Below are 288,358 nucleotides of genomic sequence, written 5' to 3'. Positions count from 1 at the left end.
CCCCAGCAGGGACCCCCCCCAACCTCCACGCCAGCACGGACCCCCCCCCCCAACCTCCACCACAGCACGGACCCCCAACCCCCAACCTCCACCCCGGCACGGCACGGACCCCCCCCAACCTCCACCCCGGCACGGCACGGACCCCCCCCCCCAACCTCCACCCCAGCACGGACCCCCCCCCAACCTCCACCCCAGCACGGACCCCACCCCCAACCTCCACCCCAGCACGGACCCCCCCCACCAACCTCCACCCCAGCACGGACCCCCCCCCAACCCCCAACCTCCACCCGGCACGGACCCCCCGCCCAACCTCCACCCGGCACGAACCCCCCCCCCAACCTCCACCCCAGCACGGACCCCCCCCCCCCAACCTCCACCCCGGCACGGACCCCCCCCCAACCTCCACCCCGGCACGGCACGGACCCCCCCCAACCTCCACCCCAGCACGGACCCCCCCCCAACCTCCACCCCAGCACGGACCCCCCCCCCAACCCCCAACCTCCACCCCGGCACGGCATGGAACCCCCCCCCCCAACCTCCACCCCAGCACGGACCCCCCCCAACCTCCACCCCAGCACGGACCCCCCCCCAACCTCCACCCCAGCACGGACCCCCCCCAACCTCCACCACAGCACGGACCCCCCCCCAACCCCCAACCTCCACCCCGGCACGGACCCCCCCCCCCAACCTCCACCCCGGCACGGACCCGCTCCCGGCACTCCCCCGGAGCCCAGCCTACTCTAACCACCGCCCCCCCCGCCGCACACACACACACACAACCCGAGACACACCTCTCCTCACGCAATCAGACTGCGGCCATGCCATTGCCTGCCCAGAGCCAACCCCCCAGGCCGTCACTCACCTCCACGCTGGTCGGCGTGAGCCTGGAGCACCGGGTCACGCCGATGAAAAGGAGGTTTGATTCACGTCGACGTGAACGGTCATCACGTCGACGGGACTTCGGCCCATCCGGAAGGGAGAATATCGGCAGGCCGAAAATCGGCTGCCTTGCGCAGACCCGTGACATTCTCCGCGGCAGCGGCGCCATTAACGCCCCGCCGACTTTTCTCCCTTCGGAGACTTCGGCAACCGGCGGGGGCGGGATTCACGGTGGCCAACGGCCATTCTCCGACCCTCTGGGGGGTCGGAGAATGACGCCCAAGGAACGGTTGCCACCGCCTGGAGAACCCCTGCAAGGACTCTCGCAAGGCAAACTTTATCTTCTCCAACCTGAGAAACCCTGCCATGTCATTGGCCCAAGCTTCTTCGCTTGGGGGCTTCTCGTCCCTCCACATTAACAAGAGCCTTCTCCGGGTTACCAAGGAGGTAAAGGCCAGAACACCGGCCTCTTTCGACTCCTGCACTCTCAGATCGTCCGATACCCCAAATATCGCTATCCCCCAGCTCGGTTTTACCCGAGTATCCAAGACCTTGGACATAGCCTTTGCAAAGCCCTTCCAAAATTCTGTAAGCGCCGGGCATGTCCAGAACATATGGGCGTGGTTTGCTGGGCTCCCCGAACACCTCACACACCTGTCTTCTACCACAAAAAACATACTCATCCTCGCCCCTGTCATATGCGCTCTGTGCACCACTTTAAACTGGATTAGGCTAAGCCTGGCGCAAGATGAGGATGAAATGACCCTGCCCAGGGCATCAGCCCACAGGCCCACACCCAGCTCCTCCTCCCACCTCCCACTTGCCCTTCAGCTCCACCACCGAGGCTTCCTCCGCCTCCTGCAGCTCCTGGTATATCTCCGATATCTTACCCTCCCCGACCCACATGCCCGAAACCACCCTGTCCTGTATCTCCGGGCAGGCAGCCGCGGGAATTCCCCTACCTGCTTTCTCACGAACTCCCGAACCTGCATATACCTAAAGGCATTCCCTGGAGGTATCCCAAATTTCTCCTCCACCGCCCTCAGACTGGCAAAGGTCCCATCGATGAACAAGTCCCCCATCCTTTTGATTCCAGCCCTGTGCCAGCTTAGGAACCCATCTTCTATCCCACCTGGAGCGAACCTGTGGTTTTCCGTATCGAGGTCCAGACTGAGGCCCCTACCTCCCCGCTATGCCGTCTCCACTGCCCCCAAATCCTCAGTGTCGCCGCCACCACCGGGCTCGTGGTATACTGCATTGGCGAAAGCGGCAACGGTGCCGTCACCAGTGCCCCCAGGCTGGTACCTATACAGGACGCAGCCTCTAACCTTTTGCACGCCGCCCCCTCTCCCTCCATTACCCATTTCCGAATCATAGACACATTTGCTGCCCAGTAGTAACTGCACAGGTTCGGCAGCGCCAACCACCCCCGACTGCGCCCCAAGAGCAGTCTCTTAACCCTCGGGGTCTTATTTCCCCACACAAATCCCATGATACTCCTGTTTACCCGGTTATAGAGGGCCTTGGGGATGAGAATGGGCAGGCACTGAAAGACAAACAGGAACCTAGGGAGGACCGTTATCTTTACGGACTGCACCCTACCCGCCAGGGAGAGTGGCAACATGTCCCACCTCCTAAAGTCGTCCTCCATCTGGTCCACTAGCCGTGCCAGATTGAGCTGATGCAAGACCCCCCAACTCTTGGCCACCTGGATACCCAAATACCGAAAACTCCTCTCCGCCATCTTGAGCGGTAGCTCCTACAACCTCCTTTCCTGGTCCCTCGCATGCACCACAAGCAGCTTGCTCTTCCTCATGTTGAGCTTGTATCCCAAGAAGTCTCCAAACTCCCTAAGCGCCTGCATGACCTCCCCCATCCCCTCCACCGGATCCGCAATGTACAGCAGCAGGTCATCCGCATATAGTGAGACACGGCGCCCCCCCGCCCTCCCCAACACCGACCCAACCCCCTCCAGTTTCTGGACTCCCTCAATGCCATGGCCAGCAGCTCAATCGCCAGGGCAAAAAGCAGGAGGGACAAAGGGCACCCCTGCCTCGTTCCACGGTACATCCTAAAATACCCTGACCGCAGCCGGTTCGTCGATACACTCGCCACTGGTGCTTGGTACAACAATTTAACCCACCCTATGAACTCCTCCCCGAACCCAAACCTGCCTAACACCTCCCACAGATACTCCCACTCCACCCGGTCAAAGGCCTTCTCCGTGTCCATTGCCACTACCACTTCTGCATCCCCTCCCCTTCCGAGGGCATCATAATCATATTCAGGAGCCTCCGCACATTCGTGTTCAGTTGCCTGCCCTTCACAGACCCCGTCAGATCCTCATGTATCACTCCCAGGACACAATCCTCAATCCTAGTGGACAAGACCTTCGCCAACAACTTAGCATCCACATTGAGGAGCGAAATCGGCCTATAAGAGCCGCTTTGCAGCGGGTCCTTATCCCGCTTGAGGATAAGCGAGATCAAAGCCTGCGACATCGTCGGGGAAAGATTCCCTTTTCCTTCGCCTGATTAAAGGTTCTCAGCAGCAATGGGCCCAACAGTTCCGAGAACTTCCTGTAGAGTTCAACAGGGAACCCATCCGGCCCCGTGGCCTTGCCCACCTGCACACTCCCCAACCCCTTAACTAGCTCCTCCATCTCGATCGGGGCCCCCAAACCCTCTACTCGCTCCTCCTCCACCCTTGGAAACCTCAGTTGGTCCAGGAACTGCCGCATCCCCCCCCCCTTCCAGGGGTTCTGACTTGTACAAGTTACCATAAAAGTACCGAAAGAGCTTGTTTATTTTAGCGGGACTCCGCACCGTGTTCCCACCCTTATCCCTGATCCCCCAAATCTCCCTGGCTGCCTCCCTCCTCCGCAGCTGATGCACCAACATCCGACTCGCCTTCTCCCCCTACTCATACACTGCTCCCTGTACCCCCCTCCACTGGGCCTCAGCTTTCCCCGTGGTCAGCAAGTCAAACTCTGTTTGGAGGCTCCGGCGCTCCTTCAACTGCCCTTCTTCGGGGGATTCCGCATATCTCCTATCCACCCTCAGTATCTCCCCCACCAGTCTCTCCATCCGCTCCCTCTTCTCCCTGTGAGCCCTGATTGAAATTAGCTCCCCCCTGACCACTGCCTTTAGCGCCTCCCAGACCACACTCACCGACACATCCGTTATCATTGGCCTCAACATATCTTTGGATGCACCCCCGAACCCCCCACAAACCTCCTCGTCCACCAGCAGTCCCACATCCATGTGCCACAATGGCCACTGGCCTCTCTCCTCCCCAACTCCAGCTCCACCCAGTGCGGGGTGTGATCTAAAATCGCAATGGCCGAATGCTCCGTCCCCTCCACTCTCGGGATCAGCGCCCTGCTTAACACAAAAAAGTATATTCGCGAGTAGGCCTTGTGCACATGGGAGAAGAAGGAGAACTCCCTTGCCCTTGGCCTGGCAAACCTCCACGGATCCACTCCCCTAATCTGATCCATAAACCCCCTCAGGACCCTGGCCGCAGCCGGCCTCTTACCCAACCTCGACCTAGACCGATCTAATGCCGGGTCCAGTACCGTATTGAAGTCCCCCCCCCCCGCCCCCCCCCCCCCCCCCCCCCCATTATCAGATGATCTGCCTCCCGATCCGGAATCAGGCTCAACAACCGCTTCATGAACCCTGTTTGGGGCATTCACCTGCACCACCCAGGCCCCCTGCAGCCTGCCACTCACCATCACATATCGACCCCCTTTATCCGCAGCAATACCCACCACCTCAAATGCCACCCGCTTACTCACCAGGATTGCGACCACCCTGTTTTTCGCATCCTGCCCAGAGTGAAAAACCTGCCCCACCCGTCCCTTCCTCAGCCTGGTCTGATCCGCGATCTTCAGGTGCGTCTCCTGTAACCTGGCTACGTCTGCCTTTAGCCCCTTGAAGTGCGCAAACACCCGGGCCCTCTTGACCAGCCCATTCAAGCCTCTCACGTTCCACGTAATCAGCCGGATCGGGGGACTCCCCCCCCCCCCCCCCCCCCCCCCGCCGATTATTCATCTCCTTTTTTAGGCCAGTCACGTGACCGCGTCTCCCGCACTCTCCAGCCCCCCAGGCGGAAGCTCCCCGCCCCGACTCTACCTCTTACCTCCAACTCCCCCTCAGTCAGCACAGCAGTAACCCAGCCACCCCCCCCAGCCAAGCAACTGCTTAACCTCCCTGCTCCCCCCATTGCCCCATTGCACTCCCGTAAGTCAGCTGACTCCTGCTTTTCGCACTAGGTCGAGCGCTTTTTTCTCCTACTTAGCACAAACTTTTTCCGTATTGCGCCTCAGCGCTATTTTAACGCTTTTCACCAGATCTACCGCCAAATTTAGCGCATTTTCACCTTCAGTATATTTATTACGTCGCGACACAAACTAAATAGAAATTAAATAAAAATACACTTGCAGGCTGATATTGACGCTGTAAGATACCAAAACGTTACATGGATGAGTGCATTCACACACAATGTCAGCTTCTTTGACGGGAGCATCAGTTACGTGTCCTGTTCCTCGACTCAGTCGCGACTCCCCGCCGTACCCTATCGCATCCTGGTCCTGCCTGATTCAGTCGTGAATATCCTCGTGGCTGGGCCGCACCCGCACTCCTTGTAGAGGGTCAAGTCTTTTGAAAGTGCCACACTTGTTGCCCTTATAATGGGGAAGACCCAGTATGCACAACGTTTCCGTGCTGAGTGGCGAAGTGAGATTAGATACAAAAACTGACTGAATAGAGTTGAAGGAGACAACAGAAATGTTTTTGTAAATACTGCAAGTGTATAATATCGGCCAAGTTAAGTGATATAGAAAGACACAGGAATACAGACAAGCACAAGAAGGCAGAGGAGCCATTCAGCTCACAGCGTCAAGGTGTCTTTCAAAAGTGTATCAAATGACACTAAAAGAACAGAGGGAAAACTGGCACTGTTCATAGCAGAACACTGTTCAGTTAGGGTGGCAGACCATTTAAATGATGTTTGCAAAGCCTGTTTTAGTGACAGTAAAGCATGCCGTGACCTTAAAATTAAGAGGTCAAAGTGCATTGGAGTTATTAAAAATGTGCTAGCACCCCATTTTGACGAGGACAGGTGCTTGACATTGGGCAGAGGGAATTTAGTTTAATAATTGATGAAAGCAATGACATATCCACCTTGAAGGTGTTGGGATTGGTGATTAGATATTACTCTGGTGCCAAGCAACGAGTTGTTGTGAGCTTCCTAGATTTCATTGAACTGAATGAATGTAATGCAGAAGCTGTTTGTGATACCCTGAAAGCTTCTTTAAAGAAACACTGATTAGATTTGCAGAACCTTCTTGCACTGGGGACAGACAATGCCTCAGTAATGGTTGGTATTAATAATGGAGTGTACACCAAGTTAAAGTCAGAACTTCCACATTTAATTCTCACAAAGTGTGTTTGTCACTCCATTCAGTTGGCAGTGTCTCATGCAGCAAGTGAATGTATGCCACGCAACCTTGATTTTATGATAAAGAACACTTACAACTGGTTTTCACATTCAGCGCTTCGGCAGCTTAAGTACAGAGAACTATATGGTGTTCTTAATGACGGACTTAATCCTCTGAAAATAGTGCAGGTCAGTGCAACGCGATGGCTCTCAGCTGCAGTCACAAGAATTTTGAATCAGTGGAATGAATTAAAACTTCTCTTCGACCTCGCTCGATTTCAAGAACGTTGCTACACAGCAGAGTTGTTGTATGCAATGTTCTCAGACAAGGAGAATTATGTTCTGCTTACATTCTTGAAACCTATCTTTTTTTAAAAATATATTTTATTGACATTTTTTTCCCTGAGCAACATTTTTCCCGCTTACAAAACAAGCGAAACGATAACAGTAACAAAACAGAAATTTTTAAACTTTTTAACAATAATAATAATAATAATAATATACAAGTAACAAAACCTCATACTCTATTGACCTATACTCAACTGCCTCCCCCCCTCCCCCTCCCCCTCCCTCCCCCCTGGGTTGCTGCTGCTGGTCATCCGGCCTCCCACTAACGTTCCCCTAGGTAGTCGAGAAATGGCTGCCACCGCCTGGTGAACCCTTGAGCCGATCCTCTCAGGGCAAACTTTATCTGCTCCAGTTTAATAAACCCCGCCATATCGTTTACCCAGGCCTCCAGTCCGGGGGGTTTCGCCTCCTTCCACATGAGTAGGATCCTGCGCCGGGCTACGAGGGACGCAAAGGCCACGACATCGGCCTCTTTCGCCTCCTGCACTCCCGGCTCTTCCGCAACTCCAAATAGAGCTAACCACCAGCCTGGTTTGACCCGGGCCTTCACCACCTGCAAAATCACTCCCGTCACTCCCTTCCAATACCCTTCCAGTGCCGGGCATGCCCAAAACATATGTGCGTGGTTTGCCGGGCTCCCGCCACACCTCCCACATTTGTCCTCCACTCCAAAGAACCTGCTCAATCTTGCCCCCGTTATGTGTGCTCTATGTAGCACCTTAAATTGAATCAGGCTAAGCCTGGCGCATGAGGAAGAGGAATTTACCCTGCTTAGGGCATCAGCCCACATACCCTCCTCTATCTCCTCCCCTAATTCTTCTTCCCACTTTCTTTTTAGTTCGCCCACCGACTCCTCCCCCTCTTCCCTCATCTCACGATAAATCTCTGACACCTTGCCCTCTCCGACCCACACCCCTGAAAGCACCCTGTCCTGTATCCCCTGTGTCGGGAGCCGCGGAAATTCCCTCACCTGTTGTCTAGTAAACGCCCTCACCTGCATATATCTCAAGAAATTCCCCCGGGGTAACTTATACTTTTCCTCCAGTGCTCCCAAGCTCACAAAAGTCCCATCTATGAATAAATCTCCCACCTTCCTAATTCCCAACTGGTACCAGCTTTGAAATCCTCCATCCATTCTTCCTGGGGCGAACCTATGGTTGTTCCTGATAGGGGACCCCACCGGGGCTCCCCGCACCCCTCTCTGTCGCCTCCACTGTCCTCATATGTTCAGTGTTGCCGCCACCACCGGGTTCGTGGTGTACTTTTTCGGTGAGAACGGTAGGGGCGCCGTCACCAGCGCCTCTAGACTTGTCCCTTTACAGGACCTTCTCTCCAGCCTTTTCCACGCCGCTCCCTCACCCTCCATCATCCATCTACGTATCATTGCCACATTGGCGGCCCAATAATAATCTCCCAAGTTCGGTAGTGCCAGTCCTCCTCTGTCCCTACTGCGCTGAAGGAACCCCCTCCTTACTCTCGGAACTTTCCCTGCCCACACAAAGCTCGTAATGCTCCTATCTATTTTATTAAAAAAGGTCCTGGTGATTAGTATAGGGAGACATTGAAATACAAATAAGAACCTCGGGAGGACCATCATCTTAATTGCTTGCACCCTGCCCGCCAGCGATAAAGGCTGCATGTCCCACCTCTTAAAGTCCTCCTCCATTTGTTCTACCAGCCGTGTCAGATTAAGTCTGTGCAAGGTTCCCCAGCTCATAGCGATCTGAATCCCCAAGTATCGGAAGTTTCTTTCCACTTTCCTTAGCGGTAAGCCTTCTATCTCTCTACTCTGGTCCCCTGGATGTATCACATATAATTCACTCTTCCCCATGTTTAACCTATACCCCAAAAATTCCCCGAACCTCCTCAAGATTCGCATAACCTCTATCATACTCCCCGCTGGGTCCGACACGTATAGCAATAGGTCATCCGCGTATAACGAAACTCGGTGTTCTTCTCCCCCTCTAGTCACCCCTCTCCATTTCCTGGAGTCTCTCAGCGCCATGGCCAGAGGTTCAATTGCCAGCGCAAACAACAATGGAGACAGCGGGCATCCCTGTCTTGTTCCCCTATATAATCGGAAATACTCCGATCTATGTCGACCTGTAACTACGCTTGCCGTCGGTGCCCCATAAAGTAGTCTAACCCAGCGAATAAATCCGTTTCCAAGCCCAAACCTCCTTAACACTTCCCATAAATACTCCCACTCCACCCTATCAAATGCCTTCTCTGCGTCCATTGCCGCCACTATCTCTGCCTCCCCCTCCACTGAGGGCATCATTATCACCCCTAATAGCCGTCGCACGTTAACATTCAATTGTCTCCCTTTTACGAACCCTGTCTGGTCTTCGTGCACCACCCCTGGGACACAGTCCTCTATCCTCGATGCCAGCACCTTTGCTAGCAGTTTGGCGTCCACGTTCAACAGTGAAATAGGTCTATAGGACCCACACTGCATCGGATCTTTGTCCCTCTTCAAAATTAGCGATATCGTCGCCTCCGACATTGTCGGGGGTAGTGTCCCCCCTTCCCTGGCCTCATTGAACCTCCTCACCAACAACGGGGCCAACAAGTCCACATATTTTCTGTAGAATTCCACCGGGAACCCATCTGGCCCCGGGGCCTTCCCTGCTTGCATGCTTCCCAGTCCCTTAATAACCTCGTCCACCTCAATCGGCGCCCCCAGGCCTGCCACCGCCTGCTCCTCAACTTTCGGGAACCTCAACTGGTCCAGGAACCGCCGCATCCCCTCCTCTCCCTCTGGGGGCTGAGACCTATACAGTTCTTCATAAAAGGTCTTAAACACCTCATTTATCTTTCCTGCCCTTCGCACGGTGTCTCCCCTTTCATCCCTAATTCCTCCTATCTCCCTCGCTGCTGCCCTCTTTCGCAGTTGGTGCACCAACAGGCGACTAGCCTTTTCCCCATAGTCATACCTCCTCCCCTGTGCCTTCCTCCACAGTACCTCCGCCTTTCTGGTGGTCAGAAGGTCAAACTCGGTCTGGAGTCGTCTCCTCTCCCTGTACAGCTCCTCCTCCGGGGTCTCTGCAAATTCCCTGTCCACCCTTAAAATCTCCCCAAGTAATCTATCCCTTTCCTTGGCCTCTGTTTTCCTTTTGTGGGCCCCAATAGAAACCAGCTCTCCTCTGACCACCGCTTTTAGTACTTCCCAGACCACTCCCACAGGGACCTCGCCGTCGTCATTGACCTCCAGGTATCTCTCGATACACCCCCTCACTCTTGCACACACTCCCTCATCCGCCATCAGTCCCACATCTAATCGCCAGAGTGTTATCTGCTCCCTGTTCTCTCCTACTTCCAGGTCCGCCCAATGTGGGGCATGATCCGAAACCGCTATGGCTGAGTATTCAGCTTCTTCCACCCTAGAGATCAACGACCTTCCTAAAACAAAAAAATCTATCCGGGAGTACACTTTATGGACGTGGGAGAAGAAGGAATACTCCCTAGCCCTGGGTCTAAGAAATCGCCATGGATCCACTCCCCCCATTTGGTCCATAAACCCCTTAAGTACCTTGGCCGCTGCCGGCCTTCTTCCAGTCCTTGAGCTGGATCTATCTAGCCCCGGGTCCAGCACCGTATTGAAGTCCCCTCCTAAAATCAAATTTCCTGCCTCCAGGTCCGGAATACGCCCCAGCATCCGTCTCATGAACCCCGCATCGTCCCAATTTGGGGCATACACATTAACCAACACGACCTCCATTCCCTCCAGCCTACCACTCACCATTACATATCTACCTCCACTATCTGCTACGATGTTCTTTGCTTCAAATGCTACCCGTTTCCCCACCAAAATGGCCACCCCTCTGTTCTTTGCGTCCAGTCCTGAGTGGAACACCTGTCCCACCCATCCTTTCCTTAGCCTAACTTGGTCCGCCACCTTTAGGTGCGTCTCTTGGAGCATAACCACGTCTGCCCTTAGTCCTTTCAAATGCGCGAGCGCTCGGGCCCTTTTTATCGGTCCATTCAGGCCTCTCACGTTCCACGTGATCAGCCTCACTGGGGGGCTACCTGCCCCCCTCCCGTGTCGACTAGCCATTACCTTCTCTAGGCCAGTCCCATATCCCGCCTCCGCGCTCCCGCTCGCTTCCCCAGCGTCGCATTCCGCCCCCGACCACCCTCTCTTTAGCCATTTCCTTTTGGATTTCCGCAGCAGCAACCCAGTTGTCCCCTTCCCCCCTCCCCCTCCCTCCTCCCGCTAGATCCCTATCTAGCTTGATTGCTCCCCCCATATCACTTCCGTAAGTCAGCTGACTTCAACTGACCCCGGCTACTCCTGCTCGCTCCTCGGCCCCCCCGGTGTGAGGGAACTCCCATCCGCCTTGCGCCTGTTTTCCCGCCTTATTCTTTCTGGCGCGGGAACATCCCTTTACCTGTCCCGCCTCTTATGGCGCAGCTCCCTTTCCCCCCCCCCCCTCTCCTTCCCCATTCTCTGACTATGTCCCGCCTCTCCCCCCTCACCGGCGCCCACATTTCCCCAGTGTCCCCCCCCTTCCCTGTTTACTTCTCGATTAACTTTCACCATCCCATTAACAAAAACAATAATAACAACAATAACAGTTCCCTGCAGCATCAGTCCCTCAGTTCCGGTCCAGTTTCTCTTCATTGATGAAGGACCATGCTTTCTCCGCCGTCTCGAAATAATAGTGTCTCTCCTGATGCGTGACCCATAGTCTTGCCGGCTGCAGCATCCCAAACTTCACCTTCCTTTTGTGCAAAACCTCTTTGGCTCGGTTGAAGCTCGCCCTCCTTCTCGCCACTCCGCACTCCAATCCTGGTAGATCCTTACCACCGCATTCTCCCATCTGCTACTCCGCACCTTTTTAGCCCATCTCACGACCTCTTCTCTGCCCTTAAGGCGGTAGAATCGCACGATTATCGCCCTCGGTGGTTCTCCCGCTTTTGGTCTTCTCGCCGGGATCCGATTTGCCCACTCCACCTCCATGGGGCCCGCAGGGGCCTCAGCACCCATCAGTGAGCTCAGCATCTTACTTGCGTACGCTCCACAGTCCACTCCATCCACACCCTCCGGGAGACCTAGTATCCTAAGGTTCTTCCTTCGCGCTCCATTTTCAAGGGCCTCAATCCTATCAGCAAACTTTTTATGAAGTGCCTCGTGCGTCTGAGTCTTGACCGCCAGGCCCAGGACCTCGTCCTCAATACCTGATACCTTCTGCTCCACCACGCGAAGTTCAGTCTCCTGGGTCTTTAAAGTCTCCTTAAGCCCCTCAATTGCCTGTAACAACTGGGTCATTACCTCCTTCTTCAGCAGGTCCACGCACCGTCTCACCACCTCGTCCTGCTCAGGCCCCCATGTCACCTGTGGTTTCTCCGCCGCCATTTTGTTCCACTCCCTCTGACCTTCTAGCTGCAGATTCTTCGGGCTGCAGCCGCCGCCGCCGGTTTTTCCCTCCGTCTTTCGGGGGGGACTCCCTTCCCTCGCGCCTCGTACCGGGTTTTACGGCCGTCCAAGTCCCCGTTGGGGCTCTTAAAAGAGCCCGAAGTTCCGTCGGAGCTGAAGCCGCCGAAACGTGCGGCTAGCTCATCCCTGCCGCAACCGGAAGTCATCTTGAAACCTATCTTACGTGAAGTGCAAGTAGTAAATAAGAACTTTGAATCAGAAACTCAGGATCCAACAAAGTTGCTAAGAGATTTGGTGCACTTAATTGATTCTTTGTGTTCTAAGGTAGCCATTCCTGGCAAACAGATTTTGGTTGACACCATGATAGAAAATCACTTAAACCCGAAGCCTTACTTGGGGTACGAATATGAAAAGATGCTATCTGAGTGTAACTTCTCTGTGATCTCAGAAACTCGCATTCGAGAAAGGTGCACGAACTTTGTGGTGGAACTTTTGAAACAACTTCGTCAACGTCTGCCAGATAATGTTGGTGTGTTGTAGTCAGTATCGTTGCTAAGTGTCTCTGAGTGTTTAAAACCTATCAAGCCTGACATAATTGAACTATCAAAGCTGTTTGTGGGTGATGATCCAAGCTATCTTACTCACGTTGACTTCCAGTAGAAAAAAATTCATCACACAAAGTGGAGTGAGACTGGTAACACATTGCACTTTTGGGCTGAGGTCACTAATTACAGAGACACTTCAGGTGAGTACCCTTACAAAGAGTTATCAGAAGTTGCCTTGACAGCCCTCACCTTGCCACATTCTAATGCTGATGTAGAGCATTGCTTCAGCATATGAACCTAATTAAATGCAAGCTACGAAACAGGATGAAAACCTCCACACTGAATGCAATCATGGCCAGGATTCTCCCCTACCCGGCGGGGCGCGGGGTCCTGGCGGGATGGAATGGCATGAACCACTCCGGCGTCGGGCTGCTCCAAAGGTGCGCATTTCTCTGCACTTTTAGGGGCCAAGCCCTCACCTTGAGGGGCGAGGCCCGCGCCGGAGTGGTTGGCACGCCGCCAGCCGGCGGGAAAGACATTTGGCGCCATGCCAGCCGGGGCCAAAAGGACTTTGCTGGCCGGCGGAAGTCCGCGCATTCGCGGGAGCGTCAGCAGCTGCTGACGTCATCCCAGCGCATGCGCAGGGGGTGTGTGTCTCTTACGCGTTGGCCATCGCGGAGGCTGTGGCCGAGGCGGAGGGAAAAGAGTGCCCCCACGGCACAGGCCTGCCCGTGGATCGGTGGGCCCCGATTGCGGGCCAGGCCACCGTGGGGGCACCCCCTAGGGCCAGATCGTCCCACGCCCCCCACCCCAGGACCCCGGAGCCCGCCCGCGCCGCCTAGTCCCGCCGCTAAGAGAGGTGGTTTGATTCTCGCCGGCGGGACTGGCATGACAGCAGCGGGACTTCGGCCCATCGCAGGCCAGAGAATCGCCGGGGGGGGGGCCCGCCGACAGGCGCGGCGCGATTCCCGCCCCCGCCGAATATCTGGGGCGTCATTCTCCGACCCCCCGCCGGGTCGGAGAATCGCCGGGGACTGCCGGGAATCCCGCCCCCGTCGGTTGCTGAAGTCTCCGGCACCGGAGATTCGGCGGGGGCGGGAATCGCGCCGCGCCGGTTGGCGGCCCCCCCACTCGATCCTCCGGCCCGGATGGGCCGAAGTCCCACCGATAAATTGCCTGTCCCGCCGGCGTGGATTAAACCACCTTTTGAACGGCGGGACAAGGCGGCGTGGGCGGGCTCCGGGGTCCTGGGGGGGGCGTGGGGCGATCTGGCCCCGGGGGGTGTCCCCACGGTGGCCTGGCCCGCAATCAGGGCCCACCGATCCGCGGGCGGGCCTGTGCCGTGTGGGCACTCTTTCCCTTCCGCCTCCGCCACGGTCTCCACCATGGTGGAGGCGGAAGAGACTTTGTGGACATAGGAGCAAAACGAAAACTCCTTACTCCTAGGTCTGCTAAATCTCCATGGGTCTACTCCTCCCATCTGCTCCATAAAATCTTTAAGCACCTTGGCTGCTGCCGGCCTCCTTCCAGTCCTGGACCTTGACCTGTCCAGCCCTGTTTCCAACACCGTATTGAAATCTCCCCCCCATTACCAACTTTCCTACCTCTAGGTCCGGGATGCGTCCTAGCATACGCCTCATAAAATTGGCATCATCCCAGTTCGGGGCATACACATTTACCAAAACCACCGTCTCCCCCTGTAGTTTGCCACTCACCATCACGTATCTGCCCCCGCTATCCGCCACTATAGTCTTTGCCTCAAACATTACCCGCTTCCCCACTAATATAGCCACCCGCCTGTTTTTCGCATCTAGCCCCGAATGGAACACCTGCCCCACCCAACCTTTGCGTAGTCTCACCTGGTCTATCAGTTTCAAGTGCGTTTCCTGTAACATAACCACGTCTGCCTTAAGTTTCTTAAGGTGTGCGAGTACCCGTGCCCTCTTTATCGGCCCGTTCAGCCCTCTCACGTTCCACGTGATCAGCCGGGTTGGGGGGCTTTTTACCCCCCCCTTGTCGATTAGCCATCCCCTTTTTCCAGCTCCTCACCCGGTTCCCACGCAGCTGTGTCCCCCCCAGGCGGTGCCCCCCCCGCCCATCCCACCCCATACCAGCTCCCCCTCTCCCCAGCAGCAGCAGCCCAATAATTCCCCCCTCCCACCCCCCCCCCCCGCTAGATCCCCCACCAGCGTAGTTACACCCCCCATGTTGCTCCCAGAAGTCAGCAAACTCTGGCCGACCTCGGCTTCCCCCCGTGACCTCGGCTCGCACCGTGCGACGCTCCCTCCTTCCTGCTTCCCTATTCCCGCCATGATTATCATAGCGCGGGAACCGAGCCCGCGCTTCCTCCTTGGCCCCGCCCCCAATGGCCAACGCCCCATCTCTTCCACCTCCTTTCCTCCCCCCACCACCTCCTGTGGAAGAGAGAAAAGTTACCACATCGCAGGATTAATAACATAAAACTCCTCTTTCCCCCCTTTTTACCCCCCTCTTCGCCCCCCATACTCGCCCCACCACTTTGTTTCAAACGTTCTTTTTTTAATAACCCGCTCATTCCAATTTTTCTTCCACGATAAAAGTCCACGCTTCATCCGCCGTCTCAAAGTAGTGGTGCCTCCCTTGATATGTGACCCACAGTCTTGCCGGCTGCAGCATTCCAAATTTTATCTTTTTGTGAAGCACCACCTTGGCCCGATTAAAGCTCGCCCTCCTTCTCGCCACCTCCGCACTCCAGTCTTGGTATACGCGGATCACCGCGTTCTCCCACTTACTGCTCCGAGTTTTCTTTGCCCATCTAAGGACCATCTCTCTGTCCTTAAAACGGAGGAATCTCACCACTATGGCTCTAGGAATTTCTCCTGCTCTCGGTCCTCACGCCATCACTCGGTATGCTCCCTCCACCTCCAGCGGACCCGCCGGGGCCTCCGACATATGCCCCGACGTCCGCTCCCTCCGCACCTTCAGGAAGACCAAGAATCCTTAGGTTGTTCCTCCTCGCGTTGTTCTCCAGCGCCTCGAGCCTTTCCACACATCGTTTATGGTGTGCCTCGTGCATCTCCGTCTTCACCACCAGGCCCTGTATGTCGTCCTCATTCTCGGCAGCCTTTGCCTTCACGACCCGAAGCTCCCGCTCCTGGGTCTTTTGCTCCTCCTTTAGCCCTTCGATCGCCTGTAATATCGGGGCCAACAGCTCCTTCTTCAATTCCTTTTTGAGTTCTTCCACGCAGCGTTTCAAAAACTCGTGTTGTTCAGGGCCCCATATTAAACTGCCACCTTCCGACGCCATCTTGGTTTTTGCTTGCCTTCCTTGCCGCTGCTCTAAAGGATCCACCGCAATCCGGCCACCTTCCTCTCCTTTTTTCATTCGTATCCAGGGGGGATTCCCTTCTGGTTCACCGCACAGTGTTTTTAGCCGTTAAAATTGCCGTTGGGGCTCTTATTAAGAGCCCAAAGGTCCGTTCCACCGGGAGCTGCCGAAACGTGCGACTCAGCTGGTCATCGCCGCACCCGGAAACCTGGGTTTATTTATAGGGAGCGTCAATCACAATAAGGCAGAGCCTGTGCAAACTATGAAAGGCAGCGAGTGACTCTTATCGGGGATTTACACCATGAGTGAGGTATTTAAACATTGCATCGAGGGGGTCGGTTTGCTCAGTTGGCTGGACACTGGTTTGTGATGTGGAGCCATGTCAACATCGGGCTCAATTCCTGCCTGACATTAATCTTGAAGGTTTCGCCTTCTCAATCTCGCCTGAGGATGTGGCGACCCACAGGTTAAATCGACATCAGTCACACAAATCATTCCCTCTTTCAAAGCAGCAGCCGATAGTGTTGCAAAGTCAAACATTGCAGCTGGCTAAATTATCACTTCTAATCCAGTATCTTGAAGGATTTTTGGACCCCAGTGTCAGCAAATGTTGTTTTAAAAAAACTCTTAGAAATACGTAACCAAGAAAACATAAATTATTATTTAAAACAATTATGTTTGATTTCTTCGGTATGCTGGGGCTCATCCGGGCTGCTCTGACCGACCTTTTGTCGCCTTCATCTCCTTGCCCACTTCTTTGGGCAGAATCCTCCCCCCCCCGTTCCACTGATCCTTTCATGTGCCTGCAACATTCTCCCCCCCACCTGGACAATTACCTGCCCTTGATCTTTTCATTGAGGACTGTCGACGGGACATTGGCCGTCTTAATTCTTCTGCCCCCCCTCACCCATTCCAACCTCTCTCCTTCCGAACTTTCTGCTCTTCACTCCGTCAGGTCTAACCCCGACTTTGTCATCAAACCTGCCGACAAAGGGGGTGCTGGTGTCGTGTGGCGCACTGACCTCTACCTCGCAGAGGCTGAGCGCCAACTCTCAGATACTTCCTCTTATCTCCCCCTATACCATGACCAGACCACTGAACATCAAGCCATTATCTCCAACACCGTTAGCGACCTCATTTCCTCCGGATGCCTTCCCCCTACAGCTTCCAACCTCATAGTCTCCCAACCCCGGGCAGCCCATTTTTACCTACTTCCCAAAATGCACAAAAAGGACTGTCCCGGCAGGCCCATTGTGTCAGCTTGCTCCTGCCCCACCTTATTTCCTCTTATCTTGACTCCATCGTCACTCCTCTGGTCCATTCCCTCCCCACCTACATCCGGGATTCCTCTGATGAACTGGGCCATATTGACAGCTTCCTGTTCACGGGCCCTAACCGCATTCTATTCACCATGGATGTGCAATCTGACTACACCTCCATCCCACACCAGGATGGCCCGAGAGCTCTTCGCTTCTTTCTCGAAAAGAGACCCAGACAATTCTCATCCACCTCTCCTCTGCCTGGCTGAACTCGTTCTATCTCTCAATAACTTCTCCTTTAACTCATCCCACTTTCTCCAAATCAAAGGTGTAACAATGGGTACCCGCATGGGTCCTAGCTACGCTTGCCTTTTTATGGGGTATATGGAACATTCCTTGTTCCAGGCCTAACCGGGTCCCCTCCCACAACTCCTTTACCGATACATTGATGACTATTTTGGTGCCGCGTCATGCTCTCGTCCGGACCTGGAAAAATTCATCAACTTCGCTTCCAGTTTCCACCCCTCCATCACTTTCACCTGGTCCATCTCAGACACTTCCCTTCCCTTCCTTGATCTTTCTGTCTCCATTTCCGGCAATAGACTATCTACTAATATCCACTACAAGCCCACTGACTCCCACAGCTATCTGGACTACAGCTCTTCGCACCCTACACCCTGTAAGAACTCCATCCCTTTCTCTCAACTCCTTTGCCTCCGTCGCATTTGTTCCCATGATGCCACTTTCCAAAATGGTGCTTTGAAAATGTGTTCCTCCTTCCTCAACTGTGATTTCCCACCTATGGTTGTTGACAGGGCCCTCAACAGTGTGCAGTCCATCTATCCTCCGCCATTTTCCCCAACTCCAGCGTGATGCCACCACCAAACACATCTTCCCTTCACTCCCTCTGCCAGCATTCCGCATAGACCGTTCCCTCCAAGATAATTTAGTCCACTCCTCCACCATACCCAGTACCTCTTCCATCACCCATGGAACCTCCCCATGCAATCGGAGAAGGTGTAACACCTGCCCCTTTACCTCTTCCATGCTTAACACCCCAGACCCAAAACACTCATTCCAGGTTAAGCAGCGTTTCACTTCCAATTTGGTCTATTGCAGTCGCTGCTCCCAATGTGGTCTCCTCTATATCGGAGAGACCAAACGCAGACTGGGTGATCGCTTTGCTGAGCATCTTCGGTCTGTGCGCATTCAGGACCCTGACCTTCCCTTTGCTTGCCATTTTAACAAAAGACCCTGCTCCCATGCCCACATGTCTGTTCTTGGCCTGCTGCAATGTTCCAGTGAAGCTCAACGCAAACTGGAGGAACAACATCTCATCTTCCGGTTAGGCACGCTACAGCCTTCCGGTCTCAACAGCGAATTCAACAACTTCAGATGATCAGCTCTACCCCACCTCGACCCATTTGTTTTCATCCCATTTCATTTTAACTGTCTTTTACCATTTCTTTCTTTCTTGTCTTTCTTAATATATATTTACCCCCCCCCCCAACTTATCCACCTTTCCTACCCTTTCTCCTCTTTGCTTCTCCCTTCCCCTCCCCCCACATCTACAGTTCATCCTCTGATGTTAGTTCCCCTGCTGTTTGACCTTTCACATCTTTTGTTCTCTCTGGGGACTGCCATTAGCACTCTTTCCCCTTGGTTTCTGTGGCCATTAGCACCCGGTTTCCCTGGATTTCTGTGGCTATGACTCATCTTTCATTCTCACTCCACAGTATAGATTTTCCCCACTTTCTCTGTCTGTTAGCTTTGACAAAGAGTCATCGGACTCGAAACATTAGCTCTTTTCTCTCCCTACAGATGCTGCCAGACCTACTGAGATTTTCCAGCATTTTCTCTTTCGTTTCAGATTCCAGCATCCGCAGTAATTTGCTTTCATCAATCACTCATCTTTCCCTCTTTCAAAGCAGCAGCCGATAGTGTTGCAAAGTGAAACATTGCAGCTGGCTAAATTGTTAATCCAGTATCTTGAAGAATTTTTGGACCCCAGTGTCATCAAACGTTTTTTAAAAAACTCTTTTAGAAATATGTAGCTAATAAAACATAACTTATTATTTGAAACAATTATGTTTGATTTCTTCGGTATGCTGGGGTTCATTCGGGCTGCTCTGACCGACCAGACCTGGCTCCTTCTCCTCACTTTCCTGCTCCTGCTGGCTTGGTAAGTGTCTGATTGATTTCTTTCTGCCTTTCCCGCCTCGAGCGATGGGAGAAAATAGTCCCAAAGCTGAACTCAGTTCAGTGTTTGTCTGATGTTATGGGGCAGGGTTTAGAAAACTCCAAAGTATATCATGGAGTTCACCCGAGCTACGACTGTTTATAGATTTTGGTTACGATGAGCACAAGGGCATGCCTTTCAGATGTTATTCAGAAGAGGTCTTAGGCACTTTTAATCAAAAAACAAACTTTATTCTACAAATTTAGTTAACATTTTTATAAACACACACAGTAAGCATTTTTATGAATTACAAACATAAATACCCCACACAGCTACAGTACTCTATGTATAACCCTTAATACATTCCTCCTTTAGCTGTTCCAATTTAATAACAAGATCCCATAAACCAGACACCCCTTTTCAAAGGTGTGGCCCGGCACACGGCACTCTTACTATCTTTAAGACTTGGTTTGGATGCTCTTGTTTCCTTTCCAAAACAGCAGGTTTGAATTCCTTCCAGAAAACAGTTATCTCGTTTAAGTTATCAAGTAATCTGGAAACAGCTTTCAAAATGAAGATAGAGAGACACTTCCTTTTTAACCTGTGCAGAACAAACCAGTTCAAAACCAAAGCCAAAGTAAAACTCAGAGCCACAGCCAGCTCCCCCCACACGTTGGCATCACTGAAGCCAGGTGATAAGTCAAAAATATTTCTTAAAGGGACACTCACATGACACTGAGGAAAGTTCCCAGCATTTGTCAGCAGTTTGTGTTTGTTTGTAACTGTTGGGGGCTCCTCAGTCTCAGCCCCCCCCCCCCCGCCTCCCGGCAATCCCCACAGAGCGGAGCTGGGAGCTGAGCCGGGGATGGTGCTGGAGAATCGCTGCTGATTCTGGGGCATTTCCCCATCCTCCTGACCGCGGATCCCAACAAATGCGGTACAGGGGTAAAGAGAATCTGGGGTGAAATTCTCCGGAAACGGCGCGATGTCCGCCGACTGGCGCCCAAAACGGCGCAAATCAGACGGGCTCGCGCCGCCCCAAAGGTGCGGAATGCTCCGCATCTTTGGAGGCCGAGCCCCAACCTTGAGGGGCTAGGCTAGGTCGGCGCCGGACGAAATTCCGCCCCGCCAGCTGGCGGAAAAGGCCTTTGGTGCCCCACCAGCTGGCGCGGAAATGACATCTCCAAGCGGCGAATGCGCGGGAGCGTCAGTGGCCACTGACGGCATTCCCGCGCATGCGCAGCCCGAGATGTCATTTCCGCGCCAGCTGGCGGGGCAACAAAGGCCGTTTCCGCCAGCTGGCGGGGCGGAAATTCCTCCGGCGCCGGCCTAGCCCCTCAATGTTGGGGCTCGGCCCCCAAAGATGCGGAGCATTCCGCACCTTTGGGCCGGCGCGATGCCCGACTGATTGGCGCCGTTTTGGGAGAATTTCGCCCTTTACTCTTTAATCAAGTTGATGCGATCCATGTACAGGAATCCTCACATGGACACCTTTCCACTTCAGATTCACAATCCTTTGGTGAAATGTCTTCTCATCTCAGTCCTAAATGATCGACCTCTTATCCTGAGACTTTATTAGATTCCTCGATCAATGGAAACAATCTCTATGCCAACCCTATTCTGCCCCTTCAGAGTTTTGTAGGTTTCAATGGGATTGCCTCTCATTCTTCTAAACTCAGGAGAATATAAATCCAATTTACTCAGCCTCTCATCACAGGACAACCCCTTCATCCCAGGGACCAATCAAGTGAACCTTTGATGTGGAGATCAAAATTGCACACCAGGGGCAAGATTCTCCGACCCCCCCCGCCGGGTCGGAGAATCGGCGGGGTCTGGCGTGAATCCCGCCCCCGCCGGTTGCCGAATTCTCCGGCACCGGAGATTTGGCGGGGACGGGAACGGCGTCGCGCCGGTTGGCGGGCCCCCCCCCCGGCGGTTCTCCGGCCCGGATGGGCCGAAGTCCCGCTGCTAGAATGCCTGTCCCGCCGCCGTGTATTAAACCACCTCTCTTACCGGTGGGACAAGGCGGCGCGGGCAGGCTCCGGGGTCCTGGGGCGCGGGGCGATCTGGCCCCGGGGGGTGCCCCCACGGTGGCCTGGCCCGCGATCGGGGTCCACCGATCCGCGGGCGGGCCTGTGCCGTGGGGGCACTCTTCTCCTTCCGCCTTCGCCACGGTCTCCACCATGGCGGAGGCGGAAGAGACCCCCTCCACTGTGCATGCGCGGGGATGCCGTAAGCGGCCGCTGACGCTCCCGCGCATGCGCCGCCCGGCAATGTCATTTCTGCGCCAGCTGGCGGGGCACCAAAGGCCTTTCCCGCCAGCTGGCGGGGCGGAAATCAGTCCGGCGCGGGCCTAGCCCCTCAAGGTTAGGGCTCGGCCACTCAAGATGCGGAGGATTCCGCACCTTTGGGGTGGCGCGGTGTCGGACTGATTTGCGCCGTTTTTGGCGCCGGTCGGCGGACATCGCGCCGATTGCAGAAATCTTCGCCCCAGCTTCTTCCCCGCTGTTACCAGAGTCCTGAATGGCCCTCTTATGGACTGAACTGATCTTGCCACGCATTTTCTCCACTGAGTAGTACTTACACTCCGTATGCTTCACCCGATGTCTATGTCTACGTTTTTACATTGTGTATTTATTGTATGTCCTATGTTTATTTATGTATGGAACGATCTGTCTGGACTGTACGCAGAACAATACTTTTGTCCACAGGGTCCTGGCCAATTCGTGTATCTCAATCAATGTTGCAAATTTTTATTTGGCCATTATTACTGCTTTTAAAAGTTAAAAAGAAATTTAGGGTACCCAATTTAGAGTACACGTGACAATAAACCCAAATCCAAATCCAAATGAGTGGGCAAAGATCTGGCAAATGGAGTATAATGTGGGCAAATGTGAAATTGTCCATTGGCAGGAATTATAAAAAGGAATTTATTGGGCTGGATTGTCCATTTCAGAGACTAATTGCTGACGCCAGGACTGAATCCCGGGTGTTCGTCAGACCCGATAGCGGTGCCGGTCCTCGAGCGATTCAGGACCTGTTAATGGGCCAGTACCAGCGCTACGTGGAACTAGTGCGATTCCAACTGTGGCGTCGTCGGATTCCCTGTGGTCAGGATTGGCACTGGAGAGACTGGCAAGCTGGAACTGGCAAGCACCCCACTCCCCACACACTCTCATTCCAGCCAAGAAGATGCCACCTCGGAGGGTGACCCCGAGATTTGCTGGTGCAGAGCTGGAGACACTGCTGGATACCGTGGAGGGGAGGCAGGGCACCCTGCTCCCCAGGGTGGGAAGGCAACTGCTCCCCGCAGATGTAAACCCCACCTGGATGCAGCTGGCAGACACCATGAGCCCCGTGGGCCCTATTGCCAGGACCAGGCAGCAGTGAAGGAAAAAGCTGCATGACCTCGTCAGGGCGGCCAGGGTGAATCACCATCACCATCATGCCTCTGGCACCAAACCCTGTCCCACAAATGTGTAGCCCACCCCCCCCAACTTAAACCTCAAACGGCTCACCCCCCCCGGAGGCTGCCAACCTCGCCATTCACCGTTCCTGGACGCAGGTGGCAGAAGAGGTAAGCGTCGTGGGCAACATCATCTGGACCAGCCAGCAGTGCCAGATGAAACTGCACCACCTCCTCAGGTCATCCAGGGTGAGTAGGCAGCACTGTATCCCTAGCACCAAGCCCCAACCCACACACCCGGATTCCCACCCACCCCCTCTACCCGGTGGACGGCCAAACCCCCACCCTGCACCGCATGCCAGCACCCACACCGGCCGCCATGGCAGGGTGCACTGGCCACTGAAGCCACCAGCTACCTAGCCCCTACGCTGCATGCATCAGTCTAACACTGCATGTTCTGTTTCTCCCCCAGGAGAAGGCGCCCATTACCGCCGGGAGCGAGAGAATACTAGAGGGGGACCACCGAACCTGCGACCCCTCACCACAGCAGAGCAGAGTGCCCTGGACATGGTTGGCAGGCCTGAAGAAAGGGCAGTCATCAGGGTGGAGGTCAGCATCGAGCGAGAAAATGAGACCCCGCTGAGTTGCGGTTCCCTGGTACACGTGTACCCCACAACAGCATCTGGCTGATAAAAGCCAGAGACCCTGCTCCCGGGATCTACCCGACTCTCAACGCCACGCAAGATCGGATGCAATCTCGCGAGTCGTTGCAATGTAAATAATAATAATCTTTTTATTGTCACAAGTAGTCTTACATTAACACCGCAATGAAGTTACTGTGAAAAGCCCCTAGTCACCACATTCCGGCACCTGTTCGGGTACACAGAGGAAGAATTCAGAATTCTCAGCCAGTACGGGAATTGAACCCACGCTGCTGCCCTTGTTCTGCATTACAAACCAGCTATCTAGCCCACTGAGCTAAACCAGCCCTGTACCCGCTCATTGTGGGCGGGATCATTTTTGGCAAATCTGTATATTAAAGTGAGCCAACTTGTCTCACTTTAACGTGCAGATTCCCGAGTTACCCCAGGCATGGCATCTATCACCTTTGCCTCGGAGAGCATGGGCGATTGGCATTCAATACTAGGGCGAAATTCTCCAGAAACGGCACGATGTCCGCCGACTGGTGCCCAAAACGACGCAAATCAGTCGGGCATCGCGCCGCCCCACAGGCACAGGCACAGGCCCGCCCGCGGATCGGCGGGCCCCAATCGCAGGACAGGCATTCTAGCAGCGGGACTTCGGCCCATCCGGGACGGAGAACCGCCTGGGGGTGGGGGCCGCCAACCGGCGCAGCGCGATTCCCGCCCCCGGCGAATCTCCGGTGCTGGAGAATTCGGCAACCGACGGGGGCGGGATTCACGCCAGCCCCCGGCGATTCTCCGACCCGTCGGGGGGTCGGAGAATCTCGCCCCTGAAATCCATTCTTCTAACCCATCCCCTGATATTTTGCTATCAGAACCAAAAGCATTCCTTTTTGATCCTGACAGTTTGCCCGACTGCCTGGTCAACTGCAGTGAAACCACATGTTCTGCTAAACGGATCTTAGGAAATCAGAGTTTCTCTTAAAAGCACCATCCCTGGGAAGTCTATCCAACAGCTGATATTTCTTCCAGACAAAAGAGTGTCCACTGAGATTGTTGTTCTCCTCAACCAGAAATAAACTCTGTTCTTTAGTGAAAGTTCTGGCTGGGTCAGGACATTGGCTGATTAATATGAGTGCATTGGCCAAGTCCTCAGAAAGTCTTTGTTGAGCACAAGAACAGGAACAGCAACGAGGTCACAAAAACAAAGTTTTTTTCACAAACAATTTTAATGAGGTATTTTTGGCATTACAAACAGCAACAGTATAAAAGCAATGTACAAAGAACAGTAAACATAGTGCAAACACCAACTCCCATCTCTCCACGACCCGCCTATTTAACCCCCTATTCTACGCTACCCTAGCCTCTTTCTCCTCCTGGACTCCTGGATCTTCCGACACCCCAAAAATCGCCATCACTGGACTCATTGCCACCCTTGTTTTTTCAATATTCTGGACATGACATCCGCAAACCCCTGCCAATATCCCCTAAGTTTTGGACACGCCCAAACACGAAAACAAAGTTACTGCAGATGCTGAAGCAAAAAAGCAGAAAATGCTGGAATCGCACAATAATTTCTAATCTGTGGAGACCTCCAGCGGGCTATTTTTTTTCGGATGAATGCTTCTTCGAAACTGAAAAAGAAGAGGTGTCCAGGCTTAATAACGTAATTAGGAAAAGGGAGGAGGAGGAAGTATATATTGAAAAATCAGACAAACCCAGGAGATTAAATCCTGAGTGGAATGATATCTGAGCCAGATAACGGACATGAACATTAAGCCATTAAAAGTGTCAAAGGGCACGTTTTCACCTCACTCCGAAGCACTTGGATGACATCTGGGTCCCCTCGTCCCAATTAGTTTGAAATACTTGTGTTTCAGTGTTGAAGGTGGGTGTGAACCTGACGGTCGACAGTCTGTTCTTTCCAATGAAGCTGGCCGATCTACTGCACATTTGGGAATTTCTTCAGGTTCTCAGCATTTTACTTTTTTTAAAAAATTATTATCGCATTCTATTTGGATTCCAGAATGTCAACATAAATTCAACAACAGTCTCACTATTTGAAGTCTGGGGCGTCATTCTCCGACCCCCCGCCGGGTCGGAGAATGGCCGTTGGCTGCCGTGAATCCCGCCCCCGCTCCCGCCGAAGTCTCCGGTACCGGAGATTGGGCGGGGGCGGGAATCGGGCCGCGCCGGTTGGCGGGACCCCCCGCTGGATTCTCCGGCCCGGATGGGCCGAAGTCCCGCCCAGAAATTGCCTGTCCCGCCGGCGTAAATCAAACCTGGTATTTACCGGCGGGACCAGGCGGCGTGGGCGGGCTCCGGGGTCCTGGGGGGGGGGGGCGCGGGGCGATCTGACCCCGGGGGGGGTGCCCCCACGGTGGTCTGGCCCGCGATCGGGGCCCACCGATCCGCGGGCGGGCCTGTGCCGTGGGGGCACTCTTTCCCTTCCGCCTCCGCCACGGCCTCCACCATGGCGGAGGCGGAAGAGACTCTCCCCACTGCGCATGCGCGGGAAACTGACAGCGGCCGCTGATGCTCCCGCGCATGCGCCGGGAAACTGACAGCGGCCGCTGACGCTCCCGCGCATGCGCCGCATTTCCGAGCCAGCTGGCGGGGCAACAAACGCCATTTCCGCCAGCTGGCGGGGCGGAAATCCCTCCGGCGTCGTCCTAGCCCCTCAATGTTGGGGCTAGGCCGCCAAAGATGCGGAACATTCCGCACCTTTGGGCCGGCGCGATGCCCGTCTGATTGGCGCCATTTTTGGCGCCAGTCGGCGGACATCGCGCCGTTGGGGGAGAATTCCGCCCCTGTTTTCCCAGTGAGCCACAGGACTATTTCATAATGATTTTCCAAGAACGACTGAAATGTAATTTCAGTACAATGTAGCCGAAACATCATATTGAACTCAGTGATTTTAAATTTATTTCAAGTTTGTTAGACATACAATGTTGCTTAAAAAGTGGTAAAATATATAATTGGTTTAAGAAGTCCTTTGCAGATATATTTTCTGCAGAAAACATTTAGTATATTTGAATGGTAGACTGCTCATAGTTAAAGCTTTATAATAACAAATTATAATTTTGATGCCAAAAATACAAACAAAATTGCAACATTCTACTAATTTGATAGTAATATTCAATTGACAGTTGTTTTCCAATTGAATAATCAGTATCCCAATTTCTCTGTACAACACTAGTGACTTCCTCACCATTCAGACAGTTTTAATAATAATAATCTTTATTGTCACAAGTAGGCTTACATTAATACTGCAAATGAAGTTACTGTGAAAAGCTCCTAGTCACCACATTCAGCCGCCTATTCGGGTACCCAGAGGGAGAATTCAGAACATCCAATTCAACTAACTGCACGGCACCCTGAGGAAACCCACACAGACACGGGGAAAATGTGTGCGTACCTGGGACCCTGGAGCTGTGAAGCAACAGTGCTACCCACGGTGCTACCGTGCCGCCCAATAGCAGGGGGTCGACCTTGGATTATTATTCATGATCCTTATTGTTTACTCGGCTCATATATATCCTTTTTGAATTCTGCAAGTTTCCATGTATTTTCATTTGATGAGTAGTGTGCAGTTTGAGATATACACAATCCTACACACTCATAGCTCCACATTGACCAAGTGCATTATTCCTTTGAATAACTATTGATTCATGGCACAAATGTCAGGATTATGGGTTTTTTAGCCTGCAAGATTTCAGTCACATCCTGTTCCAATGGATTAGAAAAGAAAGAGCAATAGTACCAGGGTCAAGTGTTGCAAGAATGAAGTGAGTGCCATCTTCATCACAAGTTGTGCAAATCCCATACTAATGCAGTTCCGAGGGCCCATGCCAAATGGCAGAAAGATACAAGGGTCCCACCACACCCTATTCTCTTTACTGAACATAGTTTTATTGACAAAGGAAAAAGAAGTGTAATAAATCAGTCAAATTTACATTTCAGAGTGGATGGAGAATGCAAATGTTCAAAACTGTAATTCTGATTTTGTCCCAGCAATTCCTTCACTGACTGAAATTTCTTGAGTTGCTGCTACACAGACATTTGGTGCCAGTTTTGACGTGAGTCCCGACTGTGGAGTGTTGCCAGACGAATCAACTGTAGAGAACAGCAGCACAGTCAGGTTTGCTTCAAATCTATTCAAGATGGTAATCGGGATGCTTTACATGTCAGTGAACTCCAAATTTAAAATGAGCTTAAACAGTTACAACCTCCTGTCTAAAAATAACTATAAACCCAATTGTTGTTACAAACAGGGCACCAAGGGGTTAAAATAATAAGTCCAAATTGAGCTTTCTACCTTTGAAAATTGTGGTGATTTCCAGATGATTGTCTGTGTGGGGCGGCACGGTGACCACAGTGGTTAGCACTACTGCCTCACGGCACTGAGGACCCGGGTTCAATCCCGGCCCCGGGTCACTGTCCGTGTGGAGTTTGCACATTCTCCCTGTGGCTGTGTGGTCTCACCCCCACAATCCAAAGATGTGCAGTCTAGGTGAACTGGCGACACTAAATTGCCGCTTAATTGGAAAAAAATAATTTGAATCATAGAATTTATAGTGCAGAAGGAGGCCATTCAGCCCATCGAGTCTGCACTGGCCCCTGGAAACAGCACCTACACCCCACACCTCCACCCTATCTCCATAACCCAGTAACCCCACCTACCCTTTTCGGACACTAAGGGCAATTTATCATGGCCAATTCACCTAACCTGCACATCTTTGGACTGTGGGAAGAAACCGGAGCACCCGGAGGAAACCCACGCAGAGACGGAGAGAACGTGCAGACTCCGCACAGTGTCCCAAATCGGGAATTGAACCCAGGACCCTGCCGCTATGAAGCATCAGTGCTAACCACTGTGCTACCATGCCACCCAGTATTCTAAAAATAAATGTTTAATGATTGTGTGAATTTTCAATGAAAATATATCAGTGTCTCTGGTTCACAGCATCAGTTTTAATCACTGAGTGTAATGAGAAATTGAGTGTGCAGAAAGCTTTGAAAAAGAGAATCTAGAAGGAAGGTGGTTGGTAGGTATTCAAATTTCCACTTTGGTGATCTGTGATTTGTTTTAACAAGATCCGAAAATAGATATGGGTGAGGAAGGTCATTTGATCCATCCCAACCCATCTTCTCTGTAAGAGCCTCAAGTATTTCCCATTTAAAATCACAAGGGGACCTACAGAGATGGGATGCACTCCCGCTTTCCCTGGTGGGAGAGTGCAAACGATCAAAGTGAGCGTACTGCCGAGGTTCCACTTCCTGCTTAGATCCATACTGATCTTCATTCCCAAGGCCTATTTCCACAAAGTAGACAAAATGATCATGGCTTTTGTGTTGGGGGGGGGGGGGGGGGGGGGGGGAGGAAGAACCCAAGGATCGCTAAGGCAACACTGCAAAGGAGAAAAACCATGGGTGGTCTGGCCCTGCCGAATCTACAGTACTATCACTGGGCAGCTAAAGCCAAGTGGGTGAGGGGGTGGATACGAGAACCAAACACAGAATGGGTGAGGCTGGAGGGGTCTTCCTACAAGGGAACGACCCTCCGAGCCCTTGCCACGGAAATGCTCCCATCCCCGCTTCCCCCGGCAAAATACACATCCTGCCCAGCGGTGGTAGCCACACAGAACACATGGAATTCAATGGGGCAGTATTTCAGTTTAACCAAGATGGCCCCCATCTCCGGCAATCACAAATTCCTGCCAGCCATGCTTAATGCCACCTTTAAAAAATGGAAACAGGATGGGGGGGGGACGCTAGCGGTCAGGGACTTTTACATCGGGGACAGACTCGCGACCTTGGACGAGCTGATGGAGGATTTGAACCTGCCGACAGGACAGAAACTCAGGCACCTCCAAATTAAACACTTTCTCCGCAAGGGACGGCAAGATACTCCAGGGCCCCTGGAGACACTACTAGAGGAACTAATCAACACGGACAATAAGGAGGGGGCGGATGGTTGCTGAACAGGGCAAGACTACCACTGGATAAAGCCAGACGGAAATGGGAGGGTGAATTGAGGATGGACGTGGATTGGGGACTCCAGGTGAAGTCCTGAGTAGGGGCAACTCCACCTCTTCCTGCACTAGGCTGAGCTTCATTCAGTTTAAAGTGGGGCATAGAGCTCACCATCCCATGACCCGAATGAGTAGGTTCTTCCTGGAGTTGGAGGACAAATGTGAACGGTGCCAGGGAGGCCCAGCTAACCACGCCCACATGTTCTGGGCCTGCCCCACACTTGTCGGGTTCTGGACAGCCTTCGTCCAGGCAATATCCAGGGTCGTGAGGGTGGAGCCGTGCCCGAGAGTAGCAGTCTTCGGTGTATTAGACCAGCCAGAACTACATACGGGGAAGAGGGCTGACGCCCTAGCTTTTGCTTCCTTAATTGTACTTCGGAGAATCCTGCTCGGCTGTCGATCAGCAGCACCACCCACAGCTGGCAGACCTGTCAGAATTTCTCCACCTGGAGAAAATCGATTACACTATCCGACTGTCGGTCGAGGGCTTCCACAAAGGGTGGGGGCCATTCATCAGCCTGTTTCAATACCTGTTTGAAGCAATAGCAACTAGGAGGAGGGGGGGGGGGGGCGGTAAAGAGAGGGAGGAAGACAAGGGAAGACACACACATGGGAAAGGGGCAGAGGGGGGAAAGAAGGGAACCCAAGGGAATCACAGAACAAAGCACGGGGAGAAGGGGAGGGGCCATACAGCCCCCTCCCCCCAACAATAAAAACTAAGACCCCAACAGAAAGAAGTGAACCGCAGTATGTGACATCCAAGGCAGATGGCAACACTTAGAGGGAAACTAAACTACCAACAAAGAGAGGGGAGGAACCTCATGTAAAAATCGTTGTAAATAAGAAACAACTTTATTTATAAATACCAGATACTCTTGAGCTGTTACTCTTAAAAACTGGATACCAATAAAAATATTTTTTTAAACTGGTGATGTGATGGATACATTTAGACGGACTATAAAATCAATTTTACAAAGTCTGAGGCTATGTCATTGGGTGGGTTTAGAGGGAGACCATCCACTTTTCTAAATTACAATTTAAGTGGTCCCTTCAAGGTTTATTTATCTGGGTATTATGGTTACCCCCTCCTTTGAAGATTTGTGTCGCGCAACAATTACTCACTCAAGTCGAGAAGAGATTAAATCCATCGAGGCTTTATTAAGCAAGACTTGTTCCCCAGCAGCTCAGTTACAGAATGCGGCTGCTGGGAGAACTCAAGCTCTTATACTCCGCCTTCAGGGCGGAGCCAGCAGGCGGCAGATCCCAACCAGGACCCGGGAAATAGCCTCTCGGCTTCACAGGTACCATACTACCCCTAATACATACCACCACAATTTGTACGAGTCAAATTTCCCCCCGTTAATTGCATTTATGAGGTGGGACTTACTCCATTGGTCTTCCTTGCCGATAACGTGGTTTAGCAGGATAGCACTGATTAAGATGAATGTGTTGCCTAGGTTATTGTATCCTGTACAGATGCTGCCAATCTTGTTGTCTGTTAGGCTCCTAAAGGCAATAAATGGGATGTCCGGTTCATTTCTGTGAAACAAAGAGAAACCTCGCTTGAAATTGGCTAAATTGCAACTCCCTTGCCCTAAGGGGACAGGCGGGGGAAGGGGGGTGGGGGGGGGGGGGTCACGGTTAGGGGCGCCGAATATTAAAATGCGTAAATTAGCCTCTCCTCTTAGGTTTATAAAGGATTGAGTCAGAGAGGACCTCTCCTCCATGCGGCTCGACTTTGAAGTGGGCCAGTCTGTTTATTCCTTACAGGCCCTGTTATTTTATAAGGATTTTAAGGTTGGGTCTACCAAGTGTGAGAATCCTAATATTATCAACACCTATAGAGGGTGGATGATCGTCCGTCAGCTGGAAAGGAGATCAAAATTGGCTTCCACTCTCTCTCCCACTCAGGGCATCTTGGATTTCACACCAGGTCTTGTGGACCATGGATTCAATATATGGAGAGATAAAGATAATTGTAGACCAGGAACTATGTTCATTGGTGCTTCCTTGTCATCTTTTGAGCAGCTGTGTTCAAAATTTGATATCCCGAGGTACTCCTTTTCAAAATATCTGCAACTTAGAGACTTTATCCTGAATAAGACACTATGCATTTTGACGCTTCTGTCTCCCCAGTGGAAGAAATCTTGATTTCAAGTGGACTTGACATCAAAGCCCAATAAACACAGATGTGGAGATGCCAGCGTTGGACTTGGGTGACCACAGTAAGAAGTCTTACAACACCAGGTTAAAGTCCAACAGGTTTGTTTCGATGTCACTAGCCCAATAAACACAGCACATTGTGGACATTTGAAAACAATAGAAAAATCCTGGAAGCTGATGGTGATCGAACAGCAAGGAAAATGACCTCCATTTACTGCCCAATGTCTACAGATTCATTCTTTGAAATAGTACGGCCATATTATTTAAGCCAAATGTTGGAAAATCGCAAGCAGAATGCTCATTACTTTCCTCAGTGAATTCTCCCAGCAGATGAAGTTTCCTCATCACCAGCGAGCTCTCAGGAAATGAACCTTCTCGACATCAGCCACGCCTCAACTGCTAACACTCCTCAGTCAGAAGATTGTGGTTTCAAGTGTGGCTGAACTAAGATGGTGTTCTGCAAGGTATACTGGGAAATTTAGCCAAGTGCAGGAGCAAGCAGGCTGCAATCTAAATGAATAAAATGAATACTGATGAGCAGGTTGCAGCCTGGACATTGCAACACACAGGAAAAATCCAAGCCATCTCCAAGCCATCCCAGGAACTGCACTGTCAATCACACTTGTTTACCAGACACAGCGGCACCTAAACTCCTTATTTGGAATGACCTATGTGCCCCCAACATTTGCAGGTATGGCTGTTGAGTGCCCACCCCAAAATCGGTGTGGCAGCCACTGATTGCACTTAATCAATCAGGGTGATCGAATGCTGATCAATTGATTGGTGATGATCCAGAGACAGCCCAAAAGGGCGCAAAATCCAGGAAGGTTAAAAGGTGCTGCACAATCTAAGAAACTATCTTTGTAGCAGCCAGCAACAGGAACAGAACAACGGTGATCTTCACAGGCCACCACGAGGAGGACCATCATGCCATCATCAGAAGACCAGAGCCAGAGCGTCAGATCAGACCAAGGACCAAGCATCGAGGACGACAGAAACCAACACACAGATAAAGGCCAATATCTGCTTGGATCAGTCACTCCTAGTTAAGTCAAGGTCTAGTATTGAACTTTCACATTCTGTGGTGTAACTTATATTGATGGTGTGATTGATTGATATTAACATTGTGTGTGAATTAGGGCAGCACGGTGGCGCAGTGGATAGCACTGGGACTACGGCGCTGAGGATCCGGGTTTGAATCCCAGCCCTGGGTCACTGTCCGTGTAGAGTTTGCACATTCTCCCCGTGTCTGCTTGGGGTTCACCCCCACAACCCAAAGATGTACAGGTTAGGTGGATTGGCCACGCTAAATTGCCCCTTAAATTGGGGAAAAAAATAATAATTGGGTACTCTAAATTTATAAAAAAACACATTGCGTGTGAATAAAGATTATTGATTAAAACAAAGTCGACTCACAGTTATTTGTCCACTGTATAAGGATTAAAGATACACTGTGTGGCAGACGCAATACAAGTTCACACTCGACACTTGAGCATAATAATCCTGGCAGATACACCAATGCAGTGCTGAGGTCTTTCTAATGAGACTTTAAAAAAAGGCCCCTGTGAGGATTTTAACAGCGAGGGAGTTCTGGGGGGAAACTTTAATCTGGCCATTGTCAGCTTGCTGTGTGCAAACTTTCAATCAAAATTTTATATTACAGCAGTGGCTACAATTCAGAAATTAGCTGTAAAGAGCGTTACGATGTCCTAAGATCATGAAAGGCACTCAAGAAATGCAAGTTCTTTCCCGCCCATTCTTAATTACTCAGTTTGTTTGGACAAGTTTAATCTATTTCCTTTTCCTACTGCAGTTTCTTCTGTACGTCTGGGTGTATCGGCTGATTGTACGCGGCAAATGACAATTTACCTGGTCTCATATCCAGCTAAGAAAATGGTCAGGACTTGCGCCAGAAGATCCATGTTAGTCAGAGCTGCAGCGAACCAGAAGAATCAGAACATGGATCACAAACATCACCTTATAACGCAGAAATAAAAATGGTGGATTTTCTCTTTTTATATAAATGCATTTTATTACAAACATGTATCAAAATAGGTTACAGCAAATAAACACCCCAGGAAACGTAGTTCCCAGCAATCAACTGTACAGCCTGTACAGATTTTTTCCCTTTTTCACACCCTCCCCCCCACGCGACGAACAGCCCCTAAAACACGGTCACACAAATGGTGGATTTTCAATGCAACTATCTCTTTTTTTAAATCTTGGGCGAGATTCTCCGACCCCCCGCCGGGTCGGAGAATCGCCGGGGGCTGGCGTGAATCCCGCCCCCGGTTGCCGAATTCTCCGGCACCGGATATTCGGCGGGGGCGGGAATCGCGCCGCGCCGGTTGGCGGGCCCCCCCCGCGATTCTCCAGCCCGGATGGGCCGAAGTCCCGCCGCTAAAATGCCTGTCCCGCCGGCGTAGATTAAACCACCTACCGTACCGGTGGGACAAGGCGGCGCGGGCGGGCTCCGGGGTCCTGGGGGGGGGGGGGGGCGCGTGGCGATCTGGCCCCACTGTGGCCTGGCCCGCGATTGGGACCCACCGATCCACGGGCGGGCCTGTGCCGTGGGGGCACTCTTTTCCTTCCGCCTTCGCCACGGTCTCCACCATGGCGGAGGCGGAAGAGACTCCCTCCACTGCGCATGCGCGGGAATGCTGTCAGCGGCCGCTGACGTTCCCGCGCATGCGCCGCCCGATGTCATTTCCACGCCAGCTGGCGGAGCACCAAAGGCCTTTTCCGCCATATGGCGGGGCGGAAATTCGTCCGGCGCGGGCCTAGCCCCTTAAGGTTGGGGCTCGGCCCCCAAAGATGCGGAGCATTCCGCACCTTTGGGGCAGCGCGATGCCCGACTGATTTGCGTTGTTTTGGGCTCCAGTTGGCGGACATCGCGCGGATACCGGAGAATTTCGCCCCTTATTTCTACCAAATGCTTAAAAGTAATTCAATGTTGCAAATAACTGTGCGAGGAGCAGTAAATTAAGCACCTGGACGAAAATCATTGAATATACTCTATTAACCATAGGTGGGCCGAAGTCCAGACGGCGTGAACCCAGGTCACGCCATCGCCGTTCACACCTGGTAAATAAATTTGTCAGCCAGTCGTGCTGGCTGATGATGTGGAGGAAGGAGGTGAGTGGCCGGCTGGAGCTGGGGGAGGGGTGGGAAGGTCCTCGGAGAAGGATGCCGCAATGCCCGGGGAGGTGGGGGTGGGGGGCCGTTCTCGGAGAAGGAAGCCACAAAGACCGGGGGTGGGGGGCGATGGAGCAGGGGGTGGAGGAAGGAGGAGGGGGTGGAGGAAGGAGGAGGGGGTGGAGGAAGGAGGAGGGGGTGGAGGAAATGATGCCGGCATGCTGTTGGGGGGGGGGGGTGAGGGCGGGCACAATTACCTGTGGGAGCGACATGCCAGCCGGCCTTCCATGGCAGGACAGTGGCGAAGACACACTTCCAAGTGCAGGTCACGCGGATGGGCCGAGGCAAGTGGCGCCTCAATGAGGGACGGGGTTAAGTGCGCGGTGGACGGATACTGTGGGCAGGGCGAAAGTTGTATGTGTGTCTGCAGTTGTACAAGGGAGCTGGCTGTCAAGGTGTCAAAGTGCCATCGTTAAACGTGTTCTTGTCTCTCCTTCCCAACACCCCCCCACCCCCAGCCCCCCATTTGTGTAGGTCGTCATGTTTGCGCACCATCCAGCAATGTTTGCCGCCGTGGCGGGAGCGGCTGCCCTGCAGGTAGCCATTCGGCGCTTCCGACGAAGACGGCTCCGAGCACCCGCTGGAGTGGCAGCTGCAGCAGAGGGACTAGCTGCAGAGGGCCCCGTGCCAGCCGCTCATGATGCAGGCTGATGCACGATCAATTACACAAAGACGAGAGTAGGATGTAATCGAGGCTTTATTACACTGAGATGTGTGGCCTCCTACAGCAGCTGGTGAAATGGCTGCTGTACGGGGAGCACACATATTTATACTCCGCCTTCCCGAAGCAGTCGCTGGACTTCAGACCTGGTGAAGGTCCTGTCCTGGGTGCTGTACTGTCTGCTCCTGGTGGCGACGGTTTGCAATCCGGGGTTAGGTTTGTAAATAGGGAAGGTGAGTCCCCCGGTATTGGTTGGCTGCCATGCGGCACAGGCGTGGGGTTGGCTGAGGGCGGTCGCTGATGGGGTCCACGATGGGGCGGCCGTCTGCGGAGTCCACGATGCACAGGGGGGGTCGACTGCGCAGTCGGGGGCATAGACCTGGATGTTGCGTGAAGTGATCGTAAGCGAGAGCGCTAGTTTTTTTGGTCTCTGCGAGGTCGAGTGTGGCCCCTTCTAAGAGGCACTGGCGGATGTAGTCAGACCCTATGCCCGTAACAAAAGCATCTCTCATGAGCAAGTTCGAGTGTTCCGTGGCCGAAACGGCCTGACAGTCACAGTCTCTAACTAGGGGGACCAGGGCACGCCATAAATCTTCCACTGACTCACCGGGAAGTTGACAACGCGTGGAGAGGAGGTGCCTGGCGTAGAGTGTGTTAGTCCGCTGAGCGTAGTTTTCCTTCAGTAGCGCCATGGCCTCTACGTAGATTGGCGCGTCCTGGACAAGTGGAAAGACGTTGGAGCTCAGCCGCGTGTAAAGGATCTGGATCTTCTGAGCTTCTGGAATTTCGTCTGGCGCAGACCCGATGTATGCTTCAAAACAGGCTAGCCAATGTTCACAGTCCTTTTTGGCGTTGCCTGATTGCGGATGCAGCTGCAGGCTTGATGCGGTGGTCCATCTTCTGAAAACTTAGTGTAATAAATTGATGCACGATCAATTACACAAAGAGAGTAGGATGTAATCGAGGCTTTATTACACTAAGATGTGTGGCCTCCTACAGCAGCTGGCAAAATGGCTTCTGTATGGGGAGCACACATATTTATCCTCCGCCGACTGAGCGGAGCCAGCAGGCAGGGAACTACCCCATACCTGTAGTACAGGGCCTTACCGTAAAGCATCTACACCGACATCCTCTATATACAATATATAAATTAGTGGTGACTACCACACAGGCCCTCCCGCCCGACATGTGCATGAAGAGGCTGAGGGTGACAATGACCACCACATCGTCGGGCATGCGGACATGCAAGAGCAGGTGGTGGTGCCAAGGCGCCAGAGGCGCCCCATGCAACCTCGAGTGTACCGGGACCGCATGTCGTTCCAGGAGCTTCCGGATACGGCATGCAGAAGTCTTCGATTAAGTCGGGAGGCCGTGGCACATATATGCCACCTCGTGGCACACCTGGCACCACGTGGAACGGGGGGCGGACATGCTATCCCGGTGGCCGTCAAGGTCATGGTTGCCCTCAATTTCTTCGCAACGGGGTCCTTCCAGGCGCCGAATAGGGACATCTCTGGAATCTCGCAGGCATCGGTGCACCGGTGCATCCGGGCCAGCACCGTCGCCCTGTATGAAATTGCGGAAGGATACATAAATTTTCCGGAGGACCGCGCACACCAGGCTGAACGGGCAGTGGGATTCACCTCCATGGCCGGGATGCCGATGGTCCAGGGGGTGATTGATGGGGTGCACGTCGGCATGCGTCCACCCTCGGACAACAGGGACATTTTTCTGAACAGGAAGGGCAATTACTCGATGAACATTCAGGTGGTCTGCGACCATCGCATGAAGAATATGCACATGTGCGCCCAGTACCCTGGCAGCGTGCATGATGCTTTCATACCAGCCCATTCGTTCATCCCCGCTATTTTCGAGGGACACCCCCCCCCCCCCGGCTGAGGGGCTGGTTGCTGGGCAACAGGGGTTACTCGTTGCAGTCGTGGCTGATGACGCCTATACGGAGGCCACAGACCGACGCGGAGACCCGTTATAATGAGGCCTATGCAGCTACCAGGGGTGTTGTGGAGAGGTGCTTTGGCCTCCTGAAGATGAGGTTCCGGTGCCTGGACTGCTCTGGAGGGGCCCTGCAGTACCATCCCGACAGGGTCGGGCACATAGTTGTGATCTGCTGCGTCTTGCACAACATTTCCCAACAGAGGGGCGAGGTCCTGGAGGAGGAAGCATAGGGGGAGCCCGATGAGGGCGACCTGTCTGCACATGAGGAGGAGGAGGAGGAGGATGGGGGGGGCACAGGCACGACTTGGGGGCGGGATTGCGGTAGTCTGTGTTAAAAGGATTACGGTACCTGGTAATGCCGGTATACCATTGGTGGAGAATGTAATTGTTCCCATTGGTTAAGCCTGTATGTTAGCTCCGCCCTGCTTTCTTCTGTACCTGTGCTGCTGGGGGAAACATCTAGCATATTAAAGCCTTCAATTGTCTCCAATCTCGCTTCTGGAGTTATTGATCGTGCATCAATTTAATACGCTTGTTTTTAAAGAATGGAGCTCCGAATCAAGCCGGAGTGTCTGCAACTCAGCCCCCATGTGGCAAACTCAACGGCAACCTTCAAGCACTGGCTGGTGTGCTTCAACGGATATCTCGGGATGGCTGAAAACACACCCATGGGAGAACAGAAACTACAAATTCTGCACTCGAGGGTGAGTCCAGAAATCTACACCCTCATCGAGGACGCGGACGAGTTCGATGCCGCAATGGAGCTGCTGAAGGGATATTATATTCGCCTTGTAAACCAGGTCTACGCCCGACATCTACTAGCAACGAGGTGACAAATCCCTGAGGAATCACTGGAAGAATTCTACCGTGTGCTCCTGGTGTTGGGGAGAAACTGCAGCTTCCCGCAAGTTTCAGCAAACGACCACACAGAACTTTTGATTCGGGACGCTTTCGTTGCAGGTATGCTGTCCTCCCAAATCCGCCAGCGATTGCTGGAGAAAGAGACACTAGGCCTCAAGGAGGCACAGGCCCTTGCTGGCTCTCTGGATATGGCCTCCCGAAATGCCAGCGCTTACGTCCCTGACCGCGCGGCAGCCCCCTGAGCAGCGTGGAACACCCCCGCGGCCGACCTCGAGGCATCTCCCAGCTCCCCACAAGCTTGTGCTGCGAGACGGCCTGGCAACCCCAGGGGGCCCCGCTGCTATTTTTGCGGGCAAGCCAAGCACCCCCAGGGTCTGAACGTTCCCAGCGATGGAGCTCAGGAAGTGCGCAATCCCTGTCAGGCACTGCGCAACCTCCCGCTGGGATTCTGCGACGCCACCCAGCACATGGCCAAGGCCGCCGATGCTCTCAGCGATGGCCTGCTGAGACTCGGCCAGACCCCGGAGCGCGGCAGCAATGTCCAGTTGGCTCTGGTGCATGGCGGCCTGTGAAAGGGCAGCCCTGTCCTCGGCCACGGATGACGCCTGCACATCAAGCCCCACGCCTTGCAGAACCTGACCCATGGCCGAAACCGTTGCCCCCATTGCCTCCACCGCGGACGCCACCCGTGCTGTGTCGGCCTGGGTGGCAGCCATGACCGGCACCAGTCCCTGCTCCTGGACGCGGATGGGCTCCTCCAACTGCATCTGCAGCTGCTGGAAGACGGCCGTCATCCCGTTGTCCACTCCCTGCGTTTCGAAATGCATCGGGTCTGTGGGTGGGTCTAGTAAGTCCAGGAATCCGGGAACTGTCTGGCGGCAGCTGGGTGCTGATCCTGGGCTGCCCTCTGACTGTCCAGCCCCTCGGCTGCTCCTACCTCCACCTGCTGTACCGGATCGGCTGTGTGGTGCACACCAGTCAGTGACCCCGAAGCCTCATCACTTCTGTGCCCAACCGAGGTGAGTGTATCGGCGATGGTGGATGTTGTGGGTGACAGCAGTGACGCAAACTCTCGTGGGGTCTCGTGGGTCAATCCTTGGACTGACGCTACTAGTCCACGGCCCACGTTAGGTGCCGTGTCCGGTATGTGCGCTGACTGTCTGGCCGTCCTCTGTGCGTCACTGTCCAGAGTCCCTGTCCTCTCTCCGTCACTGTCCTGGCCCGCAGCCCTCTCCTCGTCCGACTCACGGCCATCAGTGTCCTCAATGTCCGTCGTGTCTTCGTCCCTGTCATGTCTGTCCGTCCTCTGTGCATCCCCCTCCAGTGCCACGACCTCATGGGAGAACCCTCCTGTCAGTCTTCCTTGCCCCCTCTGCCGTGCGTCTGTGGGGGCGGATGTGCTTGCAGCTGGACGGCAGGGGCTTCTCCGCGATGTCCCTGGACGATCGGCTCCTGGCCCTGCTAAAGCATTGAGGCATGTATCGTTAGACACTCGGAGTCGGGTGTGAGGGGATGGAGGGGGCATTGTGAGGGGGTGCAGTGTCAGGGGGCATTGTGAGGGGGTGCAGTGTCAGGGGGCATTGTGAGGGGGTGCAGTGTCAGGGGGCATTGTGAGGGGGTGCAGTGTCAGGGGGGGTTAGGGGGTGGGGGGATGTGTCACGGGGTGGGCTGAAAGGGGGGGGCTTAGGGGCAGTGGTATAGGATGCAGTGTGAGGGGGGTTGGGGAGGTGACGGACTGAGGGGGTGTAGCCAGGCAGGGGAGTCTCACTTGTTCCTGCGCCTCCGACCTGGCATGGCGCTACCTCCCTGGTGGCGGCTTCCCCAACGAGGTCGAGAGCCCTCTGCTCATGGACGGTGAGGGGGTGCAGCACAGGTGATCCCCCTCCGGTTCTTGAACGCTCACGAAGGTCGTGAGCAGTCTTGTCCTGCGGGGGGGGGGATCAGAGTTAGGCGGTCAGAATCAAGACACGCAGATGTTGTCACCATTATGACTGGGTGGGGGGCCCTGGGCCCAACGCCATGGCAGCTCTCGAGGGGGGGGGTTGCCCATGGGTCGGGTACGACGCGGTGTCGCCAATCCAATCCCCAAACCCCCTGCATGGGCAGAGGGGGGGCGCGATACATGAAACAAATCCCAGCAGGAGTTAGACCTCTCCAGAATGTTCCCACATACCCCTCTCAGGGATTTAAGGGGGTGGGAATCGACCCAGTGTCTAAACTGTAAGTTAGGTAGGACGTGGGAAAACCAGAAGACCAGAGAGTGAGAAACAAAAATAAAGTGAAGAGTGAGCGTTAATTTCAGGAACAGAAAGAAACAAGGATGAAGGGAATGAGGAGCTTGCCACTGATGGTACCTTTGTCTGTTGACTTGCTGACATCATTCTGCTTCTGGGAACTGGGGCGGGATTCTCCACTCCTGCGCCGGTTGGGAGAATCGCCTGGGTCGCCGAATTTTCCCGTGACGCCGGTCCGATGCCCTCCCGCGATTCTCCCAAGCGGCGAGATCGGCCCCGTGGAGTTCCGCGCGGCACAGGCCGGAGAATCGCCCGAGACACCCAAAATGGTGATTCTCCGGCACGCCTGCAATTCTCAGGCCCGGATCGAATGAGCGGCCAAGCCAAAACGGCGGGTTCCCCCCGGCGCCGTCCACACCTGGTTGCTGCCGGCGGAAACAGCGCAGGAACGCTGGGGGGGGGTGCGGCCTGCGGGGGGGGGGGGAGAGGGGGGATCCCGCACCGGGGGGGGGCCTCAAATGGGGTCTGGCCCCCGATCGGTGCCCACCGATCGTCGGGCCGTCCTCTCTGAAGGAGGACCTCCTTTCTTCCGCAGCCCTGCAAGATCCGTCTGACATCTTCTTGCGGGGCGGACTCGGAGAGGACGGCAACCACGCATGCGCGGGTTGGCACTGGCCAGCCCGTGCATGCGCGGGTGACGCCAGTTATGCAGCACCGGCCACGTCATGTATGCGGCGCCGCCTTTACATGGCGACAAGGCCTGGCGCGTGTAAATGACGCGGCCCCGCTCCTAGCCCATTATCGGGCCCTGAACGGTCGGGATAGGGGCCGTTTTGCGCCATTGTGAACCTCAACGCCGTTCACGACGGCGTGGGCGCTTCGGCGCGGGTGTGGAGAATCCCGCCCATGATCTTTCAAAAGGTGAAAGTCTTCCCTTTAATGTGCTGGAAAACTTGGAAGTGTTTTTCTCACAGTCAATTTCACTCCCTGTGGGCATGCTTAGAAGTTTAAAAGCTTTGAACCACATTGTTTACATTCAATTTCATAGTCCATTGTCTTTTACAAGCCTCTTGATTGACACATCCAGGTTATTTCAAAGGAAAGATTAGCATTGTTTGTTTTTATAGTTCTACAGGAATCCATTAACTCTGAAGTGCTTCCTCTTTTGAGCAGGTGTTCTTTGCAACTGCAGTTTTCTTTTCAAAGAGGCTGTTTCTTTGTTCTGAAGAGCTTCCTACGAAGAGCAAGTGTGCACTCAGACAGAGTCCCTCATTCACCCCAAGCCCCCCAACCCCACCTCCCCTGCATGGCCGCCATCAACATCCTGAAGACAAATGTAGAGAGTGTACTCACCCCCCCCCCCCCCCCCCCCCATCCTCTCAGAGTCCACGGTACCAGGTTGGCACTTGTCAGAACCTGCCCTAATTCACACCCACGTGACACCTGAATGGAGGAGGGGGGGGGGGGGGGGTGGGAGGGGGGGAGGGAGCATTCTAGGAGGCTGGTGAATCGGGCTTCCTGCCCATTTGCTACACTCTAATGAATGTAAATGGAAATTAACATGCTCTTGTATGTTGCTCTGGGTGAAAACCTCATTGGGGCCAGCGGGAACCTTATGGGAGCCAGGTAAGCAGGCTGGGAGACTCGCAACAAGTTTGACACCCGATGAGAATCCCGTTTTTGCCTCCCCTCATGGCTAATTCCACTCATGCTGATTTATGTCAGTGATGCTCTCCAAACCCTCATCAATGACTGTTCAACATGTCAAGGATGCATTTACCCAATATTTGGTAGGTTGGGATCAATTTAAACTCTTTATCTTCAATTTAACCAAATTTACTTTGAATACAAAATTTCTCAACTTGAGAAAGAAACTCCTGCTTTCCTCCTGCAAATTCACTGATACTGAACCAATCTTTTAATTGGCTACAATTCTGCTGTAAATGCGTCCAATTTACCTGCAACAATATCTTTGCCCCATTAACAATTAATACTGTTCTTTATAATAATAATCTTTATTGTCACAAGTAGGCTTACATTAACACTCAGGTGAAGTTACCATGAAAAATTTCTATTTTTTTTCCTGGACATTTAATTGAGCAAAGTCCAAACAAATAGTGAATCTGGACACCACGGGCGTCATTCCCCGACCCCCCGCCGGGTTGGAGAATCGCCGGGGGCTGCCGTGAATCCCGCCCCCGCCGGTTGCCGAAGTCTCCGGTACCGGATATTCGGCGGGGGCGGGAATTGGGCCGTGCCGGTTGGCGGGCCCCCCCGCTGGATTCTCCGGCCCGGATGGGCCGAAGTCCCACCGATAAATTGCCTGTCCCGCCAGCGTGGATTAAACCACCTTTTGAACGGCGGAACAAGGCAGCGTGGGCGGGCTCCGGGGTCCTGGGGGGGGGGCGCGGGGCTATCTGGCCCCGGGGGGTGTCCCCACGGTGGCCTGGCCCGCAATCGGGGCCCACCGATCCGCGGGCGGGCCTGTGCCGTGGGGGCACTCTTTCCCTTCCGCCTCCGCCACGGTCTCCACCATGGCGGAGGCGGAAGAGACTCCCTCCACTGCGCATGCGTGGGAAACTGTCAGCGGCCGCTGACGCTCCCGCGCATGCGCCGCCCGGAGATGTCATTTCCGCACCAGCTGGCGGGGCAACAAAGGCCGTTTCCGCCAGCTGGCGGGGCGGAAATCCCTCCGGCGTCGGCCTAGCCCCTCAATGTTGGGCTCGGCCCCCAAAGATGCGGAGCATTCCGCACCTTTGGGGCGGCGCGATGCCCGTCTGATTGGCGCCGTTTTGGGTGCCAGTCGGCGGACATCGCGCCGTCTGGGGAGAATTTCGCCCCTGATCTTAACACAAATTTGGAAATGAAATAGAATCATATCAAAGTTACTGATATTGTCATCTCTTGCCCTCACACTCCACCTACCCTGTATTTCCTGTGAACACACCTCTTTAAAGATAAGAATATTTTTTGCTACTGGGTCCCCTAGTTCTGAAGAAAATGCACAGCATAAAACACCATGCGACAGAATTTCCGCAGCTAATTGTTCTCTGGCCATAATTTTTTAAAATTAATTTGTGGGTGGAGGCCTCACTAGCTGGGCCAAAGTTTATTATACATCCATAATTGCCCTTGAGAAGGTGGTGTGAGCTGTCATCATGAACCGCTGCAGTCCATATGCTGTAGGTACACCCACCGTTAGGGAACAAATTCCAGTATTTTGACCCAGCAACAGTAAAGGAAAGGCATTTTGTTTCCAAATTTGGATGGTAAGTGGTTTGGAGTTGGACATCCAGCTGGTAGTCCCCGGAGACTTCGGCAACCGGCGGGGGCGGGATTCACGCCAGCCCCCGGCGATTCTCCGACCCGGCGGGGGGTCGGAGAATCTCGCCCCTTACCTTTATGCCACTATTAGCACTTCTTTAGTCCTTAATGCTACCATCAACACCCACTTTGTCTTGTGTCCATTACATCTTTGTCAACCTTTCCTTAGCCCCGATCTATCCCTGACCTTCTATTCTTCCCCACCTTCACCAACCCACCCAACTATATAATTCATTACATTTCTACCCTCCAGTTTTGAAGGAGAGTCATACGGACTTGTGGTGAACGTATTGTACCAACCATTCACCACTGTATTTCACTGGATCATGCTGTTGCCCATGTGGGCTCAACCTATGGACCATTGTACGATATTACATGGAATGTATCATGTTGGTGCCCTTGTGGGCTCCGCCCCCTTGAGGGGAGGTATAAAGAGCAGCTGCCCTGTAGGTGACCCTCACTAGCAGAGCAGTCGCAGGTAGGCACTGTTCTAGTCGATTAAAGCCACTATTCACTTCAACTCTCTATCTCGCGTGAATTGATGGTCGCATCAATTTAATCGACTACAACACCACAATGGAATTGGCTCCGATATTTCGAGGCGTACCTCGCCACCTCCTCCTCGCCTTCTGTCACCGACAATCAGAAGCTGAGCCTCCTCCACGCCCGGGTGAGCCATCGAATCTCTGTACAACTCGAGGAAGCCTCCACATACGCGGACGCCCTCGCGATGCTGAAGCGCCTATATGTAAGGCTGGTGAACGAGGTGTACGCGCAGCATCTCCTCACCACTCGCCGCCAACGCCCCAGGGAATCGCTGGAGGAGTCCCTACGCGACCTCAAAGTCTTCGCGCGAAGCTGCAACTACCAGGCCGTCACGGCCTCTCAACATATGGAACTCGCCATCCGTGACGCCTACGTGGCTGGGGTCCGGTCCAACTACGTCCGACGGCGCCTGCTCGAGAAGGGCGCCCTCGACCTAGAAGAGACGGTAAAACTAGCCACCTCCCTAGAAGTAGCGTTTCAAAGCCTCAACGCGTTCCCTTCCGATCACGCGATCTCCTCGTGGACTCCCGACCAGTGAGTACCCCAGGCCTGTGCCTGCGGCTGCCTGCCCAACCTGGGGGGCTACCCTGCTATTTCTGCGGCCAGCACCAGCACCCCAGGCAGCGCTGTCCGGCTCGAAACGATTACTGTAGCGACTGTAGCAAGAAAGGACACTATGCCAAAGTTTGCCTTACCAGGTCCAAATCCTCCAAGTCGCAGGCCCGAATCTCAGACTCACAGGCCCGCAGTGTGTCTGCGTGCCTGCCAGCTCCCCCTCCCTTCAGACGCGTCATCTACCTCGTGTTGTCCGTGGAGGCAGCCATCTTGGGACCACCCCATCACCTCCAACCACGCTGGCTACCCGCAACTCAGCGGTCACCCTTGACCAGTCACGACCAAAACACCTCCGGAACTCCATGATGACCGTCTTGCCTGTTTGACTCCGGGAGCACGGAGAGCTTCATTCACCCAGACACGGTAAGGCGCTGCTCGCTCCATATCTTCCCCGCACTTCAAACAATCTCCCTCGCTTCTGGATCGCACTCAGTGCAGATCCGGGGTACACTGTCGCAAACCTCGCGACACAGGGCGCCGAGTACGCCAATTTTAAACTGTATGTACTCCCCGATCTCTGCACTCCTCTCCTGTTGGGACTGGATTTCCAGTGCAACCTCAGGAGCCTGACCCTGAAGTTCGGCGGGCCCCTACCCCCACTCACCGTATGTAGCCTCGCGACCCTGAAGGTCGACCCTCCCCCGCTCTTCGCAAATCTCACCGTGGACTGTAAGCCAGTCGCCACCAGAAGCAGGCGGTACAGCATCCAGGACAGGACTTTAATCAGGCCCGAGGTCCAGCGTCTCTTGCGGGAAGGGATCATCGAGGCCAGTAACAGCCCCTGGAGAGCTCAGGTGGTGGTCGTCAGGACTGGGGAAAAGAACCGGATGGTTGCAGACAACAGCCAAACCATAAACCGGTACATGCACCTCGATGCGTACCCCCTCCCCCGGATAGCGGACATGGTCAATCAGATTGCATACTACCGGGTGTTCTCCACGGTGGATCTGAAGTCTGCATACCACCAGCTCCCAATCTGCCCGGAGGATCGCCACTACACGGCCTTTGAGGCAGACGGCCGCCTCTTCCACTTCCTCCGGGTTCCCTTCGGCGTCACAAACGTGGTCTCGGTCTTCCAAAGACCGATGGCCCGAATGGTGGACCAGTACGGCTGCGGGCCACATTTCTGTACTTGGACAACGTCACCATCTGCGGCCACGACCAGCAGGACCATGACGTCAACCTCCAGAAATTTCTCCAAACTGCTCAAGCCCTTAACCTCACTTACACCAAGGAGAAATGCGGTTTCCGCACAACCAGACTAGCCATCCTCGGCTACATCATGGTAAACGGAGTTCTAGGGCCCGACCCCGACCGTATGCGCCCCCTCCTGCAACTCCCTCTCTCCCACTGCCCCAAGGCCCTGAAAAGGTGCCTCGGGTTCTTTTCATATTACGCCCAGTGGGTCCCCAACTATGCGGACAAAGCCCGCCCACTGATCAAAGCTACCATATTCCCACTGGCGGCTGAGGCCCGCCAGGCCTTCAGGCGCATCAAGGCAGATATTGCCACAGCCGCGATGCACGCGGTGGACGAGTCCGTCCCCTTCCAGGTGGAGAGCGACGTGTCAGAGGTCGCCCTCGCCGCCACCCTTAACCAGGCGGGCAGGCCAGTAGCATTTTTTTCCCGTACCCTCAACGCCTCCGAAATTCGGTACTCCTCAGTCGAAAAAGAAGCCCAAGCCATCGTGGAAGCTGTGCGGCACTGGAGGCACTACCTCGCTGGGAGGAGGTTTACCCTCGTCACCAACCTTCATGCTTGATAATACACAGCAGGGCAAGTTCAAGAGCAATAAGATCTTGAGGTCAAGGATCGAACTCTCCACCTATAATTACTATATTGTGTATCGTCCTGGGAAGCTCAACGAGCCCCCAATGCCCTGTGCCGCGGCACGTGCGCCAGCGCGCAAGATGACCGACTCCGGGCCATCCACAATGACCTCTGCCACCGGGGGTCACCCGGCTTCTCCACTACATCAAGGCCCGCAACCTGCCCTACTCCACCGAGGAGGTCAGGGCCATGACCAGGGACTGCCAAATCTGCGCGGAGTGTAAGCCGCACTTCAATCGACCGGATAAGGCCCACCTGGTGAAGGCATCCCGGCCCTTTAAGCGCCTCAGTGTCGACTTCAAAGGGCCCCTCCCCTCTACCAACCGCAACACGTATTTCATAAACGTCGTTGATGAGTTCTCCCGCTTCCCCTTTGCAATCCCCTGCCCCGACATGACCGCGGCCACTGTCATTAAGGCTCTACATATTGTCTTCACCTTGTTCGGTTTCCCCACTTACGTCCACAGTGACCGGTCGTTTATGAGCGACGAACTGCGTCACTACCTGCTCAGTAAGGGCATCGCCTCGAGCAGGACGACCAGTCCAGTTACAACCCCTGGGGAAACGCGACGGTCTGGAAGGCTGTCCTCCTGGCCCTACGGTCTAGGAATCTCCCAGTTTCCCACTGGCAGGAGGTCCTCCCCGACGCGCTCCACTCCATTAGGTCCCTCCTTTGCACGGCCACGAACGAGACCCCTCATGACCGCCTGTTTGTTTCCCCCAGGAAATCCACCTCCGGGGTCTCGCTTCTGTCCTGACTAAAGACACCGGGGCCAGTCCTACTCCGCAAACACGTAAGGAGCCATAAGTCCTATACCCTGGTCGAGGGGGTCCAGCTCCTATACACCAACCACCAGTACGCATACGTAGAACACCCCGAAGGCCGACAGGATACAGTCTCCCTCCAGGACCTGGCACCCGCAGGTTCCACCGCCACCTAACCCCCCTCCCAACCTACGCCGACCAGCGCCCCTGCTCCTACATGGCCTCCACAGCACCTCCTGTACTCCCTTCCCCCTCCACCGACCCACATGAATGAAGCTCCAGAAGACACGCTCCTGGAGTCCACGTCTGTGCCCGCACCGGCGAGTTCACCACCCATGCCCGCACCGATGAGTTTGACACACGGGCCCGCTGCAATACCAGAGCTCCGGCGATCGCAGCGCACGATCAGGGCGCCGGACAGACTGAACCTGTGAACCCTTCACCCCCGCCGGACTTCATTTTTTAACAGGGGGTGAATGTGGTGAATGTATTGTACCAACCATTCACCACTGAATTACATTGTATCATGCTGTTGCCCATGTGGGCTCCACCTATGGACCATTGTACGATATTACACAGAATGTATCATGTTGGTGCCCTTGTTGGCTCCGCCCCCTTGAGGGGAGGTATAAAGAGCAGCTGCCCTGTAGGCGGCCCTCACTAGGAGAGCCGTCGCAGGCAGGCACTTTTCGAGTTGATTAAAGTCACTGTTCACTTCAACTCTGTCTTGCGTGAATTGATGGTCGCATTAGGACTCAAAACGTTAACTCTGTTTCTCACCCTACGGATGCTACCAGGCCTGTAAATTAATCCAGCATTTTCTGTTTTAATTTCAGATTTCCAGCATCCGTAGTATTTTGCTTTGGTTACTTGGATTGTGTCCATTGGTAGTTTCGAAGAGTAAGAGGCGACTTGATTGAAACATGTAAGATCCTGGGGGGTCTTGACAGAGTGGATGTGGTGTCGGTGTTTCATCAAGGGGAGAACCTGGAACTCACAGTCAGTGTTTCAAAATAAGGGGTCACCATTTTAGGCCGGAGCTGAGGATTTGTTCTCTCTGAGGGTTGTGAGACTTTGGAACTCAATCCCTCAAAGAGCAGTTGAGACAAAAACTTTGAATATTTTTAAGGCAGAGGTGGTTAGATTCTTGATAAACAAGTCAGTGAAAGATTATGGGAGACAGGAGGGAATGTGAACTGGAGGTTAAAATCAGATCAGCCACGAATTTATTGAAGGGCAGAGCAGGCTCGAGGGGCCGAGTGGCCTCCTCCTGCTTGTAAACCTGCTGGTGTTGGTGGAACCTACAGACCAAATGCTGCAAAGTGAGGTGAAGTTGGGTAGTTGGTTTCCAGCTGGTGTAGGGACCCTGGGCCGAAACCATCCCTGAGAAACACATCCCAACCACTATAGACAGGGCAGTTCCCTTATCAGTGATCCCTTATTTGGTCTCTGCCTTGCATAGTGAGTTCTATCCGCTCCTGGTACATCCTTGGACCGGCAGTTAAAGATAAGAATGAGGCCCCCTGCTTGCACTTGCTATCTCCCCATTGCTTAGCAAGTTCTGTTATTGTTCATTCCGTTCTTCCCCGAAGGTCATTCTGGTACATCGTTATAATAATTCGCTCACTATAGCTTACTCAGAACTTGACATGTTAATTTTCCCATCATGCTTCATTGTTGACATCTTAACTGTGAACCAGAGTATATACATGTAAAAACAACACAAAAACACAGAATGTTCATTTCTCACAAATCCCCATTTTTTTCTTTTTTCTGTTGTTGCTTTTTACACTTCGTAGCCTCCTCTAACCTACCCCAAAATTGTCCAACATCCTCTCCACTTCCCTTTCTATGGGGCCGTTCCCCCCCCCCCCCTTCATTCTCCCCACTTTCTAGTAGGCAAATGGTATCCTGACCCAGGGGCATCTGCTTGGTCAAGGCTGTTTCGATGAGCCTCTGCACCAAAGCTCTTACACACGGGATGATGCAGCAGCCTATTGCCGCCAATGCTCCTATCACCACGATGATGGAGGTGAGGATGGATACAATTAACCCTTTCCATTTCCCAAACAATGATTCAAGCCACCCAGTCATGGATGTGTCTGCCCCTGAATTGTGTGCCATTTCCACAGCCAGAGTGGTTAACCCTTGTAGCGCACGGGTAATCGATCCGTCGGGTGCCGTGTTGTTGGGGATAAACGTGAAACACTGTCCTTTGAGCATAACGCATACACCACCTTTCTCTGCCAAAATCATATCCAGAGCCAATCTATTCTCCCAGGCCATTCTACTGGTTGCATCCAGTTGTTCTGCTATGCCCTTCACAGCGTCCCTGGTATAATTGATGAACCTCAGTTGATTATAGTATATATAGTTTATCCAATCCACATTCCTATTGATCATAACCCACCAGAAGAGGGACTTGAACCCAGCTGCAATCTGATTTCGGATTTTGAATTCATCTGGTACTCCTCTGGGAATGCCAACGGAGTCCAGGTAAATCCTGTCATCAAATGAGGTGGGTATGCCCCGTTTAGATCGTCCCCCTTTTATACTCCCCCTCTCCTCTTGTCTTTTATAGGCTATACTGAACGGAATGGCGAGCTGAATGCGCATGTCCCTTTCCATTGGGGGAGGTAGAGTGGGTCTTAGAATCTTTCCTCCGCAATACCACCATATATCTGCACGTGGTATTTTTAGTGATGAGTAATTGCCCTGGGTGGTCACGTTCTTAGTCTCAATACAAGTCTTGAGGTCTCCCATATCTTTACTTAGCCCCGTATCAGAACGACTTATACACGATTTGTGATGCGTCACGGTAACCAAGAAGGAGGGAGGGTTTGCTGATAGTTTCTTATTAACAGGAGGAAACATCAGAGATAGGGCAGTGCAGGTCTTGTTGCCCCAGGCTGTCGCATCTTGGTACAGGGCCATCATACATTCCATGCTCCCTCTATTTTCTGTCCACCCCAGTGGAAAGGGCTCCATAGGGGCCTGTGGTCTACCTGATGCGCAAGCATAACAATTGTCTTTCTTCAGCGTCTGGGCCGAATACCTCACCCACTCAATCCACGCATTCTGTTCCTCATAGCCGGTCTCTATCTCAAAGGCTTGCTCTAAATCTTTTACTTCAATTATTTTGACTCCCTGTTCTTTCTCTTTCTCCGCCGTGTCGCCCCTAGTGTCATTAGTGGGAGTTGCTCCCTTCTCTAATTAAATACGGAAGCAGCATTCAGTCTTGCCATTTCTCATGTCACCCCAAATATCTCATTTCTAAGTGAACAAACCCTATTGCCTGACTCCATCCAGGCCGTGTGTTTTACGGTGATGTATACGGGGTGACAAGTACCAGCATTGCACGTTGAGGGGGAATAACCATTAATCTGGTGAATGGAGACGACCGGTGGTGCCCCTCTGGGCAATTGGCAGAACCGTTTCAGCCAACCCTCCCTCTCCGTAATCATCCCCCTCGGTAATAATGAAGAGAATCTACCCTAAACTCCTTTCCATTCCTCGCTGACTCGCAGTCTATGAGGGTGCATAGATCAGATCGTATTACCTGAGGGTAGCGACTTTCTGGGATTGTCAATGTAATCATACGACCGATTCCGAACTCCCACATCGTTAATATTATTATACATTGCATAGTCCATTTTAGCTGTAGTTTCGTCATATTATTGAACAGTTCAGGATTTAGTGTCTTTTCAATCTTCTCTTAAATGGTTCCTCAGTGGCCTCCACATGCCATTGTTCCTGTTCCGGCGGTGATTTAACGGGACCCTTCGTTCTGCTGTAATGAGTCCAACCTTTTTCAGCAGTTCGTATGGCAGTCTCTGTGGTTAACAAGTGGGTTGAAGCTTGTTTTCTTTCCACAATTTCACCAGTACCCAATCTCCTGGTTTAAATTTGTGGACTGCAAATTCAAGGGGAGGTGTCTGCGCTAGCAGCCCTTGTCTCCTGAGGAATGATAATGAGGAACAGTGCCAGTATATATTTCTTTACATAGATATCTTTACATTCTGCAATGGGCCATTCTCCCATTGTTCCAAGGTATGGCAATCCGAACAACATTTCGTATGGGGACAGCCCCAACTCTTTTCTTGGAGCCGTTCGGATTCTTAGAAGGGCTATCGGTAAGCATTTTGTCCAGGGGAGCCTAGTTTCTAGTATTATTTTTGACAAATGGGGCGAAATTCTCCATTATCGGCGGAACTTCCGCCGATCGGCGCAAAAAACGGCGCAAATCCCACTTGCGTCACGTCATAAAAATAGGCCGATAGTCTGCGGCCCGAAATGGGCTAGCAGCGACGTAACGGGATCCGCGCTTGCGCAGTGGTTCACGCCGTGCAGCGTCATGCGCGCTGCACGGCGTGACGGCTCATAAGGCCGCGCAGCTCCCCCCCACCCGACCGGAACAGCCGACCGCAACACCCGACTTGATGGCTGGCCGTCGCTCAGCCCCGAGGTTCGAGTCACGCGATGTGGAGGCGCTCCTGGACGCGGTGGAGCAGAGAAGGGACGCCCTGTATCCCGGGCACGGCCGCAGAGTTGCCCCACGCCACAGCCGGCGTCTGTGGAGGGAGGTGGCAGAGGCCGTCACCGCTGTGGCCCTAACACCACGGACAGGCACCCAGTGCCACAAGAAGGTGAACGACCTCGTCAGAGCAGGCAGGGTGAGCCTCCCCATATCCCCCCCTCCCCCATATCCCCCCCTCCCCCATATCCCCCCCTCCCCCATATCCCCCCTCCCCCATATCGCCCCTCCCCCATATCCCCCCTCCCCCATATCCCCCCTCCCCCATATCCCCCCTCCCCCATATCCCCCCTCCCCATATCCCCCCTCCCCCATATCCCTCTCCCCCATATCCCCCCTCCCCCATATCCCCCCCTCCCCCATATCCCCCATATCCCCAAGTGAATCCAGCCCTAACCTTAACCTCTGCAATGCACGCGCAACCGATGGCGTGCATTCATATACCTGCCTAACACTGTTGCCTTTTACCCCTGCCACCACCACCCCCCCCCCCCGCACAGGAGAAGCGCGCACACAACAATAGGGAGCATGTGAGGACTGGAGGAGGGCCCGCTGATGAGAGGCCACTCACCGTACACGAGGAAAGGGCCCTGGAACTGGCTGGCGGACCTGAGGACCGGGAGGTTGCTGATGCAGAGGTCGGGGGCCCACGAGCAAGTGAGCCATCAACAGCCCGTCCCCATATCCCCCCTCCCCTATATCCCCCTCCCCCGTATCACCTGATCACTGCCTGATGTCTAACCATGCATGCTTCATTGTGTAACGCAGGACCAAACGTCCAGGCACCCATCCCCGCAGATGCACACCGCCCGCAGGATGCCCCTCGGAGACCACAGGAGACGGAGAGACCCGCACCCTCCAGCATGCGACGCCCGCAGGATGCCCCTCGCACACCACGGGAGACGGAGAGACCCGGACCCTCCAGCATGCAACGCCCGCAGGATGCCCCTCGCACACCACGGGAGACGGAGAGACCCGGACCCTCCAGCATGCGACGCCCGCAGGATGCCCCTCGCACACCACGGGAGACGGAGAGACCCGGACCCTCCAGCATGCGACGCCCGCAGGATGCCCCTCGGACACCACAGGAGACGGAGAGACCCGCACCCTCCAGCATGCGACGCCCGCAGGATGCCCCTCGCACACCACGGGAGACGGAGAGACTCGGACCCTCCAGCATGCGACGCCCGCAGGATGCCCCTCGCACACCACGGGAGACGGAGAGACCCGGACCCTCCAGCATGCGACGCCCGCAGGATGCCCCTCGCACACCACGGGAGACGGAGAGACCCGGACCCTCCAGCATGCGACGCCCGCAGGATGCCCCTCGGACACCACAGGAGACGGAGAGACCCGCACCCTCCAGCATGCGACGCCCGCAGGATGCCCCTCGCACACCACGGGAGACGGAGAGACCCAGACCCTCCAGCATGCGACGCCCGCAGGATGCCCCTTGGAGACCAGAGGAGACGGAGAGACCCGCACCCTCCAGCATGCGACGCCCGCAGGATGCCCCTCGCACACCACGGGAGACGGAGAGACCCAGACCCTCCAGCATGCGACGCCCGCAGGATGCCCCTCGGAGAGCACAGGAGACGGAGAGACCCGCACCCTCCAGCATGCGACGCCCGCAGGATGCCCCTCGCACACCACGGGAGACGGAGAGACCTGGAGCAACAGGGAGACGACACCCCCGTCACGTGCGGGAGCGACCACCCAGCGATGAGGGGGGCAGCCACAGGCCCCCGTCACATCCGAGCCAGGACACCACTACCCAGGACACCACTATCCAGGACATCTACCCGGGACACCACTACCCAGGACACCCCTACCCGGGACACCACTACCCAGGACACCCCTACCCGGGACAGCACTACCCAGGACACCCCTACCCGGGAAGACGAAATACCGGACAGTGACTCAGAGTGGATGGGTGGAGACGAACCCCCACCCCAAAGTGCCATGGAGTCAGAGTGGGACGAAGAGCACGACACAACGCCACTGCTGTCACCAACACCCTCCACCATCGCAGAAACACTCACCACAGTTGGGCACTTTAGTGATGAGGCGTCTGGTACACTCACTGGTGCGCACAACACAGCCGTCCCGGTACAGCAGGTGGAGGTAGGAGCAGCAGAGGGACCGGGTGGTCGGAGGGCAGCCCAGGCCAAGCGAACATCTGCCGCCCAGATGGATCCCGGGTTCCTGCAGTTACCACACCCACACATAGATCTGATGCAACCACCGACACGGAGACGAGCGAATAGGGTGACGGGTGGCTTGCGGCGGCTGCGGTCGCAGGTGGAGGAGTCCACCCGCGTCCAGGAGCTGGGAGTGGTCCGGGTCATGCGTGCCACCCAGGCTGACACCGCACGGGTGGCGTCCGCGGTGGAGGCAATGGGTGCGACGGTGTCAGACATGGGGAACGGTTTGCGAGGCCTGGGGCCTTCCGTGCAGGCGGCGTCTGTGGCCCAGGAAATGGCTGCCCTCTCACAGGAGGCCATGAGCCAGTGCCAGCGCCAGATGGCAGAGGCGCTCAACGACATAGCCCAGTCTCTGCAGGCCATGGCCCAGTCTCTGCAGGCCATGGCCCAGTCTCAGCAGGCCATGGCCCAGTCTCTGCAGGCCATCGCTGAGGGCATCGGCGCCAGTGGCCATGTGCGAGCCGGCGTCGCACTGTCACAGACAGGGTTTGACAACCCCCTGCGCTCCATGGCTGCAAACCTGCAGACCCCTGTCGATACCAGCACGGGCCTCCAGGACTGGCAGCGCCAGATGTCGGGGGCACGTCGGATGGCCAGTCCGTTCGCATCCCCCACCCATGTAGAGGCCTGGGGGCCATCGGGCACCCTGAGGGAGGAGGAGGTGGTGTGGTCCGTCCCGGCTCCCTCTGTAGGGGAGGTCCCGGTACACCGCGACACCTCGGACTCCCCCCCTTCCGTCCCAGGTGCATCGGGTGGGCAACGGGCAGGGCAGGCTGGCAGCTCGCCATCCCAGTCGCCCGGGCCGCAGCCTGGCCCATCTAGGCCAGGACGCCCCAGGAAACGGCCGCCAAAGGGATCCAGTGTCAGAGGGCAGGAATCACAGGAGTCCACCTCCAGTTCTGCTGTACCGTCTGGGGAACCACGTAGACGTAGTCAAAGGGCCCGTAAGGCCAAACAATTAGACACTGAGTAAGTTGGCACGGGTGCAGGGCACAGATGAGTTTTAGGGGCTAGGGCACGTGCATGAAGTCCTTTGGTTATTAAAGTCAATGTTACACCTACCGAAGCTGCCTTTGTGCTCTGTCCAAAGTGTGCGGGCGTGCCATGTACGTTGAGCGCAAGTGTGTGTGTGACGGGTGGTCTTACCTCAGCCCCAGGTGAGTCTGCCCCCTTCCCCCTGGGCCGCCATCAACATCCCCCGGGCAGAGGACGGGACCGTGCGCTGCAGTGTCACAGCCGCATGCAGGGATGGTCCGGGTGGATGGTGGTACTGTGGCCATGGGTCAGACATAGTCCAACGATGTAGAGCCAGGAGCTCATCGGAGGCGGGTTGTCATCATCCTCCATGGCGTGCGATAGACACGCGTCCACCCGCAACTGGGTGAGCCCGGCCCATTGTGCCGCCGGTGGATCGGCAATTGGGGGGGGGGGTGGTGTGCATGCGGGTGGGGTGTGTGGGGTTGGGGAGGGGGGTGAGGGTGCTGGGTGGGTGGATGGGTGGGGGGTGTGGGTGGTCGGCTGTTGCCATGGTGTGCGGTCTGTGGCCATACTACCCGATTCCCACGCCCATCTAGTCAGTGAAGCGGGCGTCTATCAGTCTGTCCCGTGCCCGCTGGGCCAGCCAGTAACGGTGGACAGCCACCCGCCTGTGTCTACCCCGTCTGCCCTGACCATTGCCCCCATCCCCCTCATCTGGGCAGGACTGCGCCTCTTCCTGCTGCTCCTCCACTCCGCCCTCCTCTGCCTGCGGCACATCACCCCTCTGCTGGGCTATGTTGTGCAGGACGCAGCACACCACAATGATGCGGCCGACCCTATCTGACCGATACTGGAGGGCGCCCCCAGAGAGGTCCAGGCACCTGAAACGCATCTTCAGCACGCCAAAGCACCTCTCGATCACTCCCCTTGTCGCTACATGGGCATCATTGTAGCGGTTCTCCGCCTCATTGCGTGGCCTCCGTATAGGCGTCATCAGCCACGATCGCAATGGGTAGCCCCTGTCGCCCAGCAACCAGCCCCTCAGCCGGGATGGCGTCCCTCGTACATGCCGGGGATGGATGACCGCGACAACACGAATGAGTCGTGTACACTGCCTGGGTGACGGGCGCAGACGTGCAGGATCATCATGCGGTGGTCGCAGACCACCTGTACGTTCATCGAATAGGTCCCCTTCCTATTAGTGAACACGGCCCTGTTCTCTGCAGGTGGCCGCACCGCGACGTGCATCCCATCGATCGCGCCCTGGACCATGGGGAACCCGGCAACGGCAGAGAAGCCCACGGCCCGGGCATCTTGGCTGGCCCGGTCCACGGGGAAGCGGATGTAGCGGTGCGCCATGGCATAAAGGGCATCTGTCACTGCCCGGATGCACCGATGTCTGCGATATGCCAGACAGGTCCCCACTCGGTGCCTGGAATGACCCCGTTGCATAAAAGTTCAGGGCCACCGTAACCTTGACGTACACGGGGAGAGGGTGTCCCCCGCCAGTGCCACGCGGTGACAGGTGTGCCAGCAGGTGGCAGATGTGTGCCATGGTTTCCAGGCTCATCCGGAGTCTCCTCCTGCATTCCCGGTCCGTGAGGTCCTGGTATGACTGCCGGGGCCGGTACACACGGGGCGCCCTCGGGTGCCTCCGTTGCCGTGGGGCCGCGACGTCCTCCTCCCCCTCCTCGTCCTGTCGGTCAGGTGTCGCTCCAGCCTGGGCGGCTGCCGCCTGCCCCTCTGCGGCAGCCTGCGCCGCCTCTCTGGCACGCTCCTCCTCCTCCTCCTCATCCAGGGCAACATAGACATGAGCAGCTGCCACCACGGCGGCCAACATCGCTGGATGGTCTGAAAACATGACGGCCTGGTGGGGGGGGAGGGGAACGACGACATGTCATCATTGCCCATATCCCCTCCTCCCCCCAGCCAGGTGGCATGGACCGCATGGGTCCAACTGTTGGAGGCTGGCACCTGGCCAGGTGGACCAACTCATTTGCCCTCCCATCACCTACCCCGGCACGGACCCCCCCCCCCCCAACCTCCACCCCAGCACGGACCCCCCCCCCAACCTCCACTCCGGCACGGACCCCACCCCCCAACCTCCACCCCACAACCTCCACCCCGGCACGGACCCCCTCCCCAACCCCCAACCTCCACCCCAGCACGGACCCCCCCCAACCCCCAACCTCCACCCCAGCACGGACCCCCCCCCAACCTCCACCCCAGCACGGACCCCCCCCCAACCTCCACCCCGGCATGGACCCCACCCCCAACCTCCACCCCAGCACGGACCCCCCCCCGAACCTCCACCCCAGCACGGACCCCCCCCCCAACCTCCACCCCAGCACGGACCCCCCCCAACCCCAACCTCCACCCCAGCACGGACCCCCCCCAACCTCCACCCCAGCACGGACCCCCCCCACCAACCTCCACCCCAGCACGGACCCCCCCCCAACCTCCACCCCAGCACGGACCCCCCCCCCAACCTCCACCCCGGCACGGACCCCACCCCAACCTCCACCCCAGCACGGACCCCCCCCCACCCTCCACCCAGCACGGACCCCCCCCAACCCACAACCTCCACCCCAGCACGGACCCCCCCCCCCAACTTCCACCCCAGCACGGACCCCCCCCCCCAAACCTCCACCCCAGCACGGACCCCCCCCCCAACCTCCACCCCGGCACGGACCCCCCCCCCCAACCTCCACCCCGGCACGGACCCCACCCCCAACCTCCACCCCAGCACGGACCCCCCCCCCCAACCTCCACCCCAGCACGGACCCCCCCCCAACCTCCACCCCAGCACGGACCCCCCCAACCCCCAACCTCCACCCCAGCACGGACCCCCCCCCCAACCTCCACCCCAGCACGGACCCCCCCCAACCTCCACCCCAGCACGGACCCCCCCCCCAACCTCCACCCCGGCACGGACCCCACCCCCAACCTCCACCCCAGCACGGACCCCCCCCCCAACCTCCACCCCAGCACGGACCCCCCCCCCAACCTCCACCCCAGCACGGACCCCCCCCAACCCCCAACCTCCACCCCAGCACGGACCCCCCCCCAACCTCCACCCCAGCATGGACCCCCCCCCCCCAACCTCCACCCCAGCACGGACCCCCTCCCGGCACTCCCCCGGAGCCCAGCCTACTCTAACCACCACCCCCCCCGCCGCACACTCACACACACAAGCCGAGACACACCTCTCCTCACGCAATCAGTCTGCGGCAACGCCATTTCCTGCCCAGAGCCAACCCCCCAGCCGTCACTCACCTCCTCGCTGGTCGGCGTGAGCCTGGAGCACCGGGTCACGCCGATGAAAAGGAGGTTTAATTCACGTCGACGTGAACGGTCATCACGTCGACGGGACTTCGGCCCATCCGGAAGGGAGAATATCGGCAGGCCGAAAATCGGCTGCCTTGCGCAGACCCGTGACATTCTCCGCGGCAGCGGCGCCATTAACGCCCCGCCGACTTTTCTCCCTTCGGAGACTTCGGCGGGGGCGGGGGCGGGATTCACGGCGGCCAACGGCCATTCTCCGACCCGGCGGGGGGTCGGAGAATCTCGCCCATGATTTTTAAGGGTTTGATTCATCCTTTCCACCCGTCCCGATGAGGGGGGGGGGGGGGTGCCAAGGAGTGTGAAAGTCCCAATTTATCTCCAAACTTCTAGTAATAGAATCGACGAATTCATCTACAGAAAACCTATATGTTTAATAAGTTATTGTGTTTGATATTTTAAAATAAATGTTTAGAATTAGCCAGGAAATTAAAACTTCAAACCATGTGGAAGCTGGTCTTAAAAAACCAAAACAACTTTGATTATAAAGAACAGATCGTTCAAGGACACCTGATAACGGGAACTTGGCAGCAATCCAACTTTTACTCCCAGTCCTTTTGAGTGACAAATATATATATATATTTTTTTAAGTTTGGAGATGCAAATGGCATCATTCCAAGCTATACGCCTCTTTTTGTCTCTGCAAGAAAACCAACCCTTTCAACAAGCTTCTGTGTATAATCCAGAAGATGTCAAATTGCAGAATGTTGTACTTTCATTCCCATACTATTATTGAAATGTTACTGATCAATCAACTGTTTGACTGTATTATATTGTATCATTTATTGACTGTATTATATTGTATAATTTATTAATACTGAATCAGTAGTATCAAATTTGATTAATTTATTAATTATAATAATTATTTTGAAATGCCTGGTTGTTGGGCCCCTGCGGTTGGCAGGGTTGTATGCTATATTGGGAACTTTGCCGGACAGGGAACTGACACTGCGGTTGATAAGACCTTAGAGGTAAAGTAACTTCCCCTGTCCAAGTCTATATTTTCTACCAACCCGTATCGGGGAACTATTTGCTCCAGAATGATAATTTCAGCCTCCCCACGGGTGATAGTTCAGTATTTGCAGCCTTCTCTGTAACAAACTGTCTCTCTCTCTCTCTGTATTGAAACAGTGACTCCAGGCATGTTGCAGCCTTCTCTGTCTCTCTCTCCCTGTATCTCTCTGCCTCTTTCTCTCTCTCCCTCTCTCTCTGTCTCTGTATCTCTCTGCCTGTCTCTCTCTGTCTCTGTATCTCTCTCTATCTCTGTCTCTCTGTCTGTCTGTATCTCTGTATCTCTCTCTCTCTGCCTGTCTCTCTCTCTCTGTCTCTGTCTCTCTCTCTCTGTTCTCTGTATCTCTCTGTCTCTCTGTGTCTCTTTCCCTCTCTGTCTCTCTGTGTCTCTTTCCCTCTCTGTCTCTCTGTGTCTCTTTCTCTCTCTGTCTCTCTGTATCTCTCTCTCTCTCTGTTCTCTGTATCTCTCTGTCTCTGTCTGTCTCTCTCTCTGTATCTCTCTGTCTCTGTATCTCTCTCTCTCTCTGTATATCTCTCTCTCTGTATTTCTCTCTGTGCCTGTCTCTCTCTCTCTGTATCTCTCTGTCTCTGTATCTCTCTCTCTCTCAGTATCTCTCTCTCTGTGCCTGTCTCCCTCTCTGTCTGTCTGTGTTTGCTCACTACCTCATTTACAGTTGCAACCAACATTTTCGTTTTCTGGGCGTCATTCTCCGACCCCACGCCGGTCGGAAAATCGCCGGGGGCTGGCGTGAATCCCGCGCCCGCCGGTTGCCGAAGACTCCGGCACCGGATATTCGGCGGGGGGCGGGAATCAGGCTGCGCCGGTTGGCGGGCCCCCCCCGCTGGATTCTCCGGCCCAGGTGGGCCGAAGTCCCGCCGATAAATTGCCTGTCCCGCTGGTGTGGATTAAACCACCTTTTGAACGGCGGGACAAGGCGGCGTGAGCGGACTCCGGGGTCCTGGGGGGGACGCGGGGCGATCTGACCCCGGGGGGTGCCCCCACGGTGGCCTGGCCCGCGATCGGGGCCCACCGATCCGCGGGTGGGCCTGTGCCGTGGGGGCACTCTTTCCCTTCCGCCTCTGCCACGGTCTCCACCATGGCAGAGGCGGAAGAGACTCCCTCCACTGCGCATGCGTGGGAAACTGTCAGCGGCCGCTGACGCTCCCGCGCATGCGCCACCCGGAGATGTCATTTCCGCGCCAGCTGGCGGGGCAAAGGCAGTTTCCCGCAGCTGGCGGGGCGGAAATTCCTCCGGCGCCAGCCTAGCCCCTCAATGTTGGGGCTCAGCCCCCAAAGATGCGGAGCATTCCGCACCTTTGGGGCGGCGCGATGCCCGTCTGATTGGCGCCGTTTTGGGCGCCAGTCGGCAGACATCGCGCCGTTTCGGGAGAATTTCGACCCTGTTCTTTTTTTGAATGTTCTGACTTCTCCTGAATTTAAAGGAGAATTTACAAATCCTGGGCGTCATTCTCCGACCCCCCAGAGGGGTGTAGCACCGCTACATCCGCTTCCCCGTGGACCGGGCCAGCCAAGATGCCCGGGCCGTGGGCTTCTCTGCCGTGGCCGGGTTCCCCATGGTCCAGGGCGCGATCGATGGGATGCACGTCGCCGTGCGGCCACCTGCAGATAACAGGGCCGTGTTCACTAACAGGAAGGGGACCTATTCGATGAACGTACAGGTGGTCTGTGACCACCGCATGATGATCCTGCACGTCTGCGCCCGTCACCCAGGCAGTGTACACGACACATTCGTGTTGTCGCGGTCATCCATCCCCGGCATGTACGAGGGACGCCATCCCCGGCTGAGGGGCTGGTTGCTGGGCGACAGGGGCTACCCATTGCGATCGTGGCTGATGACGCCTATACGGAGGGCCACGCAATGAGGCGGAGAAACCGCTACAATGATGCCCATGTAGCGACAAGGGGGAGTGATCGAGAGGTGCTTTGGCGTGCTGAAGATGTGTTTCAGGTGCCTGGACCTCTCTGGGGGCGCCCTCCAATATCGGTCAGATAGGGTCGGCAGCATCATAGTGGTGTGCTGCGTCCTGCACAACATAGCCGAGCAGAGGGGCGATGTGCCGCAGGCAGAGGAGGGCGGAGTGGAGGAGCAGCAGGAAGAGGCGCAGTCCTCCCCAGATGAGGGGGGGTGGGGGCAATGGTCAGGGCAGACGGGGTAGACACAGGCGGGTGGCTGTCCACCGTTACCGGCTGGCCCAGCGGGCACAGGACCAAACTGATAGACGCCCGCTTCACTGACTAGATGGGCTTGGAATCGGGTAGTATGGCCACAGACCGCACACCATGGCAACAGCCGACCACCCACACCCCCCACCCATCCACCCACCCAGCACCCTCACCCCCCTCCCCAACCACACGCACCACACCCGCATGCAAAGCACCCCCCCCCCCCATTGCCGATCCACCTGCGGCACAACGGGCCGGGCTCACACAGTTGCGGGTGGACGTGTGTCTATCGCAGGCCATGGATGATGACAACCCGCCCTGCGATGAGCTCCTGGCTCTACATCGTTGGACTATGTCTGACCCATGGCCACAGTACCACCATCCACCCGGACCATCCCTGCATGCGGCTGTGACACTGCAGCGCACGGTCCCGTCCTCTGCCCGGGGGCTGAGGTAAGACCACCCCTCACACACACACTTGCGCTCAACGTACATGACACCCCCGCACACTTTGGACAGAGCACAAAGGCAGCTTCGGTAGGTGTAACATTGGCTTTAATAACCAAAGGAGTTCATGCACGTGCCCTAGCCCCTAAAACTCATCTGTGCCCTGCACCCGTGCCAACTTACTCAGTGTCTAATTGTTTGGCCTTACGGGTCCTTTGACTACGTCTACGTGGTTCCCCAGACGGTACAGCAGAACTGGAGGTGGACTCCTGTGATTCCTGCCCTCTGACACTGGATCCCTTTGGCGGCCTTTCCTGGGGCGTCCTGGCCTAGATGTAGGCTGCGGCCCGGGCGACTGGGATGGCGAGCTGCCAGCCTGTCCTGCCCATTGCCCACCCGATGCACCTGGGACGGAAGGGGGGAGTCCGAGGTGTCGCGGTGTACCGGGACCTCCCCTACAGAGGGAGCCGGGACGGACCACACCACCTCCTCCTCCCTCGGGGTGCCCGATGGCCCCCAGGCCTCTACATGGGTGGGGGATGCGAACGGACTGGCCATCCGATGCCCCCCCCGACATCTGGCGCTGCCAGTCCTGGAGGCCCGTGCTGGTATCGACAGGGGTCTGCAGGTTTGCAGCCATGGAGCCCAGGGGGTTGGCAAACCCTGTCTGTGACAGTGCGATGCCGGCTCGCACATGGCCACTGGCGCCGATGCCCTCAGCGATGGTCTGTAGAGACTGGGCCATGGCCTGCTGAGACTGGGCCATGGCCTGCTGAGACTGGGCCATGGCCTGCAGAGACTGGGCCATGGCCTGCTGAGACTGGGCTATGGCGTTGAGCGCCTCTGCCATCCTGGCGCTGGCACTGGCTCATGGCCTCCTGTGAGAGGGCAGCCATTTCCTGGGCCACAGACGCCGCCTGCACGGAAGGCCCCAGGCCTCGCAAACCGTTCCCCATGTCTGACACCGCCGCACCCATTGCCTCCACCGCGGACGCCACCCGTGCGGTGTCAGCCTGGGTGGCACGCATGACCGGCACCACTCCCAGCTCCTGGACGCGGGTGGACTCCTCCACCTGCGACCGCAGCCGCCGCAAGCCGCCCGTCACCCTCTTCGCTCGTCTCCGGGTCGGTGGTTGCATCGGATCTATGTGTGGGTGTGGTAACTGCAGGAACCCGGGATCCATCTGGGCGGCAGATGTTCGCTTGGGCTGGGCTGCCCTCCGACCGCCCGGTCCCTCCTCTGCTCCTACCTCCACCTGCTGTACCGGGACGGCTGTGTTGTGCGCACCAGTGAGTGTACCAGACGCCTCATCACTAAAGTGCCCAACCGTGGTGAGTGTTTCTGCGATGGTGGAGGGTGTTGGTGACAGCAGTGGCGTTGTGTCGTGCTCTTCGTCCCACTCTGACTCCATGGCACTTTGGGGTGGGGGTTCGTCTCCACCCATCCACTCTGAGTCACTGTCCGGTATTTCATCTTCCTGGGTAGTGCTGTCCCAGGTAGGGGTGTCCTGGGTAGTGCTGTCCCGGGTAGGGGTGTCCCGGGTAGCGGTGTCCTGGGTAGTGGTGTCCTGGGTAGTGGTCTCCTGGGTAGTGGTGTCCTGGCTCGGATGTGACGGGGCCCTGTGGCTGCCCCCCTCGTCGCTGGGTGGTCGCTCCCGCACGTGACGGGGGTGTCGTCTCCCTGTTGCTCCAGGTCTCTCCGTCTCCCGTGGTGTGCGAGGGGCATACTGCGGGCGTCGCATGCTGGAGGGTCCGGGTCTCTCCGTCTCCCGTGGTCTCCGAGGGGCATCCTGCGGGCGTCGCATGCTGGAGGGTCCGGGTCTCTCCGTCTCCCGTGGTGTGCGAGGGGCATCCTGCGGGCGTCGCATGCTGGAGGGTCCGGGTCTCTCCGTCTCCCATGGTCTCCGAGGGGCATCCTGCGGGCGTCGCATGCTGGAGGGTCCGGGTCTCTCCGTCTCCCGTGGTGTGCGAGGGGCATCCTGCGGGCGTCGCATGCTGGAGGGTCCGGGTCTCTCCGTCTCCTGTGGTGTGCGAGGGGCATCCTGCGGGCGTCGCATGCTGGAGGGTGCGGGTCTCTCCGTCTCCCGTGGTCTCTGAGGGGCATCCTGCGGGCGGTCTGCATCTGCGGGGATGGATGCCTGGACGTTTGGTCCTGCGATACACAATGAGACATGCATGGTTAGACATCAGGCAGTGATCAGGTGATACGGGGGAGGGGGATATAGGGGAGGGGGGATATGGGGACGGGCTGTCGGTGGCTCACTCGCTAGTACGCCCCCGACCTCTGCATCAGCAACCTCCCGGTCCTCAGGTCCGCCAGCCAGTTCCAGGGCCCTTTCCTCGTGTACGGTCAGTGGCCTCTCATCAGCGGGCCCTCCTCCAGTCCTCACATGCTCCCTATTGTTGTGTGCGCGCTTCTCCTGTGGGGGGGGGGGGCAGGGGTAAAAGGCAACAGTGTTAGGCAGGTATATGAATGCACGCCATCGGTTGCGCGTGCATTGCAGAGGTTAAGGTTAGGGCTGGATTCACTTGGGGATATGGGGGAGGGGGGATATGGGGGAGGGGGGATATGGGGAGGGGGGATATGGGGGAGGGGGGATATGGGGGAGGGGGATATGGGGGAGGGGCGGATATGGGGGAGGGGGGTATGGGGGAGGGGGATATGGGGGAGGGGGGATATGGGGGAGGGGGGATATATGGGGGAGGGGGATATGGGGGAGGGGGGATATGGGGGAGGGGGGGGATATGGGGAGGGGGGATATGGGGAGGGGGGGATATGGGGGATGGGGGAGGGGGGATATGGAGGATATGGGGAGGGGGATATGGGGGAGGGGGGGATATGGGGAGGGGGGATATGGGGGAGGCTCACCCTGCCTGCTCTGACGAGGTCGTTCTCCTTCTTGAGGCACTGGGTGCCTGTCCGTGGTGTCAGGGCCAGCAGGTGGCAGATGTGTGCCACGGTTTCCCGCCTCATCCGGAGTCTCCTCCTGCATTCCCGGTCTGTGAGGTCCTGGTATGACTGCCGGGGCCGGTACACACGGGGCGCCCTCGGGTGCCTCCGTTGCCGTGGGGCCGCGACGTCCTCCTCCCCCTCCTCGTCCTGTCGGTCAGGTAAATGCCGATAACGGAGAATTTCGCCCAAAATGTCTCCATCTCCAATCGGGACTTCCCGAAGGGGGTTCAGTTTCGTTATTTCTGGTTCCTTTATCTGTCCTTTTGTGGATCTTAATATCATTTTACTCCCTCCTTCATCTTCAGGGGCTTCCTCTGATTTGCCTTTATTCACTTGTTGGTTAACTGGCGAGTTATCGCCGTTTGACTTAGTCTTATAAGGGGGTGGCAAATTATCTAGGACATCCCATTGTTCAAAAGGGGCGGTGGGAACGTCTTCGCCCTGTGGGATGAATGGATATATTCGGGTGGCGTTCCTGCTGGGAAGCCAACAACTCGCGTAGCTTACTTCTCTTTATCGGAACAGGGTCTTTTATCATTGACATATATATTCAAAATTTGGCACACCCAATCTTCGTCTGAACCGTATTTCGGCCAAAAGACTGAGGGTTTATGGATTGCTTCTTTGACCCATATGAAGCAACAAAATTTTATCATTGTTTTCCTGTCCTTATTTCTTGTACAACTCTCAGAATCCCAATTCACTAACATCCGACCCACTGGGCTTTCTGGTGGGATATTCTTAGGGATTCTCTTATCAACGCCGTCTCCTTGTTTCTCACAACCTTGTTTCGAGTTTTTACTTCCCATTGTAATGTACTCAACTTTCACTTATCTGGGGGGGCTGGTTAGAGTGGGCTGGGCTCCGGGGGAGTGCCGGGAGGTGGGTCCGTGCCGGGGAGGAGGATGGGATCCGTGCCGGGGAGGAGGATGGGGGGTCCGTGCCGGGGAGGAGGATGGGGGGTCCGTGCCGGGGAGGGGGATGGGGGGTCCGTGCCGGGGAGGGGGATGGGTCCGTGCTGGGGAGGGGGATGGGGGGCCCGTGCCGGGGAGGAGGATGGGGGGTCCGTGCCGGGGAGGAGGATGGGGGGTCCGTGCCGGGGAGGGAGATGGGGGGTCCGTGCCGGGGAGGGGGATGGGTCCGTGCTGGGGAGGGGGATGGGGGGCCCGTGCTGGGAGGAGGATGGGGGGTCCGTGCCGGGGAGGAGGATGGGGGGTCCGTGACGGGGGGGGGGGGGTCCGTGCCGGGGAGGGGGATGGGGGGGGCCCGTGCCGGGGAGGGGGATGGGGGGCCCGTGCTGGGGAGGAAGATGGGGGGGTCCGTGCCGGGGAGGGGGATCCGTGCCGGGGAGGGGGATGGGGGGGGGTCCGTGCCGGGGAGGGGGATGGGGGGGGGGCCCGTGCCGAGGAGGGGGATGGGGGGCCCGTGCTGGGGAGGAGGATGGGGGGTCTGTGCCGGGGAGGGGGATGGGGGGGGTCCGTGCCGGGGAGGGGGATGGGGGGCCCGTGTCGGGGAGGAGGATGGGGGGTCCGTGCCGGGGAGGAGGATGGGGGGCCCGTGCCAGGGAGGAGGATGGGGGGGTCCGTGCCGGGGAGGGGGATGGGGGTGTGTGTCCGTGCCGGTGAGGGGGATGCGAGGGCAAGTGAGTTGGTCCACCTGGCCAGGTGCCAGCCTCCAACAGTTGGACCCATGCGGTCCATGCCACCTGGCTGGGGGGAGGAGGGGATATGGGCAATGATGACATTTCGTCGTTCCCACCCCCCCCACCAGGCCGTCATGTTTTCCGATCATCCAGCGATGTTGGCCGCCGTGGCGGCAGCCGCTAATGTCTATGTTGCCCTGGATGAGGAGGAGGAGGAGGAGCGTGCCAGAGAGGCGGCGCAGGCTGCCGCAGAGGGGCAGGCGGCAGCTGCCCAGGCTGGAGGGACACCTGACCGACAGGACGAGGAGGGGGAGGAGGACGTCGCGGCCCCACGGCAACGGAGGCACCCGAGGGCGCCCCGTGTGTACCGGCCCCGGCAGTCATACCAGGACCTCACAGACCTGGAATGCAGGAGGATACTCCGGATGAGGCGGGAAACCGTGGCACACATCTGCCACCTGCTGGCACACCTGTCACCGCGTGGCACTGGCGGGGGATACCCTCTCCCCGTGTCCGTCAAGGTTACGGTGGCCCTGAACTTTTATGCAACGGGGTCATTCCAGGCACCGAGTGGGGACCTGTCCGGCATATCGTAGACATTGGTGCTTTGGTGCATCCGGGCAGTGACAGATGCCCTATATGCCATGGCGCACCGGTACATCCGCTTCCCTGTGGACAGGGCCAGCCAAGATGCTAGGCCGTGGGCTTATCTGCCGTGGCCGGGTTCCCCATGGTCCAGGACGCAATTGATGGGATGCACGTCGCCGTGCGGCCACCTGCAGATAACAGGGCCGTGTTCACCAATAGGAAGGGGACCTATTCGATGAACATACAGGTGGTCTGCGACCACCGCATGATGATCCTGCACGTCTGCGCCCGTTACCCAGGCAGTGTACACGACTCATACGTGTTGTCGCGGTCATCCATCCCCGGCATGTACGAGGGACGCCATCCCTGGCTGAGGGGCTGGTTGCTGGGCGACAGGGGCTACCCATTGCGATCGTGGCTGATGACGCCTATACGGAGGCCACGCAATGAGGCGGAGAACCGCTACAATGATGCCCATGTAGCGACAAGGGGAGTGATAGAGAGGTGGTTTGGCGTGCTGAAGATGCGTTTCAGGTGCCTGGACCTCTCTGGGGCCGCCCTCCAGTATTGGTCAGATAGGGTCGGCCGCATCATTGTGGTGTGCTGCGTCCTGCACAACATAGCCCAACAGAGGGGCGATGTGCCACAGGCAGAGGAGGGGCGGAGTGGAGGAGCAGCAGGAAGAGGCGCCGTCCTCCCCAGATGAGGGGGATGGGGGCAATGGTCAGGGCAGACGGGCTAGACACAGGCGGGTGGCTGTCCACCATTACCAGCTGGGCCAGCGGGCACGGGACAGACTGATAGCCGCCCGCTTCACTGACTAGATGGGCGTGGGAATCGGGTAGTATGGCCACAGACCGCACACCATGGCAACAGCCGACCACCCACACCCCCCACCCATCCACCCACCCGGCACCCTCACCCCCCCTCCCCAACCCCACCCACCCCACCCGCATGCACATCCCCCCGCCCCCCCATTGCCGATCCACCTGCGGCACAATGGCCGGGCTCACACAGTTGCGGGTGGACGCGTGTCTATCGCAGGCCATGGAGGATGATGACAACCCGCCCTGCGGCGAGCTCCTGGCTTCACATATTTTAAGTCCACAGTACCACAGTACATGGTGGTACTGTGGCCATGTGACCCATGGCCACAGTACCACCATCCACCCGGACCATCCCTGCATGCGGCTGTGACACTGCAGCGCACGGTCCCGTCCTCTGCCCGGGGGGATGTTGATGGCGGCCCAGGGGGAAGGGGGCAGACTCACCTGGGGTTGAGGTAAGACCACCCCTCACACACACACTTGCGCTCAACGTACATGACACCCCCGCACGCTTTGGACAGAGCACAAAGGCAGCTTCTGTAGGTGTAACATTGACTTTAATAACCAAAGGAGTTCATGCACGTGCCCTAGCCCCTAAAACTCATCTGTGCCCTGCACCCGTGCCAACTTACTCAGTGTCTAATTGTTTGGCCTTACGGGCCCTTTGACGACGTCTACGTGGTTCCCCAGACGGTACAGCAGAACTGGAGGTGGATTCCTGCCCTTTGACACGGGATCCCTTTGGCGGCCGTTTCCTGGGGCGTCCTGGCCTAGATGGGCCAGGCTGCGGCCCGTTGACTGGGATGGCGAGCTGCCAGCCTGTCCTGCCCGTTGCCCACCCGATGCACCTGGGACGGAGGGGGGGCGGGGGGGGAGTCCGAGGTGTCGCGGTGTTCCGGGACCTCCCCTACAGGGGGACCCGTGATGGACCACACCACCTCCTCCTCCCTCGGGGTGCCCGATGGCCCCCAGGCCTCTACATGGGTGGGGGATGCGAACGGACTGGCCATCCGACGCCCCCCCCGACATCTGGCGCTGCCAGTCCTGGAGACCCGTGCTGGTATCGACAGGGGTCTGTAGGTTTGCAGCCATGGAGCCCAGGGGGCTGGCAAACCCTGTCTGTGACTGTGCGACACTGGCACGCACATGGCCACTGGCGCCGATGGCCTGCTGAGACTGGGCCATGGCCTGCAGAGACTGGGCCATGGCCTGCAGAGACTGGGCCATGGCGTTGAGCGCCTCTGCCATCTGGCACTGGCACTAGCTCATGGCCTCCTGTGAGAGGGCAGCAATGTCCTGGGCCACAGACGCCGCCTGCACGGAAGGCCCCAGGCCTCGCAAACCGTTCCCCATGTCTGACACTGTCGCACCCATTGCCTCCACCGCGGACGCCACCCGTGTGGTGTCAGCCTGGGTGGCACGCATGACCGGCACCACTCCCAACTCCTGGACTCCTCCACCTGCGACTGCAGCCGCCGCAAGCCGGCCGTCACCCTCTTCGCTCGTCTCCGGGTCGGTGGTTGCATCGGATCTATGTGTGGGTGTGGTAACTCCAGGAACCCGGGATCCATCTGGGCGGCAGATGTTCGCTTGGACTGGGCTGCCCTCCGACTGCCCGGCCCCTCTGCTGCTCCTACCTCCACCTGCTGTACCGGGACGGCTGTGTTGTGCGCACCAGTGAGTGTACCAGACGCCTCATCACTAAAGTGCCCAACCGAGGTGAGTGTTTCTGCGATGGTGGAGGGTGTTGGTGACAGCAGTGGCGTTGTGTCGTGCTCTTCGTCCCACTCTGAGTCCATGGCACTTTGGGGTGGGGGTTTGTCTCCAGCCATCCACTCTGTGTCACTGTCCGATATTTCGTCTTCCTGGGTAGTGCTATCCCGGGTAGGGGTGTCCCGGGTAGGGGTGTCCTGGATATGGGGGAGGGGGGATATGGGGGAGGGGGGCTATGGGAGAGGGAAGATATGGGGGAGGGGAGATATGGGGGAGGGGGGGGATATGGGGAGGGGGGATATGGGAGAGGGGGGATATGGGGGAGAGGGGGGATATGGGGGAGGGGGGATATGGGGAGGGGGGGATGTGGGGAGGGGGGATATGGGGGATGGGGAATATTGATATCAGGCGGGGGTGGGGGGGGGGAGGCTCACCCTGCCTGCTCTGACGAGGTCGTTCACCTTCTCGTGGCACTGGGTGCCTGTCCGTGGTGTCAGGGCCGCAGCGCTGACGGCCTCTGCCACCTCCCTCCACAGATGCCGGCTGTGGCGTGGGGCAACTCTGCGGCCGTGCCCGGGATACAGGGCCTCCCTCCTCTGCTCCACAGCGTCCAGGAGCGCCTCCAGATCCCGTGACTGGAACCTCGGGGCTGAGCGGCGGCCAGCCATCCAGTCGGGTGTTCCGGTCGGGTGAGGGGGGGAGCAGCGCGTCGTTATGAGCCGTCACGCCGTGCGGTGTGTATGACGCTGCACGGCGTGAACCACGTGAGCAAGCGCGGATCCCGTCACGTCGCTGCTAGCCCATTTCAGGCCGGAGACTTCGCGACGATTTTTGCGGCGTGACGCAAGTTGGATTTGCGCCGTTTTTTGCGCCGATCGGCGGACTTTGCGCCAAAACGGAGAATTTCGACCCTGAATTGTGAACCAGAGTATATACATGTAAAAACAACACAAAAACAACACAGAATGTTCATTTCTCGCAAGGTGATGTTGGGTAGCTGGTTTCCAGCTGGTGCAGGGACCCTGGGCCAAATGGCCTCTTTCTGTGAGGTAAACATCCAAGAAAAGTCACACCTTGTCTAAACACAATGTTTAAATACCTCACCCAATGTTGTAAACCACAGTTACCTTTCCGGTTTTATGTGATTCAGTAAACCAGCCGCCCTCTGGCGCTGCTTTATTGTGACTGACGCTCCCTATAAATACACCCAGTGCCCAGCTCAGGCTCCCAGTAGCCGATCCCTGACCATCTCTCAGGATGACTGTCCTTTTCCCAGAGAGTCTGGGGGGGATCCGGGCCGCTCTGTCCGACCAGACCTGGATCCTTCTCCTCACTTTCCTGCTCCTGCTGGCTTGGTAAGTGTCTGATTGATTTCTTTCTGCCTTTCCCGCCTCGAGCGATGGGAGAAAATAGTCCCAAAGCTGAACTCAGTTCAGTGTTTGTCTGAGGAAAGTTCCCAGCGTTTGTGTTTGTTTGTAACTGTTGGGGGCTCCTCAGTCTCTGCCCCCCCCCCCCCCCCCCCCGCCCCCTGCAATCCCCACAGAGCGGAGCTGGGAGCTGAGCCGGGGGCGGTGCTGGAGAATCGCTGCTGATTCCGGGACATTTCCCCCTCCTCCTGCCCCCTGACCGCGGATCCCAACAAAACCGGCATTGGGGCAAAGAGAATTTTAATGGGATTTTGTGGGAGGGACTCTTTCCACCGGCGCTGTCGCTGCATCGATCCCTGGGGGAGGGTTTAAAACAGTAGCCCCCCCTCCTCCAGGGGGTAACAATGTGAATCTCCACCGCCCCGAGAACCAGTTTCTTCACCTTTTATTCTTTTGGGTGGAAGCTGAACCGACTGCGATATTATTTTGGGGAGAGGAAAATATCAATGTCCATGGGATCTAAATCCAAGCAGGAATTGGAAACATTAGAAGATTCCCTTCAGAGAAAGGTGAAGCTTGGGCCAGTTGACTGGAATTCTGTTTTGTGGCTATTTTACATTGAGCTGCAGAGATTGAATAATGTGGAATTCTCAACACTGCTCTTGTGTAATAAGGTTACATTTCCCACTTCTGCACAAACAGGGGCGTTCACAATAACAATCTCTTCTGTTTTGCAGAGATTTGTAATACAAGACTATTGTTTGTAAAGGTGTTTGAATCTCTCTGGATAAGAATCCTTCTCCGTCCTTGGTCAAAAATGAAGTGACTTCCTCATCCACACTACTGGTATTAAATGGGCTGGTGTAATGTGTTAGACATGGCAGTGTGGTGATATCTGGAGCATAGCAGGGAATGCTCTCCATAGGCTGAATGGCCTTTACCCCACTCCATGGTTTCTTTATGTTCATGTGAAACTTCCGTAAAATCATGCCCTCGGTATAGTATATACAATATAGAAAATCTCAGCTTTGTGGGGGTCAGGCGTGGGGTGAGAAGGTCTTGGTTTAGATGATGTTTAGTACAAGGTGTCATCTTTACAAAGGTGTTGAAGTTTGTGATGGGAACAGCTGCCTGTGGTGTTGTTGAAGGAGCTGACTAAAGAGGATGCATGTCATTTTGATGGATAATGCCTGGCATAATCTCTGGGCAGCATAGTAGTACAGTGGTTAGCACTCCAGTGGTTCACAGCGCTCCAGTTCTATTCCCGCTTGGGTCACTGCGGAGTCTGCACGTTCTCCCCTTGCCTGCGTGGGTTTCCTCCGGGTGCTCTGGTTTCCTCCCACAAGTCCCGAAAGACGTGCTGTTAGGTAATTTGGACATTCTGAATTCTCTCTCTGTACCCGAAAAGGCAGCTGAATGTGGCAACTAGGGGCTTTTCACAGTAACTTCATTGCAGTGTTAATTAATGTAAGCCTACATGTGACACTAATAAAGATTATTATTATTACAGTAACCAGCTACTGGGAGTAAAAGTGGTTGGAGTCGTGTTTAAGTGCTACTTCTTACTGATCAGATAGTTCAAAGAAGCCTGTTGCAATAAGATTGGGGAGACTTTGAGACCCTATGTTAAGACTTTACCACCAACATTTTCTTCCCGGTGAGTGGCTCCTTCCCTGGTAACCTCCCTCTCTGTCTCGGGACTCCCTCATTATGGCGGCCAAACTGGCCCTGCGGTTGTTGCTTTTGCACCGCGCAGGTGCAGGCATTAATGCCTGGATGGCTGAGCCCCTTTAACTGGGGGGAGATAGTGCATGTGCAGCCTGCCGCCCTGCCACACTCTACATGTCCAGAACTCTTGAGCCTGCGAGGAAATGGCTGTGCTCAGCCTCCGCCTGAACCAAGGTAAATTGCCATCTTTTAACAACTGGGGTGGAGGATCGGGAGGAGGAAAAGCACTTTGCTACTGCAAAGGTTCTTAATGGTTTTGAAAAATACATCAAGTTTTTATCCTCATATACCTCAAACAAGTATCTTATTGCATGCTCTACAGGTGATCTTCATGTACTTTACACCATCATAAAGGCTTTATCCAAAAACAAGTACATACATGTGACAAATGAGATTGGCAGGGTTGAGAGATTAGAGTCAGGATTAATCTTGTTTCTTTCACAACCATTATTTAACTCTGAAAAGAATGTGTCAGCTCAGTCCACAGTCAAATTAATATCCTTTTTTATTAGCTCTGGTCAGAATTCATTTTAGGTTCATTTTCTAAACTGAAAAAGATGCCAGGTTTCCAATTTGACACATTGGACAGGATTCTCTGATCCTGAGGCTAAGTGTTGACGCCGTCGGAAAAGCCGTCGCGTTTCTCGATGGCGTCAACACGGCCTCAGGATCAGCAATTCTGGCCCCTACAGGGAGCCAGCACGGCACTGGAGCAGATCCCAGCATCAACTGGGCGCCGCAGGACCCGCGCATGCGCAGTGTCACTGGCGCTAACGCGCACATGCGCAGTGGCTCCCTTCAACGCGCCGGCTCCGACGCAACATGGTGCAGGGCTACAGGGCCGGTGCCATGTAGGCGCGGGCCAGACCACATCGGAGGCCCCCCCCCCAGGGTCTGACCCTCCTCCCCCCACACAGGCCGCCTCCCGACCCTTCTACGCTGAGTCCCCACCGGCTGAGAGCAGGTGTGGACGGCGCCGGCGGGACTCTGCGTTTTTATGACGGCTGCTCGGCTATCCCGGGCTGAGAATCGGCAGGCCGGCCGCGTAGAGCGGCCCCCGAACAGCGTCGCGCCAACCACGCCGGCGGCAATGCCGCTGAATCTCCGCAGAGCAGAGAATCGCGTGCTGTCGTTGGGGCGGCGTGGCGCGATTCGCACCGGTGGCGGGGATTCGCCGGCCCGGCTCTGGGCTGAGAGAATCCCGCCCAATATGTTTGTAAAATCTGCAGGCAGCGCAGCGGTAGGAACCGATGGTCTTTGCCGGTGGCTGAATTTCCATGACGGTCTGCATCTGCTTGCCATCTCAGTGTCTTGGGGCTCTCCAGTCGATGGGGCATTGGCGGAAGCTGGGGAGGCAGAATATGCCGAACTGAGTATCCGGGAGCGGTCCAGCAGGTCAGGGACGCGGCTGCGGGGGTGGTCCACATGACCATTGGGTTCGTAGCCTTGTGTTCAGCCAAGTGCGGAGGTGGCGCCCCATTAGCAACTCAGTTGGTGCGACCCCCCCCCCCCCCCGGTCCTGGCATGTGACGTTGGTCCATAAGCAGAAAAGAAACTGGTCCAACTGTGTCTCCGAAGATCCCGAGGTCTGCTTCCTCATTTCCTGTTTGAATGTTTGGACCACCCACTCGGCTAACCCTTTCGAGGGTGATGCACACGTGGTAAATCCGAACTCAGCACTGGTGAAAGCCGTCCCGTTATCTAAAACTAGCACCTCGGCTGTGCCATGAGTGCTGAATGCCTGGCCCGGCCGTTTGACCATGGCTGTCGCAGTAGGTGTTTGTATCTGGTCTACCTCCATCCACTTGGAGTGGGTGTGTCGACTATGAAGCTCCGGGACTTTGGTCGTATAGGCTTCGGTCATCTGGCACAGCCCAATGTTGGGTCCGACATAAGATAATGTGCTTGACGGGACAGCTGCGGGTTCGTCCGCAGGGTGTGGGGGTTGGAGGGTTGGGTCTGTCTGCCACCTCTATCTTGGCGACTGTTGCTAGCCCATATCCGTGATCTGAGTCTTCTCGGTTGGGGGAGACTGCTTAACAGGCCTCTATGGCGGCAGTCTGCATCCCTGTGGTAATGACCCCAAGGTCAGGGTTCCATCTCTTAAGGCCTTGGAAAGTCTGCATGATGCTCATTCGTGCGACCTAAGTTCAGGACTACCGTGCCTTGGAGCTCCTGGACTCCCTGTTCGGTGCTTTCGTGGGAGATGGCTTTCTCAACCGCCCACTGCAAATGTAAGTGAGTTTCCGCTAGGAGCCTCCATTGCAATGTCTCGGATCTCACAAACCAAATTGTCTCTCAGGGTTTCGTTCAACATCATTCCGAACTCAGTGAGTTTTCGTAGGCGGGCCAGGAAATCTGTAATGGATTCTCCCTGATTCAATGGCCGTGTGAAACCGAAAGCGACGGACATTATTGGTGGTTTGGGTTAAAACGTTTCCCAACTAAGGCAGCGAAAGACTGCTTATCTGGTGCATCAGGGTAGGTCAATAGACACCGTAGGTGGTGCTTCCACAAGTCGTGAGCAGGATTACCGTTTACCTTTCATCGCCGATTATAGTGTTTGTTCTAAGATGTATTGCATCCGCTCAATGTACTGACCCCAATCATCAGTACCTGCATCAAATTGCTCCAATCTTCCAATGTAACGCCTCTCTGATGGTTGAAGAGCAGCCTCCTAATGGCCTATGAAAAGTGGTCCAAGTTCGCAGCACTTGGCGCCGGTGGCAGCTTCACTAGATCCTCGTTGCCAGTGTAGAATCCGCAGAAAGTGATCGCATGGAACAAAGGATAGAATGCAAATATAAAGATTTACTGATATGTATATTAACTACTCGACTCCTCAAAGAGTCACCCGTCTCGACCTACACTCGGGCCTGGGAATCAGTTCTGATGCCGAAATCGTGGCAGGTGCTGGTTTCATGCCAAATCTCAATTTTCCATCGCCTGGACAGCGGCGCCAATGCTAACAGACGTACAGTTAACTCAGTTTGCGTATCATTAGCGGGCCTGACTCGGTATTCTCCGGGGCCTCCGCGATTCTCCACTGGGGAAATTCCCAACGGCGAAGTTCACTTTGCTTTTAAACATCGTGAAACTGACACCGTGCCTGATGAGGGAGAGAGAAGAGTAGGACAAGGCGAGTAGTGACCATGGGCTGCCGATCCTGACACTGGCTGGGGTGGTGGTGGTGGTGCTTGGAAGGGCAGCACAAGCTGATGGCAGCAGGGACAGGCACCAGGGCCAGAAACCCCCACGGTTCTGGCCACCGACGGGGCCATGAGGGCAGGGGGGTAAAACAAGTGGGGGCAGAGTGTGCAGGGCCACCATGTAGCCAGTTGGGCCTGGTTGGGCACACGGGTATGCACAACCTGCAGACAATGGATATTGGAATTCAACCAGCAATTGTGGCCTTCCTCCTAGTCGCTGGAGCTGCTCGAGGAGGAGGAAGAAGCTGCAGCAGTGGAACAGGAGGCAACCGCTCAGGGTGGAGAGCTTGCGAACTCGGTGCACAGGTGCATGCGCGCCGTTACGGAGGCCCTTATGCCCAGTCGGCACAATACATCCACTTCAATGTGGACCCAGCCCACCAATAAGCCTGGGCAGCGGGGTTCACCACCATTGCCGAGAATCCCCGGATCCAAGGGATGATCGAAGGGATGCATATCGCCCGACGAGCACCTGCAGATGACAGGCCTATCTTCACAAACTGAAAGGATTCCACTCGATGAACGTGCAGCTGATATGTGACCATCAGATGCGCACCATGCACGTCTGCGCCCATACCCGGACAGTGTGCACTTGTGGGGAGCCCAGCCCACCCCCAACGTCCGCCCATTTCCCCCATCTCTCTCTGGCCACCCCAGACCCAGCTCACATCTCACACCCATCTGACAGGGGGAGTGACCGAGTTGCTGTGGTGTTGCGGTACCTCTCGTGCGGTGGTCACCGGCGTGGGCCCCATCACCTCCTCTACCCTGGGGGTACCCGATGGCCCCTGGGCTACTCGCCAGGCAATGGGTATGTATGCAGAGCTATCCCCAGAGGCTCCCCCGACACCTGGCACTGCCAGTCCTGGAGGTCTGCTCACGTCTCGACCAGGATCTGCATGCTCTGGGACTGTGCCACGTCAGCCAGTGACTGCGCAATGTCCCTCTGGGACTGGGCCATCTGCCTCTGCATCTGTGCCACGTCGACCAGTGCCTGAGCAATGACCCCGACGTCCTCAACCATGGCTCGCTGTGAGAGGGCAGCCTTGGCCAGTGCCTGCACAGAGTGCCCCAGACCTTGGACATGCTGATCCATAGCCAAAGTCCTCGCCCCGAAGGCCTCCACCGCAGACTCCACGTGCGGTATTAGCCTGGGTGGCACGCAAGGTCGGCACCTCCTCTTGACCCTGCAGGCGGTTGGACTCCTCCACCTGTGCCTGCAGGTGCTCGATGCCGACAACCCCTCATGTAGTCCCTGGCTCTGCGACTGCATTTTCATTACAGATCGGACCGCCCTTTCCTGAAGCCCAAAACCCGCCTGGACAGCAGCTAGTATATGAGGCCAGCCTGCCCTTCGACCGATTACCCCATCGAGAGTTCCTGGCCAGGATTTCAGAGGATGTGGGCGCTGGCGTAAACACCGGAGTGGTGTACGCTGGCGTCAATGGACCTCTGGCCCAGCAATTCACGGCTGTTCAGGGAGCTAACATGGCGCCATAGAGCGGGCCGGTGCGGGTCCATGCATGCGCGCGATGGCCGTCTCCGCGCCGGCCCCCGCGCAATATGGCGGAGCCCTCCAGGGATCCGGCGCGGAGGAACATAGCCCACGCCCCCGGATAGAGCGTGCCCGCCGATCGGCAGCCCCGATCGTGGGCCTGGCCACCGTGAAGGCCCCCGGAGTCTGATCCTCCCCCCCCCCCCCCCCCCACCCCCCGTCCCCCCCCGTCCCCACCAGGACGGCCCCCGCAGTCAGAACCTCGAGGTACTGCCGGGTGGGACCACATGTGAACCACGCTGGCATGACTCGGGGTGGGGGGGGGGGCACTTGGCCTGTCAAGCGCGGAGAATCGCCGCAGGGGCCGCTTTCAACTACCTCCGACCAGTGCCACCTCCACTGTGCGCGACTGGCGGGTCCGTGGAGCATCTTGGAAGTGCCGTCTCGCCGGATTTCCGCCGTGAATGGCTATTCTCTTACCCCGCACCGGGCGCGATTCCGGCACAGAGGGTCAGAGAATCATGCCCCTATCTCCACCTGAATCCAGCTTCCAATATATGTAAACAAAAGTAAAATTCAGAGCCACAGCCAGCTCCCAGCTCAAAAACAAAACTAAAAACCCAGAGCCACAGCCCAGCTCCACCCAACAATGACATCACTGAAGCCATTTGATAATACAAAACATTCCTTAAAGGGACACCCCCATGACATGCGTCCCTGGGAACCGCAACTCAGCAGGGTCTCACTTCCTCGCCCACAGCCGATCTTCACCCTCGCTCCTTTCCTCAGAGCCGCCGACCATGTCCAGGGCCCGCTGCTCTGCCACGTTGAGGGGCCGCAGCTCCGGTGGTTCCCCTCCAGTTTCCTCCCACTCGAGACGGTTATGGGCGGCCTTCTGCTGGGGAGGCGAGGAGGGGAAACAGAACGACAGTGTTAGACAGTCCAACGTATACGGCCCAAGGGGTGGGTGGCTGGTGGCCTCAGTGGCCAGTGCCCTCAGAATGGCGGGCAGTATGGGTGCCGGCATGTGTCGCAGAGTGGGGGTTCAGATGCCTTCCGGGTGTGGGCTGGGGGGGGGGTAGGATTATCCTCCAGCTTAGCATCTGTGAAACGTGGAGCCGGCATGTCTTGCTCTCGTCTTGTTGGCTGGGATGGTATGTGTTGGGAGTGCGATGTGTATATGCAGCTGCAGCTTGTCAGGCTCCTGAGTGTCAATTGTTAATCCAACATCGTTTCCCATTGGAATTGATTGTGTTACACGTGGCGCTGGTGCGAGCCCCTTGACAGTCACGGAATCAGTTTGGGTGCGGCGCCAGTTTTGCTGTCATGGAAGTCCATGAATCCTGCCCCGGCAACAACGCTTCGTCTCAGGGACTGGGAATTCCACCCGTTGTCCTCGATGTCAGCTGCTTCCCCGTTCGGCTCTTTTATTTTGACCCAATACTCAGTCTTCCGCGCATGTCACAAAATTCCAATCCTTTTGGTGTTTTTAAAGGACCTTTGTTAACTGTCCACTTGGATTCCTTATGGTATATCCTGTATCTCAACGCTGGCCGACACTTGGTTTTGTGTCAAGTCATCTTCAGGGACAGCTTTGAGGGCTTAATCTTTGCCAGTGAAAAGCTTCTCTGGGTAATTCTGCAGACCTTTTTTATGGCCTTGGTACTGTTCATTACTGAGGTGCATTAATTAGTGTTTTTATTGAGCGAGTTCTTGGCTCAACTGGATCACAAATAGGCTCCCTGCTTTTTTCTGACAGGAAGCAGAAGTTCAGAACTGTGACACTCTGCCCAGGTTGTCGGAAAACTAGACATGTGCCCAAATATAAAATCCACTTTTAATGAGTAATTCAGAAACAATTCCAACCACACTTCATCAGAGCACAATTTAAATTTACTCCATACAATGGGGAAGACAAATACTTCCCATCAAAACTCTGTATTCAATACATTTTTAGTCAGTGAACCTTTTGAATGAAGGTCTAAATCTCTGGTAACAATGAGCTCTGAGCTGAAGCAGTGGGCGCGTTTTAATGGGAAAAGAACAGAGTCCCGTTTTGCGTGCATTTAGTGGGGTGTTTCTCGAATGACACCGCTATTAAACAGGACTTCTTTTGCTGAGGCTGCACTTGCATTCATTTCCTTCACTGATGGGTGCCAGGGGGAGGTGGTGGCATAATGGCATTGTCACTTGACTAGTAATCCAGAGTAATGCCTGGGGGCCCAGGTTCGAATCCCGTCACTGGAGATGGTGAAATTTGAATTCAATAAATAATCTGGAATTAGAGAAGGAAATCTGCCTTGTCGCCACCTGCAAAGGCCAGTGGGAATTATGGCCAATCCAGGATTCAGACAGATACAGAGTGTATCTGAAACTCAGGTAACCAGACCTGGTCGAAACCCCCCGCTCATTTGCATTTCGATGGCCCATTAATCAAGCAACCGGTACAGCCACAGACTGAGCGGCGCCACTCCCTTTACTCAGAAAGCCTAACTGCCAAGATCAATAACCGCTAAGGCACCCGCCACTTTATTGGCCGAAATCGAAGACAGTGATCAAAGCCCTGTCGAACTATTGGGTCCAAGGTTAAGGACCGCCCCAAAGAGCGCAAAATCCCAGAGGAATAAAAGAGAGCACAGCCATGTGTTCTGTCTCTTTTGGACCCGGCCTGTGCCAACCCAACAGTAGCAGGAGCAGCCAGCCAAGTTCAAGACCAACGATCGCTTCCTGACGGATGAGCCCAGCAGAGACAGAGCTGCTTTCTTCGAACCAGACAAGTGAAATCCAGATAAAGGCCTTATCCATTTGCACAGGGCCGGTTGCCCTGAAGTTAAGTATAGGTTATTGTAGCTGATAGGTGTAGTTTAACTCTTAATAGATATTGTGTTTGCATGTTGACATAATTCTTGTGTATGTAAATAAACCATCTTTTGAACTAACTAACTGGTTGTGTGGTCATTTGATCGATATAAGGGAAGGCTTGTTGTTCACCGACATTATTAGTGGAGCAACAGCCTACATGTGACTCCAGACCTGTGGTTGACTCTTAACTGCTCCCTCAAGGGCAATTAGTGTTGGACAATAAATGCTGGCCCAGCCTGCGACGCCCACGTCCCATGAACGAATAAAAAAAAAAGGTTGACAGTGCCAGGGTGCCTCAGTAGCATTGGGAGTGCCCAGAGCCTGACCATCTGGGGTCTCTGATCTCCTGGGAGGTGTCCTCCAGGTTCCATTATGCTTGTGTGGACCTGTGCTAAATGGCGCCATGGCGAGGTGTCCTTTTGATACCACGTCTTGGAATACTCAGGCACAAACATATCTAAGTGAGCCTAACTGCACACTTAAATGTGCAGATCTGGATCCCGCCCATTAAGGGCAAGATCCAGATTGCAACATCTTGTTAGATCTCACAAGGTGTCCTGGTGTGACCTGATTATAGTTTCAAAATTATTCTGTTATGATTAGTGCTCTTACATTCTCCGTTTTGTTCTAACCTCATCAATTGCAACCCCCTGTCAACATTTCTTCCTTTCCAGCAAATTCTACAAATGTTTTGTTCGACCTCAAAGTAAGAAAATTAAGTTGAGTGCTTGAGAGACATATTCGTAAGCATGAAGTACTCTGGAGTTTTAAATGTCTCATCAGCTGAGAATTGTTTTGGACAGGGTTATTTGAAGGTTGCCATTACTCTTCTCTGGTTACTTGGAATGAATTATTTTATCTTTAGATTAAATAAGTCGATATAAATACATATCAATATTTGAAAGTGATTGGTCTGCTAAATACAACACAGATATTAAAATTTAAGAGTTATAAAGCTAATTACAGAACTTAATGCTAAACTTACAAAATCAAAGATGGTTACACCGAGACTTTGCTTAAGTATCACCAATTAGATTGCACTAATTTAATGCGCAAAGCTAATTGTTTTAATACTTGTTCTGAACACAAAGTTCTTTGAATTTAGAGGACAGAACTGATAATTGTGAGGGAAGTGGATACTTCTTATCAAGTCATGTGATGAGCTTGTGTTCCATAATTCAATACAAAATCTCATTGAGATGACATACATAGATTGTGTGTAAAGTAAACTAGAATTAATAATTTTATCAGTTTCTTTACCTTGAGGCTATGATTGCCTGGGCATTTGATGCCCCACATAATAACTGCTGCTGTGTGTCAGATATCTTGCATTGTGTTTCCTCCTGTAAGTATGGGTACAAGACTGATTTCACCAGGATCACTGTAACTCACAAACCATTTAATAATCCTGCTATCATTTGAAAAAGATGACATTTGATCAGTTGCTATGATTATTAATTTCAATCATTTATTGCTATGTGGATTAAATGCTATTTCAATTTGTGAGTCATGTATAATAAGGTTCCGGTTATCACAGGGTGAGGTCTCTTTCACCCCTTGTCATATTATTATTCTTGATCACTTTCTTTCTTTCTCTAGTCCTTGCGTGGGGTGATCTGGGCAACAAGAAAATCCACTTTTTTTTTAAGATTCCAATTTCCTCTTCACAGTTTGTGTTCAATTCTATTATACAATCTATTGTGTTCAATTCTATTATGTAATCTATTGTTTAATCTATTGTAAGTCTTTTTTTCATTTAGAAGTGCCCGATTCTTTTTTTTTCCAATCAAGGGCAATTTAGCATGGCCAATCCACTGACCCTGCACATCTTTGGGGTGTGGGGGCGAAACCTGCGCAGAAACGGGGAGAATGTGCAAACTCCACACGGACAATGACCCGGGGCCGGGATTGAACCTGGGACCTCGGCGCCGTGAGGCAGCAGTGCTAACCACTGCGCCGCCCCCAATCTAATGTAAGTTGCAATGCCACCGCTGAATAATTGGAGTGGACCTCTTCAGTGCAGGAAACGGGATAAAGTGTGGCCTCAGCAGAGAGCTCTCCGCCGAGACCCTGAATTGCACCAGAGTCCTGATAGATAATGTGTTGTTTCTCAGCGCTGCAAGCACCAGAAAACACCCGGCTAAACGCGCTTGTCACAGGACTCTGTTCCAATTTGGTTAGATTGCGCCTCTTGTTTTTTTTAAGCAGTGAGTTGCTATGGTTTGGAATGCGCTCCCTGAAAGGATGGTGGAAACACTAAGCAGTGACTAAAACAATCTGCAATCCTGTCCTGCGTCACTAAATTATGAATCTTATTTCAACATGTTCATTCTTGCTTACATTTCTGTTATACAGAAGACTGGTGTTTCAATTAAACAATTGAGGAGCTAATATACAGGAGAGTCAGTTCACACTAACCAATTTATGTTTGGCTCTCTATAAGATTGTAACCATTTCAATTCATTTTGCAGGTACAGTGTTTTACCCTTTGGGTTATTTAAACGGCTTGGAGTTCCAGGCCCAAGGCCACTGCCATTCATTGGAACGTTTCTGCATTACAGAAAGGTTAGTTTATTTTCCCTTTCTCCACCATGTCCATAACGTCAGTTAGAGCATTGTCAGATATTAAACCTTCCTGCCATAGCCCTGTTTCTTCTTTTTGCTGAGAGAGAGACGTTCCTGAAGCTCCTGCTTGTGTTTGGGTGAGAGAAGACCAGGGTTCAAAATACTCAAGAGGCAGCAGGTCAATTCACCCATGAAACGTCACAATCGCCCACGAAGAATTGAAACAAGGTTGCCCCAATTAATATTACCTTAAATTATGGCTTATCTATGTGAACATACAAACACGGAACAGGAGTAGGCCATTCAAACCTGCTGCACCATTTAATAAGATCATGGCTGATCTGATAGTAACCTCAAATCTGCACTCCACCTATCCCCTTGCCTACCTAGAATCTACCCACTTCTGCCTTAACAATATTCGAAGGGGATGGGGGTCCTGTGATGTGAGCGCGGGAGTGGTTGCATTTTCACGGGCTCTGGCTCTCGCCTCTTCACCCTGGTGCACATTTTCTTGAGTTGCATGGCTTGTGTTTGCGAGAAAAAGCCAAGATAAAATGCTAAAATCCTCGATTGGTGGGGCAGGACCCTTTGTGCAGTGATGCAGTTGCTGTTGAGCGGGCCCTCGCCTTGGCGATGTTGTACACATTCAATGCTGGCTGCCAACAAAAGATGTTGCCTTAGCTGAAAATCTCTGCTCTGTGGTGCAGGGGTACGGGCTCACTTCAGAGTTGTGGGGAACTTTTATACAGGTGCATGAGAGTATTTGAGAGTGTACTTTGCCTGGTAGGGGCCCCGCCTCCATATTGTCACAGTCCTGCTACATTGCTTGTCCATCCTGATAGGTTCAGGAGAAGGGGACCGGGCTGTATCCCTGGGCCCGGTCCTTGGTGAGAGGTGGTAAACGAGTTCCAGAGTGAGTTTGAAAATTGGCTGCCATGCTTCGGTAATCTTGATTTGGAGGCTGTGTGTGTCAGATTTGATGAGCCCAACGTACCGGTCTTCGAGGCCGGGGGTTGGTGTGGCCCACTGATCACTGGTCCCATATTGTTGCGTTCCTACTGCTTGGCGTGAGGGGAAAGAGGTGGCAGAACCGGTCAGCTGGGGCCTAAGTTGTGGACTGCCTGGGAGTTGGGGAGGTGGCATGGTCGAAGTGATGGTGTTGTGCTTCGATCATCCGAATCCTTCAGAGATCCTGAAGAGTGCGCATTGATCCTGCTTTATCCTTTACCTCGCTTTTTTCATGCGACTGGGAACTCATCCTGCAACATGTCTGTTATCCTGGATATTACTCCCTGCTGGTCATGTTTGGTTGCTGTCTTTTCTTCCTACGAAATATGGGTGTGATGACCTGTACCGTTGGTTATCCTGATTTAGCAAATTCATGCTGAGTCAAATATGAGAAATGGGATTTTTGCAGTTTCACATATTTGTTATTATGCCTTGTCTTATAGTCCTGGTGATTGCAAGAGGGGGGTGTTCTTAGTTATCATCCCCTGTCTTTAAGGAAAGATGAGTGGAGCCAGAGTGGGGAGAGGGGTAGAAGCTATTAACTATTCAGTTCCTTTGCCATTTCTTTATTCTATCACTACTTCTCCAGCCTCATTTTCTAGTGGTCCCATGTCTATTCTTGCCTTTCTTATGTTTTATAAATTGACAAAAACTCTTGCTATCTTCTTTTACATAACTAGCTAGCTTACACACATTTCATCTTCTCCCCCGCCCCCTGATTGCTTTTTTAGTTTTTCCTCTGTTCGCTTTTAAAAGTTTCCCAATCCTCTGGCTTCCCACCTTGTATGCTTTTTCTTCCCCATCTCGCCACCTTGTATGCTTTCCCTTTTGCTTTTATGCTGTCCTTGACTTCCCTTGTCAACCATGGATGCCTCATCCTCCCCTTAGCTTGTTTCCTCCTCCTTGGGATGAATTTCTGTTGTGCCTCCCCGAATAATCCCCAAAACTCCGGCATTGCTGTTCCACTGTCTTCCCTGCCTGGCCCCACTTCCAATCCACTCTGGCCAGCTCCACCCTCATGTATTTGTAGTTACCCTTATTTAATTGTAGTACCATTGCAGCTGATTCCAGCTTCTCCCTATCAAACTGTAGGTAAATTCTGTAATACTGTGGACACTGCCCCCTATGCGTTCCTTCACTTTAAGTTCCCTAATCAAGACTACCTCATTACACATCACCAAATCCAGAATTGCCTTTTCCCTAGTAGGCTCTGTCACAAGCTGCTCCAAAAAACCATCTTTGAGACATTCCACAAATTCCTTTTTTGGGATTCACTACCAACCTGATTTTCCCAGTCCATCTGCATTTTGAAGTCCCGCACGATTATTGTAATAATGCCTTATTTACATGCCGTTTCTATCTTCTGATTTATTTTCTGCCCCACATCCTGACTACCACTGGCGGGGCCTGTACTTAACTCCCATCAGGGTATTTTTTCCTTTGCGATTCCTCAACTCTACCCACACAGATTCTATGCCTTTTGATCCTATATCGCTTCTTGCCATCAATTTAATTTAATTTCTTTCTACCAATGCAACCCTGCCCCTGCTGCCCATCAGCTTCTCCTTTCGTTGGACACATATCTTTGGATATTTAGATCCCAGCCCTGATCCCCTTGCAGCCACATCTCTGTGAAGCCCAGAACATCATACTGGCCAACAAGCTCATTTACCTTCCATGAACTGCTTCCAACGCATTTACATCCTTTGAAATAAAGTGACCAATCCTATACACCCTATTCCAAATGTGCTCGCAACTATGGCATAACTTCACCATTTGCGCCAGCCATCGATTCTAACACTCCACTCCTCTCGGGCGGAAGTTATGCGGGGACAAATTCATGCAAGTATTTGCTACTGGGGCCTGGGTGCCATGTCTATTGAGGGGGCTTAAAAAATCCTCAAACTATCCAAACTTGCTGCGGGGTGGCTGCCTGGGCTGGGGTGAGTAGTAGGAACAACTTGGTGCCAGGCCTGTTGTCACGGTGTCCCTCTCAGGATCAGGGTGTCCTGGCTCAGACCGCCATTGCTGCAGTATGTGATTTAAACACACCCCTCCGGTACTACTTGCAGGCTGGTGGCTGACTGTCGACTGCTCAGTGTCCTGTGAATGTTCACAGAACCCCTCCATGCTACCAATCTTGAAGCCCTCATACCCCAGCAGTATCATCTGGAAGCTCTCATACCCCAGCAGTATCATCTGGAAGCCCTCGTACCCCAGCAGTATTATCTGGAAGCCCTCATACCCCAGCAGTATCATCTTGAAGCCCTCGTACCCCAGCAGTACCATCTGGAAGTTCTCGTACCCCAGCAGTATCATCAAGGGGATGGGCGTGGCCAAGCTCAACCAGGGTTCTGCACTACTCCGGAGCACAGCCCCACTATAGAGGAAGCAGGGGATTAGCAGAGCTCACCCAAACCACAGGACACCTGCACCGTGGCATTTGAACCTTTCCCTGGCAAACCCTCTCAGAGCAGAGGCCTCACCAGTGACACTCGCCCCTCGGGATCAGGAGCTGTTTCTTCCTGGTGAGGCTGACAGCACTGACTGCCTCTGCTGCCGCGTGCCAGGCATTGTTCAGGAGGGTGGGCGTGAGCCTGCGGGCCACCCTGGGGAAGAGGTTGTCTCTCCTCATTGACATTGAGCAGTGGGTCCTCTTCAGACTCTGAAAATCGGGGATCAGGTTTTCTCTGAGCCATCGCTGAGGCTGGAATGAATGTGTGGTGAGTGGAGCGCTTAGAAGCAGCTCCAGCCGGTCAGGCTCTTCAGCACAAATTCCGGTCCCAGCAGTTCCACCGCCTGCAAGGATGGGAATTGTTTCCAATGCACACGGGCAGACTGCTGGTCCATTTGTATGTCCTGAATCTCAGAATGAATAACACCCCGAACGGGAATGCAAATCGCATGCTATTCAGTTCCAGTGGGAACACTTAGGGCTGGATTCACTGATTTTGAGGCTAAGAGCTGTGCCGGCGTGGGAATCGGGAATTCTAATTACCTGAACTAGTTAATGGGGTGAGACTGCTCTCCCTCTCTCCATGGCTTCCTCTCAGCTTCTGGCTGGGAGGGCAGGACTCTGAAGGATGATTGTGTGCAAAGGGGCTGGAGAGGGTTGCTCGGGTGGAAGTGGGAGCAGTTTAATGTTCCCTCCATTCTCTTTCTTTAAAATGTATTTTATTCCAAACTTATATAAATTTTTACAAAACATAAACAATTCGGGGAGCAAACTCCCCAACACACAACTATACAGTTTGTACAAATCCCCCCTGCCACCCCCTGCCCCCGACGATGAACAGCTCTTCAAACACGGCCACAAACATCCCCCACCTTGCCTCGAAATCCTGTGCTGAACCCCTTAATTCGTACTTGACCTTTTCCAGCCGAAGAAAGTCATATATGTATCCCAGCCAGGCCGCCATCCCCAGCGACATTGCTGACCGCCCTTCCAGTAGAATTCTTCAGCGGGCAGTCAGAGAGGCGAAGGCCACAACGTCTGCCTTCCTCCCCTCCGTCAGCTCCGGCTTCTCCGATATCCCGAATATCGCCATCAAAGGGTCTGGCTCAACCTCCTTCCCCCCCACTATCCTTGTTAGCGCCGTGAACACTCCCGCTCAGAATCCCTCCAACTTTTCACAGCCCCAAAACATATGAACATGATTCGCTGGTCCCCGCCCACACTTCCCACGCTCATCTGCCACTCCCTAGAAGAACACACTCATTCCTGCCCGAGTCACATGAACCCTGTGTACGACCTTGAACTGTATCAGGCTCATCCTTGCGCACGAGGAGGTCGCATTTACCCTTCATAGCACCTCACTCCACACTCCCCAGTTTATCTCCCCTCCCAGCTCCTTCTCCAATTTCTCCTTAATCTTCATCATCTGCTCACCTCCCTGTTCTCCCAGCCACCTGTACATGTCTCTGATCCTGCCCTCCCCTTCCACATCTGGGAGCAGCAGTCGCTCCAACAGGGTGTACCTCGGCAACCTGGGAGACTCTTTCCAAACCTTCAGAGCAAAGTCCCTTAGCTGCAGGTACCTAAACTCACTTCCTCTTGAGAGCTCGTCCCGCTCCTTCAGTTTCTCTATACTGACAAACCCTTCTTCAAGGTACAGATCCCTCACCTTAACCAGCCTCACTTCCCTCCACTTCCTATACATACCATCTACCCCCGCACCGGCTCAAAACCGTGGTTTTCACTCAGCAGCACCAACACCGCCATCCCTTCTATCCAGAAATGTCTCCTGAGCAGGTTCCAGACCTTTACTGTGGACCGCACTACCAGGCTCTAGGCGTATTTCCTTGGTGCCGTTGGCAATGCCGTAGTCACCATAGCCCTCACGCTGGATCCTCTACAGAATTCTTCCTCCATCCCCATTCTGCCGCCTCTCCTTCCCACCACCGCCTCCCCTTCTCCACGTTCGCCGCCCAGCAATTAATAGATTCATAGAATTTACAGTGTAGAAGGAGGCCATTCGGCCCATCTTGGAAAGAGCACCCTACCCAACTGCACATCTCACACCCTATCCCCATAACCCAGTAAACCCACCCAACACTAAGGGCAATTTTGGACACTAAGGGCAATTTAGCATGGCCAATCCACCTAACCTGCACATCTTTGGACTGTGGGAGGAAAGTCCCAATCTTTTAGTATTATGTGGAGACTCTTGTTGATGATTTTTGTTTTCTTCCTGGCCAGGGTATGTTTGGGTTCGATATGGAATGCTACAAGAAGTATGGAAAGATATGGGGGTGAGTGCATTTAATCAGCCAGTAATGAATATGAATGTGTGGATTTTTATCCATTTCAAGAATTTTACTCCTGTTCTGTAAAATGTAGTTTAAGATGTGCTGTACAGTGTGGAGTTTGCACATTCTACCCGTGCTAGCATGGGTTTTGCCCCCACAACCCAAAGATGTGCAGGGTAGGTGGACTGGCCACGTTAAATTGCCTCTTAATTGGAAAAAATGAATTGGGTACTCTAAATTTATTTTAAAAAAAGATGTGCTGTACAGATGGTAAACACAGTTGAAAGGCACAGATCATTCCAAGCAGTTTTGATACTGATGCAATTATTATGTTTCTAAGAATGCGATATTTACATTGGGTGACATTGTTGGTCTGAGATACCTTCACTTTTATCTTTGCACTCAAAAGGATGCAACATTTGTTTTGGGTTCTGCAGTTTTCGGCGAGGGGTATTCAACCGTAAGACATTGGGTTCTTTTGCAAGCGTTCAACCTTGAGGTACTGTTTCCGATGCTGCATTCACACTGAGCCTGAAATTCAATCCGTTTGGGCATAGACACTGGTCGAGTGCTTCTCCATTCAATTCACTGGAATAATGTGGCGAGGCTCCAATCTGCTGGGAATCAACCCATTCTCACTGTTGGATTCTGGCAGTGGTTCAGAGATTTGGCTGAATAATCTGCCCATGCTTTCTACAGCAATGGAGTGTGTCTGTGCAAACTTCCTAGTCTACACCAGGAATTCCATCCATTGCAAGAGTTTGGAGGAGGCCCCAAAATGTTCCAAAATTCTCTTAAAAAGATAATTAATGCTGGAGGTGATTTTTGTTGGACTGGGAACTTTAGTTAAGGAAGGGCTTCTGGTGGGAGTGGGATGGCTAATTCACTGTCAGGTATATTGAATCTTATGATGAAGGTTTTTTATGGAGGCTGCCTCCTTCCATTGATTTTTGACATGTTTTATGTTTGCATGCCACTTTGACTGAACTACTGCAGTGCTCTTCTGATCTCGATCTACAACATCCCACCTCCAACACCATCTTTTTTCCCTACCTGCTGTCTGGTTCTTGGCAACAGCTTTCTACTGCAGGTTTACCCACCTGTCAATCAGGCTTGCTGGTGAGGTGGAAAATACATTCAGTAATTAATTTTTAGTGGCTGGTGCGGCTATATTAATACCATCTCCCTGAAACCTCGCACTGAATCTGCAGCTCTGGCCATTATCAGCCTTGCAATCTGTTCCAGCAGGAGTGGCCAATTGGAGTTTGCCCATTGTAAATTCAACAATGCACTTTTAAAAAAAAATATTTTTATGAGGGTATTTGCAAGTTTTTTAAATAATAACAATAACAGTGACATAAACATGGTCCAATAAACATTTCCACCCCATCACAATCTTCACACACCCCAACCATAAAACAACAGTCCGGCCCACTCTTTTCCGCCCCCCCCCCCTTGAAATTCTGCTTCTGCTGACATTTTAATTTTCCCCAAGACAGTCGACGAACGGCTGAACCCAATCATTGACCCTCTTAAGGCGAACTTAATTTTCTCGAGACAAACCCAGCCATGTCACTAACCCAGGTCTCTACGTTCGGAGGCTTCGAGTCCCTCCACATTAATAAGCTACCAGGGAGGCAAAGGCCAAGACATCGGTCTCTTTCGCCCCCTGAACTCCCGGCTCTTCCGACACCCTAAAGATCGCTACCTCCGGACTCGGCACCACCTGTGTTTTGAGTACCGTGAACATTGCCTTAGCGAAACCCTGCCAAAACCCTCTAAGCTTCGGGCATGCCCAAAACATGTGGACATGATTTGATGGGCTTCCCGCGCATGTCGCACACCTGTCCTCTATCCAAAAAAATTTGCTCATCCGGGCCACTGTTGTGTGTGCCTGGTGGCTACCTTGATCAGGCTAAGCCTGGCACATGATGAGGATGTATTAACCCTGCTTAGGGCATCTGCCCACAGACCTGCCTCTATCTCTCCTCCTAGCTCGTCTTCCCACTTGCCCTTAAGCTCCTCCACTGGAGTTTCCTCCGATTCCAAAAGTTCCTTATGAGGAAAGGCTGAGGGACTTGAGGCTGTTTTCATTAGAGAGAAGAAGGTTAAGAGGTTACTTAATTGAGGCATACAAGGTGATCAGAGGATTGGATAGGGTGGACAGTGAGAGCCTTTTTCCTCAGATGGTGATGTCTAGCACGAGGGGACATAGCTTTAAATTGAGGGGAGATAGATATAGGACAGATGTCAGAGGTAGGTTCTTTACTCAGAGAGTAGTAAGAGCATGGAATGCCCTACCTGCAACAGTAGTGAACTCGCCAACACTAAGGACATTCAAATGGTCATTGGATAGACATATGGACGATAAGGGAATAGTGTAGATGGGCTTTAGAGTGGTTTCACAGGTCGGCCCAACATCGAGGGCCGAAGGGCCTGTACTGCGCTGTAATGTTCTATGTTCTATATCTGATACCTTCCCTTCTCCCACCCAGGTACTGGAGACCACTCTGTCCTGTATCCCCCGTGGCGGCAGCAGCGGGAATGCTGGAACCTGCCTTCTCAAGAAGTCTCGTACCTGCAGATACCTAAACCCATTCCCTGCCGGCAATTCAAATTTATCCTCCAAGGCTTTCAAGCTGGGGAAGCTCCCATCTATAAATAGATCCCCCATCCTCCTAATTCCTGCCCTTTGCCATCTCCGGAACCCACCATCCAGCCTACCCGGTACAAACCGATGATTATTATAAATCAGGGTCCAAACCGATGCTCCCTCCACTCTCTTATATCTCCTCCACTGCCCCCAGATGCTCAGAACCGCCACCACCACCGGACTTGTGGAGTATCGGGCCGGTGAGAACAGGAGAGGTGCCGTTATCAGTGCTCCAAAACTTGTGTCTTTACATGACGCCGCCTCCATCTGCACCCACACTGACCCCTCCCCCACTACCCACTTCCTAATCATGGCTATATTAGCCGCCCAGTAGCAATTGCAAAAAGCCCCCCCCCCCCCCCGGCTATGCTCCAGCAACACTTTCTTCACTCACGGGGTTTTACCCGCCTACTCAAAGCCCAAAATAACCTTATTTACCTGCTTGAAGAAGGCCTTTGGGATGAAGATGGGGAGGCACTGAAAGACAAACTAAAATCTGGGGAGGACCGTCATTTTCACAGTCTGTACCCTCCGCGCCAGTGATAGCGGGAGCATGTCCCATCTCTTAAAGTCCCCTTCCATTTGTTCTACCAACCGGGATAGGTTTAATTTGTGCAGTGCCTCCCATTCCTGGGCCACCTGGAGAAGGATCCGGAGCAATGCGGGTCATACAGGCCAATTTCTCCACTGAATGTGGACGCCAAACTGCTGGCTAATATACTGGCCACCTGGATTCCCAGATATCGAAAGCTCCTTCCTACCATTCTAAACGGCAGCTCTCCCAGACCCTTCTCCTGCCCTCTTGCCTGGATCGCGAACATGTCGCTTTTCCCCATGTCCAATTTATACCCTGAAAAATTACCAAATTCCCTGAGGATCTGCATAACTTGCCCCATCCCCTCCCAATGGGTCTGAAATATACAAGAGCAGGTCATCTGCGAGACCCGGTGCTCCCCCCCCCACCCCACCCGAACCAGCCCTATCAAGTTCCTAGAGGCTCTTAACGCCATGGCCAATGGCTCTATGGCCAGAGCAAAGAGTAGCAGGGACAGGGGGCACACTCGTCCCTCTGTGTAGTTTAAAATACTCCGACCTCAGCCGGTTCGTACGCACACTCATTACTGGTGCCTGATAGAGCAACCGCACCCAGTCAATGAAGCCCTCACTAAACCCAAACCTTCCCAGCGCCTCCCATAGGTAATCCCACTCCACCCGATCAAAAGCCTTCTCCGCATCCATCGCTACCACCACCTCCGTCTCCCCTCCTTCTGAGGGCATCATAATAACATTTAAAAGCCTTTGAACATTGGCCGTGAGTTGCCTGCCCTTTACAAATCCCGGCTGGTCTTCCCCTATCACCGCCGGGACACAATTCTCTATCCTTGTGGCCAGTAGCTTTTTTTTAAATGTTTTTATTCTCCATTTTCACATTTACCTTCAAAATTTACACCCCACCCACAAACAGTAAACGGTAACAAATACAAAATCAATCACCTTAACAATACCAATGATCCCATCCTCCCACCACCCCAAACAACGGCCCACCTGTCAATATATGCATCCAGTAAAACAAACCCTTCCACGGTGGCAACAAAAAAACAAAGGAGAAAATCCAACCTCTGAAAGAGTACCATACATGATACCCAAGAGTTCTGTCGCCTGGATCTGTTTTTCAGGTCTTCCATTTTTCCTCGCACATCCTTGTTAATATCCATCACCTTCCGCATCTCCTTCCAAAGTGGTTGCAGGAAGTCTAGATAAGTGGGGTTTGCCCAGGCCGTTCCCCTTTGTCAGACTCGACACTTTATCTACGGTACAGATTCACTTTCTAACACTTCGGCCTTTGTCTTTAGGTTTTATGATGGGCGTCAGCCGATTCTCGCCATCCTGGATCCTGACCTGATTAAAACCATCTTGATAAAAGAGTTTTACACTTTGTTCACCAACAGGCGGGTAAGTATTGACCTAAACTGAGGGTTATCACTTTTCTCGTGCCTGCAGTAAACTTTGTTCACTTTATCTGATTATTTAAGCATGCTTCTCTGGTGTTTCAGCTGGATTATAACTTGATCAGATGTTTTTTCTATCTGGGAGTTCTAACCTCATGGTGTGCAGAACAATTGTCAAGCTTATCAAACTAAAGCTGCATGTGTCGGGGTGGGAGGAGCCCTGTAAGATAATCAGAAATAGGAGTGGATCTAGGCCTCCACCATTGACTAGGATCATGCCTGATCTGATTGTATGGATTTTTATTCCTGCAGCACATATAGATTATTTCCACTAGAGCATCCACTACCATTGACTAGGATCATGCCTGATCTGATTGTGGCCATAACTCCACGTTCCTGCCTTTGATTCCCTTGTAGATCAAAAATCTGTCTTCTGGGCTGATGTTGTGAACTGGTCTCCTGTTCTCCGCTCTGGGTTCAATCAAATTCCCATTGGTTATCTGTCCAAGTTTGCTGGTGGAGGTTTTGGACACGCCCATGTTGTTGAGGTAGAATGGGCAGCACGGTAGCACAGTGGGTAGCACTGTTGCTTCATAGCTCCAGGGTCCCAGGTTCAATTCCCGGCTTGGGCCACTGTCTGTGTGGAGTCGGCATGGGTTTCCTCCGGGTGCTCCGGCTTCCTCCCCCAAGTCCCGAAAGACGTGCTGTTAGGTAATGTGGACATTCTGAATTCTCCCTCTGGGTACCCGAACAGGCGCCGGAATGTGCCGACTAGGGGCTTTTCACAGTAACTTCAATGCAGTGTTAATGTAAGCCTACTTGTGACAATAAAGATTATTGTTAATAGAAGGTGTACGTTGCTCAAGCTTTATCTGGTTTGTTGCCTGGAATTTGCACCCGGAGAGCAGAGGGTGTAATTCTAACAGGGTTTCCACACTCTGCACTGAAGAGAGATTTATTAACGGTAACCAAAAGGTACAATATCCTATATGAGTGAGGAACCCTGATCATTGATAATTTTATGGATCCTGGGTTAGACTGGTGTCTGGGTTAGATGGGTATAGAGGGTTATGGGCCAAGTGTGGGCAACTGGGACTAGCTTAATGGTAAAAACTGGACGGCATGGACTGGTTGGACCGAAGGGCCTGTTTCCATGCTGTAAACTTCTATGATTCTATGACTGTTCTTCAGGAGGGAAAACAGTGAAAAGCGTGTTTATAATTAACAACCCACAGTTGTTGGGAGTTGTGGGAACAGTCAGATTTGAAATGTGAAATAAATGATTTAATTAAAAGCAATGAAAAAATAGCACCAGTTGAGAAATAAGAAATCCTAAGATGTGAAGCAACTTGATGCCTATTGGAACACTACAGATTCTTGTTTTATTATTATGGAGATTGAAGGAATGTATGCAACTCATGATATAGAGCATATTAATGTATGATTTATATTCCTGGCAGCACATATAGATTATTTCCTCTATGTATTGAAATTGAATATTTTTGTTATGAATATCTAACATTTCATCTGCTCTTTGCAGTAGTTGTAACCCAAGAACTATAGGTCCTGGAAAGAGTCAGAGTCATTGTCCAGACTCTTCCCGGCTCTTCTCTCTTCCTCCTTGTGCTCCTGTTTCATTAATGTGGACAATTTGAGACAAGCAGTTTAGCCCCGAATATTTCTGACAATCTTATTCATGAATTTACGGTCAATCGACTAGCCCGATTTCATGCAGCTCACTCACTAACATAGGCTGCCCATGACTGATTGGAAGTGATTGGTAGAAAGATTTGGAGGGAAAATTAGGAAAACATTTTTCATCTGGAGGGTGGCAAGGTTCTGGAGCTCACTGCCTGAAAGGATAGTAGAGGTCGAAACCCTCGACTTATTTGAATGATTTGCAGACATGCACCTGATGTTTGGTAAACTCCAGGGTACAGATCAAGTGCCCATAAATGAGACGAGGCTGTGCGGCCTATTATCCAGCTGGTGCAGACTTGATGGACCAGACTGGCCTCTTTCTGTGTTGTGAATTTTTCTACATTTTCTGAATATCCGAAAGGGAGAGATATGGAGAGAGTGTGGATGAGAGACAGTATGTAAATAGCTCCATGGGAGAAACAGTACAGACACAATGCGTCAAATAGCCTTCTGTGCTGTATTGAGTCCATGAAATAGGACAAGAAGTTCATCCTAAATTGGGCCTTGGGCATCATTGGGATAATTCTGGTGAGCTACCAATGACGGTTTTGTTGGTTACCCATATGGGTCAGCTGCAGCTCCGGGGTGACTCTTAGTGGGAGGGGGAACAGGAGGAAGATAGGCTGGCAGTGTTGAAATGGAGTCAGGCAGTGTATTTGTGCTCCTTTGGCCTCTGCATTAACATGAGCTGCAACATCCTGTTTATTGTCAGCTGAAGTTGGGAATCTTTGGTTAGTCCACACTGTCATGAGAGAGTACCTTTAAGAAATGGGTGTTTATTACTGCAGTGATGTCAGAGAGTGGGTGGAGCTGGGCTGTCTGTCAGCTTTTTACTTTCGTTTTAGGCTGTTTGCTGCAGGGTGTGTTTTAGTTTCGTTTTCAGAGCTGGATAGCTGTAGTCACAGCCAGAAGGATTAGTCTCTCTCTCTGTAATCTAAAAACTGTAAATCGATCCTTTGGTGATTTAAAACTAATAACTGCTCTCAGTAGTGACTTTAACCTGATGTGCTTCTGTTTAAAAAAAATTGTTTAAGTCTTAAGGATGTTAAAAGGACAGCTTAAGGATTACTTAGTGTTGTATTCTTTGGGGGTTCTATTTGAATTATGGGTTGCTAAGACGTTCACTGTATGTTTTGAAAAGGTTAACTTGAGTTCATAGAATAAACATTGTTTTGCTTTAAAAAATACATTTCCATTTCTGCTGTACCACACCTGTAGAGTGGGCTGTGTGCTCCCCATACCACAATCTATTAAAAGTTGTGGGTCAGGTGAACTCCATGATACACTTTGGGGTTCTCTAAACCCTGGCCCATAACAACACAAGGAATCAAAGGACTGACCACCCAGTACGTGTAAATCAGGATTGCACTTATCCAGAGTTAGTCCTGAAAAGAGGGTTACACCCCTTCTAATGGATGCTGCGGGGCCACCAGAAAGGCCTGAGGCTCACCTTACCCAGTATGGCATTGGATGACTTTCAGGGACACTTGGGGTGAGGGAAACATCTTGCCATATTTTTCCCTTGCATTGTGCCCAGAAAAGGCACAGTGGGATCCAGTTGCTCCCCCTCCTCCACACTATCCCTCGCCATTCACCCTGAGAACACGGAAATTATGAATTAACATTTTGTTTTGAGAACACTCTGTGCAGCTTTAGCAGAGATTATGAATTAACATTTTGTTTATTTTTATTCAATTATATTATCTCTTCCTACTTTTCCTGTAGAATTTTGGTCTGAATGGGCCACTGACTGAATCCATCCTGATTGTTGACGGTGACCATTGGAAGAGGATCCGAAGTGTGCTTTCCCCAATCTTCACCAGCGGGAAGCTGAAAGAGGTAACAGGGCCCCATCCCACTCCCCAACAGATCGAATCCTTTCTGTGTTTTTACTTGTGGTATGTAAGATTAGGTCTGTAGACAAGGGTGCAAAATCGTCCAATAATAATTGACTTAATTTGTTTGCTTTTTGAAAATGTTTTAATTCAAAATTTGAACATTTTATACAAGTTACAGAAAATACAAACAAAAACCCTTAACTCGACTCAAACAACAAGAACCCCAAATAACGACCCTTTAATCCTAGAAAATTTACTTAATTTGGTGAGGGTAAATGCTGATATATACTTTAGGAACTGTCATGTATGAAGTTAAAATACTAAGTAACTTGAGTTCACCCTAAACTCTGCCTGTGTGTTAGCTAACAGCAAGTCTCGTTTCTTCATCAGCGCCCAACTCCCAGTCAAATTTTAAAACCTTCATTTTTGTTTTTCAAATCCATTCGTGGCCTCACTCCTCCCTTTTTCTGTAATCTCCAAATATACAACATTTCTGAAATATCTCCATTCCTCTAATTCAGCAGCAAAAGGCCACAGCAGATGGCAGCTAGCCCCAATTTCCAAGTGACTACCTCCGAGTCCTGGTGGAGGCAGCCATGCAAAAGAGGGACATGCTAACAATGAGGGATGGGAGGAGGAAGTCAACCCACCCCACCAAGAGGGCATTGATTGAGGAATCAGCGGAGGTCTGTGGCCTTGACCTTGTCAGGAAAACTTGGATCCAATGCCGGAAAAGCTTCTCAAAGCTCAGGGGTGTTTTAAGTTGGGGGGGTGCAGCATGGTATGGCCTTCGAGATGAAGGCTTCAGCACTCGAGTTCTGCACTGACTGACAGGAAAAACAGCGCAACAATCAAGAGCAATCTGCCACTGCTGGTGGGTTGCCAAACCTGGCAAAACCTCTCCAGCCAAGAACTGGGAGCCCTAAAGTTTGAGGGAGAGCATGTCAGGCCATGGACAGGTTGGCGTCTCTTGAGGATGGTATGAGTCCATTGGGCTGAAGTGTGTGGCATTCAGGGTAAAGGTGATGACTGAGGCTCTGCTCCATCAAAACACCTCATTTATGTGCCAAGCACTGAGAAAATTCAATGCAATTGAGGCCAATTGTGACGATCCACCGAGACATCCAGCAATGCATGCGTGGCACAACCATTTCTCAGCACCAGCGAAGATACACACATGCCAGTGGCTGTGACTACTCGGGAGAGTAGTGAGGGTGCTTCATGCACAGTGGGCAGTTGGCGGAGGTGAGGGAAATGATGAACCTCTGGGGTCGTACATGAAGCAGAAACTGCTGGATGTTAAGTGGGAAATGTCCAGAGATCCAGGAACACAATGATGCACATTACTGACATTGCGCTTGGACCTTAAGCCCTCACACAGGCACTGACCTCGGGAGGCCAATGCCTGTGTCTGAGAGGGAGGCGCAAACCAGTGTCCCTCATGGTTGCCCAACCTTCACTGGTGAGCAAGGAGATGAGGATTCAACACACAATGGTGGACCAGGTGGCAGCTGAGCTGTCTCTTTGGACTCTTCTCACGGAGCCCCGGATGAGGGCACCAGCCTCTCTCTGACAGTCTCTGCTCCATCCCAAGGATCTGCGGCAACTCAATGTTGCGCTGCAGTGTTGCCGAGCGAATCCCCCGGGCAGTGCCTACTCCGGCCCTGCCGACCAGAGGACAGATGCCAAAATCATCTGCGCCAACAGGGCAATGAGTTTAGCAACCTGCCTCCAATGCCAATTTCAGTAAGCTTGCTAATTTCCTCCCTAGCTCCCTAAACTCTGCCCGCAGGACCACATTCTCCTCTTCTGCCTATGTCATTGATACCATGACTGCTGGAAGTTCACCCTCTCCCCAGGGTGCTCTGCAGCCACTCAGTAACATCCTTGACCCTGGTACCTGGGAGGCAACATACCTTCCTGCATTTTTCTACTTGACTGCCTGGTGGTACTCGATCCCTCTCTTCCTGCATACACTTAGCTTGCAGAGTGATCACATACATACATGTGCTTTTCACCAAACTCTCATGAGTTACAGCTGAAGCTCTGAAATTCCAGTGATGAGTGAAGACCAGGTAATGAGTGTAAGATTTAGCACAAGATGGAATTAGTTTTGAAGGAGTGTGCATAGAGTCTCTCCGACAAAGTATTGTGTTCAAGACTGGTGAGGTTTAGGGAACTGGGAAAAGAGTTAGCAGACAGTTTGTTTGGAGATTGAGGAGCCATGGATTGCTTTTGCTAGTCGAGGTAATCTTGAAGTGATGGGAAGATTTTTCTGAGGAGAAGCTGAGTGTAAAATGTCCCATTGCTGTATGAAATCTGGTGAAATCTCTAGGGATACAGACCACCATATTTGGGTCGGGACCAGCTTTGTGTACATCCTGTACATTGTCCGCCATTTTCTTTTCGTTCCCCAGATGTGTCCAATAATCAAGCACTACGCAGAAAATCTTGTGAAAAATGCAGAAAAGAAAGCAAAGCTGAATGAATCTGCCGACATGAAGGAGTGAGTAATTTGTCTATTGGATGTCAGACCTGCGTTCCTCCACCACACACCCTCCCTCGCCCATTAAATCATTTTCACTTTGCTTCAAGGACTTTCTAATTCTCAGTGTTCTTGGTGAAATTAATGCGATGTTCACTGACGCTTCCATGGCGTGTGAACCAGTTTTACCTTTTAGCTGTGTGAACCAGTTTTACCTTTTTCTTGGTGGGGGTTGCGATGGGACGAACTAACTTCTCACTGCAGCTGATAAACATGCAATTTCCATTCTGTAAAGACAGATACAGCTTATTATCCTCGAGTGGAGTTTCAATCATTCTGTTTATTCCCTCCCACCCCCAACTGGATAACATCAATGGTCCAGAAGGTGGATGAGTTACACTCTAGATCTCTCCAATGTCCCTTTGATTTTGGTTTTGTGTTGCTGGGCGTATCCTTAAACCTTTTTCAATCAAGGGTGCAACATTACAATTCTTCAGTTCTCAGGCACCACCCCTCTCTATAAGAGGTTTTGGGGGATTATGGCCAGTGTCACCATAATTTCCACTCTTGCTTCCTTCCGTATCCTTGGATACATCTCACCTGTGGCCAGTACATCTTACTGATCAATTTTTAACCCATTCAGTGTATCAATTGCCTCCTATTTCACCATAATCTGGGCAACATCTTCTTCCTGGTTAAAGACAAATGCAGCATACCCATTTAGTACCTGAGCCATGCTCCCTGCCCAAGCAAGTCCCTTTTTATGTCCCTAATTGGCCTCACTCCTCCTTTGCCATTTTAAAAATTATTTATATTCCTATAATAGGTAGAGTTCTTTTTTTATATTAGCTTAATTCCCTCTGAACCTTTTATATTGAACCTGATTCTCAATTATATTATCTACCTGATAGAAAAGGTCTGCCAAATGAACTCTTTTCTGCTTCACCTTGCTCTCTGTCTTTTATCATCCAGTGATCTCTGAATTTATTTACCTGACCTTTTCCCCTTGTGGGAATAAACCTCAACTGAACCTAAACTATCTCCTCTTTAAGACAGCCCATTGTTCTGTGATAGTTGTTCCCGTCAGTCTTTGACTCCAATTTACCAGGACCAGATCTGTCCTCACACCATTGAAGTTGGCCATTCCCCAATTAATTATTGGATTGCTCCTATTTCTTTGTTATAGTAACCTAAGCCTTATGATACGTGATCACAGTACACTAAATGTTCCCTTATTGATACTTGGTTCACCTCATTCCCGGAACCGGATCCAACAATGTCACCTTTCTCATTGGACTGCAAATATACTGCTGTTTTTAAAAAACAAAAATCTCCTATCTACACGAGGGACTCTTTCTCCTTTCTGCCCTTTTATATTGCTCCTATCCCAATTGATAGGGTAAACATAGAAAAATGGCCTGAGTTTTCATAGATACATAGAAGACAGGAGCAAGAGCCTGCTCCGTCATTCATCACGATCATGGCTGATCATCCAACTCAATAGCCTAATCCTGCTTTCTCCCCATAGCCTTTGATCCCATTCTCCCCAAGTGCTATATCTAGCCGCCTCTTGAATATATTCAAAGTTTTAGCATCAACTACTTCCTGTGGTAATGAATTCCACAGGCTCACCGCTCTTTGTGTGAAGAAATGTCTCCTTATATCTGTCCGAAATGATTTACCCCGAATCCTCAGACTGTGACCCCTGGGTCTGGCCATGCCCATCATTGGTAACACCTTCCCTGCATCTACCCTGTCTAGTCCCGTTAAAATTTTATAAGTCTCTATGAGATCACCCCTCATTCTTCTGAATTCTAGCGTGAACAATCCCAACCTAGTCAATCTCTCCTTGTATGACAGTCCCGCCATCCCCAGAATCAGTCTGGTTTCATCACCAAGGCGGGTAGCAAGAGTCGTAAAATTCCTGGATCAGCTCACCTGCCTTGGAAGAAAGTGCCCACAAAGGTGGGATCTTCATTGAAGACCACACCCACCCTTGGCATTGGGCAGCTGACCCGAAAAAGTAGTCTGGGGCAATCACAGGGGTTGCTGGATTGCTAAGACAGGCTGTTAAGAGGCCCACCTCGGTGCTTTGGGACAGTAGCCCTGTTAAAATAAAAGAATGCTCTTCAGCCCTCACCCCCCGCATTTCCCACCGATGTCCCACTCATGTTGCCTCACCTATCCCACCACCGTGGCTCCCCCACCACCCTGGCTCCCCCATGCTAAGTTACGGCCAAACATCATATTCCCATGCCCATTTACCCCTAGACATTATATAGAAACAATGACTCCTGTAGTTTTGTAGGATATGTATAAAAAAAAACCTTTCAACCATACAGTCGTTCATTTTCCACTTTCATAAAAACCTCGGGCGGAATTCTTCGACCCCCCGCCAGGTCGGAGAATCGGCATGGCGCCACGCGAATCGCGCCCCGACGTTGGGACGCAATTCTCCGCAATGTGGAAAATCGGCGCCGGTGTGCTTGGTGCAGCGCCGGTCGAGGTATGCGCTGACTCTCCGGCCCGGGCCAGCATGGGCCGGCGCGCCGATTCTCCGGGCCGGATGGGCCGAGCAGCTGTCAACAAAAAGCCGAGTCCCACCAGCGCCGTTCTAACATCCTCTGAGCCGGCAGGATCTCGGCATTGAAGGGTCCGGGTGCGGCTGTGGGCTGTGAACCTTGTTTTAGAAGCTGGCCTGACTTCATGAATACGGTGGAGGACTATAACATGCCTATCCCCACAACGGAGCCAAGTTTTTAATTCCTCTCTGGTCTCGGGGGAGGTGCCAGAGGACTGGAAAACAGCTAACGTGGTCCCACTATTTAAGAAAGGTTGTAGAGACAAGCCAGTCTCTACACTGCTGAGTCCCACCGGCCACCTAACGTCCTCTGAGCCGGCAGGATCTCGGCGTTGAAGGGTCCGGGTGCGTGAATCTCACGTTAGTTATAGGGAAACTATTAGAGAAAATTCTGAAAGAGAGAATATATCTCCACTTGGAGAGGCAAAGTAGTATCTGGAATAGTCAGCAAGACTTTGTCAGAGAGGTCTTGCTTAACAAATTTGATTGAAATATTTTGAGCATGTGGAATTTAATACTGAAAACTGTGAGGTGATACACTTTGGAAGGAGTAATGTGACCAGGAAGTATTAACTGAATGGCATGACACTATTAAATTCCATCTGCTATTTTTCTGCCTATTTGACCATCCATGTCTATATCTTCTTGTAACCCAAGACACTCAACCTCACTGTTAATTACCCAGTCAATCTTTGTGTCATCCGTAAACATACTGATCCTACCTCCCACATAGTCATAGGGGACCCAGCACTGATCCCTGTGGTACACCATTGGACATTGGCTTCCAGTCACTAAAGCAGCTGTCCGTCATCACCCTCTGTCTCCTACAGCTAAGCCAAATTTGAATCCACCTTTTCAGGTTGCCCTGCACCCCATATGCATTTGCCTACTTTACAATGTGGAACCTTGTCAAAGGCTTTGCTGAAATCCATGTAAACTACAGCAACTGCACTACCCTCATCGACACACTTGGTCACATGCTCAAAATATTTCAATCAAATTTGTTAGGCGTGACCTCTCTGACAAAGTTTTGCTGACTAATCCAGATCAGACCTTGCCTCTCCAAGTCAAGATAGATTCTCTCTTTCAGAATTTCCGAGGAACAAAGGGACCTAGGTGTGTTTGTCCATAGATCTCTGAAGACAGAAGGGCAGTGTTAGAGCGGTTTCCAGGCCTGTGTATTGAGTTGGATTCCATGTGGGCTTTTCTCCTCTGGCTCAACTCAGTACAACGATCTGAAGACGGTTTAATTCCTACAAGCTTGATTTCATGTACATGAGAGATAAGGGGCGCGATTCTCCACTCCCACGCCGGCTGGGAGAATCGCCTGGGCCGCCGAAATTTCCGGGGCCGCCGGTCTGACGCCCTCCCGCGATTCTCCCGAGCGGCGGGAACGGGCCAGTCGAGTTTCGCAGGCCGGAGAATCGCCGGAAATACCCAAAATGGCGATTCTCCGGCACCCCCGCGATTCTGAGGCCCGGATGGGCCGAGCGGCCAGGCCAAAACGGCGGGTTCCCCCCAGGGCCGTCCACACCTGGTCGTTACAGTCGTGGGCTGTGCGTGAACGCTGGGGGGCGGCCTGTGGGGGGGCGAGGGGGGATCCTGCACCGGGGGGTACCTTAAATGTGGGGTGGCCCGCGATCGGTGCCCACTGATCGTCGGGCCGTCCTCTCTGAAGGAGGACCTCCTTCCTTCCTCCGCCCCGCAAGATCCGTCCCCCATCTTTTTGCGGGGCGGATGTGGACAGGACGGCAACCACGCATACTCGGGTTGGCCGGCGCCAACCCGCGCATGCGCGGATGACGTCCGTTATGCGGCACCGGCCGCGTCATCTAATCGGCGCCACTTTTACGTGGGCGACAAGGCCTCGCGCGGGTAGATGACGCGGCCCCAATACTGGCCCATTGTCAGTGCCTGAATCGGTCGCGACCGGGGCCGTTCCGAGCCGTCGTGAACTTCGACGGCGTTCACACCGGCGCGGCCACTTCGGCGTGGGGGTGGAGAATCGCGCCCAAGACATGGAAAGCTGCCAAGGTCCTGTCTACCAGAACAAAGGTATGAACTCAACACATATCCAACATTCAAAAATCAATAGCCCACCCCAGTCGACTGTGATCCAATCCCTGAAGCTGCTATGCTTAAACTCACCCAATCGAATTGCAAGCAATGTTTAAACTTCAACCAATAGAATTGCAAGCAATCCATGATTGGTGCCAGGATGCTCAACCTGACAGCTATGTACGATCACAACTTCCTGTGCTGTTTGTCTGTGAGAAACTGAACAACAGGAGGAGCACACTGGATTGTTTCACTATCGATTACTTATTACTGCTTTGTCCTAAAAATACATGTTTAATTGTTAATAATGATTACTCGGTACTCTTCCTATAATTCATCCCAATCCTTAATAAAGTAATTTATGCAAAATTAATCTAATGGATGCTAACTATTTAGTGTTTAAAAGGTATCATCACTGAACCCCTCCTTCAGGCAGGTTAATAGGGTGGTGAAAAAGGCAAACGGGACACTTGCCTTTATCAATCGAGGCATAGATTGCAAAAGCAGGGAGGTCATGTTGGAGTTGTATAGAACTTTGGTGAGGCCACAGCTGGAGTACAAATTATAGGAAGAATGTGATTGCACTGGAGAGGGTGCAGAGGCGATTAACGAGGATGTTGCCTGGGATGGAACATTTAAGTTAAGAAGAGAGGTTGGATCAGCTTGGGTTGTTTTTGCTGGAGCAGAGAAGATTGAGAGGTGATCTGATCGATGTGTACAAGATTATGAGGGGGAAGGACAGGGTGGATAGGCATCTGTTCCCCTTAGTTGACGGGTCAGTTATGAGGGGACCAAGTTCAAGGTGAGGGGCAGGAGCTTTAGGGGGGATTTGAGGAAATCGGTCTGGAATGCACTGCTTGGGAGGGACCTGGATGAGCACTTGGCACGTCATAACATTAAAGGCTATGGGCCAAGGGCTGGCAAATGGGATTAGGTGGGCAGGTCAGGTGTTTTTCATGCATCAGTGTTGACTCAATGGGGCGAAGGGCCTCTTCTGCACTGTATTATTCTGAGATTCTGTGAATTCTGGAATCGGAAAGCAGCCGGCATTTTTAAAGGGCTCACGAGTCCCCCTGAGTCAGTGAAAATCCAGGCCAATGTTTCCATATTCAGGAGAGAGCAACAGTAATATCTGTCAGTGTGATAGTCGCCCATAAATCCAATCGGTAACTCGGGAGAATTGTCATCATCCAGATTCTTAGAGTGCGGAACACGACATGCAGTTAGAGTCAACTGACATCGATACATTAAAGGAGAAACTTTATTGCGAGAATAGAATGGTATGCCATGTGTGGAATAAAAACACTGGCAAAGACCAGTTGGTTTGAATAATCTGTTTCTGTGCAGTACATTCTCTGTAATGATTTTTATTATGATCTTTATTGTCACAAGTAGGCTTACATTAACACTGCAAGGAAGTTACTGTGAAAAGCCCCTAGTCGCCACATTCCGGCGCCTATTCGGCCACACAGAGGGACAATTCAGAATGTCGAAATGACCTAACAGCGACTTGTGGGAGGAAATGGGAGCACCCGGAGGAAACCCATGCAGACACGGGGAGAACGTGCAGACTCCGCACAGACAAGTGACCCAAGCCGGGAATCGAACCTGAGACCCTGGTGCTGTGAAGCAACTGTGCTAAACACTGCGCTACCGTGTTTAACTACATTTGATGTATAACGTCCGGGCGCACACTGAAGGAATCTTTAATTTATAGGAATCTTAACCTATCGAACCACGCCAAGTTTGGGGGAAGCTTAGTTGATGAATCAAGTCCTGGCGCAATACGACAAGTTATAAGATTTGTACTATTTGTAGACTGTGTTAAGTTGTTCGATTCCTTGTATTATTCGACTGTGTATAGTTGAAGGAATTTATATCATCTCTGCTATTCGGTTATCAGTAGCACTTTGCGAATACTGGAACTCAGCAGAAATTTGCAGTATAAACTCCTCAGGTGCCAAAAAGAATTGTTTTATTTGTAGTCGCTTGATTACAATTTGAAAGTCATTTAAAAGGCAATTCGTAGACAATTCAAAGCTTTCAGAGAATTACAGACCTGGGGCGTCATTCTCCGACCCCCCGCCGGGTCGGAGAATGGCCGTTGGTCGCCGTGAATCCCGCCCCCGCCCCCGCCGAAGTCTCCGAAGGGAGAAAAGTCGGCGGGGCGTTAATGGCGCCGCTGCCGCGGAGAATGTCACGGGTCTGCGCAAGGCAGCCGATTTTCGGCCTGCCGATATTCTCCCTTCCGGATGGTCCGTGCTGGGGTGGAGGTTGGGGGGGGGGTCCGTGCTAGGGTGGAGGTTGGGAGGGGGGGTCCGTGCTGGGGTGGAGGTTGGGGGTTGGGGGGGGTCCGTGCTGGGGTGGAGGTTGGGGGGGGTCCGTGCTGGGGTGGAGGTTGGGGGGGGGGGGGGTCCGTGCTGGGGTGGAGGTTGGGGGGGGGTCCGTGCTGGGGTGGAGGTTGGGGAGGGGGGTGGTCCGTGCCGGGGTGGAGGTTGGGGGGGAGTCCGTGCTGGGGTGGAGGTTGGGGGGGGGGTCCGTGCTGGGGTGGAGGTTGGGAGGGGGGTCCGTGCTGGGGTGGAGGTTGGGGGTTGGGGGGGGGTCCGTGCTGGCGTGGAGGTTGGGGGGGGGGTCCGTGCCGGGGTGGTGGTTGGGGGGGGGTCCGTGCTGGGGTGGAGGTTGGGGGGGGGTCCGTGCTGGGGTGGAGGTTGGGAGGGGGGTCCGTGCTGGGGTTGAGGTTGGGGGTTGGGCGGGGTCCGTGCTGGGGTGGAGGTTGGGGAGGGGGTCCGTGCCGGGGTGGAGGTTGGGGGGGGGGGGTCCGTGCTGGGGTGGAGGTTGGGGGGGGTCCATGCTGGGGTGGAGGTTGGGGGTTGGGGGGGTCCGTGCTGGGGTGAAGGTTGGGGAGGGGGTCCATGCCGGGGTGGAGTTTGTGGGGGGGGGGGTCCGTGCTGGGGTGGAGGTTGGGGGGGGGGTCCGTGCTGGGGTGGAGATTGGGGGTTTGGGAGGGGGTCCGTGCTGGGGTGGGTGATGGGAGGGCAAATGAGTTGGTCCACCTGGCCAGGTGCCAGCCTCCAACAGTTGGACCCATGCGGTCCATGCCACCTGGCTGGGGGGAGGAGGGGATATGGGCAATGCTGACATGTCGTCGTTCCCCTCCCCCCCCCACCAGGCCGTCATGTTTTCAGACCATCCAGCGATATTGGCCGCCGTGGTGGCAGCCGCTCATGTCTATGTTGCCCTGGATGAGGAGGAGGAGGAGGAGCGTGCCAGAGAGGCGGCGCAGGCTGCCGCAGAGGGGCAGGCGGCAGCCGCCCAGGCTGGAGGGACACCTGACCGACAGGACGAGGAGGGGGAGGAGGACGTCGCGGCCCGACGGCAACGGAGGCACCCGAGGGCGCCCCGTGTGTACCGGCCCCGGCCGTCATACCAGGACCTCACGGACCGGGAATGCAGGAGGAGACTCCGGATGAGCCGGGAAACCGTGGCACACATCTGCCACCTGCTGGCACACCTGTCACCGCGTGGCACAGGCGGGGGACACCCTCTCCCCGTGTCCATCAAGGTTACGGTGGCCCTGAACTTTTATGCAACGGGGTCATTCCAGGCACCGAGTGGGGACCTGTCCGGCATATCGCAGACATCGGTGCATCGGTGCATCCGGGCAGTGACAGATGCCCTTTATGCCATGGCGCACCGCTACATCCGCTTCCCCGTGGACCGGGCCAGCCAAGATGCCCGGGCCGTGGGCTTCTCTGCCGTTGCCGGGTTCCCCATGGTCCAGGGCGCGATCGATGGGATGCACGTCGCCGTGCGGCCACCTGCAGAGAACAGGGCCGTGTTCACTAATAGGAAGGGGACCTATTCAATGAACGTACAGGTGGTCTGCGACCACCGCATGATGATCCTGCACGTCTGCGCCCGTCACCCAGGCAGTGTACACGACTCATTCGTGTTGTCGCGGTCATCCATCCCCGGCATGTACGAGGGACGCCATCCCCGGCTGAGGGGCTGGTTGCTGGGCGACAGGGGCTACCCATTGCGATGGTGGCTGATGACGCCTATACGGAGGCCACGCAATGAGGCGGAGAACCGCTACAATGATGCCCATGTAGCGACAAGGGGAGTGATAGAGAGGTGCTTTGGCGTGCTGAAGATGCGTTTCAGGTGCCTGGACCTCTCTGGGGGCGCCCTCCAGTATCGGTCAGATAGGGTCGGCCGCATCATTGTGGTGTGCTGCGTCCTGCACAACATAGCCCAGCAGAGGGGCGATGTGCCGCAGGCAGAGGAGGGCGGAGTGGAGGAGCAGCAGGAAGAGGCCCAGTCCTCCCCAGATGAGGGGGATGGGGGCAATGGTCAGGGCAGACGGGGTAGACACAGGCGGGTGGCTGTCCACCGTTACCGGCTGGCCCAGCGGGCACGGGACAGACTGATAGACGCCCGCTTCACTGACTAGATGGGCGTGGGAATCGGGTAGTATGGCCACAGACCGCACACCATGACAACAGCCGACCACCCACACCCCCCACCCATCCACCCACCCAGCACCCTCACCCCCCTCCCCAACCCCACACACCCCACCCGCATGCACACCACCCCCCCACCCCCAATTGCCGATCCACCGGCGGCACAACGGGCCGGGCTCACCCAGTTGCGGGTGGACGCGTGTCTATCGCAGGCCATGGAGGATGATGACAACCCGCCTCCGATGAGCTCCTGGCTCTACATCGTTGGACTATGTCTGACCCATGGCCACAGTACCACCATCCACCCGGACCATCCCTGCATGCGGCTGTGACACTGCAGCGCACGGTCCCGTCCTCTGCCCGGGGGATGTTGATGGCGGCCCAGGGGGAAGGGGGCAGACTCACCTGGGGCTGAGGTAAGACCACCCGTCACACACACACTTGCGCTCAACGTACATGACACGCCCGCACACTTTGGACAGAGCACAAAGGCAGCTTCGGTAGGTGTAACATTGACTTTAATAACCAAAGGACTTCATGCACGTGCCCTAGCCCCTAAAACTCATCTGTGCCCTGCACCCGTGCCAACTTACTCAGTGTCTAATTGTTTGGCCTTACGGGCCCTTTGACTACGTCTACGTGGTTCCCCAGACGGTACAGCAGAACTGGAGGTGGACTCCTGTGATTCCTGCCCTCTGACACTGGATCCCTTTGGCGGCCGTTTCCTGGGGCGTCCTGGCCTAGATGGGCCAGGCTGCGGCCCAGGCGACTGGGATGGCGAGCTGCCAGCCTGTCCTGCCCGTTGCCCACCCGATGCACCTGGGACGGAAGGGGGGGAGTCCGAGGTGTCGCGGTGTACCGGGACCTCCCCCACAGAGGGAGCCGGGACGGACCACACCACCTCCTCCTCCCTCGGGGTGCCCGATGGCCCCCAGGCCTCTACATGGGTGGGGGATGAGAACGGACTGGCCATCCGACGCGCCCCCGACATCTGGCGCTGCCAGTCCTGGAGGCCCGTGCTGGTATCGACAGGGGTCTGCAGGTTTGCAGCCATGGAGCCCAGGGGGTTGTCGAACCCTGTCTGTGACAGTGCGACGCCGGCTCGCATAGGGCCACTGGCGCCGATGCCCTCAGCGATGGCCTGCTGAGACTGGGCCATGGACTGCAGAGACTGGGCCATGGCCTGCAGAGACTGGGCTATGGCCTGCTGAGACTGGGCCATGGCGTTGAGCGCCTCTGCCATCTGGCGCTGGCACTGGCTCATGGCCTCCTGTGAGAGGGCAGCCATTTCCTGGGCCACAGACGCTGCCTGCACGGAAGGCCCCAGGCCTCGCAAACCGTTCCCCATGTCTGACACCGTCGCACCCATTGCCTCCACCGCGGACGCCACCCGTGCGGTGTCAGCCTGGGTGGCACGCATGACCGGGACCACTCCCAGCTCCTGGACGCGGGTGGACTCCTCCACCTGCGACCGCAGCCGCCGCAAGCCACCCGTCACCCTATTCGCTCGTCTCCGTGTCGGTGGTTGCATCGGATCTATGTGTGGGTGTGGTAACTGCAGGAACCCGGGATCCATCTGGGCGGCAGATGTTCGCTTGGCCTGGGCTGCCCTCCGACCGCCCGGTCCCTCTGCTGCTCCTACCTCCACCTGCTGTACCGGGACGGCTGTGTTGTGCGCACCAGTGAGTGTACCAGACGCCTCACCACTAAAGTGCCCAACCGAGGTGAGTGTTTCTGCGATGGTGGAGGGTGTTGGTGACAGCAGTGGCGTTGTGTCGTGCTCTTCGTCCCACTCTGAGTCCATGGCACTTTGGGGTGGGGGTTCGTCTCCACCCATCCACTCTGAGTCACTGTCCGGTATTTCGTCTTCCCGGGTAGGGGTGTCCTGGGTAGTGCTGTCCCGGGTAGTGCTGTCCCGGGTAGTGCTGTCCCGGGTAGTGCTGTCCCGGGTAGGGGTGTCCTGGGTAGTGGTGTCCCGGGTAGGGGTGTCCTGGGTAGTGGTGTCCTGGGTAGTGGTGTCCTGGCTTGGATGTGGCTGCCCCCTTCATCGCTGGGTGGTCGCTCCCGCACGTGACGGGGGTGTCGTCTCCCTGTTGCTCCAGGTCTCTCCGTCTCCCGTGGTGTGCGAGGGGCATCCTGCGGGCGTCGCATGCTGGAGGGTCCGGGTCTCTCCGTCTCCCGTGGTCTCCGAGGGGCATCCTGCGGGCGTCGCATGCTGGAGGGTCCGGGTCTCTCCGTCTCCCGTGGTGTGCGAGGGGCATCCTGCGGGCGTCGCATGCTGGAGGGTCCGGGTCTCTCCGTCTCCCGTGGTGTGCGAGGGGCATCCTGCGGGCGGTGTGCATCTGCGGGGATGGGTGCCTGGACGTTTGGTCCTGCGATACACAATGAAGCATGCATGGTTAGACATCAGGCAGTGATCAGGTGATACGGGGAGGGGGATATAGGGGAGGGGGGATATGGGGACGGGCTGTTGGTGGCTCACTTGCTCGTGGGGCCCCGACCTCTGCATCAGCAACCTCCCGGTCCTCACGTCCGCCAGCCAGTTCCAGGGCCCTTTCCTCGTGTACGGTCAGTGGCCACTCATCAGCGGGCCCTCCTCCAGTCCTCACATGCTCCCTATTGTTGTGTGCGCGCTTCTCCTGTGGGGGGGGGGGGCTGCTGGCAGGGGTAAAAGGCAACAGTGTTAGGCAGGTATATGAATGCACGCCATCGGTTGCGCGTGCATTGCAGAGGTTAAGGTTAGGGCTGGATTCACTTGGGGATATGGGGGAGGGGGGATATGGGGGAGGGGGGATATGGGGGAGGGGGGATATGGGGAGGGGGGGATATGGGGGAGGCTTTATTTTAAAATATCAAATACAATAACTTATTAAATATATAACTGAACCAATCTTGTGCTGTATCTTGATTTTCTGTAGATGAATTTGTCGATTCTGTTAAAGGAAACACAGCTAACAAGATATGTTAATTTCTTTAAATTAATACAGCAACGTTCAGAATAATGACAGTTTTCTTAAGTTGACAGTTCTTGGCAACTTTTTAGCGATACATTGAGGGTTCTTTAGCAGCTTTGATGGCAGCCGTTCTCTTCTGAGTAAGTTCCCTTTCTCGTTTGGAAATTTTCTGTCCCAAGTAAACATCTTTCTGGGCAATTTGTGCTTTGTGAAAGCTAGCTTTGTGACTGTAGTACTGAGGTGGTTCAAGACCACCCGTAAGTCTTTGTCATGATCATCTTTATTGATAGAGGTTATCAGAACATCATCTTCATATTGGATAATGGGGGAAGGCCGAACAGGCAGTTGCCTGAGATGATTCTGTAAAGCCATGTGGTAAACAGTTGGGCTATTATGATACTGTTGTTGATTAACTGTAAAAGCAAACCATGGTTGTAGTTGCTTAGCCAGTGTTGCTGACCAGAAGCCATACTGGGTGTGTCTTGTTGGTACGTGTTACATGGTTGACCACGAGGTGGAGATGTATTGTAGTGAACATTGTCTACTTCATTATCATCTCTTGAATCCATCCGTTGTTTTTGATAGCATTTTGCCATCCAGTGTCCTACTCTACCACAGGAAAGACATTGTGGTATTTTCTTACGTGATTTTAATGGAGCAAGGGTACATGTTTGTTCTAGCGCTGGTGGTGAAATTGTAGTTACTGCTGATATTCCTGCAGGTGCTGCAACAGCCGCCGCTGGAGCAGCAGGTAACATGGGCTGGATTTGAGCAATAGGCTGCATTTGAGCAGCTGCAGTGTTAAAAGTTGCCTGATTGTGCAAACCACGATCTATCTAAATGCATCGGTCAACTATGTCTCGTTATGTGCCAGCTGTGGCCCAAGCTGGTAAAACCAAATTCAAGGCAGCAGAAACTCCAGGTTTAACACCGGCTATAAAAGCCGTTTTTAATGGACTTAAAGTGCTTGCATCCCATGTGTCATTTTCCTGGTCGAGTGTCATCCCTGAATATTCCATCCAAGTACGTCCTGACATCATTGTGTCCCCGTGCAATATTTTGGTCAGCAGCCACACATGTGTGAGTTGGAAGCACATCCGCCAACCATCAAGAAGTCAATTTGAGTTGAAATACAGTAATTGAATGGTCTGTTTCTGTGTTGTATAATAAAATGTAATGGTTTAATTATGTCTTTGCTAACAAGTGGCTTAATCTTTTTTTTCTTTCATTTGGTACAATTGGTTAACAAATAACTTTTCTCTTCTGTCAGTATCTTTGGAACGTACAGCATGGACGTGGTCACCAGCACTGCATTCAGTGTGGACGTTGACTCCATCAACAACCCCAATGATCCGTTTATTAGCAACATCAAGAAACTAGTGTCATTCAGCTTTTTCAATCCTATACTTCTTCTCGCTGGTGAGTGGCTGCAATGTTTTTGTTTATTTCAGTTGAGTTAGGGTGGAGGTTTTTTTTTTATTAAGGAAATATCTGTTGGTCAGTCTGTTCACTCCTGGAGCCCTACTACTCTGGTGTTCGCTGTTGGTGCTTCCAGCTTTGTGGGCAAGTCTTTTTTGGGTAGAAAGAATATGGGGCAGGTCTAACTGCAGACTCTATTGGATGTCCTGCTACATCTAAATCTGCTCCAATGAGGTGGCTTTCCTCTACAATTTTCTCAAACTGGTTAGAGAGTTTTTCATTTCCAATTGTAACGCCCTGCACCAGAGAACAATGGAAATAGGCTCTGAGACAGCGGTTTGAGCAGAAATCATATCCATTTCTAATTAATCATAGATAATCATAGAATTTACAGTGCAGAAGGAGGCCATTCGGCCCATCGAGTCTGCACCGGCTCTTGGAAAGAGCACCCTACCCAAGGTCAACACCGCCACCCTATCCCCATACCCAGTAACCCCACCCAACACTAAGGGCAATTTTGGACACTAAGGGCAATTTATCATGGCCGATCCACCTAACCTGCACATCTTTGGACTGTGGGAGGAAACCGGAGAACCCGGAGGAAACCCACGCACACACGGGGAGGATGTGCAGACTCCGCACAGACAGTGACCCAAGCCGGAATCGAACCTGGGACCCTGGAGCTGTGAAGCAATTGTGCTATCCACAAGGCTACCGTGCTGCCCTTAAAATTAATTAAACATTGTAATATTCCTGCCAGGCTATAATCATCTCCAACATTATTCTGGTAGTTATCTTTGATCAGAAACTTGACCACACCAAACATATAAATACCGCGGCTAAAATCACAGGTCAGCCTGCGTTCTTCATGCGCCAGTGAAGCAATCCTTTATTCTGAGGTCGACCTCGCTCCTCAGACGTTATCCTGGACTTACTCTCTGATAATCAACTTGTTGTCTGCTAATGCTGTCAATTTATCTGCTTGCAGGGAAGTAAATATTTTGGGTGTAATGTTCTGCACCATTTCTTATCTTGGTTTAAGAACGTTATATCATGTTAAGCTGACTATTGGATTTTGGATTTGTGCGCAGTTTGTTTATTCTGATATATCCTTTGGGGGAAGAGGAGCTGAGCTGCAGTGAGGGGGGGGCGGTGGGGGGGGGGGGCGGGGAGTGGTTGAGTGTGGGCGGTTAGGTCAGTTCAGTCCTCGCTATGTTCGAGGAAGGCCCTCTATAATCAAAGCTCAGCTTATTTTATTGGCTGGGCTTTTTTCTTCAGGCCCAGATGGACAGTGTATTATCCTGATGAGGACTGGGATTTGTTTGACTCCCCTTCATGGGGGAGTTGGTCGTTTCTCCTGATATGGGTCTTCCTCTTCGACTGTTCCAATTGCTATAATAGTGTCCAGTAATTATTCTGATTCTTTTTGTTCCGGGGTTTGGAAGGGTTTGGCAGCTGGCTGGCTGGTTCTCGTGTAGTCATAATATCTTAGGAAGTGGTTTGTAGATCCGAGGGGTTCATTCTGACAGTTCTTGCTCTTCCATCACTCTTCTAGCTTGAAGAGGTTTTGGAGGCACTACTTCTACCATTACTATTTGTGTCTTGTGAGCTGACTGCAATAGTAATGTATATTAGGTCTTGATATCATGGACATTCAGAAAATATTTTTATTGAGCTTTTAACATTTATACATAAGTAACAGTTAAACAATAAAGCATGTGTCAACAAACCATACCAAAGAAAAACAACCCTGCCCCAACAATTAGAATATCTCTTCCCCCCCCCCCACCCGCTGTCCTAACAGCTAACAGTGACCAGATCCTGAAATGCAATATAAATGGACGCCATCCACGATAGAACCTGTCAGTCACTCCCCTCATCGTGAACTTAACATTCTTGAGATACAAAAACTCCATAAAGTCACCCAGCCATGCTGAGGCACTGGGCGGTGCCGCCTGCCTCCAACTCAGCAGGATCTGCAGTCAAGCCAGCCAGGAGGCAAAGCTAGCTCTTCCGCCGTCCTTAATTCCGGCTGGTCCGACACCCCGAATATTGCAACAAATGGGGAGGGTTCCAAATCCACATTTAAAATTGCTGATATGGGGCTGGATTCTCCAACTCTGAGGCCAAGTGTTGAAGCCGTCGTAAACGCCAGAGCGTTTTACGATGGCGTGAACAGGCCCCTAGGATCAGCTATCCTGCACCGCACAGGGGGCCAGCACGGCACTGGAGAGCCTCACGCTGCTCCAGCTGCCGATACTGGCGTCAGAACGGACGCTGCGTGTCCGTGCATGCGCTCTACGGCCGGCGCGAGTTTGTGCATCCGCACTACGGCCGGCGCGAGTTCGCACATGCACGCTAGTTGCCTTCCCCGCACCGGCCCCAACGCAACATGGCGGAGAGCTACAGGGGCCCGGTGCGGAAGAACATAGGCCCCCACCAGGATAAGCCCGCCCGCTGATTGGTAGGCCCCGATCGCGGGCCAGGCCACTGTGGAGGCCACCCCGGGGTCGGATCCCCCCCCCCCCAACCAGGCCGCCCCCTGCAACATGAACAGCGAGGTCCCGCCGGGTCGGACCACACGAGAACGGCGTCGGCGGGCACTCAGCCCATCGTGCGGGGAGAATCGCCGGGGGTGGGCGCTTTCAACGGCTCCTGACCGGTGCCGCGTTGGCGCCAATGGTGCCGATTCTCCGGTCACCAGAGAATCGGCGGGCCTGGCGCGGGGTCGGAGAATCCCGCCCATGGTGTTTCAACAAAAGCCTCCCAAAAACCCACCAACTTGGGGTAGGACCAGAACATGTGCACATCATTCGCAAGCCCTCTTAAACACTGCTCACACCTAACCTCAGCCCACTGGAAAAAAACGACTCAAGCTGGCCTTGGTGATACGTGCCCTGAACACCACCTTGAGTTGTATCAAACTTAACCTCGCACAGGATGACGTAGAATTCACCCTACGGAGAGACTCACTCCACACCTCTCCTCCAAAATGGGACCAAGTTCCTCCTCCCACCTAGCCTCACGTCCTCCACTTAGACCTGCTCCTCCCTATGATCCGTCCATTTATCCCGAACGTGCTGCCCTCCTCTGACCCCTCACAAGGAACAATCCTTTCCAGCCAAGTGGATGGCGGCACCACTGGGAATGCCGAGGAAGCTTGCCTGACCCAATTGCGCCCCTGAAAGTACTTGAACATACCCACCCCGCCAACGCCTGCCCAATCCCTCAGCTCCACCTTAAAGTGGCTGAAACAAATTATTCCCACAGGTACGGGACCACCAAAATGCTATTTGCCTTCAGAATTACTTGTTGGACCTGCCTGCTAGTTTTTTGTGATTAATGCACGAGAACTGTCTCATGGCACCGAGGACCCGGATTCGATTCCGGTCCTGGGACATTGTCAGTGTGGAATTTGTACGTTCTCCCCATGTCTGCGTGGGTCTCACTTCCACAACCCAAAGTGCAGGGTAGATGGATTGATTACATTAAATTGCCCATTAATTGGAAAAAAAGAATTGGGCACTTTAAATTTATTTTTAAATTAATGCACAAGAACATCTAGATCCCTCTGTACATCACTCACCTGCAGTCTCTCACCATTTAGATAATAATTTGCCTTTTGATTACTACCGAAGTACATTACCTCACACTTCCCCACATTAAACTCCATTTGCCAGGTTTTTTCCCAATCACCCAATCTATTTATATCCTGTTGCAGAATCCCAATAACTTTATCACAACATGCTCTTCCACCTACTTTCGTATCATCGACAAATTTGGAAACTTTACATTCTGTTCCTTCCTCCAGGTCATTACTGTAAATAGAGAACAATTGCGGGCCAAGTACTGATTCCTGCGGTACTCCACTAGTTACATCTTTCCTCTCTGAAAAGGACCCATTTATTTTAACTCTGTTTTCTATGTGACAGCCAGTTTTCAATCCATGCTCAAGCACTTCCTCCAGTTCCATGGGCGTTTACTTTATGCACCAGTCTCTTATGTGGCACCTTGTCAAATGCCTTTTGGAAATCTAAATCCACTACTTCAACAGGTTCCCCTCTATCTACTGTCATGTGAGAGTGCCTTTAAGAAATGGATGTTTACGCAATGTACCTTTAAGAAAATGCAGTGATGTCAGAGTGTGGGTGGAGCTGGGCTTTAGATCAGCCATTTTGCAGTTTTAAGTTTCAGTTTGAAACGAGCTTGGGAGTGTCTGTGTTTGCAGCGAGCTGGATCTCTGCCATGAAAGCCTATCTCTGGATCATTTGGGTGATTTAAACTCATAATAGTAAAGCCTTTAACCTGATGTGATTCTGTTTAAAGGTGTTAAATCTCTTGGAAGTTTGAAGGAACATTTTGAGGAATTATTTACTGTTGCAATATTTTTGTAGTTATCTTTGAAGTAAGGGGTGTTAAGAGATCCAATGTTTATTTAAGATGTTAAGTTGAGTTCATGGAATAAACATTGTTTTGTATTTAAAAACCCACGTGTCCATAATTATAATCGCACACCTAGGGAACAAGCCGTGTGCTAGGAAAAGCAACAAATACATTAAAGGGGGAGGTTGGTTGAACTCCATGATACATTTTGGGGTTCTGAAAACGCCTCTCCCATAACACTACTCCCCCTGTTACATCCTCCAAGAATTCGAGCAAATTTGTTAAACATAATTTACCTTTCATAAAGACATGTTGATAAGGTTGATTATATTCGGCGTTCCTAAATGATTAACTATTTTCTCTTTGATTGTTGACTCCAGCATCTTGGCAATAATAAATGTAAACTAATTGGGCTGTAGTTCCCTGCCTGCTGCCTTTCTCCCTTTTTGAATAAGGGAGTCACATTGGCAGTTTTCCAATCTTCTGGTACCCTCCTGGAATTTAGCAAGTTGCAAAGAATTTCACCCAATGGGCCCACTATCTCTGCAACCACTTCCATTAAACCCCTAGAGTGCAGTTCATTGGGTCGTGATGACTTGTCTGCCTTCAGCCTCTTGTGATTCTCTAATACTCTATCCCTGTGATTGAGACTTTTGTAAATTCTACCATGTTATTTGAAATAAGCCCATCTGATATCTTGGGGATATTCAATGTCTTCCATGTTGAAGACAAATACAAAAAATGTATTTAGCATATCCGCCATTTCTTTGTTTGCTGTTAATTCACCAGCCTCGTTTAGTCGAGGTCTCACGTTTATCTAAGCCACCAGCTGCTGATTTATACATCCATTGAAACCCTTACTGTTTGTTTTTATACTGCATGCAAGTTTTCTTGCAATTCATTGTCTCTCTTCTAATGAGTTTTTTAGTCTTTTGATGCTGAATCCTAAAAACTTCCCAGTCCTCTGGTCAACCACTATCCCTTGCAACTTTGTGTATCCTGGGGCGAAATTCTCCGGTATCGGCGCGATGTCCGCCGACTGGCGCCCAAAACGGCGCAAATCAGTCGGGCATCGCGCCGCCCCAAAGGTGCGGAATGCTCCGAATCTTTGGGGGCCGAGCCCCAACCTTAAGGGGCGAGGTCGGCGCCGGACGAATTTCCGCCCCGCCAGCTGGCGGAAAAGGCCTTTGGTGTCCCGCCAGCTGGCGCGGAAATGACATCTCCGGGCGGCGCATGCGCGGGAGCGTTAGCGGCCGCTGACGGCATTCCCGCGCATGCGCAGTGGAGGGAGTCTCTTCTGTCTCCGCCATGGTGGAGACCGTGGCGAAGGCGGAAGGAAAAGAGTGCCCCCACGGCACAGGCCCGCCCGCGGATCGGTGAGCCCCGATCGCGGGCCAGGCCACCGTGGGGGCACCCCCCGGGGTCAGATCGCCCCGCGCCCCCCCCCCCAGGACCCCGGAGCCCGCCCGCACCGCCTTGTCCCGCCGGTAAAGTAGGTGGTTTAATCTACGCCGGCGGGACAGGCATTTTAGCGGCGGGACTTCGGCCCATCCGGGCCGGAGAATTGCACGGGGGGGCCCGCCAACCGGTGCGGCGCAATTCCCGCCCCCGCCGAATATCCGGTGCCGGAGACCTAGGCAACCGGCGGGGGCGGGATTCACGCCAGCCCCCTGCGATTCTCCGACCCGGCGGGGGGTCGGAGAATCTCGCCCCTGATTTCCAATTTAACATTATCCTTTATCTCCCTTTTGTTAACCATGGATTTTGCCTCTTGTAGAATCCCTCTTTTTGATTGGGATAAACTTCTGCTAACCCTCCAATATTGTGTTCAGGCTGGTGAGGGGGGGGCGGGGGGGTGCGGGGGTGGTATTGTTTTGGGGGCCTTGGAGATCTCTCGTTACAATGGGGAATTCTGGCGAGCGGAGCTAGGTGCGGCCTTGGCCACACGTTTCCCATTCAGGCCCCTTATTCAATGTGAGTCGTGTTGAATAGCCATATGTTTTTCGGCTAAACACGCTCACTCGGGGACTTTGTTCCCTTTTGGGAGAATCACGCCATCAATATTCATATGATCTGTCCCTACCTGTTTTTCTGTTGACACTCTGACTGATCACTAACCTGCACTCCTACCTTTAACTTCTCAATTTTCCAAGCAACCGCACCCTCACCTCCAGTCTTTAGTTTAAAGCTCTCTCTACTTTCATAGCTATAGGGTCCGCAAGAACCCGAGCCTGGTTCAGATGATGGCCATTTGACCGGTATAGCCCCCACTTCCCCAGTACGGATGCCAATGTTCCATGAACCGATTGCCAGGTCTCCCACACCAGTCTTCGAGCTACGTATTCATCTCTCTAATTTTTATGTGCCCTTTGCCAATTTGCATGTGGTTCAAGTAATAATCCAGAGATTATAATCTTGGAGGTTCTGTTCTTTAATTTAGTGCCTCAAACTGCCTACACAGAAACTCCTTCCCCATTTTACCTATGTCATTGGTGCCGACAAGGACCAAGACCACTGGATCCTCCCACTCTCACCACGAGTTCCTCTCCAGCCCAGAGTAGATGTCCCAAACCCTGGCACCGCAGGCAGCACAGCCTTCAAGACTCTCGATCCTTGCTACAGAGGACAATGTCTATTCCCCTGACAATACTATCCCAACTAGGACTACATTTGTCTTTTCTTACCCCTGCTCCCTGAACCATGGTGCTGTGGTCAGTTTGCTCAACCTCCCCACAGTCCCCTCTCTCATCCACAAATGGAGCGAGAATCTCGTCCCTGTTGCACAGGGACAAGGGCTGAGGCTCCTTCAGTGCTATCCCTTGGATCCCTCTACCTGCCTCACTTGCAGTCACACCCTCCTGTCCCTGACCATTGACAGAACTTAAGGCAGTTAAGTTAAGGGGTGTGGCTGCCTTCTGAAACGCTGCATCCAGGTGACTCTCTCACTCCCTGATGTGTCGTAAGGTCTGAAGCTCAGACTCCAACTCACTAACTCTGAGCCGAAGTTCCTCGAGCGACCAACATTTGTTACAGACGTGGTTGCTATGAACCACAATGGCATCCATCAGCTCCCACATGTTGCAGCTACAACACATCCCCTGGCCCAGCATCCCTATATTATATAATTAGAATTTATTTAATTTAGAATTTCAATTTGTTTTTACTTATACCACTAATCTTTACTTCCTGCAATCACACAGGTGTTCATTCTATACTATAGTACTACTGCAATTTATGCCCCAGCTCTCCTTGCCTTGGCCTGCAACCACTGACCTTGACTCCTGGCTTGCACAGCAAAATGACACTCCACATGAGGCGCTGCTGACTATTTGTCCCAATGTCCTGGTGCCCTCATCTTGCACTCTCCTCTAGGTGCTGCTGACTGTTTGTCCCGGTGTCCTCCTCTTGCACTCTCCTCTAGGTGCTGCTGACTGTTTGTCCTGGTGTCCCAGTGTCCTCCTCTTGCACTCTCCTCTAGGTGCTGCTGACTGTTTGTCCCGGTGTCCTCCTCTTGCACTCTCCTCTAGGTGCTGCTGACTGTTTGTCCTGGTGTCCCAGTGTCCTCCTCTTGCACTCTCCTCTAGGTGCTGCTAACTGTTTGTCCCGGTGTCCCAGTGTCCTCCTCTTGCACTCTCCTCTAGGTGCTGCTGACTGTTTGGCCTGGTGCCCCAGTGTCCTCCTCTTGCACTCTCCTCTAGGTGCTGCTGACTGTTTGTCCCAGTGTCCTCATCTTGCACTCTCCTCTAGGTGCTGCTGACTGTTTGTCCCGGTGTCCCAGTGTCCTCCTCTTGCACTCTCCCCTAGGCGCTGCTGACTGTTTGTCCCGGTGTCCCAGTGCCCTCCTCTTGCACTCTCCTCTAGGTGCTGCTGACTGTTTGTCCCGGTATCCCAGTGTCCTCATCTTGCACTCTCCTCTAGGTGCTGCTGACTGTTTGTCCCGGTGTCCTCCTCTTGCACTCTCCTCTAGGTGCTGCTGACTGTTTGTCCCGGTGTCCCAGTGTCCTCCTCTTGCACTCTCCCCTAGGCGCTGCTGACTGTTTGTCCCGGTGTCCCAGTGCCCTCCTCTTGCACTCTCCTCTAGGTGCTGCTGACTGTTTGTCCAAGTGTCCTCATCTTGCACTCTCCTCTAGGTGCTGCTGACTGTTTGTCCCGGTATCCCAGTGTCCTCCTCTTGCACTCTCCTCTAGGTGCTGCTGACTGTTTGTCCCAGTGTCCTCCTCTTGCACTCTCCTCTAGGTGCTGCTGACTGTTTGTCCCGGTATCCCAGTGTCCTCCTCTTGCACTCTCCTCTAGGTGCTGCTGACTGTTTGTCCCGGTGTCCCAGTGTCCTCCTCTTGCACTCTCCTCTAGGTGCTGCTGACTGTTTGTCCCGGTATCCCAGTGTCCTCCTCTTGCACTCTCCTCTAGGTGCTGCTGACTGTTTTTCCCAGTGTCCTCACCTTGCACTCTCCTCTAGGTGCTGCTGACTGTTTTTCCCAGTGTCCTCACCTTGCACTCTCCTCTAGGTGCTGCTGACTGTTTGTCCCGGTATCCCAGTGTCCTCCTCTTGCACTCTCCTCTAGGTGCTGCTGACTGTTTGTCCCAGTGTCCTCACCTTGCACTCTCCTCTAGGTGCTGCTGACTGTTTGTCCCGGTATCCCAGTGCCCTCCTCTTGCACTCTCCTCTAGGTGCTGCTGACTGTTTGTCCCAGTGTCCTCACCTTGCACTCTCCTCTACGTGCTGCTGACTGTTTGTCCCGGTGTCCCAGTGTCCTCATCTTGCACTCTCCTCTAGGTGCTGCTGACTGTTTGTCTCAGTGTCCTCATCTTGCACTCTTCTCTAGGGGGCTGCTGACTAGACTATTATTCCTGATGTTCCCCCTCTCATACTCTCATCGAAGACCAGAAAATTGGGACCAGACTATATTCCTTTTGGTTCTTGGCCTTCGATATCCTGTTGTCATCTTGAGGCTGTAACTGGTGCTGGTGATCCGGTGATCTATTTTGTCCTCTTAGCTGAAACTGACAGATGGGGTTATGGATGATCGGATTTTTGTTCTTGGCTCTTGTTCTTGCTTTTAAACTATGAGAGACGCTGGCTGAGAATTACAGTTTGGCGCTACCCGGTCCTCTCTGTCGTTTTGTCATTTTTCTATCTTATAGTTATAAGATGGCTGCCTGTTTCGGTCTGGATCTGAAGAGTTTAAATTTTGCTGTAAGTTAGTCGATTCCCCTTCGCACTGGAGTTCTCAGGTTGTTGTTTTGCTCTTCTGTAATTTTGTTTTAAGCTATGGGTGAGATGTGGGTCTACAATTGTTCCCTGTATCTTGTTTGGATGCAGACAGATCATTTATCCATGGAAGGAGCTTGTTGATGATTTTGTCCCTGATTCATTAGGTCTTGTTTGTTTTGAATTATGTATGTCGATTGTTTTGTGCTGTACCTGTTGTACATTGATACCTATAGCTATTATGCATATGTTTGCTTTGAAGTGTGATTTTTTTGGGGGGGAAATTCCCGTACGTACACATTTTAAAAAAATCACAGGACGGTGGCTGGAAATTCTGTGGTAACCCACCTCCAGACTCCAACAAAGCCAGCCCTCCAACTACACAGCAGAGGTCAAGAGAATGATGGAATACACAGAGTGGCACCAATATGTACCATGTACAAGATTCACTGCAGCAACTTGTCGGGACTCCCTTCAACAGCAGCTACTAAATTCTTGAGCTCTACCATCTAGAAGATTGTGGGTAGCAGATACCTGAGAGTACCACCTGCAAGTTCCCCTCCAAGTCGCCCACCATCCTGACTTGGAAATATATCACTGTGACTTCACTGTTGTTGGGTCAAAATCCTGGAGTTCCATAATAGCACAGTATGTGTATTTATACCACATATACTGTAGCGGTTCCAGAAGGCAGCTCACCACCACCATGGGCAATAAATTCTGCCCTAGCCTGTGAAGCCGGCACTCCTTGAATGAATATATTTGAAAAAAGGAAAAGACCAGGGTAGCGGGATTAACCTTGACCTGCTCTTTCAAAGAGTTGTCCTCCTATAATGTAAACTTTTATGTCTTGGTTCGAGGGAAGACAAAATAAAATCATTACCTTTTTTTTTAATATATTTTATTCAAAATTTTTGGCCAACCATAACAGTACATTGTGTATCTTTCACACAGTAATATAACAATATAAATAACAATGGCCAGTTTTTTAAACAAGAAATAAATAATATATAAACAACATCAAAATTTAAAAAAAACTAAATGGCAACTGCCTTGTCCCAAATAAATACCCTCCAAAAAATACAGTTCAGCCGTCCAGTATACAATTACCTATAACAACAACCTATACATATTATACTTATACACTAACATCCCTGAGAGTCCTTCTGGTTCCTCCCTCCCCCCCCCGCCCCGGGCCGGGTTGCTGCTGCTGTCTTCTTCTTTTCCATTCCCTCTATCTTTCTGTGAGGTATTCGACAAACGGTTGCCACCGCCTGGTGAACCCTTGAGCCGATCCCCTTAGGACGAACTTAATCCATTCCAGCTTTATAAACCCTGCCATGTCATTTATCCAGGTCTCCACACCTGGGGGCTTGGCTTCCTACCACATCAACAGTATCCTGCGCGGGGCTACTAGGGACGCAAAGGCCAAAACATCAGCCTCTTTCGCCTCCTGCACTCCCGGCTCTTCTGCAACCCCGAATATAGCCAACCCCCAGCTTGGTTCGACCTGGACCCCCACCACCTGTGAAAGCACCTTTGTCACCCCCACCCAAAACCCCTGTAGTGCCGGACATGACCAGAACATGTGGGTGTGATTCGCTGGGCTTCTCGAGCATCTCGCACACCTATCCTCTACTCCAAAGAATTTACTGAGCCGTGCTCCAGTCATATGCGCCCTGTGTAACACCTTAAATTGTATCAGGCTTAGCCTGGCACACGAGGACGATGAGTTTACCCTACTTAGGGCATCAGCCCACAGCCCCTCCTCAATCTCCTCCCCCAGCTCTTCTTCCCATTTCCCTTTCAGCTCATCTACCATAATCTCCCCCTCGTCCCTCATTTCCCTATAAATGTCTGATACCTTACCGTCCCCCACCCATGTCTTTGAGATCACTCTGTCCTGCACCTCCTGCGTCGGGAGTTGCGGGAATTCCCTCACCTGTTGCCTCGCAAAAGCCCTCAGTTGCATATACCGGAATGCATTCCCCTGGGGCAACCCATATTTTTCGGTCAGCGCTCCCAGACGTGCAAACGTCCCATCTACAAACAGATCTCTCAATTGTGTTACTCGTGCTCTTTGCCATGTTCCAAATCCCCCATCCATTCTCCCCGGAGCAAACCTATGGTTATTTCTTATCGGGGACCACACCGAGGCTCCCGTCTTTCCCCTATGCCGTCTCCACTGCCCCCAAATTTTCAGAGTAGCCACCACCACCGGGCTTGTGGTGTATTTCTTCGGTGAGAACGGCAACGGCGCCGTCACCATAGCTCGTAGGCTAGTCCCCCTGCAGGACGCCCTCTCCAATCTCTTCCACGCCGCTCCCTCCTCTTCTCCCATCCACTTACATACCATTGAGATATTGGCGGCCCTCGGTAGTGCCAGCCCCCCCCCCCCTATCCCTACTACGCTGCAAAAATCCCTTCCTCACTCTCGGGGTCTTCCTGGCCCACACAAAACTCATGATACTCTTCTCAATCCTTTTGAAAAAAGCCTTTGTGATCACCACCGGGAGGCACTGAAACACAAAGAGGAATCTCGGGAGGACCACCATTTTAACCGCCTGCACCCTCCCTGCCAGTGACAGGGATACCATGTCCCATCTCTTGAAGTCCTCCTCCATCTGTTCCACCAACCGCGTTAAATTTAACCTATGCAATGTACCCCAATTCTTGGCTATCTGGATCCCCAAGTAGCGAAATTCCCTTGTTACCTTCCTCAGCGGTAAGTCCTCTATTTCTCTGCTCTGCTCCCCTGGATGCACCACAAACAACTCACTTTTCCCCATGTTCAGTTTATATCCTGAAAATTCTCCAAACTCCCCAAGTATCCGCATTATCTCTGGCATCCCCTCCGCCGGGTCCGCCACATACAACAACAAATCGTCCGCATACAGAGATATCCGGTGTTCTTCTCCTCCCCTGAGTACTCCCCTCCACTTCCTGGAACCCCTCAATGCTATTGCCAGGGGCTCTATCGCCAGTGCAAACAATAATGGGGACAGAGGACATCCCTGCCTCGTCCCTCTATGGAGCCGAAAATACGCAGACCCCCGTCCATTCGTGACCACGCTCGCCATCGGGGCCCTATACAGCAGCTGTATCCATCTAATATACTCATCTCCAAAGCCAAATCTCCTCAACACCTCCCACAAATAATCCCACTCCACTCTATCAAATGCTTTCTCGGCATCCATCGCCACCACTATCTCCGCTTCCCCCCTCTGGTGGGGGCATCATCATTACCCCTAGCAGCCTCCGTATATTCGTATTCAGCTGTCTCCCCTTCACAAACCCAGTTTGGTCCTCATGGACCACCCCCGGGACACAATCCTCTATCCTCATTGCCATTACCTTGGCCAGAATCTTAGCGTCTACGTTCAGGAGGGAAATTGGCCTATAGGACCCGCATTGCAGCGGGTCTTTTTCCTTCATTAGGAGAAGCGATATCGTTGCCTCTGACATAGTCGGGGGCAGCTGTCCCCTTTCCCTCGCCTCATTAAAAGTTCTCACCAGTAGCGGGGCGAGCAAGTCCACATATTTCCTGTAAAATTCAACTGGGAATCCATCCGGTCCCGGGGCCTTCCCCGCCTGCATGCTCCTAATTCCTTTCACTACTTCCTCCATTTCGATCTGTGCTCCCAGTCCCATCCTCTCCTGCTCCTCCACCTTAGGAAATTCCAGCTGATCCAGAAAACACATCATTCTCTCCTTCCCATCCGGGGGCTGAGCTTCATATAATCTTTCATAGAATGCCTTGAACACTCCATTCACTCTCTCCGCTCCCCACTCCATCTCTCCCTCCTCATCCCTCACTCCCCCTTTTTCCCTCGCTGCTCCCCTTTTCCTCAATTGGTGGGCCAGCAACCTGCTCGCCTTCTCCCCATATTCGTACTGTACACCCTGTGCCTTCCTCCACTGTGCCTCTGCAGTACCCGTTGTCAGCAAATCAAATTCTACGTGTAGCCTTTGCCTTTCCCTGTACAGTCCCTCCTCCGGTGCCTCCGCATATTGCCTGTCCACCCTCAGAAGTTCTTGCAGCAACCGCTCCCGTTCCCTACTCTCCTGCTTTCCTTTATGTGCCCTGATTGATATCAGCTCCCCTCTAACCACTGCCTTCAGCGCCTCCCAGACCACTCCCACCTGGACCTCCCCATTATCATTGAGTTCCAAGTACTTTTCAATACACCCCCTCACCCTTAGACACACCCCCTCATCCGCCATTAGTCCCATGTCCATTCTCCAGGGTGGACGCCGTTCTTTTTCCTCCCCTATCTCCAAGTCCACCCAGTGTGGAGCTTGATCCGAAATAGCTATCGCCGTATACTCCGTCCCCCTCACCTTCGGGATCAACAACAACAAAGAACAAAGAACAAAGAAATGTACAGCACAGGAACAGGCCCTTCGGCCCTCCAAGCCCGTGCCGACCATGCTGCCCGACTAAACTACAATCTTCTACACAAACGCCCTTCCCAAAACAAAAAAGTCTATTCGCGAATAAACTTAGTGGACATAGGAGAAAAACGAAAACTCCTTGCTCCTAGGTCTGCTAAATCTCCATGGGTCTACTCCTCCCATCTGCTCCATAAAGTCTTTAAGCACCTTGGCTGCTGCCGGCCTCCTTTCAGTCCTCGACCTCGATCTGTCCAGCCCTGGTTCCAGCACCGTGTTAAAATCTCCACCCATTACCAACTTCCCCACCTCTAGGTCCGGGATACGTCCTAACATGCGCCTCATAAAGTTGGCATCATCCCAGTTCGGGGCATATACGTTCACCAAGACCACCGCCTCCCCCTGTAATTTGCCACTCACCATCACGTATCTGCCCCCACTATCCGCCACTATGGTCTTTGCCTCAAACATTACCCGCTTCCCCACTAGTATAGCCACCCCCCTGTTTTTCGCATCTAGCCCCGAATGAAACACCTGCCCCACCCATCCTTTGCGTAGTCTAACCTGGTCTATCAGTTTCAACTGCGTCTCCTGTAACATAACCACATCTTAAGGTGTGCGAGTACCCGTGCCCTCTTTATCGGCCCGTTCAGCCCTCTCACATTCCACGTGATCAGCCGGGTTGGGGGGCTCTTTACCCCCCCCCCCCTTGTCGATTAGCCATCCCCTTTTATCCAGCTCCTCACCCGGTTCCCACGCAGCTGTGTCCCCCCCAGGCGGTGCCCTCCCGCCCCGCCCACCCCACCCCATACCAGCTCCCCCTTCTCCCCAGCAGCAGCAACCCAGTAAATCCCCCCTCCCACCCCCCCCCCCACTAGATCCCCCACTAGCGTAGTTACACCCCCCATGTTGCACCCAGAAGTCAGCAAACTCTGGCCGACCTCGGCTTCCCCCCCGTGACCTCGGCTCGCACCGTGCGACGCCCCCTCCTTCCTGCTTCCCTATTCCCGCCATAATTATCATAGCGCGGGAACAAAGCCCGCGCTTCCCTTTTGGCCCCGCCCCCAATGGCCTATGCCCCCAGCTCCTCCACCTCCCTTCCTCCCACCCCCACAACCTGTGGAAGAGAGAAAAGTTACCGGGTCGCAGGATTAACAACATAAAAATCATCTCTCCACCCATTTTCCCCCCTCTTCGCCCCCCATATTCACCCCACCACTTTGTCTCAAACGTTCTTTTTTAATAACCCGCTTATTCCAATTTCTCTTCGACAATAAATGTCCACGCCTCATCCGCCGTTTCAAAGTAGTGGTGCTTCCCTTGATCTCCTTTTTCCATCCGTATCCAGGGGGGATTCCCTTCTGGTTTACCGCACAGTACTTTTAGCCGTTAAAATTGCCGTTGGGGCTCTTATTAAGAGCCCAAAAGTCCGTTCCACCGGGAGCTGCCGAAACGTGCGACTTAGCTGGTCATCGCCGCACCCGGAAGTCCAATAAAATCATTATCATGGGCAAGGTCTATACAAGTTCAGAACGACTTCCGGTTGCGGCTATGCAGAGCTAAGCCGCATGTTCGGCAGCTCCCGCTTGGAACGGACTTTTGGGCTCTTTTCAGGGCCCTCAACGGCATTTCTTTCGCCATTTCCCGGTGTGGGAAGAAGACTGCAACATTCCCCTGGCAGTGTATGGCTTGGACGAGGAGCGGGGCAACTAAAAAAGTGGCGGTGAAGCCAAAGAAAGTGCGAGGGAAGAAGAGCAAGATGGCGGCGGGCGGGGACCAGGCAGCGTAGTTGCAGTGGGCGCAGGAGCAGCAGGAGGTTATCCAGCGCTGCTTCAGGGAGCTCAAAGAGGACCTGCTGGAGCCAATGAAGGCTTCTATTGATAAGCTGCTGAAGACCCAGACGGCACGAGGCGCTCCACAAGAAATGGCAGGAACGGTTCAAGGAGATGGAGAATCGGTCGAGGCGGAAGAATCTGCGAATCTTGGGCCTCCTGGAGGGGTCGGACGTGGGGGCCTATGTGATCACCATGTTAAACTCGCTGATGGGAGTGGGGTCCTTCCAGGGGCCCTGGAGCTGGAAGGGGCCCATAGAGTGCTGGCGAGGAGGCCCAAGGCTAACGAGCCGCCGCGGCGGTGCTGGTGCGGTTTCATCGGTTTGCGGGAGTGCGTGCTCAGGTGGGCTAAGAGAGGAGCAGCAGATGGGAGAACGCGGTGGTTCGAATATATCAGGACTGGAGCGCGGAGGTGGCGAAGAAGAGGGCCGGGTACAACCAGGAGAAGGCGGTGCTGCATAGGAAGGGGGAGAAGTTTGGCATGCTGCAGTCGGCGTGTCTGTGGGTTACCTACGAGGACCAGCACCATTATTTTGAGTCCCCGGAGGAGGCGTGGGCCTTTGTTCAGGCCGAGAAGCTGGACACAAACTGAGGGTCGGGATGGGGAGTCGGGCGTGGGGATGGTCGGGGATTGTTGTTGTGTTACATTTTGAGGGGGGGTTCTTTGTTCTTGTTTATTTTTGGTTTGGTGTAGGTGGTTAGGGTGGGTTGGGCACTGTTTTGGTTGGGTCTGTCAGGTGGGCTCTTGGAGGGGGGCAAATAAACGGAGTAGGGGGTGGATGGCCGGTAGGGGGGATGGGGGCCTGCGGGGGAGGGTGAGGCCCGACTCGGGGGTGAGGGGACTGGGCCTGTAAAAGGAGCTGCGCCAGAGGAAGCGGGGCCGAGCAGGTGGAAAGCGCGGGCTTTTTCCCGTGCTGGAGGGGGCGGAGCCGGGGCAGGGAAGCGCGGGTTTTTTCCCGCGCTTGGGATGGAAGTGAGAGCCTGCTGGTGGGTAATGGAGGGGGAGGGTAAGTCCCACAATGGGAGGAGTCGAAGGAGAAGCGGGAGCGGCCGGGGTCAGCAGGAGTCAGCTGTGGGGAGAACCGGTTGCTGCTGGTATGGTCAAGGGGGAGCTGGAGCGAGTAGAGGGGGTTAGGACGGGGGTCTGCCGCCGTGGGGAACGGGGAAGGCGTGGGGCGCGTGGCTGGCCGAGGAGGGGTTATGGCTAGTCGGCGGGGAGGGGGAGGGTAGCCCCCTGATCTGGCTGATAACCTGGAACGTAAGGGGACTGAACGGGCCGCTTAAGCGGGCCTGGGTGTTCGCGCACCATTATTCAGCCCTGAAGGGGCTGAAGGCGGATGTGGTCATGCTCCAGGAGACACACCTGAAGGTGGCAGACCAGGTAAGATTGAGGAAGGGGTGGGTAGGCCAGGTGTTTCATTCGGGGCTGGATGCCAAAAATCGGGGGGTGGCGATCTTAGTGGGAAAGAGGGTGTCGTTCGAGGCGTCGAGCATTGCGACAGACAATGGCGTCAGGTACGTAATGGTAAGTGGTAAGCTGCAAGGGGAGAAGGTGGTGCTGGTCAACGTGTACGACCCGAACTGGGACGATGCGGGTTTTATGCGGCGTATGTTGGGTCGGATCCCGGACTTGGAAGTGGGGGGGGGGGGGGGGGCCTGATAATGGGGGGGGGGGGGGGGGGAACTTTAACACGGTGTTGGATCCGGCACTGGATTGCTCCAGGTCTAGGACGGGTAGGAGGCTGGCGGCGGCTAAAGTGCCGAGGGGGTTTATGGACCAGATGGGAGGGGTGGACCCTTGGAGATTTGCAAGGCCGGGAGCTAGGGAATTTTCATTCTTCTCGCACGTTCATAAGGCCTATTCCCAGATCGACTTTTTTGTTATGAGCAGGGCGCTGATAGCGAGAGTAGAGGATACCGAGTGCTCGGCGATAGCCATTTCGGATCATGCCCCGCATTGGGTAGACCTAGAGCTGGGGGAGGAGAGGGACCAGCGCCCGTTGTGGCGCTTGGAGGTGGGGCTGTTGGCGGATGAGGAGGTGAGCGAGCGGGTCCGAGGAAGCATAGAGAGATACCTGGAGGGTATAAGTTCAGAACCAGTCTCAGCGGTTCCATCTGACTTGGAAAATTGTTGGTTCAAGTCCCACTCCAGACACTTAAACACGTGATCCAAACTACCTCAGTACAGCACAGTACAGGGGAACACCGCCCTGCAGAATCAGAGGGGCCATCTCTCAGAGGGGATGGTCCTGCAATGTCCCTTGTGCTCTTTTACATGGGTCTAAAAGATCTCATGGCTATTTTTGAAGAACAAAGAAGTTCTCCCTCAAACAGTATCACTGTAATAGTTTTTCAAATTTATTACATTCCTGTTTCTGCGGTCTTACTGGGCGCAATTTGACTTTCCCACAGTAACTTTCAAACCCGCAATCCCTAGCCCTTAGGAGGAGAATGGTGGCAGGAACTTGGTAACAACACCACCTGCAAGTTACATTCCAAACCTCGCACAATCCTGACTTGGAACTGAATTGCCATTCCTTCACTGTCATTTAATCAAAATCTTAGCACTTTGAGTATAGCTACACCAGGTGGACTGCAGCAAATCTTAGCACTGTGAGTATAGCTAGACCAGGTGGACTGCAGCAGTTCAAGAAGGCAGCTCACCACCTCGAGGACAATTAAAATGGACATGCTGTGCTGGCTAATGACACTCCCATCCTGTTATCTATGTGCAACAATATTATTCTTCGTCAGCTTGATTTTTTGGGATTTTTTTATTCCAGTTATTCTTCCTGCCGTTCTTCCAATCCTGGAAAAACTTGGATTCAGCTTCTTCCCTAGAGATGTGACGGAATTTTTCATGAACGTTTTGACACGTTTGAAGGCAAAGAGACAAAAAGGAGTACACACTGTGAGTGTTAAACTAATTCGGGTTCCTACACCTGTTCTGCCGCCCTCCCTCCCTTAACTCTGACTATTTTTTTCCCTTAACTAGAAAGGAAGTGGCTGCTACAATATTGTAATAACTAGAAGAGGCAGATAACGCAGGAATATTGTGTTATTTTACAGTTACTGATGTTTAACAGCCAGGTGTGCAGTTTATGTTCAATCTGTTGCAGCCAGCGCTACAATCACAGACCTTGGCAGGCTGCCAAGGTTCTCCAACCTCCTACTATAAAGTGGAAATGGTGGATATAATGTATGCGTTCATCCTTTCTCTCAAGCTTCTGTTGAGGTTAAAGCTAGTGTGTACTTCTCCCCGTTCTTTCAACATGTGGTGGGAAGAACAACAGAGAAGACAAAACAAAATAAGGTTTGCCATTTCAGTCGATGTGGGGACAAAATCCTGATTTTGTGTTTTGGGGCTGCTCAGATGCCCAGAGTGATAACACCCAACAGGTGGCGGGGAGATTGTTCTATGGCTCATGTCCATTTGGCTGGACTCATGAGGCGTGTGTGTGTGTGGTAAACATGTGGGACATGCCTTATTGGACTCCCAATGGGGTCTGCATGAACGTGGGTTTGGAGGGTGAGCTTCAGCTGTCTGTGATGGCTCTGAAACCCACAAGAGCTGATGGTGATTGCTTACATCCTGATTGCCGTTGGAAGCTACACGTAGCTGTTGGGTTGCGGGGCCTCGCTGTTCACCACCGCCAACTCGTCATCGCCACATGTGGCGACACACTCTGGTAGGCACCATCAGGATGTAGGCCACATGGGGAACGAGGCACCTTGACCTCCATCCAGGTGCCCATCTCTTGCTGGGGTCAGGCCGATGTCCTCTGGCACCTATAGGGTGGATGAGCATCAACTGGACACCCGGGGCCTCAACTGGGGACACTCCCAAAGCTGTACAGCCACTCAAAGTTCCCTCTGCCTGTGTCTGCACCAACTCTGGCAGCACAAGCCACCAAGGCCTCTTCTGCCCAAGCAGGAGATATTTATGAGACCACCTCTGCTGAGGTAATTACAGGCATCAGGACGTAGCAAGCAGGCTGCCCACACCCCTGCTGCGGAGGTTAGGGAGGCACCACGGTGCTGTGGTAGAGTTAGGAAAATTAAAGTTTTGATGTCACCTCCGGGTCTGTGGGTGCTCGATCATTGGGAATAAATTGCACTTTTTGAAAATCATTCTTAGGGAATGTGAATGTAATGGTCAGATGAAAGCTTTTTTGGTTTGGAATTTACCAATCCTTCTTCACACTGCGTGTCCTCTTTTAAGATTAACATTCAAGAGAAGCCAACCTCTGTGGCACTTGGTACCGGACCCGTGTATGTTGTCAAGAGATATATGTAATTCTTGTAATTCTTTATACAGAGTGTATGATGAGCGAATTCACAATCCTCAGTCCTCAAGAGATAGCGATGGCCGAGGAGGGCACAACAGATATGTGACTCCCTGTGCATCAGGGTTTCTTAACTGATCAGTTCCTTTGCGGCAATGTTTGCGTCCTTACATGGCATGGGAAGCATCCAGCCTTGGCTCACATCGCTGATCTTCCTGGCTGGAGTTTAGGTTGGCAGCGTGCGCATATTACCATTACCAGGATACTGATTATAACAGCTAAGATCTGATCCTAGTGAATCACAAGCACTTAAAAAAATTTTTTTTTTTTTAATGCATTTTATTCAAACTTGTATCAAAGTAGGTTACAGCAAATAAACACCCCGGGAAACATTCTTCCCAACAATCAACTATACAGTTAGTACAGATTTTCCTCCTTTTTCACCCACCTCTCCCCCCACCGCGACGAACGGCTCTTCAAACACGGTCACAAACATCCCCCATCTTTTCACAAACTCCCCTGCTGAGCCCCGAAACTCATATTTTATCTTCTCTAACTGCAGGAAGTCGTACAGGTCACCCAACCATGCTGCTACCCCCGGTGGCGATGCCGACCGCCACTCCAGCAAAACACGTCGCCGTACAATCAGAGAGGCGAAGGCCATGACATCCTCCTCTCCATGAGCTCCGGCTTCTCTGAAACCCCAAATATCGCCACCAAAGGGTCCACTCCCTCCTCAACTATCCTGGCTAAGACTGCGAACACTCCCACCTGTCATGATATTCAGATAAACATCATGGTGCAAACATACATACACACTGATGGACAGATCAACGGACCAATCAATACACACACAACATCACAGGCAAGAGCATACACACTATAAAACGGGGAACACGACACTTCCCGCTCATTCCAGCAGGAAACAGCTCAGGGCACAGAGCTCACAGCAAGCCATTCAGACATTCACCATGTGCTGAGTGCTTCTCCAAGATAGTGTTAGGGCTAGGTCCACATGTTTGAGGGTAATGAACGAACCACAGTAACCAGTTTACAGATGTTGTTATTGTTAGTAATGAAACTGAGTTGTACCATCCGCAACCGTGTTGGTTCGTCTATGTAGCAGAGCACCCAACACGACATAGTACCAGGATTGGAACCCAATAACTGTGAGACCTACCTACGCATCTTAAGGAATCCGCCATCCTGCGCCATGGACACCATCAGCCCGCCGCAGCCGCTCCAAATCGCTGGAAACTTCAGCATCAACTGGAAGCTGTTTAAACAGCGCTTCCAGTTCTTCCTAGAAGCCACAGAAAGGGACAATGCTTCGGACACCAGGAAAATCGCCCTCCTCCTCTCCACGGCAGGGCAACACGCCATCCACATCTACAACTCCCTGGTGTTCGCGGAAGGTGAGGACAAGACGAAGTACAAGACGGTCCTTCTCAAACTCAAGCAACACTTCAGCGTCGAGGTAAATGAGAGTTTCGAGGGGAACCTCTTCCAGCAGCGTCTGCAGGGTAAGGATGAGCCCTTTCAATCTTTCCTAACACACCTCGGTATCCTTGCCCAGTCCTGCGGTTACGAGGCCACCTCCGACTCCATGATTCGGGACCAGATAGTTTTTGGGGTCACCTCGGGCACCCTACGCCAACAGCTCCTCAAAATTAAAAGCCTCACCCTAGCCACCGCCATCGACGCCTGCGTCCTCCATGAAAACGCGACCAGCCGCTACTCCCAATTCCAGGTGGTCGAATCGGCACGCAGGGGTCCTACGAGGCTGAGCGGGTCCTGGCGATCGAGTTCTGCCCGGCCCGCGGCCTGGACGAGGGCGGCCATTTTGTGCGCTTTCCGCGGTCTCCCGCGCATGTACGCTCCAAAAGAGACGTCGACACAGAGGGACGTGATGCACAGGCGCGCTCTACGCAGGACTGAACTGCGCATGCGCGATGGTGCAATGAACGGCATGACGTCACGACGTGCGGCAACTGTGGATCCGCACATTTAAAGCGGCAATGTCCGGCAAAGAACCGACAATGCCTCCGCTGTGGCAAGATGGGCCACTATGCTGCCTGCTGTCGAGCAGCTCAACCTGCCAACGCTCCCCAATTCCGACAGCCTCGCAGGGACGTGCGGACCATTGAGCCTCCGTACTCCGAGTCATACCCGGACGATATACAAACCGGTGACACAGACGACCGGGAAGCCTTCCGTGTTGCGGTCATTGACAGGAACCGGATGTCTCCAAGCAGGACCCACCAGCCGATGCCAGTGAACAGTGTCAATCCGGGTGATGAATGGTGTGCCACCCTAACGGTCAACCGATCACCGATAACATTCCGTTTGGACACTGGTGCCTCCGCCAACCTAATAGCATGGTCAGACTTCTATGCCTTGAAGGTCAGACCACCAATTCGGCCATCCCGTTGTAAGATGGTCGACTACAACGGAAACGTTATCCCGCCCATGGGATCCTGCCAGCTCCAGGTGACACACAATACATACACGGCCACACTGTCCTTTGAGATAGTTGGATCATCGAAGGACTCCCTGCTAGGCGCACAGGCATGCAAGGTTATCCACCTCGTTCAGCGGGTACACGCTCTGTCTCCAGAAGGCACATCAGACTTCCCGGATGCAGAATTTAGGGCACAGCTCCAGTCGCTCCTTGCCCACAACCAGGAGGCATTCGAGGGCATGGGCACACTGCCCTATACCTACAGAATACGGTTCAGACCGGATGCCACCCCGGTCATTCACGCACCTCGCAGGGTCCCAGCACCACTCAGGGACCGCCTCAAGCAGCAGCTGCAGGATCTCCAGGACCAAGGGGTGCTTTCCCGGGTCACGGAGCCCACGCCATGGGTCAGCTCCATGGTGTGTGTTAAGAAGCCCTCTGGCGAACTCCGGATCTGCATCGACCCGAAAGACCTGAACAACAACATCATGAGGGAACACTACCCCATACCCAAACGGGAGGAGATCACGAGTGAAATGGCCCGGGCTAAAATTTTCACAAAGCTTGATGCCTCGAAGGGTTTTTGGCAGATCCAACTGGATCAGTCCAGCAGGAAGCTGTGCACCTTCAACACTCCTTTCGGCAGGTTCTGCTATAACAAAATGCCGTTTGGCATCATCTCGGCATCCGAGGTATTCCACAGAATCATGGAACAGATGATGGAGGGCATTGAAGGGGTACGCGTCTATGTTGACGACGTCATCATCTGGTCCACCACACCACAGGAGCACATCAGTCGTCTCCAGTGTGTCTTTACCCGGATACGGGAACACGGCCTGCGCCTCAACCGAGCCAAGTGTTCTTTCGGCCTAACTGAGCTAAAGTTTCTGGGGGACCACATATCCCGGTCAGGAGTGCGTCTGGATACAGATAAGGTGAGCGCCATTACAGCCATGCCACAGCCGGCAGACAAGAAAGCAGTGCTACGCTTTCTAGGCATGGTCAACTTCCTGGGGAAGTTCATTCCCAACCTTGCCTCCCACACAATGGCTCGTAGCCACCTAGTAAAGAAGTCCACAGAGTTCCAGTGGCTGCCCGCACACCAGAAGGAATGGGAGGAGCTCTAAATTAAGCTCACCACAGCCCCGGTATTGGCGTTCTTCGACACCTCTCGTGATACGAAGATCTCGACTGATGCCAGCCAGTCCGGCATTGGGGTGGTACTCCTGCAACGGGATGACACTGCGTCATGGGCCCCGATCGCCTATGCCTCACGGGCCATGATCCCCATAGAACAGCGCTATGCGCAGATCGAGAAGGAGTGTCTGGGTTTGTTAACCGGCATAGACAAGTTCCACGACAACGTGTATGGTCTCCCCCAGTTCACCGTGGAAACCGACCATCGCCCCCTGGTCAGCATCATACATAAGGACCTGAACGAGATGACCACTCGCCTCCAGCGCATCCTACTCAAGCTCCGGAGGTACGACTTCCAACTGGTCTACACCCCGGGAAAGGACCTCATCATTGCGGATGCCCTATCCAGAGCAGTGAGCACACCGCCCAACTCGGAGGGGTTCGTCTGTCAGGTCGAGGCGCAGGTGGCCTTCACATCGGCAAATCTGCCAGCTGATGATTTAAGTCTAGCCCGTATTCGCCGGGAGACTGCGGCTGACCCCCTTCTACAATGTGTGATGCGCCACATGACGGGAGGGTGGCTCAAAGGACAGTGCCCACAATTCTATGTCCGGGACGACTTGGCCGTCATTGACGATTGTGATTCCACACAGCATGCACAAGCTGGTCCTCGACCAACGACACAAAGGCCATCTGGGGGTTGAGAAGTGCAGACGGTGGGCCAGGGAAGCTGTATACTGGCCGGGCATCAGCGATGACATTGCCAATATGGTGCTCAACTGCCCCACCTGCCAAAGGTTTCAGCTGGCGCAACCCCCTGAGACGCCTCAGCCCCATGAGTTGGTGACGTCCGCCTGGGCGAAGGTGGGTGTGGACCTTTTTCATGCGCTTGGCAGGGACTACGTCATCATCATAAATTACTTTTCGAATTATCCAGAGGTCATACACCTGCACGATTTGACATCGTCCGCTGTCATAAGGGCATGCAAAGACACCTTCGCTCGCCATGGCATTCCGCTTACTGTCGTGTCGGACAATGGGCCCTGTTTTGCAAGCCAAGAATGGTCTTCTTTTGCTGCTTTGTATGGCTTCACACACGTGACATCCAGCCCTCTGCATCCCCAGTCCAATGGAAAGGCGGAAAAGGGCGTTCACATCGTCAAGCGGCTCCTCTGCAAGGCTGCTGATGCCGGATCGGATTTCTGCTTAGCCCTGCTGGCCTATTGCTCGACCCCACTAGCCACTGGCCTCTCACCAGCCCAGCTGTTGATGGGTCACGCCCTCAGGACCACTGTGCCATCCATTCTGGTCCCTACACCCAACTATGCTCCAGTACTGCAAAGAATGCAACAGCAGCGTGCTCAGCAGAAGGTGGCACATGACACTCGGGCAACTGATCTTCCTGTCTTGGCGCCTGGAGACAACGTCCGCATCCACCTACCAGAGGGTGGCTGGTCGGCAACTGCCGAAGTTCTCCGACACGTGGCTCCCCGCTCGTTCCTGGTTCGCATGCCTGATGGCTCCATTCGCAGGCGCAATCGCCGGGCTCTTCGCCTGTTTCCACGCTCGCAACGTGATCATACACCGGTGCCATGCCCTCCTGTTGTTCCTGATGTCGACTTCGTGGAGCTTCCTGCCACTATGCCCATTCCTCTGCCGCCTGTGGCCAGGCCCATTCCTCAGCTGGTGGATCCTGACCCACCCTTGAGGCGGTCAACCCGAATTCATCGCCCACCTACTAGGCTGGACTTATGAGCCTGTTTGAACATTGAACTCACTGACGTATTATGCCACAATGTTAATATGTTTCTCTTTTTGTCGTTACAGGAGTTCGTTTTGATGCTTAATGTTTACACGTGTTTTGTTTATGGTACAACCTCGTTGCTATGTTGCACCTGACACCTTCCTATGTATATAGTTTAGCCTCATGTACATGTTGTAGATATTGCACACACACATTCATCTGCACTCAGTACACATCTATATTTATTACCACATAGGCACATATTCTTGTAAAAAAGGGGGGATGTCATGATATTCAGATAAACATCATGGTGCAAACATACATACACACTGATGGACAGATCAACGGACCAATCAATACACACACAACATCACAGCCAATCGCAGGCAAGAGCATACACACTATAAAACGGGGAACACGACACTTCCCGCTCATTCCAGCAGGAGACAGCTCAGGGCACAAAACATGCGCATATGATTCGCTGGCCCCTGCCCACACCTCTCACACTCATCTGCTACCCCCTGAAAGAACCCACTCATTCTCGCCCGGGTCATATGCACCCTGTGCACTATCTTGAACTGTATCAGGCTCATCCTTGCACAAGAGGAGGTCCTGTTTACCCTTCACAGTGCCTCACTCCATACTCCCCAATTGATCTCCATTCCCAACTCCGCTTCCCATTTCTCCTTGATCTTCACCACCTGCTCGCCTCACTGCACCCCCAGCCACTTGTATATATCACCAATTCTTCCCTCCCCTTCCAAATCCGGAAGCAGCAGTCGCTCCAGCAGGGTGTATCCCGACAATCTAGGGAACCCCTTCCAGACCTTTTGTGCAATGTCCCTAACCTGTAGATACCTGAACTCATTCCCCCTCAGCAGCTCTACCCTCTCCCTTAGCTACTCCAGACTGGCAAACCCTTCCTCCAAATACAAATCCCTCACCTTGACCAGCCCCACTTCCCTCCACCTCCTGTATAAACTATCCATCCCCCCCCTGGCTCAAACCCATGATTCTCGCACAGTGGCGTTAGCACCGACATCCCTTCCACACTAAAAGGCCTCCTCAGCTGATTCCATATCTTCACTGTGGACTGCACCACTGGGCTCCCTTGGCCCATTGCCATTGGCAATGCTGCTGTCACCATAGCCCTCAAACTAGATCCCTTACGAGATTCCTCCTCTATCCTCACCCACTCTACCCCTTTTCCTTCCCACCACCGCCGCACCTTGTCCACATTTGCCGCCCAATAATAATGAAGCAAGTTTGGCAAAGCCAACCCCCCTGCTGCCTCGGCCTCTGTAGCAGGGTCCTCCCCACCCTCGGCACCATCCCCGCCCATACAAAGTCAGAAATGATTGTGTCCACTTTCCGAAAAAAGGCCTTTGGTATAAAGATCGGGAGAGCCTGAAAGATAAACAAGAACCTCGGCAGAATATTCATTTTCACCACTTGGACCCTCCCCGCCAACGTTAAGTGCAGAGTATCCCACCTCTTAAGATCCTCCCTGGCCTCTTCCACCAGCTTCGTGAAGTTCCACTTATCGAGCCCCGTCCATTCCCTCGCTACCTGAATCCCCAAGTACCTAAACCTATCCCTCGCTACCGTAAATGGCATCCCCCCCTAAATTAGCCTGCTGTGCCAGCTCATTCACCGGAACACCTCGCTTTTCCCTACATTCAGCTTGTATCCCGAGAATCCTCCAAACCTCCCCAACATGCCCATAATCCTTCCCATACTCTCAAACGGATCCGAAACATACAGCAAGAGGTCATCGGCATAGTGCGACACCCGATGCTCCCTCTGTCCCCTCATTATCACCCGTCACTCTGCCGACCCCCTGAGAGCCATCGCCAAAGGCTCTATGGCCAGCACAAACAGCAGCGGCGACAGCGGGCTGCCCTGCCTCGTATCCCTGTGTAAGTCAAAACTTTGTGAGCTCATAATCATTTGTCCTCACCCTCGCTCTTGGCGCCACATACAGCAACTGCACCCATGCCACAAATCTCGGCCCAAACCCAAACCTTCCCAAAACTTCGAACAAGTACTGCCACTCCACCCGATCAAATGCTTTCTCCGCGTCCATGGACACCCACCACCTCCGGTACCAGAGCTCTCGATGGATTCATCACCACATTCAACAGCCGTCTTATATTACTCGCGAGCTGCCTGCCCATCATGAAACCTGTTTGATCTTCTGTAACCACCCCTGGGACACAATCCTCCCCGCCAATACTTTCACATCCGTGTTCAATAGTGATATGGGTCTATACGACCCACATTCCACCGGATCCTTCCCTTTTTTTGGGATTAGTGTGATTACTGCCTGCATCATCGTCTCCGGCAACTCCCCCTTCTCCAGGGCTTCATTAAACGCCCCCAACGATGTGGTGCCAGGTCCGCGGCAAATTCCTTATAAAATTCTGCCGGGTACCCATCCGGCCCAGGGGCCTTCCCCGACTTCATACCCCTGATACTTTCCAGCACCTCCCTCAGCCCCAGGGGCACGTCCAACGCCTGCCTCTTTGCTTCCTCCACCTGGGGTAATTCCAGCTCGTCCAGAAACCGCCCCATGTCCTCCTCTCCTCCTGGGTCTGCCTCATAAAGTCCCTGGTAATACTCTCTAAATGCCTCATTTATCTTCCCTGGCTCTGACACCACATCCCCAGCCCCAGTCCGGATCTTCAATATTTCCCTGGACGCAGCCTGCCTCCGCAGCTGGTGCGTCAGCTTGCGGCTCGCCTTCTCCCCATACTCGTATTGCACCCCTCTAGCCCTACGCAGTTTCCCTACCGCCTTCCCCGTTGTCAGCCTGTCAAATTGCCCCAGCAACATTGTAATCCTCGCCAATCCCTCCACTGTGGGCATCCTCGAATATTCCCTGTCCACCTCCACTATCTCGCTCACTAGACGGTCATGTTCCGCCCTCCTTTCCTTATTCGCACGAACCGTAAATGAGAATTTCTCCCCGGACCACTGCCTTCAGTGCTTCCCAAAAAATGCCCGCTGACACCTCCCCATTCTGATTGAACTCCACATAATCCCTAATCGCCAACCGCACCTTATCACAAAAACCTCCATCCGCCAACAACCCCAAGCCAAACCTCCACCCCGGCCTCTGCTCTCGTCCCGTACTGAACCGAATATCCAGCCAGTGGGGCGCATGGTCAGAGATCGCGCATACTCTGCCCCCTCCACCCCTACCAAAATCTCCCAACTCACTACAAAGTAATCAATCCTCGGATACACCTTACAGACGTGTGAAAAAAAGGAATACTCCCTACCCTCTGGGTTCTGAAAGCACCATGGATCCACCATACCCATCCTCTCCATAAACCCCCCCCAGCTCCCTTGCCATACGTACCCTACCCATCGACCTGGGGCTCGATCTATCCCTCGGCTCCAGGACACAGTTAAAATCTCCTCCCATGATCAACTGGTACGTGGCCAAATCCGGGATTGTTGCCAGCAACCCCCTCATAAAACCCACATCATCCCAATTTGGAGCATACACATTTACCAACACCTTCCAATACCCCACTCACAATCACATATCTCCCACCTGGATCCCTCACCTCCTTCGCACTCACGAATCCCATTCTTTGCTCATTAAAATCGTCACACCCCTCGATTTTGAATCAAACCCCAAGTGAAAAACCTGCCCAACCCACCCCTTCCTTAACCTAATCTGGTCCTTCACACGGAGGTGTGTCTCCTGCAAAAAGACCACCCCCGCTTTCAAGCTCCTGAGGTGCGCGAACACCCGTGACCTTTTAACCAGCCCATTCAGTCCCCGGACATTCCACGTTAACACCCTTACCGGAGGCTTGCGCCTCCAATTCCCCTCTACCGTCCGTCATCTTCCCCACTTAACTCCTGCCCCTTTAATTCCACTCGGTACCTAGCCCATCCCAGATGGCCCCTTTCTTCGCCCTTGACCATGTCATCTCTCGCCCCCTGTCGCGTCGCAAAAACCACCCCCCCTGCTTTTCCCCTTCCCCTTCTTCCCCCCCCCCCCCGGGCCACCTCTCGTGGCCTTCTCCCCACCCCCCCCCACCTCACTTCCGTCCACCAGCATAACTTGCTAGCGTAGCTGCCCCTGCACAAAGGCACATCCTAATGACCCCCCCTCCACTTCTCAGCTCAAGGAAGAAGGCTCCCTGCTGACCATACCCTCCCCCACCCAAACAAGGACTTCTCCTGAACTCCAGGCAGCCTTCTCCAAAAGCAAACAAACAGATGTTAAACATAAACAGTCCCATAAAACAGGAGGGGGGATGGGAACATCCATCCCCACATAAACTTTTCGCCCCTACAACTCCTTACAATTTCAACATTGAACAGAAACCCCCCCCCCCCACAAAAAAAGGCGAAAATCTCCCAATCCCTACACCCACTTCAAACATGCTCCCGACCATTACATAGTGCAAGCACTCCAAGCATTGGTCACTCAGTTCTCCCCCAGTTTATGCTCCTTAATGAAGTCTTCGGCCGCTTCTGGGGTCTCGAAATAATACTCCTGGCCTCCGAACGTCACCAATAATTTTGACGGGTAGAGCACCCCAAACCTGATCTGCCGCCGGTACAGCACCGCCTTGGCCTTGTTGAAACCTGCCCGCCGTTTTGCCAACTCGGCTCCGATGTCCTGCTAAATCCGGACCTGCTAAATCCGGACGTTATTTCCCTCCCAGTCGCAGCTACGCTTCTCCCTGGCCCACCGTAGAATTTTCTCTTTTTCTCCACAAATTTATGGAGCCTCACGATCACCGCCCACCGCGGCGGCTCCCCAGCTCTAGGCTTCTCCCTCAGAGACCTATGCGCTCGGTCCACTTCAGGTGCCTTATCCAGCACCAGCCCCGCCAGCATCCTCGAGACGTACGTCGTGGCACTCACACCTTCCACTCCTTCAGGCAGGCCACTATTCGCATGTTCTGTCTTTTCGAGGTATTTTCCTGCTCCTCAACCTTTGCCCTCAACATCTTACAAAGGTCTCCTAGGAGCCCCACCTCCGCCTCCAGAGCCACCACACGATCGCTGTGGTCCGAGATCACTGCTTCAATCTCCCGAATCTGTGACCCCTGCACCTCCAAATACATCTCCATCCGCTCCAAAGTACTCTTCAGAGGTGCCACAGCTTCTGCAATGGCCTTTGCATGATACTCGCGCATTTCTTTCCTCTGCTGATGGAATTCCTCCTTGATGAAAGTCAGCAGTTCCTGGATCTGCTTTGTCCTTCCCCCGCCTGCATGCTGGAAGAGGCTGTTGCTGCAGCACCAGACTGTTTCAACTTTCCAGCCAAATTTCCAGGGGTAAACTACTCCTCTAACATTCACCTACGCCTTTTCATCAAAATTCCACCCGGATCTGTGTGAAAAGAGCCCTTTTCTGTGACTTTAAGCAGGAACAGCTCTCACTCCGTGGTCACAACCGGAAGTCCCCATGGTCACAACCGGAAGTCCCCATGGTCACAACCGGAAGTCCATGAATCACAAGAACTTAAGGACCAAGTGTGAATGCTGGACCCATCCATGCATGGGGGCGATGGGTCAGCTATTCCCTCAGAATCCACAAAATGGCCTGGTCATCGGACTTCGTTGCACCCATCTTGGAACCTTTCAGCTATGGAGGGATCTTGGGCATGCCTCTCACATCTCCCCAAGTCCATGACACTCATCCTGCAGGGCTTCCTGCACCTCTTCATCTTCCGAGGAGTGCTCCTCCTCCTCCAGTTCACCCTCTAGCAGGGCCTCACCTCTCTGCACAGCCAGTTGGTGAAGGACACAGTAAACTGCAATAAACCAGACCGCAAACCCAGTCTGGTTCATTTTGCAGAGTGGTCCGAGCATCTGAATCGCATAATCAGAAGTCCTCTGGTCTGCTCTATGCGAGAAGGTGTGGAGGCCTGAGCAGTGTTGTACCTTTCCCCAGCTGGAGTCATTAAGTTTAAGTGGGTAGCCCTTATCCCCCAGCAACCATCTCTGCAAACATTCTGTCCCTTCGAAGAGGTTGGGTGAAATGAGTGTACCCTGTATGTGGTGCACCCTACCCAGAAGAGAACGAGATTAGAGTTCAAGCAACAAGAAAGTCTCATTGAAAGAGTGAGTGTTGGTACGTGTTTCCTATGACTAATGTGTGAGGTCCGTGAATAGAGTAGCCGTTTGAGTACATGATGCCAGGCTGAGTTTGATAATGGAGGGGACTGAGAAAGAACTTGCCCTGGCAGAGCGAATGAGGTCATTCTTCTGCTTCCTGCTTTGGTTGGTTCTTTGCGGGCGGGTGACGGCTGGGTTGATCTCGTGGGCAACAACCTCCCAGGCCGGAGAGGTGAGGTTGGTATGGTTCTTTGAGCTGTCCCTGAGGTAGAGGATGTGCCAGTGGGCCAGGACTCCTCAAATATGGGCTTCAAGGGCTGTATTAGCGAAAGAGATAGATAAATTTTTTGGATTTTAATGGCATCAAGGGGGTATTGGCGGAGAGCAGGAATGTCCCATTGAGATAGATGATCATCCAGAATCCTATTGAATGGGGCAGCATGCCCGAAGGGCTGAATGGCCTACCTCTAATCCTAGTTTCTATATTTCTGTGTAAATCTTGAAGGCCAAAGATTTCAAATCGTAGAAATTTGTCTTATCCCTGCAGCAATCAAACGATGATCCCTCTGTGATTTCCTTTCTCACATGGGGGTCTCATATCATCACTAGGCCGGTATTGAGGTAATGTGAGTTCCATTGGACCTAAGGAAAATGTAATGGGCAGAATACGCAGAGTATATCAGGAACTCTGTCCGATACCCCCTGGCGCCATCCTTGAGCAGATATCAATACGTGACAGTCTTAACCTCTCTTCTCTAACTAGGAATCTTGGGTGGGTTCTGTTTCCAACCTCTCTGGAGGAAACGTGTTCCACTTCTCCTTTGCACCTCTCTGGAACTAACCTGTTTCTGTGCCGTTGTGGCTGAATCCTCACGTGGTTCTTGTTGAATTCTCAGAATCAAGTGGATTTTCTGCAGCTGATGGTTGATTCTCAAGTGACTGAAACCAGCTCCCGGAAGCAGAATGATGTCAGCAAGTCAACAGACAAAGGTACTGTTATAACCCGACAGGAGGCCAAGGAATCTGCAATAGCAGAGTCCCTGTGGCCTCAGCTAAATACGATCTACTCAGATGAGGGGGCAGGGTAAACTACCCTTTTCCTAGGACTGCTGGGCTATAAATACCCCAGTCCAGGTATAGGCCGGGGTCAGGGAGACTCTTCGGGGAGTAGGAGCAATGTGTAGTAACTAGAATAAAACCAAACTTTTCTACAGACTTTGCTTCCGAGTGGTCGCTTGCCTGAGACTTTACACTGGCAACGGGGGTCAAGTGGAGCTGCAGGGGGCACTATTTCCTTTGGACTGGGCCCATCTCGATTAGGTCTCAGGAGGCCTCCACTCAAGTGGCAGATATTCCACTAATAATAATAATAATCTTTATTGTCACAAGTAGGCTTACATTAAAACCACAATTAAGTTACTGTGAAAAGCCCCTAGTCGCCACATTCCGGCGCCTGTTCAGGTACACAGAGGGAGAATTCCAAATGTCCAAATTACCTTACAACATGTCTTGTGGGAGGAAACCGAAGCACAAGGAGGAAACCCACACAGACACGGGGAGAACGTGCTGACTCCGCACAATCAGTGACCCAAGCCAGGAATCGAACCTGGGACCTTGGCACTGTGAAGCCATAGTGCTGACCACTACTACTTTGCCGCGATTCGGTAAGCTTGAGGCGTTCAAAGCCGAGACATGGGGATTGGACCCAGTACATTGAACAAATGAAATATTTATTTTGTCTGAACAACATAGTCTGAGACAATAGACAAACGGTGACCCTCTTTGCGGTTTGGGTGTGGAGACTTGTCAAAAGTCATTATGAAAAGATTATTCTTTTCCCCACTTGTCAGACAACCGGCAGTTTGCGGAACTCATTACTCTGGTTGGTAACCATTTCGACCCAAAACCGACACTAATCGTTCGCCATTTTTGTTTCCACGCGTCTTCTCAATGCCAGGATAAACCTATAATGGAATTCCTGGGCCTGTTGCGTAAACTTGCTGGGTTTGGGTCAGCGTTATCAGAGGTGCTCCGAGACCGGTTGGTTTGCGGGATTAGAGATGAGCGCCCCTCTCCCATGCGGGAATTTGGGAGTGTAATCCAGGGGCCCAGGACCGAAGGCGCCAATTCCCCACCAACGGACCCCATACACCGGAGATACCTAATGAATGGAATGAACGTGCCGGTGCCAGAGGAAGGCAATGAGACAGACAGCAGCAGGAAACCTCACCCACCCGTCACCGCTGTACCAATGACTGCACCAGAGCACGGACGCATTTCATCGATGATGAGCTGGAGGAGGCCCACCACCTTTTACTGCATTTAGTCACCACAGGTCACAATCCGGATCAGCGTGTTCCCGATTCGGATGAAACTTGATACCAGAGCCACGGTCTCTGTGATCAGCTGCCGCATGTACGACAAAATTTGCACCAGGATAGACGCCTCAGCGTTGAAAGATACTCACGCCCGGCTCGCAATGTATATAGGAGAACCATTGGAGATCGCTGGTATCTCGGAAGTTCACCCCCTTCCGTCGAAATGGATGATGTATCGGACTTGGGTGAGTGGGGGGTGGGTGGGGGGGGGGGGGGTTATAACCTTACAGGATGTCCAGGGATCTGCAACATCAGAGTCCATGTGGCCTTACCTGAATACGATCTACCCAGATGAGGGGGGCCTAACTCCCCTTTGCCTAGGACTACTGGGCCATAAATACCCCGGCCGAGGTGTGGGCCGGCCGCAGGGAAACCCTTCGGGGAGTAGGAGGAGTGTATACTAACCAGAATAAAACCAAACCTTTCTACAGACATTGCTTCCGAGTGGTCGCTTGCCTGAAACGTTACAGGTACCATCAGTGGAAAGTTTCTCATTCCCTTCATCCTTGTTTCTTTCTGTCGAACCCGAACGGAGAAGACAACAGGAATGCACGGTAGAATAGAAATGAACAACAGGTTTACTATGGTATGCACAAAATAGTAAAACCATAACTCCTCTCGCCGAAGAGCCACCCTCCCTGACTTGCATTCAGGTCAGGGTTTATGGCGACTAGGGGCTTTTCACAGTAACTTCATTGAAGTCTAAATGTAGGCAAATTTGTGACAATAAAGACTATTATTATATACAGAGTAGTTTCCCCTTGTTAAGGGAAACTCCTTTCTCAGTTACTGGGGGAGTTCATACTCAGCTGTATATGGGGGAGAATTGTATAAAGCACAGTCCTTGGCCCCCAAAGCGGTCGTAATACTTTCTGTTCCTGAAATTAACACCTGGGGCGAAATTCTCCCGAAACGGCGCGATGTCCGCCGACTGGCGCCCAAAACGGCGCCAATCAGACGGGCATCGTGCCGCCCCAAAGGGGCGGAATGCTCTGCATCTTTGGGGGCCGAGCCCCAACATTGAGGGGCTAGGCCGGCGCCGGAGGAATTTCTGCCCCGCCAGGTGGCGGAAACGGCCTTTGTTGCCCCGCCAGCTGGCGCGGAAATGACATGTCGGGGCGGCGCATGCGCGGGAGCGTCAGCGGCCGCTGGCAGTTTCCCGCGCATGCGCAGTTTAGGGAGTCTCTTCCGCCTCCGCCATGGTGGAGACCGTGGCGGAGGCGGAAGGGAAAGAGTGCCCCCACGGCACAGGCCCGCCCGCGGATCGGTGGGTCCTGATCGCGGGCCAGGCCACCGTGGGGGCACCCCCCCCGGGGTCAGATCGCCCCGCGCCCCCCCCAGGACCCAGGAGCCCGCCCACGCCGCCTTGTCCCGCCGTTCAAAAGGTGGTTTAATCCACGCCGGCGGGACAGGCAATTTATCGGCGGGACTTTGGGCCGGAGGATCCAGCGGGGGGGCCCGCCAACCGTTGCGGCCCGATTCCCGCCCCCGCCGAATATCCGGTGCCGGAGACTTCGGCAACCGGCGGGGGCGGGATTCACGGCAGCCCCCGGCGTTTCTCAAACCCGGCTGGTGGGGGTCGGAGAATGACGCCCCTGCTCTTCACTTTATTTTTGATTCCCACTCTCTCGGCTTCTGGTTTTCCCATGTCCTGCCTGATTGACAGTTTAGACACGGGATCTACTCCCAGCCCCTTAAACTCCAGAGAGGGGTATGTGAGAACATTCTGGGGAAGTTTAACACCTGCTGGGATCTGGGGCGAAATTCTCCCGAAACGGCGCGATGTCCGCCAACTGGCGCCCAAAACGGCGCCAATCAGACGGGCATCGCGCCGCCCCAAAGGTGCGGAATACTCCGCATCTTTGGGGGCTGAGCCCCAACATTGAGGGGCTAGGCCGACGCCAGAGGAATTTCCGCCCCGTCAGCTGGCGGATACGGCCTTTGGTGCCCCGCCAGCTGGCGCGGAAATGACATCCCCGGGCGGCGCATGCGCGGGAGCGTCAGCGGCCGCTGACAGTTTCCCACGCATGCGCAGTGGAGGGAGTCTCTTCCGCCTCCGCCATGGTGGAGACCGTGGCGGAGGCGGAAGGGAAAGAGTGCCCCCACGGCACAGGCCCGCCCACGGATCGGTGGGCCCCGATCGCGGGCCAGGCCACTGTGGGGGCACCCCCCGGGGCCAGATCGTCCCGCGCCCCCCCCAGGACCCCGGAGCCCGCCCACGCCGCCTTGTCCCGCCGTTCAAAAGGTGGTTTAATCCACGCCGGCGGGACAGGCAATTTATCGGCGGGACTTCGGCCCATCCGGGCCGGAGAATCCAGCGGGGGGGCCCGCCAACCGGCGTGGCCCGATTCCCGCCCCCGCCGAATATCCGGTACCAGAGACTTCGGCAACCGGCGGGGGCGGGATTCACGGCAGCCCCCGGCGATTCTCCAACCCGGCGGGGGGTCGGAGAATGACGCCCCTGATACTTTTTTTTACCCCAGTGTGAATCATCTGGTCTATGATTCTGCCCAATCATGGGTCTCAGATTGAGAACGGCGTAGGGTAATCAAGACCCACATTAATCGTCCTTATACCCTTATGTCTGGGTACTGGAGTTCCAGTCACTGCTACCTACACATTAACTTTATCAATCCTGACTCTCAGAGAGGATAAAAGTGGTTATTTATCCATGCTTTAGAAATTGGATTTAAACTGCCAATTTATTTGTAGTGTCCCCTTACTAAACACAAGCTTATAATCTGTTCCACCTACAGTGCTGGAAATATAGTCAATAATTTTAGTACATTGTTTAATTTAATATGATGTTTAATTATCTATCACTGTGCTTTCAAATTGCTGGCCATACTAATAAACTGTTGTCTATTAGTGTTAACATTTAAACCCAACATTCTGCATTGTGAGATGAGGTTTAGATATAACGGTCCCAATAGATTGGAAGTTGGCAAATGTGACACTGTTTTTAGAAAGGAGAGACAAAACCGTCAACTACAGGCCAGTTAGCATAACATCAATTGTTGGGAAAATGCTGGCATGTATTATTAAGGAAGTCTTAATAATGTACTTAGAAACACATAGCATGATTGAAACAAGTCAACATGGTTTCACTAAAGAGCAGTCCTGTTTGAGTTTTTTGAGTAATGAATATGGTAGATGAAGGGAACCAGTTAATTCAGTATACCTGGTTTTCAAAAGGCACTCGATAAGGGGCCGCACAAAAGGTTTGTAGGCTAAATAAATGCTCATGGTGTTGGGGGTAATATATTAGCATGGATAGAGGATTGGTTAATGGATAGAAAACAGAGTGGGCATATAAACGTGGTTTTTACAAGATTACATGCAATGAATAGTGGAATGTTGCAAGGATCACTGATGGGGCTGCAGCTATTTACAATTTATGTTAGATTAGATTAAGAGACAGAGGGATGTATCAAAGTTTGCAAATAATACCAAACTGGGGAAAGGTAAGCTGTGGGGAGGACACAGACTGCAAAGAGATAGACAGATTAGTTGAGTGGCAACAATATGGCAGATGGGATATATTATAAGGAAGCATGAAGCTATTCACTTTGCATAAGAATAGAGAAGCAGAATACTTTTTAAAAGGTGAGAAACCTGTGCGACTTGGGTATGCTTGTACAAGGAATGCAGAAAGTTAACATACAGTGTAGCATGAAATTAGGATGATAAATGTCATATTGGCCTTTTATTGCCAGGGGATTGAAATCCAAGAATAATAAAGTCTTGCTACAATTATACTGGGTTTCGGTGACTTACAAAATTCTGAAGGGGTTGAATAGGGTGGACGTTGAGAGATTGATTTCCATTGGTTGGAGAATCTAATACACTGGGGCACAGCCTCAGGATAAGAGGTCCATCATTTCGGACTGAGAGGAAGAGAAACTTCTTCACTGAAAGTCTGTGAATCTTTGGAATTCTCTACCCAAGAGCTTGATGATGCTCTATTGGTGAATACATTTAAGGCTAGAATAGGCAGATTTTTTGTTCTCTCAGGGAAAATGCAGTTGAAGGTCAAGATCAGCTGCGATCGTATTGAATGGTGGAACAAGCTCGAGAGGCTACTCCTGCTCCTATTTCTTATGTTCTTATGTTTATGATATATATTCTGGTTCTTTGCAGCTCTGACTGACTCGGAGATTCTGGCACAAGCCATGACCTTTATCTTTGCCGGGTATGAGACCACCAGCAATACATTGTCATATGTTGCACACAATCTGGCAACGCACCCGGACGTCCAGAAAAAACTGCAGCAGGAAATAGATGAAGCTTTTCCAAACAAAGTGAGTCCTTGAGAAAAAACAAAGATGAATTTATGATATACTGAAGTTCTTTACAGCTAATTTTTCATTTGTAGTCGCTGCTATAATATAAAATTTAGACAGTGTGTGCACAGCAATGTGACAGTGAGCGGATAAATATTGTGCCAAGAACACTTTGCTGTTAAAAATGCTGCCCTGAGCTATTTTCCAACAAACTGAGAGGGGCCTTCGTTTAACGTTTCCTCTGAAAGTTCACAGTATTGCACATTGTCATCTTATATATTCCTTCAATGGGAAGTGGGTGTCGTTGGCCAGGGAAGCAATTTTTGTCCATCTTTAATTACCCTTGAACTGAGTGGCTTGCAGATCCATTTCAGAGGGCAGTTAAGAGACCATCACATTGTTGTAGGTCTGTAGTCTCATGGAAGCCAGACCAGGTAAGGGTGGCAGATTTTCTTCACGAAAGGGTTATCTGGGTTATTGTATTCAATCATGGACTTAAAACCTGCTGACCGAGGTGATAGCAGTGGGGGAATGGCTGATACTGAGAGAGCAGAGATTTACATTGCATTCTCTGCTGGTTGTTGATGTCAAATCCATGGATCCTCTTCATTTCATTCTGCTTTTCAGTTCCAGAATGTTCCACCCAACATCCACTGCTGATATTTTGCTCTTTTCTCAACATGCCTCCAATTTAGATCTCCCCGCGTCATTCTTTAATCACACACCCTACACAAAAGACAGCAAATAGACAATTTGACATTCTGTGATGCTCTGTAATTGGCTTCTAGAAACTAGGAAATCGACATTCTTGCTAGAAAGCTGGTAGTTTCTTCCACATATTACCCTTTTTCTCTTCCTCTCGTGCTCGCGCTCTTCCTTCTCCTTCCCACTGTCCCAAAGACTCTTTTTACCATCATGTAACTGACATTCTTAATATGTAAGAATATGCCTTTGTATATTCCTGCAGGTTTACATTTGGGTTTAAGCAGCTGCACAATATTGAACTGTTCCATGAGTATGTGCCCCTGAGGGACAGCACGGAGGCGCAGTGGGTTAGCCCTGCAGGCTCACAGCGCCAAGGTCCCAGGTTCAATCCCGGTTCTGGGTCACTGTCCGTGTGGAGTTTGCACATTCTCCACGTGTTTGCGTGGGTTTCGCCCCCACAACCCAAAGATGTGCAGGGTAGGTGCATTGACCGCGCTAAATTGCCCCTTAATTAGAAAAAATGAATTGGGCACTCAAAAAATTTATAATAAATAAAAAAAGAGAATGTGCCCTTGTTCAATATTAAAGTTGTGTCCGTTATTTCAGTTGCTTATATTGCAGTGTGTCACATTAACAGTCAGAATAAAATCCAAATTTTTTATCTGTTTTCCGGGATACAATCTGCCGTTGTTTCCAATTTTGACATGTCAGCTACCACCTCCACCGTGGACTTGGATATGAACAAAAAATCTCCCTTTCCAATTATTATTTTAAGACAAGTTCCTAAAATATAACTCTCCTATTCCTGCACCTCCTTTAGTGTCCAGCTCTAACCTACACCATCCTCATGACCTGAATAGTCTAATGTTCCTGACCCCTAATTCCTTCGTGTCCATCTCTTTTGCATCATCGATTAGCAATCTGTGAGAAGAGGCAAGTTTAGAGAAGCTTGGATTTGATCAGTCTCCATACTGCATATTAATCAACTTGCCTTGGTCCTTGTTTTGGTTCAGATGATTTGAATGTGGTTGAATAACATTTGCATTGACATTTCTGACCCAAATAGATGTAGCATAAATTAATTTGCTTATGTGTTGAGCCTAATCTGCACAGTGCCCATTTATGCCTACCCTATTCCCCATATTGATTATCATTGAGTTCAATATATTTAATGTTTGCTCTGTTCTGTGATCCAGTTATCCTGCATAATATATTTACAAAACAGCAACAGGCTATTGAGCCCAACAAGTCTGTGTTGGTGTTCATGCTTCACCTGAGCTGCCTCCTACATTCCCTTCACCAACAAATTCTTTTGTTTCTCTCTCTCTTGTGTAATTATGTAGATTTCTGCCTCAGCCACTCCTTGTGGTAACGAGTTCCGCATTCTAAGCATTCTTTAGATAAAGAACTTCTTCTTGAATTTGTTATTAGACTTTTTAGTCATGATCTTATTTATGATCCCTCCAAGTGGAAATACTGGCGGGTTTCCAGGTTCCACAGCCTGGCGAGCAACAAAAATGTCCATTGAATTCGGCGGGACTGCAACATCCTGCTGGCAGCCAATGGCGAGCTGCCTTTGCTGCCAGAAAACCCGCCGTGGGGAGGGCCGGAGAAATCCAGCCATCACATCCGATTACAAAATAATACATTGGGCCATAATGTTGGAGCTCCAGGGTAGTGGACCTGGGAGATACCCCTAAAATGCACTGCGGAGCCCCACCTGGAAATTCCCAGGTAAGGATTGCATGGCACTTACCTGGGAAGTTGAAGCTTGCCATAACCTTAGACTGGGAACCCATGGTCCGTGCCACTTCAAGACCTGGGGCGGGATTCTCCGCAATCGGCGCGATGTCCGCCAACCGGCGCCAAAAACGGCGCGAATCAGTCCAGCATCACGCCGCCACAAAGGTGCGGAATCCTCTGCCCCTTGAGCGGCCGAGCCCTAACCTTGAGGGGCTAGGCCCGCGCCGGACTGATTTCCGCCCCGCCAGCTGGCGGGAAAGGCCTTTGGTGCCCCGCCAGCTGGCGCGGAAATGACATTGCCGGGCGGCGCATGCGCGGGAGCGTCAGCGGCCGCTCACGGCATCCCCGCGCATGCGCAGTGGAGGGAGTCTCTTCCGCCTCCGCCATGGTGGAGACCATGGCGAAGGCAGAAGGAAAAGAGTGCCCCCACGGCACAGGCCCGCCCGCGGATCGGTGGGCCTTGATCGCAGGTCAGGCCACCGTGGGGGCACCCCTCCGGGCCAGATTGACCCGCGCCCCCCCCCCCAGGACCCCGGAGCCCACCCGCGCTGCCTTGTCCCGCCGGTAAGAGAGGTGGTTTAATCCACGCCGGTGGGACTGGCATTCTAGCAGCGGGACTCCGGCCCATCCAGGCCGGAGAATCGCCGGGGGGGGCCCGCCAACCGGCGCGGCGCGATTCCCGCCCCCGCCGAATATCCGGTGCCGGAGAATTCGGCAACCGGCGGGGACGGGATTCACGCCAGCCCCCGGCGATTCTCCGACCCGGTGGGGAGTCGGAGAATCGCGCCCCTGAACTTTATCCTCCACCGTCCCCCCTACCTCTCAGGTCTAACTTCTGACCCCCACCTTCAGGCCAGTCAACGACCTTCCCACCTTACTGTCTACACTTCTGGCTTGTCAAAGACCTTTAGACTTATTTGGACCTTTGAACTTATCTGGTTTAGGGTAGCGAAATTACAAGTTTCTTCGCTAGTGGGCGGAGGCCCGCCCAGCTGGGACTGGTAAACTCTTCCCTTAATATCCGGATCAGACTGGGACCGGCACTTCTGGTAGTCCCGACTTGGGCCTTGAGTTTAAAGCTGTGTTGCAGCATTTATTTTACATTAACTAACTAAATGTTATTCGCCGTACCTTCTCGGGCCTCCTGAGCTTTTATGATGGGATTGCCTGGATTTCCTGGTGAGTAATTCTGAGTGGAGTGACAATCCAACATAATTGCTACTCCATTGGAAGTTGTGCCAATATTTCTCTTGCTCTGTGACAAAACATTTAACGAATGCAGTGTTCAGTTATTGAAAGTGTTTCTCTGTGTGCAGGCTACTCCCACCTATGACAGGGTGATGCAGTTGGAGTATATGGAAATGGTGATATCTGAAACCCTGCGACTGTTCCCTCCTGCACCACGTATTGAGAGAATGTGCAAGAAAGATGTCCAGCTCAATGGGGTAACTGTTCCAAAGGGGATGGCGATTGTGATTCCTGCCTACGTCCTGCATCATGATCCAGCATACTGGCCAGAGCCTGAGGAGTTCAGACCTGAACGGTACGTGGTAATGACTTGTGTTTCCCCACCCCCACCATTGTCTATGGCCTTTGCTGCTATTTTGGGGGGTTTATTTGCATGGATGTTTACTACCTATGGGGATTTTTAACTAGTTCAGCACAGGTCTCTGAGCTGCATCAATCAGTTCTATAGTTTACTGAAGTACTTTTTACAACATCATGTCTGCTTTGTCTTCCTTGGCACCTCCCAGGTCAGTGGAAGTTGTAACCTAAACCACGTTGGGGTGTAAGGGAAACCAATACTGGGGTTAAGCACAGACGTGTTATCCGCTGATTCCAGTATCTGGAGTCTGGGTCATGGTGAAAAGTGGTGGAGGAAGTTGGTCAATTCAACCTTTATGAAAGCTAACCTTCCAGATGTACATAAGATAGATAAGGGAATGGAAAAAGCAAACCCCAGTGTTAATTTATTTACTGAAAGGCGAATCAAATCGTAAATTTAGGGTTAATGTCAGGAAATGATTACTTACACAGTGATCAATATATGCAATAGAATTCTTGAAGATTATTGGAGACTTAAAATCTCTGGGCCCTTTTAAAAACAAATTGGAATCTGAAATGGGAGTGAGTTTAGGATCTTGCTGAGTAGATGGATTGTGATGGGTCAAATTACACTTTCATTCCAAACTGTCTAAGGGGCTTATAAAACAAATCTTTCATGACCCAAGCAGAGACTTGAATTCCTATGCACAACCTTCTTTCGCCATACTGAGGGAGGACACCTCGGAGGGTGTGATGAACTGTTACTGCCTTATCATCATGTACGGTGATGTCCCCTTTAAGACCAGGCTTGGAACCCTGGGGACTCCGCCTCTGGCTCCGCCCATCTGGGAGCCATACATAAAGGCCTGCCTCATGGTCTGTATAGCAGTCAGCTCTCGTCCAAATCTGTAGCATAGTTATTAGCCTAATAAAGCCTTCTTGACAGTTTAATCTCTAAGCATCATTATTGAGGGTACCTCAATTTATTAGGCTAAACTAGATTCAGGATGGACGCAGGCCTAAAACCAGAGAAGCTCAATCTGGAAGCACGAACGCCGGAGGCAAAGGAAATTTTTAAATACTGGCTGCGGTGCTTCGAGGCCTACCTGGACTCCTCAGAGACTCCCATCCTGGGGCCACTCAAGCTGCGTCTACTCCACGCCCGGGTGAGTCACAGAATCTCCGCCACGCTCGAAAAGGCGACGAGTTATGAGGAAGCGATTGAGTTGCTCCGCAAGCGGTTTGTCAAACCCGTCAATGAGGTGCACGCCCGGCATCTGCTCTCTACCTGCCGGCAGCGCTCCGGGGAATCGCTCGACGTGTTTGTTGAGAAACTCACCGCGCTGGCCAGGGACTGTGACCATCAGGATGTGACAGGGGAAGTCCATATGAACTTGCACATCAGAGATTCTTTCGTGTCCGGCATCCGCTCGACCTACATCCGGCAGCGACTGCTCGAAAACGGGGCAAAAGACCTCCAGGAGACGCTAACGCTCGCCTCCTCGCTGGAGGTGGCCCGACATAACTTGGGTACGTACCCCGCGGACTCTGCCAGCCCCCCCCGGACTTCCTCAGACTCGCCCGTATTACAGGCCTGCGCCACGCGGCGACCCGCTCACCATGGGGGCACACCTTGCTACTTCTGCGGGCAGGGCCAGCACACACGCCCACGCTGCCCAGCCCGCTCCGCGATCTGCAGCGACTGCGGGAAGAAAGGGCACTTTGCGAGGGTCTGCCTGGCCAGACCCAGGGGCCAGAAAAACAAAGAACAAAGGCCTCGCAATGCTGCTGCGCACCGACCCGACACGTCCTCTTCTGACGCGTCATCAGCCTCGTGCGAATCATGGGAGCGGCCATCTTCTCGACCCGACACGTGCGACCAACGGCAGCGGCCATTTTACGACTCCGACTACCCGCGACTGGGTGCGGTCACCCTCGATCAAACTCGGCCAAAACACCTGCAGGACTCCATGATGCAGGTCCAGGTCAACGGGCACGACACTGCATGCCTCTTCGACTCCGGGAGCACGGAGAGCTTTATCCACCCTGAAACGGTAAGGCGCTGCCTCCCTACGCACCCATCCCACATCCCAAACCATAGCCCTCGCATCTGGGTCCCACTCGGTACAAATCACGGGGTACTGTATTGCGGATCTCTCGATCCAGGGTGCCAAATACACCCGTTTCAAATTTTATATCCTCCCTCACCTCTGTGCCCCCCTGCTGCTCGGACTGGATTTCCAGTGCAGCCACCGAAGCCTGACACTGAAGTTCGGCGGACCCTTGCCCCCCCCTCACGGTGTGCTGCCTTCGACACTGAAAGTCGCACCCCCTCGCTATTCGCTAACCTCACTCCTGACTGTAAGCCCGTCGCCACCAGGAGCCGGCGCTACAGTGCCCAAGATATGGCTTTTATCAAGTCAGAGGTCCAGAGTTTACTGGGCGAGGGGGTCATCGAGGCTAGCAACAGCCCTTGGAGAGCGCAAGTGGTGGTAGTCCAGTCCGGGGAGAAGAAACGGATGGTCGTGGATTATAGCCAGACCATAAACCGATTCACGCAGCTTGATGCGTACCCCCTTCCTTGCATCGCAGAAATGGTAAATCGGATCGCCCAATACCGAGTCTTTTCCACGGTCGACCTCAAATCTGCCTACCACCAGCTCCCCATCCGACCAAAAGACCGCCCCTATACTGCCTTCGAAGCAGCCGGCCGGCTCTTCCACTTCCTCAGGGTCCCCTTTGGTGTCACAAATGGGGTCTCCGTCTTTCAAAGGGCGATGGACCAAATGGTGGACCAGTACGGTTTGCGGGCTACATACCCGTACTTGGACAATGTCACCATCTGCGGCCATGATCAGCAGGACCATGACGCTAACCTCAAAAAGTTCCTCCAGACCGCCCGAGCCCTTAACCTGACCTATAACGAGGGCAAATGCGTTTTCCACACCACCCGGCTGGCCAACCTCGGCTATGTCGTGGAAGACGGGGTCTTAGGTCCCGACCCCGACCGCATGCGCCCCCTTAAGGAACTCCCTCTCCCCTGCAGCCTCAAGGCCCTCAAACGGTGCTTGGGGCTTTTCTCCTATTACGCCCAGTGGGTCCCCAAGTATGCGGACAAAGCCCGCCCACTCCTAAAGACCACCACTTTTCCCCTCTCGGCTGAGGCCCAATTGGCCTTCAACCGCATCAAGGCCGACATCATCAAGGCCGCCATGCACGCGGTGGACGAAACCATCCCTTTCCAGGTAGAGAGCGATGCATCAGACATCGCCCTGGCTGCTACCCTCAATCAAGGAGGCAGACCAGTAGCGTTCTTCTCCCGAACCCTCACTGCCTCCGAGATTCGACACTCTGCAGTCGAAAAGGAGGCACAAGCCATTGTGGAGGCTGTGCGGCGCTGGAGACACTACCTCGCCGGTAGGAGGTTTACCCTCGTCACCGACCAACGGTCAGTCGCCTATATGTTCGATAACACGCAACGGGGCAAAATAAAGAACGATAAAATTTTGAGGTGGAGGATCGAACTCTCCACCTACTCGTACGATATCAAGTATTGTCCAGGGGAGCTCAACGAGCCCCCAGATGCCCTGTCCCGCGGCACATGCGCCAACGCGCAGGAGGACCGCCTGCAAGCCATCCACAATGACCTCTGCCACCCGGGGGTTACCCGGCTCGTCCATTTCATCAAGTCCCGCAACCTACCTTACTCAACCAAGGAGGTCAAGGCCATGGTCAGGGCCTGCCAGGTCTGTGCGGAGTGCAAACCGCACTTCTATCGGCCAGACAAGGTTCGGCTCGTGAAGGCCTCGGGCCCCTTTTGAGCGACTGAGCGTGGACTTCAAGGGGCCCCTCCCGTCCACCAACCGTTATGCCTATTTCCTCACCGTGATCGATGAGTTCTCCCGTTTCCCATTCGCCATTCCCTGCACCGACATGACCTCAGCCACGGTGATTAAGGCACTGCACAGCATCTTCACCCTGTTCGGTTTCCCTGCTTATATCCACAGCGACCGGGGTACATCGTTCATGAGCGATGAACTGCGTCAGTATCTGCTCAGCAAAGGCATCGCGTCGAGCAGAACGACCAGCTATAACCCACGGGGAAATGGGCAGGTGGAGAGGGAGAACGCGACCGTGTGGAAGGCTGTCCTTCTGGCCCTGCGGTCGAGAAATCTCCCAACCACCCGCTGGCAGGAGGTCCTACCCGATGCCCGACACTCCATTAGGTCACTCCTCTGCACGGCCACAAATGAGACCCCTCATGAGCGATTGTTTCGCTTCCCCAGGAAGTCTACCTCCGGGGTCTCGCTTCCACCTTGGCTGACGGCTCCGGGACCTGTTTTTCTCCGGAGGCATGCGAGGAGCCATAAAACGGACCCCCTAGTTGAAAAGGTCCGACTGCTCCACGCCAACCCCAGTTACGCCTACGTGGAGTACTCTGACGGCAGGCAAGATACGGTTTCCCTCCGGGATCTGGCGCCCGCTGGATCCTCCACCACAGACGCCCCTTCCCGCGCTGCTCCCCTGCAGGACCCGTCGCCCCCTACAACACACCCCCTTCCGGCCCTACCACCCGTTGGTGAGCTCCTACCGTGCGCCCCCCCTTTACACACCCCGCCGGCGCCGGCTCCGCTACCCCCGGCCCTGCCTAGTTCCTCTGCCCCGGCTCCACTACCCCCGGCCCTGCCTAGTTCCTCTGCCCCGATCCGGACCGAAGCTCTGACCGCTGTGCTCCCGGATGTGCCCTCAACCGGGACGTCCGTGCCCGCCGCACCACCGCCCGAACTGAGGAGATCGAGGACGACGATCCGGCCGCCGAGACGGATGGACCTATGATGGCACTTCACCCCCGCCGGACTCCTTTTTAAACAGGGGGTGAATGTGATGAACTGTTACTGCCTTATCATCATGTAAGGTGATGTCCCCTTTAAGACCAGGCTTGGAACCCTGGGGACTCCGCCTCTGGCTCCGCCCATCTGGGAGCCATACATAAAGGCCTGCCTCATGGTCTGTATAGCAGTCAGCTCTCGTCCAAATCTGTAGCATAGTTATTAGCCTAATAAAGCCTTCTTTACAGTTTAATCTCTAAGCATCATTATTGAGGGTACCTCAGAGGGTTCATGCAGCAAGGCAATATGGGGTAGAGCTCAGGAATAGGAAGGGTACAATCACAATGTTGGGGGTTTACTACAAGCCTCCCAACATCCAGCAGAAGATAGAAAAGCTGATATGTAGACAGATTTTGCAAAGATGTAAAAGTAACAGGGTTGTTGTGGTGGGTGATCTTAACTTCCGCCTATATTGACAGGGACTCACTTAGTGTTAGAGTTTGGATGGGTCAGAATTTGTAAGGAGCATCGAGGAGGGCTTCTTGAAACAATATGTAAATAATCAAACTAGGGAAGGGGCCATACTGGACCTTGTATTGGGGAATGAGCCCAGAAAGGGGATCAAAGTTATAGTAGGGGAGCATTTCGGGAAAAGTGACCATAATTCCATATATTTTAACGTACTCGTGGAAAAGAAAAAGAGCAGTCCTCAGGTGATGGTGCTAAATTGGGGAAAGGCTAATTACAACAATATTAGGCAGGAACTGAAGAATTTAGATTGGGGGGCGGCTGTCTGAGGGTAAATGAACACCTGACATGTGGGAGTCTTTCAAATGTCAGTTGATTAGAATTCAGGACCAGCATGTTCCTGTGAAGATGAAGGATAAGTAAGGCGAGTTCCAGGAACCTTGGATAAAAAGGAAAGATTATAGCAAGTTTATGGGGTGGCACAGTGGTTAGCACTGCTGCCTCATGGTGCTGAGGACCCGGATTCGGCCCCGGGTCATTGGCCGTGTGGAGTTTGCAAATTCTCAACATGTCTGCGTGGGTTTCACCTGCACAACCCACGATGTGCAGGTTAGCTGGATTGGCCACACTAAATTGCCCTTAGCTGGAAAAAAAAGAATTGGGTACTCTAAATTTATTTTTTAAAAGTATGGCAAGTTCCGGGAACCTTGGATAACGAGGGATATTGTGAGCCTAATGAAAAAGAAAAAGGAAACATTTGTACGGTCTACAAGGCTAAGAACAGATGAAACACTTTAAGAATATAAAGAAAGTAGGAAGGAACTTAAGCAAGGAATTAGGAGGACTAAAGGCGATCATGAAAAGTTATTGGCAGATTAAGGAGAACCCCAAGGTATTTTATACACAGATATAAAGGGCAAGAGGGTAGCCAGGGAAAGGGTTGACCCACTCTAGGACAGCGGAGGGAATCGTGGACCCAGAGGAAATGGGCGAGGTACTATATTAATATTTTGCATCAGAATTCACCAAAGAGAAGGACTTGGTGGATGATGGACCTAGGGAAGGGTGTCTTAAAAAGCATTAAGGTGACTTTCAGTGGTGGCGGTGTGCTGAACAGTCACACGAAAGGTGGCTTTCCCTTGTGTTATGGGCCAGGGTTTAGAGAACTCCAAAGTGTAGCATAGAGTTCACCTGACCCACAACTTTTAATATATTGTGGTATGGGGTGCACACTCTGCAGGTGTGGTAAAGCAGAAGTGGAAAAGTATTTTTTAAAGCAAAACAATGTTTAGTCTATGAACTCAAGTTAACCTTTTTGAAACATACAGTGAACATCTTAGCAACCATCAATTCAAATACAACCCCCAAAGAATACAGCACTAAGTAATCCTTAATAACTTCCCAAACAACATCCAGAAGACAGAAGAAACACCTTTTACCAGAAGCACATCAGGTTTACATTCACTACGGAAAACATTTATAATTCTGAATTTACCAAATGATCACAAGATAGTCTTTTGATGGCAGAGAGAACAGCAATACACCTGCTTGGTCTGGCTTCAGCTCCAACACTGAAAACGAAACTAAAACACACCCTGCAGCAAACAGCCTAAAACACAGGTAAAAATCTGACAGACAGCCCAGCTCCATCCACTCCCTGACATCACTGATAAACACCCATTTCTTAAAGATACATTTCTTAAACACCCATTTCTTAAAGGTACTCTCACATGACACTTGGAACTTCAATTAAGGCCCTTTTAACCTGTAAATCAGACACCACAGTGTCACACCCTTACCTAAACTAACAACCACTCGAGGAAAGCCCTCAAACCAGCTACAGAACTGGTAAAATAATAACATCAGCAACTGTCAGGAGAGGAAAATTCAGACCTCAGCCACCTGGAGCGAAGTGGAGCAGAGTATGGCGGACCGAGATGGATCGCCAATGTGAACGCTGGCCCACTCACTGACAGGGCAGTGGATGGAGCTCCATCGGGCTGTGTTCAATGGGGCCAAGGCAGCTTTATTCAAGAACAAAGTTAGGTTTGGGAATGCTGTAACCGGCAAGACTCTGGGTTATAAGGAAATAGGGAACATAATTTAATATGCCGGAGGATGCAGCCGAGTTAATCCAGAAAAATGAGCTGAGAAGACAGCAATAGCGGATATATATGGATCATTAATAATGTTTCTTCACGGGCGGCACGGAGGCGCAGTAATTAGCACTGCGCCCTACGACACTGAGGACTCTGGTTTGATCCCAGCCCCGGGTCACTGTCTATGTGGAGTTTGCACATTCTCCCCATGCCTACGTGTGTTTTACCCCCACAACCCAAAGGTGTGCAGGTTCGGGGGATTGGCCACGCTAAATTGCTCCTTAATTGGAAAAAAGAATTGGGTACTCTGAATTTAGAAAGAAAAACAAAAAAATCATGTTTCTTCGATCTCTAGACTGAACACTTGCATGGGATGGGGGACTGGGTGTGGAGAGGGGAGGGTAGAATGCTGGTTACAACAGGTTGCACATGGAGGCGACCAGACAAAGAAGACAATGGTGGCCATCTTGGATGGCCCACAAACAAAGGGAAACCCGGCATGTAGGGGGATACCCATGTGGTAAGTATGGCTGACCTCGCGGGGGAGAGAGGGAGGCAGGAACCCCCCCCCCCACTCCCCCATCAGAATAGTCACCTGGAACTTGAGCAGACTTAACGGCCCAGTGAAAAGATGCAGAGTCTTCGCCCATCTGAAAAACCTAAGGGCCGTGTTGTGCCTCTGCTCTCCACAGCTTATAGATGCAGACAGAATTGAATACACAGCGTCAGGTTGATTTACCTTTAAATGCAGCTTTTATTATTTCTCTCAGACTCCACCAAGACTACAGCTATGTGTTTATTTAAACAGTTACATAGTGTTCTGGACCAGGGTTTAGAGAACCCCAAAGTGTATCATGGAGTTCACCTGACCCACAACTTTTAATAGATTGTGGTATGGGGAGCACATGGACCACTCGACAGGTGTGGTACAGCAGAAATGGAAAAGTATTTTTTTAAGCAAAACAATGTTTATTCTATGAATTTAAGTTAACCTTTTTAAAACATACAGTGAACGTCTTAGCAACCATCAATTCAAATACAACCCCCAAAGAATACAACACTAAGTAATCCTTAATAACTTCCCAATCAACATCCAAAAGACTTAAAACACCTTTTACCAGAAGCACATCAGGTTAAAGTCACTACTGTTATTAGTTTTACATCACCAGGATCGATTTACAGTCTTTAGATTATAGAGGGAGACTCTAATACACCTTCTGGCTGTGACTGCAGCTATCCAGCTCTGAAAACTAAACTAAAACACACCCTGCAGCAAACAGCCTAAAACGAAAGTAAAAAGCTGACACACAGCCCATCTCCACCCACTCTCTGACATCACTGCAGTAATAAAAACCCATTCTTTAAAGGTACTCTCACTACAGATATTTATATACACACCCACTTATAAACACCCATTTCTTAAAGGTACTCTCACATGACAATAGCTTACAAGGCTGACTTGAATCAAGCATTCTTCCCATTAGGGAGAGCTTAGCCAGGTACACTCTGAGGGACTGATGGGCTTTGAAAGTAAGGCCTGCACATACGACAGTTGATCCCAGGTTATCTTTGGTTAAATCTCGGCGGTACCGTATTTTATACAGTACAAGTTTAACAATGCTTCAAGCTTCAGATGTCATTCGAGCTTATCCTTCATGTTCCATAACCAAGGTTGTTATCAGTGATGTTATTGTCCCTGTTTCTTATGAAATCCATTTTGTAAAAAAATGCATTTTTCTCCATTGCTTCTTTAAAGTTAGACGTTGTCCTCATTTACCATCATGCCTTTCGGCTCAATGTTGGCAAGGGTCCCACTCAGCAGCCGGCATAGTCTTCCTCCAGGAGACACACCTGAGGGAGAAGGACTGACTGAGGGTAAGAAAAAGCTGGATAGCACAGACTTAGCGAGTGTGCTGCGTGCGAGGGAGATGGCCATACTGTTTGTAAAAGGATGACCTTTCTACATAGAACATACAGTGCAGAAGGAGGCCATTTGGCCAATCGAGTCTGCACCGACCCACTTAAGCCCTCACTTCCACCCTATCCCCGTAACCCAAAAACCTCTCCTAACCTTTTTGGGCACTAAGGGCAATTTATTATGGCCAATCCACCTAACCTGCACATCTTTGGACTGTGGGAGTAAACCGGAGCACCCGGAGGAAACCCACGCAGACACGGGGAGAACATGCAAACTCCACTGTGAAGCCACAGTGCTATCCACTTGTGCTACTGTGCTGCCTTATGGCGATGAATACAATGACGACTCAGAGGGGATGTTATGTAATGGTCAGCGGTGTCCTAGAAGGTGCTTGTGAATGTACATGCCCCCAACTGGGATGATGCTGACTTCATCAAAAAGACCATGGCAGAAATCCCCAACCTAGACTCTCTCCAACGCATCATGGGGGGGGAGACTTCAACTGTGTAAAGGACCCAAGGACGGACAAATCCAGCCCCAATCAGGGAACTGTCGGCCTTTATGGAGCAGATGGGGGGATAGACGAGTGGAGGTTCAACAACCGGAGGGAGAAGGAGTTCACCTTCTTCTCCCAAGTCTACAAAGTATACTTCCACATTGGCTTCTTTGCAGTGGGTACATCGGTGCTTCCAGGGGAGGTAGGGGCGGTAACTCTGCAATAGTAATCTCCGACGAGTGGATGGAAGATTGGAGATAGGCCGGGCCCAACGTTCCTCATAGAGGCTGGGCACAGCCCTCCTCTCTGACAAGGTGTTCTACAAGAGAATGTCACAAACCATCGACAGGTATGTATCCTGCAACCATAAAGGAGCGGTCTCACCCTCCACATTCTGGGAGGTACTGAAGGCAGTGAGAAGAGGGGAAATAGCATACAAGGCACTCGGGGACAGGAAAGAGAGGGAGGCTTGGCAACAGCTGATCAACTCCATATTGGAGGTGGATTGGCCCCGACCGTGGAACGATTGGCAGAGGGGAAGAAGTTACAACTGAAACTCCACTGGGGAAGCAGTGCACCAACTCCGCCGGACACGTTTTATGAACATGGAGACAAGGCCAGCTGCCTGCTGGCTCACCAGCTGAGAAAGCAGGCAGCCACAAGAGAGACAGCACAGGTGAAGAACAGGACAGGTAAACTAGTCACAGCATCAGATAAGATTGATGAAGTCTTTGCGACCGTTTACCAGGAGCTGAACACCTCTGAGCCCCCGGAGGGGGACACAAAGATGAGGCGGTTTCTCGACGGGCTGGACATACCAGCTGTGGGGGGGTGGGAGCACCACTAGAACTGAGGGAAGTTGTGGAGGGCATTAACTCTATGCAGATGGGATTCCCGGTGGACATCTATAAAATATTTGCGGCAGCACTGGCCTCGCACCTGTGGGAGATGTTCAGTGACTCGCTATTGAGAGGGACTTTGCAGTCCACAGTGGCACACGCCTTGATATCTATCACTAGATCCCTAAAAAAGCAAAGGTCCAACGGAGTGCGGGTCATACAGACCCATCTCACTCCGAAACATTGATGCCAAAGTACTGGCAAAGACCCTGGCAAGGCAACTGGAGAGTTGCATGCCAGAGGTAGTCGTAGAAGATCAGACGAACATCAGACACCTGCTGAACTTGATTATGGCCCCACCCAGGGAGGAGACACCAGAAGTGATCATCTCCTTCGATGCAGAGAAGGCCTTCGGCAGAGTCAAATGGAGCTACCTCATGGCGGTACTGGAACATTCTGGGTTTCGGCCAGGTTTCATCTCATGCGTGAAACTCCTGTGCAGCACTCCCATGGCGAACATACGGATGAACATCACCAGCTCTGAATACGTCTGGCTGCACAGAGGCACGAGACAGGGATACCCACTGTCCCCACTGCTATTTGCCCTGGCAATTGAACCACTGGTGGCCACACTGAAAATGTGGAATCATCTCAGGAACCACTTTGGGCTGGTCGCAATGTCCACCGTGGCCCCTATCTGCAAGAACCATAGGTTTACCCCTGCGACGATAGACACCTCCTTTAAAAGGTGGAGACAGGACTAAGGAATACTGAAGGTTGGGGACCTACATGTAGACTGCAAAGTAGCGATACTGGGCAAACAGACAGACAAGCTCCAGCTCCCGAAGGGGCACAAGCTCCGATACATACAAATAAGGAACTTCCTCCGAAAAGAGACAGCAACGTTCCCCCAGCAGCCCGGACACTCCCTGTTGGATAGACGTCTAACCACAGATGAGCTAGGAGACAGTAACTACGCTGAATTGTACGGACGACTACTGGAAGAGGTACAGTCACCGCTAGACAAGACACGGGAGAAGTTGGACGAAGAGCTAGGCATAGACTTCTCCAACCCCCCCGCACACCAACCTCTTCCCCACTGCCCACTTCATGACCTTCTCAACATTCGCTGCCCAGTAATGATTCAGCAGTGCCTATACACCACTCCATCTGCCCATCTCCCAAAACGCCCTCCTACAGCGAGGTACTTTACCCGCCCATATAAACTCCGAGATCATCCTTTTTTTTTAAAACCATTTTATTGAAGGCATTTTAAATATATAAATAATCACAAAAATACACAAGCTAACCTTGGCAACAGGTAACAAGCTGCCCCCCCCCCCCCTCCACATCCCCCCCCCCCCCCCCCAACAGCAGCCCCCACTCGTCTCACTGCCACCCCACTGCCGACTCAATACTGCTTAAAGAAGTGGATAAACAGTTTCCACCTCAAGATGAACCCCTCCTCCACCCCTCGAATGGCGAACTTAATTTTTGCCCAATGCAGGAACTCAGCCAAATCGCTCACCCACCCACCCCCCGCTTTCGGCGGCTCTAAGCCACACCAACCCAGCAAAATCCGTCTCCAGGTTATCGGGAGGCAAAGGCCAAGATGTCAGCCTCTCTCCCCACCTATACTCCTGGACCTCCGACACTCCAAATAGTGCCACCTCTGGACTCTGAGCTACCTCTACCCCCAAAAAATGTTTGATATTAACGTCTGAAATTCCCTTCCAAAACCCCGTAACCTCTGCCACATCCAAAACATATGCACATGATTCCTCCCCCCCCCGCAAAACCACACAGCGCCCACACATATCCTCCATGCCCAGAAAGAACTGACTCACCTGGACACTCATGTGTGCGCAATCCACTTCGAGGGTGATAGTCTAAGATCCCCTCCCCCACCAACGTCTCAAACATATTCGCCACATACTTTGCCGCCTGCGTTCCGTCGATACCCTCAGGCAGCCCCACGATCCGGAGATTCTGCCTCCTGGAGCGGTTCTCTAAGTCCTCTACCTTCTCCTTCAACCTCTTATGGCTCTCTGCGAAGAGAACCATCTCCGCCTCCAATGAGACCAGCTGGTCCTCATGCTCCCCCACCGACTCCTCCACCTTCTGGAGTGCCAGACCTTGCCTCTCCAGCCTCTGCTCCACATTCTCGAAAGCCTCTCTAAGCGGCTCCACCACCGTTACCAGGTCTTCTGGGGCCTCCTGCCTTTGCTGCTGGAACTTCACATTCAAGGGCAGCATAGCAGCACAGTGGTTAGCACAGTTGCTTCACAGCTCCAGGGTCCGAGGTTCGATTCCCGGCTTGAGCCGCCGTGTGGAGTCTGCACGTTCCCCCCGTGTCTGCGTGAGTTTCCTCCGGATGCTCCGGTTTCCTCCCACAGTCCAAAGATGTGCAGGTTAGGTGGATTGGCCATGATAAATTGCCCTAAGTGTCCAAAAAAAAAAAGGTTAGTTGGGGTTCCTGGGTTACAGGAATAGGGTGGCGGCGTGGGCTTAAGTAGGGTGCTCTTTCCAAGAGCCGGTGAAGACTCAATGGGCTGAATGGCCTCCTTCTGCACTGTACATTCTATGAAAAAATCCACAAGCTGTTTGGCAGACCACTGAGCGAGCAATAATGCCCCACCACCCTCCACCATCTTTTCCTGTGTCGCATCTTGAATAAACTTTCCTTCAAGCTGCTGCCTCTTATTTGTTACATTCCTCATCTGATGAGCCTTAAACCGGCCCACCAATGGAGTACTTCACTTGCCCATTGCTCATGTAACTCACACCAGCAAACACCCCCAAAATCGGGTGGGAAAGACTAAAAAACTCCACCTCGAGCAGGAGCCACCAAATATGCACTCACTCCATGGCTGCCACCCGAAGTCCCAAGATCATCTTATTGACCCTGCCAAAAAAGATTTCGGCACAAAAATTGGAAGATTTTGGAAGACAAACAGAAACTTCAGTACCGCCGTCATTTTAACCGTTTAGACCCTCCCAGCCAATGACAATTGCAAAACATCCCACCTTTTAAAATCCTCCTTCACCCCCTCCACCAGATTTGCCAAATTCACCTTGTGCAACAGGGCTCAATTATGCGCCACTCCTATCCCCAGGAATCAGAAACCCGCACCGACCAGCCAAAACGGCAACTTCTCCAAATCTTTTGTCCCTCCCCATCTGCGCATTGACCGGGAATACCTTGCTTTTCCCCATGTTGAGCTTATACCCCGAGAATAAGCCGAACTCCCCCAATATCCTCATAATTCCATTGAAGGTCTCCACCGGGTTCGGAATATACAGCAAAAGGTCATCTGCATATAGGGAAACCCGATGCTCCATACTCCACTCGCGATAATCCTCCACCCGCACCCCCCAACCAAGGCTCTAAGTGCCTTCGCCAGAGGCTCAATTACCAGAACGAAAAGCAATGGGGACAGCGGACACCCCTGTCTCGTTTCCCGTTGCAGATCAAAATACGCCAAGCTCACATTGTTCGTACGAACATACGCCGTGGAGGCCCTGTACAGCAAACTAACCCAATCTACAAACCTCAGCCCAAACCTAAACCGTCCCAACACCTCAAACAAATATGTCCACTCAACCCGGTCAAACACTCTCTCCTCATGCATAGACACTATCACCTCCGTTTTCTGGCATTCTGGGGGCATCATGATCACATTCAACAGTCTTCTAATATTCGTCGACAACTGCCATCCCTTCACGAACCCCGTTTGTTCCTCACCTATGATCCCAAGTACACAGATCTCTCTGTGCATTGTCAGCACCTTCGCCAACAATTTTGCATCCACATTTAGTAACAATATCAGGTAGCATGTGCCACATTCCTCTGGATCCTTATCCTTTTTTAAAATGAGTGAAATTGAAGCTGAGATAATATGGGTGGCAGCTCCCGCTTCCTGACCGACACATTATACATCTCAACTAATAGGGGTCCCAATTTCATGTCAGACTTTTTATAGAACCCTGCTGGGAACCCGTCCAGGCCCGTGGCCTTCCCGGACTGCATCGACCCCACTTCCCCCAGCCCGTTCAGGGCGACCAACCCTTGCACCTTTCCTTCCTAGACCACTGGGAACTCCAGTAGACCAACATCCGCCTCATGCCTTCATCTCTCACCGGAGCTGTACAGCCCATGGTAAAGGACTCAAAATACTCCGTTTACGTCCGCCGACTCCATAATCACATTACCTCCCAAATCTTTCATGTGACCAATTTCCCTCACTGCCACCTCAACTGATGCGCAAGCACGGGCAGCACGGTAGCATAGTGGTTAGCGCAATTGCTTCACAGCTCCAGGATCCCAAGTTCGATTCCCGGCTGGGTCACTGTCTGTGTGGAGTCTGCACGTTCTCCCTGTATGTGCGTGGGTTTCCTCCGGGTGCTCCGGTTTCCTCCCACTGTCCAAAGATGTGCAGGTTAGGTGGATTGGCCATGCTAAATTGCCCTTAGTGTCCAAAATTGCCCTTAGTGTCCACAAATTGCCCTTAGTGTTGGATGGGGTTACTGGGTTATGGGGATAGGGTGGTGTGGGCTTGGGTAGGGTGCTCTTTCCAAGAGCCAGTGCAAACTTGATGGGCCGAATGGCCTCCTTCTGCACTGTAAATTCTATAATTCTATGAAACCCTGATGGCCTTATCCCCATGTTCATTCATCACCCTCCTGACCCGATGCAGCTGCCCCACTGCCCTTCCCGTAGACATTAACTCAAATTGCATCTGGAGCTCCTTCTTCTCCTTTGGCAACGCATCCTCAAGAGGGCGCCGAGTACTCCCATCCACCTCCAGAATGGCTGACAAAACATTGAATTCTTTACCCGTCAGTCTGGCCTCAATAAAACTCGAGATGGATTTGTAGGCATAGTATTATTTATTTTTAACCAACTTGCAAGTCTGACTCGCTTCTCAGGGACACAGAACACAGAACCAGTCTCCTGGACCCTTGGAAACGAATGAGGTCCGAGACAAAGGGATCTCTGCAAATACATTCAAATGGCATCAAGTTTCACATACTGATTCCCATAGGTCATCCTATACCCCTCCTGACCTGGCCATGCATCCTAATTGGCTCACTTCTCATTCCTTAACCCTGGGCCTCTTGTTACCCAGCATCCTTTTCCCATCCTCCACCAGACACCCCTCCCCCTTCCTTGCCATGCTTTCTGAAATCCTTTGTGAACTCACTACTATTAGACTGATCACATCCACATTACTGTAACTAATATTTGAACTAACTATTTTATATCACATTCGTCAAATGGCCTCCACTAGTCTTTTTCTAGCTGCTCCCCTTCTCTTAACGCACCCAGATCGAAATAAACTCCCCCCTGATCACCCCCTTCAGCACTTACCACACTACGGAAGCAGAGTGTCTGTCCTATTTAGCTCCATGAAATATTGGATGGACGCCCCTATCCTTTCACAGACTCTCTTATCAGAAACAAAGCCCACATCTAACCTCCACTGTGGCAGCTGGGAACCCCCGCTTTCCATGCACAAGTCCACCAGGTGTGGCATGTGATCTGGAACCACAATCGCCGAATATTCCATCCCAACCACCCCCGCCAGCATCCTCTTATCCAGCGCGAGGAAATCAATCTGGAAATACACCCGGTGAACATGCGAAAAGAACGAGAATTCTTTCGGTCTCTAAAACCACAGGTCCACTCCTCCCATTCACTCCATAAATCGTAACAACTTCCTCGACATCGTCAACACCTTAAGAGACTCAGCACACAACCGATCTACCTCCTTTCCTCAACCTCGTTTGATCTGCAACTTTTAAATTAATCTCCTGCATGAACACCACATCTGCTTTCAAGATCTAAGTGCACAAACTCCCTAAGGTTCCTGATGATCAGCCTGGGCTGCAGGATCTTTCCCTATTTCGCACCCCCCTCCCCACCACCACCACACACACACACACACACACACACACACCCCGATCAGCCATATCCCCTGTTTAATGAGCTCCTCCTGCCCCACGCCCACCTCCCAGGCCTCCTCAGGATGGCGGCAGCCATATCCCCCTTAACCAACTGTGCCACACCAACACCTTCTACGTTAGCAGACTATCCCTTACCCCCCTCCCCCAACATTCCTTCCAACCCAAACACCAAACATCCCAACCCCACCATCCCCCTCCACCCACAAACAAAGAAAACCATTCCCTCCAAAGCACCCCACGCCCTCGCTCTTCACCACTCTACCCCACACTTTGCTTCTACTAATTAGCCTATCTGCTAGCAGGGTGACCCCCATCCAGGCAACAGCTTCTTCTTTCCCAAAACCTCCGCTGCCCCCCCCCACCCAAAAATGCTGCCCACCCAAAACCCCACATATTAATATGTATCAAACATTGCCAGGAGGATAAGAAGTTACAACAGCTCTACCTTAACACAGATAACTAACTAAACCCAGTAGGTATTATAAACTATGTCAAACATAATCCCCCAACAAAAACATAACAGTTCCCCACCCTCGCTGAGTACAGCACGCTAATCTGTTTTACAGTCCACCCAAGTCCCAACAATCCATGGTCCCTCAGGAACTTATCAGCCTCCTCCGGCATATCAAAATAATGTTTCCACCCCTCATGCATGACCGACAAACGAGCAAGGTACAGCATCCCGAAATGCACTTTATTCCTGGCCTGCCACTTGGCCAGCTCTGCTCCCAGGACCTGGTAAATGTGAACTGCATGACCTTCCCAGGTGCATTCTCTCGTCTCCTTCACCCAACGTAGGGTCTTCTCCTCATCCAAGTAGCGGTGTAGCCACACAATGATCACCCTCGGCAGCGCTCCTGCTTTCGGCCTTCTCAGCAACCACTTCAAGAGGTCGGTCAAAGACCCCCTCCAACACCAGCTTCTCAAACATCCGAGCCCCATATTTTGTGGCCTGCATTTCCTCGATGCCTTCAGGTATCCCCACGATCCTGAGATTCTACCTCCTCAAGCGATTCTCCATGTCATTCACCTTCTCTCGCAACTTCTTCTGGCCCTCCACCATCATCAACATTTCAGCCTCCAACGAGGCCAAATAGTTCTTGTGGTCTTCCACCGACTCCTCCACCTTCTGAAGCGCCCCATTCTGCCCCTCCAGCCTCAGCTCCACTCGATCTAGGGCAGCCCGGATCAATCCTGCCATCCTAGCCAAGTCTTCCGAGGCCTCCTTCCTTTGCTGCTGGACTTTAGCCCGTTAAAAGCTCCATTATTTGCTCCGTTGACCATTGTGTGGGCACCAACGCCACAGAGCTCTTCGCCATCTTTTCCTCTGTCGCACCTCACGAGTCCTCCTGGTTTAACTGTTGCCTTTATTGTCTAAGCCCTCCACATTTGGTAGGACTTAGACATTTCCCTGCTGAAGGAGACTCACTGGCTCTCATTGTCCCTTCATTTTCCACCAACATAACGCCCCACAATACAGGCGAAAAGGACTAAAAAATTCAACCTCTGGCAGGAGCCACCTAATGTGCGAACACTCACTCCATGGTCACCACCGTAAGTCCAGCCCCTGGTATGTTTTAATACCAGGAGGCAACACATATAAAATTAATATGCATGATTGTGGTAACCGATCACTGGGGGCCCAAAGTTATGGGACCTGGAACCTCCGCTTCACAGGCAGCGCACTCACGCCCACAGATTTTGCGACGGCGTGCAGATGCCCACAATGGGAAACCCCATTGACTGGCTGCTGGGATGGAGGATCCCACTGCCGCGGGGGTTCGCTGAACCAGAAAATGGTGCGGCAGGATGAAGAATCTCGCCTGTTACCTTTGTGTATATACCTGTCTGTCTTTCTAATGTTTTTGCCTTATTTTTTCCTCATATACCCACTGTGTAGACATCTCTTTATTACTGAGTGATATTCCTTGCAATGGTATCATAATTGCAAAACCAATAAAAAACTTTTTTGAAAAAAGCATTAAGGTAGTTTTTTTCTTTCTTAATCAATTTAGAATGCCCAATTCATTGTTTTCCAATTAAGGGCAATTTAGCGTGCCAATCCAACCACCCTGCACATCTTTAGGGTTGTGGGGGCGAACCCCACGCAAACACGGGGAGAATGTGTGAACTCCACACGGACAGTGACACAGAGCTGGGATCAAACCTGGGACCTCGGCGCCGTGAGGCCGCAGTGCTAACCCACTGTGCCACCGTGCTGCCTTAGCATTAAGATAGTTAAGTCCCCGGGGACTGATGGGATCTACCCCAGAATACTGAGCGAGGCAAGGGAGGAAATTGCTGGATCCTTGACAGGAATCTTTGTACCCTCATTGGCTACAGATGAGGTCCCAGAGAACTGGATCACCTGTATGAATGGTAGCAGGAATAATCCAGGAAATTATAGGCTGGTGAGCCTTACGTCAGTGGTCGGGAAATTATTGGAAAAGGTTCTTTGAGACATGATTTACATACATTTGGAAACAAATGAATTTATTATCGATAGGCAGCATGGTTTTGTGAAGGGAAGGTTGTGTCTCACTAAGTTGATCGAGTTTTTTGAGAAAGTGGCGAAGATGACTGATGAAGTAAGGGCAGTGGATGTTGTCTACATGGACTGTTGTTCAAACTCTCCACTCTGATAAATTTCAACTATCAGCAAATTTGACTGATTTATTTTATTTGTTTTGTCTTTGTCAATATAACTAGGTTTAGTAAAGAGAATAGGGAGTCTCGGGATCCAAATATTTACCTGCCATTTGGCATGGGCCCTCGGAACTGCATCGGGATGAGATTTGCCCAACTTATAATGAAGATGGCACTTGCTTCATTCTTGCAGCACATGACCCTGGTACCATGCAAGGAGACACAGGTGAGAATTTTAGAATTTCAAAATTGTCTGAAGGTGTGAATGAATGTTGTGAAGTTGCATTGAACATAGAAACATAGAAAATAGGAGCAGGAATAGGCCATTTGGTCCTTCGAGCCTGCTCCACCATTCATTATGATTGTGGCTGATCATCCAACTTGGTACCTGTTCCCACTTTCCCCCCCATAACCCATTGATCCTTTTAGCCCCAAGTGCAATATCTGACTCCTTCTTGAAAGCATGCAATGTTTTGACCTCAACTGCTTTCTGTGGTAGAGAAGTCCTCAGGTTCACCACTCAGGGTGAAGGCATTTCTCCTCCTCTCAGTCCTGAATGGTCTACCCTGTATCCTCAGATTGTGACCCCTAGCCTGGACTCCCCCGCCATCACAACCATCCTTCTTGCATCTACCTTGTCTAGCCCTGTTAGAATTTTAATAAGTTTATATGAGATCCCCCCCCCCCCCCCCCCCCCCGCCCCCCCCCCCATTCTTCTAGGCTCCAGGTGAATATAATCCTAACCAACTCGATCTCTCCTCGTACGTCAGTCCCACCATCCCAGGAAGCAGACTGATAAACCTTTGCGGTACTCCCTCCATAACAAGAACATCCTTGCATGGATAAAGACCAAAGAAGGTTACAGCACAGGAACAAACCTTTCAGCCCATCAAGCTTGCGCCGATCCAGATTCCTTATTTAGACCTACTACCTATTGCCCAAATGATCTGTATTCCTCCATTCCCCGCCCGTTCATGTGTCCATCAGATACATTTTAAACGTTGCTATCATGACTTACTCCACCACCTCCACTGGCAACACATTACAGGCACCCAACAGCCTCTGCGTGAAATACTTTCACCGCACATCTCCCTTAAACTTTCCCCCTCTCATCTTGAACCTGTGGCCCCTTGTAATTGAGTCTTCCACCCTGGGAAAAAGTTTCTGACTATTCACCTCTCGTAATTTTGTAGACCTCAATCAGGTCTCCAGCCTCCATCTTTCCAACTAAAACAATCCGAGTTTATTCAACCTCTCCTCATACAGCTGGGCTGAGAAGTGGCAGATAGAGTTCAACCTTGATAAATGTGAAGTGATTCATTTTGGAAGGCCGAATTTGAATGCTGAATACAGGGTTAAAGGCAGAATTCTTGGAAATATGGAAGAACAAAGGGATCTTGGGGTCCGCGTATATAGATCCCTCAAAGTTGCCACCCAGGTTGATAGGGTTGTTAAGAAGGCATATGGTGTGTTGGCTTTCATTAATAGGTGGATTGAGTTTAAGAGCCGTGAGGTTTTGCTGCAGCTTTTAAAAACTCTAGTTAGACCACACTTGGAATATTGTGTCCAGTTCCGGTCGCCTCATTATAGGAAGGATATGGATGCTTTGGAGAGGGTACAGAGGAGATTTACCAGGATGCTGCCTGGACTGGAGGGCAAGGCTTATGAAGAAAGGTTGAGGGAGCTAGGGCTTTTCTCACTGGAACGAAGAAGGCAGAGAGGTGACTTGATAGAGGTGGACAAGGTGATGAGAGGCATGGATAGAGTGGATAGCCAGATATTTTTCCCCAGGGTGGAAATGGCTGTCACGAGGGGACATAATTTTAAGGTGATTGGAGGAAGGTATAGGGGAGATGTCAGAGGTAGGTTCTTTATACCGAGAGTGGTGGGTGTGTGGAATGCACTGCCAGCAGAGGTGGTGGAGTCAGAGTCATTGGGGACATTTAAACGACTCTTAGACAGGCACATGGACAGCAGTAAATTGAAGGGGTGTAGGTTAGGTTGATCTTTGATTAGGATAAATGGTCAGTACAACATCGTGGGCTGAAGGGCCTGTACTGTGCTGTACTGTTCTATGTTCCATAGCTAACACTCTCCAGACCAGGCAACATCCTGGTAAACCTTCTTTGCACTCTTTCCAAAGCATCCACATCCTTCTGGTAGTGTGGCGATCAGAACTGCATGCAATATTCCAAATATGGCCTAACTAAAGTTTTATACAACTGTAATATGACTTGCCAATTCTTGTACTCAGTGCCCCGGCCGATGAAGGCAAGCATGCCATTTGCCTTCTTGACCACTTTATCCACCTGCATTGCTTTCATGGAACTATGGACCTGAACACCCAGATCTCTCTGTATGTCAATGTTCCAAAACTCAACTCAATATTCCAGGTGTGGTCTCACCAAGACCCAGTATAACTGCAGCACGACATCCCTACTCCTGTACTTGAATCCTCTAGCTAGAAGGTCAATATACCATTTGCCTTCTTCATTGCCCACTGCGCCTTTCATCGACTTGTGTACAAGGACACCCAGATCTCGTTGCACATTCCTCTCTCAATCTATTGCCATTCGGATAATCTGCCGTGCTGCGTTTGTTACTAAAGTGGATAACGTCATATTTACCCACATTATACTGCATCAGCCATGGATTTTCTCACTTACTCAACTTGTCCAAATCTCACTGAAGCAACTTTGCCATCCTCCTTATAACTCACCCTTCCACCCAGCTTTATGCCATCTTCAAATTTGGAGATATTACATTTAGTTCCTTCATCTAAATCATTAATATACATTGTGAATAGCTGGGGTATTAGCACTGATGCCCACTAGTCATTGCCTGCCACTCGGAACAAGACTTGTTTTTACTACTCTTTGTTTCCTGTCTGCCAATTAGTTTTCTATCCATCTCAAAACACTATCGCCAATCCCATGCCCTTTAATTTAACACGCTAATCTCTTTGATGGGACGTTGTCGAAAGCCTTCTGAATGTCCAAATAAACAACATCCACTGACTCCCACTCATCAATTCCACTCGTTACAGTCTCGAAGAATTCCAGTAGATTTATCAAGTATGATTTCCCTTTTATAAATCCTTGCTGAATCTGTCGGATCCTGCCACTGTTTTCTAAATGCTCTGCTATTAAATCTTTTCTAATGGACTCTAGCATAATCCACACTCCTGATGTCAGGCTGACTGGTCTATAATTCCCTGTTTTCTCTCTACCTCCATTTTAAAATAGTGGAGTTGCATTAGCTACGCTCCAATGTGTAGGAATTTTTCTTGAGTCTATACAACTTTGGAAAATGACCACCAATGCATCCAATATTTCTCGGGCCACTTAAGTATTCTGGGATGTAGACTATCAGGCCCTAGGGATTTATCGGCCTTCAATCCCATGCATTTCCCTGATAATACTGATTTCCTTCAGTTGCTCCTTCTCACTAAACCCAGTGTTCCCCAACACTTCTGGTCAGTTATTTGTGTCCCACTTTGTGAAGACAGTATTTAGTAGGTCAACCATTTCTTTGTTCCCATTATATGTATTTAGTAGGTCAACCATTTCTTTGTTCCCATTATAAATTCCCTTGTTTCTGACTGTGAGGGACCTGCCTACATTTTGACTTCACTAATCTTACTCTTTAGATACATATCGAAGCTTTACAGTCAGTTTTTATATTCTCTGCAAGCTTACTCACGTTTTCTATTTTCCGCTTCTTAATCAATACCTTTGTCCTCCTTTGCTGAATTCTAAACTGCTCCCAACCCTTGTGTCTGTTGTTTTATTCTGGACAATTTGTATGCCTCTTCCTGGATCTAATACTATCTCTAATTTCCTTTTGTAATCCATCGTTTGACCATCTTTCCCATTTTATTTTTGTGGCAGACAGGAATGAACAATTATTGCAGTGCACCCATGCACTCTTTGAATGTTTACCATTGCTTGGCCACCATCATCTCTTTTAGTAACGTTCCCCAATCCAAGATGGCCAACTCACGCCTCATACCATCATAGTTTTCTTTAATTAGATTCAGGAACCGGACTTCCGGTGGCGGCCGTGGTGTGAGTGGTCACACACATGGCAGCTCCTGCTTGAAGGTGGAGAAAAGAGCTCTTTTTACCAGAAATTGGGTGAAACTTCGACAGAAACATGTAACTGAAGGTCGGAGAAGTTCCCCCGGGAGTGGTATGTCTGCTGGTTACCAAACCCGGCAGATGAAGGTGCAAAACCTGGCCAAGGAGTTGGAAGAGACCTGTGGCGCAGCAGCCAGTGGAAAGATGGCGGAGGGGGAAGGGCTTGTCCAAGTTGGAAAGCCCCAGATGGAACCGTTGATGGCTTTCATGAATGAAATGAAATGAATGAATGAATGAAAATCGCTTATTGTCACAAGTAGGCTTCAAATGAAGTTATTGTGAAAAGCCCCTAGTCGCCACATTCCACTGCCTGTTCAGGGAGGCTGGTACGGGAATTGAACCATGCTGCTGGCCTGCCTTGGTCTGCTTTAAAAGCCAGCTCTTTAGCGCTATGCTAAACCAGCCCCTGGGTTTCCATCAAGGAAGGGTTCCACCAGCAGAGGAAGAAGATGCAGGAGGATCATGATGTGTTGGGTGCTCTGGATCCGTGGAACACATACAGGCCACCAACACTTAAAATAGTGCAACTCTATTTTATGAAGTTAGAAACTGTTGAACATATTTTCCCTGTGGGTTAACACAATGTTAGATTAAACTAAAGACCTATGCCTGTCCTAACCAGTCTATGCACTCAGCACATGGTGAAGATCTGTGCTGTAAGCTCTGTCCTTCTGAGAGGCTGCATCCCGAATGAGCGGGAACTCTGATGCCCTCTGTCTATATAGTGAGTGTGCTCTAACTGGTGATTGGCTGCGGTGTTGTGTGTGTTGATTGGTCTTGATGTGTGCCCATCAGTGTGTGTGTCTGCACCATGATATACTGGTGCATATTAACTGTGAATGGGAGGGAAACAAGGTCCGAATATACCAGGACATTGAAGCTGAGCTGGCAAAACAGTGTGTGGGGTTCAAAGCCAAGGCGGTTCCATATCGACGGCAGATCAGGTTTGGGGTACTCGACCCGGCGAAGCTTTGGGTGATGTACTAAAGCCGTGAATACTATCTCGATACACCAGAAGCGGCCAATGACTTTATCAAGGAGCATAAACTGGGGGAGAACTGAACTGAACAATTGTGGGAGACTGAGGTGTTGGCACTTTGAAGTAATTGGGAATATGGGTAGAGTGGGGGTTGGAGGGAGTGGGGGGGGTTTTCTTTTCCTCTGATGTGGAGGGTTTTTATTTTTTTTTACTGTTAGATTGACAAAGGGTAGCAGGAGTAAAATGTTTGTAAGGGGAAGGCTGTCCGTCTCTCCCCCGTCTCTCCCCCGCCGCCTGGGGAAAGATTTGTGCAAGCTGTATAGTTTTTGTGTTGGGAAGTTTGTTTCCCGAATTGTTTCTGTGTTGTAACTTTTCATATACGTTTGGAATAAAATGCATTATAAAAAAAAAAAAAATTAGATTCAGGAACCCAGTTTTAGAACCAAGGACATCATTCCAACTTGATGAAGAATTCTATTATATATGGTCGCACACCCCAAAAGGGTCTCGCACAACTAGGTTGCCAATTATTCCTTTCTCATTACACAATACAAAGTTTAAGGTGGCCTGTTCTTGGTTGATTCCTCAATGTACTGGTCCGGAAAACTCATACAAACTCCAGGAATTCCTCCTGTACTGTATTGTTACTAATTTAATTTGCCCTATCTTTATGCAAATTAAAGTCACCCATAATTACTGATGTTCCTTTATCGCATGCATCTCTAATTTCCTCTTTAAAGTTATCCCCAACATTACCACTACAATTTATTGGTCTATATACAACCCCCATTAATGTTTTTTGCCCCTTGGTGTCTCTTAGCTCGATCCATACAGATTCCACATTGTCAGAGCTAATGTCCTTCCTCACTATTGTTAATTTCCTCTTTAACCAGCAATGTAATTCCACTGCCTTTTCCCTTTTGTCTGTGTGGCCCTGTTTGATTCTGGCCCTTGGTTTCTCTGCCTATGACATTTCTTATTCCTCTTTCTGTCTTTTGTTCTTATCCTTGTTTCCCCCTCCTCTGACTCCTTGCACAGGTTCCCATCTCCCTTGCCATTTTAGTTTAAACCCTCCCCAACCATTCTCGCAAATACTCTCCCAAGGAGATCAGTCCCGGTCCTGCCCAGGTGCAACCCACCCAATTTTAAACTGGTCCCACCTCCCCCAGAACCGTTCCCAATGTCCCAAGAATCTGAAACGCTCTCCCTCTTCAGCCACATATTCATCTGAAATATCCTGCTATTTCTGCACTGACTAGCACGTGGTACTGGTAGTAATCCTAAGATCACTACCTTTGAGGTCCTACTTTCCAACTTACTTCCTAACTCCTTTTATTCTGCTTTTAGGACTTCATCCTTTTTTTTTTTACTTCTGTCATTTGTACCAATGTGTTCCATGACCACTGGCTGTTCATCCTATCCTTTCCAGAATGTCCCCTTGCCGCTCTTGAGACATCCTTGACCCTAGTACCAGGGAGGCAACATACCATCCTGGAGTGTCATTTGTGGCCACAGAAACACCTATCTATTCCCCTTACAATTGGATCCCCTATAACTATTCCATCCCTACTCTTCTTTACTCTTCTCGTGTGCAGCAGAGCCAACTGTTGTGCAATGAATTTGGCTGCTGCTGTTTTCCTTAGGCCAATTCCCCCAACAGTATCCAAAGCGGTATCATCTGTTTTGTAGGGGAATGGTCACAGGAGATTCCTGCACAACACGCCTAGTCGTTATGTTCTGCCTGGTAGTCTCCAATTCCCACCTGCCTGTGGAGTCTTAGCCAGTGGTGCGACTACCTCTCAATGCATGTTATTCACAATACACTCCACCTTGCATAATGCTTCAGCGTCCCCACAAACCTGCAACTCCAGTTCCAAAATCTGAGCTTCCAGGAGCTGCAGCTGGAGACACTTCATGTACACATGCAGTTCCGGGAACTGGAAATATTCCCAACTTCGCACGTGGAGCAGGAAGAGAACACAAGGGTTTTGAACTCTCCTACCAATGCATACCCCTTTAAATTAAACCTTTTGGAAGATACTTAAAATCAAATAATATCCATTACTCTTGGACCCTTCTTCCCTGGTCCTCCTTACTACAGAATATGGCCCTTATAAACTAGAAACCACAAAATATAGACCTTACATACAATAAACAATTAAAAGTAGTAAGTACTTACTGACCATACTCGCCCAATCAGCTGCTTCCACTTTCCTGCGTCACCTTTGAATCCTGCCGTCACCTCATGAGCTCCGAAACTCCAAGCTAGCACTCCGATTGCTCCCTGCACTCTCCCTGTTTTCAATCTCCTCTCACACTCTCCTCTAGGTGCTGCTCACTGTCTGTCTCTCCCTGTGTCCTCCTCTCTTCATTTAAATTATAATTTTTTTAAGTGGATGCTGCCGGGGGGAAAGGAATTCAGGAATATTTGCTATGGGATAGAAAAGGCCAGTAATGACCATCTTTGCAGTCTAACTTTCTTATTGGTCTCATCACCATTGCTCTTTCTATTCCAGATTCCATTAGAACTGGATGTGAAAGGACCCATGCTTCCTAAAAAACCCGTCATCTTGAAATTTGTGTCACGAGTTAATGCTGCTTCAAAGGAATAAAACATTTGTTCCACGTGGAACAATGAAAATATATAGCAACGTGTAAGTCTCAAAGAAAATACAAATATCTTCCACCTTATGGCACATGAAAACCCATGGAAACAGGAAAAACATCTAGGATTGGAGGCGACAAAGATAATGATGCTGTAGTTGATACGATTGTCTGAACGTTGACGGAATCACAAATGTTTCGTAGAGATGCAATACCAGTTATTATTCAATGGGAAAACACACTATCTCAATGTTACTATCGGATCAATAGAAATTTTTTAACAGTGTATTTTTTTAACCTTGGATATTTTAATCAATGATTTGTGATTACAGGACTAATTGTCGATAGGCAGTCATTTTAATGTTTTCCCAGAAAATATATCTGTAAAGGATTTCTTAAACCAATTGCATCTACTTACTCAGTTCTTTTTGAGCAATTTTTTAGGTGTAACAAAATTCAAATCAAATTAAAATCATTTGAATACAATGTTGCAACGACTTATGAATAAACCACCTCACAACACCCAAGATCTCGGCTGTGGAGTCAGGAGAAGGCATCAGAGGAAAACAATCTGGATTCAGCCTGATAAGATGGGGACTGAAAAGCACGATTAATCTATGCCTGGTGCCATTGAAGCAGGTAATACATAAATTTGTGCTGCCTGGGCATCTTCATGCAGCCCAGCATGGAATGCATTGCTGACTGGCTGCAAACTCAAGGCCCTGCAAACTCATGACCAGCATGATAGACAGCTAGCCTGCACCTCATAAAGGTGAGACACTCTCAAGCTTTTGCTGCTGATAGAACTGTGTCTGGAAGGTTTTATTGGAAGGAAGAGGGTAGCAAGAGGAGTACCAGACTAGAGAGTGAGCACCCAAATTTTCAAATGTGGTGCTGGAAGTCCAACCAACGGACTTGATCCACACATATCCCCATCCTCTATGATGGGGGAGCCCAGAATATCAGTGCAAAAAGACAAGGCTAAGCATTTGCAGCCATCATCAGCCAGAAGTGCCAAGTGGATGATCCATCTTTGCTTCCTGCTGAAGTCCCCAGCATCACAGATGTTGGTCTTCAGCCAATTGGATTCAGTCCATGTGATACCAAAAAATAGCTTTTATTCTGGAAATAGTACTGAAGACTTGTGCTCCAGAACTAGCTGCGTTCCTAGCTTAGCAAACAATACTGGTATTTGCAGCTTGGCAATGCGGAAGGTTTCCCAGGTATGTGCTGGCCTCAAAATGTAAGCCTTCTTGTGATACTAATAAAGATTATTATTATTATTAATAATAATAATCCAACTCTGCCAATTCCCACCCCATCGGTCTACTTTCAATCATCACCAAAGGAATGGAAAATGTCATTAACAATGCTTATTCAGCAATAACCTGCACACACAAGCTCAGTTTGGGTTCTGCCAGGATCATTCAGATCCTGATCTCATGACAGCATGGTCCAAACATAGATAAAAGAGCTGTACTCAAGAGGTGAGGTGGGAGTAACTGTGCTTGGCATCAAAGTATCTTTTGACCAAATGTTGCATCAAGGAACCCGAGCAAAACTAAGTCAATAGGAATCAGGGGAAAACTCTCCACTGGTTGCAGTCACAAAGAAAGATAGTTGTGGTTATCATTGCAGGGATTCTTCACGGTAATGTTCTGGGCCAAACTATCTTCAGCTGGTTCATCAATGACTTCCTCCATTATAAGGTCAGAAGTAGGGATGTTCACAGGTGACTGCACAATGGTCACCAGTTGTGACTCCTCAGATACTGAAGCAGTCAGTGTCCATATGCAGCAAGACCTGGACAATATCCGGCTTTGTCTGATAAGTGACAAGTAATATTCGTGCCACATAAGGGTCAGGCAATGATCACTTATAAAGAGAGACTCTAACCACCTCCCCATAACATTCAATGGCATTACCATTGCTGAATTCTCCACTATCAACAACCTGGGGGTAACCATTGCCCAGAATCTAGGCTGGGCCAACCATATAAATACTGTGGCTACATGGGAAGGTCAGAGGCTGGAAATTCTGCAGAGTAACTCAACTTCTGACCCATCAGATCCTGTCCACCATCGACAATGCATAAGTCAGGAGTGTGATGGAATACCTTCCACTTACAATAACAATAATCAACTTTATTGTCACAAGAACCTGGGACCCTGGAGCTGTGAAGCAACAATGCTACCACTGTGATACCATGCCGCCTGCTTGCCTGGATGAGTGCAGATCCTGCAACACTGAAGAGGTTCGGTATCATCCAGGACAAAGCAAGCCACTGATGCAGAGTGGCAGCAGTGTGTGCCATAAATAATATGTATTGCAGCAACTCACCAAGGTTCCTACGAGAGCACCTTCCAAACCCGTGACCTCTACCAGATTTCTGGAAGGACACTGGTAGCAGTTGCAGGATTGTGGATGTCCCTGCACCTTGGGGATTGCAGTGGTTCAAGAACACAGCTCACCACCACCTTCAGCTTTGGATTATTTGCCATCCCTCCTCACAGTAATGTAACTCCTTGTGATGTGAACCATCTCTGTTTTGAAAGCTATGTATTGCCTTCAATTTTTGATTCCAATCCACTGGGGTCGGAGCGCTTCCAACTTCTCCAGTTAATTATTTATGCTTGATTGTACTTTGTCCTTTTCCATAACTTTCATAAACCTGATGGTACGGCGAAATGCTCTCCCTTTGAGACATACCCCACTTCATTCCCCAGAGCTCCAGCATAGCTTCCTTCCTTATTGGGCCAGGGCATAAAGGAAGTCTTCTTGTCTATATTTCAGGAATTCTTTCCCCTCTTTGCCCTTTGCTATCCCAATCTACATTGGGATAATGGAAGTCCCACATTAATCAATAATCTCTAGTTTTGCGTCTTTCTGTAATCTGCCTGTATAGTTGCTCCTCTATGGCCTATTATTTGGTGGCCATGGCATACATTCAGTAGCATAGCACTGTATTGTTTCTGAATTATAACCAGAGACATGGGCCGAGATTCTCTGGCCTCCCTGCAGTGTGTTTCTCGACGGTGAGAGGCAGCTCACACTGGCAGAAGGATCTTCTAGCCCTGTCGCTGTCAATGGGATTTCTCATCAAATCCACCCAATGCCGCCAGAAACCCACGGCGGGGTGCGCCATCAGCGGGACTGGAAGATCCCACCAGTGTGAACATCCGGAAGATCTTGCCCGTTACCTTTGGCCGCTCAGCCACATCAGCCCCATCCAATGCCATAACAGTTTATTGGATCAATACCAGCATCCCCTCTAATTTTCCTTCTCTACCTTTCCTGAATAATCTGCTGCCAGGAAATTCCAATTTCCCAATCCTCTCTTACTTTAAGCCAGGTCTCTGTTCTTACCACCACATCACAGTCTGATGTGGCACCTTGTACCTACAGCTCATCTACCTTATTTATCAGGATTTACATGTGTGCAATCCAAACCCATCTGTCGTCCAGAAAAACAGCCACTCTGGAACCTGTCAGGTTCAAGTAAGTAAAACACTTTCATTTGAGCATGCCCGGGAGAACCCCCAAGTCTTCCAAGGGAAACTTCTTGAAATTGTACAATTTCCGACATCCTTTTTAAATTCTCACTTACACATATTACTGCGAGACCATTTACTAATGACCAAAGGATCTTAGTTAAACCACTACTAATGGCTACTGTTAGGAAACAGGACCAGACCCTAACATTTGTTAGGATACCGGACAAGAATTCCAAACTTTTTTTTAAATTTGTAAAACTGTGAGGAAAGGATAATTCACCCCAGGAGTGATGATCCCAACAAATAGGCATCTTTAATGTTAAAACAAGCTTTAATTTAAACATAGAATTAACCAAATTAGCATCAAAGAAAATGCTTTACAATTATCAATTAAACATTTCTTAAACACAAGAAAAAACTTTAATTTACTATCTATACGTCTACTAACTCTAATTAAGCAATCCAATGCAGTTCAAATGCCACTTATAGATCAAATTAACAAAACAGGTTTTCTTGCTTAGCCGTATAAAGATTTTGGGAGATAGTTCCTTTCAAGAGCAGATCCAGTACACTTCTGCTCAACATAACTGCATTTGGCAAAACTGCTGTTCAACTTAAAATCCCATATCAGACGTGGCTCCTCCCACTAATTACATATCTGTATCCCACCAAGTTCCATAAGACCATAAGACATAGGAGCGGAAGTAAGGCCATTCGGCCCATCAAATCCACTCCACCATTCAATCATGGCTGATTTCAACTCCATTTACCCGCTCTCCATAGCCCTTAATTCCTCGAGAAATCAAGAATTTATCAACTTCTGTCTTAAAGACACTCAACCAAAGACACTCAATCCATGACCTGCTTAGCTAGGATTAAGCACCACTTCTCCCATAACTTATCTACACGCCAGGGTATCTCCAGCAATCAAAACATGATTCCATTAGCCCCTTATCTCTAACCAGGCAAGTGGTTAAAATCAATAATTACCTCGCTCTTTTGTGACTCCTTAATTACAGTTTTAGCAGACACACAGTCTGGGTACCTTAACCTAGGCTCTTATTACTGCAATAAATACATATCTTAATCCGGACTTCTAAAAACATTACTGCAACAGATATAAAATATAATGTAACAATTTCTACATTCATCATACTGCAGGATCTAGTTAATAGTCATTAATGGCTGGTTATCCTAATACATCTTTGACCAAATGAGTTTGATCTACTCATTGAAATATACATAAAGAGCAGATGTTATCCGGGCGGAATTCTGTGATCCTGAGGCTAAGTGTTGACGCCGTCGTGTTTCCCGACGGCGTCAACACGGCCTCAGGATCAGCAATTCTGGCCCCTACAGGGGGGCCAGCCAGCACTGGAGCGGTCCACGCCGCTCCAGGTGCTCATTCTGGCGTCAACTGGGCGCCGTGGGGTCCGCGCATGCGCAGTGGCACCGGCGCCACCGCGCACATGCACAGTGGTTCCCTTCTCCGCACCGGCCCGGATGCAACATTGCGCAGGGCAACAGGGGCCGGCGCAGAAGAAAGGAGGCCCCCAGCCCGAGAGGCCGGCCCGCCGATCGGTGGGCCCCGATCACGGGCCAGGCCACAATGGAGGCCCCCCCCCGTGGTCGATCCTCCCTCCCCTCCCACAGGCTGCCCCCGGACCCTTCCACGCTGAGGTCCCGCCAGCTGAGAGCAGGTGTGAACGGTGCCGGCAGGACTCGGGTTTTTTTGCGACGCCGCTCGGCCCATCCCGGGCCGGGAATCGGCGGGGGAGGCTGCGTATAGCGGCCTCCGACCGGCACCGCACCGACCATGCTGGTGCCAATGGTATCGTGTCCCGGCGTCGGGGCAGTATGGCGCGATTCGTGCCGTTCGCGGGGATTCTCCGTCCCGGCCCCGGGCTGAGAGAATCCAGCCCCCGATCTTTTGGCATGAACCCCTCCACCCTGTCTGGAATTGAATTCCCTTTAGTTTTTACACAGGCTGCGAACAGTTCCAGAATGTCAAGTATCCCATCATACCTTTGAGTCCACTCTAAAGTTATTAATGTATAAATTGTATATATTTATATATTTTAATACCTTCTATCTGTCCCACTTCAGCATCATACTCTGCTTCGTATTTTCCTGCTGCCTGATCCCTCTGTTACGGATGCCTGGTCAGCTTTCAACAGTGTCTAAGACATTGGAAGGGAGCGCAACTTTTTTGAAGTTTTTAAGGCGGTGTGGAAAGATCGATTTGTTCAAGGAGTGATAATATAAGAAATAGGGCTGGGTTATTTTATAAAATAAACTTTATTAAAACAAAAGAAAACAATATTTAAACTTTTAAACTTCAACCCTAACATTAACAGATTACATGTAGTTTCATAATTTAACACACTATTTCCCATTAAAAAGCACTTTAAATAAACATGCAGCTCTTGTTCCATGTACGCAGACAGGCAAAATATATACTTGCCTTTAAGAAAGCAATTTTTCTTTTGTTAAGGAAATTCTTTCACAATTTTCAAGCTTTTCCAAAGCTGTCTCGGTGGCAACTGTCATTACCTCTCCAGGTCACGTTCACAGAATCACAGAATAAGACAGTGAAATGAGGCCCTTCAGCCCATCAAGTCTGAACTGATACATGAAAGACATCTGACCTATCTACCTAATCCCATTTGCCAGCACTTGGCCCATAGCCTTCAATGTTATGATGTACCAAATATCATCCAAGTGCTTTTTAAAGGATGTGAGGTATTTTGCCTCTATTACCCTCCCAGCCAGCGCATTCCAGAACATCATTACCCTCTGGGTAAAAACATTTTTCCTCAAATCTCCCTTAAACCTCCGGCCCCTCACCTTGATCTTGTGGCCCCTCGTAACTGACATTTCCATCAAGGTGAACAGTTGCTCCCTATCCACTCTGCCCATGCCCCTCATAATCTTGTACACCTTGATCATCAGGTCGCCTCTCAGTCTTCTCTGCTCCAGTGAAACAATCCAAGTTTATCCAACCTCTCTTTACAACTTAAATGTTCCATCCTAGGCAACATCCTGGTGAATCGCTTCTGCACCCCCTCCAGTGCAATCAAATCCTTCCTATCATGTGGCGACCAGAATTGCACACGGTAATCCAGCTGTGGCCTCACTGAAGTTCTATACACTGGCTTCCAGTCACTAAAGCAGACATCTATCATCACCTTCTGTCCCCTACAGCTAAGCCAATTAAGAATCCACCTTATCAAGTTACCCTGTAACCCATGTGCATTTGCCTTCTTTATAAGCCTCCCATGTGGGGCCTTGTCAAAGGCTTTTAAGCCTTCTTTACACCTGTTCAAAACAACATTTTTTCTCTCTATGCTCTGCCCAGTCCCTCAAACAAAGGTCCTCTGCTGGGGTTTCCTGGCTTGAACCCATCATCGTTATCTTAGCTGTTTGATTGTCCACTCCCGTTTATACATAAGAACAAAGCCATGATATTGATATGCAACTAACCTCCCATTGACAGGCAAAAAGGCTATCAGACTCTGTAATGGGCCAACAGCTAGTCCGATAGGGGTATCCAGAAGGACAATGGATCTGGGGCATCCTGTGGATTCCTACTAATGAGTTTAAGTCTGACTGAGACAATGTAACTCAGTCAAGTGTGAGCATATCCTTCTGACTCCATGCCAGCAGTTTTTTCCCTTAGTCCATTTTACCCCGAAATTGCCTGCCACATCTTCGATCTTATTTCTGGACTCAATTTCCTATATCTCCCTCGCGTAATACCTCCCATTTCCGAACTATGCTGTACGTTTGTGCTATTTGCTGCCCTCAGTCCTCTGCACTCCTGGGTTCTCCTCTCTAATATGTCAGCCTGGTGTCCATCCTTATATATCTTAAGAATGTTATTTTGTTGATTCTTGTTTCAAAGGGATATTATTTTTAGGAACATTTTATAAGAAGTAAATGAATGGTGGCTTTTTTTTATTACTCTTTATGGGCATCATTCACTGTTGGGAAATAGGATTTGACACACCGCCCAACTCATTCAACTGGCCCATGTGACCTGCTCTAGCTCCTGGCTTATTTGCCAACATCCCGAATAAATACTTCAAACTCGGAGCCACAATAACAACTTAAAAACAAATAATTCCTTTGGTAATGTTCCTTATCTACTGCTAACAGTTTTTAAATAAACAATCTCCAAATTAATTCATCCAGTCCTACTCATTTAATTATTTTTCTCATGTGTAATCCTTTGCACACTCTGCATTGATGATGTAGCCTCAAAATATGAAATGAAAATGACTAATTCATTCATTGTCACTTTGAGCCCATTGACAAATAATTAAATAAATGATACAATTATTTTTGAGTTATAGATTACACTTTCCACATTTAATTCCTCTTCTCACTTCATTGTTTTATCACTGTATCTTAAATCTGTAAATATAAAATGGAATTAAGCTCTGTCCATACCAATCAATGTGAAGATAATTTACCCAGTAATATTTCCTAATTAAGCTTCCAGTAACATAATAAGTTATTCAATATCTCCAAGCCACAGATGATTTAATTAAGTCCTCACACTTGATTATATGTTTGCTGAACATCTTCAAACTTCCTAACTCGTTGTTATAGAAAATACCCAAAAAAGGGTACAAGAAAAAATGGGCAGCAAGCCAAAGGAAAAATAGTCGCTATACTCTGTCACGCCCACCTCCGGATCCTGTCACCATCCTGGTTTCAGTGCAGCTTCGCGATGGCTGCCCTCGGTTGCCCCCTGTCTTGGATTTCGGTCAGAGCGACCTGTATGCTCGGTTGAGCTCTGGGGGTTTGGTGAAGCTGTCTCTCCCGACAAGGTTGCCCAGCATTTGGGCGAAGTAGCCCATTGGGTCTCTGCCCTTGATAGCCTCTGGGAGGCCCATCATCCAAACGTTCTGTCGTCGGGACCTGTTTTCTTGGTCCTCAACTTTCCCCGTTAAATTCCCTTGGGACACCACCAACCTTTTAACTTCTGCTTCAGGGCGATGATCCTGTCGCTGTCTGTCGAGGCTTTCTCTAGGTCGGGGATTGTCCTTTTCTGTGCTTCCACCTTTTGTATGGTGACCATCGCCTCTGTCACCAACACCTTGACTTCGATCCTGATCCCCTCTTTCATGGCGGTCGGCTTCTTCATGAGGAAGGTCTTCCATCCAGGCTGATGTTCAGGTCATCGGTCGCCCTCTCTCTTGGGTGGTGCGGCCCCCCTCGCCTCGTGGGTCCGTAGGCTTATCCACCTGCTGCGTGTGGCCCATTCTGCCACTTCCGCCATCCCTCCGACCCCTCAAACTCCCGTTTGCTGGCATTTTGGTGTTGATCCTTTCTTCTCACCGTTGAGGTTAATTTGCCTTTGAATTTTCGGGCAAAATTCGCCTAAAAGTGCCTATTTGGTTCTGGTCTGGAAGAGAGCCACCTGATGTGCGTCAGCTCAGCACATCACCGTCACCGGAAGGTCCACAATGTAGAATTACCAATTCCCCACAAGCAACAGCCTACAGCTGCGCGACCAACACCGTTTTATCATGGAGGGGATGTTCGTTGGGTTGGATCGGCAGCTGCTGAAGCAGCCCCCGTTATGGGGAGATACGATCCGGGGGTGGCTACTCGACTCCTCGGTTCCCCACAGCAACTACTCCACCAGCTTCATGTTTTTAAAAAGGTGTTCTAAATGGCGCCCACGTGACCGCTCATTGGGAGGCGGTTAGATCACAGGTGGCTGTTCAATAGGGATAAGGGGTTCTTCCCATTAATGGGATGGGGGTTGGTCTTAATTGGTGATTATTGGTTTCTTGCCATACCGCAGCATCATACAAATCTCGCCAACGTGAGTGGGCCAGTTAGATTGAAAACCAATTGGCACCCAGCCTGGTTCCCGATTTTGGCCTCTCCCGCTATCTAACCAGTCCGCTCACGCTCTCGCCCAGCATGGCATGGCCAGTAAATTTTGATAATCCCAGCTGGAGGGCGCGATCTAATGGAAAAGTTTCTCAGTGTCATTTTAGGTGGGTTTCCGGTTTCCTCCCACAGTCCAAAGACGTGCAGGTTAGGTGGATTGGCCATGATAAATTGCCCTTAGTGACCAAAAAGGTTAGGAGGGGTTATTGGGTTACGGGGATAGGGTGGAAGTGAGGGCTTAAGTGGGTCGGTGCAGACTCGATGGGCCGAATGGCTTCTTTCTGCACTGTATGTTCATGTTCTATGATCTTCCCGGGGCACCTCTGTCCTAACTCCAGTCCCTTCTCCGGGCCATAGGCTAAACATGCTCGTTCCATACACCCATCGTTTGTGAATCACCACCAATCACTTGTGAGGGTTACCCACAGGGAGCAATAATCAGAACTCCCATTCACCTTCCTGTACATCACCCTTTGGTTGCTGCACCCATATGTGATGGTTTTATTGGGGTGCGCCCATAGGACACCATCCCTCCATTTGTCCACATCTGGTTGGGTGAACCACATGTTTCCAGGGTATATTAATTCAAACTTCCTGCTGTTGGTCCTTTCTTCAGTGGGTCTGTGTCCTTGTGTCTATTCCAAGGTGAAGAATGCCAGGTAATACGCCATGAGTGCATAATACTTTCTGTAGAGAGATCAGGGTAGCATCTGTTATTAGTCCTTGATATCTGATTCCTTTCTCTCTATTATCCCTCCTACCAGATGCTGGCTCACGCTTCTTTACTAACCCCCTTTATAATATCAATCCCATTTTTAGGCTATGCCATGGGTTTTGTTGCTTTTTCCCACAATCTGGGATGGCCAGGCATCCATGTTTAATTTGGTGCCTTCTGGTAACAATGAATTTTGTGGTTACTACCACAACGCAGAGTTGCACAAGCGGAAGTCGTGTGTGCAAGGCAGGAAGACGGTGAAGAAGAGAAGACGAAGAACACCAGATAAGGGAAATTTTCCAAAAATAAATTTCTTCATTGCAATTCTCAGAAAACCCCATGGAGGCCTTTGTGTCTACCCTGAATGGGGGTGATCTAGACGTTCGTGTTTAATTGGGTGCTTTCTTGAGAAGCTGAGTTGTGGCTTAAGGCAGAGTTGCGTAGACAAGAAGATGATGAAGAGAAGACAATGTAGAGAAGAGGGGGTTTCCGACCAATGGATTATGAAGGAACTGAACCCAAACACAGGAAATGTCCCTGCGGGTGAAAGCCCTGTAATTGTTACTTAAGACGACGAAGAGATGACATTGAAGAAACTGGGTTTCGACCAAAGGGTTACGATGGATCTAAACCCAAAACGACAGAAAATTACAAGTGATAACTTGTGGAGGTCTATACTGTCCTCCCACACAAGCAGAAAACGAGCTTATATAAAAGCCAAGAGAAACATGCACCCAGGGGCAGCAGTTTATTAATTGAGCAGAACCGGTATTTGCTACTGTGAGAAGAGAAATCGATTCTCTGAGTAAAATTGTGGCAGAATAGACAGCCTTACGGAGATTATCCTCAGTGAAATAAAAGGAAGAAGAAAATGTGGATCACGGAAAGAAAACAAGGGACCTGTCGCAGGACCCATATTTTTTTTTAAATGAAGTGTACATTCTTCTATTTACAGTTCGGGATGGTAGAGTCCCTGTATTAGTTCTGGGGTGGTGATTTATTTAAGTGGACAGGCTCTGGCTACCTGGAACCTGCCCTTCTGGGGATCCCGGTGCCAGATGCCCTTGAGAGTACGTGGCATGATTACCACTCATTTCTTCCTCCTCCGGGACATTAGATGGAGTTCTGCGTCCGGGGTCTGTGGGGTGGAACTTGTAGCAAAGGGTCAGGGTCCGGACACCAGGCGTGTCCTGAGTTCCTTGCTTGTTATCATTAGAACAAATGGCAGGGCTTTGTTCCAGATGTAGTTATTTTGTTGGATGGTTTATGGAACATTTCTTTGAGGGTGTGGTTCATCCTTTATGCCATCCTGCTGGATTGAGGATGATGCGTAATTTGGAACTTTTGGTTGATCCCAAGTAAGTTCATCACCTTCTGCATCGCCTGGTCGGTGAAATAAATGCCTTGGTCCAAATCTATACTATGATGGCGACCCCACCTCGGAAGATTTGTTGCACTAGGATATCTGCCGTGACTTTGACCGCATTGGTTCGAGCGGGATAGGCTTATACCCAATTACTAAAAGCGTCGATGACAACCAGGATTTGTAACCTGTGCTGGGTGGTAAGGGACTGATATAAACAATTTGCAGATTTGTCCAGGGGTCTTCTACTGTTCGGGTATGCCTCAGTTCTCTCTTATGGATATGCCTGTCGGGATTGTTTTGGGCGCAGACTGTAGAGTTATCCACGTAACGCCGCACGTCTTTATTTATGTGTGGCCATCAGCACAGCTCCTTAATCCATTCACCCATGGCGCCTGCCCCTTGATGGCCCTGGAAATTGTGGTGCTGATAAATAATTTGGTTGCGGTCCCTAGTCAACGCCATGTACTGGCCATCCTTAAGGACTAACACGTCTTTTATCGTAATTATATCTTGCCACTTGTCAAAGGATGCAGTGCGTGCTCCTTCCTGAATCGGTTTCATGTCCTGGTCGCTGCTCTGAGCTTCTTTAGGCTCTTCGACCTTAGTCTGGTTTACAGCGACAAGATCAATCCGCTCAGTAATTGGGGTTGCCATAGCTCCCTCTCCCGGGCGCCCTGTTTGGCCAATTCATCTGCCCTTATGTTTCCAGTTGGGGAAGTTCTATGATGGGCCTTAACTTTAATGGTGCTGTACTCATTGCCTTGAACAGTCTGAAAAATAAATTTAAGTAGGGGTGCAGATGGTAAAGGTTTTCCATCTGCAGAGACACATCCTCTAGATTCCCACAATGGCAGGATTTAGTTAAACTATTGCAGACATACATGCTGTCCAAGTGTACATCTGCCAGTGTGGGGGTGGCTGACCATGTAAGCTACGGCCACTAGCTCTGCAGCCTGGGCGATCATCTGAGTGGGAATTTTTAAGGCTATCTCCCTCAGGGGCTTGCCTTGCTGGTCCTCCACATGGATGCCGCACCGCCTTTCTGTTCCTACCCTCCACCATAGAGGATCCGTCTACAAATATTTTCAGGGCCTGTTTGCCTGCTTCCCTCATTCTCTTGGATCCTTTTGTTTTGGCACAAATGGCCCCTTGGGGTCCGAGACTCCCGTGGCACTCCTGCAGAAGTACGGCTGCATGTGTGCTGTCCGTGCCCACCTATTTCTAGCACAAAGGGGAGGTATGGGTTAGGTTCTTGCAGTGCTGGGGCCTGCGCTAGGTCCTGTTTTAACTCTGAGACAGCCTGTGAATGGTGTTCGCTCCACTCCCATGGGCCATATTTCTTTAAGAGGTCTGAAAGGGTGAAGGCTTTGCTGGCGAAACCGTCGATGTAGTTTCAGCAGTACCCCTTCAAACCTAGAAAGGAGCGCAACGAGCAGACATCCTTCGGTAGGGGAAGGGGTGTTACCGACTTGTTCCACTTCCTTTATATCTCGTGCTTCCCCTCAGTCACTACTATCCCCAGAGACTTGCGATCTCATAATCTGGATTTTCCTGGGGTTGATTTTTAAACCTAGCATAATGAGGAGGTTCAGCAGTTCTTCCAACAGTTTAAGATTGGATTGGATTTCATTTCTTGTCACGTGTACCGAGGTACAGTGAAAAGCATTGTTCTGCATACAGTCCAGACAGTTTATTCCATACATAAAAAAAACCCACAAGACATACATAAATACACAATGTGAATACATAGGCACAGGCAACGGGTGAGCATATGGAGTGCAGTACTACTCAGTCGAGAAGATGTGTGAAGAGATCAGTTCAGTCCAGAAGAGAGTTATTCAGGAGTCTGGTAACAGCGCAGAAGAAGCTGTTTTTGAGTCTGTTCGTGCGTGTTCTCAGACTTTTGTATCTCCTGCCCGATGGAAGAAGTTGGAAGAGTGAATAACCCGGGAGGGAGGGGTCTTTGATTATGCTGCCCGCTTTCCCACAGGAGCGGGAGGTGTAAACAGAGTCAATGGATGGGAGGTGGGTTCACGTGATGGACTGGGCTGTGTTCATGACTCTCTGTAGTTTCTTACGGTCTTGGGCTGAGCAGTTGCCATACCAGGCTGTGATGCAGCCAGATAGAATGCTTTCTATGGTGCAACTGTAAAAATTGGTAAGAGTTAATGTGGACATGCCGAATTTCCTGTGGACGTATAAGTGCTGTTGTGCTTTCTTGGTCATAGCGCCGACATGGGTGGACCAGGACAGATTGTTGGTGATGTGCACACGTAGGAATTTGAAGCTGTCAACCAACTCCACCTCGGCACCATTGATGCAGACAGGGGTGTGTACGATACTTTGCTTCCTGAAGTCAATGACTAGCTCTTTAGTTTTGCTAACATTGAGTGAGAGATTGTTGTTGTTACACCACTCCACTAGGTTCTCTATCTCCCTCCTGTATTCTGATTCATCGTTGTTCAAGATCCGGCCCACTACGGTTGTACAAAGAACAAAGAACAAAGAAAAGTACAGCACAGGAACAGGCCCTTCGGCCCTCCAAGCCCATGCCGACCATGCTGCCCAACTAAACTACAATCTTCTACACTTCCTGGGTCCGTATCCCTCTATTCCCATCCTATTCATGTATTTGTCAAGATGCCCCTTAAATGTCACTATCGTCCCTACTTCCACCACCTCCTCTGGCAGCGAGTTCCAGGCACCCACTACCCTCTGTGTAAAAAAACTTGTCTCGTACATCTACTCTAAACCTTGCCCCTCGCACCTTAAACCTATGCCCCCTAGTAATTGACCACTCTACCCCGGGGAAAAGCCTCTGACTATCCATTCTGTCTATGCCCCTCATAATTTTGTAGACCTCTATCAGGTCACCCCTTAACCTCCGTCGTTCCAGTGAGAACAAACCGAGTTTATTCAACCGCTCCTCATAGCTAATGACCTCCACACCAGGCAACACTCTGGTAAATCTCTTCTGCACCCTCTCTAAAGCCTCCACATCCTTCTGGTAGTGTGGCGACCAGAATTGAACACTATACTCCAAGTGTGGCCTAACTAAGGGTCTATACAGCTGCAACATGACTTGCCAATTCTTATACTCAATGCCCCGGCCAATGAAGGCAAGCATGCCATATGCCTTCTTGACTACCTTCTCCACCTGTGTTGCCCCTTTCAGTGACCTGTGGACCTGCACACCTAGATCTCTCTGACTTTCAATACTCTTGAGGATTCTACCATTCACTGTATATTCCCTACCTGCATTAGACCTTCCAAAATGCATTACCTCACATTTGTCTGGATTAAACTCCATCTGCCATCTCTCCGCCCAAGTCTTCAAACAATCTAAATCCTGCTGTATCCTCTGACAGTCCTCATCGCTATCCGCAATTCCACCAACCTTTGTGTCGTCTGCAAACGTACTAATCAGACCAGTTACATTTTCCTCCAAATCATTTATATATACTACAAACAGCAAAGGTCCCAGCACTGATCCCTGCGGAACACCACTAGTCACAGCCCTCCAATTAGAAAAGCATTCTTCCATTGCTACTCTCTGCCTTCTATGACCTAGCCAGTTCTATATCCACCTTGCCAGCTCACCCCTGATCCCGTGTGACTTCACATTTTGTACTAGTCTACCATGAGGGACCTTGTCAAAGGCCTTACTGAAGTCCATATTGACAATATCCACTGCCCTACCTGCATCAATCATCTTTGTGACCTCTTCGAACAACTCTATCAAGTTAGTGAGACACGACATCCCCTTCACACAACCATGCTGCCTCTCACTAATACGTCCATTTGCTTCCAAATGGGAGTAGATCCTGTCTCGAAGAATTCTCTCCAGTAATTTCCCTACCACTGATGTAAGGCTCACCAGCCTGTAGTTCCCTGGATTATCCTTGCTACCGTTCTTAAACAGAGGCTATTCTCCAGTCCTCCGGGACATCACCTGAAGACAGTGAGGATCCAAAGATTTCTGTCAAGGCCTCAGCAATTTCCTCTCTAGCCTCCTTCAGTATTCTGGGGTAGATCCCATCAGGCCCTGGGGACTTATTTACCTTAATATTTTTCAAGACGCCCAACACCTCGTCTTTTTGGATCTCAATGTGACCCAGGCTATCTACACACCCTTCTCCAGACTTAACATCCACCAATTTCTTCTCTTTGGTGAATACTGATGCAAAGTATTCATTTCGTACCTCGCCCATTTCCTCTGGCTCCACACATAGATTCCCTTGCCTATCCTTCAGTGGGCCAACCCTTTCCCTGGCTACCCTCTTGCTTTTTATGTACGTGTAAAAAGCCTTGGGATTTTCCTTAACCCTATTTGCCAATGACTTTTCATGACCCCTTCTAACCCTCCTGACTCCTTGCTTAAGTTCCTTCCTACTTTCCTTATATTCCACACAGGCTTCGTCTGTTCCCAGCCTTTTAGCCCTGACAAATGCCTCCTTTTTCTTTTTGACGAGGCCTACAATATCTCTCGTTATCCAAGGTAGGTTCCCAAAAATTGCCGTATTTATCCTTCTTCCTCACAGGAACATGCCGGTCCTGAATTCCTTTCAACTGACACTTGAAAGCCTCCCACATGTCAGATGTTGATTTACCCTCAAACATCCACCCCCAATCTAGGTTCTTCAGTTCCCGCCTAATATTGTTATAATTAGCCTTCCCCCAATTTAGCACATTCACCCTAGGACCACTCTTATCCTTGTCCACCAGCACTTTAAAACTTACTGAATTGTGGTCACTGTTCCCGATATGCTCCCCTACTGAAACTTCTACCACCTGGCCGGGCTCATTCCCCAATACCAGGTCCAGTACAGCCCCTTCCCTAGTTGGACTGTCTACATATTGTTTTAAGAAGCCCTCCTGGATGCTCCTTACAAACTCTGCCCCGTCTAAGCCCCTGGCACTAAGTGAGTCCCAGTCAATATTGGGGAAGTTGAAGTCTCCCATCACAATAACCCTGTTATTTTTACTCTTTTCCAAAATCTGTCTACCTATCTGCTCCTCTATCTCCCGCTTGCTGTTGGGAGGCCTGTAGTAAACCCCCAACATGACAGGGGCTGGTTTAGCACACTGGGCTAAATCACTGGCTTTTAAAGCAGACCAAGGCAGGCCAGCAGCACGGTTCAATTCCGTACCAGCCTCCCCGAACAGGCACCAGAATGTGGCAACTAGGGGCTTTTCACAGTAACTTCATTTGAAGCCTACTTGTGACAATAAGCGATTTTCATTCATTTTTCATTCATTCACATTGTGACTGCACCCATCTTATTCCTGATCTCTACCCATATAGCCTCACTGCCCTCTGAGGTGTCCTCCCATAGTACAGCTGTGATATTCTCCCTAACCAGTAGCGCAACTCCGCCACCCCTTTTACATCCCCCTCTATCCCGCCTGAAACATCTAAATCCTGGAACGTTTAGCTGCCAATCCTGCCCTTCCCTCAACCAGGTCTCTGTAATGGCAACTAACATCATAGTTCCAAGTACTAATCCAAGCTCTAAGTTCATCTGCCTTACCCGTAATACTTCTTGCATTAAAACATATGCACTTCAAGCCACCAGACCCGCTCTGTTCAGCAACTTTTCCCAGTCTGCTCTGCCTCAGAGCCACACTGGCCCTATTCCCTAGTTCTCCCTCAATGCTCTCACCTTCTGACCTATTGTTCCCATGCCCACCCCCCTACCATACTAGTTTAAACCCTCCCGTGTGACACTAGCAAATCCCGCGGCCAGGATATTTATGCCTCTCCAGTTTAGATGCAACCCGTCCTTCTTATAGAGGTCACACCTGCCCCGGAAGAGCTCCCAGTGGTCCAGATAATGGAAACCCTCCCTCCTACACCAGCTGTTTAGCCACGTGTTTAACTGCTCTATCTTCCTATTTCTAGCCTCACTGACACGTGGCATAGGGAGTAATCCCGAGATTACAACCCTAGAGGTCCTGTCTTTTAACTTTCTGCCTAGCTCCCTGAACTCCTGCTGCAGGACCTCATGCCCTTCCTGCCTATGTTGTTAGTACCAATATGTACAACGACCTCTGCCTGTTTTGCCCTCCCCCTTCAGGAAGCCCTCTACCCGTTCGGAGACATCCTGGATCCTGGCACCAGGGAGGCAATATACCATCCTGGAGTCTCTTTCACGTCCACAGAAGCGCCTATCTGTGCCCCTGACTATAAAGTCCCCTATGACTATTGCTCTTCTGCGCTTTGACCCTCCTTTCTGAACATCAGAGCCAGCCGTGGTGCCACTGCTCTGGCTGCTGCTGTTTTCCCCTGATAGGCTATCCCCCCCGACAGTATCCAAAGGGGTATACCTGTTCGAGAGGGGGACACAGGTATACCTTTTTGGTACTTTACCGTAGTGTGTTTGGTTGCACTCCTGAGCGTAACATGCATTACTCAATCCAGTTGCTGAAGAGGTTTTCTGTATCTTGATGAAAAAGATTTGAAGTCGTCTAGAGGTATTGGAAGGTTTATTGAGTAACTAAATTAACAATTGTGTGAGTTCTTTACTTTAAGATCATTACTGGTAGAAAGGTTACAAGGTCTAAATACGGTAGCTATGCTTGACCACACTAGTCACTCTGAGCTAAGTCTATGCTCCTGCTCTCTGGGGGTGTCGACGGTTATACCATCGGGAATAGAGGAGGGGGTTCCCACCCATTGTCAGAGATGGCATATCGGCGGGCTTCCTCCTCTATTTCTTCACGCTCTGCCCCTAGGTCACTATCGCCTCAGTCTTTTGTGAAAGCATACAAACTGATTTTAATTTTCCAATCTCGCGCGGGCACTTTGAATGGTCTGCTGCTCTTTCCCTGCCTGGTGCAGGGCCTTTACTGCAGCCTACAGATTGCTGCATTTCTCTCTTAATTATTTTGCTGTTTGTTGTGCTGCGTCGCGACCCCGGATCGCGCACTACTCTTTCAGATACGCCTTCTCGCATTGAGCCTGAAACACATATGCAGCAGGCTGGCTTGGTTCCTCTGCTCTCGCCCCTCTAACTCACTCTTCAGCTTCTCTAGTTGCTCCCTAGAGTCGCCAAAGTCTTTTTAAAATTTTAAACTCTCCACCTCTTTCCCATGGAGCTGCTCCATACAACTAGTGATCGCAATCTCTTTACTCAGCTTAGAAGCCCGTCTGCCGAACTCTTTATGGACATGGCCCCAATAATCTAGCACCTTACAAAATTCTACCCATTTGGGCCAATTTTTGTTTAGGTAGATCCAAAGAGTTTCTTGCCATTTGACACGATTTGCCATTTCAAATTGTCTCTCTCTCTCCCTCGGGTTCGCTCAGATGTGTGGGAATCAACCGGGGTCGGGGTGCAGCTTTCACTAAATTCCCTCCCACAGACTTTATCCAACTCCCTCGTCTCTCCTGGTTCTGACTTTGTATAGATTTGCATTTCTCTCTGAAAGCAGGCCAGGTTTGTGGTTAAATGTTAAGATTGAGAGGAGAAGGTTCCATTGTTTTAATATATCTCTACTGTTTACAATGTATGTTAAGTAGTTAGCCAGAGAGCAGTCTGTGTCCAGAACAGCTTGTAACAAACAGAGAATCTGCCAGCAGACTGGACAAGGGACAGCGGTGCCTTTGAGTTGCAGTCAGCCGTGCAAGAGAAGTGATGCACAAGCTCAGGCTGGTGAAATCCAAATTCATCAGGTATTAAAGACTGCCAGTGTTGTGTTATGTAATTTGGAATAACACAAGCTGCCACTTGATGCAGTTTTGAGTAAAAGATGCTCCAGACTTTGAAGTGAGTTCAATGTGTTTTCATGTGAACTCAGTCTAAACAGAATCTTCCCCATAACAAATTAATTCCTTATCCAAAGAGGGAAAACAGGAAATCCTGGAAACACAGGGGCTGTGCAAAGCATAATGTTGGTGATTGGTGCCTCAGAACGTGCAGTGACCACCGAAGATGCTGGGTTCACTGCGTTGCAATATTACAGTTCGATCAAAATATACCTGCGACCTTCTGATAATTTATTGAAGAAAGTCTTTCTCTCCCATAGCTACATCTGCCACCTCACAAAACCTAACCCAAGAACACTCTAAACTGTTCACTTGTCTGAATGTTTGGACTGACAGCAAAACAAGTGGCGCGATGGAGATTATCTCTCTCTCACATTTGCTCTTGTGCCCCAGTTACACCCAGTGTGGGTAGACAGCGAAAAGAGGAACATTCTGCCTGTTATGAAAAGTTTATTGCTGCACAGAAATATTCCCAGGAATTTCTGTGGCCGTTGATGAAACCCAACAATTCCCCCTGCACATGAACCCTGAGAAAACGGATCTGTGATGACGTTTAACCTTTTCAGTTTGCTTCAGTCCTTATCCAGCTTCGAGCCTGTGCCCAACTATATTCAGTGTGAAAATAGCTGAAAGTTCAAGGGTAAACACATTCTTGGCTCCTTTTTAGTATTGCAGAATTGTTTGCAGTTTATTGGATGACCGTTCAGTGGGTGGTCCAGGGTAAAGTCATTTGCATACATGAAGTCCATTCTTCTAACCCACCCCCTGATATTTTGCCATCAGAACCAAAAGCATTCCTTCCAGGAAAGGACATTGATCCTGACAGTTTGCCCGACTGCCTGGTCAACTGCAGTAAAACCACATGTTCTGCTAAACAGAGCTTAGGAAATCAGAGTTTCTCTTAAAAGCATCATCCCTGGGAAGTCTATCCAACAGCTGATATTTCTTCCAGACAAAAGAGTGTCCACTGAGATTGTTGTTCTCCTCAACCAGAAATAAACTCTGTTCTTTAGTGAAAGTTCTGGCTGGGTCAGGACATTGGCTGATCAATATGAGTGCATTGGCCAAGTCCAAGTCAGAAAGTCTTTGTTGAGCACAAGAACAGGAACAGCAACGAGGTCACAAAAACAAAGTTACTGCAGATGCTGAAGCAAAAAAGCAGAAAATTCTGGAATCGCACAATAAAGGTGGAGACCTCCAGCAGGCTATTTTTTTCGGATGAATGCTTCTTCGAAACTGAAAAGAAGAGGTGTCCAGGCTTAATAACGTAATTAGGAAAAGGGAGGAGGAGGAAGTATATATTGAAAATATCAGACAAACCCAGGAGATTAAATCCTGAGTGGAATGATATCTGAGCCAGATAACGGACAGGAACATTAAGCCATTAAAAGTGTCAAAGGGCACGTTTTCACCTCACTCCGAAGCACTTGGATGACATCTGGGTCCCCTCGTCCCAATTTGTTTGAAATACTTGTGTTTCAGTGTTGAAGGTGGGTGTGAACCTGACGGTCGACAGTCTGTTCTTTCCAATGAAGCTGGCCGATCTACTGCACATTTGGGAATTTCTTCAGGTTTGCAGTATTTTACCTTTTTCTAATGTATTATCGCATTTTATTTGGATTCCAAAATTTCAAAATAAATTCAACGCTATCTGAAGTCTTTTGTTCCCCAGTGAGCCACAGGACTATTTCATAATGGTGGCACAGTGGTTAGCACTGCTGGCTCACAGCACCAAGGTCCCGGGTTCAATTCCAGCCTTGGGTGATTGTCTGTGTGCAGTTTGCACTTTCTCCCTGTGTCTGCGTGGGTTTCCTCTGAGTACTCCGGTGTCCTACCATAGTCCAAAGATGTGTGTGTTAGATGGATTGTCCATGCTAAATTATACCTCTGTGTATAGGGATGTGCAGGTGAGGTTATGGGGTTACGGGGATAGCAGGGAGTGGGAGTGCTTGAAGGATCGGTGCAGACCCGATGGGCTGCATGGCGTCCTTCTGCACTGTAGGGATACTATGGCAATGATTTTCCAAGAACAACCGTAAATGTAATTTCAGTTAGTACAATGTAGCCGAAACATGATATTGAACTCAGTAATTTTAAATTCATTCCAAGTTTGTTAGACACACAATGTTACTTAAAAAGTTGTAAAATAAATATACATAGTTTGAAAAATCCTTTACAGATATATTTTTCCATAGAAAGAATTCAGGGCACAACTACCGAAATGTGAACAGAGACCCATAATGAGCATGTTTAGCAGGGTGTTTCCCATCGCTCGGAGCGCCGAGAAACCCCAGGCTATCGAATGGGACTGGGTTCCCATTCGGGTAGATTCAGGGCCTCTGAGGGAACTCCCCAGGCTGTACTTAGTCCCATTTTCTGCACTGAGGAGCTCCGCTTGCTGTAACTCATCAGTACAGAAGGAGATTGGGACGTCATTTTCAAATGGCGTCTTGATCCCTCAACCCGAACCCCCCCCCCCAAAGCCCTAACTCACCTATAATGGGTCCTCAGGACCGCACGCCCCCCCCCCCCCACCCCCCACCTGCACCCGCACAAGACACCCACGGGCCTGATCCCTGTTGTGGGAAAAATGCCACCTTGGCACTGCAAGCCTGGCAGTGCTATCTGGGTGCTTTAGCATGCCAGGCAGGCATGCAGATGGCACAGCCAGGGTGCCAGAGTGGCAGGCTATAGCGCATTGGGTAGATCGTGGGAGCGTTCATTAAAATGAGACTAGCTGTCTCGCTCTAATATGGAGATTTGATTAAAAAGTGAACTGCGCACAATGGGTGGGATTCACATCGCGATGCCTTGCGGGATCACATTAGATCTTGCGAGGCGTGGCGGGCTGGGTAGATCCCGGAAGAGGGATCACCGTCATCTGCCGGCTGCATCGCGCCGCCTTTCGGTGTATCGTGGCCGGTTGATTGTGCTCTCAGTATTTCAAATGATAGACAGCCCACAGCTACAGAATCCCTACAGTGCAGAAGGGGGCCATTCAGGCCATCAGGTCTGCACCGATACTCTGAAAGAGCACCCTACCTCGGACCACATTCCTGTCCTATCCCCGTAACCCCACCTAACTTTGAACATTAAGGGGCAATTTAGAATGGCCAATCCACCTAATCTGCACATCATTGGACTTGTGGGAGGAAACCCACCCAGACACGGGGAGAACGTGCAAACCCGCATGGACAGTCACGCGAGGCCTAAATCAAACTTGAGTCCCTGGTGTTGTGAGGCAGCAGTGCTAACCACTGTGCCACCATGTCACCCCTATAAAACTACAAATTTAGTTAAATGAATTTATAATCAGATGATTCATTTCAATATTTATGGTTACTTTTTTTGCCATATTCTACTAATTTGATAGTAATATTCAATTGACAGATGTTTCCTATTTAATAATCAGTATCCCAATATATCTGTACAACACTTCATCACCATTCAGTTTTAATAGCAGGAGGTAGACCATAGATTATTAGTAATGATCCTTATTGTTTACTCTGATCATATATATTCTTGCTGAATTATGCAAGTTTCCATGTATTTTCATTTGATGAGTAGCGCACAGTTTGAGATATACATAATCCTACACACTCATAGCTCCACATGGACCAGGTGCTTTATTCCTTTGAATCAGTATTAACTCGTGGCACAAATTTCAGGATTGTGGGTTTTTTAGGCTGCATGATTTCAGTCACATCCAGTTCCAGTGGGATCTGAAACAGAAAGAGCAATAGTAGTACAAGGCCAACAGGAAGGTTTTAGTACAGCAGTAAATGATTCTGTTCTGTCCCATTTTTACTTCCCCTCAGTATTCACTGAACAAACAAAACAATTAAATTCTCACTGGTGTCTCCTCGCACTGTGCCAGAGTCAAATGTTGCAAGAGTGAAGCAAGTGCCAACTTCATCACAAGTTGGGCAAATCTCATCCCAATGCAGTTCCGAGGGCCCATACCAAATGGCAGAAAGATACAAGGATCCCGAGGCTCCCTATTCTCTTTACTGAACCTAGGGATATTGACAAAGACAAAAGGAATGGAATAAATTGTTGCTGAATTAGCTCAGACATAGTTTAAGTTTATTAGAGTCGATGGAGAATGCAACAGTTCAAAACTATAATTCTGATTTTGTCCCAGCAATTCCTTCACTTACTGAAATTTCTTGAGTTGCTGCTACACAGACATTTGGTGCCAGTTTTGATGCGAGTCCAGATTGTGGAGTGTTGCCAGACTAATCAACTGTAGAGAACAGCAACACAGTCAGAGTTGAATCAAATCTAATCAAGAGGTAATTGGGATGCTTTGCTTGTCAGTGAACTCCAAATTTAAAATGAGCTGAAAGAGTGCCTGTCTAAAAATGACAATAAACCCGATTGTTGTTACAAACAGGGCACCAAGGGGTTAAAATAATGAGTCCAAATTGAGCTCTTTACCATTGGAAATTGTGCTGATTTCCAGATGATTGTGTGAATTTTCAATGAAAATCTATCAGTGTCTCTGGTTCACAGTATCAATTTTAATCATTGGGTTTAATGAGAAATCGAGCGTATGGGAAACTTCGTAAAAGAGAAGGTAGGTAGTTGATAGATATTCAAATTTCCACTTTGGTGATCTGGGATTTGTTTTAACAAGATCAGAAAATAGATAGGGATGAGGAAAGTCATTTGGCTCATCCCAACCCATCTACTCTGTAAGAGCCTAAAGTATTTCCCATTTAAAATCACAAAGGGGAATGGTAACATAGTGGTCATGTTACTGGATTAGTAACCTATTACACCCAGCTATTTCTCTAGAGACTCTGGGTTGAATTTTCATGAAAAAAAGAATGAAAATCGCTTGTTGTCACAAGTAGGCTTCAAATGAAGTTACTGTGAAAAGCCCCTAGTCGCCACATTCCGGCACCTGTTCGGGGAGGCTGTTACGGGAATTGAACCTTGCTGCTGGCCTGCCTTGGTCTGCTTTAAAAACCAGCGATTTAGCCCAGTGTGCTAAACCAATGGAGTTGGGGAGAATCCATGAGTTTTGAAAATGATGGCTGGGATCTGGGGCGCGATTCTCCGACCCCCCACCGGGTCGAAGAATCGCTGTGGGCTATCGTGAATTCCGCCCCCGCCGCCCGCCGAATTCTCCGAAGGGAGAAAAGTCGGCGGGGCGTCAATCGGGCCGCACGCCTCGGAGAATGGCACGGGTGGGTGCGAGGCAATGGATTTCGGGGCTGCCAATATTCTCCCGTCCGGATGGGCCGAAGGTCGGCGTATATCAAAACACCTTTAAATCAGCGTCAACCAGTGCTCAAGGTTGACACCAACCAGCGTGGAGGTGGGTGACGGCCTGGGGGGTTGGCCGCTGGAGAGGTGATGGCGTGGCCGCAGTCTGTATGTGTGGGGGAGAGGTGTGTCTCGGGTTGTGTGTGTGCGTGTGTGCGGCGGGGGGGGGGGGGTTAGAGTGGGGTGGGCTCCGGGGGAGTGCTGGGAGGGGGATGAGTGCCGGGGGGGGGAGGATGACTGCCGGGGAGGGGGACGGGGGGGAGTTCCGTGCCGGGGAGGGGGAACGCGGAGGTGCTTGCCGGAGAGGGGGACGGGAGGGAACGGGGGGGTGTCCGTGCCGGGGAGGGGGACGGGGACGGGGTCAGTGCCGGGGAGGGGGACGGGGAGGTGCGTGCCGGGGAGGGGGAGGGGGGGGGGTCCGTGCCGGGGAGGGGGACGGGTCCGTGCCGGGGAGGGGGACGGTGAGGTGCGTGCCGGGGAGGGGGACGGGGGGTCCGTGCCAGGGAGGAGGACGGGGGGGGGGTCCGTGCCGGGGAGGTGGCCGGGGTGTGGGGGGGGGGGGGTCCGTGCCGGGGAGGTGCGTGCCAGCGAGGGGGACGGGGGGGGGGGAACGGGGGGGGTCCGTGCCGGGGAGGGGGACCGGGGGTGCGTGCCAAGGGGGGGGACGGGGAGGTGCATGCCAGGGAGGGGGGCTGCGAGGGCAAGTGAGTTGGTCCACCTGGCCTTGTGCCAACCTCCAACAGTCGGACCCATGCGGTCCATGCCAACTGGCTGGGGGGAGGAGGGGGTATGGGCAATGATGACATGTCGTCGTTCCCCCCCCCCCCCCCCACGCTCCCCCTCCCCCCACCCCCACCCACAGGCCGTCATGTTTTCCGGTCAGCCAGCGATGTTGGCCTCCGTGGCGGCAGCCGCTAATGTCCATGTTGCCCTGGATGAGGAGGAGGATGAGGAGCGTGCCAGAGAGGCGGCGCAGGCTGCCGCAGAGGGGCAGGCGGCAGCCGCCCAGGCTGGAGGGACACCCGCCTGACAGGACGAGGAGGGGGAGGAGGACGTCGCGGCCCCACGGCAACGGAGGCACCCGAGGATGCCCCGTGTGTACCGGCCCCGGCTGTCGTACGAGGACCTCACGGACCGGGAATGCAGGAGACTCCGGATGAGCCGGGAAACCGTGGCACACATCTGCCACCTGCTGGCACACCTGTCAATGCGTGGCACTGGTGGGGGACACCCTCTCCCCATGTCCGTCAAGGTTACGGTGGCCCTGAACTTTTATGCAACGGGGTCATTCCAGGCATCGAGTGGGGACCTGTCCGGCATATCGCAGAGATCGGTGCACCGGTGCATCCGGGCAGTGACAGACGCCCTATATGCCATTGCGCACCGCTACATCCGCTTCCCTGGGGACCGGGCCAGCCAAGATGCCCGGGCCGTGGGCTTCTCTGCCGTGGCCGGGTTCCCCATGGTCCAGGGCGCGATTGATGGAATGCACGTCGCCGTGCGGCCACCTGCAGATAACAGGGCCGTGTTCACCAATAGGAAGGGGACCTATTCGATGAACATACAGGTGGTCTGCGACCACCGCATGATGATCCTGCACGTCTGCGCCCGTTACCCGGGCAGTGTACACGACTCATACGTGTTGTCGCAGTCATACATCCCCCGCATGTACTAGGGACGCCAACCCCGGCTGAGGGGCTGGTTGCTGGGCGACAGGGGCTACCCATTGCGATCGTGGCTGATGACGCCTATACGGAGGCCACGCAATGAGGCGGAGAACCGCTACAATGATGCCCATGTAGCGACAAGTGGAGTGATAGAGAGGTGCATTGGCGTGCTAAAAATGTGTTTCAGGTGCCTGGCCCTCCAGTATCGGTCAGATAGGGTCGGCCGCATCATGGTGGTGTGCTGCGTCCTGCACAATATAGCCCAGCAGAGGGGCGATGTGCCGCAGGCAGAGGACGGCGGAGTGGAGGAGCAGCAGGAAGAGACGCAGTCCTCCCCAGATGAGGGCAATGGTCAGGGCAGTTGGGCTAGACATGGGCGGCTGGCTGTCCACCGTTACCAGCTGGGCCAGCGGGCACGGGACAGGCTGATAGCCGCCCACTTCATTGACTAGATGGGCGAGGGAATCGGGTAGTATGGCCACAGACCGCACACCATGGCAACACCCGACCACCCACAACCCCCACCCATCCACCCACCCAGCACTCTCACCCCCCTCCCCAACCCCACCCACCCCACCCGCATGCACACCACCCCCCCATTGCCGATCCATCTGCGGCACAACGGCCGGGCTCACACAGTTGCCGGTGGACGCGTGTCTATTGCAGGCCATGGAGGATGATGACAACCCGCCCTGCGATGAGCTCCTGGCTCCACGTCGTTGGACTATGTCTGACCCATGGCCACAGTACCACCATCCACCCGGACCATCCCTGCATGCGGCTGTGACACTGCTGCGCACGGTCCCGTCCCCTGCCCGGGGGGATGTTGATGGCGGCCCAGGGGGAAGGGGGCAGACTCACCTAGGGCTGAGGTAAGACCACCCCTCATACACACACTTGCGCTCAACGTACATGACACCCCCGCACGCTTTGGACAGAGCACAAAGGCAGCTTCTGTAGGTGTAACATTGACTTTAATAACAAAAGCAGTTCATGCACGTGCCCTGCACCCGTGCCAACTTACTCAGTGTCTAATTGTTTGGCCTTACGGGCCCTTTGACTACACCTAGGTGGTTCCCCAGACAGTACAGCAGAACCGGGGCAGCACGGTAGCATTGTGGTTAGCATAATTGCTTCACAGCTCCAGGGTCCCAGGTTCGATTCCGGCTTGGGTCACTGTCTGTGCGGAGTCTGCACGTCCTCCCCGTGTGTGCGTGGGTTTCCTCCGGGTGCTCCGGTTTCCTCCCACAGTCCAAAGATGTGCAGGTTAGGTGGATTGGCCATGATAAATTGCCCTTAGTGTCCAAAATTGCCCTTAGTGGGGTTGCTGGGTTATGGGGATTGGGTGTAGGTGTTGACCTTGGGTAGGGTGCTCTTTCCACGAGCCGGTGCAGACTCGATGGGCCGAATGGCCTTCTGCACTGTAAATTCTATGAAACTGGAGGTGGACTCCTGTGATTCCTGCCCTCTGACACGGGATCCCTTTGGCGGCCGTTTCCTGGGACGTCCTGGCCTAGATGGGCCAGGCTGCGGCCCGGGTGACTGGGATGGTGAGCTGCCAGCATGTCCTGCCCGTTGCCCAACCGATGCACCTAGGATGGGACCCGGAACGAGCCCCAGCACCTCCTCCTCCCTCGGGGTGCCCGATGGCCCCCAGGCCTCTACATGGGTGGGGGATGCGAACGGACTGGCCATCCGACGCCCCCCCGACATCTGGCGCTGCCAGTCCTGGAGGCCCGTGCTGGTATCGACAGGGGTCTGCAGGTTTGCAGCCATGGAGCTCAGGGGTTTGGAAATCCCTGTCTGTGACTGTGCGACGCTGACTCGCACATGGGCAATGGCACCGATGCCCTCAGCGATGGCCTGCTGAGACTGGGCCATGGCCTGCTGAGACTGGGCCATAGCCTTCAGGGACTGTGCCACGGAGTTGAGCCCCTCTGCCGCTGGCTCATGGCCTCCTGTGAGAGGGCAGCCATGTCCTGGGCCACAGACGCCGCCTGCACGGAAAGCCCCAGGCCTCGCAAACCGCTCCCCATGTCTGACACCGGCGCACCCATTGCCTCCACCGCGGATGCCACCCGTGGCATGCATGACCGGCACCACGGCCAGCTCCTGGACGCGGGTGGACCCCTCCACCTGCGACTGCAGCCGCCGCAAGCTGGCCGTCACCCTCTTCGCTCGTCCCAGGTTCGGTGGTTGCATCGGACCTATGGGTGGGTGTGGAAACTCCAGGAACCCGGGATCCATCTGGGCGGCAGATGTTCGCTTGCGCCGGGCTGCCCTCCGACCGCCCGGCCCCTCTGCTGCTCCTACCTCCACCTGCTGTACTGGGACAGCTGTGTTGTGCGCACCAGTGAGTGTACCAGACGCCTCATCACTAAAGTGCCCAACCGAGGTGAGCGTCTCTGCGATGGTGGAGGGTGTTGGTGACAGCAGTGGCGTTGTGTCGTGCGCATCGTCCGACTCTGAGTCCATGGCACTTTGGGGTGGCAGTTCGTCTCCACCCATCCAATCTGTGTCACTGTCCTGTATTTCAGTTTCCTGGGTAGGGGTGTCCTGGGTAGGGGTGTCCTGGGTTGTGGTTTCGTGGATCGACTGTGACGGGGGCCTGTGGCTGCCCCTCTCGTCGCTGGGTGGCACACGCCTGCGTCGTCGCACCCGCATGAGACGGGGGCGTCGTCTCCCTGTTGCTCCAGGTCTCTCCGTCTCCCGTGGTCTCGGAGGGGCATCGTGCGGGCGTCGCATGCCAGAGGGTCCGGGTCACTCCGTCTCCCGTGGTCTCCGAGGGGCATCGTGCGGGCGTCGCATGCCAGAGGGTCCGGGTTTCTCCATCTCCCGTGGTCTCCGAGGGGCATCGTGCGGGCGTCGCATGCCAGAGGGTCCGGGTCACTCCGTCTCCCGTGGTCTCCGAGGGGCATCGTGCGGGCGTCGCATGCCAGAGGGTCCGGGTCTCTCCATCTCCCGTGGTCTCCGAGGGGCATCGTGCGGGCGTCGCAGGCCAGAGGGTCCGGGTCTCTCCGTCGCCCGTGGTCTCCGAGGGACATCGTGTAGGCGTTGCAGGCCAGAGGGTCCGGGTCTCTCCGTCTCCCGTGGTCTCCGAGGGGCATTGTGCGGGCGGTCTGCATCTGCGGGGATGGGTGCCTCGACATTTGCTCCTGCGATACACAATGAAGCATGCATGGTTAGACACGCAGGCAGGTGATATGGGGGAGGGGGGTTATGGGGGAGGGGGGATATGGGAGAGGGAGGATATGGGGGAGGGGGTATAGGGAGGGGGGATATGGGGGAGGGAGGATATGGGGGAGGGGGATATGGGATATGGGGACGGGCTGTCGGTGGCTCACTTCCTGGTGGGCCCCCGACCTCTGCACCAGCAATCTCCCGGTCCTCAGGTCCGCCAGCCAGTTCCAGGGCCCTTTCCTCATGTTCGGTCAGTGGCCTCTCATCAGCTGGGTCTCCTCCAGTCCTCACATGCTCCCTGGTGTTGTGTGCGCGCTTCTCCTGTGGGGGGTGGTGGCAGGGGTAAAAGGCAACAGTGTTAGACAGGTATATGAATGCACGCCATCGGTTGCGCGTGTATTGCAGAGGTTAAGGTTAGGGCTGGATTCACTTGGGGATATGGGGGAGGGGGGATATGGGGGAGGGGGTAAATGGGGGATATGGGGAGTGGGGATAAGGGGAGGGGTGATATGGGTGAGGGGGATATGGGGGAGGGGGGATATGGGGGCTATGGATATCGGGCAGGGTGGGGGCTCACCCTGGCTGCTCTGACGAGGTCATTCACCTTCTTGTGGCACTGGGTGCCTGTCCGTGGTGTCAGGGCCACAGCGGTGACTGCCTCTGCCACCTCCCTCCACAGACGTCGGCTGTGGCGTGGGGCGACTCTGCGGCCGTGTCCGGGATACAGAGCCTCCCTCCTCTGCTCCACTGCGTCCAGGAGCGCCTCAATATCGCGGGACTGGAACCTCGGGGCTGAGTGGCGGGCGGCCATCTGGTCGGGTCTTCTGGTCGGGTGGGGGAGCAGCGCGTCTTATGAGCCGTCACGCCACGTGAGCCAGCGCGGATAGCGTCACGTCGCTGCTAGCCCATTCTGGGCCGGAGACTTTGCGACGTTTGGGGCGGCGCGATGCAGGTGGGATTTGCACCATTTTGGGCGCCGGTCGGCGGACATCGCGCCGATACCGGAGAATCTCGCCCCCTATTCCAGGATTCTGACCCCATTCCCGGGGTGTCCGATTTTTAGCAGCACCATTTTAGGCTGAGGCTGGTTCAGGCCTTGAGCTCACACCCGTCACGTCAGATCTAGTGTGATAGGCATGTCCTAGTCCTCTGTGATATTCATGGAGTCAAGCCAGATTTGCAAAAGATTGTGGCTCACGGCACCTCAGAGGTTTTGTGAACCATCTGGATTATGGAACATTTTGGAAGAGAAGTTCAAAAGATCTTACCCATACCAAACCATGCCCCACCATCCCCACAGCCAGTCATATGCTCCATGCTGAGCAATGCCTCTCCACCCACCCCCATGGCCCCTCATACTCTCTATGCAAAGCACTGCCACTTCCATACTCGCTCATCTATTATCCACTCCTTATAGAATCAATTCATCGGTCGTGGAGGCCTGTACTAAAGGCGAGTGAGCCGCCAAGGGCAGTGACTGTGCTTCCGTAGGTACAGGGTGAAGGAGAAGGTCCTGAGCTGGGCCAAGCAAAAGCGGGTGGTGCAGTGGGCAGGAGCTGGTATACGTGTATACCAGGACTTTAAGGTGGAGTTGGCAAGGAGGCGGGCTGCCTTCAACCGGGTGAAGAGGGCACTGTACATTAGCAAGGTGCGGTGCGGCATTGTATATCCAGCGAAGCTGAGGGTGACTTACAAGCTCAGGGACTTTTATTTTGGAATGGCGGAAGCAGCGGAGGACTTTGCAAAAGCAGAAGGACTGTGGCAGAACTGACAAATTGAGGAATGGCCATGTGCCGATGTAACCTCATGACTGTATTTTCTTCTTTTTTATATCACTGCGCGCGGGTATAGAGATTAAAGGAGCCAAGGTGGTATATATTTGGACAAGGGAAGGGACGGCACTTTCACTCGAAATGAGAGTTCTTTGGGGTGTAGGTGGATATGTGGGGTTTGTGTGCTAAAAGGGGATCTTTGGGCTTTCCTGGGGCCGGGCAAGTGGGAAAGGGACCCGGGCAGGGGCCTCCACGCTGGCCTTGTGATCCCTAACGCGAAGCGTGAAGGATCACATAACTGCGTTGTCTTCACTTCCTGACCTAGTGAGCACTCTTCCATGGCCTCTACACTGACCATAACTATGTATGAAACTTTTTTAACTAACAATTCTAAGTGGCGCTATGTCAGACAGGGACATGCATTACAACATGAAAAAAACGGTACCTCTAACTATCCTCAATAAACTACACTCACTCAAACATTCAATCATACTAACTTCCTAACAATACAAAAATAATAGCAGCATTCACATTTTTCCTCTGGCTTGGCAGTCAAGCACAGAGTTGTACAATATTTCCGTTGTAAATGAAACACATTTCTTTATTTTCAAAAGAATGCAACACAAATGTTCTTTATTGTAGATCAAGAGGTTCGGGGTCCTGGTGATAACCCAAAATAGGGGATGTCATTCTGTATACCGGGGTGCGAGAGCGGTAGGCTCTCCTTCGCCATTTCCTCATGCGGATAGTCTGCACGATGCTGCAGAGTATCGCCAATACTAGAAGGGATTCAATTACGTATGATAGTGAATACCAGGTTATGAACGTATCACACCAGGATGGTGTGTCGGTGACTATCTCGGGGTTAACTATTTCAGGGTGTAGTGAATGGTAGGGGTGGGAATCATTCACGGCCTGTGTGGTAGGGGTCAGGGGGTTCGCATTCATGCGGAACCGGATACAAATTACAATAATGACGAAAAACACATATGACATCTTCATTGTTGTCTTCTTTCCTTTTCGTCTCTTCCTTTCCGTTTCTTCTCTCTTCCTGGAGCTTCTGGAATTCTGTGGATCAAGCATAGTTTCTGGTACTATCTTGGTTAATATCTCGTGTGTTAGCATGTCTGTCTTGTAGTGCCAATTTCCCTTTATAATTTATCACCCTATGTGACTCCCTCATTTTTTTTTTAAACCGAAAATTTGGACTAGGCACACTTAAAAAGAAAAACTGAAACAGTGCGAGCCGTCTCGCAGGCTGTGTGATTTACCATCCAAATGTTTGAGGATGTAAATAGCATAGGGATGGCAACCTAAGGGTTACCTGAAAACAAAACAAAACTTTTTGAACCAAGAGTGCCGAAATGAGGTGCGTATGGGCCGCGACGGGTAAGATTTGGATGGAATCCCCAGGTAGGACGGTGATCAATGCCGTATGTGCTCTACCCGAGTGTAGCTGACCAGAGGGGGGTCCTCAGGCAGGGCGGAGACCAATGCCGTTTCTCCACTGCCTGAGCAACCGGCAAGAACGGGCAAGAAATGTAGTCACCGTGGGGGTTGCTGTGAAGGTTCTACATTGAACCAGAAGAGCAGTTATGAACAGGGGCTGCAAGCTCAGCGGTTTCTGCCGATAAGCGTGCTGGCAAGTTTTCACAGGTTTCTGCCGACAAATATGGCGTGTGGCCATGGAACTTCCGAGTGTACAAACAACACTTAACAATAACACTAACAAACAACATTGAACAACATGCTGCAGGTTCCATCAGAAAGGACATCGTAAATCACATTTGGACTGGAGTGTAACTAGCATATGGAGGCAGTGTAGTGTGGCCGAAGAAGAGAGGAAGGAGTGAAACAAAAATGAAGTGGCCTTGCTGAGATGTCCCTGCCAGGAGAAGTGGTGGGTAAGCGCTCACAGTTTGCATGGGGCAGCTGGGACCTTGTAGATGCTGTGGGTGGTGTTCTCTTGCATATCTGGGGGCTAGTCTAGCTGGTGGGGGTCTCCTGCAATCTCGGGCGAAGTGTCCTGATTACCCACAGTTGTAGCATGACCCCTGGGGCACATAAGGTGGAGCAGGCTCTCTAGTGCATTGTTCCCTTGGGTATGGTTCCCTGGGTGGGGGGTCGGGGCTGCTGGTGTCGTTGCTGGTTCAGGGGCATTTGTGGGCTGATTCCGTTGCTGTTTCAGGGGGGCTTGACATTCTGAAATGAAATGAAAAATGAAAATGAAAATGAAATGAAATGAAAATCGCTTATTGTCACGAGTAGGCTTCAATGAAGTTACTGTGAAAAGCCCCTAGTCGCCACATTCCGGCACCTGTTCGGGGAGGCTGGTACGGGAATTGAACCGTGCTGTTGGCCTGCCTTGGTCTGCTTTCAACGCCAGCGATTTAGCCCAGTGAGCTAAACCGTGCGTAATGTCCTAATTGTCCACAATTGTAAGATTCTTGAGCTTTGGGCTGGCGTTGGCTGTTCCTGCCCTCATTTACCCATGCGGGGTTCTGGTGACCTTTAACTGGGTTCATTTCTACCTGCTCTTCATCGGGTTTCTTAATTACGGGTTTGTTTTGGACAGATTGCTCCCAGGCACGGGACAGTCTTTTTAAAACCCACTTTTCATTGTGCGCTTCTTCCGAGGGGTCATAATTGGTACAGGCTTTTTGTCCTGCCTCTGCGGCATGGGAGATAAGGGTGCAGGTCCATTTGGCCATACCATCTTGGGACAAATGGGCGCGGTCTAAATTGCCGAAAACGGCTGTAAAATTAATCCACAGGCGTCCAGCAAATGCTGTGGGGTGTTCTGTCTTTTTCTGCCTGCACTTATTCAGGCCTTCTACTGGGCCACCTCTGTTGTAACCGATCGTGTCTAGGATCGCTGTGTGCATCTCTGCAAGGGTGCCTCCTCCTACATTTTGTGGGTTGGGAAGGGCTGCTACGACCGAAGGGTCTAAACTCAAAACTGTGAGCTCACTTGCTCGCGCTCATCCAGACCGTACATGGTCGCCTGCTGCTTCACTCTAGCAAAGAAGAGGTGGGGGGACTGAGGTGGGGAGGAACGGTGTGATCTTTTCGCACGCGCCCCGTAATTGGGTCACGGTTAAGGGGTTGGTGTAAAGGAATTCTGCGTCTCCTTCCGATGTGACTGCGCGGTGGGTAGTGACTGGATTCATGGGTGCCTGATCTATCTGCTCTGTGGGGGGTTGGGGTGCTTTTCTCTTTTGGAGCTTTCCTTGCGCACATGTTCCCTGAACATACCTGTTATACTTTGTATCCTTAAAACTCGTGCTGGATTCTTTGTGGCCCTCACAAAACTGGCGACGAGGATGGGATGTGAATAGCTGTCTACACTGCTGAAGCCACCTCCCTGGATTTTTGTTGGATACAGGTTGGAAGTTGTTTTCTATTATACCATGCCTCTGTACGGACGTTTGGATGTTTTTGATGCTGCGTTGGAAAGCTGGAACCAGTACACACAACGGATGCGTTACTATTTCCGGGCAAACAATATCACCGAAAACGAGCGCCAGGTGGTCATATTGCTCACCGCCTGCGGCCCACATACGTTTGGGGTGATTAGGAGCCTTACGTACCCAGCTGCGCCGGACACCAAAACGTTTGATGAACTTGCGAATATAGTGGGGCAACATTTTAACCCAATCCCGTCCACGATAGTCCAGCATTACCGGTTTAATACCGCTGAGAGGACCCCTGGAGAATCCCTTGCCGATTTTCTATCCAGGCTATGCAGGATTGCGGAGTACTGTGGCTATGGTGAGACATTGTCAGAAATGTTACGCGACCGTTTGGTTTGCGGTATTAACAATGCGGCCACCCAGAGAAAGTTGTTAGCTGAGCCAACATTGACTTTTCAACAGGCCATTCAAATAGTATTGTCCCGAGAGAGCGCAGAACGAGGAGTGCAGGAGCTACAGGGAATGGAAGTGCATGCCTTGGGGCGCAACCCCTTCCGTCCGAAAATGTCCCCCTGCACTCCTGCGGTACCTTGGGCGAGGCAACGTCCGGACCGACGCCAGTGGCCGTCGGACATTCCTCCCCGAAGGGAGCCTTCTCCAGAACCAATGGATGAGGAGCCATGTCCGTGTCAGACTTGTAGGCGCCGACCCCGTCGCGGACGACGGTCCTGGGGGCGCCAGAGGCGCCGTCGTTCCGACCAAAACTGGGACCAGCCCAGGGGCTGTAACTGGGACCAGCCCAGGGGCCGTACCTTCCATGTGGATGAACCTGCGGCGACTACTCCTGAGGACGTGGAGACGGAGGACGACTGCCTGCAGCTGCATTGTGTGGCAGCTCCCCGTGTGGCCCCCATTAAGGTGACAGTACGGGTCAATGACCACCCGCTTGAGATGGAGTTGGACACTGGCGCAGCGGTCTCCGTGATCGCCCAGAGGACATTCAACCGCATCAAGCAGGGTATACAGAACCTTACATTAACCGACTCACAGGCCAGGCTGGCCACCTACACGGGGGAACCACTGGACATTGCAGGAACTACAATGACCCCTGTTGTTTATGGACGCCAGGAGGGGCGTTTCCCACTTATCGTGGTGCCCGGCCATGGGCCCAACCTGTTGGGTCGGGACTGGTTGCGCCATTTGCGTTTGCAATGGTAGCACATCCTCCAAACAGTTTCTGAAGGGTTGACTGAGGTGCTAGGACGATACCCAGATGTATTCCAGCCTGGTTTGGGGAAAATAAAAGGGGCTGTAGCCCGTATCCAAGTCGAACCAGGAGCCATGCTGCGCTATTTCCAGGAGCGCCCGGTGCCTTATGCCTTGCTTGAGAAGGTAGAAGGGGAGCTCACTCGTTTGGAGAGTTTGGGTATTATCAGGCCCGTCCGTTTTGCTGACTGGGCAGCACCAATTGTACCTGTAATGAAGCCAGATGCCACAGTTCGCTTGTGTGGCGACTATAAACTTACAGTGAATACGGCTTCCCGACTCGACCGATATCCAATGCCTCGCGTAGAGGATCTCTACGCGAAGCTTGCAGGTGGACACTCGTTCACAAAATTAGATATGAGTCACACCTACCTGCAGTTGGAGCTGGACCCTGCCTCCCGACCATATGTAACGATTAATACACACCGGGGCCTGTATGAATATACATGGTTGCCCTTTGGAGTATCCTCTGCCTGCGCAATTTTTCAACGTGTTATGGAGGGCATTTTGAGAGGTTTACCAGGTGTTGCTGTCTACTTAGATGACGTTTTGATTACAGGGATGTCGGAGCAGGAACATTTGGAAAATCTGTAGGCTGTACTTAGACGCTTTTCGGAGGCTGGAGTCCATTTACGTCGCAGAAAGTGCGTATTTCAGGCAAAGGAAGTAGTCTACCTAGGTTATCGGATGGACCGCGAAGGTTTGCACCCCGACGCAGAGAAGGTGCGTGCAATTCAACAGGCCCCCACCCCGACTGACACTTTGCATCTTTGTTCTTTTCTCGGTCTCGTAAACTATTACGGGAAGTTCCTCCCCAATCTGGCAACTATGCTGGCCCCTTTGCACCTTCTGCTAAAGAAAAATCACACCTGCGTTTGGGGTCAGCCGCAGGAAACCGCTTTCCGGCGGGTAAAGCAACAATTGTCGTCGTCTGGGTTACTAACTCACTATGATCCTGGAAAGCCTTTGCTCGTCACATGTGATGCATCCCCGTATGGTATTGGGGCCATCCTGTCCCACAAGATGGAGAACGGGGCCGAGCGACCGATAGCTTTCGCCTCCCGCACATTGACTGCAGCGGAGAAAAAGTATGCGCAGATCGAGAAGGAGGGCCTGGCAGTGGTTTTTGCGGTGAAACGCTTCCACCAGTACGTGTATGGCCGCCATTTCACTATCGTGACTGATCATAAGCCTCTGCTGGGACTTTTCAGAGAGGATAAGCCAATACCGCCCATTGCTTCCGCACGGATCCAGAGCTGGGCTTTGTTGCTTGCTGCATACGAGTATTCTCTGGAGCACAAACCAGGTACGCAGATAGCAAATGCCGACGCACTGAGCCGATTGCCTTTATCGACCGGCCCCATGTCGACCCCCACGACCGGTGAGGTGGTTGCAAACCTAAATTTTATGGACACCTTGCCTGTCACGGCATCACAGATCCGTGAGTGGACCCAGATGGAGCCAGTCCTGTCAAAGGTTCGGCACATAGTCCTGTATGGTGGGCAGCATCGACAGCTCCCAGGCGAGTTGCGGGCATTTTCCTCCAAGCTGTCAGAATTCAGCGTGGAAGACGGCATCCTCTTGTGGGGGACGCGTGTGATTGTCCCGGAAAAAGGCCAGGAGCTGATACTAACAGACTTGCACAATGGGCATCCAGGTGTGACCAAAATGAAAATGTTGGCGCGGAGTTATGTCTGGTGGCCAGGCCTCGACACCGACATTGAGAAGGTGGCCCAAAACTGCTCCATTTGCCAGGAGCATCAGAAGCTTCCGCCGGCCGCGCCCCTACATCACTGGGAATGGCCAGGGCGGCCTTGGGCACGCTTGCATGCAGATTTCGCAGGCTCTTTTCAAGGATCCATGTTCCTTCTATTAATTGACGCCCAGTCTAAATGGCTAGAGGTGCATAAGATACAGGGGACAACGTCCTGCGCAACAATTGAAAAGATGCGTTTGTCGTTTAGTACGCATGGCCTCCCCGAGGTGCTGGTCATGGATAACGGCACTCCATTCACGAGTGAGGAGTTTGCGAGGTTCACAAAGATGAACGGCATACGCCATATCCGCACTGCCGCTTACCACCCGGCTTCAAATGGGTTGGCAGAGCGCGCAGTGCAGACATTCAAAAGAGGCCTAAAGAAGCAGTCTTCCGGATCAATGGATATGAGACTGGCTCGCTTTTTGTTTACGTATAGGACCAACCCCCATGCGGTGACTGGGGTAGCTCCCGCAGAACTCCTAATGGGCCGGAGACTTCGCACCCGCCTTAGTATGGGTTTCCCTGACATTGGCGCAAAAGTACGCTGCACACAAGAACGGCAGGGACAGGGATTTTCTCGGCATCGGCCGATTCGGCAGTTTGCGCCCGGTGACCCAGTGTTCGTTCGGAATTTTGCTGGTGGTGCCCAATGGGTTCCTGGTGTAATCTTTCGCCAAATGGGCCGTATATCTTACCAGGTGCAAGCCCAGGGTCGTCTCCAGCGCAAACATGTAGACCACGTTCGGTCCAGAAGACTATCCCCTCAAAAGATTCCCCGCCCCGGGAGCTCATTTCTACAGCCGCAGAGACCAGAGACAAGGGACGGTAGTCCTCACAATCTTCCACTGGTGCCTCACTCGAAGCCTGCGCAGGTCGTTACGGAACCGAATGGAGATAGAGACGCTGACATGATGGAGGCAGCAGACTCTGACTCCGAGATGGAGACACAGGATGCATCAGAGGGGGAATCCTCGGGTCCACGGGCTGTGGATGTACAACCGTTGCGCCGTTCATCACGGAAGCGCCGGTCTCCATCTCGTTACACGCCGCCTGATCCAGCGTCGCGTGCAAATGGTGTCTGGCCTACGCCCAAACGGGTCCGACGCCCTCATTCGCCAGGGTCTTCGGTGGATTCCTTGGACTTTGAGGGGGAGTGATGTTATAACCTGCCTACTCACCATTGGCTGGGGACTAATGACACTCCGACAATCTTGTGGGAGTATGAGCTTCCCCAATGAGGGGGGGGTGGAGAAACCATTAGTAAACTCCTAGTATAAATAAAGCTGGCCAGTTCAGGAACCAGCAGGAAGGAGTGTGCAGCAAGGGAAGTTGCTGCTGGCATTATATATATATATGTTATTGTAAATAAATGTTATTACTTTGTATCCTTAAAACTCGTGCTGGTTTCTTCGTGGCCCTCACAAAAATTGGCCACGTAACACGATAGAAAAAGTTGTCACTAGGCCAAACACAGAAACTTGAGAGGGTTGAAGTGGCTCTGGAGAAACCACTTGAGTCAGAAGAGGCCAGGACCATGCCACCTGAGTTAAAAGAGTCAAGGATGTTCCTGTGGAATTTTAAAAAGATGAAAGGTGTGATCTGGAAATCGTGTTGGCAGACACTTTTCAGAGTTAAACAGGGATCAGAGGAGTTCCCAGATAAGCAGATAGGAAGGTAGATGCCTTACCCAGTTAAAGAGCAACAGGGTATCGCAGCAGAAGTTATAGCCAGCCACCTGTGAGCAATGGTGTCCCAACGGACATGAACTCTTCCCCAACTTCTCCCCCCCTCCTTCCCCCCCTCCTCCTCCCCCCTTCTCCTTCCCCCTTATCCTTCTCCCTTCTCCTTCCCCCTTATCCTTCCCCCTTCTCCTCCCCCCTTCTCCCCCTTCTCCTCCCCTTCTCCTCTCCCCCTCTCCTCTCCTCTTCTCCTCCCCCCTTCTCCTCCCCCCTCTCCTCCCCTCCTTCTCCTCTCCCTCTCCTCCCCCTTCTCCTCCCCACCCTTCTCCTCTCCCCCTTCTCCCCCTCCTTCTCCTCGCCCCCTCCTCTTCCCTCCTCCCCCCTCCTCCGCCCCCCTTCTCCTTCCCCCTTATCCTTCCCCCTTCTCCTTCCCCCTCATCCTTACCCCTTCTCCTCCCCCTTCTCCCCCTTCTCCTCCCCTTCTCCTCTCCCCCTCTCCTCTCCTCTTCTCCTCTCCCCCTTCTCTCCCTCCTTCTCCTCGCCCCCTCCTCTTCCCTCCTTCTCTCCCCCTCTCCTCTTCCCCTCCTCCCCTTCTCCTCCCCCAGCTTCTCCTCCCCCTTCTCCTTCCCCTCTTCTCCTCCCTCCCCTTCCTCCTCCCTCCCCTTCCTCCTCCCTCCCCCCTTCTCCTCCCCCTTCTCCTCCCTCCCCTCTTCCTTCCCCCCTTCTCCCCCCTTCCCCCTTCTCCTCCCTTCCCCCCCCTTCTCCTCCCTTCCCCCTTCTCCTCCCTCCCCGCCTTTCTCCTCCCTCCCCCCCTTTCCCTTCCCCCCCCTCTTCTCCTCATGCCAAACTGGAAAATGTTTAAGACCTCACAACCAGAGTTAGAAAGCACGGATTTTAAAAAGACATTCTGCGATGGCTCGAGACAATACACTGGAGACTTCCAGTAACAACATAGGGGGTTCATTAACAGCAGGCCGAGGCAGCTATATACAGGCACAGTGCAAAGATGGGTTAGATCTTGGTTCTCTGGCTCCGGGGTTCACAATGCCCAGGCCCCTGCTCCCAGGGCTCTCCCTATGCTTTCTCCCTATTGGTTGGGGTTTGCGCTCTCCCACGCGATTGGTCCTGAGCCAGTCACATGCTCCGCAAAGCCCCCCTCTTAAAGGAGCTGTGCTACCACATCCCTCCCTGCTTAAGTCCATCATTACATTTTGCAAAGTAAGCTAGATACAAGGTCAAGAGACATAAGGGATAAGACTTCATCACAGAGTCAGCCTGTCCGGGGATCTTCGAGTCCTTGTGGACCTCCTTAGTCCCCAGCCAGCTCCACTGTCCCTGAGGTAGTCTTGTTGTCTGCAGAAGACACGATTCCGGTGACTCCACCTCTTCTGAAGGGCTGGTCAATTACAAGCTCCCATCTGGACTACTGGCAATGCTGAGTCTAAAATTCCTGACTTCCTCTGCTCTGGAAAGACACAGGACCACTACCAGCACTGGTTGGACCCATCTGTTCTGGAATGGGAGATACTGTTCCCCTGCTCCTCACGTGGTCGACATGCTTCAACATAGTCCTGCCATTGACATTTACCACATGATATACGTGTCCAGACTGACCGGCTAACCAGAGTGGGCCCGAGGCAAAATTTTGAAGTAGAACCAGGTCACCAACTTGGAATGATCTGTCACCCTTTTGTGAAGTATGTGGTTTTTCTGGGCGGCCTGATGTGCCTCCACAAGATGGTATCGAATTGCATGTGTAAGATGGTTAGGGGGTTGGATAGGGTGGACAGTGAGAGCCTTCTCCCGCGGATGGAAATGGCTGGCACGAGGGGCCATAACTTTAAACTGAGGGGTAATAGATATAGGACAGAGGTCAGAGGTAGGTTCTTTACGCAAAGAGTAGTGAGGCCGTGGAATGCCCTACCTGCTACAGTAGTGAACTCGCCAACATTGAGGGCATTTAAAAGTTTATTGGATAAACATATGGATGATAATGGTATAGTGTAGGTTAGATGGCTTTTGTTTCGGTGCAACATCGTGGGCCGAAGGGCCTGTACTGCGCTGTATTGTTCTATGTTCTATGGTATGAGGAAGTGATTGAGGAAAGGAGATAGGCGTTAGGGAAAAAGGACACAACACCAAGTGAATTGGAATAACTCACCTTGGGTGTAGTTCAGTGCATTCTAGTGAAGGGAAGATGTAGTTGAGACGAATAAGGTGACAGCTTTCTCTTGGAGATATTGTGAGGCAGCAGTGCTAACCAATGTGCCACCGTGTTATTAAGTTTCTGCCTTGTTTACTTCAATTATCTTTTTCATTTTGATGTTTCAGAAAGACACTTGTAGAAGCTTGTAAAGTTTAATGGAAAACATTTATTAACAAAAATAATTTTATAAATACCAAACTTTGAAACCAGTTAAAGTTATCAGCTGAACAATGACATTTTGTGCAATACCAATCTAAACTTTTACAAATTTCTTGCAATAAAATATATTTTCTCACTTAAAAACAGTCAATAAAATGGGTTGGACTATCTGTCGGCTGACGCCGGAATCAGGAAACGCAATTGGGCAGAGAATCGATTTTGATGCTGAAATCGAGGCAGGTGCCGTTTTCACGCAAAATCGCAATTCTCCGGTACCTTGACAGCAGCGTCAATGTATTCCACTCTGCACGCACAATAAACATCCTTAACATATTATTAGCGGGCCTGACCCGATATTCTCTGGGGCCGCCGCGATTCTCCGCCTCCACCGGGAGGAATTCCCGATGGCAAGTTTTGCTATCATGGAAGTCCGCGAATCCTGCCCCAACGTCAACACTTAGTCTCAGGAATGGAGAATCCCGCCAAATATATTTTTTACATAAGCGCAATGGTTCTGTCTATTTGTAAAGGGGGGGGGGAAGGAGAAGGAGGATGGAAGGGGAGAGAGGAGGGAGTGAGATGAAGAGGGAAAGAGGTTTTCGACATATTAATTGTTAATTTTACAAGATCAAAGTCCGAAAGCAGCAGCTGCTGAAGCGCTGTATCCTGGCACACATTTCCTCAGCAACATTTCGGTATATCCTTTGCCTGTACATTCTTCAGGTCAATTGATTTGCTTCCTCGGCAGGCGGAAATGTAGCCTGACTCTTCTCATGATCCTTGTGCCCACGTCGAACCCTCAAAAGAAGTACAAGGATTTTAAGAAGCCAAGTTTTAGTATGATGCACCAACAGAGGTGAAGTATGACTACAGATTTTGAATCTATACCTATCAGAGAGTAGCTCACCTTAACTTACAGGAGGCTTGCATACATCAACTAAAGCATTAAACCTTGTTAAAGCATTTGAAGTAATCACTGAGGTTTGTAAGGATGAACATTACATCAGGGACACTCTCAAAGAACACAGCTTAAAATACATTGCGAAATACAAATGTACTTTGGCTCTGAATCAGCTGGGAGAACAGGCGTACTAACATGAGTGTCCTTGAAGGAGGCAATCGCACCAGTATCATCTGAAACCAACTCCGCTGGGCCAGCCATATGCTTAGGATGCCAGAGTCCCGACTGCCAAAGCAAATCTTCGTCACCCAGCTCAAGGAAGGATCCCGACAAGAGGAGCACAAAGGAAGATCTTCAAAGAAATCTTGAAGGCTTACCTTAAGAAATGGAACAGAGATGTCAATGCCTGGGAGACCCTTGCTCGGAAGAGACATATTGGAGGAACCGCCTGATTGAAGGGACACAATTCTCCAAAAACACCTGGGAGCAAGAGAAGGCCCACAAAAGGAGTCTGAGAAAGGCATACCTAGAGAGCTAAGTCCATGGACCAGTGGGAGCAGAGGATCCCACCACCAGCGAACGTTGTGTGCCACCGAGAAACAGGCGGCTGTGAGGTGAGAGAATTACGTCCCGGGTCCCCCCACCGGGTCGGAGAATTGCCGGCGGTTGGCGTGAATCCCGCCCCCGCCGTGTCCCGAATTCTCCGCCACCAGAGATTTGGTGAGGGCGGGAATCGCGCCGCGCCGGTCAGCGGGAATCGCACCGGTCGATGGGCCCACCCCCGGCGATTCTCCGGCCCGCGATGGTCCGAAGTCCCGCCGCTGACAACCCTCGCCAGCCGGCGTGGATTAGACCTCCTTTTGAACGGCGGGACAAGGTGGCGCGGGCAGGCTCCGGGGTCCTGGAGCGATCTGGCTCCGGGGGTGCCCCCACGGTGGCCTGGCCTGCGATCGGGGCCCACCGATCCACGGGCGGGCCTGTGCCGTGGGGGCACTCTTTTTCTTCCGCCTTCGCCATGGTCTTCACTATGGCGGAGGTGGAAGAGACCCCCTCCTCTGTGCATGCGCGGGGATGCCGTGAGCGGCCGCTGATGATCCCGCGCATGCGTCGCCCAGCGAAGTCCTTGTGGCGCCAAAGGCCTTTCCCGCCAGCCGGCGGAGCGGAAACCGCTCCGGCGCGGGCCTAGCCCCTCAAGGTGGGGTTGGCCCCTAAAGGTGCGGAGAATTCTGCACCTTTGGGGCTGCCCGACACTGGACTTATCCGCGCTGTTTCTGGCGCTGGGTAGCGGGCATTGCGCCGATTACAGAGAATCCCGCCCCAGATTTTGAATCTGCACTGGATTCTGCAATAGCTGTCAGAGAGATAGTTCCCATCTGCTTACAGGAGGCTTGCATATGTCAACTAAGGCATTAAACTTTGTTAAAGCATTTGAAGCAATTACTGAGGCTTGTGAGGATCAACATTACATCAGGGTAACTCTTAAAGACCACAGCATAAAATACATTGTACTTCAGCTGAAGTTTATTACAAATGTTCCAAACCCCCTTTTTTTACATTAAAGCAATTTTAAATGGAATTAACAGCCTCATGACAAAACAAAGTTCAATAAAAATAAAAATATATCTTTTGCCATTTTATGTGCATTTCAAATATCTTAGAAACACTATTACATAAGATTAACCCACCTGAAAAAAACCCTCTCCAATGTCACTTGTCCGCTGGCTGATTCTGGAAGAAACAAAGGGCGGGATTCTCTGACCCTGAGGCTAAGAGTTGATGCCATCGTAAACGCTGTCGCGTTTTACGACGGCAGCAACAGACACCCAGGAGCAGGGATCCTGCGCCCTACAGGGGGCCAGCACTGGAGCGACTCATGCAGCTCCAGCTGCCGATACTGGCGTCAAACGGGCACTGCGGGTCTGCGCATGCGCGCTGCGACCGGCGCAAACCCGCACATGTGCACCAGTTTCCTTCTCCGCGCCAGCCCCGACGCAACATGGCGTAGAGCTACAGGGGCCCGGCGCGGAGGAAAAGAGGCCCCCACCAGGAGAAGCCGGCCAGTAGGCCAGACCACGGTGAAGGCCACCTCTGGGGTCGGATACCCCCCCACCCCCACCAGGCCGCCCCCCACAGGATGGACGCCGAGGTCCCGCCGGGTATGACCACATGTGAACGGAGCCGGTTTTGGGAAGTGGTATGGATGGGCCAGGGGGAGGGGAGCCAGGGAACAATGGGTGAGAGACGCGCTGGCGCCGAAGCTGGGAGCCACCAGGCTAGCTGGGTGGGCTAGTCAACGGAAGCCAGGTGGGGGGTTGTTCATATAGTTAGATTAGAGCAGGGCTTAGGTGGTAGGATGGTGTTGCTGGGAGGGGAGGGGGGGGGGAGTTGATCTGCTGACGAGGATGGTAATTGGACTAGGCAACAGTGGAGAGGTCATGGGTGGAGCCGGCCAGGAGGTGGGCCAGAGGATGCGTGACACATGGCTGGGGGGCTGGTCAAGGAAAGGGGATGGCTGATCGGCAAAGGGAGGGGGTGAAGTGCCCCCCAACCAGGCTGATCACCTGGAATGTTAGAGGGCTAAACGGGCCAGTGAAGAGAGCGTGTGTGTTTGCGCATTTGCGGGTTCTGAAGGCGGACGTAGTCATGCTGCAGGAGACGCACCTGAAAGGTGCTGCAGGAGACCCCCCCGCCGGGTCGGAGAATCGCCGGGAGCTGGCGTGAATCCCGCCCCCGCCGGTTGCCGAATTCTCCGGCACCGGAGATTCGGCAGGGACAGGAATCGCGCCGTGCCGGTTGGCGGGCCACCATGGCGGAGGCGGAAGAGACCCCCTCCACTGCGCATGCGTGGGGATGCCGTGAGTGGCCGCTGACGCTCCCGCGCATGCGCCGCCTGGCAAAGTAATTTCCGTGCCAGCTGGCGGGGCACGAAAGGCCTTTCCTGCCAGCTGGCGGGGCGGAAATCAGTCCGGCGCGGGCCTAGCCCCTCAAGGTTAGGGCTCGGCCGCTCAAGATGCAGACAATTCCGCACCTTTGGGGCGGCGCGATGCCGGACTGATTCGCGCCGTTTTTGGCGCCGGTCGGCGGACATCGTGCTGATTGCGGAGAATTTCGCCCCAGGTTAGGCTAAGGAAGGGCTGTGTTAGTCAGGTTTTTCATTCAGGGCTCGACACTAAGACTAGGTGGGTCGCGATCCTGGTTAATAAAAGGGTTCAATTTGAGGCGGAGGGTACAGTTGCGGACTGGGGCGGTAGATTCGTTTTGGTTAGGGGAATGCTCGAAGGGGTGAGAGTAGTCTTAGTTAGTGTGTATGCCCCTAATTGGGACGATGTTTATCTTATCAGGAGGTTGCTAGGGAAGATCCCCGACTTGGACTCGCGCAAACTGACCATGGGTCTTTAAACAGTCCTGGACCCGAGCCTGGATCGGTCGTGTTCAAAAACAGGCAGGTTGCCAGCGATGGAAAAGGAACTGAGAGGGTTCATGGGAGCAAATGGGGGGAGCTGATCCGTGGAGATTTAGCTGGTCGTCGGCGAGGGAGTTTTCGTACTACTCCCACGTACACAAGGTGTATTCCCGAATTGATTTCTTTGTCGTGAGTAGGGACTTGCTGGCCGGGATGGTGGGGGCAGAATATTCGGCAATTGCCATATCGGACCATGCTCCGCACTGGATAGATCTACAGATTTGTAAGGACAGCTTTCAGCGCCCACAATGGAGGCTGGAAGTTGGATTGCTAGTGGGCGAGGCGGTGTGTGAGAGACTCAGGAGATGCATGCAGAATTACCTGCAGGTAAATGATACCAGAGAAGTCTCAGCAGTGGTGCTCTGGGAGGCGCTGAAGGCAGTGGTGAGAGGGGAGCTGATCTCAATCCGGGCTCTTAGGGACAGGACAGAACTGACTGGTTAAGGAAATTTTACCGACAGACAGGAGCTACGCGGGGTCCCCGAGGCCAGAGTTACTCAGGAAACGACAGAGGCTGCAGGCCGTGTTCGGGGTGCTGACTACAGGCAAGGCTGTAGAGCAACTTAGAAAGGCAAAAGGCGCGATATATGAGCATGGAGAGAAGGGCAGCAGAATGCTCGCGCAACAATTAAGGAAGAGAGAAGCGGCTAGGGAGATAGGAAGGATAGCGGATGGGGAGGGAAATCTGGTGGGGGACCCGGCAGGGCTGAACAAGGGGCAAAATTCTCCCTAATCGGCGCGATGTCCGCCGACTGGCGCCAAAAACGGCGCAAATCAGTCCGGCATCGCACCGCCCAAAGGTGCGGAATCCTCCGCATCTTGAGGGGCCGAGCCCTAACCTTGAGGGGCTAGGCCCGTGCCGGACTGATTTCCGCCCCGCCAGCTGGCGGGAAAGGCCTTTGGTGCCCCGCCAGCTGGCGCGGAAATGACATTGCCGGGCGGTGCATGCGGGGAGCGTCAGCGGCCGCTCACGGCTTCCCCGCGCATGCGCAGTAGAGGGAGTCTCTTCCGCCTCTGCCATGGTGGAGACCATGGCGAAGGCGGAAGGAAAAGAGTGCCCCCCCGGCACAGGCCCGCCCGCGGATCGGTGGGCCCCGATCGCGGGCCCGGCCACCATGGGGGCACATTGCCCCGCGCCCCCCCCCCCAGGACCCCGGAGCCCGCCCGCGCCGCCTTGTCCCGCCGGTAAGAGAGGTGGTTTAATCCACGCCGGCGGGACAGGCATTCTAGCAGCGGGACTTCGGGCCATCCGGGCCGGAGAATCGCCGTGGGTGGCCCGCCAACCGGCGCGGCGCGATTCCCGCCCCCGCCGAATCTCTGGTGCCGGAGAATTCACGCCAGCCCCCGGCGATTCTCCAACCCGGCGGGCGGTCGGAGAATCTCGCCCAAGGTGTTTAGGGACTTTTATAGTAAGCTGTTCACTTCGGAACCCCCCAGGGGACCGGAGGGGATGAGGCGATTCCTGGACAGACTGACCTTCCCAAGAGTGGGTAGGAGGGTGGTAGACGGACCGGGGGTCCTGGTCAGGATTGTAGAGGTATTGGGGAGCCTGAAGGTCATGCTGTCGGGTAAAGCCCCGGGGCCGGATGGGTATCCGGTGGAGTTTTATAAAAAGTTTGCCGAGATAGTGGGGCCGCTGCTGGTCAGGGTTTTTAACGAGGCAAGAAACAGAGGGGTTCTACCCCCGACGATGTCGCAGGCCACCATCTCGCTCATTCTGAAACGGGATAAAGACCCGGAGGCTTGTTGGTCATACAGGCCGATCTCTTTGATCAACGTAGACGCCAAGTTACTGGCCAAGATCTTGGCGACCAGAATTGAGGACTGTGTACCGGACGTAATTGCAGAGGATAAAACTGTGTTCGTAAAGGGTAGGCAACTGGTGGCCAATCTAAGAAGTCTGCTTAATGTGATTATGATGCCCCCGGAGAGCACGGAGGCAGAGATAGTGGTAGCTATGGATGCGGAAAAGGCTTTTGACCGGGTTGAGTGGGACTATCTGTGGGAGGTGCTGGCAAGGTTTGGGTTCATGGAGGGGTTCATTGACTGGGTTAGGCTGTTATACCAGGCCCCAGAGGCTAATGTAAGGATGAACAGGATGATATCAAATTATTTCAGACTGCACCGCGGGTCAAGACAGGGTTGCCCTCTCTCCCCACTGCTGTTCGCGCTGGCCATAGAGCTGCTGGCAATTATTCTGAGAGCTTCATGGGACTGGAAAGGGATGGTCTGGGGGGGGGGAGTGGAACATAAAGTCTCGTCATACGCGGATGACCTGCTGTAATACGTATCGGACCCAATGGCGGGGTTGGACGGTATCATGGAAACCCTGAGGGAATTTGGCCGGTTTTCAGGATATAAACTGAACGTGGCTAAGAGCGAGTTGTTTGTAATTCAGGCGAGGGGGCAGGAGAGTAGGCTGAAGGGGCAGCCGTTCAGGCTGGTAGGAGAAAGCTTCAGATATTTGGGGATACAGGTGGCACGGGACTGGGGCAAGTTGCATAAGCTCAACATGTCCCGACTGGTGGAACGAGTGAGGGAGGAGGTTCGGAGTTGGGATGCGCTCCCGTTGTCACTAGCGGAGAGGGTGCAGACTGTTAAGATGACGAATCTCCCGAGATTCTTGTTCATATTTCAGTGTCGCCCCGTTTTCATCCCGAGGTCCTTCTTTAAGAGGCTGAATAAAATTATCCTGGGATTTGTTAGGCCATAGAACCTTAGTTAGGCCACACTTGGAGTATATAGTGTTCAATTCTGGTCGCCACACTACCAGAAGGATGTGGAGGCTTTAGAGAGGGTGCAGAAGAGATTTACCAGAATGTTGCCTGGTATGGAGGGCATTAGCTATGAGGAGCGGTTGAATAAACTCGGTTTGTTCTCACTGGAACGAAGGAGGTTGAGGGGAGACCTGATAGAGGTATACAAAATTATGAGGGGCATAGACAGAGTGGATAGTCAGAGGCTTTTCCCCAGGGTAGATGGGTCAATTACTAGGGGGCATAGGTTTAAGGTGAGAGGGGCAAGATTTAGAGTAGATGTACGAGGCAAGTTTTTTACGCAGAGGGTAGTGGGTGCCTGGAACTCGCTACCGGAGGAGGTGGTGGAAGCAGGGACGATAGTGACATTTAAGGGGCATCTTGACAAATACATGAATAGGATGGGAATAGAGGGATACGGACCCAGGAAGTGTAGAAGATTGTAGTTTAGTCGGGCATCATGGTCGGCACGGGCTTGGAGGGCCGAAGGGCCTGTTCCTGTGCTGTACATTTCTTTGTTCTTTGTTGTTCAGGGAAGTCCCCGCGGGTGAGGAAGGTGATGCTCGAAAGGAACAGAGGGGAAGGGGGACTGGCGTTGCCGAACTTCAGCAACTACTATTGGGCGGCCAACATAGCGATGATAAGGAAATGGATGGTGGGTACAGGGCCGGTTTGGGAGCGGATGGAGACTGCTTCGTGCAGGGGCACCAGTTTGGCAGCCCTGGTTACGGCACCTCTGCCGCTCCCGCCGGCGCGGTACTCCACCAGCCCTATAGTGGGAGCGGCTCTGCGGCTCTGGGGCCAGTGGAGGAGGCATATAGGGGGTGAGAGCATCGGTGTGGACCCCAATCTGCGGCAATCACCGATTTGCCCCGGGGAACATGGACGGTGCGTATTGACTGTGGTGGAGGGCGGGGATTGCGAGGGTGGGTGATCCTTTCTTGGAAGGGAGCTTCCCGAGCATGAGGGCATTGGAGGAGAAATTTGGACTGGCGGGAGGGAATGACTTTAGATACTTGCAGGTGCGGGATTTTGTGCGCAGGCTCGTGCCGCACTTCCCCCGCCTCCCGCCAAAGGGGAGGCAGGATAAGGTAGTATCGCGGGGAGAGGTAGGTGAGGCTAGAGTCTCAGATATTTACAAAGCCTTTGCTTCCCTGGTAGCCCGGCGACGAATAGTGTTGGCGTGGAGGGACTCAAGGCCCCCGAAGACCAAAGTATGGCTATATGACATGGTAAGCTTTCTCGGTCTAGAGAAAGTTAACTTCGCCTTGAGAGGTTCACTATTGGTGTTCGCCCGGAGGTGGCAGCCATTCATTGACTTCTTCGTGGAGAATTAACCGTCAGCCGGGCGGGGTGGGGGGGGGGGGGGGGGGGTGGGGGGCTAGGGTAGAGTAGAGTAGGACGTGGTTTTGGCCGGTCCTTGCGAGAATAGAGTTGTGGTTTGTACTATGCGTTATTTGCTTTTCTTTTTTTTGGTACAGTACTATGCAATGTCATTGTTTTATATGCCAAAAATACCTCAATAAAATTGTTTAATAAAATAAAACATTGAATATATTCAAGAGGTGGCTAGATATAGCACTTGGGGTGATTGGGATCAAAGGCTATGGGGAGAAAGCAGGATTAGGCTATTCAGTTGGATGATCAGCCATGATCGTGATAAATGGCAGAGCTGGCTCGAAGGGCCAAAAGGCCGCCTCCTGCTCCTATCTTCTATGTTTGTATGTATGTACAATTGTTTCTGTGAGGGACGAGGAGGGAGGCGATGCCATGGGATGGGGTGATTGCGATGAGATGATGGAATCGGTTAAGCGTGCCAAAATGGTGGGGTCAATTATTTGATGCAACTTATCATTTGAAAGCTAGTTTTTTTTTCTAAAGAATATTTGCATGAAAAATATTTTTAAAACTATCAGGTGAATTGTAAGTAGACATCAGAGTGATTCTATCAACAAAGATGATGATAGCAGTCATTACTCGTTCGAGTTTCTACACAGACACGATGGCACAGTGGTTAGCACTGCTGCCTCAAAGCACCAGTGACCCGGATTCAATTCCAGTCTTGGGTGACTGTCCGTGTGGAGTTTGTACCTTCTCCCCTTGTCTACGTGGGTTTCCTCCAGGTGCTCCAATATCCTCCCACAGTCCAAAGATGTGCAGGCTAGGTGGATTGACCATGTTGAATTGCCCCTTAGTGTCCAAAAGGTTAGGTGGATTGATAGGGATAGGACGGGGGCATGGGCCTAGGTAGGGTGCACCTTCAGAGTATCATGCATACTCGATGGGTCGAATGGCCTCCTTCTGCACTTAAACAAAAACTCCACTGGACATGCCGCACTCAAAATTAGCCTCAAGGAAGGAGCAGTTGTAATGTTACTCCTGTCATGATATTCAAACACACACATCATGATGGACACACCAACAGGCAAATCAGAGCACACAACACCACAGCCAATCACACACAAGAACACCAACCACATAAAAAGCACGAGCACGACACCTGGTGGTCAGTAGGTCTGGGGACAAAGACACGGAGAAGAGCTGTTACAAAATCACAAACAGGGAATCCCCACGTGCAGAGTGTCAAGACAAAACTGTACATAGTAAGTTTAAATAAAATAGCGTTGTACCATATACAACCGTGTTGGCTCATCTGTGTGTCAGAACACCCAACACCACATGGTACAGGAGTGGATCGATACCTGCCAACTAACCTGCCATTCTGGACATGGACCGCACCGACAAACCGCAGCCGTTGCAAGTCGCGGGGAACCTAGGTACCAATTGGAAGCTCTTCAGGCAGCGATTTGACCTGTACATCCGAGCCACCGAAAAACAGAGTGCCTCGGATGAAACGAAGATTGCAATGCTCCTCTTCTACGCAGGTCAGCACGCCCTCGACGTCTTCAACTCACTGGTGTTCGAAGAAGGCGAAAACCAATCCAACAATGACACGGTCATCCTCAAACTGGACCAGCACTTTAAAGTTGAAGTAAATGAAAGTTTTGAAAGATACCTCTTTCAGCAACGCCTGCAAGGTAAGGAGGAGCTTTTTCAACCCTTTTTGACGCACCTCCGGATTCTAGCGCAGTCCTGCGGTTACGGCACCACCACAGAGTCCATGATCAGGGACCAGATTGTTTTTGGCGTTGCCTCTAGTGGCCTACGCCAGCAGCTTCTTAAAATAAAAAGCCTCACCTTAGCATCTGCTGTGGAAGCCTGTGTCCTCCACGAAAATGCTACCTGCCGTTTTGCCCGATTTCAGGCGTCCGAGTTGGCACGGAGGGGGTCCCCAGCCGTCGAATCGGCAAGCCAGGCCGCCCACGACGTCGAACGCATCCAGGCCGTCGATTACTTCCCGACCCACGGCCCGGACGACAGCGGCCGCTTCCCGCGCTTTTCGCGGTCTCCCGCGCTGGTGCGCGCCAAAAATAACGGCCACATCGAGGGATGCACTGCGCAGGCGCGCCCACCGCAAGATCGCACTGCGCATGCGCAGTGGCGCAACGAACGCCGTGACGTCATGACGTGCGGCAATTGTGGAGCTCTACATTTAAAAGGGCAATGTCCTGCAAAAAACCGACAGTGCCTCAGATGTGGCAAGATGGGCCACTACGCTGCCCACTGTCGTTCGGCTCAACCCATGGATCCGGCACATCCCCGACAATCTCGCAGACAAGTTAGGACCGTCCAGCCCACGCATCAAGACTTCCAGTTAAGTGATGCAGATGACCAGGATGCCTTCCGCGTTTCCGTCATCGATGTCAACAAGGTCAATGCCATCAATCCAGCCGGTGGTTCTTGATCCACCCTTGAGGCGGTCAACCCGAACTCGTCACAAGCCCATTAGACTGGACTTATAATACCGTTCATATGTCTAACAAGTTGCACAATTTTACATGATAACCTGTTGTTGTTTATCGTTCCAGATATCGTCTGACTGGACAACTGTTCAAGTTTTTTTTTTCTCTTGTTCGCATTCATGTTCTGTTATGGTACAACTTGGTTCATGTGACGCACCCGACATCGCCCCATGTAAATAGTTCCGTCATATGCACATGCTGTACACGACACACACACACTCTTAGATGCACTCACGACACAATCATATTTATTACCACATAGGCACATATCTTTGTAAAAAGGGGGGATGTCATGATATTCAAACACACACATCATGATGGACACACCAACAGGCAAATCAGAGCACACAACACCACAACCAATCACACACAAGAACACCAACCACATAAAAAGCACGAGCACGACACCTGGTGGTCAGTAGGTCTGGGGACAAAGACACGGAAAAGAGCTGTTACAAAATCACAAACAGGGAATCCCCACGTGCAGAGTGTCAAGACAAAACTGTACATAGTAAGTTTAAATAAAATAGCGTTGTACCATATACAACCGTGTTGGCTCATCTGTGTGTCAGAACACCCAACACCACAACTACGAAACCTCAATCCTCAACAAGTGTTTGGTCATTAGGGACCCGTTTGCTCCAATGATCTATACTAAAGGTATAACAAGCAGATGCAAAGAAAATAGAATGTTTATTCTTTGCATAATATTGAGCCCATCAGGTAAAAGCCTGTCTTTTCAACTCAGGAGTAACAGTTCCGAATGAAACTTGCGTATGCTATGCCTTATTTACAAAATAACAAAATTTGCATTTATATTCCGAGGCCTGTTTTTCACACATGGACAGCTTTATGTAATTTTCCTGGAGCGGGAAGTTTTGCTTCTGTCTAAAGTAATTGTTGAAAGAACATCTCGAAATCTGGTCGTGCGAGTACTTTTGCAATAAAGATACAAATTTGACTGCAAATGTTTTGCTGGTCTCTGCCAGTTTGCACAAAGTTGCAATAATTGGATAATGTTTGAATTCTCGAGTCTGTGCTGTAAGTAAGGGATATATTTCTGTCCTTTGTACAAACGGCTGGGGGGTGGGGGGGTGGGCGCAGTTCACAATAAGAAACTATTCTCCAGGCCAGGGATTTGTAATACCAGGCACTGTGCGGGTGGACAAGAGCTGTTCTCCTATCCAGCTTCAAAACAGGCAGGGGTAGGTTGGACGTTTTAGAGATGAATTTAAGCCTAGCTTTAGAATATAGTATATGGTGAGAATATATATGTGGTGTTGGGTGCTCTGGTGCACAGATGAGCCAACACAGTTGTATGTGGTACAACTCTATTTTATTATAACTCTTATAATACAGTTCGTTCTGGATACTCTGCACGTGCTGTCTCCCTGAGTGTGTTTGGCAATAGATGTGTCCTGGTTCTCCTCTGCAGCTAATACTGACCACCGGGGGTCGTGTCTGTGCTTTTATATCTTTCTGTCATTGGTTGTGGTGTTGTGTGTTCTGATTTGTCTGTTGGTGTGTCTATCATGATGTGTGTGTTTGAATATCATGACAATATAGCGGGAGTTTTATCAAGAATGAAGTGCTTTAATTTGGGCTTGTGCAGTGAGTTAGACAGATATTTGATGCACTGGAGAGATTGAGCTCGATAAGTTAATGGCCTGTTCCCACTCCATGGTTTCTTTATGTTCATGTGAAACCTTACATAAAACGGTACTCTGGGTGTGATAAATATGAATGACATGGAAGCTGGAACATTGCTGGGCTCACGTTTAGGAAAAAGCACCATTTCAAAGGTGTCAAAGCTTGTGATAGGGATTTGTTACCCTGCAGGTTTTATGGAGCAAATTGTCACTCAGATTGCTGACTGGTGCTCATTATGGGGGCAGCATGGCATTTTGGTAGATAATGCCTGATCCGGCCCCCTTTCCTACAGCAGCAAGCTGACTGACAGTAAACTAATTGTTGCAGTGGATATTGAGTGGTTCTTAATGCTATATCATGTTTTACTGTTCACTCACGGCATGAGGTTTGAAGAGAATTGACTTTTCAACTGGGAGAATTCCTAGAACACTTTGTCATGGCTTTGAAACGGTATACAAAATTGTGAGGGGTAGAGATAGAGTAGACTGGAGGAACCTGTTTCCCTTGGCAGAGAGTTCAAAAACCAGGGGCGGGATTCTCCCAGCCCTGGGCCGGGCCGGAGAATCCCCGCGAACAGGACACGCCGCCTCGGCGCCGTTGGCGCGGGCGTGCTTGGCGCAGTGCCGGTCGCGGGCCGCTCTACGCTGCCGGCCTGACGATTCTCAGCCCGGCATGGGCCGAGCGGCCATCAGAAAAGAGCCGAGACCTGCCGGCGCCGTTCTAACCTACTCTGGGCCAGCGGGACCTCGCCGTGTAAGGGTTGGGTGGCGGCCTTTGGGGGGGGCGGGAGGGACCGACCCCGGGGGGGGCCTCCAATGTGGCCTGGCCTGCGATCGGGGGCCACCGATCGGTGGGCCGGCCTGTGTGGCTGGGGGCCTTCTTTCCTACGTACCAGCCCCTATAGTCCTGCGCCATGTTGCGTCGGGGCTGGCGCGTTGAAAGAGGCCACTGCGCATGCGTGCGTTGGCGCCAGTGCCACTGCGCATGTCCTTGTTGGTGCTGGCGCAACTGCGCATGCGCGGATCCCGCGGTGCACAGTTTGCGCCTGGATCTGCATGCTGGCCCCCTGTAGGGGCCAGAATTAGTTGTGGGAGTGGCCCGTTCACACCGTCGTAAAACGCGACGGCGTTTACGACGGCATAGACACTCTGCCGTGGGATTGGAGAATCCCACCCCAAGAGTCATAGATTGAAGCTAAATGGCAGAAGGATTAGAGGAGACATGATGAAAAGTCGTTTTACACAGATGGTGGTGAGTATTTCAAATTCACTGCCTGAGTTGGTGATGGAGGCAGAGACCCTAAACTCTTGTAATACATAAGAAGTCTTACAACACCAAGTTAAAGTCCAACAGGTTTGTTTCGAATCACTAGCTTTCGGAGCACTGCTCTTTCCTCAGGTGATAAGTTATGTAAATGTGGTCACACCCAAGGTGCAGGCAGTGAAATGGGTGACCACCAGAAAGGGCAGGCAGTCAGTGCAGGAATCCCCTGTGGTTGTCCCCCTCTCGAACAGATATACCCCTTTGGATACTGTCGGGGGGGATAGCCTATCAGGGGAAAACAGCAGCAGCCAGAGCAGTGGCACCACGGCTGGCTCTGATGTTCAGAAGGGAGGGTCAAAGCGCAGAAGAGTAATAGTAATAGGGGACTCTATAGTCAGGGGCACAGATAGGCGCTTCTGTGGACGTGAAAGAGACTCCAGGATGGTATGTTGCCTCCCTGGTGCCAGGGTCCAGGATGTCTCCGAACGGGTAGAGGGAATCCTGAAGGGGGAGGGCAAACAGGCAGAGGTCGTTGTACATATTGGTACTAACGACATAGGCAGGAAGGGGCATGAGGTCCTGCAGCAGGAGTTCAGGGAGCTAGGCAGAAAGTTAAAAGACAGGACCTCGAGGGTTGTAATCTCGGGATTACTCCCTGTGCCACGTGCCAGTGAGGCTAGAAATAGGAAGATAGAGCAGACAAACACGTGGCTAAACAGCTGGTGTAGGAGGGAGGGTTTCCGTTATCTGGACCACTGGGAGCTCTTCCGGGGCAGGTGTGACCTGTATAAGATGGACGGGTTGCATCTAAACCGGAGAGGCATAAATATCCTGGCCGCGAGGTTTGCTAGTGTCACACGGGAGGGTTTAAACTAGTATGGCAGGGGGGTGGGCACGGGAACAATAGGTCAGAAGGTGAGAGCATTGAGGGAGAACTAGGGAATAGGGACAGTGTGGCTCTGAGGCAGAGCAGACGGGGAGAAGTTGCTGAACACAGCGGGTCTGGTGGCCTGAAGTGCATATGTTTTAATGCAAGGAGCATTACGGGTAAGGCAGATGAACTTAGAGCTTGGATTACTACTTGGAACTATGATGTTGTTGCCATTACAGAGACCTGGTTGAGGGAAGGGCAGGATTGTTAGCTAAACGTTCCAGGATTTAGATGTTTCAGGCGGGATAGAGGGGGATGTAAAAGGGGAGGCGGAGTTGCGCTACTTGTTCGGGAGAATATCACAGCTATACTGCGAGAGGACACCTCCGAGGGCAGTGAGGCTATATGGGTAGAAATCAGGAATAAGAAGTGTGCAGTCACAATGTTGGGGGTATACTACAGGCCTCCCAACAGCCAGCGGGAGATGGAGGAGCAGATAGGTAGACAGATTTTGGAAAAGAGTAAAAACAACAGGGTTGTGGTGATGGGAGACTTCAACTTCCCCAATATTGACTGGGACTCACTTAGTGCCAGGGGCTTAGACGGGGCGGAGTTTGTAAGGAGCATCCAGGAGGGCTTCTTAAAACAATATGTAAACAGTCCAACTAGGGAAGGGGCGGTACTGGACCTGGTATTGGGGAATGAGCCCGGCCAGGTGGTAGATGTTTCAGTAGGGGAGCCTTTCGGTAACAGTGACCACAATTCAGTAAGTTTTAAAGTACTGGTGGACAAGGATAAGAGTGGTCCGAGGATGAATGTGCTAAATTGGGGGAAGGCTAATTATAACAATATTAGGCGGGAACTGAAGAACATAGATTGGGGGCGGATGTTTGAGGGCAAATCAACATCTGACATGTGGGAGGCTTTCAAGAGTCAGTTGAAAGGAATACAGGACAGGCATGTTCCTGTGAGGAAGAAAGATAAATACGGCAATTTTCGGGAACCTTGGATGACGAGTGATATTGTAGGCCTCGTCAAAAAGAAAAAGGAGGCATTTGTCAGGGCTAAAAGGCTGGGAACAGACGAAGCCTGTGTGGCATATAAGGAAAGTAGGAAGGAACTTAAGCAAGGAGTCAGGAGGGCTAGAAGGGGTCATGAAAAGTCATTGGCAAATAGGGTTAAGGAAAATCCCAAGGCTTTTTACACGTACATAAAAAGCAAGAGGGTAGCCAGGGAAAGGGTTGGCCCACTGAAGGATAGGCAAGGGAATCTATGTGTGGAGCCAGAGGAAATGGGCGAGGTACTAAATGAATACTTTGCATCAGTATTCACCAAAGAGAAGGAATTGGTAGATGTTGAGTCTGGAGAAGGGGGTGTAGATAGCCTGGGTCACATTGTGATCCAAAAAGACGAGGTGTTGGGTGTCTTAAAAAATATTAAGGTAGATAAGTCCCCAGGGCCGGATGGGATCTACCCCAGAATACTGAAGGAGGCTGGAGAGGAAATTGCTGAGGCCTTGACAGAAATCTTTGGATCCTCGCTGTCTTCAGGGGATGTCCCGGAGGACTGGAGAATAGCCAATGTTGTTCCTCTGTTTAAGAAGGGTAGCAAGGATAATCCCGGGAACTACAGGCCGGTGAGCCTTACTTCAGTGGTAGGGAAATTACTGGAGAGAATTCTTTGAGACAGGATCTACTCCCATTTGGAAGCAAATGGACGTATTAGTGAGAGGCAGCACGGTTTTGTGAAGGGAAGGTCGTGTCTCACTAACTTGATAGAGTTTTTCGAGGAGGTCACTAAGATGATTGATGCAGGTAGGGCAGTAGATGTTGTCTATATGGACTTCAGTAAGGCCTTTGACAAGGTCCCTCATGGTAGACTAGTACAAAAGGTGAAGTCACACGGGATCAGGGGTGAACTGGCAAGGTGGATACAGAACTGGCTAGGCCATAGAAGGCAGAGGGTAGCAATGGAGGGATGCTTTTCTCATTGGAGGGCTGTGACCAGTGGTGTTCCACAGGGATCAGTGCTGGGACCTTTGCTCTTTGTAATATATATAAATGATTTGGAGGAAAATGTAACTGGTCTGATTAGTAAGTTTGCAGACGACACAAAGGTTGGTGGAATTGCGGATAGCGATGAGGACTGTCTGAGGATACAGCAGGATTTAGATTGTCTGGAGACTTGGGCAGAGAGATGGCAGATGGAGTTTAATCCGGACAAATGTGAGGTAATGCATTTTGGAAGGGCTAATGCAGGTAGGGAATATACAGTGAATGGTAGAACCCTCAAGAGTATTGAAAGTCAAAGAGATCTAGGAGTACAGGTCCACAGGTCATTGAAAGGGGCAACACAGGTGGAGAAGGTAGTCAAGAAGGCATACGGCATGCTTGCCTTCATTGGCCGGGGCATTGAGTATAAGAATTGGCAAGTCATGTTGCAGCTGTATAGAACCTTAGTTAGGCCACACTTGGAGTATAGTGTTCAATTCTGGTCGCCACACTACCAGAAGGATGTGGAGGCTTTAGAGAGGGTGCAGAAGAGATTTACCAGAATGTTGCCTGGTATGGAGGGCATAAGCTATGAGGAGCGATTGAATAAACTCGGTTTGTTCTCACTGGAACGAAGGAGGTTGAGGGGCGACCTGATAGAGGTATACAAAATTATGAGGGGCATAGACAGAGTGGATAGTCAGAGGCTTTTCCCCAGGGTAGAGGGGTCAATTACTAGGGGGCATAGGTTTAAGGTGAGAGGGGCAAAGTTTAGAGTAGATGTACGAGGCAAGTTTTTTACACAGAGGGTAGTGGGTGCCTGGAACTCACTACCGGAGGAGGTAGTGGAAGCAGGGACGATAGGGACATTTAAGGGGCATCTTGACAAATATATGAATAGGATGGGAATAGAAGGATACGGACCCAGGAAGTGTAGAAGATTGTAGTTTAGTCGGGCAGTATGGTCGGCACGGGCTTGGAGGGCCGAAGGGCCTGTTCCTGTGCTGTACATTTCTTTGTTCTTTGTTTGTTCTTTGAATGAAGAGGTGGGTTCCAGAAACATATATATAGACAAAGTCAAAGATGCAAGACAATACTTTGAATACTCGCATGCGGTGAGCATCTGGAACGGGATTGCCAGAGGCAGTGGTAGAGGTGGGTACAATTTTTTCCTTTAAAAAGCAGTTAGACAGTTACATGGGCATGGTGGGTATAGAGGGATATTGGCCAAATGCAGGCAAGTGGGACTAGCTTAGTGATGGAAACTGGGCGGCATGGACCAGCAGTGCCAAAGAGCCTGTTTCCATGCTGTAAACATCTATGACTATGACTCTATTTATGACTAGATGGAAAATGATGGTGTTCCTAAATAACTCATTACTACGCTGCGACGTTGATATTGGAACGAGAGCCAACCTCCTCAGTCGGTCTATTCTGTGCAAGCTGGAGACGCAGCTGAAAGTTGTCGAACGACCAGGGCTGCCGGTACACTATGGTCCGAAAAAGATGGAGACTTTCTGTGAATGTGAACTTGAGCTTTCCATGCACGACATGATATTCATGTTACTATTTTATATTGTGGACATGAAAATTGAGTCCATCATAGGAGCAGATGCATGTGAATCCCTAAACCTAGTTGAGCGACTGCACGTCCCAGAAGACGAGTGACCAGCCGAATACTACAAATCCCCACAAGATATGATAATGCAGTCATTTGATGAGGATTCAGCAGAAGCACAGGCGGAGGGCGACAAATCAGACAAAGAGACGGAAGAGCCTAAGAGCATTCCGCAATTCTGGTTAACAGTCTTCAAGAAGGTGTCTGCGCTCAGTGGCATGATGCAGAAGCATGACGAGCCCATATTAAAGCATCTACAAGAGGTGAATGTTAAATGTGCAGAGCATGAAACGTTGAGGAGCTTAACCGACACATTATTCCTTGTGCAATGTTTTATTTTACAGGATAAATCATTGCAGACGATTCTGAATCTGATGATGAATACTACAAAGATATATATGATGGCCTCGAAGATGATGCGGAAAGCGAAGGCCTGGAAGGTGAGCCAGATGAAGACGGATATGAAATGTTTGCAAATTTATTTTGCAGGAGCAATGATGGGCTTGATGAAGAGGTCCAAGAAGCGCTGCTCCGGTGGTTTGGCGAGAACTACAAGGTCATCACAAGGGATGCCCAGACTGCGCTGGACACTGAGAAGAGCGAGAGCTCTGAGATGGCACACTCCAAAATAAAAAGTGAGATGGTGGTGGCTGATACCTTGGAGGAACACCTCCTGAACAAGCTAGTAACAGACGACATCGTACCAATCTTAGAGAAGCGTGCTCCAGAGGCACTTGGTCCATCGTTTCAGGCCTCTGAAGTGGTTCCGGTAGTCGACTCCCTGATCCTAGAGGCTGCTGCATCGGAAGATGAGTGGGAGGAACTGACGACTATCTTGTTATGCAGCTCGATGGATCACACATATATACTAGAGCAAGACCAGGATGACCCAACGCCTGGATCGTCAGGGCCAGAGAGTGTTTGCATCGTCATTTCTAGTGATGAGGAGCCATTGAGCGTTGCTCTAGCAAGCCAAGAATGGGCAGCACCGGCTCTCGTAGATGTGACTTCCACCCAGGCACCAGAGAACGAGGCGCTCCAGCCTCTAGATGAGGGCGCAGAATTGGGCGTGGCCACACAATCTCGTGAAGACATGCTGGCGCCACAGGTCCAACCTAAACATCCGCAGACCAGCACTGAAACAGGGGTTGCCAAACCCAAACATAAAAAGAAAAGAATTCGCAAAATAATCATTGAAACAAAAGGGAGGAAGAGGAGAAGAATGGGTGAGCTAGCTGATCCCACTGACAAAAACAAAAGTGAAGAAGGTGATGTGATGATTGACAAGCCAGAGACAGAAGAAACAAAAAACATATAACGAAGCAAGCACCATTGTGGAAAGGCATGAACAACGAAGAAGCTGGCGATGCACGTCTTCCAAAGGCACAATGTAAAGAGAATACGAAGCAAGAGACCAGCATGCAAACCAGTCTTCGAAAAGGCTACATGATCACAGAGGTCATCCTGTGAGGGAGGCATAATGAGCTGTGTGAAAGGGACGGACACTGACCAGGCATATCATGTTTATGGACACCTTAGTTAAATCTGTTTATATTGTTTATGCATATTTACCAATGTATAAAGTAAAGATAGTAATCATGTTTGTAAATAAACATCAATATCTCCTAAGGAAGCATATCTCCTAAGGAAGGAGATGTGGTGATATGCCTGTAGAGAATATTACATATGTACTCAGCAGTGTGACCTCCCACCAGCAGGTGTCTATGTACTCAGCAGTGTGACCTCCCAGCAGCAGGTGGCCATATACTCAGCAGTGTGACCTCCCAGCAGCAGGTGGCCATATACTCAGCAGTGTGACCTCCCACCAGCAGGTGGTGTCAGATATACGTCGGGGATATCCGGCTAGTGCCAGAAGATTGTAAGGTGCACATGAGGACAGTCGTGCATAAGGGAAATTCCAGGAGAGTCTAATGCAACACTGTGATAACTTGCTCTGTATCTGATCGTGACCTTACCATGTGTACATTAATAAATCCTAGTTCTGGTTAAATCACCAGCAGTTCTGTAGATTCATTGCTAGACAAGAACACAACAACGAGGATATCCAGACCCCTCTGCACTAAAACACTCTGAAGTTTCTCTCCATTTAGATAATAAGTTGCATTTCTATTTTTCCAACCAAAATGGATAACCTAAGACTTATTCACGTTAAACTCTATCTGCCAGATTTTGGCCCACTTACTTAACCGATCTATATCCATTTGTAAATTTCTTATTTCTTTATTGCAACTTACTATTCCACCTATTTTAGTGTCATCTGCAAATTTGGTGATCGTCCCTTCTATCCCTACATCCAAGATTAATGTAGATTGTAAATAGTTAGGGTCTGAGATCTGAACTCTGTGGTACCCCACTAATCACATATTGCCAACCAGAAAAAGACCCATTTATCCTGACTGTTTTCTGTTGGTTAACAAGTCCTCTAACCAAGCTAATAAATTACCATTAACCTCATGTGATCTTACCTTGTGTATTAACCTTTTGTGCAGCACCTTATCTGGGCTTCCAGAAGGTATTTTATATACTTCATCTACAGGATCCCCATTATCTACTTGGCTTGTTACATCTTTGAAGAAGTCTAGCAAATTAGAATCATAGAATCTCTACAATGCAGAAGGAGACCATTTGGCCCATTGAGTCTGCACCAATCCTTGAAAAGAGCACTCTAGCCAGTTAAACATGATTTATCCTTCATAAAACTATGCTGACTCTCATGGATTGCGTTTTGACTTTCCAAATGTCCTGTCATTACTTCCTTTATTGCATGGGAGGGGGAGAGCTGAAAGGTGCACTGGGTGCACTTCCCATAGTTGGATTGGGTTTCAGACAACAGAATATAGTCTTTTGAACTTGCATTTTAATTAATGCTGTTTTTGAAGAGGCCAGGAACCATCCGCTTTGGTAGCATTAACTGTCTGTGGTTTGAGTTTATTGTAAGACTGCTCCTATCAAATTTATCCATGAATTGTTATATGATTCTCTTCCAGTCCTGAATGTTGCTGGGTTTCTGTTGAACCAGTGATTAAAACAATCCACAATCTTTTTTAAAAAATAATCTTTATTGTCACAAGTAGGCTTCCATTAACATTGCAATGAAGTTACTGTGAAAAGCCCCCAGCCGCCACATTCCGGCGCCTGTTTGGGTACACAGAGGGATAATTCAGAATGTCCAATTCACCTAACAGCACGTCTTTGGTGACTTGTGGGAGGAAACCGGAGCACCCGGAGGAAACCCACGCAGACACGGGGAGAACGTGCAGACTCTGCACAGACAGTGACCCAAGTCGGGAATCGAACCTGAGACCCTGGCGCTGTGAAGCAACGTGCTAACCACTGTGCTACTGTGCCGCCCTTAAAAAGGTGAACCTGTCCAGAATCTCTAAATCCTGAACCTTGTTTGTAGATGTTCAATATTAAATGACAATATTCTGTTGGGCATACGATTGCTGTTTGAATGATGGATTATTTTAAGCAATTTTTATACAAGAGGGTACATTTGATTCAGTCCACACTAACCAATTTATGTTTGGTTCTCTATAAGATTGTAACCATTTCAATTCAATTTGCAGGTACAGTGTTTTACCCTATGGGTTATTTAAACGGCTTGGAGTTCCAGGCCCAAGGCCACTGCCATTCATTGGAACGTTTCTGCATTACAGAAAGGTTAGTTTATTTTCCCTTTCTCCACCCATGTCCATAACTTCAGTTAGAACATTGTCTGTTATTAACCCTTTCAGCCATAGCCCGATTTCTTCCTTTTGCTGAGAGAGACGTTCCTGAAGCTCCTGCTTATGTTTGGGTGAGAGAAGACACTGGTGCTGACTGACTGTCTCTTTTCCCGCTCCAAGTGCTTTATTTAGTGAACCACCCAAAACTGATTAAACTCTCCCACAGGACAATCTCACTGAGTGTTTGTAGAGCCTAGTTTGAATTCATACCCCTGTAATTGGTAATGTCAGTGGTTCACTGAAGCGACTCAGTAATCTAAGATAATTAATTGAACAGCTTGGCTAATTAATGCATTGTTTAAAAAACATCTCAATTGAAAAGGCAAATACATTCATTGCTAGGTTCTCAGGAGTATCGGGAGAACACAAAGGGCTAGAAATTTTGTTTCATTTTTTTAGCATGGTTTATGACCTACCCCTGCCCATTTCAGATCGAGATGGGAAGTGCCCAGATTTGTTGCATTCACAACAACTGTTTGTTTGCAGTATCTGGCCGAGTGGATCCCACATTGCTGTCTGAACACTGTCAAAAGCTTTGTGCACAGTAGGGGTCCAAACATTATTGTTCAGAACAACACGATTCAGTCAGCCTGCCCTTCTTAAAGGCAGGCTGTCACAGGGAAAGGAACATTCATTGAGGAATATTCTTACAATTTAAATGATGTTGAATTGGAAAACAGGACAGAGACTAGGTTCAAGGATGATAGATGATGGAGGGGGTACAGAAGGAGTGACCCCAGGATTCCACAGGGTGCCAGGATGCCCTGAGGGACCACTCTCAGAATGGAATGGCACGGGATGGTCAAGAAGGTCAGCTTCCAGAGTCTTGGCCTGAGAACCTGGCATAAGTGCCACAAAAATTCTAATAATCTCATGGGGGTGATTGGTTTCAATGAGTGCACCTTCACATGACATTTCCCTCGCACCATAACCTCTCACACTATGCACATTGCCCACAATCCCTCGCACCATAACCTCTCACACTGCTCAATGCACATTGCCCACCATCACTCACCTAGATGCACTCCATGGAACTCTGGAATTATTATTTTTTACTTTTTAATTTTAAATTTTTTTAAATTTAGAGTACCCAATTCTTTTGTTCCAATTCAGGAGCAATTTAGCATGGTCAATCCACCTATCCTGCACATCATGGGTTGTGGGGGTAAGACCCACGCAGACACGGGGAGAATGTGCAAACTCCACACGGACAGTGACCCGGGTCGGAATCGAACCCGAGTCCTCGGAGTCGTGAGGCAACAGTGATAACGACTGCGCCACCATGCCGACTTGGAACTCTGGGATTATGCCTAATATCCTGATACTCCACCTCACCCTCACACACTTATCAATGTTGCTAGCCTCACACCCAACCCTCGCTGCTCCATGCACCTACAGCAATTCAGTTATAGCAAAAATATTAACAAAATATGGGGCGGAATTCTCCCCCAACTGCGCGATGTCTGCCGATTGGCGCCAAAAACGGCGCCAATCAGACGGGCATCGTGCCGGCCCAAAGGTGCGGAATGCTCCGCATCTTTTGGGGCCGAGCCCCAACATTGAGGGGCTAGGCCGGCGCCGGAGGAATTTCCGCCCCGCCGGCTGGCGGAAATGGCGTTTGTTGCCCCGCCAGCTGGCGGAAATGGCGTTTGGTGCCCCGCCAGCTGGCGCGGAAATGCGGCGCATGCGCGGGAGCGTCAGCGGCCGCCGACAGTTTCCCGCGCATGCGCAGTGGGGAGAGTCTCTTCCGCCTCCGCCATGGTGGAGACCGTTGCGGAGGCGGAAGGGAAAGAGTGCCCCCACGGCACAGGCCCGCCCGCGGATCGGTGGGGCCCGATCGCGGGCCAGGCCACCGTGGGGGCACCCCCCGGGGTCAGATCGCCCCGCGCCCCCCCCCCAGGACCCCGGAGCCCACCCACGCCGCCTGGTCCCGCCGGTAAATACCAGCTTTGATTTACGCCGGCGGGACAGGCAATTTCTGGGCGGGACTTCGGCCCATCCGGGCCGGAGAATTGAGCGGGGGGGTCCCGCCAACCGGCGCGGCCCGATTCCCGCCCCCGCCCAATCTCTGGTACCGGAGACTTCGGCGGGGGCGGGGGCGGGATTCACGGCGGCCAACGGCCATTCTCCGACCCGGCGGGAGGTCGGAGAATGACGCCCATGGTGTCACACTTTCATTCATATTCTGCCCTCTCTACTTTCACCACCAGGAAGCACCCAATAGAAGGGAGCAGAGAACTGTAACATGTAACAACACCTGTAACGCTGATTGTCTGCATCATGGGGCCAAAAGCAACAAAGCCCATGGCACTCATGGCGTTGGATTGCCCGGAAGGTGCGGAATCCTCGCGCATGCGCGAGTTGGCACATGCGCAGGAGCGCCAGCCTGTGCTGGCGTCATCCCAGTGCATGGACAGGGTGGTTCTTCTCCGCGCCGGCCATGGCGGACTGTTACACCGGCGGCGTGGAGGGAAAGAATGCCCCCATGGCACAGGCCCGCCCGCGGATCAGTGGACCCCGATCGCGGGCCAGGCCACCGTGGGGACCCCCCCCGGGGCCAGATCCCCAAGCACCCCCCTGAGGACTCCGCAGACCGCCCGCAGAGCCAGGTACCGCCAGTACGGACCTGGTGTATTTTACGCCAGCGGGACCCACCGAAAACGGGCGGCCACTCGGCCCATCGCGGGCCGGAGAATCGCCAGGGTGGGAAGGGGGCTGCTGCCAACGGCCCCCGACCGACGCGGCACGATTCCCGCCCCTGCCGAAAAACCGGCACCAGAGAATCCGGCAGACGGCGTCACGGCGGGATTCACACCATCCCCCAGTGATTCTCCGGCCCGTCAGGGGGTTGGAGAATCCCGCCCCAAGACCTCGGGGGATCTTGGTTATTCCAACCAGGAGATTCTAGACAGTAGAGTGTAAGAGAGATAGGTTACAGCATGGTTAATATAAGATAGGAGCAGCACATGGAGTTTAAATTAGTTATTACTTTAATATAGATTACTTGATTACTAGTTATAGTTCTGTGGAGTGTGCAAACTCAATATTAATCAATCATTATTCAATAAATCAGTTTTGCTTTAAGTTAGAGATTGGTGGTTTCTTCAGAATCACACCATCAGACCATTCTGGATTACGAAGCAAAGAGTAATGATATATTACCAAAGAGTAATATAACACTCTGCATAATGCATTATAATGATAATCTATTGAAATTGAAGAGCTTTTGTCATGATATGCTGACATGCAGATAATGATATACAGATAGGCACAGACAGGCAGCTAATGACCAATGAGCAGGCAGGACACTCAGGGGTGGTATCTCACTATAAAAGGCATGAGGCACTCACACTCTGCCTCTTTCCACTGATGAACATCTACAGAGTGAGTCAGGGTGTATGTACAGTATCACACCTCCAGCATGTGGCTAAGAGCTAGTCTAGTTCAGTCAGACAGAGTAACCACACTTAGGTTAGCAGAGAGTCAAACTCATAGAGAACTGTGCTACTGGTTCAATAAATCAGATTGAACTAACTTCAAGGTCTGGAGTATCTTTTGGTTAAAGCTGCATCCAGTTGCAGCCTGTGTTATCCCAGAGCACATAACACAACAGCTTTGTTTGTGAATAAATCACATTTCATCTGCTCTTTGCAAACCAAATGTAACCCAATAAACACGTCCAGGCAAGAGCTGAGTAGCTGTGTGGGTTGTACAACTGCCTCCTCCTCAGCATTGTACTAACTCTCCTCCTCTTTCCTCATCCTTCTTGTACTCCTCATGCAAACTACTTGGGGCAAGCAGTTTAGCCTCTAATTTCTGCCGGGTGTAATATTTCAGGATTTATGCGTGGTATCCCAATTCTAAGCATGAAATTTATAATATTAAAGGAAGAACAAGATTTGGATGGTTGGATCATTTAATGTGAAGTTGTGCCCTAGAAACTTGGGACCAATGGAGAAAATTTCAAATTGTGTAGAGTGGTCACATTTATGGGTATTTGTTAAGCTGATTGCTTAGAGAAATAACAAACACTTGCTTTGGCAGAGTTTACTAGAGCTGAGTAAATTAATTATTAAACATATTGTGGTGAACCACTGTAATAGGAGACGTAAGGTAGGACCTGCACTACAGGTTCGCCGGTAGCTCCTGCCGGCTGGCTCCGCCCGCGGAGAACTGTATAAATATGCATGACCTCCATTGCCCTGCCATTTTGCCAGCTGCAGCAGGAGACCACGCATCTGACTGTAATAAAGCCATAGTTGTACCCAACTTTAGTCTTTGTGCAATTGATCGTGCATCACATATGCACTTTATACATTGTTCACAGTTTTGCAGATAAAGATATTTTGTGCCAAGGCTGCCCAGAGAAAAGGGGAGATGTTGAAGTGGAGGGGCATGATCTAATAGAAAAGTTTCCAAGTATCATTTGCGGCAGGATTTTCTGGGAGTTTCACCCCAGCTCTGTCAGCGAGTTCCCCACCGCTATCTAACCACACTTAAGTCACTTATCTGGGCCTTGGGGAGTTTCTCACCGGGCTAGCCAACGCTCAGAATTATTTTCACCACTGGGGAGCTGAACTTGCTGGCCAGACCGTCTCCTCGGAGATCGGGCCACCATTTTGAAAGGGTGCCCTGATCCCAAAGTGAGCTTGAGGGTCACTCAAAACTCCCACCAATGGGCAATGTCACCCCTCACACACATAGGCATTACCCCACAGCCCCCCCAAGTGAGGACACTCCTCAGCTATGTGGTTGCTGAAGGCCCCTCATTTTCAGGCCTTACGACGCCCCCTTTCAGGCCTGCACCCTTTACCCCCCCATCCAAACCTCTGGAAGCCCTTCATACCCGCCCTGCACTCCCCACCCTTCATATACCCACCCTCCTTTCATGGGCACTGCCCCGCTCAGGCCCTGACTCCTGGCCATGACATCTTGGAACCCTGGCAGTGCTCCTGCCAGCTTGGCAGTGCCACATGGACACCATGGCAGTGCCAGGGTGGCAGTGTCAAGATGGTCAGCCTGGCAGTACCAATGTGTTCCAGGTGGAGGGGGCCACCCTGCACTGTCCATGACCACCCAGGGGCCTCCGATGGCCTGGGAAACCCATGGGCGTTATTCCTCCTGGTCCAAATTGTGTGGGCCAGTACTGAACGGCACCTGGCTGAGGTCTCCCTGGGGAGGCTTGTAAATGCCGGGAGACTGTTAAATTCCTAGGTCAACATGCATAAGTGGGTTTTAAACACACATTGATCACTGACTTTGTGAGACTTGGGTGGATCTCGTGTGGCATACTGGCTGTTGGAAAGTCCTGGGGAAGCCTCTCCCGGGATCCATGGGCGGCACGGTAGCATAGTGGTTAGCACTGTTGCTTCACAGCGCCAGGGACCCAGGTTCAATTCCCAGCTTGGGTCACAGGGTGACACGTCCCCCCATGTCTGCTTGGGTTTTCTCTGTGTGCTCCGGTTTCCTCCCACAAGTCCTGGAAGATGTACTTGTTAGATGAATTGGACATTCTAAATTCTCCCTCAGTTTTCCCGAACAGGCACCGTGGTGTGGCGATTAGGGGCTTTTCACAGTAACTTCACTGCAGTATTAAGCCTACTTGTGACACTAATAAAGATTATTATTATCTACCAGCTGCGCCACACTCCCGCTCGGGCGCAATGCGGCAGGTAGACCGCACCTGAGATTAAGCATTAAAATGAAAACACTGTATTTAACAGTTATTCATTTAGGAACAGTTGATATATACAGCAGATCAGTGGAAGTTCTACATGAAACTTTTTTTTTTGACAATCAATTTTATTGAGGCATTTTGGCATAGTAAACAACAACAATACAAAACAGTGTGCAAAGAACAATCAACATCGTTGAAAAACCAGCTCCCCTCCAACAAGGACCCGCCTAACTACCCCCCTAATCTACGTTGCCCTAACCCCACGCCCCCCCACCCCCCGACAGTGACCCTCTCAGAGCGAACTTAATTTTCACCAGACCGAGAAAGCTCGCCATATCCGATAGCCAGACCTCCGACTTCGGGGGCTTTGAGTCCCTCCGTGCCAGCAGAATTTGTCGCCGGTCTACCAGGGAAGCAAAGGCCAAAACATCAGCCTCTCTCTCCTCCTGGACTCCCGGGTCCTCCGATACCCCCAAAATTGCCACCTCTGGGCTCATCACCACCCTCGTTTTCAGTACCCGGGACATAACGTCCGCAAATCCCTGTCAGTACCCCCTGGGTTTTGGACATGCCCAGAACATGTGGACATGGTTCGCTGGTCCTCCCGAACATCTGGCGCACCTGTCCTCTAATCCAAAGAATTTACTCATCCGGGCCACTGTCATGTGGGTCCGATGGACGACCTTAAATTGAATCAGGCTGAGCCTAGTGCATGTTGCGGTCGCGTTTACCCTGCTCAACGCATCCGCCCATAAGCGCTCTTCTATCTCACCTCCGAGCTCCTCTTCCCACTTAACAAATCACAATAACAAAGTACTGCCCCTTAACAAATCACAAATGAAACGTTAAACATCAAACCAAAACATGATTAAGGGTGTTGTTAAGGCACTCCAATTCCACTGGTGACCATCTGGCACGGAAGGCCTCGACGATGCCAGTGGACACCATATGCTCGCTTTCCAGGGACATCCGGTTGCAGCTCCCCTCCAATCCTTCTACAAATTACTTCAAATCTAAGCCACCTGGTATTGACTTTGCTGCTAAAGAAATAGATCCTTCCTATCCAGGCCCCTCAATTGTCTACCTGAATTAAATCTCCCCTCAGCCTTCTCCATTGCAAAGCCAACAACTTTAGACTATTGAATCTCTCTTCAATGTTAAAATTCACCAGGACTAGGGCAGCACGGTGGTGCAGTGGTTAGCACTGCTGCCTCAAGACGCCGAGATCCCAGGTTTGATTCCCGGCTCTGGGTCACTGTCCGTGTGGAGTTTGCACATTCTCCCCGTGTCTGCGTGGTTTTCGCTCCCACAGCCCAAAGATGTGCAGGGTAGGTGGATTGGCCATGCTAAATTGCCCCTTAATTGGAAAAAATAAATTGGGACCTCTAAATTTTTTTTAAAAATTCACCAGGACTGGCAACATTCCTGTAAACTCAGCAGTACCCTTTCTAGTGTGGTCAAATGCTTCCTGCAATGGCTCTGGCCCAAGAGATGGAAAATGGGAACAAAGGAATATTTACAGTCCTAGCAAATGGGCAGTTAGAAAATAATAATATAATTAAGCAGAAACAACACATATTTATGAAACTTTGTGTCTGACGAATTGTTCGTTTTTTGAGGATGTAACATGTACAGTGGATGTAGCATATTTAAATTTTAAAAAAGCAGTTGCCTAAAAGCCACACAGGTTATTGTGCAAAATTGCTTGAAGGATTGGGATTAATATATTAGCATGGATTGAGGAATGTTTATGGGGATGGGATATGGTTGGGTTGACAGGCTGTATCAACTGGTCTACCACAAGGACCGGTACTTGGGCTCAGCTATTTACAATCTATATTAATAACCTAGACCAGGGTACTAAGTGCAAAGTAGGCTAAGCTGTAGGAGACAGAGGGTGATGACAGGCAGTTGCTTTAGTGACTGGAAGTCAGAGTCCAGAGGCGTACCACAGGGATCTGTGCTGGGTCCCTGTGGCTATCAGTTAACAGTGAGGTTGACTTTCTTGGGTTACAGGAAGATATAGACGGGATGGTCAAATGGACAGTAAAGTGGCAGATGGAATCTAACCCTGAAAAGTGTGAGGTGATACACTTTGGAAGGAGTCATAGAACATACAGCACAGTACAGGCCCTTTGGCCCACGATGTGCCGACTATTTAGCCTAATCTAAGGTCAACCTAACCTACACCCCTTCAATTTACTGCTGTCCATGTGCCTGTCTAAGAGTCGCTTAAATGTCCCTAATGACTCAGACTCCACCACCTGTGCTGGCAGTGCATTCCACACACCCACCACTCTTAGTCTCTGGCTATCAACTCTATCCATGCCTCTCATCCCCTTGTACACCTCTAAAAGGTCACCACTCTTCCTTCTTCGCTCCAGTGAGAAAAGCCCTAGCTCCCTCAACCTTTCTTCATAAACCATGCCCTCCAGTCCAGGCAGCATCCTGGTAAATCTCCTCTGCACCCTCTCCAAAGCATCCACACCCTTCCTATAATGAGGCAACCAGAACTGGTCACACTATTCCAAGTGTGGTCTAACCAGGGTTTTATAAAGTTGCAGCAAAACCTTACGGCTCTTAAACTCAATCCCACTGTTAATGAAAGCCAACACACCATACGCCTTCTTAACAACCCTATCAACCTGGGTGGCAACTTTGAGGGATCTATGTACGTGAACCCCAAGATCCCTCTGTTCTTACACACTTCCAAGAATCCTGCCTTTAACCCTGTATTCAGCATTCAAATTCGACCTTCCAAAATGAATCACTTCGCATTTATCTAGGTTGAACTCCATCTGCCACTTCTCAGCCCAGCTCTGCATCCTGTCAATGTCCTGTTGTAACCAGCCCTCGACACTACAACTCCACCAACCTTTGTGTCATCGGCAAACTTACTAACCCACCCTTCCACTTCCTCATCCAAGTCATTTATAAAAACCACAAAGAGCAGAGGTCCCAGAGCAGATCCCTGTGGGCACCACTGGTCACCGACCTCCAGGCGGAATAATTTCCATCCACTACCATTCGCTGTCTTCTTTCGGCCAGCCAATTCTGTATCCAGAAAGCCAAATTTCCCTATATCCCAAGCCCCCTAACTTTCTGAATGAGCCTACCATGGGGATCCTTATCAAATGCCCTGAAATCCATATCCACCACATCCATCAATGTGTCTCGTCACATCCTCAAAGAATTCAATGAGGCTTGTGAGGCATGACCTGCCCCTCACAAAGCCATGTTGACTATCTTTAATCAAACTATGTTTTTCTAAATAATCATAAATCCTATCTCTCAGAATCCTTTCCAATATTTTGCTCACCACAGACGTAAGACTGATGGGTCTGTAATTCCCAGGGCTTTCCCTATTCCCTTTCTTGAACAGGGGAACAACATTCGCCTTCCTCCAATTATTAGGTACTACTCCAGTGGAGAGTGAGGATGCAAAGATCATCGCCAACGGTACAGCAATCTCCTCCCTCGCTTCCCATAGTAACCTTGGGTATATCCCGTCAGGCCCAGGGGACTTATCTATCCTGTGCTTTTCAAAATTTCCAGCACATCCTCCTTCTTAATATCAACCTGTTTGAGTCTATTAACCTGGTTCACACTGTTCTCATGAGCAACAAGGTCCCTCTCTCTGGTGAATACTAAAGCATAATATTCATTTAGGACCTCCCCCATCTCCTCAGACTCTAGGCACAAGTTCCCTCCACTATCCATGATCAACCCTACTCTCACTCTGATCATCCTCTTATTTCTCACAGCCTTGGGGTCTTCCCTAATCCTTCCCTCCAGGGCTTTTTCATGCCCCCTTCTAGCTCTCCTAAACCCATTTTTGAGTTCCTTCCTGGCTACCTTGTAACCCTCTAGAGCCGTGCCAGATCCTTGCTTCCTCAACCGTACGTAAGTTTCCTTCTCCCTCTTGACTAGAAGCTCCACTTCTCTTGTCATCCAAGGCTCCTTCACCTTACCATTCCTTCCTCGTCTCAGTGGGACAAAACTATCCAGCATTCGCAGCAAGTGCTCCTTAAACAACCCCCACATTATTGTTGTGCATTTTCCCAAGAACAATTGTTCCCACTTTATGCTCCTCAGCTCCTGTCTAATAGCAGTATCATTTCCCCTCCCCCAATTAAATACCTTCCCATTCTGTCTGTTCCTATCCTTCTCCATGACTATGGTAAAGTTCAAGGAGTTGTGGTCATTGTCACCGAAATACTCTCGCACCGAGACATCTGACATCTGGCCTGGTTCGTTGAATGTGATGTGACCAGGAAGTATTAAGTGAATGGCCTGACACTGGGAAATTCCGTGGAACAAAGGGACGTTGGTGTGCTTGTCCATAGATCTCTGAATCAGGAGGACAGGTTAATAGGCTGGTGAAAAAGGTTTACGGGACACTTGCCTTTATCAATCGAGGCATAGATTACAAAAGCAGGGAGGTCATTTTGCAGTTGTATAGAACTTTGGTGAAGCCACAGCTGTAGTACTGTGTGCAATCTGGTCGCCACATTATAGGAAGGACGTGATTGTACTGGAGAGGTTGCAGAGGCGATTCACCAGGATGTTGTCTGGGCTGGAACATTTATAGAATCTAGAATCATAGAATTTACAGTGTAGAAGGAGCCCATTCGGCCCATCGAGTCTGCACCGGTCCTTGCAAAGAGCACCCTACTGAAGCCCACGTATCTACCCTATCCCTGTAACCCAGTAACCTAGTAACCCCCACTTAACATTTTTTGGACACTAAGGGCAATTTAGCATGGCCAATCCACCTAACCCGCACATCTTTGGACTGTGGGAGGAAACCGGAGCACCCGGAGGAAACCCACGCAGATACGGGGAGAACGTGCTGACTCCGCACAGTGACCCAGCCGGGAATCGAACCTGGGACCCTGGAGCTGTGAAGCAACTGTGCTAACCACTATGCTACCATGCTGCCCAGTTATGAGGTTGGATTTAAGTTATGAAGAGAGGTTGGATAGGCTTGGATTGTTTTCGCTGGAGCAGAGAAGATTGAGGGGCGACTTGATCGAGGTGTACAAGATTATGAGGAGCATGGACAGGCTGAATAGGGAGCTTCTGTTCCTCTTAGTTGAAGAGTCAGTTATGAGGGGACACAAGTTCAAGGTGCGGGGCAGGAGGTTTGGGGGGGGGGGTTGAGGGAAATGTGTTTCCCCAGAGAGTGATGACGGTCTGGAATGCACTGTCTGGGAGGGTGGTAGAGGCGAGTTGCCTCATATCCTTTAAAAAGTACCTGGATAAGCACTTGGCACTTCATAACATGCAAGGCTATGGGCCAAGTGCTGGCAAATCAAATGGGATTAGGTGGGCAGGTCAGGTATTTTTCATGCATCGCTGTAGACCCGATGGGCCGAAGGGCCTCCTGCTCCATATTATTCTATGAATCCATGTTTTCTAACATTACAAAGTTAGTGGGGAAAGTAAGAGGAGGAGAAGACACGGAGTGAGATGCAAAATGGCTGCAGTGGGATGTAGACCGGTCGGGTGAGTGGGGTAAGAACATAACAAGTACAAAGTGTGAAGTTATTCCACTGACATCCATAGCTACTTCAACTGCACTTCCTCACACCCCACCTCCTGTTAGCACTCTATTCCATTCTCTCAGTTTCTCCATCACATCTGTTATGATGCTACCTTCCATATCCGTGCTATTGACCTGTCTTCCCTTTCCCTCAACTGAGAATCCCAGAGCCCCCCACCCTGGTTTGCAGGGCTGCCCCATTTCCCCAAGTCTGCTGCCCTGACCCCTTCCCCTTCCTCCCCAGACAATGATGGGGGGGTTCCCCTTCTATTCACCTTCCACCCCAACAGACTCCACATTCACCAGATCATCCTCTACGTTTCCGCTGCCTCACAATGTGATTCCACCACCAAACACATCGTCCTCTCCCCTTTCAGCATACCCCCACAGCATCCAGCTCCACTCCTCAATTACCCCAAACTCCCCTTCTCTTTCCCACGGCACCTCATCCTTCAACTGCAGGAGATGCAGTACCAGCTCTATTATCTCCTCTCTCCTTATTGTCCAATGTCCCAAACATCCCTTTGAGGTGAAACAATGGGTGCAATCCCCTTGTTGCACCTGTGGGTGGAATCTCGGCAGGCTTGCAATCTTGATCTGACTTTCATGTTGGCTTAAAGGCTGGTCGAGTGTCTTGTGGAGCTACGTCGAGAACCTCATTTGCATCTCCTGAGTGGTCATTAAAAGGCCAATGACCCAAATGTTGTTTCCCCCTCCAAATGAAGTACTCTACCAGCAGGAATTTAGAATATTCTGTTTCACAATTGTTATTAGGATACCATACCAGACCCCAACAGTTTCTAGGATACCAGACAGAAACCCCAATATTTATTTCATTTGTAAGACTGGGAGGAAAGGATATTTCGCTCCATGAGTGTTTTCACACACAAATGGGGATATGGTGTATTAAAATAAAGTTTATTATCAACACAGTATTGCTAACTTTAACATTATAAAGAAAATAGCTTACAATTACTAGTTAAACAATGCTTATCAATACAACAAAACAATCCTAACTGCTATCTTTATCTCCACTCAGACAAAACCCACCTTCGGTCAAAACCATTTTAAAATACAGATAACAGACTCAGGAAGAGATGTCTTGGATAAACCACTTCGAGAAAGTGATATACTTCAGGAACCGGCTGCAAATTCTTTTCTGTCTCAAACTACTGTTAAAACTGCCAATCTGAAACACTGCTTCTGCCCTGTACACAGGCAAACCTTTAACTCACTGTCTTGAGAATAGTTGACTGTCTGGTCTGTCTCCGGTCAAATCTTTAACTGAAACGTTTTTCCCGGAAACTGCTGGTCTGTCCACAGACAGCTCCAACATCACTGTGTTGAGAGCGCATGTCTGTTCATACCCCAATCTAAAACGACTTAAACTGCAACCTCAACACCTGACTGCTTCAGACCCTGGCTCTCCCAATAACTGCATCGTCTTACTAAAACTAAACACAATGGATGGGACACCTGGAATGTACTCCCCGATGGGACGAGAATCTGGGGGAAAAGCGGGATTGGCGCCAGGCGCCGACCCAAAAGCAATGCTTCAACCCCCCCCTGAGGACCCTCTTATAGGTGAACTGGGGGATTGAGGGGTCGCGCTGGGTCGTCGAGAGATCAGGGCGCCATTTAAAAATAGCGTCCCGATCACTTCCAACACTGCAAAGTTCCTCTGTGCAGGAAATGACACTAAGTGCGGCCTCAGGTGTGCGTTGTCCGCTGGGCACGAAATAGCAACAGCGTGCCATTAGCTAGCTGGAGCACAGGGAATGACCCCGTTAATCCCGCCCAGAACAGACTCTGATTTTCTTTTGTTAGATCCCACCCCTTATTTCTAATGTTTTCCAATAAAGATATAAATCCCTTAAAACTACCTTTGTTTTCCAAACAAAGGTTAGCTTCTTCCTGGACTGCCCGGTTAGGTGACCCTGCTAAAGGAGGTGGAGTGGGTTTTGGAAGGAGATGTACAAGTCTCTGCAGCAACAAGGCAACAGCCTCCATATCCAACTGCAATGCATTAAAGTGGGAGGAGGGCCTGTATGAGAACAATACTCAGTTCTGCTCCTTAGTCTATGGTGAAATGCACACGCCATGAGGTTTGTTTCAGAATCGTGGATCTCGATCCCAGCGAGGTGTGGAGCTGCCGTTCAGTCTGAGCTACTTGCCATTGACATAGATTTACATAGAATTTACAGTGCAGAAGGAGGCCATTCGGCCCATCGAGTCTGCACCGGCTCTTGGAAAGAGCACCCTACACAAGGTCAACACCTCCACCCTATCCCCTGTAACCCAGTAACCCCATCCAACATTAAGGGCAATTTTGGACACTAAGGGCAATTTTTCATGGCCAATCCACCTAACCTGCACATCTTTGGACTGTGGGAGGAAACCGGAGCACCCGGAGGAAACCCACGCACACACGGGGAGGATGTGCAGACTCCGCACAGACAGTGACCCAAGCTGGAATCGAACCTGGGATCCTGGAGCTGTGAAGCAATTGTGCTATCCACAATGCTACCGTGCTGCCCCTACATGCAGTCAGAGACAGGGATGAAAGGAGGTGGATGCCAATAAGGGGCACAGCTGGTGGATAGCAGCCAACTCGCACTTCCAAACCTCCATCCTCCTGGCTGAATGGTCATGGCTGACAAGGTTGGCATTCTATACTGCCAAGCTTTGAGAATGGTGCAGATGAAGGGAAAGCATGCGGCTTCTTGTACATGGCTCTCATTACCCTGATCAAAGTGCAATGTCTCCATATGCATTCACGTGTGAATGGGAGGAACACCCATCTCTGGTCGTCCCGGCTGTCCGTTATGTGGAAAGGGTGAAAGCAGTAGGATAAACAACCAGCCTGATCAGCCATTCTTCCGCACCCAAATAATGTCTGCCTGAGACTTGAGGGTGACAGCTGTATTGGCCAGTCATCATAGTCACATGTGATGTGCCTTTGCTGATGGTGCACTTATGAAAATAAAGGTTACTCATTGTCATCAGATCTTGTGGGAGTCAATGCAAATGAAGTGCCAGGACGACACAACGACATGTTTTGCCCTTGAATTTAAAAAAAAATTTAAAATATATTTTATTAAAGTTTTCAAACACAATTTTTTCCCTTACAAATCAACAAAAATGGTAGCATGATACCTGCTGTATAACATTGTTTAAATAATATAGTAAACTAACCAAATAACACGAAGTAATGCTCCCCTCACCCCCTCTCCCCATCTTGAACACAAACAATTTGACCCGGACCTTCACCACCTTCGGGATCACTCCCGTCACTCCCCTCCAATACCCCTCCAGTGCCGGACACGACCAAAACATATGTGTGTGGTTCGCCGGGCTTCCCCCGCACCTCCCACACTAGTCCTCCACTCCGAAGAACCTGCTCAACCTTGCTCCCGTTATGTGTGCTCTATGCAGCACCTTAAATTGGATCAGGCTAAGCCTGGCACACGAGGAAGAGGAATTTACCCTGCTTAGGGCATCAGCCCACAAACCCTCCTCAATCTCCTCCCGGAGCTCTTCTTCCCATTTTCCCTTCAGTTTGTCCACCAGCTCCTCCCCCTCTTCTCTCATCTCCCGGTATATTTCGGACACTTTGCCCTCCCCTACCCAACCCCCCGAAAGCACCCTGTCCTGGATCCCCTGTGTCGGGAGCAGCAGAAATTCCCTCACCAGTTGTCTCGTGAACGCTCTCACCTGCATATACCTAAAGGTATTTCCCAGGGGCAGCTCATACTTTTCCTCAAGTACTCCCAAACTCGCAAACGTCCCATCTATAAATAAGTCTCCCACTCTCCTGATTCCTACCCGGTGCCAGCTCTGGAATCCTCCGTCCAGCCTCCCTGGGGTAAACCTATGGTTGTTCCTGATCGGGGACCACACCGAGGCTCCCAGCATACCCCTCTGTTGCCTCCATTGCCCCCAGATACTTAATGTTGCCGCCACCACTGGGTTCGTGGTAATTGCCTGCACTCTGCCCGCCAGTGACAGCGGCTGCATGTCCCACCTTTTGAAATCCTCTTCCATTTGTTCCACCAGCCATGTCAGATTGAGTCTGTGTAAGGTTCCCCAGCTCCTGGCTATCTGAATCCCCAGGTATCGGAAGTTTCTTTCCACTCTCCTTAGTGGTAGGCCATCTAGCCCTCTACTCTGGTCCCCAGGGTGTATCACAAAAAGCTCACTCTTTCCCATGTTAAGCCTATATCCCGAGAAATCTCCAAACTCCCTCAATATCTGCATGACCTCTGTCATCCCCCCCACCGGATCCTTCACATACAGCAGTAGGTCATCCGCATAGAGTGACACTCGGTGTTCCTCTCCCCCTCTTACCACCCCTCTCCATTTTCTGTAGTCTCTCAGTCAGGCGCGCCTGCGCAGCACGTCCCTCAGTGTTGCCGTAGGTTTTGGCGCACACAAACGCGGGAGGCCTCGAAAAGCGCCCGAAACGGCCGCCCTCGTCCGGGCCGTGGGCCGGGAGAAACTCGATTGCCTGGACGCGTTCGGCCTCGTGGGTGGCCTGGCTTGCCGATTCGGTCGCGTGGGACCCCCTCCGTGCCCATTCGGTCGCCTGAAATTGGGCATAGCGGCTAATCGCATTCTCATGCAGGACACAGGCTTCAACTGCAGATGCTAAGGTCAGGCCTTTTATTTTTAGAAGCTGCTGGCGTAGGCCACTGGAGGCAACGCCAAAAACGATCTGGTCCCGGATCATGGACTCTGAGGTGGTGTCGTAACCGCACGACTGTGCGCGTATGCGGAGGTACGTCAGGAAGGATTGAAAGAGCTCATCCTTACCTTGCAGGCGCTGCTGAAAGACATACCTCTCAAAGCTTTCCTTGACCTCAACGTTGAAATGCTTGTCGAGCATGAGGAGGACCGTGTCATACTTAGCTTTGTTCTCGCCTTCCGCGAACACCAAGGAGTTGTATACATCGATGGCGTGCTGACCTGCGTCAGTGAGGAGCATGGCAATCTTCGTTTCGTCCGAGGCGCCCTGTTTTTCATTGGCTTGCATGAAGAGTTCGAAGCGCTGCTTGAAGAGCGTCCAATTTGTGCCCAGGTTCCCAGTGATTTGCAATGGCTGCGGTTTGTTGAGGGTGTCCATGGCTCAGGATGGCAGATTTGCCGGTAGGTATCGATTCACTCCTGGTATCATGAAGTGTTGGGTGCTCTGAGGTACAAACGAACCAACACGGTTGCGATTGGTACAACGCAGTTTTATTCCATTAAACTATTTATACATCAGACTTGGTACTCAGCACGTTGTGACTGTGTGAGTGTCTTGCTATGAGGTCCTGGCCCTGTGCCGTCTCCAGATGGACTGCCTAGGAAGTGTTGTGTTTCTTGAAAATACTGTGTCTGCTCTTGTCTGTGATTGGCTGTCGTGTTATGTGTGCTAATTGGTCCATTGGTCTGTCTATCATTATGTATGTGTTATGATGTATGTTTGAATATCATGACACTCATCTTTTAATCCCTTTCTTTTTATCCTGATGCACAACCCATAATTATTTGTTCTTGTGTATGTCCTGTGCTTTTTTCCTGGAAAATTCTGGCTAGATTTTGGTGATGGGGAGCTGAGTTAAGTAAAAAGAACAATCCTTGTTTGATGGAGGCAATTGGAGTTGGCCAGGCTGCAGCTCAGCTTGCAGCGGCGGTTTAGCTGGTAAGCAAGGCGTAGGCGTCAGCGATGCTGTCTGCATCGAGATGGTGGCTGCCATTGTGAATGATGTTGTGGACGATGGTCTTGATTCCTTGGCGCAGGTTGTTGGTGCTCAAACTGATGAACTGAGAGATATCTTTGAGAGAATAGCTGAAGCGGAGAAGAGAATCCTGTCTCTCGATATGGTGGCCTCCTTGGTAGGGGCTCACCTTCATTCCTTGAAAATTCTGTTGCATGGTGCATGATATGTTGATTCATCCTGGTCGATTCGGGGAGCTGGGGCCACACAGGGAGTGTTTGTGCACCTAGCCTTCTAAGGGGAGCTGGGGATGAATTTCCGGATGAATTTGAGAGTCGGCTGCTATGCTTTAGCGATCTCGATTTGAAGATTGCATGTTTTGAATTTGACGGAGCACATTGCATCCAGTGTTTGAGGCCTTGGGTGGGTAGGAGACCCCGACCACTGGTCTTGCGCTGTTTTGTCCTTGAGATTCATTGAGAAAGGCTGGATGCGACTGGACACGACGGGTCATCACTTCCTGCTGATGCCTAGGTTTCTCACTACCAGGACGGAAGTGCAGGGGCTTTGATGGAACTCCGTAGTGATCCCGAACGCTGTTCGACGTTCCTGCCATGACTTTGTCCTTTCCACATTGCGTGGATGGTGATATCATCCTGCAGTTCATCAAGACCTCTGAATTTAATCCCCTTGTGATTATACCACTGATTTTATGTCATCTTTTTTCATGACAGGGTGTTCGATATATAAACACAGGCGATTGTCACCTGTTATCCTGTTATGGTGAAAACTAGACTATATTGGTAGTGTGACATGAGGTTGGTGCAGTATTTCGCGAGTTTTGTTTTTTATGTGCTGTAATACTTGCATTAACAAAGAGAGAGTACATTTTAGTTAACCCCCGCTTTGTTTATAGAGAAGACGAGCAGAGCCACGGCAGGGTGATGGGTGGATGGTTGGTGTGGCGGTGGGTCGTATGGACATGGAAGTCCTCATTACACGTGAAGAAAGCCTCCAATTAGAACTACCTGTGACATGTTTTTCTTTGGTATTTTTGTTTTGGGGTTATGGAACCCATGCTCCTCTCCTGTGAAGATCGGACCGATCGTGTATCCTAGAGCGGATCATGTGCCTTATGATTTTTTTTGTGATTGATAGAATCTCTACAGTGCAGAAGGAGGCCATTTGGCCCAACTAGTCTGCACTCTCCCCCTTTTGGGAGCTCCTAGTCTACTCCTTCTCGAGAGAGGGTTCCACTGGGGAGGTAGTAACCTGTGCCAGCAGGGTTTAAGTGAGAGACTGAAAGCTGTGGAGCTGCGTTGTTGGAGTCTTTCTTCGATTCGAGGGTAGGCTGGGTGGGGGTGTTAGGTGCCCTCTTCCAGCAGGTCTCACATAGAGACTTCCAGATTGCCTTGCTCCTTGAGGCCTGGGCTCACTGGGGAGGCAATGACCTGTTTCTGGTGAGGCTACACTGTTCTGCCCCTGATATCCATTTTTACGATGCTGTATGGTACTAGACCTTGTCTGGCATCCTTTGACTATGACTGGCTCTGGGGCACAGCAGGAAAGGGTAAAGGTAAACAGGACCGTAGTGATCGGAAACTTGATAGTTAGGGGGACAGACAGGAAATTCTGTGGCTGCAAACGGGAGTCCAGGATGGTGTGTTGCCTCCCGGGTGCCAGGGTCAAGGACATCTCTGCGGCTGTGGAACATTCTCAAGGGGGAGGGGGAGCAGCCAGAAGTCTTTGTGCAGGTTGGCACAAATAAATAGAAATAGGGATGAAGTCCTGAGGAGTGATTATAGAGAGCTAGGAAAAAGGTTAAGAGGCAGGACCTCAAGGGTGGTAATCTCTGGATTACCCCCAGTGCCACGTGCTACTGAGGGTAAGTACAGAAGAATATGGCAAATGAATTCATGGTTAAAAGAATTGGTGCAGGGGGCAGGGATTCAGATTCTTATAGCATTGGGATCTTTTCTGGGGCAGAGGTGATCCCTTTAAGAGGGATGGGTTACATCTGAACTGGAGGGGATCAATATCCTGGGAAGCCGAATCACTAGTGCTTCAAGGGAGGTTTAAACTAGTTTGGCAGAGGGGTAGGATCCACAGCAGCAGGAAAGCAAATGAGGGGCTGAAAGGAGTTGCAGTACTCAGCATCGGCAAGCTGAATAGACATGATACGCAGGAGCATATCAGGGAGCGGGGAAAACCTGTTCGATTAAATTGCATCTATTTCCATGCGAGAGGGCTGATAGATAAGGCTGATGAACTCAGGGCATGAATAGGTACGTGGGACTGGGATATTATAGCCATACTGAAACATGGCTAAGGGAGGGACAGGACTGGCAGCTTAATGTTCCAGGGTACAGGTGCTTTAGGCGGGACAGATGTGGAGGAAAGAGAGGAGGGGGGGGTTGCATTTTTGATTAACAGCAGTAGTCAGAGATGAAATAACCGAAGGATCATTCAGTGAGTCTTTGTGGGTGGCACTAAGAAATAAGGGGATGGTGACCTTATTGGGGGTGTACTATAGGCCCCCAAATAGTCAATGGGAATTAGAAGAACAAATATGCAGGGAGATTGGGGAGACTTGCAGGAGTAACAGGGTTGTCCTTAACAGAAATGTAACATTGAATGACAAAGCAAGTGAGATTGTGAGGACCAAAGCAGGCTCACTTGCCACATTAAAGGTAATGTAAATAGTGGGTCATGAGGTTCGGGCGGCGTGGATCACGAAGGATGGCTGGTTGGTAAAAATGGGTCCTGGGCAAAAAGGTTTGAAAAGCACTGTTCTACTGAGGGTGGTATCCTGTTGCTCTCCTATGCTTGGGATATTCTTTGGCCTGGATGACTTGGGCGGCTGAGTGCGGTATCAAGCGAGCAGCTTTTTCCTTATTTGTCTTGCCGTGAGGGGCGCCATGGGACCATGCCAAATGCTAGTATCCTATCACCCTGAGATCCTCTGCTCTTGGCAGTAACTTTTTATTCTGTTATTGTCGGTTTGACAGGGGACGCCAACCTCATTGGTTATAATCTGAACCAACGGTATGAATATTTGCTGGTCCTCTCTGAAGAAGTCTGTGGAATGATGATCACTCTCTACTGTGTTGGAATTTGGGGATCTGTTGCATCTTGTGGTTAAGTGTAAAATATCCTTTCAGAACTAATGTCCTCGCAAATTTTTTCTGTAGTTTTTCTCTTTGTTATTTTGGGGTTGAAGAACCGTTGACTAATCCACCAAAGGTACAGACGGGTCTTGTATCCGAGAAAAGGATACCTTTAAAATGTTTTATTGATGCCTCAGGGGTGATTGGAGTTGCGGGATATGCTTTGGTGTGCGGCTCAACAAAGCACAAAGATCTTGGGCGGGATTCTCCGTTGCCCGACGCTGACATCGTGATCGGCGATTGGGCGGAGAATCGATTCGGACGCCAGAAAAGGGGCTGCTGCCCGTTTGATGCTGGTTTGCAATTCTCCACTCCCTTCAAACCGGCGTCACCGTGTCGCGTGCCATGCGCAGTCGCTAGGCCGATGGGCTGAGTTCCCAAAGGCGCGTGACACCTGTGGTCATCAGCCGTGTGCAAGCGCGGGGGCGGCCCAGGAACGCCATTTTTGGCGTGATCCGTGGATGTTTCATGCGGTGTCGGTGCTAGCCCCTCACCGGAATCGGTGAGGGGACTGCAGCAATTTGCCGGTCGTGAACCACAATGGGTCCCCGCCGGCGTCGGCACTTTGCTGCAGAAATGGAGAATTCCGCCGCTTATCCTGTGGAGAGGTTTAGGAAAGGAATTCCAGAGCTTGGGGCAGGGTGATTGAAGGTGCAGTCACCAATGGTGGGGCAAAGAGAATCAATAATGAACAAGAGGACAAAATTACAGGAAAGTAGAAACCTCAAAGGCTTGTAGGACTGGAGGAGGCTACAGAGTTAGGGAGAGGCGAGGGATCATGGAGAGATTTGAGCAGCGTAGTGAAAAATTTAAATTTCAGACACTGGATTCTCAGCCATGTAGGTCATGAACACCGTGGCAATGAATGAATGAGACCTGATGCAAGTTCGGACACAGGCAGAGTTTTGGGTGAATGCAAATTTACAGAGTCGAAGGGAGTTGATTGGGCAATCGAGCACCAGAATAGAGTCTGGAGGCAACAGGCCATCCTATAACCATTCAGCACTGCTTTTGGTAGGGACAACAAGAAACAGGTGGAACATGGAATAAGATTGGAGATTTTGCATTCCAACCAATGTAGCAGCTGAGATAGTCCACTGGGGGAGGACTTCCACCTCTTGAGCTGATTGCCCGCTATCCATCTTATCATGGGCCTGGTCCACCTACTTCTGATTCCAGAGTGAAGTCAGCTGTTTTCTGAGGGAGAAGATCTAATTCATTGAAATGTCCAGTATGGACACGTAACAGTACAAGCAAGAGTTTTAAGAAATAATTCACTAAATTTCACTGTGATTCCAGGTGACGTGGATTTCCAACTCTCTAGGATTTCCCTAAACTATCCAGGAATTTGGGACTAATCTCCCGGGAGCAGTGAGCAACCTTGGAGAAACATCAGGGTTTTTTTTCTAAGGATTATTTGAATACTTGGCAATCCAATAATAAAAATATGCACATAGAGTCCATTTCATTGCCAGTCGAGAGTAATCTGGTAGTTTATTTTCCCAATTAGTTTTCACATTGGGTAGTGTGATAATGGGTGATTTTTTAAAATGCGTGGCGGTATTCTATAAGAAAGGCCATGTCTGTGTCCCTGTTCATGATTGGCTAAACTGGGGGAAGGTTAGTAGAGACAGTTTGGCTGTGAGGGCTGAGATAAAAGGGTACAGTGCTAGGTGCATGCATTTGGGTATTAAGGCAATAAAGGTTGAATTTACAATTGAGTTTAACATTTGCATTAGGAGATAGGTAGGGATGTGGTTTTTTTCAGCTATTAAATTTCGAAGGGGAGTTTATAAATGACAAGAGAGTTTTGCGGCTTACAAAGATTTCACAAGTAAACAGGGGAAGGTTATTAACATTTTATTGACCCAAATGTGGAGGCAATAAGAAAACATGGAAGATTGGGGAAAAGTTAAGTTCAAAGAGGTGCTTGAGGACAATGAAATTTGAGATGAAAGGAGAAAGGGATAATTAAGGAAAGATGTTGAGATGTTGAGGTGGCTGTGTGGGGAGATGTTCTGAGACCAGCTCTGTGCTGGGAGAAAGTGTGGAAGTTGTAACAGTCATCCTGTCAAGCCTGGAATTCCTTGCTTCTGGGATCAGTAGCTTTCCCCCTCATTTTCAAGACTCAAAATAGACTGTGTGGGAGGGGAGATGGGTTGGAGACAGGTCATGTGATAAAATTGACAGGAATTGTACGACCATATTTGGGGCCAGACCAGCTTTGACATCCTGTAGATTCTCCGCTATTTTCTTTTCCTTCCCCAGATATGTTCAATAATCCAGCACTACGCAGAGAATCTTGTGAAAAACGCAGAAAATAAAGCAAAGCTGAATGAATCTGCCAACATGAAGGAGTGAGTAATCTATCTGTTGGGTGACAGGTCTGTGTTCTTCCATCACACACCCTTCCTCGCCCACTAAATCATTTTCACTTTGCTCCGAGGACCACCATATTCAGATTCATCTCAGATTGAACTTAATGCGATGTCCATTGACTCTTCTATCGAACTTGTGTGAACAGTTATACCTGTTTATCAGCTGGTTGTGATGGGTCATATTAATTCTTACTGCAGCTCATGAACATACAGCTTCCATACGGACAACCAAATATAAACTGTATTTTATCCTCATGACAAATTGAAATTCTTCCATTTATTTTCTATTATCCTCCCCTTGGGTAACAGTGATGGTCACGAACGGTGATGATTTACTCTCTGGATTTTCCCAATGTCACTCCAATCCGTAGGAATAAATTGTGGTGGCAATTCTTCTAATTTATTTTATCCCCACCCCAATCCCATTCTGTCTCGTGTTCCAACACATTGGGTGGAATCTTATCAGTTGTGCGGAGAAAGTGGGGGTAGTTTCAAAAGTGTGGGCCATTTCACCTACTCGATGTGATCATGTCTCCGATAGATCCTGCTGGAGACTGGGTCACACTGACACCTGATACCCACCCAGTAGCGATGGATAGTGAATTAGTGATAATTAAATGACCACTTGAGGGCAGGTTGGTGACACAATGGATGAGCCCAAAACATGGCGGGGCTCAACGGTGCCTTTATCCGTTTTATAGGGAGGCAATGGCGCAGTGGTATTGTCACTGGAGTAGTAAAACCAGAGACCCAGGGTAATGCTCTGGGGATCTGGGTTCAAATCCTACTGTGACAGATGGTGAAATTTGAATTCAATAAAAACCTGGAGTTAAAAGATAACCATGAAACCTTTGTTAATTGTTTTTAAAAACTCATCTTGTTCACAAATGCCCTTTAGGGAAGTAAATCTGCCATCCTTACCTGGTCTGGTCTAATTGTGACGCCAGACCGAAGCAATGTGGTTGACTCTGCAATGCCCGCTAAAATGTTAGGTTACAGAATGCCAAAAACCAATAGTGATTTCATTAAACGACTGTGCAGTCAGTGACTTAGGACTCATAGGAAGGATTGGCCTTTGTGTTATGGGCGATGTGGGACGACGTAATGGTATGAAAGCGGTGTTGCAGCAAATCGCCTCCGTGTACATCGACATCTATGTGGGGACTAAATTATCATCGACTGCCATGTCAAAACTGACTGGACCACGTCTCTCCCAAATGCCTGAGCAATGCAGGACGTAAACGTGGCAGGAGTGGCGGGATCCTGACAAATGCAAGATGACGGGTGTTTGTCAATAATCACACACAGGTCCTGCTGAACCACCGCTCTGTGTACAATGTTAATATAATTGCAGGTTTGTGTCCATATCGTGGGTGACAGATCACTGCATCCTGCTGTCCAGTGGCAGCTTAGGGTTCAGTATCAAGATGTGGCCTCTGCTGATGTTTGGAGAGATGGTGCTGTTCGGATGTGGCTCCATATTCAGATGGTCAAGCGATAACCATCGATGGATGTTTTTCCTCTTAGAGCTGCCCAGCTAAACTCCTGTCACAAGGTTATGGGTGCATTGATGTGTGCACTATCATTTCTGCAAATTGAAGCCTGTCAAGGTCTGAGTTTTTCTCTCCATGTTTGAATGGATGGCACTAGTGTATTTGTTTAGCAGTTTGCGCTACTGTTTGGCTAATACCATTACACAGCAGCCAAATGCTCCCAATGGTACTGCACCTTCCATGGATGGCCTCATCTTTATGGTTGAAGGTGACTTATGCTTCCTCCATTCTCATTTTGAAATTGATGATCTCTTGTGAGATATTGAACATGACAGTGAAGGTCTTATTGTCTCCCCTACCTCGAGGCAACAGGAGGGCTGCGCTTGGAGCAACATATCGTCACTTTATTCCTCCTGGAATCTTGGTGCTATGAGTTTGTCATGGGCACATCTTTCCCATCATGCCTGTGCAGTGGCTTCCTCATTTGGTTCATCTGAATCCTCGCCCTCTGCAAATTCATCAATTTCAACGTCCTCCTCTTCTGAAAAGACATGCAGTTCATCCATGTCTCCTTGTGACAACTCATCCCACTACCCACCCCGCATGTGCTGTAATGTTCAGTCAGCTTGCCTGCATAGGTCCAGAGACTAGCCTAGCATCGCACTAATGCCATGACTGTCAGCATTGAGCCCAGTGTGCTGTGGCAATTACAATGGGAATGTTGAGGCTTTTATTGTGTATGTAGATTCTATCCAACAGCCGTGATGTTTGATTGTTTGATCCTCCTTCCTTTTTTCATGCGTTTGTCAGGAACAAATGCCCAATCAGACCAACTTAAATGTAACCCCAAATCTTTAATGGATTCTCACATGAATGCTCATACAGTGACTGGCATAGATACAGTTAGGGATTGTTAGACGAAAGTATGAGGAAGAAAGGAATAGAAGAATATGTTGATGGGTTTAGGTAAAGATGGGTGGGAGCAAGTTCACGTGGAACAATAGTGCCAATATAGACCAATTTGGCTGAATGGCCCATTTCTGAGCTCCACCTCCTATGGAATAGTTTATTCTGCCTCAGTGGTCAACGGGCAAAAAAAGGGCTTTGGAACAGTTCTGACGAAGTCATATTAGACTCAAAACGTGAGCTCTGTTTCTCTTTCCACAGATGCTACCAGACATGTTGAGTTTTTCCAGCATTTTTTTTCTTGTTTCACGTTGTAAGCAGTTGTAACAAAAACATTTCGCTTGTAGTATCTTTGGAGCATATGACATGGATGTGATCATCAGCACCGCATTCAGTGTGGATGTCGACTCCATTAACAACCCCAATGACCCATTTGCCAGAAACACAAAGAAACTACTAAAATTCAACATCTTTGATCCTATGCTTATCCTTTTATGTAAGTGATTCAAAATTGTTTTATTTGATACTTTCTTTTCCTTTCGTTGAGGCGACATGCTGTTCTTTGCTCCATTCACTCAGGTCCTCGCTGCAATGTTTCAGGAACGTTGTGGGAAAATCCTTTTATTATTATCATTATCTTTATTATTGTCACACGTAGGCTCACATTAACAATGCAATGAAGTTACTGTGAACATCCCCTAGTCGCCGCATTCCGGCGCATGTTCAGGTACACTGAGGGAGGAAATTACCTAACAGCACGTCTTTCGGGACTTGTGGGAGGAAACTGGAGCACCCGGAAGAAACCCATGCAGACACGGGGAGAATGTGCAGACTCTGCTCAGACAGTGACCCAGGCCGGGAATCGAACCTGGGACCCTGGCACTGTGAAACAACAATGCTAACCATCTGACCTAAAAATGGGAAAGACAAGTCATTAACAGCACACGTCATTAGTTTCCAGGTTACATCTAAACGTAACCTAATGGGTTTTGCCGATGTGAACCCTTCCCTCTATAATCTCACAAACTGTTAGGCGGCTTTTCTCTACAGTTGGTTCAAGATTACTGGGAGTGTTTTGGGCCCATAGAAGTTCAGAATGGGCCGAGTGGCCTCTTTCTGCACTGTAGGTATTCTATTGTATTTGAATATAATCCGCCTCAGCAGGTAGCACGTTCATCTCTGAGTAAAACTATTGTGGATTCAAGCTTCAGTCCAAACACCTGACCACATGATTTAGGCTGATAATTAACTGTAGACCTTGAGAGAGGCGTAGACTATCTGCACTATCAAGACACCATCTTACAGATGAAATGTTAAAGCAGCTTTCCTGTCAGGTGGGTGTAAAATATCCCACGTGACTAATTTGAAGAACGGGGAATTCTCAGTTTCTTGCCAATATTTATACCTCAAACAGCATCATTTGATGTTGATTATCACACTGTTTTTGTAGGAACTTGCTGTTTTCAGACTGATTTCTGTCCTTTATCTGTCAAGCGCTTTGGGATGTCTTAAGGCTGTGAAAGTTGACTTTACAAATCTGTCTTTCTTTCATTTATTTTCCCCCGGTCGTTTCCTCTCTCTCTTTCTCTCCTTTCTAAGCCACCATGCATTTCTAAACCATGCAGAGGTACAGCAATTGATTTCTACATGATTTCCCCCCCACTTTATTCCAGTTATTTTTCCTGCCGTTATTCCAATCATGGAAAACCTTGGATTCAGCTTATTCCCAAGAGATGTGAATGAATTTTTCATGAACGCCTTGACGAGTTTGAAGGCCAAGAGACAAAAAGGAGTGCACACTGTGAGTGTTCAACTAACCGTGAAGTGATTTGGGTTCCTACCTTCTGTTCTGCCTCCCTCCCTCAACACTGACCTTTTCTAACTTATTCTAATAACCCGAAAGGAAGTGACTGCAACCATATTGTTATAATTAGAGAGACAGGTATCTGGGGAACATTCTGTTCTTTTACAGCTACTAAAAAGTGTGTTCAGTCTGTTTGCAGACTGTTGTATGTTCACAGACCTGGCATTGCTGCAGAGGTCTCCAATCTCCCACTATAAGGTTCAAATGGCAGGGAAGATGGCTGCTTTCACCCTTTCCTTCAGGCATCTGCCGAGGTCACAAGCAGAGAGCAGCCGCCTGCAGCAATTCTTTTCCATGGTATTTCACGCTGCGCATTTTCTTCAGAACTAGGGTTCCAGTAGTGAGAATATTCTTCTATTTCCTGAGAATAGACCTCATTAAAGAGAGTAAGGATATAGAGGACAGGGGATGACTGTTATGTTTCTAATCCTGGTAGCATGTGAGATTACCATGATTGGTAATATGTTATATCCTTTGTCTTTTCTTCCAGAATGGCCCGATGTAGTGTTGACAAAGAATATTGTGTTGAAAAGAAAAGGTTCTTTTTCGGAATGGCAACCGGTGACGAGTGGTGTCCCGCAGGGTTCAGTGTTGGGGCCACAGCTGTTCTCTTTATATATTAACGATCTAGATGACGGGACTGGGGGCATTCTGGCTAAGTTTGCCGATGATACAAAGATAGGTGGAGGGGCAGGTAGTATGGAGGAGGTGGTGAGGCTGCAGAAAGATTTAGACAGTTTAGGAGAGTGGTCCAAGAAATGGCTGATGAAATTCAATGTGGGCAAGTGCGAGGTCTTGCACTTTGGAAAAAAGAATAGAGGCATGGACTATTTTCTAAACGGTGCCAAAATTCATAATGCTGAAGTGCAAAGGGACTTGGGAGTCCTAGTCCAGGATTCTCTAAAGGTAAACTTGCAGGTTGAGTCCGTAATTAAGAAAGCAAATGCAATGTTGTCATTCATCTCAAGAGGCTTGGAATATAAAAGCAGGGATGTACTTCTGAAGCTTTATAAAGCATTAGTTAGGCCCCATTTAGAATACTGTGAGCAATTTTGGGCCCCACACCTCAGGAAGGACATACTGGCACTGGAGCGGGTCCAGCGGAGATTCACACGGATGATCCCAGGAATGGTAGGCCTAACGTACGATGAACGTCTGAGGATCCTGGGATTATATTCATTGGTGTTTAGGAGGTTGAGGGGAGATCTAATAGAAACTTACAAGATAATGAGTGGCTTAGATAGGGTGGATGTAGGGAAGTTGTTTCCATTAGCAGGGGAGACTAGGACCCGGGGGCACAGCCTTAGAATAAAAGGGAGTCACTTTAGAACAGAGATGAGGAGAAATTTCTTCAGCCAGAGAGTGGTGGGTCTGTGGAATTCATTGCCACAGAGGGCGGTAGAGGCCGGGACGTTGAGTGTCTTTAAGACAGAAGTTGAAATCAGCCATGATTGAATGGCGGAGTGGACTCGATGGGCCGAATGGCCTTACTTCCGCTCCTATGTCTTATGGTCTTATGGTCTAATATACCAATCAAAAGATTGAAACAATACGAATTTATTATTACACTACTGTATTATTCCTTGTGTCTGAATAAAGCTCGTGGTTTTACAGTTGAAGTAGATGCTTTATTTCTGTGAGTTCGTTCTCTCTCCAGCGCTTATACTATGTTACATCTGAGCTGCCTGTCTGTGTCCTGCTCACCAGCTGCCGTTCCTGTGAAGAGAGAGACTATTTCCTGTTTGTCTGTATATATACATCTCTGGTGCTCCCTCTAGTGGTTACTTAGTTGTAGTGTATTTACCTTAACCCCTTGTGTGTATATACAGTGATGCATATCACTATATTCCCCTCTTTTTTCTTTTTATATATTTTCTGTACTTTGTTAAAGAAAATTGTACAATACAGGTAGATAAATGATGATATGTACAAGTTGTGATGATATTGATGATTATACAATGCCAATTAATATTTATGAGTCCAATCTTAATTTTAAAAAAATTTATGAGTCCAAACTTTGTGAATTTGTTCAGTTGAGTTGCTTTCTTCTTCTGTTGTTGAAGTGGTGATGTTGATGTTGTAATTTCTTTGTGAACGTCGTCAGTGTTCTTGTGTTTAAGTAACCAAGAAGTCATCATGAGGTGTTCGAATGGTCGAATCACTTTGCTGTCTGATTTAGACTTTTTTTTCTATGCTTGTGGTAGAGATTCTGTATGTCATCTTTGTTGTCTGACCTGGATTTTTTCTGTGCTTGCGATATTGATTCTGTATGTCATCTTTGTTGTCTGACCTGGACTTTTTCCTGTGTTTGCGGTATTGATGCTGTATAGTGTAGCCACCTGGGTTGGTCACTTCCCGACTTAAAATGGAGGTCTGCAAAGACTAAAGGGAAATTCAGCCAACACAGGCATAAACTAGCAAGTGCAGAAATCCTGTGTATTAGAAAACACAAAAACCCAGACAGCACTGAAACTCAGTCATCTGCATACTAATGAGCGATCCCCGGGAACAATCGAAACATTTAAGGTGAATACGGCCAAGCCAGACTCCTCGGCGCCAGCAGGAGCCAAGACAAAGGAAGGCCAACGGACACTCAGGGTCCGCCCAGCGATCAGGGAACAACTCCAGTATTGGAGAAATCGATCCAAGTGATTGGAACGTAGTCCAATCACTTGGAACCAGATACAGGGTCCGCCCTGAATGGCGGGAAGCCCCTGGGGACTATAAAGTAGAGTCCCCAAGTTCAAATGGGTCTTCTTGGCAGGGTAACTCAGCAACTCGAATCAACCCTTGAGAGTGAACTGTCTAAGCTGCCACATCAACCAAGTAAGTCTCCAGTCAATGCTCGATACGAGATAGGCGCTCCTCGCTACCAGTCCATACCAGCTTTTGAATCCTGCAGACTCAGATCGAATGAAAGGCCATTTGTTCCCCTGACCTGGTGGGCCAATTCTGAAGCTAAGTATAGGCCTTTTAGTGTAGAGAATAGTCTAGAAAGTAGAGTTTATGCATGAGTAGTGATTTACTGTGTATAATAAATGTGTTTTGATTTGAATCTTACTAATTGGTGTGTTGAGTTATTGATCAGTACTTGAACTTGAACCTCATGGCGATATCATAAAGATACCTGGAGACTCTAGAGCAAAGGTTATAGAAACAGAGCAAATTCAGTAACGACCCAATGGGCAACGAATTAAGAGCCAACCAAAGTTAGCAACATATTACTGGCGACTATCTGACGGGACCCGACTTAGAAGTGGCCTAACCACTCCGGGAGAACCCAAAATTTGAATTAGAATCCAATTGGGAACAGGAAAACCACAAGTGTTCAAGTAGTTCTGATCAATCCTCATAATTCGGAAGCGTGTTAATGCATGCGTAACTAGCAGGGCTATAAGATAAAACTGATAAATGTTTGTTGCAAAAAACTGTCAGGAGTTTGTATTCCGGAAAATAGCAAAATCCGTACCTGTAATTACAGCACCGCCTTAGTACACCTCGTTCCAAATTTAAAAGAGCCTTCAGATAGGAAGAATGGCAATGAAGGCAATTGAATGCCTTATGAACCCCCAAGAATTTGAGGTCGCAGCGACCAGCAATAGAGTAGGAAAGGGTCCCTTTTGGGAAGAAGAGATCAGGAAATATCTCAAAGGGGAAGGATGGCCCCTTTGGAGTGAATTCTGTGATAATGAGGAAACAGGACCCGGGAGTATAGGACATACTTGGTGGGAGAACTTGTCAGAGATCCATAAGAAAAGCTTAGGGAAAGCTCGCAAGCCGATGGCAATCATGTCCTGTCTGGCACAATTGCGAGGCACAGAGGAGGTCGTTCGGACGGACGCTCCACAAAGAGATAGAAGAGAGTCATCGAATGAGCAAGGTCGATGTTAGTGAGATCGAGAGAGAGAATATAGAATTAAGAAGGAAGTTGGCAGCAAAGGATGGAGAGGTGGATGATGCCAAGCGGGCACACCAGTCTTGTCTAGCGCATCTGAGCAGCTTCCAAACCCAATACAATAAGTCCTATCAGGACACGCAACGTGCATTCCTGGTACAAGAAGAGACAGAGAAACAGGTAGAGGCATTGCAAAGGCAGTGCAGCGATTTAAAAGCAGCGTTAAGAGCACTCCATGCTGCCACCACGGAGCACAGACAAAGCTCATTAGATCATGCGAAATGCAGGAAGCAGATTGCGGAACTACAGTCTTTGCTTTCAGTCCAAAATGGGTTTCAGAGCACCTTTGGATAGCAATAAGATGATGAAGACGGCCCTGATTGGCAAGAATGAAACAAAACCGCCCATAGGTATTTTTGTGAGGGCCACGAAGAATCCAGCACGAGTTTTAAGGATACAAAGTAATAACATTTATTTACAATAACATATATATATATAACAGCAGCAGCAACTTCCCTTGCTGCACACTCCTTCCTGCTGTTTCCAAACTGGCCAGCTTTATTTATACTTGGAGTTTACTAATGGTTTCTCCGCCTCCCTCATTGGGGAAGCTCATTCTCCCACAGGATTGTGGGATAGTCATTAGTCCCCAGCCAATGGTAAGTAGGCAGGTTATAACATCCCTCCCCCCCAAAGTCCAAGGAATCCACCGAAGACCCTGGCGAAGGAGGGCGTCTGACTCGTTTTGCCGCAGGCCGGACACCATTGGCACGCGGCGCTGGATCAGGCGGCGTGTAACGAGACGGAGACCGGCGCTTCCGTGATGAACGGCGCAACGGCTGTACATCCACGGTCCGTGGACCCGAGGATTCCCCCTCTGATGCATCCTGTGTCTCCATCTCGGAGTCAGAGTCTGCTGCCTCCGTCATGTCAGCGTCTCTATCTCCATTCGGTTCTGTAACGACCTGCGCAGGCTTCGAGTGAGGCAGCAGTGGAAGATTGTGAGGACTACCTTCCCTTGTCTCTGGTCTCTGCGGCTATAGAAATGAGCTCCGGGGGCGGGGAATCGTTTGAGGGGATAGTCTTCTGGACCGAACATGGTCTACATGTTTGCGCTGGAGACGACCCTGGGCTTGCACCTGGTAAGATATAGGGCCCGTTTGGTGAAAGATTACACCAGGAACCCACTGGGCACCACCAGCACAATTCCGAACGAACACTGGGTCACCGGGCGCAAACTGCCGAATCGGCCGATGCCGAGAAAATCCCTGTCCCTGCCGTTCTTGTGTGCGGCGTACTTTTGCGCCAATGTCCGGGAAAACAATACTAAGGCGGGTGCGAAGTCTCCAGCCTATTAGGAGTTCTGCGGGAGCTACCCCAGTCACTGCATGGGGGGTGGTCCTGTACGTAAACAAAAAGCGAGCCAGTCTCGTGTCCATTGATCCGGAAGACTGCTTCTTTAGGCCTCTTTTGAATGTCTGCACTGCACTGCACTGCCAACCCATTTGAAGCCGGGTGGTAAAGGGCAGTGCAGATATGGCGTATGCCGTTCATCTTCGTGAACCTCGCAAACTCCTCACTCGTGAATGGAGTGCCGTTATCCGCGACCAGCACCTCGGGGAGGCCATGCGTACTAAATGACTGTGGTAGTATGTATTAGGGGTCATGTGGGACTGGAAGCCCTAATGTCATTGGCTGACAGATCCCGGGTCCTGGTTGGTCGTTGACCTCTAGCTCCGCCCTGAAGGCGGAGTATAAGAAGCCGGAGTCCTCCCCCGCAGGCCATTCTACTATCGAGCTGCGGGGGAACAGACACGCTTAATAAAGCCTCATCGACTTCACTCTATTCGTCTCACGGAGTCTTTGTGCGCTACAATTTATTAAGCGTGCCTAAAAAGGACTATGGAAATCAGGATCATCCCGGAATGCCTGAGGATCAGCCCCCACGCAGCGAACGCGGCAGCAGCCTTCAAGCACTGGCAGACTTGTTTCGAGGCCTACCTCAGAACAGCCACCGGCCGGGTCACAGAAGACCAAAAACTACAGGTCCTGCACTCGAGGTTAAGCACGGAGATTTTCTCCCTCATCGAAGACGCGGAGGATTTCCAGACGGCGTTCGCAGCACTGAAAAGTCTCTATGTCCGCCCAGTTAACCAAATCTACGCTCGCTACCAGCTCGCGACGAGACGGCAAAGTCCCGGAGAATCGATGGACGAATTCTACGCCGCGCTGCTGATTTTGGGATGAGCCTGCAGCTGCCCTTTGGTGAACGCAAATGAACACATGGACATGTTAATGCGCGATGCTTTTGTGGCAGGTATAAATTCCTCCCAAATCCGCCAAAGACTTTGAGAAAAGAGTCGCTAGGACTCTCAGAGGCACGGGCCCTAGCAGCCTCCCTCGATGTGGCCGCGAGTAATACCCGCGCCTACGGCCCCGACCGCGCGGCAGCCCATTGGGCTCCGTACGTACCCATCGCGACAAACCCACCCCCCCCCAGGACACCCCACAGGCTTGCGCGGTCCAAACGCCAAGTCACACCGGGGGCGCCCGCTGCTATTTCTGCGGCCAGGTGAAACACCCCCGGCAGCGCTGCCCGGCCCGCGCAGCGATCTGCAAGAGCTGCGGGACAAAGGGCCATTTCACGGTTGTGTGCCGGTCCCGCGAGGTCGCCGCTGTCCCGGGAGAACAGGGAGCCCTGCACGCCGCTTATGCTCCCCAACCCCCCCAGCGCCCCATGTACGACCCGCAGGTGCAGCCACTCTGGGTTCCGACCACCGCGGTCCCGGGAGAACAGGGAGCCCTGCACGCCGCTTACGCTCCCCAACCCCCCCCCCCCCGTCCCCACGTATGACCCGCGGGCGCTACCAATTTGGGTCCCAACCACCGCTGTTCCCAGAGATGAGGGAGCCCCAGCGCGGTCCTAATGCTCCCCAACCCCCCCAGCGCCCCATGTGCAACCCGCAGACGCCGCCATTTTGGGTCCCGGCCACCACGAGGGGAGGAAGGGCGCCGCCATCTTGGACCACCCCAGACCTGTACGACGCGTGGGGGCGGCCATTTTGTCCACCCCCGCCGCCATCTTGTGACCCCCCAGCCATGTGCGATGTATGGGGGCAGCCATTTTGTTCATCCCCGACGCCATCTTGGACGGCAACAACGGACCCCACTCCACGACTACAACCACGTCTCGCTTCAATTACGGTCGATCAAGCTCGGCCCCGGACACTCCAGACGACGCCGACAACGGTGCTAATAAACGGGTACGAGACACCATGCCTAGGCGACTCCGGGAGCACGGAGAGCTTTATCCACCCCGACACGGTAAGACGCTGTTCCTTGACCACCTATCCCAGCGCACAAAAGATTTCCCTAGCTGCAGGATCCCACTCCGGACAGATCCAAGGTTTCTGCATAGTTACCCTAACGGTGCAGGGGAGGGAGTTCAAAAATTACAAACTACACGTCCTTCCCCAACTCTGCGCCCCCACATTACTGGGATTAGATTTCCAGTGCAATCTACAGAGCCTTACGCTCAAATTCGGCGGCCCAATACCCCCACTCACTATCTGCGGCCTCGCAACCCTCAAGGTGCAACCCCCGTCCTTGTTTGCGAACCTCACCCCGGATTGCAAACCCGTCGCCACTAGGAGCAGACGGTACAGCGCCCAGGACCGGACCTTCATTCGCTCCGAAGTCCAGCGGCTACTAAAGGAAGGCATAATCCAGGCCAGCAATAGTCCCTGGAGAGCACAGGTGGTAGTAGTGAAGACAGGGGAGAAACAAAGGATGGTCATAGACTATAGCCAGACTATCAACAGGTACACACAACTAGACGCGTACCCTCTCCCCCGCATATCCGACATGGTCAATCGGGTTGCCCAATATAAAGTCTTCTCCACCGTGGACCTCAAGTCCGCCTACCATCAGCTCCCCATCCGCCCAAGTGACCGCAAGTACACAGCCTTCGAGGCAGACGGGCGATTATACCATTTCCTAAGGGTCCCATTTGGCGTCACAAACGCGGTCTCGGTCTTCCAATGGGAGATGGACCGAATGGTCGATCAACATGGGTTGGGGGCCACGTTCCCGTATATCGACAATGTAACCATCTGCGGCCACGACCAGCAGGACCACGACGCCAACCTCCAGAAATTCCTCCAGACCGCCAAAGCCTTGAACCTCACGTACAACGAGGACAAGTGCGTTTTTAGCACCAACCGGCTAGCCATTCTGGGCTACGTAGTGCGCAATGGGATAATAGGCCCCGACCCCGAACGTATGCGCGCCCTCATGGAATTTCTCCTCCCGCACTGCTCAAAAGCCCTGAAACGCTGCCTGGGTTTTTTTTCATACTACGCCCAGTGGGTCCCCCAGTACGCAGACAAGGCCCGCCCCCGAATACAGACCACGACCTTCCCTCTGTCGACAGAGGCTTGCCAGGCCTTCAGCCGCATCAAAGCGGATATCGCAAAGGCCACGATGCGCGCCATCGACGAGTCCCTCCCCTTCCAGGTCGAGAGCGACGCCTCCGACGTAGCTCTAGCGGCCACCCTTAACCAAGCGGGCAGACCCGTGGCCTTTTTCTCTCGAACCCTCCACGCTTCAGAAATCCGCCACTCCTCAGTAGAAAAGGAAGCCCAAGCCATAGTGGAAGCTGTGCGACATTGGAGGCATTACCTGGCCGGCAGGAGATTCACTCTCCTCACCGACCAACGGTCGGTAGCCTTCATGTTCGATAATGCACTGCGGGGCAAAATCAAAAACGACAAGATCTTAAGGTGGAGGATCGAGCTCTCCACCTTCAACTACGAGATCTTGTATCGTCCCGGAAAGCTGAACGAGCCGTCCGATGCCCTATCCCGCGGCACATGTGCCAACGCACAAATTAACCGCCTCCAAACCCTCCACGAGGACCTCTGCCACCCGGGGGTCACTCGGTTTTTCCACTTTATCAAGTCCCGCAACCTCCCATACTCTTTAGAGGAGGTCCGTACAGTCACAAGGGACTGCCACATCTGCGCGGAATGCAAACCGCATTTTTTCAGGCCGGATGGTGCGCACCTGATTAAGGCTTCCCGCCCCTTTGAACGCCTCAGTCTGGATTTCAAAGGGCCCCTCCCCTCCACCGACCGCAATACATACTTCCTTAATGTGGTGGACGAATACTCCCGCTTCCCATTCGCCATTCCCTGCTCTGACATGACCGCGGCCACAGTCATTAAAGCCCTGAACACCATCTTCACACTGTTCGGTTGCCCCGCATACGTCCACAGCGACAGGGGGTCCTCTTTCATGAGTGACGAGCTGCGCCAGTTCCTGCTCAGCAAGGGCATAGCCTCAAGCAGGACGACCAGCTACAACCCCCGGGGGAACGGGCAAGTAGAGAGGGAGAACGGCACGGTCTGGAAGACCGTCCTACTGGCCCTACGGTCCAGGGACCTCCCAGTTTCACGGTGGCAGGAGGTCCTCCCGAACGCTCTCCACTCCATCCGGTCGCTATTATGTACGAGCACTAATCAAAAGCCCCATGAGCGTCTCCTTGTCTTCCCTAGGAGGTCCTCCTCTGGAACGGCGCTGCCGACCTGGCTGGCGGCCCCAGGACCCATCTTGCTCCGAAAGCATGTGCGGGCACACAAGGTGGACCCGTTGGTCGAAAGGGTTCACCTCCTCCACGCGAACCCGCAGTACGCTTACGTGGAGTACCCCGACGGCCGACAGGACACGGTCTCCCTGCGGGATCTGGCGCCCGCCGGCAACACACACACCCCCCGACACCATTCACCCAACCCCCCCCTTCCTGCCACCGCCGCACCCCGCGACCGCCCCCTTCCCAGGAGGATCGGTTCCCCTCCCCTCAGGCCTGACCAAGAATAAAGCCCAAGCTGAAACCGTAAGGCTCCCGGAGACGACAACACCGGTACAAGCACCACCACCACCACCGGGGCCGAGGTGATCGACACGGACGACCAGACCGCCCGACCGACTTGTGGCGTCGATCTAAGTCAATATATGGACTTTTCACAAGAACATTTTGCTTTTCTCCCGATACCTTCTGTAAATAGTTGAAACAGGACAAAATTGTACATACTGTATTGCCATATGAATGTTTTCCTCCCAGGACCAGCCCTGTAAACCCTTACCACCATGCGAAGCATCACCCCGCCGGGTTCATTTTTGACAAGGGGTGAATGTGGTAGTATGTATTAGGGGTCATGTGGGACTGGAAGCCCTAATGTCATTGGCTGACAGATCCCGGGTCCTGGTTGGCCGTTGACCTCTAGCTCCGCCCTGAAGGCGGAGTATAAGAAGCCGGAGTCCTCCCCCGCAGGCCATTCTACTATCGAGCTGCGGGTGAACAGACACGCTTAATAAAGCCTCATCGACTTCACTCTATTCGTCTCACGGAGTCTTTGTGCGCTACAATGACAAACGCATCTTTTCAATTGTTGCGCAGGACGTTGTCCCCTGCATCTTATGCACCTCTAGCCATTTAGACTGGGCGCCAATTAATAGAAGGAACATGGATCCTTGAAAAGGGCCTGCAAAATCTGCATGCAAGCGTGCCCAAGGCCACCCTGGCCATTCCCAGTGATGTAGGGGCGCGGCCGGCGGAAGCTTCTGATGCTCCTGGCAAATGGAGCAGTTTTGGGCCACCTTCTCAATGTCGGTGTCGAGGCCTGGCCACCAGACATAACTCCGGGCCAACATTTTCATTTTGGTCACACCTGGATGCCCATTGTGCAAGTCTGTTCGTATCAGCTCCTGGCCTTTTTCCAGGACAATCACACGCGTCCCCCACAAGAGGATGCCGTCTTCTACGCTGAATTCTGACAGCTTGGAGGAAAATGCCCGCAACTCGCCTGGGAGCTGTCTATGCTGCCCACCACACAGCACTATGTGCCGAACCTTTGACAGGACTGGCTCCGTCTGGGTCCACTCACGGATCTGTGATGCCGTGACAGGCAAGGTGTCCATAAAATTTAGGGTTGCAACCACCTCACCGGTCGTGGGGGTCGACATGGGGCCGGTCGATAAAGGCAATCGGCTCAGTGCGTCGGCATTTGCTATCTGCATACCTGGTTTGTGCTCCAGAGAATACTCGTATGCAGCAAGCAACAAAGCCCAGCGCTTTGGATCCATGCAGAAGGAATGGGCGGTATTGGCTTATCTTCTCTGAAAAGTCCCAGCAGAGGCTTATGATCAGTCACGATAGTGAAATGGCGGCCATACACGTACTGGTGGAAGCGTTTCACCGCAAAAACCACTGCCAGGCCCTCCTTCTCGATCTGCGCATACTTTTTCTCCGCTGCAGTCAATGTGCGGGAGGCGAAAGCTATCGGTCGCTCGGCCCCGTTCTCCATCTTGTGGGACAGGATGGCCCCAATACCATACGGGGATGCATCACATGTGACGAGCAAAGGCTTTCCAGGATCATAGTGGGTTAGTAACCCAGACGACGACAATTGTTGCTTTACCCGGAGGAAAGCGGTTTCTTGCGGCTGACCCCAAACCTAGGTGTGATGTTTCTTTAGCAGAAGGTGCAAAGGGACCAGCGTAGTTGCCAGATTGGGGAGGAACTTCCCATAATAGTTTACGAGACCGAGAAAAGAACGAAGATGCGAAGTGTCAGTTGGGACGGGGGCATGTTGGATTGCACGCACCTTCTCTGCGACGGGGTGCAAAACTTCGCAGTCCACCCGATAACCTAGGTAGGCTACTTCCTTTGCCTGAAATACGCACTTTGTGCGACGTAAACGGACTCCAGCCTCTGAAAGGCGTCTAAGGACAGCCTCCAGGTTTTCCAAATGTTCCTGCTCCGACGTCCCTGTAATCAAAACGTCATCTAAGTAGACAGCAACACGTGGTAAACCTCTCAAAATGCCCTCCATAACACGTTGAAAAATAGCGCAGGCAGAGGATACTCCAAAGGGCAACCGTGTATATTCATACAGGCCCCGGTGTGTATTAATCGTTACATATGGTCGGGAGGCAGGGTGCAGCTCCAACTGCAGGTAGGCGTGACTCATATCTAATTTTGTGAACGAGTGTCCACCTGCAAGCTTCGCGTAGAGATCCTCTATGCGAGGCATTGGATATTGGTCGAGTCGGGAAGCCGTATTCACTGTAAGTTTATAGTCGCCACACAAGCGAACTGTGGCATCTGGCTTCATTACAGGTACAATTGGTGCTGCCCAGTCAGCAAAACGGACGGGCCTGATAATACCCAAACTCTCCAAACGAGTGAGCTTCCCTTCTACCTTCTCGAGCAAGGCGTAAGGCACCGGGCGCGCCCGGAAATAGCGCGGCGTGGCTCCTGGTTCGACTTGGATACGGGCTACGGCCCCTTTTATTTTCCCCAAACAAGGCTGGAATACATCTGGGTATCGTCCTAGCACCTCAGTCAACCCTTCAGAAACTGTTTGGAGGATGTGCTGCCATTGCAACCGCAAATGGCGCAACCAGTCCCGACCCAACAGGCTGGGCCCATGGCCGCGCACCACGATAAGTACCCTGCTTGATGCGGTCGAATGTCCTCTGGGTGATCATGGAGACCGCTGCGCCACTGTCCAACTCCATCTCAAGCGGGTGGCCATTGACCCGTACTGTCACCTTAATGGGAGCCACACGGGGAGCTGCCACACAATGCAGCTGCAGGCAGTCGTCCTCCGTCTCCACGTCCTCAGGAGTAGTCGCCGCAGGTTCATCCACATGGAAGGTATGGCCCCTGGGCTGGTCCCAGTTACGGCCCCTGGGCTGGTCCCAGTTTCGGTCGGAACGACGGCGCCTCTGGCGCCCCCAGGACCGCCGTCCGCGACGGGGTCAGCGCCTACAAGTCTGACACGGACATGGCTCCTCATCCATTGGTTCTGGAGAAGGCTCCCTTCGGGGAGGAATGTCCGACGGCCACTGACGTCGGTCCGGACGTTGCCTCGCCCAAGGTACCGCAGGAGTGCGGGGGGGTGTTTTCGGACGGAAGGGGTTGCGCCCCAAGGCATGCACTTCCATTCCCTGTAGCTCCTGCACTCCTCGTTCTGCGCTCTCTCGGGACAATACTATTTGAATGGCCTGTTGAAAAAAGTCAATGTTGGCTCAGCTAACAACCTTCTCTGGGTGGCCGCATTGTTAATACCGCAAACCAAACGGTCGCGTAATATTTCTGACAAGGTCTTACCATAGTCACAGTACTCCGCAATCCTGCATAGCCTGGATAGAAAATCGGCAAGGGATTCTCCAGGGGTCCTCTCAGCGGTATTAAACCGGTAATGCTGGACTATCGTGGACGGGATTGGGTTAAAATGTTGCCCCACTATATTCACAAGTTCATCAAACGTTTTGGTGTCCGGCGCAGCTGGGTACGTAAGGCTCCTAATCACCCCAAACGTATGCGGGCCGCAGACGGTGAGCAATATGACCACCTGGCACTCGTTTTCGGTGATATTGTTTGCCCGGAAATAGTAACGCATCCGTTGTGCGTACTGGTTCCAGCTTTCCAGCGCAGCATCAAAAACATCCAAACGTCCGTACAGAGGCATGGTATAATAGAAAACAACTTCCAACCTGTATCCAACAAAAATCCAGGGAGGTGGCTTCAGCAGTGTAGACAGCTATTCACATCCCATCCTCGTCGCCAGTTTTGTGAGGGCCACGAAGAATCCAGCACGGGTTTTAAGGATACAAAGTAATAACATTTATTTACAATAACATATATATATAACAGCAGCAGCAACTTCCCTTGCTGCACACTCCTTCCTGCTGGTTCCTGAACTGGCCAGCTTTATTTATACTAGGAGTTTACTAATGGTTTCTCCGTCCCCCTCATTGGGGAAGCTCATACTCCCACAGGATTGTGGGATTGTCATTAGTCCCCAGCCAATAGTAAGTAGGCAGGTTATAACACCAATCCACCTACCCTGCACGTCTGGGTTGTGGGGGTGAGACCCACGCTGACATTGGAAAAATGTGCAAACTTCACATGGACAGTGACCTGGACGGAGATTGAACCCGTGTCCTCGGCGCCTTTTGCTACAGTGCTACTTACTGTACTACCGTGCCGCCCTAATTCACTTTTAAACAACAAAAATATGAAAAGTTTGACTATAATACTCTTCACTCCCCCTTATCTTCACAAATGTGCACAGATTTCAATGATAGCAAGCCAGTCTGAAACTAAAATGGCAGATGCCACTCAATCGCTTTATCCTCAAATTCCCCAAGCTGATTGCCACGTGTTTCCAAACTCCACTCTCAAAAAGACACTTTAAAACATTCTTTCAAGCAATGCCTTCCCTCAACTGTTTTTGTCAAGGATCCTCCTCCAGGATTTCCAACTAACCTTTCAAACAAGGCTCCTTTTCCATTGTTTTAGCAAAGATCCACTTCCAGGTTTCCAACTCTCCTTTCAGGATTTCCTTTATCTTGAATGCTTTTACACAAACTCATATTCAGTCACAGATTGGTGAAACAATTGTTCCACCTATCGATTCACAGGTTGCGGTAAGATACCACAAATCGTAGAACCACTTCAGATATCTTTCTGGCCTCTCACTAGTCAACTGCTTCTCAGCTCTGTCTGTGGCTTCAATGAACAGTACCCTGTTCTAGTTCCAGTTTGAGACCAAAACACGTCTTCAAGAAGCAGCTGGATATAGCACTTGGGGCAAAGTGGATCAAAGGATGTGGGGGGGTGGGGGGAAGGCAGGATCAAGCTATTGAGTCGGATGATCAGCCATGATCATAATGAATGCTGAATGGCCTCCTCCTGCTCCAAGTTTCTATGTTTCCTCTGTTCCTTTAACTTCAAATGTCCTGGAAACCTCTCTTCATTTCTTTACTTTCCTTAACCAGCTGTTCTTTAGAATTCAGGACATTGCTGCTTAGCTCCTTCTCCTCTGGCCCCAAAGTTAAAATCAAACTCAAAAACCTCTTCCCGAGAAATGGCCCCTGGTTGCCAAGCAATATCTTGGGCGAAATTCTCCGGAAACGGCGTGATGTCCGCCGACTGGCGCCCAAAACGGCGCCAATCAGACGGGCATCGCGAAGCCCCAAAGGTGCGGAATGCTCCGCATCTTTGGGGGCCGAGCCGCAACATTGAGGGGCTAGGCCGACGCCGGAGGAATTTCCGCCCCGCCAGCTGACGGAAAAGGCCTTTGTTGCCCCGCCAGCTGGCGCGGAAATGACATCTCTGGGCGACGCATGCGCGGGAGCGTCAGCGGCCGCTGACAGTTTCCCACGCATGCGCAGTGGAGGGAGTCTCTTCCGCCTCCGCCAAGGTGGAGACCGTGGCGGAGGCAGAAGGGAAAGAGTGCCTCCACGGCACAGGCCCGCCCGCGGATCGTGGGCCCCGCGCCCCGCGCCCCCCCCCAGGACCCCGGAGCCCGCCCACGCCGCCTTGTCCCGCCGGTAAGGTAGGTGGTTTAATTTACGCCGGCGGGACAGGCAATTTATCGGCGGGACTTCGCCCCATCCGGGCCGGAGAATCGAGCGGGGGGGGCCCGCCAACCGGTGCGGTGCGATTCCCGCCCCCGCCGAATCTCTGTTGCCGGAGACTTCGGCAACCGGCGGGGGCGGGATTCACGCCAGCACCCGGCGATTCTCCGACCCGCCGGGGGTCGGAGAATTTCGCCCCTTATTCTTGACCCAAGACTAAGATCGTATACTTCATCACACTAGAAAAGTGGGTTGACCTGAAACTAAAAACCCCATACATGTAAATACATGTGTT

At 51.5% G+C, this 288,358-nt stretch overlaps 1 protein-coding gene across 1 annotated transcript; it reads left to right on the top strand.

The window, feature by feature from the left end:
* Positions 1-71,179: 71,179 nt before the first annotated feature.
* On the top strand, positions 71,180-182,742 carry LOC140394109 (cytochrome P450 3A8-like). The gene is made up of 13 exons (XM_072480958.1): positions 71,180-71,353; positions 83,131-83,224; positions 88,932-88,984; positions 93,488-93,587; positions 97,010-97,123; positions 99,540-99,628; positions 112,934-113,082; positions 131,682-131,809; positions 145,515-145,608; positions 151,137-151,297; positions 155,044-155,270; positions 174,598-174,760; positions 182,169-182,742. The coding sequence occupies exons 1-13, from the start codon at positions 71,256-71,258 to the stop codon at positions 182,262-182,264; spliced, it is 1,566 nt and encodes a 521-aa protein (XP_072337059.1). The 5' UTR covers positions 71,180-71,255; the 3' UTR covers positions 182,265-182,742.
* The last annotated feature ends 105,616 nt before the right edge of the window (positions 182,743-288,358 follow it).

This window comes from Scyliorhinus torazame, chromosome 17 (assembly GCF_047496885.1).
Source record: "Scyliorhinus torazame isolate Kashiwa2021f chromosome 17, sScyTor2.1, whole genome shotgun sequence".
NCBI classification, from domain to species: domain Eukaryota; kingdom Metazoa; phylum Chordata; class Chondrichthyes; order Carcharhiniformes; family Scyliorhinidae; genus Scyliorhinus; species Scyliorhinus torazame.
The sequence above is the reverse complement of the archived record's forward strand: the minus strand, read 5'-3'. Positions and strand labels throughout refer to the sequence as shown.

Bases quoted from the DNA above. Each gene is read 5' to 3' on its own strand.
- LOC140394109 (XM_072480958.1), top strand. From the start codon at position 71,256: ATGACTGTCCTTTTCCCAGAGAGTCTGGGGGGGATCCGGGCCGCTCTG. The intron at 71,354-83,130 runs GTAAGTGTCTGA...TTCATTTTGCAG, and splicing joins TTCCTGCTCCTGCTGGCTTG to GTACAGTGTTTTACCCTTTG. The intron at 145,609-151,136 runs GTACTGTTATAA...GGTTCTTTGCAG, and splicing joins CAGCAAGTCAACAGACAAAG to CTCTGACTGACTCGGAGATT.